The 288,358-nt window shown below is 47.4% G+C and overlaps 2 protein-coding genes and 1 long non-coding RNA gene across 5 annotated transcripts; 2 read left to right on the top strand and 1 right to left on the bottom strand.

The window, feature by feature from the left end:
• The first annotated feature begins 58,467 nt into the window (after window positions 1-58,467).
• On the top strand, window positions 58,468-65,377 carry PNRC1 (proline rich nuclear receptor coactivator 1). Its single transcript, XM_078648284.1, has 2 exons — window positions 58,468-58,937; window positions 64,197-65,377. The coding sequence occupies exons 1-2, from the start codon at window positions 58,644-58,646 to the stop codon at window positions 64,644-64,646; spliced, it is 744 nt and encodes a 247-aa protein (XP_078504410.1). The 5' UTR covers window positions 58,468-58,643; the 3' UTR covers window positions 64,647-65,377.
• Window positions 65,378-96,317: 30,940 nt separating this feature from the next.
• SRSF12 (serine and arginine rich splicing factor 12) lies at window positions 96,318-192,847 on the bottom strand. Its single transcript, XM_078648283.1, has 5 exons — window positions 192,577-192,847; window positions 165,622-165,726; window positions 143,746-143,849; window positions 143,234-143,366; window positions 96,318-97,527 (listed from the first exon to the last, which is right to left on the bottom strand). The coding sequence occupies exons 1-5, from the start codon at window positions 192,639-192,641 to the stop codon at window positions 97,239-97,241; spliced, it is 696 nt and encodes a 231-aa protein (XP_078504409.1). The 5' UTR covers window positions 192,642-192,847; the 3' UTR covers window positions 96,318-97,238.
• A 128-nt stretch (window positions 192,848-192,975) lies between these two features.
• LOC144761531 (uncharacterized) lies at window positions 192,976-269,482 on the top strand. Of its 3 annotated transcripts, XR_013595766.1 has the most exons (6): window positions 192,976-193,105; window positions 213,322-213,507; window positions 262,758-262,839; window positions 262,950-263,013; window positions 264,583-264,648; window positions 269,167-269,482. It is a non-coding gene; the product is annotated as an uncharacterized LOC144761531 (long non-coding RNA). The 3 variants fall into 3 exon arrangements; XR_013595765.1 differs by lacking the exon at window positions 264,583-264,648; XR_013595767.1 differs by lacking the exon at window positions 264,583-264,648 and having other exon boundaries at window positions 192,976-193,109.
• The last annotated feature ends 18,876 nt before the right edge of the window (window positions 269,483-288,358 follow it).

The raw sequence follows: 288,358 nt of genomic DNA, 5'->3' as shown, positions 1-288,358 counted from the left end.
TTACCCATACCTTGAAGAGTTCTGTTTGTCTATGAATCGGTGAATGTGCCGGTGGGGGCCGGGAATGGTCCAAGTCTGTGTCTAAAACACAGTTGTAATCTCCACCTAATATCCAGGCGGTGTGCGTATGTTGCGCTAGTGTTTTCGTGAGGCGGCTCCAGAAGACGCCTTGCTCTACATTAGGGGCATATATACTGCCTATCAATACCGAGTGTCCGTCCAATAATCCCTCTATCAGTGCGTATCGTCCTTCCTTGTCTACCAGCCTGGCCTGTTCTCTAAAAGGGGTACCTGGTCTGATCCAGATTAACACCCCTCTGGCGAACGCTGAGTACCCAGTGGCACGTATGGTACCTCTCCATTTACTCTGCAACCGTTCAACCTCTAATGTCGTCAGATGGGTCTCTTGTAAGAGGGCTGTGTGTGCCTACTGCCTCTTTAGATAGGCATATACTGAGTAACGTTTACTTGCCATGTGCAGTCCCCTCACGTTTAGCGTAACAAATGTGAGGTCTGTGTTAGGGACTCTCGTCATGTCCTTGGTTACTTACAAACACCTCTTGTCCATCCCGCTCCATCATATAGGCAGGGTCTCCCCCACCCTCACAGCCACCCTCCACATGTCCAATATCATTCCAGCCGTTTGCGCCGTGAAACTTCCAGGAAAGTGATGGGGAAGCGGGAACATTATAACAACTTTCGGGAAACATTCCCAACATAAGGGGCCTATTGCGCGATACAATAAGTCCAAACTGTACATCTCGTACTGTCTCTAATTTGTTTCGTGTGGGGGTTGTTTTGGCTTTGCCTCTGGTGGTCAGTGGTCTGGCTACCCACATTATAGTGTATCTGTAATTGTTCTCGCACCTGCTATTACCTTCATCTTCGGTTCACGATGCATGTCGGTGTCCATCTGCATGGAATATCCTACTTTTACCATGTCGCGTTCATGTTGCGTTTCACATCAGCGTGTCAGCGGTTTGTAGGGTCACTATCGGTGGTTAGATTGAGCCCTCTCTGGAGGTGTGAGTGTCGCTGTGTTCCTTCTCTTCTGACGTGAGAGACAGGAGAGCTATCTCCTGTGCACGGGCTTCCGCCGCCGCCTGCAAGGCCCTCCTTCGGTCCGCTATTATTTGTTCCAGGTCCGGGGAGTTCCTGGTGCCGGGGGTCGACGGACGATTCATCTGTGTACGGGTGACCCGTTTAGAGCGCAGTCGCCGCTTATTGGGGAGTCCATGGTGTGGCGTGGCTCTGCGTTCAGGCAGGTCATGACTGTGTCGCTCCAACCAATTTCTTGCCTCTGCAGGGTCTGTGAAGAAGTGCGTAGATTCTCCATGAATAATCTTAAGGCGGGCTGGGAAGAGGAGCGCATACTGCACGTTGTTTTGACGAAGAGTTTGTTTCACTGCAAGAAATGTGGCCCGTTGACGCTGCACTGCCTAGGAATAGTCCGGGAACAGCATTACATGTTTGTCCTCAACTCTGAGTGTTCTTGCTTGTCTGGCTGCTCGCAGCACCATGTCCCGGTCTAGATAATACAGCAGTTTGAGCAAAAACGGCCTGTGGGAGGAACCCGCGGGCGGCTTCCGGGCTGGGACCCTGTGCGCTCTCTCTACCGAAAAGAATGGTGATAGGTCCTGGGCCTGAGTGAAGGTTTAAATCCAATTTTCTATATATCGTATGGGGTCTGTCCCTTCCATGCCTTCCGGTAAGTTGAGGACTCGTATATTGCTCCAGCGAGAGCGGCCCTCCAAATCATCAGTTTTGCGCTCTAGGAATTGCACTTTGCTCTGTAGCTATTTGATGGCCTCTTGATGTGCCTGTACCTGCAGCCCCATTACTTGTAGCGTTTTTTCCCCTTGGTTTACTTTTTCTGCTACTTTCCTGTGATCGTCTCTCAATAGGTTGAGGTCCGTGGCCAGCTCGCCAAATTTACTCTCCATGGACACCCGTGAATGCTCTATTGCTGCTAGTACTTTGTCCAACTTGGCCGACATATCGTCCGCATGTGGTGGTTCTCCATTCTGTGTTTTCCCCGAAGGCCCTGGGGAGGGCTGCCGCCTCGTTGCCATCGCTGGTGTCGTGGGCATTGTTCGCTGTGGTCTCCCCATTGCCACCCAGGCCAGTTGAGGGATCCCGACGGCAAACCCCATATAGCCGGGACGTATGGGTCTCACGCGTAGGTGCGCAATCTGTCTTCTCCCCCCCTAGCAGTTTTCTTGGTCCCGTTTGATGCCAAGGACCCCTGCGACTGTCCAGTATCTAGCGGCTCCTACTGCCGCTTGTGTCCGGGTGCGGCCTAGATCTTCCGCACCTCCGGGATCTCGCGTCAAAGAAGAAGGGGGGAGGGGGGAACTCAAGGATCCGCCTGGGGTTCATTTGTACTTGCTGTCCTGGCACGACGTTGGATCCCATCTCCGGCACCCGCCACCTCACATGCAACGGGGGCAACTGTCGTACGTAGGCCCCCTTTGAGCAGGATTCCTGCGCTCGTCCTCTATTGTTGCCGGTAAGGTACCGTGGCGGGCGCCCTCTGCGCGGTCTGGCCTCTGGTCCGCCTCACTCCCTTTAGGACCGGTCAATGTGCGCCGCCATTTTGTGTGGGCCCCGCAGTTATGTGCCCAACCCCTCAGCAGTCCATCCCCGCAGCTCCCCAGGTCCCGGTGTCCTGATCCTTAGTGCTGACCAGTAGCCGGGAGTCAGGGGGGGGCCCGAGACCGCTCGCTGTTCACGGTTGACGTGCGTGAGGGTGGTAGGAGCTCACTCAAATCGCTCCCAGGAACAACCCACTGGCGGGGTTGTTGTGTCGACGACACCGCCGCTGTGCCGATGATGCGCCAGTCTGGGGGGGTCCCCTCCCCATGCCTCCGCCACCGACACCGCTGGGGCCCTTCTCACGGAGTCAACCGCACGGTTGTTTGTAATCGCCAGCGCGGGCCTCCGCTGTTCGCCGCCACTCACCCCGCCCCAACTCAGGCAGCTTCGGGACCCGTAGCATGTAGGGCACCAACAACCCCTCGGTTGATGGACGAAGGGAGGGTGGAAGGGAGGCGTTCTCCTTGGGTGGGGGGCGCCTCCTGCCTCGCCCCCCCACTCCGCCACCTCCTGGTCGCTGCAAGTGCTCCTCAAGGACGCACCCCCCCGTGCCTCGGGTCCCGGTGTTGTGGCTCTTGGCGCCTGCCTCCTCAATCGCCCAGGGCCCCTCTGGCAGGCAAGAATCCCCCACACCGCAACCCCGTTGAACCTTCGGGGGCCTCCGCGGTCCACCCGGTGTACTCACAGCGGCGTCGGGATGATGTGGGTGCAGCTCCGGTGCGGCCTCCTCAGCGTCGGGGGCCCCACGTGGCGGCACGGTGCCCGGGGTTGCCAGACTCCTCTCCCCCAGCCTCACCAGGGACGGCTGATGGGCGCTGCCATTTTAGGTGGGCTCGGGTGCCGGCGGGTCCGACCTGTAGCTCCGCTCCCGCGTTGACTAGGCGGGAATCCGGAACACCGCTGACATCCTCATAGGCTTCCTGCTGTGCCGCAGAGCAATCTAGTGTATTTGCGGCATTCTGTGCGTGGCAAGGTGGTGTTCCCATGGGCAGCTGATCGGAGCACTAGGAGAGTGCGTCCGCCATCTTGGCTGGCTTGGCCACGCGCCAAAACTCACTGCATGGTTAACAATTGTTTTCAGATTAACATGTTATTATGTATGTTTGTTATATTTATATAGTGCAAATGTAACCAAAAGGCAGCAGAGAGCTTTACAGGGTCAAAGGCAAAGACACAGTCAACCTATGTCAAGAGGTGTAGCTGGTTTGTGGGCTGTTATTACCCCATGATGCCGTGTTCTTTAAAGAAATGAGTAGGAAGTTGTTTCCTAATTTGGAGTTGTCTAGATGGATATGGGGATATCGTCCCATATCATCAGTGCATGGCAAGCGATAAGCTTTTTGCCTTGTATATTTTCTCTTTTGCACTTCTTTGTCTCCCTTCAGAAGATGGCTGCTTATATGTAAAGAGCCACTGGAGGGGTTGCGCTTGTAATTCAAATAAGCAGGGGTTCCATCATGATGGATATGTAGATGATGCAGCTGATTTTGAAGGTGGTGTGGACTGGCAAGGGCAACCTCTGGAGTTCTGTCAGGATGTGTATCATATTTCTTCAGGCCCTAAAGAGGGGTGGTGCAGCATGAGAATTCTCTGAGGGGGAAACAGTGTGGATAAAAATTTGGGTGCATTAGGCCCCTACCTAGGCCCCTACCTAGGGTGACCAGACACCCCGGATTTCCCTGTACAGTTCTTTTAAAATTTTAAATACATGTACCGGATTTTGGGACAAAGGTCAAGTTATCCTGAGCAGCAGAATAGAAACGTATGCTATAGTTTCCACTGGGACCCTCTAAAGTCAGAAATAATTGATCTGTTCCTTTCGTGCAGCGCAGGTCGGGTGCATGCTTCCAGCAGAGGGGAGACTGAGTGGGGAGGGGGGTCTCAGAGTGGTAGCCTTGTAAATGTGTGGGTGTGTGTGTGTATATATATATATATATATATATATATATATGTTAAAAAAAAGTTGCCTTTGCGCAGAGTGCACTGCCAACAAGCCTTAAATCTTGGTAGCAGAACAGTTGCAGTGAATAATATATATATATATAAGCTCAAAGTGACTCGAACCAACACTCCAGCGGTCCCACTGTCCTCAGGATTTCGCCAGAGCAAGAGACGAGAGACGACCCAGTTTGCAGGTGAGAAAATTATTTATTTACTCAATCCGCCATCAGCATAACGTTTCGGCCCGCCCAGAGGCCTTGTTCACACAACGTTACTAAGGGAACAGGCGATTTTTAAAGTGCAAGTGCTCTGAAAAACTGCTACGTGATTGGTTAACCCAAAAAGTCCGCCCACATAGACATAGAAAACTCAGACTGATACCATACATAGCATGAATATTGCACATTGAGGATTTATAAACCATAAAACAAGTGTTAATAACTGTATAAATACAGATTTCGAACTAGAGATGCTTACATAATGTTTAAAGCAAAATCTCAACAATATAACACTAAAAGAGGTGACTACTGCTCAATAAGAGACATTTTACGTACATCACATTATCTTCATATTTTTACATGGTAGGTCATCCTCACTCCATATAACCCAAGTGGGTCAATTCATAATAGACATGCTAAACTAAAAAATGAGTTATTTACAAACATGATATGTCGTAGTATAAACAACACGCAACATAGTGCTACAGTACTGTGCAAATAGTGAGCTCAATATAAAAGAATCAATTCCTTTATATAAAAAATCATTAAAACCATGTTAAAAACAAAACGGATCACTGTACTGTGCTGAAGGGGAACCGGACAGAACCTCCCAACTTCCCTTAAGATGAAGTTGTTAACACAGTTTGAAGGGAAGTAAATGATGGAGCCTGTCAGGACAAATTAATAAGAGGGGCACAGGACACACTAAGGAAACTATAAACAAGTGTAAAAATCCTCACTGGCATTGAGGCCAGAGGGACTTTTGCTGTCGAGTTCCACAATATACCTTGTCTCACGGTTTCCCCCCCTCCTCATGGAGGAATTGAATCAATGACAAAGTATTTCAACAGTTGACTCTGACTTTCATGGAGGTCTTTAAAATGGCGCGAAACCGGGTAGGCTGTATCACCCGTGTTGATGGCCCTTATGTGCTGGCGTATCCGTTTGTGAACCTGCAACTTAGTGCTCCCCACATATTTCAGGCCACATGGACACTCCAGCACATAAACCGCAAACTCGGATTTGCACGTCAACGTTTTGTGGATGACACGGGGTGTGTCTGAGAAAGGTGTAATGAATTGCGTCTTATTCACCCCGTATTTGCACGCCTTGCAGACAGCACATTTTCTGAAGCCTTTGCTGGTTTTGAGCCATGTGGTATTGGTTACAACCTCCTGACTAGATTTCACCAAGGCATCGCTTAACAAGCCTGCTTTTCTAAATGAAATCTCAGGTTTCGCTGACATACATTTATCTATCACTGGATCACTAGATATCAGGTTCCAGATTTTAGTAACAATTTTCCGGAGAGCTTGGTGTTGTCGGCTATACGTTGATACCAGTCTGACTGGTGGATTAGAGTCAACTGGTCCTGCTACTTTAGATTTTTTGTGTAGCAGAACTTTCTTCCTTGGAATGGAGTTAACCTTACGTATAGCAGCGTCTACCAAGTTCCTGGTGTAACCCCTGGCCAGAAACCGCGCCTTGCTCTCCTCCTGAGCTGTCCTGCATTGGTTCCCTGTGCTGCAGATGTGTCTGATTCGCAGCATTTCCCCATAAGGAATACTGTGAATCAGATGCGCTGGATGGTGACTCTTGGCGTGCAGCACGGTGTTGCCAGCTGTTGGCTTCCTGTACAACGTAGTTTCCAACTTATTGTCCTGAGCTATGACCTCTACGCCTAGAAAACAGATTCTTTCCTGACTGATAGTGGAAGTGAAATTGAGATTGAATGAATTCTGGTTCAACCGGTCAATGAAATCAGTAGCCTGTTTCTGGGTACCTCGCCATGTAGGACCTGCTCCTCCCAGTAGCCCATATGCAAACAGGCATAACTGGGAGAGAAGCAGGCCCCCATGGCTACACCCCTGACCTGATGGAAATGTTGATTGTTGAACAAAAAGAAGTTGTTGTGGAGGCAAAAAGAGATCATACAGATTAACATCTTGTTATGTTCATGTTAAATGAATCGGTCTATTACCCAGATAGAACTCCACAGCTCTAAACCCATCCATATGGTAAATACTCGTGTAAAGAGCCGAAACATACAACGTGATCAACAAACATTCATGGTCCCAATGTACATTTTCTAACTGTCTTAAAAAATCCCCAGAATCTTGTACATACAATGGCAATGTTTTCACAAAATCCTGGAGAAAAAAATCAATGTACATAGTCATATTTTCCAATAATCCATTTCGGCCCGATATAATGGGCCTGCCCGGTGGATTTGTAAGATTTTTATGGACCTTGGGGATCAAATAGAAGACAGGCATAACCGGGTGGTCTTTCTTAAGAAACTTAAATTCATCCAAACTGAGGAGGCCAGCACTCCTCCAACCTGACAGAAGTGTATAATATTCAGATTGAACTTCTCTGACAGTCGAGATGTCACATCTTTTGTAACAAAGAGTATCATTGAGTTGGAGGTAGGCCTCTTGCAAATACAGCGAACGAGGCCATAAAACAACATTACCGCCTTTGTCGGCCTGGCGTATAATGATGGTATTGTCAGCTTGTAGTTTGTTGACCAACCTATTGTAATCCTGGTTATCAGCCCCATATTGTCTCTTTTCTTTCAAAGTTGTCACGTGAAGTTTTTTGATCCCTGTTGTTGTTAGATCATGGAATATGTCTATGTTGTCATGCAACATCAAAGGGGTAAAAGTTGATTTTGGTTTAAAGTCTGTATGACCAGCCGTATCCAACAACAAACATTGCTCTGGAGTCCCCGACAATGGAGCCTCATTTCGTAATGATATCAAATCCTGCAATAAACCAGAATCTCTTGCAACCAATCCTGGTAACGCAGATGTTGCCACTGCCGCTGATGTTTTAGGCTGATATTTATTGCTCAAAAAATGTTTTTTCAACTTCAATGTGCGTGTATATTTAAACTAGCAGCCCGCCCCAGCGTTGCCTGGAGTGAAGAGAGAGGGGTCCCAGTCACAGTAGGAAATGTAGACACAACTATGTAAAATAATCAAAGAAACATAACTTGAATTCGCACTGTTTTACTTCACAATGGGAATACGCATTTGAATATGCAATTAGTATATATAATAACCAGTAATTTACATGGTGCCCCAAGAGCGGGAGGGGAGGGAAGTGATGGTGGTTGTGGGGAAATGGTGAAGGACAAAGTGAGATTTCAAAGTAGACAGTAAAATCAACAATTGTCAATCATTCAGTAATGTTACAAAAACTGTACATTGGGATGAGACAAAAAAGTTCATGGGTTATTCACACAGAGCCATCCTCCAAAGAGTTCAATTAATGAAAGTAGTAGGGAATGGAGTTGGCGATGGAAGGTAGACGTATGTCGACGTTTCGACCCTGTTCGAGAGTGCAGACATCAATATTTGTCTTGCCGGAGGGTCTTCTTCAGGACAGGAGGGGCACACACCCTATTTAGTATATAAATATATATTTTGTAAGTACGGGACAATAGCCCCTGTAGATGAATTGGTAAGCAAAAAGCAAAAAGCACATCACCCCAAACAAGAAGGGGTATAGATCAAGGCACTCATTCAAGTCCTATGGAATATATTGGGACTATGAATACAACGAATTACAAGCATATCAATTGAATTGAAAACTGGTTAGTAGTGAGCGTGAGGAGATAGGCCATAACGAACACGGTGGGCGGGTACGCACCACCTCTTAACATTGATACCGCGTGGGTAGCCGGTGTAACGTGGTCTGGGTGACCATACCGGTAGGTAATTAGTATTATAATGACCTAATGTATTCAGTGGAATAAACGTGATTGTTAAGAATTAAAAATAAAAATATATTTGACTGAAAATAAATGACGTAGAACACTAAATGGCCGGCACTACCTAAATGGATGGTAATACTGATCGAGGCAAGACATACCGTGTGAGTAACAATGGATGTCAGGGCGTTAGTGGTGGGGGTCCAAGAGAGCCGTAGACCAGTGTGGTACAATCTAGAAATATATACAAAAATAGAATGCAGAGTTGTTTACATTGGCCGAGGGGGAGGCGGGTCTGATGAGCAAAACCGGAGGAATAAAGACTCACCAGATTGCCGTAATGAAAAAGCGTCCGGCTGGGGAACAGTCCGTGACGATTTTGGATATATCCACAGTAATTGAATCTAAAAAATGAAATGAATAAAAGTAGCACATGTTGGGACAAACTCAGGCGGCTGATGAATAAAGACACGGGCACGTTAGTAGGCAGAGAGCCACTTACCCGAGAGAAGCCGTGCGAGTGCGTCCGGCTTGGAGCGAGTCCGTCGGGATCAGGCAGGGCCGTGCTCGGGCTGGGATCTAAGGGAGGTGAATCATGGATATTAAAATGAGTTGAAAGGACCGGTGAGGTAGTAAGTCGCGGGAGCACTCACAGATCGGCTTACCGTTCGCGGAGTGAATCCGTGTAAGAACGCCGCCGGCTGTCAACGAGGGAGAGCCTAGTTCCGGGTATCGTAATGTAACCCTGGAAACCAGGCCACGTGACAGATAGGGCGGAGAATGGGAGCGAATGGTTGCATAGCGACATGGACGCTATAGACATAGTAATAATACTGCCAAGGTGGTCGCAGAAGTAGAAGACTGGCATTAAATCCACGCAATTGCACGCGTGAGCATTTCAGATGTTGGACCCATCAAATAACAGTAAAGTCAAACGCAGAGTAAATTAGCGCAAGGGAAGACCCGAGAGGCGGTCAACATCCCGCATGTCATAATAGCTAGGAGTAAAGAGAGCCTCAAGTGGCATTCTGAAGGTGAGGTGGGTTGCCGGCAGGGGGACCACCAATCAGTATCTATTTTGGGTAACCAGTGAATTGGCGGAGGGCATTTGCAGAGTCACATGGATCTTTGAAAGAAATAGAATAGCATATACATTTGGAAGGCAACAGAATGCGGAATAAATAGCAACAATTATTCAGATGCAGAGGTCCATCATACACAACCAGTCTATTGCAGCATATTTACAAGAGTACAACAGAGTGAGATCACATACATAGTTGAAGGAGACCAGTGTACTTAGTTGCATATCGCATATAAAAGGAATGATATACAATTTGACCAAACGGGGCACAGACAAGGTAACCTGATGGCCGAGGGCAGCCCACCTTTGATCAAGGCCGTTACGGGCGTACCTCACACATGCGGGTATAAGCCCATGGCACTAGCAGTACGATATCTAGGAATGTTCGGGGCGTACCTCACACATGTGGGTAAAGGCCACTGAACAATAAAAAATATACTGCACTGGTCAGGGTAGTTAATTGTGAAAAAGACTATGATACTACTCAGGTCAAGGTAGCTAATTGTGAGAAGGAACTGTCCTGCTCGTTGAGCCCTGAATCAATGGAGTCAAAAGTGAACATCCACTTGAGTTCACGAATGTTGAGGATGCTGGAGATGTTACCTCCCCGTGGTCCCAGGGATGCTTTCTCAATGATTACCCACTTTAAACTCTCTGGTGAGTGGCTTGCGGAGGAAAAATGGGCAACCAATGGTGCGGTTAGTACTTGGCAGCGAATTCTGCTCATGTGCTGAAGTATCCTTGTTTTCGCTTTCTGCTGAGTCTGTCCTACGTAAATCAAGTTGCATGGACAGACAATGGCATAAATTACGTTGGCCGTATTGCAATTGGTTTGACTCTTTAGCTGGATTTTGTGGTGGCGATAAATGAACTGCTTAGTCTGTATTGTGCTGTCACAGGCTTTGCAACTGCCACAACGGGAGTGTCCCAGAATAGGAGGGAGGTTCCACATAGTTCTGATGGTGGGTGCCTCTGGTATCTTGAAGAGGGAACGGACAACATGGTCTTTAATACTCCTCGCTTTCTTGAAAGCGTGTAATGGGGGGTCTTTATGTTGGATGTCATCAGATATCAATTCCCAATGTTTGTTTATGATCCGCTTAATTTCATTGCTTCTGGTATTGAAGGTTGTGACACAGACTATTCTGTGTTCTGTTTCATCTTTGTTGTTTTTGGGAGTGAGCAACTCCTCACGTGGATAAAACTAGGCCCTCTTCCTTGCTCGTTTGACCAATTGTTTGGGATAACCACGGCTCAGGAGTCTCTGTTTGAGTTCTTCAGATTCAATGAAGTATTGGTCCTTCATCGAGCAATTGCGGCGTAGGCGTAAAAATTGCCCAAAGGGCAGATTGTCCCGCAATGCTCGGGGGTGATGACTCCCATAATGTAGCAAAGAGTTCCTTTCGGCTGGTTTGCGGTATAATTTGGTCAGCAGATGGCCAGCGCTTTCAAAAATGGTGAGGTCCAGAAAATTGATTTGATGTTTATCAGACTGGATTGTAAATTTTAAGAACTGGGATTGTACATTCAACCAATCAAAAAACAAACTCAATTCTTCAGAATTACCATGCCATACCAATAGGATGTCATCTATATATCTCATCCAGAGACCAAGATGGTCTCTGAATGGATTGATGTGATTTAATACCGTGTCCTGTTCGAAAGCCGCCATGTATAGGATGGCTACATCTGGGGCAAAGGGAGCTCCCATGGCAACTCCAGATGTTTGCATATAGAATTTGTCCTTAAACATGAAGAAATTCTTAGTCATTGCAATGCGGAGTAGATCCACAATAAATTCAGTTGGTACTTGAAATGGCGTCGGTCGTTGGTTCAAACAGCGAGTGATGACCGTTAATGCTTCCTGTTGAGGAATGCACGTGTATAATGACACGACGTCGCATGTGGCCAAAAGTTGGTTGTTGGTATCAAAAGGTAACTCTTCAACAATGTTTATAGTGTGCATCGTGTCACGCAAATAGGCAGGAGATGCCTCTGCAATGGGCTTTAGGAAGAAATCAATGTATTTGCCCAGGGGTTCTAACATAGAGCCACATCCAGAGACTATTGGTCGGCCGGGGGGGTCCAACCAACTTTTGGCCACATGCGACGTCGTGTCATTATACACGTGCATTCCTCAACAGGAAGCATTAACGGTCATCACTCGCTGTTTGAACCAACGACCGACGCCATTTCAAGTACCAACTGAATTTATTGTGGATCTACTCCGCATTGCAATGACTAAGAATTTCTTCATGTTTAAGGACAAATTCTATATGCAAACATCTGGAGTTGCCATGGGAGCTCCCTTTGCCCCAGATGTAGCCATCCTATACATGGCGGCTTTCGAACAGGACACGGTATTAAATCACATCAATCCATTCAGAGACCATCTTGGTCTCTGGATGAGATATATAGATGACATCCTATTGGTATGGCATGGTAATTCTGAAGAATTGAGTTTGTTTTTTGATTGGTTGAATGTACAATCCCAGTTCTTAAAATTTACAATCCAGTCTGATAAACATCAAATCAATTTTCTGGACCTCACCATTTTTGAAAGCGCTGGCCATCTGCTGACCAAATTATACCGCAAACCAGCCGAAAGGAACTCTTTGCTACATTATGGGAGTCATCACCCCCGAGCATTGCGGGACAATCTGCCCTTTGGGCAATTTTTACGCCTACGCCGCAATTGCTCGATGAAGGACCAATACTTCATTGAATCTGAAGAACTCAAACAGAGACTCCTGAGCCGTGGTTATCCCAAACAATTGGTCAAACGAGCAAGGAAGAGGGCCTGGTTTTATCCACGTGAGGAGTTGCTCACTCCCAAAAACAACAAAGATGAAACAGAACACAGAATAGTCTGTGTCACAACCTTCAATACCAGAAGCAATGAAATTAAGCGGATCATAAACAAACATTGGGAATTGATATCTGATGACATCCAACATAAAGACCCCCCATTACACGCTTTCAAGAAAGCGAGGAGTATTAAAGACCATGTTGTCCGTTCCCTCTTCAAGATACCAGAGGCACCCACCATCAGAACTATGTGGAACCTCCCTCCTATTCTGGGACACTCCCGTTGTGGCAGTTGCAAAGCCTGTGACAGCACAATACAGACTAAGCAGTTCATTTATCGCCACCACAAAATCCAGCTAAAGAGTCAAACCAATTGCAATACGGCCAACGTAATTTATGCCATTGTCTGTCCATGCAACTTGATTTACGTAGGACAGACTCAGCAGAAAGCGAAAACAAGGATACTTCAGCACATGAGCAGAATTCGCTGCCAAGTACTAACCGCACCATTGGTTGCCCATTTTTCCTCCGCAAGCCACTCACCAGAGAGTTTAAAGTGGGTAATCATTGAGAAAGCATCCCTGGGACCACGGGGAGGTAACATCTCCAGCATCCTCAACATTCGTGAACTCAAGTGGATGTTCACTTTTGACTCCATTGATTCAGGGCTCAACGAGCAGGACAGTTCCTTCTCACAATTAGCTACCTTGACCTGAGTAGTATCATAGTCTTTTTCACAATTAACTACCCTGACCAGTGCAGTATATTTTTTATTGTTCAGTGGCCTTTACCCACATGTGTGAGGTACGCCCCGAACATTCCTAGATATCGTACTGCTAGTGCCATGGGCTTATACCCGCATGTGTGAGGTACGCCCGTAACGGCCTTGATCAAAGGTGGGCTGCCCTCGGCCATCAGGTTACCTTGTCTGTGCCCCGTTTGGTCAAATTGTATATCATTCCTTTTATATGCGATATGCAACTAAGTACACTGGTCTCCTTCAACTATGTATGTGATCTCACTCTGTTGTACTCTTGTAAATATGCTGCAATAGACTGGTTGTGTATGATGGACCTCTGCATCTGAATAATTGTTGCTATTTATTCCGCATTCTGTTGCCTTCCAAATGTATATGCTATTCTATTTCTTTCAAAGATCCATGTGACTCTGCAAATGCCCTCCGCCAATTCACTGGTTACCCAAAATAGATACTGATTGGTGGTCCCCCTGCCGGCAACCCACCTCACCTTCAGAATGCCACTTGAGGCTCTCTTTACTCCTAGCTATTATGACATGCGGGATGTTGACCGCCTCTCGGGTCTTCCCTTGCGCTAATTTACTCTGCGTTTGACTTTACTGTTATTTGATGGGTCCAACATCTGAAATGCTCACGCGTGCAATTGCGTGGATTTAATGCCAGTCTTCTACTTCTGCGACCACCTTGGCAGTATTATTACTATGTCTATAGCGTCCATGTCGCTATGCAACCATTCGCTCCCATTCTCCGCCCTATCTGTCACGTGGCCTGGTTTCCAGGGTTACATTACGATACCCGGAACTAGGCTCTCCCTCGTTGACAGCCGGCGGCGTTCTTACACGGATTCACTCCGCGAACGGTAAGCCGATCTGTGAGTGCTCCCGCGACTTACTACCTCACCGGTCCTTTCAACTCATTTTAATATCCATGATTCACCTCCCTTAGATCCCAGCCCGAGCACGGCCCTGCCTGATCCCGACGGACTCGCTCCAAGCCGGACGCACTCGCACGGCTTCTCTCGGGTAAGTGGCTCTCTGCCTACTAACGTGCCCGTGTCTTTATTCATCAGCCGCCTGAGTTTGTCCCAACATGTGCTACTTTTATTCATTTCATTTTTTAGATTCAATTACTGTGGATATATCCAAAATCGTCACGGACTGTTCCCCAGCCGGACGCTTTTTCATTACGGCAATCTGGTGAGTCTTTATTCCTCCGGTTTTGCTCATCAGACCCGCCTCCCCCTCGGCCAATGTAAACAACTCTGCATTCTATTTTTGTATATATTTCTAGATTGTACCACACTGGTCTACGGCTCTCTTGGACCCCCACCACTAACGCCCTGACATCCATTGTTACTCACACGGTATGTCTTGCCTCGATCAGTATTACCATCCATTTAGGTAGTGCCGGCCATTTAGTGTTCTACGTCATTTATTTTCAGTCAAATATATTTTTATTTTTAATTCTTAACAATCACGTTTATTCCACTGAATACATTAGGTCATTATAATACTAATTACCTACCGGTATGGTCACCCAGACCACGTTACACCGGCTACCCACGCGGTATCAATGTTAAGAGGTGGTGCGTACCCGCCCACCGTGTTCGTTATGGCCTATCTCCTCACGCTCACTACTAACCAGTTTTCAATTCAATTGATATGCTTGTAATTCGTTGTATTCATAGTCCCAATATATTCCATAGGACTTGAATGAGTGCCTTGATCTATACCCCTTCTTGTTTGGGGTGATGTGCTTTTTGCTTTTTGCTTACCAATTCATCTACAGGGGCTATTGTCCCGTACTTACAAAATATATATTTATATACTAAATAGGGTGTGTGCCCCTCCTGTCCTGAAGAAGACCCTCCGGCAAGACAAATATTGATGTCTGCACTCTCGAACAGGGTCGAAACGTCGACATACGTCTACCTTCCATCGCCAACTCCATTCCCTACTACTTTCATTAATTGAACTCTTTGGAGGATGGCTCTGTGTGAATAACCCATGAACTTTTTTGTCTCATCCCAATGTACAGTTTTTGTAACATTACTGAATGATTGACAATTGTTGATTTTACTGTCTACTTTGAAATCTCACTTTGTCCTTCACCATTTCCCCACAACCACCATCACTTCCCTCCCCTCCCGCTCTTGGGGCACCATGTAAATTACTGGTTATTATATATACTAATTGCATATTCAAATGCGTATTCCCATTGTGAAGTAAAACAGTGCGAATTCAAGTTATGTTTCTTTGATTATTTTACATAGTTGTGTCTACATTTCCTACTGTGACTGGGACCCCTCTCTCTTCACTGCATAGCTAACCCAGGTCCCCGTAACGTTAACTGGGTCTACCCCCCTACTTATAATCCAGCGTTGCCTGGGGCAGAAAGGGGCTGGGGGCAGCATTTGATGCTAGCGTAACCCGGTCCCGCCCCGACCCCCTCCCGCCCCGACTCCCTCCCGCCCCGACTCCTCCTGCCCGTCCCTCTGTGCACAACCGCTCCCGCCCCCCTCCCGCCCCGACTCCCTCCCGCCCTGACTCCCTCCCGCCCTGACTCCAATACCTTACCTGAGCTGCCGATCCTCACTTTACCGCCGCTCCATGTCCGCCGCTCCTCTTCGCCATGACGCACCTGAGCCGCCGCTTCTCACCGCCGCTCCATGTCCGCCGCTCCTCTTGTCATCACGCACGTCGTGGCCAGCGCTACGTCGCGGCCAGCGCAGCGTCGCGGCCGGCGCTACTTTCAGGGCACTACTTTTTTTTAAAAGTTATATTTTTAAATGTACGTTTATTTTTTATTTTTTATAGCCTATGTCCATCTGCACACCCTGACAATTTCTACAATGTATCGGGTGTGTGGATTGGCGCTGTGGTTCCCGTGTTTACCTGGCTCAAAGGTGTGTGTTCTCTCTTTATAATAGTAGTATAGATATATCAATTCTTGTGCTCGCATAATTGAAGTTACTCGCTGGACTGTATGTTAGCCCCAGAGAAAAAATGTTTAAATCTCGATTGGTGAGGGAAATAGGAGTCAAATTGAGAACAGAAGGATTATCAGAGGTTGTGGTGCAGTTGTCACAGGTTGTATTTACTTGTGTTGATTACACTTTTTCTTGGGGTAAAACTTCTTTTTTGGTTTTTCTGAGACGGCCTGCTTTTCTTCGTTGTTGCCGCCTTTTGTTGTTTCTTTGTTTGCAGTTTGGTTGGGTTTGCGTGGTCGCAGGGGTCTTTTCTGTCTTGACGCAGGCAATCGACCTCCTGCGCTAGTGAGAATCGTCTAAACCCCAGCCGTGGATCGAATCTCGCTGTGTCTACATCAGATCCACTTTCAGGCACTGAACTCACATCAGAGGCAGACGATGTTAGACCAGAGGCTTGCGCATTGCTGGATCCTGCTGTAGATAGAACCATATTAGCAGGAACCTTAGCAGCTTTTATAGCATCACATTTTTTCTCGAAAGTGAAAATTCGCCCCTGCTGGTAATCAACTTTATCGCGCTGAAATTTAAATATATATATATATATGCACATACATATGTATGCATACATATATTTGTGTATGCATGTACGTCGGCACACATTTACAGGGCTTCACATAAACCGGAATAGGCATTTGGTGAGAATAAAGCCTTTAGTCCTACTTTTATTTCCAGCATGTCCCGGTTTTTGCTTTTAATAATCTGGTCACCCTACCTACACAGGGCCAAAGTGCCGCTACACTTTTGATAGCTAACCCCCTCAGAGAGGCCTCCTCTCCTGGGGCCTGCAGCCATGGTTCAGTGTTGCGAGGGCCAGTTGTGGATGGGCCTCCCCTCCGCTTTGCAGCTTTGGGTCATGGCTGTGACACCCATGATATTTGTTGGGCTAGTGCAGTAGCAATGGCGCAATGGGTCTTGATGCATAAAAATTAAACTGGCCTCCCGTCCACTTGCTGGCTAGAAAAAAGACACAACCATAATTTGAAAGCATTGGGTCCCTAACATCTCTGAGTCCTGGTACCATTGCTCCAGCTGCACCTCTGATAGCTATACCCCAAGAGGGCCCTGTGCCATGGGTTTTGCAACCATTTCATACCCTTTCCCCAGTACCTCGTTGCTATGGTCTAGTGCTATGAGGCACAGGACCCCTTCCCTGGATCTTGAAGCTGTGACCCAGTGGAGGGAGCCCCTCAGCCATTGTCTAGTGGTATGAGGCTCAAGCGAGGGTGGAGTGTAAATGGAGAATGAGCCAGGACAATGCAGACATGAACACGTTGAAATACGCCCTGAGTCGCTACCACCAAATGAACCAGACCACCAAACCACTTCCATGCCAGCACCAACAGAAGAGACTGAATTCTCGCCATTATGAAGGAGTTCACCTTACTAGCGGCTGCCTCCAACACGTTCACACCATCGTAGGACCTCTTGAACAATCCCTCTCCATTCTTCGGCAACAAAATGACCACCATTTACAACAACTTCAACCCACAACTGGGCCCGATAGACCTCGCCAAACGCCTCCTGATCTTATCCAAAGAACCAGTGCTAACCACATGGCCCAGCCTCACCCCAGAAGAAACCACCACCACCATGAAGGGCATCCACTTAGGGGCCCTACTACGCCTACAGTAGAGGACTGCAACCTGTCAGCGCCATGCTCACACACATTCTGAATGCCTCCACCCCTTTCACGGCTTCCCCATATGCTTGGAAATATGCATCTGTCCTCCTATTGTTGAAGAAACCCTCTGCAGACCCCTCAACAGTTGCCATCTATAGAATGATCTCCCTGCTACCATTTCTGGCTAAGGTCTTAGAGAAAATCATCAACAAACACCTCACTGAATACCTCAAAGACCACCAACTCCTCGACTCCACTCAGTCTGGTTTCAGAACCAACCTCAGCACGGAAACTGCCCTCATCTCTGCCATAGGTGACATATGCATGAGTCTGGACAGAGAAGACAATGGCGACACTAATCCTCCAGGACCTCGCCACAGCGTTTGACACAGTTTCCCACCCTACTCCCATCCAATGACTACTGACATTGAAATTGAAGGACATGCAAATGTCTTTCCTGACTGGAAGGACCCAGTCAGTCAGTCTGGCACTGTACAACTTGGATGCCCATGACCTTATCTGCGGAGTTCCACAAGATCCTCTCCGAGCCCAGCCCTTTTCTTCAAATACACAATCCCTCTAGTCTGCATCATCCGCTCTCTCACAACGTCAATGTCCTCTCCTTCTCCTTAAACCCAGATCAGTTGACTGGGGGTGAGTGTTTGTATTGTCAATGCTCCGTCCATCATCACCTTTGGTTTTTCTTTGTTCGCCCTAAGTTGGCAGGGTATGCTCAGACGGGAGTCCCTTGCTCACTTTGTCACTGGAGTCAAGCAAGCCCTGCTGAAGAAGGCTGTAATGCCAGAAACCGGTCCTGGGAAGCTTGATTCCGGTCCAGGGAAGACATGGCTTGGCAGTTCGGGCTGGACTGTTCCCATGAGGCACAGGGTCAGACTGATTTGCATATGGCCATGTCTGAACTGGGGTGGCGGAGTGAGCTAAAGAACGGTGATGGATTAAACCCAGATCAGTTGACTGGGGGTGAGTGTTTGTATTGTCAACGCTCCGTCCATCATCACCTTTGGTTTTTCTTTGTTCGCCCTAAGTTGGCAGGGTATCCTCAGACGTGAGTCCCTTGTTCACTTTGCCACTGGAGTCAAGTAAGCCCGGCTGAAGACGGCTGTAATGCCAGAAACCGGTCCTGGGAAGCTTGATTCCGGTCCAGGGAAGACATGGCTTGGCAGTTCGGGCTGAACTGTTCCCATGAGGCACAGGGTCAGACTGATTTGCATATGGCCATGTCTGAACTGGGGTGGCGGAGTGAGCTAAAGAACGGTGATGGATTAAACCCAGATCAGTTGACTGGGGGTGAGTGTTTGTATTGTCAACGCTCCGTCCATCATCACCTTTGGTTTTTCTTTGTTCGCCCTAAGTTGGCAGGGTATCCTCAGACGTGAGTCCCTTGTTCACTTTGCCACTGGAGTCAAGCAAGCCCGGCTGAAGACGGCTGTAATGCCAGAAACTGGTCCTGGGAAGCTTGATTCCGGTCCGGGGGAGACATGGCTTGGCAGTTCGGGCTGGACTGTTCCCATGAGGCACAGGGTCAGACTGATTTGCATATTGCCATGTCTGAACTGGGGTGGCGGAGTGAGCTAAAGAACGGTGATGGATTAAACCCAGATCAGTTGACTGGGGGTGAGTGTTTGTATTGTCAACGCTCCGTCCATCATCACCTTTGGTCTCTCCTTCACCGATGACACTCCACTCATTCTGTCCCTCAAGGACAAGATTCCCACTACCATGACCAAATTCAATGCCTGCATGACTGACATTGCACACTGGATAAAGAACAACTATCTGAAGGTGAACACCAACAAGGCCAAAATTGTGACCTTTTGAAGAGCAGTTCACTGTGGAACTCCACCTGGTGGCCAATAGATCTAGGACCGACACCCACCCCCACTACCCAGGCCAAGAACCTCGGGGTTATCATCGATAGCAAACTCAACATGACTGTCAAGTAAATTTTGCCACTGCCTCAAGCTTCTGTACCCTGGAGATGCGGAGGAAGATTATCAAATGGCTTCGAATCAGCACTCGGAAGACCATCACACATGCCCTTGTCCCAAACAAGCTTGACTGCGTGAACATACTTTATGCCAGGATCAACTAAAAATTCACCATAAGGCTGCAGACCATTCATAACACGGCAGCCAGAATCACTCAAAACCTCCCATGCCAGCCTCACATCACACCACATAAAGGATCTCCGTTGGCTCCTCATACACAAACAAGCACAATTAAAACTCCTCACCCACCACTAACACTTTCAAGGCATTACTTAACACTAACCCAGCATACCTCAACAACTCACAACAGCACACATCCCTCGCATATGGAAAACCAGATCTAGCAATCGAGCCTTCTCGTACATCACTCCTAAAGTGTGGAATGACCTGCCTCTACACATAAAAGCCTTCTCCTCACTTTTTTAATTCCACAAGAAGCTGAAGTCCTGGGTTTATGAGTAGTCCCTCTAGGCCCTATGTTTGGCTAAAATCCCATCTGCTCAGCACCAATATACCCTCCTGGGTGATAGTGCACTCAACAAATCTGCATATTGAATGGTCCCATACCCTGGGCCTGTGCAACTATGATCTAGTGATGTGAGGGCCAGGAAAGCGGCCCCATAGTCCTGGGCCTTGCAGCATTTGGTCTAGAGCTGCAAGGTGTAAGGGAGAGGAACCCAACTTACCTGGGTCTGGAAGCTATGATGTCATGTTGTGATGTCCACAATCAACTCGTCAAGCTTCAGGGAAGAGGAGGCTTTCTCCCCTGGGCCTCACAGCCATTGTTTAGTGCTGAAAGGCCCAGGGGAGGGCCCCCAGACCTGGGCCTTGCTGCCATGGCCTAGCACTACCAGACCAGAGGATTAGGGCCCCCTTCCCTGAGCTCCCCAGGCATACCCCAGCACTGCTAAAAATACACTAGATCAGTACTAAAGGCCTCATTATGATTGCGGATAATCCGCATACTCCGGGCCGGCGGAAGCCACCGCCGGCCCGGAGTATGCGGATTATCCGCCGCAGTGACATAGAAGACCCACCGCCAGATCAGGATGGCGGTGGGAGTGCGGTTGGACCAGCGGCGGACGGCAGGTCCGTCCGCCGCTGATCCGCGATGTGAGGAGGGCAATTTGGTGACGGTGTCTGCAAGACACCGTCAGCCAAATTAGGAATTGCACAAACACATGCTTTTCCGCGGCGGCTTTTCCGCCGTGGAAAAGCACGTGGACTTTGGCTTTTGGGGGCCCGTTGCGGGCCCCCAGGGTGTCGGGGGGTGGGGGGTGCACATGGGTGGTACCTATGGTACCCCCCAACATTTACATGCTCAAAGAGGCAGGCACCGCGCGGTGCCTGCCGCTTTGTGCATGTAAATGTAACACATGCAGTTTTAACATTGCGGCGGGTGCTGCTTCAAGCAGCACCCGCCGCAATGTTAAAACATACAGGATGTGACCGCCAGGGTGGCGGTCACATCCTAATTTGCACGGAGGGACCGCCGCTGCCCCTGCGGACGGTCCCTCCACCTCTGGGGTGGCGGACGGACGCAAGTCCGTCCGCCATCCTAATCGGCCCCTTAATATGGGTCAGTGGCAGCAGGTATGACCCACCGGCACACATTTTTGGGAACCTGCACTTATTTTTCATCAGCAAACACTGATTAAGAGCAAGAGAAAAACATACAAGCATTGGCATAGCCAATAGGGTCTTGCCTTTGGGACCTTATGTGTTTAGCCAGAACTTTTGGCTATGTTGTAGAGCATCGTGGCTGCTGTGCATTATGTTGAAAAGTTATATTAAAAAGTGTGAAGCATTTTTGTTACCTTTATACAAACGAAGACGACATTATATACAACTGAAAAGCCTGATTAAAAAGATTTTAACATTAAAAAAATCTTCTACTTTTTTTGTACTTGCACTGCTGGCAACTTTTTCCTGCACTGAGTGGTATTGTGTGGAGTGTATGTTGCATTCGGTAGAGTGTAATTATGTGGCGGGTAATTATGTGGCACTGAGTGTTATTATTTGGAGTTTATGTTGCATTGAGTGCAGTGTAATTATGCAACATATAATTATGTGGCACTGAGTGGTATTGTGTGGAGTATATGTTGCATTTAGTAGAGTGTAATTATGTGGTGTGTATTTATGTGGCACTCAGTTGTACTTGGAGTGTATGTTGCATTGAGAGCAGTGTAATAATGTAGCATATAAGCATGTGGCACTGTGTGGTGTTATGTGGCGTGTATTTATGTTGCATTGAGTAGAGTGTAAGTATGAGGCGTGTAATTATATGGCACTGAGTGGTATTATGTGGAGTGTATTTATGTTGCATTGAGTAGAGTGTAATTTGAATTTGAATTTGAATTTAAAAACATTTGTACAGCGCTCGCATACCCAGCGGTTTCATGGCGCTAGTGATGAACAGTGGAAGGCAGCAACTAAGCAATTAGGTCAGGTAGGCTGATGTGAAAAGGAAGGTTTTGAGATTCTTCCGGAACAGAAGGTAAGAAGGGGAGGTACGTAGGGTGACCGGAAGGGAATTCCAAAAAGTTGGAGCCAGGACAGCGAATCTCACTCCGCCCGCCTTCTGCTTTTTAAAGCGAGGGGTAGTGAGAAGGGCCAGATTGGCCAAGCGGAGTTCTCTGCCAGGGCGATACGGCTTGATGAGGGAACAGATGAACTCGGGAGCAGTGCCCGATCTGGCCTGATATGTGAGGCAGCCAAGTTTGAACAGGGCACGCTCTCTCACAGGGAGCCAGTGCAGTGCTTTGAGTAATGGGGTGACCCGATGAAATTTGGGTAGGCCATGGATCAGGCGGGCCGCCTGGTTCTGCACCAGTTGTAATCGATGGATCAAGTATGCAGGGGCCCCATTGTAGACTATGTTACCGTAGTCTATACGGGACAGTACCATGGCCAACATAATAATTTTTAAAGCTGAGGGAGAAAAAAAACGGGACACTTTCCTAATTACTCTAAGGGAAAAGAAACATGAGGAAACCACGGAACTGACTTGGGGGTGAACGGTGAGCTGGGGATTCAGAAAGATTCCCAGGGTTTTTACTTTGGGTACCGGAAGTGGAGGGGCACCAAGGGAAGGGGGCCAGAAAGAAGGGGACCATGGACTGCAACCACCTCCGGTCAGGACCAGCTCGGTCTTGTCCGGATTAAGTTTGAGGTGGTTGCAGCTCATCCAATCTTGAATGAACGTCATTACTGTTTGGACGTTCAGGGCAGATGAAGGTGAGTGAGACAGATTGAAGATTAACTGGAGGTCGTCCGCGTAATTGAACACGGTGACCTCCAGTTGCTGTAACATAAAAATGAGGGGAAAAATATAAAGGTTAAACAAAAGAGGGGAAAGTGATGAGCCCTGAGGGACCCCGCACTCTACCTTGCGAGAGGCCGCCGCAAAGCCAGTCAGTCGGACTGCTTGAGTTCTCCCAGCAAGGAAGGACTCTAGCCAGGAGAAGGCTAGGCCTTCTATGCCCGCCGCCCTGACACGGTTTAGGAGGATGGAGTGGTCCACCGTGTCAAAAGCGGCGGATAAATCTAAGAGAATCAAGGCTTGCGGAAGGTTGGTGTTGATACCTTCGCGCAGCTTGTCCATGACTGAAATGACCACTTTCTCTGTAGAGTGCAGGGGACGAAAGCCGGCTTGGCAGGGGGAGAGGCAATGGTTTGCCTCAACGTGAGTGCCCAAAGTGGAAGTGATGTGAGTTTCCAGAACTTTTGCAAGGTAAGGGAGGAGTGAAATAGGGCGATAGTTGGAGGGGGAGGAAGGGTCGGCGTCCAATTTTTTTAGGATTGGGATGACAGCTGCCGATTTGTGAGAACTGGGAACAGAACCCTGTACAAGTGAATCATTGAGGAGGGTCAAAGGGGGGGTGGGACAGACTGAGTAAATTTCTCTGAGGATACAAGCAGGGGCAAAGTCCAAGGGAGAGCCTGATTTGACCCGATGAAGCAGAGGAAGGAGGGTGTCAGTAGTTAATAGCGGGAAGTTAGTCAATTTAACAGTGGTAGGGGGAGGGGAAGGGTCAGCAAAAAAGGAGGAAGGCGGAGGAATGTTATGTTTAATTTTGACAACTTTGTCTATAAAGAACTCGTTAAGCGAGTCACAGAGGGATTGGGAGGGGGGGATGGTGACTGTGGCTCTAGTGGATGAGGCTAGTTCATGGACAGTGGAGAAAATTTCCTTCGACTGGGACTCGGCAATCATTACTCTGTTAGTATAATATTCGGCTTTTGCTTCCAGGATGCTTTTTTTATAGGTTTGCAGAACAGCCAGATAGATTGTTTTTTGGGCAGGGTCGTAAGTTCTTCTCCAGACTCGTTCAGCCCTCCTTGCAGCTAGTTTTTTTTCTTTAAGGTCGGAAGTAAACCAACGATTAGCTGCGTGGGCCCGTTTAACTGAAAGCCGCTTTAGGGGGGCAAATTCATCACCCACCACCGTGAGCCAGTTGTTAATGGTGGCCAACTGGGGGGTGGCTGCCAAGCCGGATAGATCAGGGCTGGTCTTAGCCAGGGCTGAACAGAAGGAAGGCATGTCTACCTTGCCCCATTTCCGAACCCAGGTGTTTTTGGGAAGGGGGAGTTTAACCGGGGGAGTTAGGGCAAGGGAAAACGTGATGGTGGAGTGATCTGACCATGGACATGGGGATATGATGGGGGGGGTGGATGGAACGTTCAGTGTCCAGATTTGGTCTAGCATATGGCCATGAAGGTGGGTAGGACTGTGGACGAGCGGTACAAAATTCAAACTGTGCATAAGGCCAGTAAATTCCTTGGATTGAGGGCTTTTGGCAGGGTCATTGGGCCAAAAATTAAGATCCCCTAGGACTAATACAGATGCATTATTAACTACCAGGGTGGCCAAAAGGGTCTGGATATTGGGGAGGAATGAGGGAGTGGGCTGGGGAGGGCGATAGATAAGGACGAAAGTGAGGGGGGCTTGGTGAGAAGTGGAACGAGCTACAAGATAGTCAACATCAGGAATAGAAGGAGAAGAAAGAACTTGAAAATTGAGGTCTGTACGAGCTATTAAAGCCACTCCTCCACCCCGTTTGCCTTCTGGGCGGTCCGCACGAATGGCGGAATATGTCGATGGTAAGGCGGCAAGCACATTGGGCAGGGAGTCGGTCTTGAACCAGGTCTCAGTTAAAAAAAGGAGATCTGGTTCGTTGGAGTCAATATAGTCAAATAGTTCGTATTGATGATTTGCTGCGGACCTAGTGTTTAAGAGAGTAGCCGAGGTGGTAGGCAGCGGGGCAGGGGGGGCTAGGAGTGAAGGGGGGGTAGGGGGGGGGGTGCGGGGGTTGGTGATGCTAGATGGGATACTAACCAGGGGGGGGAAAGGGGAGGGGAACTGTATAGGCCAAGATGTTGTAAATAGGTAGTAGTAGGGGGGTTAATGCTGCCGGGGACCCAATAAAGGCATAATTGCGACGGAGAATAGGAGATAAAACCAGCAGCGTCTCGTGCCCCCAGCCCCGGTCGGCCGCGGACGGGCGCAGACGGGCTTAACTCAGGCGCAACTCCGGCGCGCCTCCGTCGCGCCCGCTGCGCTCGTCCGCTGCGCTGCCTCATATTGCCTGTTTAAATAGGGGCGGAGCGGCGGGGGAGTGGCAGGGCCGAGATGGGAAGCTAAGCCCAAGCCAAGATGGCGCCCGCTGCCGCTGGGAGCCCGCGAAAAGCACGATCAGCCCCAGCCGGCAGCTCACCCCTGAAAGCCCAAAGGAGTCAGGACCTGCATAAATTTAAAAGTAAGATTAGTGACAGTTAAAATTCAATCTTCGCCAGAGTAGCGCCTCCGCTCGCAATCAGCGGGGCGAAATGTGACAGAAAGCAGCACTCGCCAAGTATGAACCAATCAGCCCACTGCCACCGGGCCACTGGTCAACACGAGGGGAGAGGAAGAACGCGCTGCTAAATAGGGGCGGAGCGGCGGGGGAGTGGCAGGGCCGAGATGGAAAGCTAAGCCCAAGCCAAGATGGCGCCCGCTGCCGCTGGGAGCCCGCGAAAAGCACGATCAGCCCCAGCCGGCAGCTCACCCCTGAAAGCCCAAAGGAGTCAGGACCTGCATAAATTTAAAAGTAAGATTAGTGACAGTTAAAATTCAATCTTCGCCAGAGTAGCGCCTCCGCTCGCAATCAGCGGGGCGAAATGTGACAGAAAGCAGCACTCGCCAAGTATGAACCAATCTGTAAGTGTGTGGTGTGTAATTATGTGGCACTGAGTGGTATTATTTGGAGTATATGTTTCATTGAGTGCAGTGTAATTATGTAGCAAATAATTATGTGGCACTGAGTGGTATTGTGTGGAGTGTATGTTGCATTCAGTTGGGAGTAATTATGTGGCACTGAGTGGTATTTGGAGTGTATGTTGCATTGAGTGCAATAGAATTATGTAGCATATATTTATGTGGCACTGTGTGGTATTATGTGGAGTGTATTTATGTTGCATTGAGTAGAGTGTAAGTATGAGGCGTGTAATTATATGGCGCTGAGTGGTATTATGTGGAGTGTATTTATGTTGCATTGAGTAGAGTGTAATTATGTGTCGTGTAATTATGTGGCACTGCGTGGTATTATGGGGAGTGTATGTTGTATTCAGTAGAGTGTATTTATATGGCATGTAATTATGTGGCACTGGGTGGTATTATTTGGGGTGTATGTTGCATTGAGTGCAGTGTAATTATGTAGCAAGTAATTATGTGGCACTGAGTAGTATTGTGTGGAGTGTATGTTGCATTCAGTAGAGTGTAATTTTGTGGCATGTAATTATGTGGCACTGAGTGGTATTTGGAGTGTATGTTGCATTGAGTACAATGTAATTATGTAGCATATAATTATGTGGTACTGTGTGGTATTATGTGGAGTGTATTTATGTTGCATTAAGTAGAGTGTAAATATGTGTTGTGTAATTATGTGGCACTGAGTGGATTATGGGGAGTGTATGTTGTATTCAGTAGAGTGTAATTATGTGGCGTGTAATTATGAGGCAATGAGTGGTATTATTTGGAGTGTATGTTGCATTAAATGCAGTGTAATTATGTAGCAAATAATTATGTGTCACTGAGTGGTATTGTGTGGAGTGTATGTTGCATTCAGTAGAGTGTAATTATGTGGCTTGTAATTATGTGGCACTGAGAGGTAGTAGGAGTGTATGTTGCATTGAGGGCAATGTAATTATGTAGCATATAATTATAAGGCACTGTGTGGTATTATGTGGAGTGTATTTAGTCCTATTACATTGCAGATGCTTGTTCCTTCTTCCATTACTGGTGCACACTCCTCAGACCTACGAACCTATGCATCAGTAGAGTCCCAATGTGGCTGCGAAGGAGCGGCCCTTGCGTCCTGCTCATGTCAGACTGTTGTCACCTTAAGGCGATGACGCGTTCTCCAGTGCTTACTTGTCTGTGTCTATGGGGTCTTACTCTGCACTTCTGAGATTGTAGTTCCTGCGACTCTGAGAATTTGGAGAGACAGCCAGAGAAAGAGAGCTACAGCCTGCTTTGCTGCTGAGTAACAATCACCCGAGTGAACCATCTTTCATTGACTGGATCTTAATTGCATTCATATAGCGCCTTGTAGCTCTGCGGGTTCTTCTGAACACTTACCACAGAGAACGAATGAGGGTAACGGGGTAGGGGGAGACGACTTGTGGGTGAGCGCAAACTCCACCCGGCGGGTTTCAAAGCGCTAGTTGAAAATAATAAAAGATTCTGGATGTGTTTGAAAGTGAGACAATGCCGAGAGAGTGATCATGGTCAGTGACTAGCTGCCGCCTCCCCCCCAATCCGGCACCCAATACCCAGGAACGTGGACACGAGACGTCTTTACTTTTTGGAAGGCGGGCGCTAGTCGCCCGGCCGTATTTATTAAAGTATGAAATTAAAAAAGGCTTTTAATTGCATAATCAACAATGAATACAAAAATCAGCAGGACATTTAGTTACACAATTCTTATCAACAAGTTTGAGAGCCTGACCTTAACAAAACTCTAATACATGTTGTTTCCTAACTTAGACTAAACATCCTAATCTTGATTTTTGTACATTTCTGGCCATATGGCAGGGTCACTACCGGTGTCAGGTCCTACAAGCTGCGCCTCCCCCATAGATGTGCGCATGCGCAGTGTTACCCCGGGAATTGCCCGGTCTACGCCCTAAACTCCATTTACCCACTAAAGGAGGGCCCTTACTCTGCGCCGGTGGCGTCATGAGTCCACGCGCGCGGGGTGGCTACCAGCCTAAGGAAAGCGTGAACTACTCCTACCCGCGCTCCTTTGCCTATTACCTTGCCCCTGGAGTTCTGGGAGTGGCCCGCAGGCCCCTCCCCCTGGGCGGGAACCTCCGTAGGATGATGCCCGCCCCCTCAGACCTCAAATATGTGCTCACCGATAATGACCTTACCGCCACAGGCCAGCATTGTTAACCGACGATCTGGCCTCCCCCCTCTAGCCCCTACCTAAGGAAACCCTCCTACTTTCAAAACCCTCTAGCCAGGCCCAGATATTGTCAGACCACAAGACATTACCCTCCTCTGTTAAATGAACTCCGTCCTTCAAGTAATACTTGTCGCCCCAGATGCACCCATGAGGTATTGACTGTAACAAGGGGGCTCGAAACAACCTATCCAACCGTGTGTTGATCCTCTTTACCGAGTGATTCAACGCCCTGACCGAATGTCCCCCCCGCCACTGTAGTCGAGGTATGAGTTGTGACCATACTAGTGTGCAACCGGGGCAGGTCCTAGCCATCCAACCCGCCGTTGAGATAATCTCCTCAATCAGAATGCGCCTACCCAGTGTTGCCAAATCATTCTCCCCAAGGTGAAGTATCACCACTGACGGTGGAGATTGCCGGCGTGCTAAAAGCCCCTGGAAGAATCCCCTAAACTCGTGCAGACACAACCCCCCTCTGCCAAAGAACGTGATGTCCAACCCTAGTTGTGCCGCCCTTTTCCCCCTGTCACCTGACATAAAGACACATTGTGCTCGTTTTACATATGAGTGACCCACAATCCAAACACTGGTCTTCATCGTTTCCTGGGTGCCGCTCCGTGCTGATGTATGTTGCCGGTGCCCGACGACAAATTCCTCCCCTGCGTAACAGGTCTGAGAAACTGTAAGAGAGCGGAAACAAACCAAGCGTGAGCGACATGTAATCATAGCATGTCAATCCGTACATAACGTTTGTAGCATTCTGAGGACCATCTCCCAATTGTCTTCACTCTCTCCACTGGGAGGCCCCCCGCCACCGCCTCAGTTGCTGCCCCAATCCTAAAGGAATGAGAGCCAAACTCTTTAGGGTCAAGACCTGCTTTCCTAACCCCCATCTCTAATACCTTCCTGAATTGATATCTGGTCAAGGGGCTCCCATCGGCGTGACAGAGCAATGCCCTGCCCGCTGAGCCCACCAGCAGTCCGTGCAATAATTCCACGTGCCTCACTGGGCAGCAAGGGTTGGCGGGGGCCCGTTGGAGAACTATGGTGTGGCCCCTAGACTCCTGGTCGGTCTTTGACTTTGGAATAGTTACCCACATGGTGTCCTCCCTTATCGTCACACTAGCCCTTTGCAAGCCGCCCAGTAGGTCTGACTTCGAGCCTGCCACAAGTTCGCTAATTCTCAGCGCCCCATAGAATGCCAAAGAGAATGCTGCCCTAAAAAGAAACACCTCCCACTCCGAGCTACAAACAGTGTCCAGCGTGGCCAGTAAAGCTGTCAGCCGGGCTAATCCTATGGGCTTTCTCTTATCCTTATGCTGGCCCTGTATACGGCGCCATCCCCTCAAAGCCTTACGTATCATAAAGGTATTAGTGGGATCCCGGAAGCCCCTAGCCTGAGCGAAGAATGACACCGCTGCCCTATGTCTGTTTGCCGCTGCCACCGAGCGCCCTTCCTTATGCATCCATTCTAAATAGGCTGCAAAGCCATCCTCCTGTGCCCAAAGTACTTCCCATTGTTGTCCCAAAAAAGAACGATAAGACAAAAACGCCCCTTCGTAAGCCGTCTTGGTCCTGGGGGCTGGGCTAGCGACCACGAGGTCCTGTAATCTGGGGCACCAATCTGCCAAAGTACTGCTGGGAAGTGCGCTGGCGAGGGGTCTGCTGTAGGAAGATGCTCCCTGAAAACCTGCATTTTGAAGCGAGAGAGGGAGTCAGCTGCATTGTTCAGAACACCTGGGACATGTTTGGCCTTAAAGTTGACATTCAATTTAAGGCACTGCAACACAATTTCTTTGATCAGACGAAGTATGAAAGGACACCGTGCCCCCTGCTGGTTGATACATTCCACCACCGTCATGTTGTCTGACCAAAACACCACTGATTGATTACATAGGTGTTCGGGCCAGACCATCAGTGCCACCCATATTGGGAAGAGTTCCAGGAAGCCAATGTTGCTGGTCAGGCCCCATGTCCTCCATACTCCCGGCCACTGTTGAGCGACCCATCTGTTTCCTAGAATGGCGCCGAAGCCCACACTCCCGGCAGCATCCGTCCACAGGCCCAATTCTGCTGATGTTGTCAGCGGGCCGGGCCAGACTACCCTGCCGTTAAAATCCTCCAGGAATGCCATCCATATAAGCATATCCTGGCGAATTTCAACCGACAGCCGAGTGCGGTGGTGCTTCTCCCTCAGCCCCTTCATTGCCTGCGCAATAGAGCGAGAGAATGGGCGAGCCATGGGGATGATCCTCAGTGCAAAGTTTAATTGCCCCACCACCTCCTGTAATTGCTGCAAAGTGACCTTCTCCTTCCGGAGGCATAACTCTAGCGCTGTCTTGAATTTGTCCACCTTGTCCCTAGGTAATCTAAAACATCCCTCCCTTGAGTCAATCTCTATGCCAAGGAATTCTAAGCAGGTGGTCGGGCCAACAGTCTTCCCGGGCGCAAGCGGGACTCCAAAAGCCCGCATGAGCACGCAAAATTCCTGCAATGCCAGTGCACACTCCTGAGATCCCTCTGTACCCAGGAAGAGGAAATCATCTAAATAATGCATGACCCGCTGATGGCCCGTCGCTTGTCTCATGGCCCATTCAAGAAAAGAGCTAAACATCTCGAAGTAAGCGCAAGATATCGAACAACCCATGGGCATGCATTTGTCCATGTAGAACATATCCCCAAATGTGAAGCCCAAGAGATGCTGATCGGCTGGGTGGACCGGGAGGAGGCGAAAGGCTGATTCTATGTCTGATTTCGCCATCAGCGCCCCAGGTCCTGTGGCCTGTAATAAGTTAACAGCCTGATCAAAAGAGGCGTATTTAACACTACAGATACCCTCGTCAATGGCATCATTCAGTGACGTCCCCCTAGGTGCTGACAGGTTATGTATCAATCTGAATTGCCCCCTCTCTTTCTTTGGGACAACTCCTAATGGGGAACACACAAAATTGGGTACTGGCACTTCAGAAAAAGGGCCAGCTATCCTGCCTAACGATAGCTCCTTGTCAATTTTGGCGGCCACCACAGCCGGGTTGTACTTGACTGACAGTTGGTTTCTACAGTGCGCGCTGCCTGAGTATCCCGCGGCCGGGATCCTAAAACCTTTAGAGAAACCTTCTTGGAGTAGGGTGGCCGATGTGTGGTCCGGATATCTATTCAACCATGGAATCATTGCCACCACATCCACTGGAGTGGGGGGGCCTAACTTGTTTGTCTTATAGTGGCTTCCCCCTACCCCTCTGACCTGTGCTTCCCTGCTTGGACCTACAGGCAGTTTCTGGATGAGAGGGGTGCCCACAGGAGGAACATGCATGTCTAAACTTACACGCGGCCCTTGTGCAGGTGCGCCTATTAAAATCCCAGCACACCCCTTTTTTCTCTGACCCGCCGGCCCTAAACTTCCCAGGTACCTCACTTGTTTGGGGGGGCCGAAAGGGTTGTTGAGGTCTGGAGAAAACCTTGACCGAACCGAACTGGGGGGGAGGTGCAGTATCCGAGAACTGTTTGTGCCAAGCCATGGAATCTACCGTGTCCCATGCCAATGTTCTATTGAATTCCAATGCCTTCCTGAAATTGACATCATACCCTTTCCATGCCTCCCCAGAATACTGTTCACTCCACCCCACAATCCTGCTCGAGTAGCATGCCAATGCTGCCTGCAAATCTGGAGGACGCTCAGCTTTAATAGCAGTGAATACAGCCCATGCTTTCATCCAATTGTTGAGAGTTTCTTCAACCCTAAATCTAGCACACTGTACCCTCCATTCGCTTGGGAGCATCCACTCTTTAAATGTTTTTACCTGCTCCATTTCCCTATTATCTAACAACAAAGAATAAATATAAACATATTTGTCAGCCCAAATCATTTCTTTCACAGCTAATGACACATGTTGGGCCAAATTCTCGCCCCTGGAAGGTAGAACACCGTCCCCCAAGAGCGGCAATGCCACTTCCTTACCAAGTGCGGGCACCGGGGGCGGCTGCCCTTTAACTCCGTCCAGCTGGGGAACACTTGGACCTGCAAGGGGAGAAGATATTGGCAATGCAACACTGTCGGCGACCGCAGCCGATCTGATTTTTTCAACAAACCTCGCCGCCTCTGCTGCATGGTCTGCAGAATTCGGGAAAGCTCCCCCTTTTTGGAGCCATGGCATCAAGGCCGTTATCTGGGATAACAATTCAGGGGGCATTGACTCTAAATTACCCCCCGGGGCAACAGGTACCACTGGGGTTATGCCCTGTGGTACTGGCGCAGCTGGCAGGGCGGGCGCCGGGTGTGGCACGCCTGTACCCGGGATTGTGGGCACCGGTGGGTGAGCAGGCCCAGCGTCTACTGGTTGACCTACAGACACCGGCACCACGGGGGCAAGGGGTGTAGGCATAGGTACATGCGGGGGTGGTGGGACGACCGCCGGCGGCACGGCAGGTACCGGCTCTACTGGCCCCGGGGTAGGGGCAGCATCCCTGGGTCTCTTGGACTTAGACTTCCCAGGTGGGGTGACAAAGTCCCCCCTTGGCACTGGTGCCACCCTCTTGCGGATAGGCCTACCCGATGGGCCCGGGGCATCACCATGCCTCTCATTCAACCGCGCTTCCAGCTCATCTACTTTCCCTAGCTGCTGCTTCATTTCCTTCATATCACGCATCATGGCCCGCATCATAGCCTCCATGTTGGACCCACTTTTTCCACCCCGCGGACCAGGCATGATACCACCCCAAGAAACCGCAGCCTACTCTCCTAAAATTGCAAAAGGCCAACCTCGTGTACCTGTTTGATGGAGGGTCACCAGGGAGCTTTCAGCACCATGCACCGGCGACCGCAACACTAGCGGCTTGTCCGCTTATCTAAGGGGTGAGTAAACCTATTGTAGACCCACCCGGCGGCCACCTGGAGCGATGAATGCCAGCCCCCCGTACCCCTCTTACCGATCAGTCCTACGTCCTTGCCGGCGATAGTGATCAGCGGTCCCGGTCCACACCACGGTGCGTGCTTAATGCCCTTAGGTCCTGTCCGCGAGTGAAATGCTGTCGCTCAGATTGCCTGGAATTGAGAAATGTATTATCACCATGTAATAAAGCAGGGGCAGATTTCGGAAAACCCAGTTATAATACAGAGGACAATTGCGACCCCCCGTCCACCTCACTGTTGCTGTGTGCCACAAAAAACCCCTTATATCAGCAACATACAAAACTACCCTCCTTCCAGGTCAGGACAATATTGGACCAGAAACTGCACTTATTCCCATGCACTGTAAGCCTTGTGCAATGACATGAACCACCAACCTCTTAATAATTAAAGCAATGATATTTGTAAGAACTGGCCCCTCGTTTATCTATATAAATGTACACAAGCACTTCGCTTTATCTTGTAGACATAATCATGATAAAAGAACAGTTGTCCAGTAGCATTCGTTTAAATTTCACATGCTAATTAAACTTTTCTACTTTTATGAAATTGCACGCTTTTAGATTAGACAAAATAATAAGCCACTGTATTCGGGTCTCCCCTCCAGGTCCTGCCCTGATCGACCCTGCTTAGCTTCAGGCGTGACGCTTGTGTTCCGCTGGAACAATTTCTCTGCTCTGTCTTATCGAGGCGGGAGAACCCTTCTTTGTCCAGCGTTAACTATGCGGTTTAAATTACGCCGCTAACGTAGGTCCTGCCCTCAAAAAACAGCCGCTCCACCTGCCCGCGGCTTTACTCACTTTGTACCGCGTTATATATGCGGTTTGTACTATTACCGGTATGGTAATCTAAACAACAGCCGCTCAATACCCTGCAGCCTTACCCCGGCCCTCGTGGAGTCCCGGAGCACACCTCCGACGTAAGCTGGCCCGCTGCTCGACCCTGCCCTCCCCCGCGCCAACAAATACCGCCTTTCCTTCGTCCCTCGGCGCGACTTCTCCGCCGACGACCCTGGAAAGATAAGGGGGGAAAATCCACAACTGCCGCCTCACGTCCCAGGCCGATGCCGATCCAGGCAATCCCACGACGGCTCGGCTGGCTCCACGAACCGCTTCGCTATACCTGCAAAATAAAGCGGGAAAAAATTACCACAAACAAAGAAGCCCCGAACGCGGGGCACACCGCTTCAGCGAGGGAGCGTCCAGGGACAAGGGGGTCTCCTGGGCGCTCCCCACCTCTTTATTCCCGAGGGGCCAGGCGGCCCCTCCTGTAGCCCGCCCCCCCTGACCCGGACCCACTACCTAGGATCCGGGTCAGGGAGGCCGCCGGCCAATCGGCGGTGGGCCGTGCCCCCCAGGGCACGCCCCCACCGCCGAGTGGCCACACACGAGAAAGGGGGGGCGACGGTCGCCGCGCCGCCATGCGTGCGGGGGGGCCGAGGGCCCCGCCTTTTCATTAGAGAGAGTGATTTAGAGAGAGAGAGAGAGAGAGAGAGAGAGAGAGAGAGAGAGAGAGAGAGCGAGAGAGGGAGATTTAGCGAGAGAGAGAGAGAGAGAGAAAGAGAGAGAGAGTGAGAGAGAGAGAGATTTAGAGAGAGAGAGAGAGACAGATTTAGAGAGAGAAACAGATTTAGAGAGAGAAATTTAGAAAGAGAGATTTAGAGTAAGAGAGATTTAGAGCGAGAGAGAGAGATTCAGAGGGAGAGAGAGATTAATTCAGAGAGAGAGACTTAGAGAGAGGTAGACAGATTTAGAGAGAGAGAGAGAGAGATTTAGAGGGAGAGATTTAGAGAGAGGGAGATTTAGAGAGAGAGAGAAATTTAGAGAAAGAGAGATTGAGAGAGAGGTTTAGAGAGAGAGAGAAATTTAGAGCGAGATTGTGAGAGAGAGATTTAGAGAGAGAGGGATTTAGAGAGTGAGAGAGAGAGCGATTTTGAGAGAGAGAGAGAGGATTGGCTTTTAATGAATCACCAATGAACGGAACAGTAGGTGCTTGCTCTGGACTGTGCATAGGGGCCGGGCTGAGGAGGGGGGGGCTTCACTGGTCAGGACGGTGCATTGAACATAGGTGGAACCCTTGGATTGCCCACAAGAGCGAACTGCTTAAAATTCTGCACGGAACACTAGGGGCAAACTGCTCAGGAGTGTGCACGAAACAGCAAACTGACGTATCAGGATTGTGCACCTAACATAGAGAGCTCACTGCTCAGGATTATGCACCTAACATAGCGGGCCGACTACTAAGGATTGTACACAGGTAGGGAGAATATTGCTTTGGATTGCGCACAATTAGATGGGTGAAAACTATTCAGAATTTCACACAATTTGTTAGGGAGAAAGAAGCCTGCTCAGGATTGTGCATACTTCGGTATAGAGAAGCTGCTCATGATTGTGCACAATTTGCGAAGGGAGAAGCTGCTCAGGATTGTGCACTGTGCATTCTGTATTCTTCCCAATACAGGGTCATGCACAATTTGCGACAGGAGAAGTTGCTCAGGATTGTGTACTGTGCATTCTGTATTCTTCACAATGCAGAGGGAGGTTCATCGATTGTGCACCAGTAGCACAGCAGAAAACATCAACAGCTTCCAAGCCCGGTCACAAGACACTCCAAAACAAGCATTTACAATGCAATGGTTTTGCCTTTGTTAAAGTTAGAGCTATTGGCATTGCTCTTGACATTATTTTTATTTATGTGTTTTTTTAAAACATAAATAAATGGCATTGTCATTTACAATGCAACTAGCTTTATCTCTCGCAAATGACACACACAAACACCCACAGAGAGCCCCCCACACACACACAGAGCCCCCCCCCCACACACACACACACACACAGAGCCCCCCACACACACACCCACACAGAGCCCCCCACACACACAGCCACACAAAGCCCCCCACACACACACCCACACGGAGCCCTCCACACACACCCACACAGAGCCCCCCACACACTGCGACCCCCCCCACACACTGCAAGCCCTACACACTGCGACCCCCATTTCAATAGATGTGTGATGCTTACCTGGTACTAAATTGGTCCATGCATGGCTGAAAGGTTGAAATGGTGTAGGAGGCAAGGGGACAAATGTGAGCATGGAGAGAAAGGAGTATAAGTTTGAGATTAGTGACTGGGTGAAAATAAAATCAGGAAGGACACAGGGTGGTCTTTCCAAATTAGATGGTCTATTTCAGGTAGAAAATGTCAGTAGGTTCTTTGTGTTCTTGAGGGGGGGATAGGTCCAACCGGCACCATAATCGGACGTTTATTGTTTATACCCATTCACAACAGGTAACTAGGCAGGATGGTCGTCTCAGAGCCCAATCAGCAGTGAAGCAACAAGGTCCCTAAACCTCCGTAGAAGCATGTGAAACACTGAGGGGCCCTCCTCACCACACACAGGGCTGAATCTGCACTCTGAATCTGCACTCTGAATCTGCACTCTGAATCTGCACTCTGAATCTGCACTCTGCACTCTGAATCTGCACTCTGCACTCTGAATCTGCACTCTGCACTCTGAATCTGCACTCTGAATCTTGAATCTGCACTCTGAATCTTGAATCTGCACTCTGAATCTGCACTCTGCACTCTGAATCTGCACTCTGCACTCTGAATCTGCACTCTGCACTCTGAATCTGCACTCTGAATCTTGAATCTGCACTCTGAATCTCCACTCTGCACTCTGAATCTCCACTCTGCACTCTGAATCTCCACTCTGCACTCTGAATCTGCACTCTGAATCTCCACTCTGCACTCTGAATCTGCACTCTGAATCTGCACTCTGAATCTCCACTCTGCACTCTGAATCTGCACTCTGAATCTGCACTCTGCACTCTGAATCTGCACTCTGCACTCTGAATCTGCACTCTGAATCTGCACTCTGAATCTCCACTCTGAATCTGCACTCTGCACTCTGAATCTCCACTCTGAATCTGCACTCTGCACTCTGAATCTGCACTCTGCACTCTGAATCTCCACTCTGCACTCTGAATCTCCACTCTGCACTCTAAATCTCCACTCTGAATCTCCACTCTGCACTCTGAATCTCCACTCTGAATCTCCACTCTGCACTCTGAATCTCCACTCTGAATCTCCACTCTGCACTCTGAATCTCCACTCTGAATCTCCACTCTGCACTCTGAATCTCCACTCTGCACTCTGAATCTCCACTCTGCACTCTGAATCTCCACTCTGCACTCTGAATCTCCACTCTGAATCTCCACTCTGCATCTCCACTCTGCACTCTGAATCTCCACTCTGCACTCTGAATCTCCACTCTGCACTCTGAATCTCCACTCTGAATCTGCACTCTGAATCTGCACTCTGAATCTGCACTCTGAATCTGCACTCTGAATCTGCACTCTGAATCTGCACTCTGAATCTGAATCTGCACTCTGAATCTGAATCTGCACTCTGAATCTCCACTCTGCACTCTGAATCTCCACTCTGCACTCTGAATCTGCACTCTGAATCTCCACTCTGCACTCTGCATCTGCACTCTGCATCTGCACTCTGCATCTGCACTCTGCATCTGCACTCTGCATCTGCACTCTGCACTCTGAATCTGCACTCTGAATCTGCACTCTGAATCTGCACTCTGAATCTGCACTCTGAATCTGCACTCTGCACTCTGAATCTGCACTCTAAATCTGCACTCTGCACCTCTGAATCTGCACTCTGCACTCTGAATCTGCACTCTGCACTCTGAATCTGCACTCTGAATCTGCACTCTGAATCTGCACTCTGAATCTGCACTCTGCACTCTGAATCTGCACTCTGCACTCTGAATCTGCACTCTGCACTCTGAATCTGCACTCTGCACTCTGAATCTGCACTCTGCACTCTGAATCTGCACTCTGCATCTGCACTCTGCATCTGCACTCTGCATCTGCACTCTGCATCTGCACTCTGCACTCTGAATCTGCACTCTGAATCTGCACTCTGAATCTGCACTCTGAATCTGCACTCTGAATCTGCACTCTGCACTCTGAATCTGCACTCTGCACTCTGAATCTGCACTCTAAATCTGCACTCTGCACCTCTGAATCTGCACTCTGCACTCTGAATCTGCACTCTGCACTCTGAATCTGCACTCTGAATCTGCACTCTGAATCTGCACTCTGAATCTGCACTCTGCACTCTGAATCTGCACTCTGAATCTGCACTCTGCACTCTGAATCTGCACTCTGCACTCTGAATCTGCACTCTGCATCTGCACTCTGCATCTGCACTCTGCATCTGCACTCTGAATCTGCACTCTGAATCTGCACTCTGAATCTGCACTCTGAATCTGCACTCTGCACTCTGAATCTGCACTCTGCACTCTGAATCTGCACTCTGCACTCTGAATCTGCACTCTGAATCTGCACTCTGAATCTGCACTCTGAATCTGCACTCTGAATCTGCACTCTGAATCTGCACTCTGCACTCTGAATCTGCACTCTGAATCTGCACTCTGAATCTGCACTCTGCACTCTGAATCTGCACTCTGAATCTGCACTCTGCACTCTGAATCTGCACTCTGAATCTGCACTCTGCACTCTGAATCTGCACTCTGCACTCTGAATCTGCACTCTGAATCTGCACTCTGAATCTGCACTCTGAATCTGCACTCTGAATCTGCACTCTGAATCTGCACTCTGCACTCTGAATCTGCACTCTGAATCTGCACTCTGAATCTGCACTCTGAATCTGCACTCTGAATCTGCACTCTGAATCTGCACTCTGAATCTGCACTCTGCACTCTGAATCTGCACTCTGCACTCTGAATCTGCACTCTGCACTCTGCACTCTGAATCTCCACTCTGAATCTCCACTCTGAATCTGCACTCTGAATCTGCACTCTGAATCTGCACTCTGAATCTGCACTCTGAATCTGCACTCTGAATCTGCACTCTGAATCTGCACTCTGCACTCTGAATCTGCACTCTGCACTCTGAATCTGCACTCTCAATCTGCACTCTCAATCTGCACTCTCAATCTGCACTCTCAATCTGCACTCTGCACTCTGAATCTGCACTCTCAATCTGCACTCTCAATCTGCACTCTCAATCTGCACTCTCAATCTGCACTCTCAATCTGCACTCTCAATCTGCACTCTGCACTCTCAATCTGCACTCTGCACTCTCAATCTGCACTCTGCACTCTCAATCTGCACTCTGCACTCTCAATCTGCACTCTCAGTCTGCACTATCAGTCTGCACTATCAGTCTGCACTATCAGTCTGCACTATCAGTCTGCACTATCAGTCTGCACTATCAGTCTGCACTCTGCACTCGCACTCTGAATCTGCACTCTGACTCTGAATCTGCACTCTGACTCTGAATCTGCACTCTGACTCTGAATCTGCACTCTGACTCTGAATCTGCACGCCTTAAAATCCACTCTCGGTTCCTTTGTTTGCCTGATGTTCGTTACGAAATTTTATTAAAAGGTGAGCAGGAAGTTTCAAAGTGCGACAGCATAAACATTTTTTTTAACTATCAGCTTACGATTCCTACCTTATTTGGAAGTTTATCTACTTGAAATATTCCCTTTGTTCTGTAGTAAGCAGACCTTTTTATTCCTCGTGTTAATACGCATGCAATGTTTGTCAATGCCCAGCGGGTCAGGCAGTGTTCAGTAGCACAATATTGCTGCCTCGTGGCCTTTCGCTGCCGCGGGAAGTGCACAATTAGGCGATGCTGTGATCCCGGGTGCACTTTTCTGGTCGGAAAGTGGAAAGTTAGTGGTTTCACAGTGGGGGTCGGTGCCCTATAATAGGTAACACATGGGAAGCTCTAAATAAATAACTTCATCTAATGAGGCTGTCATTAAATAAAAAAAAGTAGCATGCTCGCCGCTGGGACATTTATCACCGCACAAATTAGTCTGTTTTCGCCTCATTAAAATAAAGAGAAACCAGCGTGAATTCGGTATACTTTACTCCCATGAAATAAAACACATCCAGCAAAGGACCTAACTCTAAAATGGATATTCACATATATGTACATCATTTCAGTCCTTTTTCATGTCCACAACGCTAAAACGTATAAAATAAACAAGCTTATAGTAACAATGAAAATGCTGCATCGGAAGGCGGGTGCCGGCTCAATGCCGGGACAGATTCGGGGGCGTTCCCGGCTTTTGGCTGACGTCGCGTGACGTCAGCAAAAGCCAAAGAATCTCGGGAACGCCCCCGAATCTGGTCCGGCATTGACGGACAGGCCCCTCGTCCAATGGCTAGCCTCCATTTATGGAGCTAGCCAATCGGAGGAGGGGGCGTATCCCGACCCACACACACAACTCAAGAGGTTTTTTTGGCACATGCGCAAAGCGCATGGCCAGTCAAAACCTAAAAAAGCCTGGGAGTGCTGCGTGCGCGCTAAAAGGAATTTGCACCAGAGCCAGATCGAACACCATCTGTTTCCAATTAAGATAGTTGGTAACAGATGGTACTGCTGCTCGCCCCCGCTGACCCTAGGCCAAGGCAGAAAGAAGGCAGGCCATGCACCCGCTGTCTTTCTTAGAAAGACCCATGCAAAGGCCAATAGGTGTGATTTTTTTTAAAAAGCACACGCACGAGCGTGTGTTTAAAGTTAAGAAGCCCTTACTTAAAAGTCTCGCAGAGCAGCGCATGCGCGCTGGCTCAGGCGAGACCTAAAAAGCACTGACATTTTTTTAATTAACCCCTATTTACACCCTTTCCCGATTTTTGGGGGGCTATGAGAGGTTGAATGCAATGAGAGGTAGATCACACATACCATGTTTTCCAATGGTAAGTATAATATAATTATCTGTTTTATATAGCGCTCTGCACCATACTGTGTTGCTCAAAAAAAAAGTGTCAATAAATTGGTAATCAATATTCCGACCACAAAAGATGAAAGCTAAGCCTGTGAACTTGTAACCCCAGACAGATCACAGCAGATGTTAGTAGCCCTGGATAGGTCATTTTTGTATTCATTAAAGGCATGAACACTGATTTGAAACATACTGTGCTGTGGCAGGTTGAAGAGATCCATCTAGTTGAAAAGGCTCTAGACCCCAGGGGGCCCACTGAGTGAGAGAGCTAGAGGGTATACGGTTCAGCAGATCAAGGTATGATCTAGATGTGTGTCCCCCCATTTTATATGTGGTTTGAGTCTGACACCGAATCTTTTCCCATACAGTAGGCGAAAGGCTTCTCGTTGCCGATGCAAGTGGGCGTTGTCAAGGTGACCTCAGTGAATGTTCCTATTGTAGAATGCAGCCTTAATGAATCCAGATATCCAAAATGTCACTTTGGGGACTGGACAAAATGCAAAAAAATACCTATCTGATAAGAATATAACGCTTTTTTCAGGTAATGAAAAAACTATGTTGGTTACCAATATGGTGGAGCCAGACAAAAAATGTACAATTACCAAAAATTCGTAAATTACGACAATTAAACTGAATAAAAAATTTACACAAAAAAAAGATTCGATGAAAAAATGGCCAGGAGCTGAAGAGGGAAAGTGTACGCCAGATCACTCTCCAGTCATCAAATATTTAAACACAAAAGATCTGGCGTTGTCGGGCAACACCCATGTATTCTAAGTAAGACTGGTGTAGGGGGTTTCTACCTCAACCCAACCGCTGCTACTCAGTTATACAAACTGATCCCGTCCTTTGTGCCCATCTCTCTAATATTTTTATTTAAAAAGGGGGAAAGGGTGTAGGTTAGATCACTCGTATAACAACATACCCTCTACAATTAAGTGTATGTGTATCACAAAGAAAAATGTGTGGAAAAATGAGAAAGCAACTCATGTGCGCACCACCAGAGGAGCTACTGGCAGGTTCTCACCAACTTGCCCACGTTTTTATCATCATCGGTGACTTTCTCATATAGAAAAAAAAAATTGTGTCCAGTCAGAAAGGTGTCAAGAGGTGTACATTGTGATCAACATATCACTACAGGAAACAGAAAAAGCAAATGAAGACCCCATGAAAAACACGAGACAGAAGGTCTCGACTAACAGTAAAATTGGTCTCAACTCACATATATGGTTATACCCTTTTTAATCTGAAGGGTGAGCTTGCTCAACATTAAAAACACAGAATGTTGTAAACCACTTCCTTGAAGTGGTTTACAACATGCTGTGTTGAGAAAGTCACAGATGATGATACAAACGTGGGCAAGCTGCTAAGAACCTGCCAGTAGCTCCTCTGGTGGTGCGCACGTGAGGTGCTTTCTCATTTTTCCACACATTGTTCTTTAAACTTCACTTTTTTAAAAATTATTTTTATTGAGTTATAGCTTAATATACATTCACTACCAACAGCTGCAGTGTATTCGTGGCGAACATGAGACGTCATTATTACAATAGCAAGTACATCCACAGTGATCAGAGATTGTTTTATGACTAACACATAAACCTTGCAGTTATGTCACAGTGAGCGCAACTACACAATACTACAACAATTCACTCAGTTATTTAAGAGTGGTCATCATCGCATTCAGGTGTCGGAATAGCAAGAAATTGTTCAAGTGGACCCCAGATGTCCTTTGGCCTAGACGTTACAGGCAGTTCTTCAGCGTATGTTGCCAGATTTTCTCTACAATATACCATGTCTTTCATCCAACCCTCCAATTTTGGGTCAAGAGCACTGTCCCACGTGAATAAGATGCGGCGCTTTGCTAGTTGAAGGAAACTTTGACAAATCTACCCATGGTACCTTTCAGATGTGTGATGTGGTGTAGTAAGCATACAAGAGGTGTGCAGGGTAACAGCGCGCCCGTCATGGTGTGTAGACGGTCCAGCACTCCCTCCCAGTATTTGAATACCAGGCTACAGCTCCAAGCAAGGTGTATGGAGTCAGAATGTAGTTGCCTACAACGTTTACATTGATCCGATTCCCTGAGGCCCATTCTATGTAGCTTGGAAGGGGTATAATATATCTGGTGTCGGAATTTAAAATGAATAATGCGTAGATTCCCATTGGGAGTAAGGCGGCCTGTTAATTGGCATATTCACTCCCATTCTTCCTCGGGAATTTGTGGGTCTAAGATTTCATTCCACTTATTTAGGCTTTTGTCAGGCCCTCTGCTCGTGTCGTCATGAACTGCCCTGTATAATCTAGTAACACATTTTTTCTTTGTGGGCAGCACCAGGAGCAGCTGCAAAGATTGGAGTGACGGGGTTTCAGTAGGAAAGCCAGGGTAGTGATTTCGTATGGCCTGTTTAAGGCAGTAGCAGGTATACTGAAATAAGGATGTAGGGTTTTGTATGTATTCTAGGTCGCTATTTTCAAGGTATTGCCCATTTGAGCGAAGCCACCTTTTTTGAGAGATTTTAGAGATCCTGCCTCCTGAGTGACCGATAAGGTGGCATGGTGGGCCAGGGGAAGTGCGGGTGCATACAGAGGTAATTTGCGTGCTTGATTACCAATCGCCTGCCATGCAGCCACGGTCATGTCTAGTGTGTTGATTTCCATCTTCGGCGTGTGCCTATTCATATGTGTCAGTAGCTGCCAAGTGGGGTCGGATAGGCATCACCATCTTCCACCGCCACATGTGGCGTAAAGGAGTGTGGTCGGAATCAATAATATGCATATTGGGCTTGAGCACATAGATAATATGCATAAAAATCTGGTGCTGTAAAACCACCCTTATCATATGGTGGTGTCAGCGTATGCCAGCTAATTCTCGGTTGCCCTGTACTTCAGATTAATCTTAGGAGAAGAGTCCTTACTGTTTTAAAAAAGTGTTGAGTTTGTTTTATTGGTATATTGCTAAAAAGACATAGAAAGCGGGGAAGTACAACCATTTTTATCACAGCAATACGATCTGCCAGCGATTCGGGCAAGTGCATCTATCGATTCACTTGTTGCTCCAATACGTTGTGTGCTCCACCATAGTTCTCCCGGATTACTACTTCGAGATCACGATGTACCCAGACACCCAAGTATTCAACTGGGTCCGTTGTCCATTCTAAGGGGTATTCCAGGTAAGGCCGGGGTGTGATCGTGGCTAATGGTATGATGACTGACTTTTCCCAATTGATTGTGAGACCAGAGAACAGACCAAATTTTATGTATTCTCGAAGAACAGGGGACATGTGTTGTTGAGGATCTCTGATAAACAAGACCATGTCATCCGCATACATGGAAATGCCGACAGGTCGGTGCCTAAAATTGAGGGCAGATGCTCCGTGTCTTTGCCGAATCTAACATGCAAGCAGTTCAAGCAATAGGGCAAATAGGAGAGGGGATAAGGGACAGCCCTGTCTGGTGCCACGTTTTATCTGGAGTGGTGTGGAGGCGTGACCACCCACACGCACCCTGGCTGTCGTGTCCATGTATAAGATCTGGATCCACTGTAGTATGACACTAGGGAATCCCATCTTGTGTAGAACATGAAACATGTACCCCCACTCTATAGAGTCAAATGCTTTAGCCGCATCAAGCATGATAGCGGCCGCTGGCAAGTCAGGGTTAAGAATATGGAACATGGAAAAAATAGTACCAAATTGTGGGAAGTGGATGTTTCTGGTATAAATCCAGATTGATCCGGGAGCACGAGAATAGGCATCAAAGGTTGAATCTTTGTAGCTAGTATTTTTGCCAATATTTTAGCGTCTTGATTGATCAGCGATAAGGGGCGGTAAGATTCTACTGAGGTAGGGGGTTTGTCTTTTTTAAGAAGTGTGATTATCATGGCTTGCCTTAGCGAGGGGGGTAGGCTTCCGGATTCATGTGCCTCTGCGTACATTTCCAGGAGATGGGGCACCAGGAGGTCCACATATGTTTTATAGAACTCTGCTGTCAGACCATCTGGTCCGGGGGCCGTACCGTTAGGAAGGGAAAGGATAGCCTTTTTGACATCTGATTCATCTATAGGCATCTATAGGCAGGGGTAAGTATTTTCGATGTGCATCTGATAACCATGCCATGGTGTCTTCAGCTGCACAGCCTTGTGTGGTGTATAATGCCTAATAGTATTCCCTGACTGCTCTACAATAGCTTGTGGGGTGAAGTGTTCTGACCCACTGCTGTCAACAATCTTGTCAATCTGATTATGATTTTCACGAAACAGTAGTTTGGCGGTTAGGACCCTGCCCGGTCTTCCCCCTTCATCATACGCCCTGGCCACATGTCTCCTCCCTCTATAGCGCGCCTCCATTACAGCTAATTTGTCATAAATCTTCCAGCAGTTCTTGTATGCGGGCGAGTAACGCATTAGATGGCGCCGCCCAGTACTCTTTTTCCAGCCCTTCCAGTGCTGCCTCTGTTTTGGAGAGTTGCCCTCTTATGTCCTTCAGTATGCCTGATGTAGTGCCTATACAGACTCCTCTTATTGTCACCTTGAATGCTTCCCAGAGAGATGCCTGACTGTCCACCGTGACCGTGTTTTCAACAAAATAATGAACTATGGCAATCCTAATAGCTTCGTTAAAAATGGGATGAAGGAGTGCTTCAGCACGGAAGCGCCATGTGAAGGGGCGATGGAGATTAGTAGGGATACGCAACTGTAGAAGAACAGGATTATGATCCGACAAGGTGCGGGGCAATATGTGTGTGTGAGTAACCCAGTTGTTTGCGTCTTCATTAAGCAGCCAGTAGTCCAACCGAGACCAGCTGTTGTGGGCGGGTGTGATATGCTTGCCTTCCTGAATCTGTCCATTCTGCAGTCGCCAGACATCTATCAGGCCTAGCTCTGACATTGCATCAAGAATACATTGGGCAACTTTAAGTGTACGAGCCCCTGACGGATTAGATTTGTCTGCTAGTGGGTCTAGATGTGTGTTGAGGTCCCCTCCCCATAGTACTGCTGTGTCGGGCCAGGATCGCAGAATAGAAAGCATTTGTATAAAAGGTGTGGGATCATCAACCACCGGTCCGTACATATTAATGATTCTGAAATTAGTCATACCCAGTGCTTAATTTGAGCTGGTGGTTGCCAGTGGGGGCCACCAGCACTCATTTCTGGAGGGCAGCAGGGCCGGACTGGTAACAGCAACCACCCCTGGCAGATTGCTGCTTGACCGGCCCTAGAAACAGGGGTGCTAGCAAGAAGCACTGCTCCCGCTTTTGTTACAGGAGGGTGATTTTGCCGCACCGCTGCAAAACTGGCCCCCAGTGACAAAACCGGCCCTCAAAGGCACAAAACTGACTTCCCACCCCTCCGGTGCGAGCTACAGCCAGTCCGGCCCTGGAGGGCAAGACTTATTTTTCCACATCACACATTTACAGAGAGCAAGAGTGGGAAAGCACACAAGGTGGAAATACAAAGGAGGAGAAAGATGGAAAAAATTTAACAAAGGGAGAAAGCAGGAACCTGCAACATTGATCAAAAATGGCATGGAGTGTCTGGTGGTGGATTAAAAAGGCAAAAAATTGATTCAGGACACCACTGCCTTGGTATTCACACCAGCCGAGGGCTTCTGAGCCGAGCTTTGGGCACGGGCACTCATTCTTTTACAAATTAAGCATGGCCTATGCTTATCAATGACAGCCCACTTAGTGCTCTTCTGTCCCTTTCTCGGCCTCCTCCTTCACCACCATGCTTGCCATAACCCTTTCACTCATTCATCTCTGTCATCTGCTTCTCTCTTATTCATTTTCCTTTCATCTTATGACACTTCATTGTCTCCATTCATGTTTAGGTAGCAGCCCGTTGTTCTATTCCTCCCTCCTCTATCACTTTCCAGTTTTAATACCCCAAAAACAGCATATTAAAAAAAATCCACTAAACAGTATTTTAAGAAGTGATGTTCTGTCAGGTGTGTTTTGTAAAGCCCTTCAGGCAAGCATTCGGTCACTTGGTGCTTGGAAGGCAGTTTGAAGGACAAACCCTCTTAACAAAAGCAAAGGAAAAGATTAAACCTTTGTCTTTTTTTGCAGATTTATATAGCGCGTACTCGATCCGAAGGTATTTTGAGCGCCTTACCTGAGCACCAGTTACGTTACACAAAGACACATTCATTTTTGGGAGGCACATCAATCAATCAATCAATACATTTGTAGAGCGCGCTACTCACCCGTGAGGGTATCAAGGCGCTAAAGGGGGGGGGGCGCTACTGCTCGAATATCCAGATCTTGAGGTGTCTCCTGAAGGCGAGATGGTCCTGGGTCAGTCGTAGGTGTGCGGGGAGGGAGTTCCATGTCTTGGCTGCCAGGTAGGAGAACGATCTTCCTCCGGTGGTGGCTCTGCGAATCCGTGGGACGGTGGTGAGGGCGAGGCTGGTGGAGCGGAGCTGGCGGGTGGGGGTGTGGAACGAGAGGCGGTTGTTGAGGTATTCGGGGCCCATATTGTGGAGTGCTTTGTGTGCATGGGTGAGCAGCCTGAACGTGATCCTCTTGCTGACGGGGAGCCAGTGCAGGTTTCTCAGGTGGGCGGATATGTGGTTGCGGCGAGGGATGTCAAGGATGAGTCGTGCGGAGGCGTTCTGTATGCGCTGAAGCCGTTTCTGAAGTTTGGCTGTGGTTCCTGCGTAGAGGGCGTTCCTGTAGTCCAGTCGGCTTGTGACGAGGGCCTGGGTGACCGTCTTTCTGGTTTCGGTGGGGATCCACCAGAAGATCTTACGGAGCATGCGCAAGGTGTTGAAGCATAAGGACGAGACTGCGTTGAATTGCTTGGTCATCATGAGGGAGGAGTCCAGGATGAATCCCAAGTTGCAAGCGTGGTCCGTGGGTGTCGGTGCGGGGCCCAGCGTCGTGGGCCACCAGGAGTCGTCCCAGGCGGATGGGGATTGTCCGAGGATGAGGACCTCCGTCTTGTCCGAGTTGAGCTTCAGACGGCTGTGCTTCATCCATTCTGTGACATCTTTCATTCCGTCCTGGATGTTGGCTTTGGCGGTGAGAGGGTCTTTGGTAAGGGAGAGTATCAGTTGGGTGTCATCGGCGTCGGAGAGGATGTTGATGTGTCTGCATGCGATGGTGGCGAGGGGGCTCATGTAGATGTTGAAGAGGGTCGGGCTGAGTGAGGAGCCCTGGGGTACGCCGCAGATGATCTTGGTGGCGTCGGAGCGGAAGGGAGGGAGGCGGACTCTCTGGGTTCTGTCGGAGAGGAATGATGTGATCCAGTCCAGGGCCTTTCCTTGGATCCCAGAGTTGTAGAGGCGGGTGATTAGGGTGCGGTGGCAGACGGTATCAAAGGCTGCCGAGAGGTCCAGGAGGATGAGGGTGGCTGTCTCTCGGTTGTCCATCAAGGTCCTGATGTCATCGGTGGCTGCGATGAGCTCAAGTGAGATTAAGTGATTTGCCCAGAATCACTGGATGCAAAACTGACACAGAGGCTCAAACCTGGTTCCTCAGCTCCAAAGTCAGCTGCTCTGGACGTGAGGCCACATCCTCTTTCTGAAATGCAAAGAGAAGGAAGTGGAGCAGAGCTGTTATGACTATGCTACAGTGATTCACCAAGCAGAGTCTTAACATGAATGGTGAGTCAAGCTGTCTGAAGATAGCAAAAGTGCTATGTATCTCTAAACATTCACTATTCTGACTGCGTGATTCTGAATGGACTGAAAGCAGTGAGGGTGGTGTTTCACAATACCATGATAAAGCGAGTTGCAGTAGTCTTGTCTTGATCCTGTGAGGGCAGAGATAAGTGGAGTATCGACCAGTGGCATAGCCAATGTGTCTTTGGCCCCAGTGCAAGGGCCTCCTGGCCGCTGTTTAAACTGTGAAATACAGCAATAATCAGGGTTCAGAGGGCCCCTCTAACTTCTGGGCCCCTGTGCCACTGCACCTGCTGCACCAATGGAAGCTATGCCCCAGGTATCACTCTTCAAATGCGAGGTCAGGTAGGATTCCACACAGTTAGTTTTTCTCAAAACTCAAAAGTGAGAGTTTTGCAGCAACTGAGAACTGATAGATTTGTCTAATCAACCTTCAGTTTAGAGCCGGCCATATGCAAATCAGTCTTGACAGTGCTCCTCCTGGGAACAGTCAGGGATTTAAGTGGACCGGGTCTCACCAGTGCAGAGCACCCACAGTGTTTTAAAGGGGGCTCGAAATGGGTCTCTATCGTCCTCTATTTTGTGCCCTGGCACAGGCGGTCCGTATTTTTCCAGACTGCAGTGACAGCAGCATATCGATGTGCGCATGCTCACACTGCTCACTTCTCAGTAGTAGAGAAGTTATGGCAGGACATCATGCCAGGTGAGCGTTGAAGGGGAAGGGAAATCCTATAAAGAGAGTCATTTTCTCTCTGGATTTCCCTTCTCTTTTTGAAACTCAGGAGCAGTAACATTGTTGTGGTGTCACCAGGGCTTTCAGTGGAAACTTTTTCAATATTATATACAAATCATAGTTGCTACTTATTTAGCTTATGCAACTAACAACTATTGACAAATCCAACAGTCCTGACTTCTTGTAGGTATGATGTTACTTGTTGTATCATATATCTGGATGCAATTACAGAAACAGCAAAATACAAATCGGGCGGCACACTATGCTAAGCACAGATTTCTAGCTTATGTGTTTTTAAGCTACGCCCTTAACTACATTGGCCACGCCCCTTTGGATAGACCCCCCCAGTTTTTTCATACCACTTAAAACCCTGGGAGCAGTCCAGCCTGAACTGCCAAGCGAGGTTCTCCCTGGACCAGGAACAAGCATCCTGGGACCGGTTTCGGGGTATCACCCCGCAACAGCCAGGCTAGCTTGAATCCAGTGGCACAGTGAGCCCGGGCCCCACGTCTGGGCATACCCAGCGCACTTAGGGCGAGAAAACAAAAGACACACAATTTTTTTTTTCTTTTGCTCACCATGCTATCCCAGTTTAGATCCAGCCATATACAAATCAGTCTTGACTCTGCTCCTCATGGGAACAGTCCAGCCGGACTGCCAAGACAGGTCCTCCCTGGAGGCCCGTAATCTGGCATGCTTCATCAAAGGCTTCCTCACCCCACCCTGGTAAAATGGTACTACCGGTGTGGACTCAATCTCATAAATATGAGGGAGTTCTTGATAAATTATTACTCCTGGTTAATTACAAGGATCCAGCTAAAAAATACCTTAGGGTAAACTTATAGGATATCCCTCTATTCACAGAAACCCTAGGTATGGTAAAAAGTAAAATGGGGTTTGCTTGTAGTTTGAAGGATTATTCTGGCCCTATTCTGCATCTTTAAATTTCAAACATATTTTTTTTCAGGTTTTGATGGGTCCACTTTGGTAGTAGACCAGTGCAGCAGGTTAGTACACCGCCCTGTCTTTCAAAGCCCCTCATATGTATGTACACAAATATTGGGATTTGTACAGTGCAAACTTAGCTACAAAGCAAGAGTGCAAAAGAGTGGTGGGGCGGACACTTAAGAGAGGAGGCGGAGACGGATTGAGAGAAGTGGGTTCAAGGATAGTGGGATAGAATTGTAAGGAAATCATAGGAAAGGGTACAGGACGATAGGAGTGGGGAGGGGCAAGATAAGGGGTCACGAGCAATGGTAGAGTGGATATTGGCAGTGAAGAGTTCAAAAATGTGTATTGTAAATAATTGGGATTCCTTGTGTTTAGTTCCTATTTAATTAGTATGGTAGGCGTGCTAGCCCCTTGCCCCTGCGCATTTATATATGCTCCAACAGTACAGCGCCTCAAATATTAAAATAGGTGATAATCTGGAAAATGTATTGGAAAGTAGGATGTTGTACACCAATAGCGTGGACCTGGTGCAAGGGAGGAAATGGGTCCTCGGCTACTGTTTGAATTATACAATAATTAACATTGAGTGGGCGCCCTCAGACCTCGGGGCCCCGGTGCCACTTCACCTGTTGCACACATACAATTGTAAACTAACTAAACGACCTATTTGAGGAAGAAAGACTCGACCTTTCCCACTTTTATTTTGAAGTACGTTAGTTTTTCCTACAGTGGATGTCCGCTGATCACAGAAGGTGAGCATCACAGAGCTACATGCTGTAAATAACACACCCCATAGATGTCGGAATGACTGAAAAGACATTGAATACAAACTATTACTATTAACAGACAATACAGACAGCCCCCTGGCTATGGATTTCGGTTCCCCTTCGCATTGGAATTCGCTTCTGCTCGAGGAAAGCATGACAAACGTAAATGTAAGGACGTAATGCATTGTAGTATGATTAAACTAGGATCTGTGGCGAAATTAGATTGCAACGGGCCCTAAAACAAACAAAGGAAAATAGGCCGCTTTCCCCTAGTGAGTTATAAAAGCAAGGGCGCCATATTTGATCTTCAGTGGGCATTCCACAGCCTGAGGTCCCGGCGCCACTGCACCTGCTGCATCGTTTATTGTGCATATTATTGTGATGTACCTATAAATGGTGCAGGATATTGTCTCATTTTCTTATTCGCTGGTAGGATAGATAGCATCGTCTCTCTGAACGGCTGGCTACCCTGTCCTTCGTCGTGTTTGCAGCCGCCCTCTGTCTTGCTCGGTTCCTGCTGTCTCTCGCTCGGCATTGTAGCCCGGTGCCGAGTACACAGAAGTGTTTACTCCAGTGATTGTTCGTCTGTATTGGCGAACAGGTGGACAGATTAGCACCAGAATGAGGGTGTTACCCGCAGACACCGTTCAACACCGACACACCAACAACAGTCAGTCAGCGGGGCGCCGACAGATCAAATCACCACAGGGTGGCGGATGAATGACAGAGGGTGTTTCACAAAGGGTCGCGCTCTCACACCTTTTAGCTCGCCCTACAGAGCGCTCTTTGTGTGCTAGAGGGCCGTGGGAAGAATGTATTACACCCGACCTCCAGTCACACAAGATCGTGTTTCCATGCGTAGACAGGGTATAGGAACTCAAATAGCAGGCAGATGTGAATGCGCCGCTCATCAACACAGTGTTTGAAGACGCGGTTTCTGCACCCCTCGTTTCATTTGCTTCTTTTCAGGCATGTAAGGACTTGTTCTCTGAGCTTCTCTTTAACACAAAAAAGTGATCTGAATGTAAACAAAAACAAATGAAAAGCAATTGTTCTCAATAAAAACGCCTCTAAAGGCACAGAACGACCGCATTATTTGCTGAAAAGAATAAAATAAAATAAATCGAGCGCATTATTTGCTGAAAAGGGATAAAATAAAAGAAATGCAAGGACGTAAAATAAAATGGAAGGGACAGGCAACGCTGTACAGAATTTTTTTTAATCACCTTTTCGCTTGACTCTTATTTTTCTGTTGCATTTTATGTGTGAACATATATATACACATGACGTTGTGGGCAAAATATGGACACTCATGAGTTGCTCACCGAAACTTTTAAACGAGGCGTGTAATAAGCATTAAGAAATGTGCGTAGTCGGGGGCGTGGCTTGGATGGCAGCGCAGGCGGTTGCCTAAGTTCGTGAGCTCCGTGACCCCGGACAAACAACCAGCGATTAAAGCGGCGAAACGGAACCAGCGATTAAAGCGGCGAAACGGAAGAGCATAATGAGGAAGCAATGCTGAAAAAGATCAAATCGAAACTAGACACTTGGGGACCCAAATTCGTAAGCTGGTGGGGGAGAGTAGAGACGGTTAAGATGATGATCACCCCGATGCTCAACTACCCCCTGTCCATGCTACCGCTATTACTAACGACAGACTTCCACAAACAAATTGACAAAGCCATTAACCTGTTCCTATGGGGGGGAAAGAAACCTAGAATAAGTCTAGCAAAACTCAGGCTGAAAAAAGAACAAGGGGGGCTGAACCTCACAAACTACAAGGTCTTCCAGTCAGCATGTCTGGCCAAACAAGGGCTACACTGGGTAGCGCCAACACCAGATTATGTGCCAGTATGGCTCGAGCTAGAGAGGAGAATTCTAGGTGGAGCTGACCCAATAATGGCCCTCACGGCAAACAAACATCCAGAAGCAAAAAACTCAATAATACGGAACACGAAAATAGCCCTACTGAGATTAGATAAAGAACTAGAAGTAAGCATCAGGAACTCCAAATGGGAGTCATTATGGTACAACTCCAGGATCACATACAAAGGGAAAACGCTAGGCAGCAAAGAATGGCTAAGCAGAGGCATAACCACACCGGCGCAACTAGAGACAGGGAACAACCCACTCACCTACAAGATGATCCAACACACAACGGGCCTGCCAGACAAGGAATTCTATGAGTTCCTAAGAATCAAAGCAGCCATCACCAAGGCAAACCTCTCCAAACACAAACCAACAATCATACAGTACGCACAGAACCTCAACGCAACAGGCCACCAAACAGCGCAGATCTACAAAATAACCACACCACGCACCACCACCCTCAATGACAAAACAATAGCGTTCTGGGAGGGAACCATCCGCAGACCACTGAGTGAAGAAGAGAAGGCCAAATTATGGACATCGGCGTCCAAAAACAAGATCACACCACAGCTAGCACAAACAAAGTTCTGGGTACTACACAGACTACACTGGACACCGGCGAAACTAGAGAGAGTAGGGGCCACCGACAACAGCGAGTGCTGGAACTGCCACACAGCAAGGGGAGACCTGGCCCACATGCTATACGAATGTCCTAAAATCAAAGCGTTCTGGGGGAAAGTATACGACCTAATAGACTCGATCACTGGCTGCCAGATGCAAAGGGGGCTTGCAGGAATAGTCACCGGCTTCCTAGAGCCACAACTCGAATCCAAAGAAATGCGAGATTTGGTTGACATGCTCCTAACGGCAGCGGTCAAAAATATTCTGCAGTACTGGAAGTCCGCCAGCAAAGCCACCTTCAAGCGCTGGTTCAACTGGGTAACATTCCTCCGAGCAGCAGACAATATCACTGCCAAACACAAGGCAGCGAACCATACAGCCAAAGAGAACATGTGGGCAGCTCTAGACGAATACCTAAAACGATAGCGCCCCCCCCCCCCCCCCCCTCCTCTCTCTTTTCTCTCTCTTCTTTCTCTCTCTCGTGCTCTGGCCACCACCGGGCACTAATGTATACCATGTATATGCTAAACTTACCTTATTCATTTCAATAAAAATTTTTGAAATAAAAAAAAAAAGAAATGTGCGTAGTCCTCTATGGCAGACACACAGGTGAAAATAGCAGCAAAATGGCCACATTCGACTTAAAAAAAAAAGGGAAGCAGCTTTGAAAAAGGAAGTCTTAGGAAATAGGCGAGATCGTGTCACAGCTGCCCGACGGTGACGCAATGAGAGTGTGTATTCATGTCACAATAGGAGGACGATGATGCAACAAACACACCCGTATTGCTCGAAGTTCGTATTTCATAATTGCCAACTGGTTTAGAGCTGACAGGTTGCAAACTGTAAAACAACGAATACCTCTGGGGACAACTGACAGTTTCCCCTATGTTATGAGATTTAGTAACACCTGAAGGAAAATTAAATTAGTGTTCCCCTGGGCACGCGTGGAAGTAAAAATTCTCAATCTTACAACAATACCATCATCTTCATATCACACTCCCCTCTAGCTTAACATATACCCTTTTTTTGCTATGACCTTTCAGAACGTAAACGCCCCAGGATGGGAAAAAATGTTTCTGTCAGCATTAATCATCGATTTGACAAGTTGCTGATGGAAACACAAGCAAACACATGCATTGTCTCCGAAATTATAAATCCTAAGAGTGCTTTAAAATATTATAGCAGGAAGAAACAATGTGTGCGTGCTGCTTTATCGCATATTTATGTTTTTTTATTGTATTTTGCGGTGCAATTTGTTTCTGTGTTTGTACATTATTTATGTTATTTCTATAGAGTGGTGCTAATTCATTTTACTGCTATGTTGTACGTATGAATGCTGTCCAAGCTGCTAGTTTGTGACATTGGTCGTTGCCTTAAAGGTTCAAGGAGTTCCACAGCTGGCATTTGGTTACTGTTTTTGCCTGATGCCAAATATGACCTGCCTCCTAGGGTTGGATTTAGAGTTGACAGACCTATTTAGGGTATTGGTGTCTATGCAAGCTAAATATGGCAAATGGGACATGCACCGCTTTTGGTAGATGTCACACATCATCCAAACTCTACACCAGGCCCTTAACTACTTAATCAACTAGTGTGGTATATATATTATGTAAAGACAATAATTGTATATCACCAACACCAGAAGGTATACAGTTATTAAAGACATCAACAAAGACCTGTTTGGTCTATGTGTTACTAACTGATTTACTCTCTCATCACTAACATTAATATACTCAGTGGTATATGTAGCATGTAAAAAACGATATTCCTTCTTGGCATAAAAAATTAATGGTACTCAGTATGTCTTATTTAATTAACAGAGGGATTACATGCTAACGGTGCTCTGCATGTTATATATACTATGAATTAATCAAAGTATGCAGTAGCATACCCCTCCCCCCAAGTGCCTTGAGACCCTCCTGGGTGAGTAATGCGCTATACAAATGGCATGATTGATTGTATAGCCTGACTGACCCCTATGGAACCTGGCAGATAACAACTATGTGAAAAAGGGGGATCTTTTTGTAGTCGGAGGGCAGTCTGGAGCCCTTCAAGTAGAAGGTACGGTATTTGTATCATGTTAGGCCCTTGTAGGGAAGGTAATGGTGACACACAGACTAGTTAAATTCCCAAAGTGATAAATACATACCTAAATACACTGACTAACAATAATGCCTTTGTCAATATTGGGAAATGTAAGTCCTACTTTTTGGGAGTAGTCAAACAATGATTGATGTCATTAAAGGACTCTCCTGAGTTGTTAAGGACAAAGGGTTGTCGGAGTAATACCGACCCTTCTATGTAAACTATCTCCAGGTGTTAAGTTGAACACTAGAATTAATTGTAGCCCCCTTGAATTATGTATACAGGGACTGTAAGATGTTGGTTGGCAAATTATGCTAATGTAAACTCTACTCCAAAAGGAGGCTGTTTGGTGAAAGTTTTTACAATGAATTATGTTGAACTATAGAATAAAACATTACGAGAACTATAAAATCAATCCAGATGTTTTGGGAATTTGTGATAAATAAGCTGGATGAATTTTATCACGCTTGGGTCATATTAATGTTGAAAAAATAATAAAGTGTGAAGAAATATTTGTGGTGCCCAATAATAATGATGGCAGTGTTTAGGCTCACAATATTTACATGTGTGTTTATCCCTTAGATAACTTCAATTTTCACGTAGCTGCATGTTAAATAAAGCATCACCATCACAAACGTTTTCCTGACAAAATATGGGTACTGGTATGCTGATAAGCTGTGCCATGGCTGATGAAGTAGGTCTGAAATCCGACAACCAACATGTGAACGACATGAGGAACATTCTAGAAAAATGTATGCTGCTTTTCCTTGCCATCACTGAAAGGAAAGAAGATTGACGCACATATTGTTGAACCTTAATGGCTCATTGTATTGTGACTGAGATGGGCAGAGTTTTTCTTTGTGGATGAAAGCTGAGAAGCAACTGGTGAAGTTGTAAAATGGCAATGCTACTGAGAACATGGGCGCTTTATCTCTTGGACTGCCCCTAGAGAGTAACGATCCAGCAAACTTCATTTTCACAATTAATTGGCTAATCCAGATCTTCTGACACGGTTGCCTGCAATGAGCAGTACACTGTAATACACCACAATACTTGCTGGCATTGTCTCACAGAGAGTGTGCAACTTTGGATTTCGGAAGACATTTTCTCATCACAAAAAAATGTAACTTATAAAAGTTTAAATTGGACAGAATACTTTTAACCATAGGATCAAGGTCAGCCCTATATTCTGGTACAGTCAGACATTCGCTACAGAAGACAGCAGATAAGGGGCAGCAAAATCCTCTATTTCAAGAAAACCATTTAATTTCAGAACAGGTAAAGGGGATTAGCACAGGTTGTTATGGAGATGTAGGCATAGCTGTGATCCATCCTCACTCTTAACCAGCAGTCTAAGTGGGTGGGATTTGTGGGGGCCATGCTTTTTTAATTTAACAAAAACTGTTTCCCTACTGTTTGTTGAAAGACAACCAATCAGGATGGTTAATTCCCACTGTTGAAATGCCTCAGCTGAAATGAAAGGCAGTAGGTTTCTTGTGTTATGTGGCACTGAGGGAGGTATAGCCAGTTAAACAAGAAACAATCCTTCTTGCCAGTGTGCCTTCAGCCTCAAAGAAATTCAAATGTGTGCAATTGGTTATTCAGAATATCTAAAGAATGCTTGGAAGCTAGTATTGGCTTTAATTGATGGAGCCCTTTGAAACCTTGTGATGACATAGATCTATGCTACGTGAGAGGCACTGTAAGGGTGTCAGCTGCTGAGCTGTGGAGTGCGTGATTGTAATGGACACGTATACAAATGTTTGCACGAGGTACAGTCTGATGGTGTATTACAAAAAATCTATAATTTGAAAGCATTTTTTTTCTTAAACCTAATTTTTTTTACACGTTTTGTGACAGCCTACCGTATTCTGGGTATAATGTGAGTTTAAAACAACTTCATTTTCACAATGCTTTCTGTCACATTCTGGGCCCTCAAAACACTAAAAATACACAAGTCATTCTTCCCCACAATTGCCTAAGAGGTACGCCCTAAGGAATGAGTGATGTCAACAGAGATGCATTTATTTTTAACGAGCTGTAGTGTAAGTTCACATGCAGCTTGCAAAATGCATTCTTTTTAAGCCATGGCGATCAGACTTTGAAAACCAAAAACCGAGACATTGCTGAAACACAGAAGCAAGACCACACGTTTGCATCAATTGAGGGCCACAGAACACCAATGTAGAAAACAAACATAAGGGATAAATAAATGCAAACTTTTACACATCAGATCTTCTCTGTTAATTATTTTCCGTAGAGGGCTTCTAACTCATTCTGTACTTGAGCGCGTGACAAATTTCCTTTGTTCACTCGATTGTCTACTTGCTAAATGTACTGGCTAGAATGATGTTGAAAACCGGGACAGTCCCTACACATTCGGGTCACATGGATACCCTGTGCTGAGGATCCTAATTAAGGAAATGCAGTACATGCTAAACAGGTAGATTTCTGTTATTATTTGCGCTTGCTTGCCCAGAAATAAAGTTGGGACGGTGTCATGATGTGTGTACATTCTGGCAAGAGGTGGGGCTGATAGAAGTATAAGAAAAAAATGGAAAATTACTGTTATATCGCATTCCTTTCTACATACAGCGCAACTACCATAAATCAAAGAGAAGAGCTTTATTTCACGATTATTGCCGTGGGAAATTGTTTGTTCAACTCGTCGGTGACACACCACCAAGCAGCGCCCACTCGTTTGTTTACTTCTTTGCAGCTCTAGCACGCATCTGCGCTCTAGAACCACATGACCGGGCTTGGTAAGAGGCCAGAAAGGCAGACAAAATACACAATTCGCTCACTGATCCAGCGGCCACGTTAAAGTCAGGCAGGAAATGGCATGTCCTATCCTTGAACAAAGGAAATAAACGAATGACGTCTTGCCTGACCCAAAGAAGACAGAACGACGTGGCCCCGCCTTTTCACGTCTGATGCGCTTGCGCTAAGCTGGTAGGCGGAGCCTGTTGTGTTTGCCAACATTCCACACAAAAGAGGCAGTTCTCGGAGGGAAGGGCAGTAGTTTTGCCTCTTCGGGCTAGATAACAACATCCACCCGCGAGCAGCTACCTATCCCGACCCCTCCCTACTACCCTCCATAACACTGGAGCTGCCCCGGCCTCCGAACATGGCCACAGAGGAGCCCCGACTCCCGCTCCGGCGGCTCCGGGCTGATGGCGGCCCCGTTTCCAGTAAGAAGTCGACGTCGGCGCTTAGAAGCTGCAGGTACCACCGCACTGCCGCCGGCAGCGAAAGGAGGGTGCGAGGAGCCCCTGCCACACGGCATCGATCCCGGCCGTCGAGGCGGAGCAGCCAGGATCCTCAGAGCCGCGCCCCCGAGAGGCCGGCGGGTGGGCCCCCCACCAAGAGCGGGGCATCGGAGGAGCCCCGAGGCGTACACTACAAGCAGCGCCGCAAGGAGGTGAGGGCGCGAAATTGGCGGGGGCCTGAGGCCCAACTGAGGGCTGTGGTGCCTACACTGCGGCGACATTCTTGTTTGCTTGTGCTGGTGGTGTCTCTGGAAATCTACTTTTGATGGTTATTGGTGTTGAAAGTACTTAAGCCCAAACTTAACCTGGGAAAACCACTGTTGTGGAAACTAAAATGGCCCTGAGACTATACTAGTACTTGAACTAGATCGAGAGGAGGCCTTATAGCATCAGATCGGAAGTGGGAGCACTGGTAACTAACCTTGAAAGATGGGGAACATGGATCGTAGATACATGCTTTATTGGTTTCTAAACAAACTGGCTGGAGGGGGTGTGGTGTAAAGTACCCTGGGGCCGCGGGTATTGTTGTGGGTGATAACATTAGTATTCTAGGTTAAAGATGGGTAGGGGTATCGGTAGTAGTTGCTGAGCTAAACGTGGGAGTAGATACTGCCGTCTAACCTGGGATGGGTTACTGGTATCTAAACTCGCGCGCTGTTAACTAACTAAACTTGGTGTGGTTGGGTACAGATATCCACGCTGCTGGGTTGTGTGATCATTTGCGACAGTGCTTTGATAGTTTTTGTACAGATCGCTTCCACCGAGCACATGGCCAGTTGGCCTGTTTGTGGTGTCGTTGCTGTTTGCGCGTAGTGGCTTTGGCCACAGACCATCGTCTTTCAGACTTTTATGTAGGAGGCTCAGTAGGTATGTTGAGAAGTCCTGATGGAGGTTGCTTTCAGGAGTGCGATGGAGCTGTTCTATCGAGGTTACCTAGTGAATGTGCGTGTGTGATGGTTCCAATATTCCTTTTTCTCAGCACTACTGTATTTGACAGTTGTAGTCTGCACGGCATCATGTTCTTTTGATTTTACGTCTGCTTCCAGTGGTGGTGGGGGGAGGGGGTTCTTCCCCATGCCGTCTGGGTAGGGGCGACGGAGAATAAATGGCAGATGGGGTAAGAGTATGAATAATGCTTTTGGGGTAGCTGGAGAAGGTGAAAGGTGTCAATGAGTAATTCGGTGGCAAAACCGTCATCTTGATACCTAGTGCAATAAACGTCCATTGTTAATTAGAAAGTGTGTAGCAAGGGCAATACACTTTGTCTAATGAGGGCCCCAATGTACAGTGGCAACGTGGGCGAAAATCGAGGGACTGGAATACAGTACCCAATGATCGGCAATGGTTAAGATTAATTCGAACATCCCCCCCCCCCCCCCCCCCCCATCACCTTGTTGTCGGAACAGACCAGCATTTAATTGCACTCAACCTGGAATACGCCTTACAGCCTAAACTTATTTCCTCATTATTACAGTCACTTTATTCCTATCCTGAAACATGCCCTTTAAGCATCAAGGCAAACACAAACCTGCTCCTTTCGAAAGTCATTTAAGTTTCCATGCCCTGTCGCCCCCCAAGTCTCTCACTTAAAAACACTCAGTCCTCAACCCCCACTGATGTTAAAGCTTAATTCTCTGAAATCCATGAGTTTCTTCCTGAATGTCTACTACCTCCAGTTGTGTCCAGGGATAGCGAGCCGACTCAAAGGTTACCAGATCCCTTGCCGGCCACGCCCACATACTCCGGCAGAGTGGATTTCAGCTCTCGTCTAACACCCGGGCTTTAAAACATTCCTCTCCAAACTGGGGTAACGTAATATGGATTTAGCGTTTTAAATAACGTACAGAAGAAGGTGACTACACTAAACTAACACGTATGTTTATGGGTTCCTTAATTAAAATGGAGTACTGCTTGTATGGCAGTGGTGAGAGGAGATGCGATGCTACATGTGGATAGTGTCACTGTTTTGTTAAACCACCAGTTGTAAAGCAAGGACGCACAGGACACGAACTAGAAGTATAAAATGAGTCCTGTAAGTGCACGAGAAGGTAACTCGGAAGCAAAGGGCAGTGTGGCTCACGATTCTTAATTTTTCCTCTTGTGCATTTGAATCTGTTAGCCTAGTGTAGACAGATCTGCCGACCTTAGAACAGGGGAACCCGGTTCTTGCCGCTGCGTCGGCTCAACATCCTGTGATTTGGGGCAAGTCACTTAATCTCTCTATGCCTACCAAAATGAATGTGTCAAGTGTAACGTAACTGTTGGTCATGTGCAGGGCTCCAATACCTTGGGGGCGAGTTCGCGCAATCTAAAACTGTAAAAAAAAAAACAAAAACTTTTTCAGCTGTGAGGTATCCGCGATTGAGATGAGCTGCTCCTGGAAGTCCCCTCTGCACTGGTGGAACTTCCATCCCTCCCCAGAGAGAGCGCGGGTGTATAATAACTGCTCTTCCCAGATTGGCTGCTCTTACAACCAATGACAGAGCAGATTAACCCAGCAACGAGCAGTGTTTGCCTCCTACTTGAAAGCCCCACCTCCCCACCTCCCCGCTGACGTAAACTGTCAATCAGACGCACTGCACGAAGTGGCCAAGCTTTGGAGATTCCCAAAGCTCATATTTATTTCTTTATTGCGTTCATTGTTCTTTGTTTTGATAGCCATAACCCTTTAGCCAAAGGCGAGTCAGTTGGCAGGATTGAACCAAGCCTTTTAGCAGGGTTCGTTGCTATTGGGAAGGCGGGTAGGTGTGTCCCCATATTAAGCTGTATGCTATTTCAGGCGAGGGAGTGCTGCATTTGGATGTTTGTAGTTTCCTCAAATAGAAACTGTTGGAATGTGCATTATTTAGCATTGACCAGTGCTGTACTGAGAGCATCAGTGCTGGCCAAAAACAAGGAATACTTTCCTTGACTCTCTGAAGCAATTTGTATTTCGTGAAACCAAACTGGTGTCAGTCTATTTAATAGTTCATGTGTTTCTTGTTTACAAATCGGCATCCATGTCAAAAACTAAATTCAACTTCTCCGGCTTGTTTCCTACTAAAACTACATTTAATGCTACTTGCCACCTCAGTTCTTATGCCAGTATTTGTGTTCCAAATATCAGCGTTTACATACCAAATAAGATATAAGGAATCCGTGAATGGCAAACATACCTTCAACTGTAAAATTGGTTTATTGCTTATGTTCGTTCTGTCAAACAATTGACTATGGAAACGCATTCGGCCTCATTTAGAGCATTTCTAAAGAAGATTGTATTCTAATAACTTACTTTTGATAACTTTATTTCGGTAATTGACCATAAAAGTGCAGATAAAATATGTACAAGCACAATGATAAAATACATAGATATAAACAGTTTAAAAAAAGAATTATTAAACAGTGAGCTATCAAAAGAAGGTTCTAATAACATTAACTGCCCATGTGTATTAGAATTCTGCACGAGTCGCAGTTAATTTGAAAGCTTTACATCTTCAAATATCCGCATTGTTACCCTACATGCCCTTGTCTTGCAGTCGCACGAACCACTGATTGTGTGGCTCTCGTGATCCGCACAAGATGTAGAAAACTTGTACGGTGCATGCACCTGCTTCCTCTGTAGTTCTGCATATGGGGTGGGAATACTCTGTCTAGAAATATGTTTTTCTCAAAAGCAAAGAGGTTTTGCATTAAGCTGTGTAACTTTCAGTAGACTAGAATGCACAACATCATGGTTAGTCTGAATGAGCTAGAAATCCCTTTCCTCTGTGGGCACTGGATTGGGTGCCCTTTAAGGTTTCACCTGCACACTTGTCATAGCGGTCTGTTTTCGAAAACCCATTCGTGGACCGTACCAAAACCTTGCAATGAACCTGGTGCCTATCTATTGGTTACTATTCGTCGGTTTTGTTGTCAGTCATTTGCTTGCTTTTTATTTTGTGGCTGGCCTTCCTTTACTTGTTGTCCCTTCCCAGGAGCATAGCCCCTTTACAATCCTATTGATTGGGTGACTTGTATCTTTCCACTACATTTAAGGACGATTTTCTTTAAATACTTCACAATAGTGCATGTTTTTTTCCCTTGCTCTTAAGTGCTGCTTTCTCCTCCTGGTTACGACCCCCCTGCACCTATGTCCTACCACTTCACATATCCCTCTTTACGGGGTCATTTGCATTCCAAAAAATGGTTTGCGCAAAATAAAAGTTTTTTTTTTTATTTGAGGGTCCAAGTTGAGTCTGCTGTCTGGGATCGGTAAATATATTTAAAAAGAAAATAATGCAGCAGCCAATGTTATCGCTTTTTTCCCCCTTCCGTTAAACAGGATTATCTGCCCCAAAGACCACCCAACCTTCTCAGCGTTAAGTTTAAGCCAGTTCTCCTTCATCCAGGTACTGACTTCACTCATGCATGATTTAAACTTGTCCACCACCAGTGCCGAGTCGTCAGATACTATAATTTGGGTGTCGTCCTTATAGGACAACTATCTCAGGATCGCATCAATTTTGCCAATAGAGCAACATAAAGGTTAAACAGGGTGGGACCGAGGCATGACCCCAGGACACTTGAGGCAGTCTCTTTGAAAAGAATTTCAGTTCTACACAGATACAGGATAACATTCCATGAAAGTGTTGGCTCATTTTTAAATGCTAGTATGTATAAGAAGCTAGCACACACTGCAAGATTATCGACAATTAGGTTACGTTATACAGCCCCCCGCCCAGCTGGACTTGTGGATTTTTTTAGATGTGATGTATGTCTTTGTGTGTTCTTCCTCCAGTTTTGCGAGCTGGCTCTTTAGACTGGTTTTAAAGCCATTAACCGAGGGCAGGCACAAATACCAGCAGGCAGTGTATTTCAGTGATAATGCCCTAAAAGATATGGAAACCAGAGTTTAAGATCCGCACACAGGAATGTTGGTATGACCAGTAAGGTTTGCTGTGGGAGGGTAGATTTCTGGAGGGAGTGTATGATGTCATGACGGTGCGGTAGTTTTGGGAAGTTCCATAAACCACTTTAGCACAATGTTCAACAGCATAGAGAGGTGATTTTAATTTTTTAAAACCCCACCGCAAAATTCTTGTAGCTCTCTCAATTCCTACCACTCCTGTGCTCCTTTGCATAGCTTTGGCAAAGACAATAGGCTTGCATTAGCAGTGAAAAGGCATAACTATTGAGCTTTGTGAACGCTTATTAGATCTTGTCGACTGCTTTTGAAAAAGGAAAACTGTATTTTTTTTTGGGTGGGAATTGTAAAGGGAAATTTATCAATAAGATTTTTACTGTACGTTGTCATAAGGCAGGAAGCATTTCAAACCATTCTTTTTAATAGTGGTCCACACCTATGATTAAAGAGAACGTGGATTTGCATTTTTCTTGGCAACAAGACTGTAAAAATGAATCTGGATTAATTGTAACTTTTTCCCCCTCCACAGGTGTTAAAAAACAAGATTGGCAAACTGGAGAAGATTACAGTAACACACGCCCAGTCTAACCAGAGCAGTCACAAATGTGAACAACTGAACATAAACCGACCGAAAGGCAAAAGTAATCTCCCCTCGGTCAAGACAGCATTTTCGAAAAGAAACGAAAATGACTCAATACAGGACTCAACTTTTTACGATATTCTTAAAAAACGGGAGAAGAAACCTCTGCACTGCGCTGACAATTTGAGTGAAATCCAATTAAAGAAAGTTAACATTTTTTCTGAATTGAGTGAAAAGGGAATAAGTTATGCTGGTGCTAAATTCAGCGACCCACCATCACCCAGTGTCCTCCCGAAGCCACCCAGACATTGGGTGGGAACAACTCTTGTACATCATTCCGACCAGTGCAAGGAACTTATGGCTTCTCATTTAAAAACTCTCTTGAAAGTCCAGTCATGAGCTCCGTCCTGCACGTACTTACTGTCAACTATTTTTGTGACTCCATTAATTTCACCCTAGAAGCACTCTGAGCTCTTCTTTGTTGCAAGGGAGAATAATGAAAGACTGCCACCATGCATTTCTGACATAAAAACCTTGTAATATATTTTTTTATGGTTGTATAAATGCTGTACACACTGTAATTTGTATATATACCTGTTCATACTCTTATGTAAATTTTAGTTTTATTATGAAGTATGTATTTTGGACTGTCAAAAGGCAGACATTTTGTATATAACTGTGAAACTTCAATGTGAACAACTACATGAAGTGACTTTTCTTTGCACAAGGCACCAAGTTACTTTTAAAGATTTCAATGTTGGTTAAGGTCTGCACAGCTGCTCCAAATGCACTACCGAGGATAGCTGTGCAGCCTGCAATTGGATCGATGGATTTAGCTACATGGCACTGAATTTGAGAAGGAATGTGAGTTTTTGTTGCTACCTATGTGGATCATAAGAAGTTAAGGAGCAATTATCAACTTCTTACACCTACTGTAACATCAGCCTGGATGGTGTTGATTCTTCTATTTTTTTTGGATAAGAAATGACATTTCATGAGTTTTCCCTACTTGCAACATTTCACCAATGGATGTCGAAGAGAATGAAGTAGTACAGAAGGACTTCCCAAGTAATACAATTGGCTACCACTAAACTAAAAAAATAATAAAAGAAACAATCAGGCCTCCCCAACATGCGCATCTTCTTCTTTTTTTCTTTTTTAAAAATATTTATTTATTTGGGTCATGGAGATGAGTTGGACAACGAATGTCATGCTAATCACGTTTTGATAGACTACAATGTTTGCTGTTGTGGCCTTTTGGTGTTTAAAAGTTTGCGCACATTAGATGGAGGGCATCTTTCAAGGAATTAAGGAAGGAATGAATGCTGTGAAGGTTGGTGGCTGCAGAATGGGTGATGCATCATTCGTTTTGTGTGCGACTAGATGCATCTGCAAATTGTAAAGGGGGTAGGGGAATTGGTGAGAAGATGGCTCCTATTAGGTCTCTGGTAGAGGGGATAATGGATGAGGTGGTCAAGTGTGACTTTACTGCCTTCTTCGAGTATTTGCTGCAGGGTCTTAAATTGGTTTGTTATGGAATAGTAAGTTAGCGAATATTGTCCTGCAGATCAAGAGTTCAGAAGTTTTGAAGCAGGGTGGATCTTCTTGGGAGGCCTTCCAGAGGATGTCAAAAGTGACTGATCATCCTCCACCTGTATTAGTATTTGCAGAAAGTTGGCTGGTACAGTTGGATACTGGTGGCGGAACACTAAGTCCATGGATAGCCCTTTGGCAGTTGAAGAGTGATATGAAGTGCACTGTTAAATGTGATTTCAGGAGCCTGTCAGCAATGTTTCGTACATGTTTGATGCAGAATAGGGGTTAGGCAGGAGCTCGAATATGGCCCTTTGCAACAGAACGGGTATAACGTGATCAGTTTGTAGTACTAACAGTTTTAGGAGATGGCTGAACCCTGAAGATCTTTTTGCAGCTGCAGTTTTGAGAAGTGTGGTTCCGCCATAATGCTTTATCGGGATTTTCTGCTGCTTTTGAGACTCACTCCTCTCTACTGGAGAGGTCTGTGATCGGGGTGGAGAAACATGCCATTGACTGGCACACCAGTTTAGGAAATGACTGCTGTTATGCTTGGCACGTTTCAGTCTATTTTTAAACCTGTCATTTGTGATGTGCCCAATGCTTTGCTTAACCACCTTGCTGAGCCCACATAACTACACTGATTCGATCCTTTGGCGCAGCCTTCAGTTGCAATACATGGGCTGTATGTGTGCTGCTGCTTCCTGAATGGAGGTCAGCTCCCTAACCATCAGTTTATCAAACAGTGTTGTTCTTGTTGTGGGGAGTGAATCTTTTAGGGATTCACATGTTTTGTATTATTCTGCCATCAGCTGGTTGGGTCTGGCAGTGTCTCTCCCAACCCCAGCTGTTGCTGGCCATTTGGGGCTTGTGCTTCCTAATGATGTCACACGCATGCCTGCGAAGCCCGTTTGCGTGGTTGTCATTGTTGTATTCTTTTTTTCTGCTGTTGGGTTTAGAAGGAGGGCACAGAACACTGAGAAGATGGAGGAGGAGTTCAAACTGTGAGAAAGAAAGGACCCTTTACAGAGAACGACAGCGTTCGCTGAAGAACACTGAAAAAAACAGTTGTAACACAAGTTTTGCACTGGGGCTCTCACCACTTAGGTCAGGGAACGTACAGCCACAGTTGCTGGTGTTTTTCGACTTGAAAAACACCCTTTTTAGATTGTGGCCAAGCTGCCACCACAAGGTTGCCCACAAGCACAATGTGAAACTTTTGTCTACCCAAGGTCCATAAGTTTGAGGTGTGCAAGGCTTGTGAGGAATTGGTCCTGAGGACCCTTGAGGTAAGGGAGAAGCAGTGGTGAGCGTACTATTCCATGAGGCAAGCACAGATCAAAGAGTACTCCCGTAAGAGGATAGACGTTTTAAGCAACAGAGGGATACTCCTGGTGGCACAGAGAGAAGCCTCCTAACAATGCCGGCCTTGAAATAAAAGACAGGTTTGTGAGGCACTTGGCTACTTCATGAAAGTGTCCCAGCACTGAGATTCCGCTCCAGTGGAGAAGTTGCAAGTGGAGATGATGAGAAATTAACAGCCAGCGGTTAAGAGCCAGGTTTTAGCTGCTTGCTCATGTAGGCATCAGAAGGGTCCTGTCGGATAGTTTGAGGCGGGGAGTTCCAGATCTTAGGCGCTAGATAGCTAAATGAGCTCTCACTGATTCTGACTTTTTGGAATTTAGGAACAGAAGCTAGTCTGGCATCAGATGATCTTCAGTGCCTAGCTGGAACATACAGTTTGAGCAGTCAGTGAATAAATTGGGGGCCACGTTAGATAATGCCTTATAACAGTAACCAAGAGCTTTAAAGGCAATTCTCTGCCTAATCTGGCGCCACTGCAGTTTTCTCGGGCTGGTTCAGATCGAAACACGTTTAGGAAGTTTCAATAGCATATGTGCTGCAAAGTTTTGGGCGCTTTGAAGTCTACTGAGTTGCGTTAGAGGTAGAGTGCATTACAGGGACAATGCTTGGAAGACACTTTTCTGATGAGACACTGGTAGAAACCCTAAGCTCTTGCAGATTTTCAATATTCTAAAACACCGTCAGGCTCATGTTGATTTGGTTTAGAAAGACCGCTTTATCATCGATCCAGATACCAATTGTAACTTTGTTTTGGTGATGGTAAGGGACCAAGCCTATTGGGCTACCATGGGGTGGACCAAATGTCCGGCTGATTGCTCAAGATCATTACCTCGTTGTTGTTGCGGAAAATCTAACCATTCAGCTTTAAGTAGTCATTATATATCCAGCTGGCTACTTCCAATCAACGAAACACTGAAGTACACAGAACATTGAGACTCATACCTGCAATCTCTCAGGGTCACTCAAGACAGAGCCAAAAATACTCCAGTTTGAAGTCCGCACAGATACCCTCGAAACTAAAACAACTGGCAGCTGAAAGGAAACGAGGGACAATCGAGCTCCACGGGTCGAAGTACAGAGACCGCACTCGGGACAAAGGGAATAGGGAGAGTAGGTTAAGGGGTTGAGGGGCAAACAACTCAATACGAAAATGAAACCAATTCGATTTGCGAAGCAAAACAAAAGCACACTTTACAAGGAAGACATGTTGACTCTGAGCCAAAATGGCGTCTTTACTACAAGGAGTTCGACTCCCTTTAAAAGGCTCCGGATTCCTGCTAAGACACAATAAGACAAAGGGTAGGAAGAACACACAGGCCTAGAACTGCCCACTACTCCAGAACCTCAAGAAGAACCGCAATAACATGTCTAAGAGGGAAAGAAACAGTCCAAACCAATGCTAGAGTCGGAAAAAATTGTGGAAGAGGGATGGCAAGATTTAGATGCAGACTTGCTAGAAGGCATAGATCTTCTCTCAAGACCATCATCATAATATGACATTTCACTTTACCATGCAGTAATTAAAAGGGCAGCGGACAGCTACAGGGGTGGATTTAGAAGAGGAGCAGACAGTCGTGCTCCCTGCTGGAGGCCTTAATCCCTGCACAAAAATAAATCTCCTCTTGCTTATGCTACCTAGGATGGCTAGACCAAGGGGAATAATCTTTTTAAAGAACCGGCCTCCTCAAAACCAGTCTTACCCAGGGTGGAGAAAAACAAGAATAACCCCACACAACATTCAACATCAAGTCCAGTGCCATGGCCAAGTCATTGAAATCTCTGTGGCTAGGAAAACAGCCAATGCCTTGCCCATATGTCCATAGACCCTGTAGGAAAGTACAATCCATCTGACGTAGATACACCCACTTTTCACCAGACTCAACTGGGCCAGGTTAGTCTTATCTTCTTTTGTTTGGGAGGGGGTTATGTAGGAAAGTAGGATCGTTTTGGCATAGATACCCCACATTTATTGCCAGTTGTTAGTGTGTTTTGACTCCGGTTCACTGGGATCCTGCTAATCAGGACCCTAGTGACTGTGCTCTCTTCTCTAAATTTTCCTGGTAAGTACTTTGTACACCCTACAATTGGCATACTGGGGTAGTATTGTAAATCACTGAGGTACCCAGGGAGTTGGTACACCAGGGGTCTCCCATGGGCTGCAGCACATATTATACCACCCATAGGAACCCATGCAAACTATGGCTCCGGAACTGCCATTGCATGCACCCTTCACTACAGATACAAGGTTCCCCTTCTATCCCGGTCACTGCACTTAAAAATTATGTCACCCTAAGGAAGGCCTTTCAGTCTAAGGGCAGGGTGCATGGTTATACGTTTGTGGGTACCTCTTCATGAGCAGAGATACCCCAACAAATTCCAGATTCAATTTTCTGGCATTTGTAAGTGTGGGACAGCCATTATTGGGTATGTAGTGGACACTGGCAAGTCGAGATGTCCAGCTACATAGTGGCTATCTCCAAGCTAGTCCTGTTTGGTATCAAACATGTTGGAATCATGCAAAAACACAGATTTTAATGCGAGTTGCATGATATCATGTACTGGGAGGCGCCTTAGAGGACCTCCCCACCCAATACCTACCTGTGTAGCCTTAGAGGGTCTGACTGCCAGCCTACACTTCTGCTGACCCTAGACAGTGTTCTGCCCCCTGCTGACGAGCTTCATTCAGGCAGGGGAAGCTGACAAAAGGATTCCCTGCGAAGTAGAGGTGCGATCACCTCTATTTTAGAATTAGGCAGGGTGGGGATGCATCAGAACGCCACCAGACTGCATTGAAGAGTATATTTGATGCCCTCCTTTGGCCCAATTCTGGAGCCCATGGCTCCCGCACGAAACCACACAAAGGACAGGGGAGTGACCACCCCCCTGCCCAGTTCCTTCTAGGGAGGTGTCCCAGAGCTCCTCCAGGTGGCCACTTGATTCTGCCATGTTGAATCTTTGCCTTCAGGAAGGACTGGCTAGGACACCTGAGTGGCATCCCTGACCCACTCTGATAGGCGTGTCACCTGAGAAGAGGTCCGTCCCCTTTTTAGGGTTACTTAAGAGCTCCTCCGAGGGAGGGTACTTAGATTTGTCCCGACAACAACTTCTGGAACAGACTCCCTGTCATCTGATGATTATTCAAAGACTGCTATTCTTCAAGCCAGGACCCACAACATGACTGCTCCTGGTAGGAATAATTCTGCTGCCTCTTTGTTCCTGTGCTTCTCCAAAGATCAGCAACTCTGCATCCTCCGAGTCACCAAGGACTCAGCCTGCATCCCAGCCTGAAGGAATCTCCCTTGAAGTGGAGTTGTCACTTCCCTGCATCCGCAGGCCCCTTGACAACTGGTTTGCTGATCCTGTTGTCCCACAGACATTGCATGGCCCTGCAGTACAGCTGGTGGTTTCTTGGTTCTCCAGAGGCCTGACCAGTCTTCTCTGCAAGTTGGAAGACTTTTAATTCCTTTTAAGCCAAAGTAGACTGCCTCCCTGTGCATCGCGTCTGTTTGTCATTACCAAGGCTTGTTGGCTCTCCTCACCTAAGATGTTCAAGCTTGAAGTAGCTCCTGCCTCCAGCACTGCACATATCCAAGTCTTCACCTACTGTGCCTGTTGACAGAGGGTCCAAGAGGGGGCTCACCTGTGTGCTGAGGGTTCGTATTGTGCTCCATTACCTCCAGGTGGTTTGGACTCTGTCCCCTCTGCGCACAGCTTCAGAAGAATGAGAATCTGGATTTCTTTGTCCTGGTTTTACTGGCTAGGGCTACAAGATGCCGTAGCTGCTGAACTTCCAAAACCCTCCCAAAGACACGTCCTGTCTACTAATCAAGGCAGTAGTGCTGACAAAGTCTGTTTAAGGTTGTGTGAAGAAAAAATATCTTGCCCCAGAGAACTGTAGTGTTTGTTTTTGGGTGGAATGTTTGGAGCATACTGGACAAATCCAAGGGCCAAAAACCATGGTGTTGCCAACTCTAAGAGACTTCGTGCCAGAAGCAGGGGAGGTCTGGAGGCTCAATAGCCTAAAAAAAATAATCACTGCAGACGATGGAGACATGGAAATCAGGATACTGGGCATCACCCCTGCTTTCATCTGTACCTCCTTGAAGGCACTGATGTTATGGCTAACATTCAAGAAGGCAGACTCCATTAACGTGGGTTAGTACCAACACCTGGAATATCTATCTATACTTCTATTATAAAGTAAGAACTTTGAACCTTTGAGGCCGGTAAACTCGGGAACCACAGCGCCAATCCACACATACCGATACATCATTGTAATTGTCAGGGTGTGCAGATGGACATAGGCTATATAAACTATAAAAATATGCGTTATTTAAAAAATTTACATTAAAAAAAAAGGTAGTCCCTTCGAAGTAGCGCCGGCTGCGACCTGCGTGCTGACGTTAGGAGCGCGGGAAGGAGCGGCGTCCAGGAGCGCGAGGAGGAGCGGCGGACATGGCGCGGGGGAGGAGCGGCCAACAGGCGGGAAGAGCGGTGGACAGACGGGAGGAGCGGCGTAGCGGTGAACTGAGGAGCGCGGGGGAGGAGCGGCGGCTGAGGTAAGGCTCCGGGGGACCCACTGACAATGTCGGGGCAGGCGGGAGCCTGGGCTGCTGGACAATGTCGGGGCGGGCGGGGGTCACGTCATGGATAGAGCCAAGCAGCAGCAATGTCACATCGCTCCAAAAGAAGAGTACACTGTGCTCAATACCAAGAGCCCCAAATAACAAAGGGCACTAATGATCGCGGCGGGGGCCCGGGCTGCTGGACAATGTCGGGGCGGGGGTCGGGGAAGCCTGATTGCTCCCGGACAAGGTCGGGACGGGCTGCTAGTAACAGCATAAATGTGCAGACCTGAAACAATACTTGGCAAGTATTCTTTTAAAACTTTTTTTTTATTGTGTTGTACTTCAAAGCAAATACAAACAGCAAGTTGTACCGTAAGGGTATAGCATACTGGGTGAGGATCCATACCTTTCAGGGTAGAGAGTCACAAGGAATATGTATTGAAAACAGTAAGGTATCCTGTGAGTTCTAGCGGTGCAGTATGAATAGGTATACCTGGCACTCTAAAACTTGGGTGTGAAGGTGATTGGTTGTGGGGCAATGGCAGTCGAATCCGTGTGGAGAAGGAGCACCAGGGTATATTTAGTTGAGTGGCTGGCACGGAGGTAACAGTGGAATAAAGGGGATGAAGTACCTGGTCCATGGGTGTTCTTTGTCAGAGGGGTGAGGGGGCTTGGTGGTGTAGTAAAGGAGACGAGGGAGAAGGGTCTGGATATGCGCGAATATAAAGTGTAATTTCCCACAGTGAGGGCACTCGTGTTGTGATAGGGAGGTGTGGGCCAGTGTAGCTCACTAGGGCAGGTTGTTGTTACCCACACGCTGTAAGAAATTGATAAAAAATGTAGAGCGCTTGTGAAAGTGGAGACCTCCTCAGCCCTTTTCCAGTTTTGCATCACTCCATGCCATGCTGCCACTGCAGATGCCATTGTGGCCCTCCACTAGGGCGTGAGCGTCCTCTTGGCCAGTAGGAGCACCATGGCTGCAAAGAAGATCACTACTTTATGTTGTTTCCTACATTTAAAGATAACCAAAGTGCATGCTACCCATGTGTTGATTTCGGGAAGTTCTGTGACCTCTCATAATGTGGCTTTTACAGATTACCAGTAACCTTGAAGGATCAGGCAGAGCCATAGCATGTGACTTGGTCTGCATCTGGCAAGTGCCAACTTTGGCAGCTGAGATGTGCTGTGGGGAAGTAGTGATTCAGTAGTGCAGGGATCAGGTAGGCTCGGTGAAGCATAGAGAATTGTATATTCTTAAAGCAAACATTTCTAGAAAGAAGCTGGGGGAATTCTAGGGCCTGTTCCCATTCTGTATGGTTGAAGTCAACCTTTCACTTGCTCCTCAGTGCAGCTAGGTGAGTCCCAGTGAGTTCCCGAATAGCTTTGTATATCCAAGTGAGCAGCTGGCGTCCCTCCTCCATGGTAAGTATAGTCCGTGTGATTGTATGAGTGTTGGATTCTGTGTCAAGTGAATACTAAAGGGTCTGACAGGTAGACCGTAGCTGTCTATAGGTGAGAAATTACCCTGATGGGATGCCGCAGTCTTAGGTAAGTTATTTGAAGGTAAGTAGCTGCCCACCTGAAAAGAGATCCCCTACAGTAACAAGCAATTGCTCCTTCCAATTTTGTATCTCCCGGGTCAAGTAGAAGCCAGGAAAGTGGGGGATGCTGTAGCGTAAACAGGGGTGGGACCTGTGAGTCGACGGATTCGAGGAATCCCTGGATCGTGGCCAGTGACAGAGGGCAAGGTTGTTCAAGTTTCTTACAGGTTGCACCCAGCTCTTCTGCGTGCAATCCACTGTAACTGTGCCGCCAGGATATAGGCTTCAATGGGGGGGGGGCTACTCAGGCCGCTCTGATCTACTGGTAGATGCAATGTTTTCAGGCTGTTTCGGTGGTCTTTGTTTCCCCAGATAAGTTTGCATAGCAGTGTCTGATGTGCCACAAAAAATGTGGCAGGACTCTGGGGAGGTTCCTAAAATAATGGAGTTACCATTTTAGACACTGCTATCTGGCTGGTAGGAGCCAAGGGCAAATTCTTCCAGAAGAGCACTTGCAATTTATTGGCTACTAAAGCGGATCACACTATCTAAGCGGGGTATCGCAATGGCATATCTCTTGCAGTGCCATGCCGGGTTGGAGTGAATAGATGGATGATTTTCCCCAGTTTATTCTGAGTCCTCCTGCTGCTGGAAAGTCATTCCGTGTAGCGGGGAAAGGTCAGCCTCTGTCCTGTAAATACGAGTAAATCACAGATCTAGTGGGACACCGCATGTGTCCTGTGAGCTAAGGGGAGGCCCTAGTTAAGACCCTACTCTCGCAGTCTGATGTTAAGGCGCTCCATGGCCATTGTGCAAAGTAAGGGGGACAGTGTGCATCCTTGCCTTGTCCCTGGACCCACAGAGGATGAAATAAGACGGCCTAAGTTGGCGTATAGCAGCTTTGTATAGGAGAGCAAGCATTTGCCTACTCCAATTCAGAGGAGGACCTGGAAGAGATAGTCCCACCATTCTAACACATTCTCAAGATCTAGTATGAGGCTGGCTGCTTGCAGGAAATGCAATTGCGACTAATTTTGTAAATGTAATAGGCACCTGATTTTTTGTGAGGCACTGCGCCCTGATAGAGAATCCATTCTGATCTGGATGGATACGTTTAGGAAGAACCTGGGCAAACCTACTGGGAAGGATTTTCCTTTAGATCTGATAATTCACTCAGATGATAGAACTGGTCTGTATGATGCTAGAGAAGTGACGTCCCTATTGGACTTGAGAATGGAGACCAAGAGTGATTCCCAGAGGGGTTGAGGAAGTTCTGTACACAGTGCTTCATAGAACATTTCTGCCAGGTGAGGCGCCAGGCTAGCAGAAAAGGTGTTATGGTATTCTATTGGCAACCAGTAAAGGCCTAGGTTTATATTTCTCGTGAGCATCCGGATTACCTGCTGTACGTCTGTGATCGTGGCATCCAAAGAGATTCTGGTGGTGTCAGGGATACGTGGGAGAATGAGGCCTGACAGAAAAGTGGTGGCCTCATCTGCATACATGCTGTGGGGCTCCTGGTACACAGATAAGTAATATCCGAGGAATACCTGAATAATATCGCCTTGTGTACGGAGAACGGTATGTGAGGGTGTGACAATTTCCAGGATATGAATCATGGGAGTGTCTTATTGTATCAGCCAAGAGAGAAGACAGCCGGATTGTTAACCCTCTCTGTGCACTTTGGCAGCATGTATTGCAAAGTTGTAGTGCCATAAGTGCTCCAAGAGGTCCACACATTGTGCCTTTCCTTCCGTAAGCTTGGGGCCTTTTGCAAGGTCATGGTCTGCCGCTTTCTCCAACTGTGCAGGAGCCGCTCCATCTCTGTGATCTCCCAATCTAGAGTCCTGTGGACTCCCACTAGCTCCTGCAGGCAAGTGCCTCTCGTGACCACCTTAAAGGCATCCCATTCGGGTGTTCTAGTGGATGCAGTATTGTGGTTTTCAGCAAAATATCGCTGAATGTGTTTCTGTGAGTCGTGGAAGGCTCAGAATTCTAGACAGTCCTGAGGGAGTTGTCAGGTAGGTAGGGGAGAGGTGTGGCGCCGCGGCCAGGGCGACTGACGCTGAAATCTGGGGATCACGGTTCAATCCCCAGCGCCGGCGGCAGGTTAGCCCAGCACCATGTGACTCTGGGCAATAGCTTGCTTAATCTTCTCGACGGCCCCCAGCGCCTAGAGACCCTAACGGGTGATTGTGCGCTTTACAAATGTGGATTATTATTATTATTATTATGGGGGTAGTCTATTGCAAGTTCATAACATGTGCATTGTGGTCCGACACAATACAGCTGAGCTAATCGGCATGGCATACTAACGAAAGCAAGGGAGGAGAGCAAAGGATGCAGCCCAGGCATACATGTAGGTTGTGGGGTACAGAATGAAAGGAGTACTATTTAGTGTGAGGGTGCAATGCCCTCCACACTTCTGTCAGCGCCCAGTGATGGGCCCAACTCAGGAAACGTTTTGATCGCAGGGGGGAGGGTGGAATCTGTCTATGTAAGGTTCAGGTACACAGTTGGGCATTGTGGGACTGGGAGGCAGTGCACTAGCTTGGCGGCCATCTTGAGTGAGGCAGGCTTGCTAGTCGGCGGACTAGGCTTGCTGCCTCACGGGCGGCCACTATAAATTCAGTATCCATTCGGGGTTCTGGTTAGACCTGCTACTACATCGCTACTCCTGAGGCGGTTGCCGGGAGGAGTGAGGCGCACAAACTGAAGTTTTAATATTGATTGAATTTTTAAATAGTGACATCGCACTGCTATTCTTGCTTTCCTTGTTTTTAAATTGCACTGTTTTCTTTGCCCTCGTGCCGCACCGCTCTGTTCTATCATTTCTCTCCTGAGGCGGAAAGCCGGGAGATCTCTCTCTGTGCTGTTTTTGATAACGGATGGTTATAACTTTCCTTGGGGCATTCTACCACGTACCTGATTGCTGCGCCGCTCTTTCCTGCCACCCTGCTGCCGCATTTTTCCTCGCTGTCCCCTCTCAGCCGATTAGGAGCTGAGGGGCATTGTGGGACTGGGAGGCAGTGCACTAGCTTGGCGGCCATCTTGAGTGAGGCAGGCTTGCTAGTCGGCGAACTAGGCTTGCTGCCTCACAGGCGGCCACTATAAATTCAGTATCCATTTGGGGTTTTGGTTAGACCTGCTACTACATCGCTACTTCTGAGGCGGATGCTGGGAGGAGCGAGGAGCACGAACTGAAGTTTTAATATTGATTGAATTGCATTTTTAAATAGTGACATCGCACTGCTATTTTTGCTTTCCTTGTTTTTAAATTGCACTGTTTTCTTTGCCCTCGTTCCGCACCGCTCTCTGTCCTATCATTTCTCTCCTGAGGCGGAAAGCCGGGAGATCTCTCTCTGTGCTGTTTTTGATAACGGATGGTTATAACTTTCCTTGGGGCATTCTACCACGTACCTGATTGCCGCGCCGCTGTTTCCTGCCACCCTGCTGCCGCATTTTTCCTCGCTGTCCCCTCTCAGCCGATTAGGAGCTGAGGGGCATTGTGGGACTGGGAGGCAGTGCACTAGCTTGGCGACCATCTTGAGTGAGGCAGGCTTGCTAGTCGGCGGACTAGGCTTGCTGCCTCACGGGCGGCCACTATAAATCCAGACAGGGATGTCTCCGCGCAGCGGACGCGAACAGCGGTCGCGCCCAGCCCGCGCCTAAGGAAAGCCCGTCTGCGCCAGTCAGCGTCCCGGAGGCGGCCGATGGCGGACGGGCTGGTGGTTCCCTGTCACATTCACCGGTGAATTCACTTAGGTACTCCTCAGCACACCTATAAGGTTTAAGGGAAAACATCAATGGCGGTTGTGTAGGCAGACACCATTGCTTTGAGAGCAATTTTCACTGTCCGAGCTGTGGGTGGACATTAAATAAGGGCGTAGTTAAGAGAGCCACCATGGTTAGGGAAATTCAGCGTGCTCTGAGGCTAGGCAGGAAATTTACTGAAAGTAATTTTACATGTGCTCTGTTGAATACTTGGTCCTTGAGCAAGCATGCTTTGGATCTTTTCAATCTGTTATCAGCTCTCAAACCTACCTGCCTCTTTCTGACGGAAACTTGGCTTGGTGAGTGCTCTGGCCCAGACATTGCCAACGCTCTCCCCCCTAATTATTTTATAATTAGGAAAGACCGAGGAATTGGCAAAGGCGGAGGGATAGCCCTGGTGATAGACAATCGCTATGAGTGCTCCATTGTCCCGACGGATGCTATCCATGGGTCAGAGGCTCTTGGCTTCTGCCTAACTCTTGCACCCTCCCAATCCTCTGCTGGATGGCTTGTCTATAGACCCCCTGGTCCTATCAGGACCTTTCATGAGGAGCTGCATGCTGTGATATCCTCCCTGAGTGTGAAGTTCAAACATTGCCTATTGTTAGGAGACTTCAATATCCATATGGATCAGGCAGATGCAGTTGATACCATGAAGCTACTTGAGACCACTAAGCCTTTGGGCCTACTGCCTTACCTCTTGTCCCCTACCCACAACAAAGGCCATACCCTGGTTCAAATATTCTCAACTGTCCCGATTGTAGCAGCCGTACCTAAACCGGTGCTGTGGTCCGACCATATGCTGGTGACCTTTGACGTTTTGGGTAAATCCAGGTCTACTTTCAGGGGCCCTGGCCGTCAATCCCAGCCACCGCGTGCTCTCCATCGGGTGTCAGTAGATATGGTGGCGCAGCACCTAATGGCACACCCGTGCGGGCTCTCGGGCAAGTTAGAGGATGATCTAGAGCTTTTTCAGGCATGGCTTACGCACTGCCTGGAGGAGATAACACCTCTCCAAGTGAGGCATAAGAACCTGTCTCGTGCCTCGGCACCGTGGTTCACGCCGACACTCAATGTCAGCCGTAGGCATTGTAAGAAGGCCGAAAGAGCCTGGCGATTGAATTATGAAGAGCCATTAAAGGCAGCCTATAGGCAGTGTATTAAGAACTATCACAAATAAATCTACCTGGCAAAAAAAACCTACTTTGCCAGGAGGATTGATGAGGCTTCTAATACCAGTAAAGAAATCTTTATGATTGTGAAGGAATTCACATCACCTGCCTCAACTACTACTAAGTCCTCTTTCTCTGATCCTTGGGTCTCGGAATTGGCGGATTTCTTTGCCAATAAGATCCGCAGCATTCAGACGACCTTTTCGCCAGCTGTTTTGGGGCGTGTTGCCATTGTTGGTCCCCGTTGCTCTCCTTTTGCTGCGGAGAGACCCACACTGTCTGAGTTTCCGCCTCTTGGCCCCGAAACCTCGTTGGAACTTCTTTCTAAAATGAAATCAGGTTCCCCGTTGGACCCTTGCCCTGCTAAATTCTTAGCCATAATTGCACATGACATCAACCCCATCATCAATCCTATTCTAAATTGCTCACTTGAGTTGGGGGTGGTACCGCTGGATTGGAAACAGGCGATGGTTCTTCCTCTCCTGAAAAAGCAGACGCTTGATCCAAGCCTTCAGGCCAATTATCGGCCTATCTCTTTGCTTCCGGTCCTGGCCAAGATCGTGGAAAAACACGTGCAGGCAGCTCTGTTGGACTTTGATGAGATGCAGGGTATCCTCCATCATACCCAGTCTGGATTTAGAGCAAACATAGGCACAGAAACGGCTCTGCTGGAGGTATCAGAGGCCATCAAAGAGGTCCTGGATGAGGGGGGTAAAGCACTGCTGGTAATGCTAGATCACTCGGCGGCGTTAGACACCGTCCCCCACAACCGTCTCCTTGCAAGACTCTCGGAGATTGTGGTAGAGGGGACGGTGTGCAGATGGTTCGAGTCCTTCCTTTCGGACCGCCAACAGACAGTCTAGGCCTCTCCGTACTCAGCCGCTGTGCCGCCTCTGGAGGTGGGAGTTCCCCAGGGTTCTATCCTGAGCCCCACTCTCTTTAACATCTATATGTCCCCTCTGGCGGCACTGGCTGAGTCTCGCGGTGCCCGGATTGTCTCCTATGCCGATGATACACAGCTCCTCTTCACCTGTGGAAAGAACACGGACTTTAATGGAGAGCAGATCAAGAGTTGCCTTAATGCCGTCTTTGCATGGTTCCAACTAAATCAATTAAAGTGCAACTCTGATAAATCTGAGGTCCTCCTCTTTGGCTGCCCTCCTGACCCTGGCTGGAAGTCCTGGTGGCCGGCAGCCATGTTTCCACCTGCCACAGATACTGCAGTTGCCAAGAATCTCGGAGTGAAGATGGACAATGGCCTTACCTCTAAACCGCAGATTTTGAGTCTGGTGGGTCAGTGCTTTGGCCTCTTAAAAATGATGAGAAAATTCCTCCCACTTTTATCTATTGCTCATAGGAGGACGATTGTGCAAGCCTTGATTGGATCCTGGCTAGATTATGCGAATGTGCTATTTCTCGGCCTCCCTGATTACCTTCTGTCTCGCTTGCAGGTGGTGCAGAACTCTGCGGCACGGGCAATTTTCGGCCTCAACCGGAGATCCCACGCCGCGGGGCTTCTTACACCCCTTCACTGGTTGCCCATACAAAAACGCATTGTTTTTAAGACTCTTACAATCACGTTCAAGGCCTAGCATGGCAAGGGCGCCCGCTATTTAAGGCATAGGATCAGCTTTCACCATCCGGCCAGAGCCTTGCGTTCGGCTTCATTGTTGCTGGCCACGATCCCGGCTATCAGGCGTACTCGCATTGGAGGTCGCTCCTTTAGATACCTTGCGCCCAAGGCTTGGAATGCTTTGCCACGGTCACTGAGAAAGATAGACAACCTGTTGTCTTTTAGGAAAGAGCTCAAAACCTGGCTGTTTTGGCAATAAAGTCCATCTGGTTTCTTGTTCTGTGTCTGGTTGGGTCTGAAGGTGCCCGGACACTCTGAGTTGGTGAGCGCTCTATAAGACCCCGGTTAACATAACAGTTGTAGACTCCACCCAGCACCAATAACATTCGAGTCTTATGGGCCAGAGCACTAGACAGTGCTGTCCAGAAGGCTCCCTGATCAGTGTTCGGGTCACTTATACTGCCTAAGAAAATTAGTGATCCGTCTAGGCGGCCCACCAGTAGCATGTATCTCACCTCCTTGTCTATTAAGGTGTTTAGTACCTGAAAGGGGACTTTCGGTCTAATCCAGACCATGGCCCCTCACGCACATATCCTGCCCCTCCTCTGTTTGCGCAGCCGCTCTCATTCCCTTGGATTTGTGTGTGTTTCCTGGAGGAATATTGTGTGGTTGGTGCCTCTTGGTATATGAGTAGATGGAGTACCTCTTCCTCGCTATGTGCATTCCTTGTATATTTAGGGTGAAGAATCTGAGGTTATTAGAGGGAGCTGTAGTCAGTATGAGGGTGAGTGCAGCTGCACCGTGGAGACCTTCCTAGAACTACCTCCACTTGTTGATGCCAGGTCACCAAAGCCACGTGAAGTGAGGAGCTCCAGCGTGCCCAGGTGGGGTGTATGTGGGGGATGGTATCAACAAATAAAAAAGAAGACATCATTTACAGCGAACTACAGTATGCGAAAACAATTAACAACTGGAAATCTTATATGGATGACAAGTGTCCTCGATGTGATCAAGGGCCAGCGGACACAATACACATGTTTTATGGGTGTGAGAAATTAGGACCTTTAAAAGAGGGATTAGAGGAATTTCAGCAGCACTAGGGAGTATAATCTGCATAACCCCTACATTGATGCTGTTAGGATACGAAGAAAAGGCACAATACAATGCACTGAAGAATAAGTTTGTCTTTGTCACAGGAGCTGTGGCTCGGCTACATATTGCTACACAATGGAAGGATGATGATCCACCTACGTTTTATGCCTGGTTGGGTCGTCTGTTGGCCATATATAATCTTGAAAGGTCATTGTATGATTTGTAAAGGCTGGCACGTTAGCAGGAGAGGCAGGAAAATCTGGGCTCCAATGAACAAATGGCTCACAAGACAAAATGCAGGGAGGGATTGGCTGGCTTAGGCTGGAGAACTCTTTGAACTGGCCAGTACTCTTCTTGTTCTCCTCGTCTCTTATAATTTTTATTTCTCGTTCTATCGTTTTTTTCTTTTATATTATGTGTATTGATTTACAGTAGATTCTTTTGGTATTGTATATATATGAAATTCTGGAAACAGATATCAAAGACTTTATTTATCTGTATTTATGAACAATTTTTCTTATTTTATATACTCTCTCCAAATAAAAAAATAAAAGGAAATCTAGTTGTGTGGGGTGGTGGCTTAACCATTACTAGCTATGCCAAGAGGGATGTGCGCCCTGTTTAACCATGTCTGAGATGCACCTGGCCCATCGATTGCTGTGTATATTGGTCCCTGCTGGGTGTGAGAGTAGTGGACTGACTGGTTACACATGCTGAGAATTGGGCAGAGATGGAGACCAGGAACCTTGCCAACCCAGTCCTGATGTGAGGGATCAAGTCTAAATTACGGTGTCTGCTGTTTAAGAAGTCACTAGCAGCAAGGTATGAGAACCCCTGCAAGAATCATTTGATGGGCCAGAGACATAGGCGTCTGCAGGCAGGGGCTCTTGGCTCCCCTGGACCTCCAGTGCAGGCCGTAGTGAAGTGGTGCTGGCGCCAATCTTTTTTTGTAATGCTGGCACTCCAGAAGCCCAGTGACTCATTGGGCTGCTGCTGGAGTGCGAGCAATGTTAAATAATGGCACCCGGCTGAACCACGGGCCGTAACTAGAGAGTCTAGTATGGGCGCCATTTTGCAGAGGTGGTGCCAGATGCAATTTAGCATAACGCTCAGCTCTAAACATCTGACTGCTCCAGGCCGCTGGTCTCAACAGCCACCCTGAGGCTCAGGCGTCATCGCAGGCAGGCGAGGCAGCACTGTCATTGGGTAGCTGAGCGCTACAAATAGTAGCCGCTTGCCGCATCGCCTAACATATGAAAATCGAGAGCTGGACCAATCGTTGTCCAACTCTGAACTGCCCCCTGCCCTAGCCCCAGGCAAGTGCACAGTGCGCAGGCTCCTCTCCAATCAGAGAGACAGCGAGAGTGAGGTCAGACTGAGAAGCAGCCTCTTTATTCTGCACAGCGCTGCAGAGAGGGCCTGGCTTTTGAAATCAATGACTTCGTATTCAGATTAGAACTTGAAGTTCTATGGCTTTTGACAGCCTCTGAACCATTCCACGCATACTACTGCTAGTGGCAGCCAGTTATATGTTTTAGTTTGCAGCCTGGTATTTTTAATAGCTAAAACGTGGGGGGAAGGAGAGGAAGGTAAAAATCAGGGCAGAAGCAGTCAGAAAAGGGGGTGGGGGAGTAAAGAAAAAGCAGTAAAAACAAGGCAAAAGCAGGAAAACTAGAACAATGGGGGTGACTAAGGGAAAAAGCAGTAAAAAAACATGGCAAATGCAGGAGAAATCACTCAGAAAAACAGGGGGAGTGGAGGGGGAAGGAAAAAGCAGTAAAAATAAGGCAAAATCATGAGAAAGTACTCAGAAAAATGGGGGAGAGAAAGCAATAAAAAATGGGGCAAAAGCAGGAGTAAGCAGTCAGAAAAACAGGGGTAGGAACTTCACTACAAAGTAACTGGTGCTTATGTAAAACACTTCAAAACCTTTGGGCAGTGTTGGTGTTTTTAAAACTGCACAAAAAAAGTAACTTGTGCTATTTAATGGTATAGGAGATCATATGCGGCCTGCTTCCTGCCCCCCCGCCCCCCCGCCCCCCCCCCCCGCCATGGCTCCTCCTGCAACTCAGTATTTCTTGTGCCCCACCTGGCACTCATCATGTTGGAGGATATTGATGATTTAAACATTTTGCTTCCCTCTGGAAAATTTCCTGCGGACTCCCATGGTCAGAGACCTCATCAGAAGTAAAGATGTATGGGTCCCTTACATCATGGTGGCCTAGGATGAATGTAGGGTAGAGAATGAAACAATCAACTCACTAAGCACCTTGAAGTGTATAAGAGGAGGAGATGCATGCAACACGATCCGAGATGGCCGCCTAATTGGGAGCTCTGCGCCACACTGGACATCGCGGTTTTAAATTCAGCGGCTTCAGCGCTCCTTTCACCATTATGTGAAGACACCCTCTCTTCTGAACACCTTCTCTACTGGAGTATATCTTCCCCGCCCATCATGTTCCTGGATAAATAGCAGTTTTCTTTCAGGTGACTTTTAAACTGTTTTGCGGCTGCCATTTTGTATTCCATTCTACATCTCTTCAAATCTTTACTTCGGTAAAGATTACCATAAACGACAGATTCAGAGAATGAATTACGTATATGTCAATATACATCAAAAAGATGCACTTCAATTATAAAAGTTGTACAATTTTAAAAGGTAACATTAAATGGAAAAACTCACGAGGATAAAAAATAGACATGAAATTAAACTACGGGAGGTATATAGATCTAATTATCCTCATAGGAGCAAACCATCTCGATGCTAAAATATAGGCAAACTTGCGGATACATTTACTACATGAGCCAAGTTCTAGTGGAGATTTTTTAAGTGCTCTAGGTTGCATTAGTTGTTATAAGACCGCATTTCCAGCATGGATTCTTGGCAATGATGGATATATCGAGGAGATTGATAAGTCATCTGTCTATACAATACATAACATTAAAAATATTTTAAACGTTTCTTGCAAAAGAAAAAACCTTAAAAGAATGCTAAACAATATTGCTTGCTCTTCCAAATTTACGGTCAAATATGGTAGCAATATTTTAATACGGATTCAGACCGAATGCTGAGCATAGGCTTAGACGGGAAGGATTCAACACCCTTCTTCTGATTGCCCATGCAATTCCCAGGTATTTTGCAATAGCACACACACAAATAAAGGTCTTGGATCAGATTTTAGTATACGCAGAGCCACTCTGTGCTCTTGAGTGCCAAGTTCACTAAAAACAGGAGAGCCATCTACTTTAGTTCAGTGTATGCTTTGCATGCAAAAAGGAAGTGAGCAATAGATTCCTGTGGAGCGGGACAGCAGGGTTGGCCCTTTGGTAATGCTTTGTTAGACAGCCATGAATTTGTAAATTAATTAAAAGGCAGGATGCCAAATCTGAACTGAATATCTCATTTTCTATCGGCCGGCAATTTAATAATATTGAGGTAACTTTCAAGGGTGCAGTTGCACTTAATATCGTTAAATTCCTCGGACAGTCTCCCTCGATTGCCAGCTAAAACAGCAGAGTGCTCAACCCCTTCCCAATAGAGGATTTTAATCTGACTTTTAGTGAGGGTTGGTGGAGAACCGATATCATGTCCCACAAGACCTATGTGTGACAGGAGGCTTTTGACGTGTTTTGCCCAACCTATTTTGTGCACGGAATCCAGGGCGCAAATCTCTTGGAAAGCAGCAGCATACACCGATAATTCCGAGGTGGATACCAGAACAATAGGCGGCGAAGCTTCACTAAGTCACTTATGGTTTTGATGCCCATATCAAGCATTAATGGGCGAGTAGGAGTACTCTTTAGGAGACCAGTGGGCATATTAGCAAGAACCTCGTTAAAATTATCGCCGTTGTAGCGGCAGGAAACTGCCGCTAAAACGGCGATAATGGGCTTGCTAATATGAGTTATAGAATTCTAATAGAAACCCAGGTTAGATGTCCGGGCAGTTCAGGCTGGACTGTTCCCATGAGGCACAGGGTCAGACTGATTTGCATATGGCCATGTCTGAACTGGGGTGGCAGAGGGGGATAAAGAATGGTGATGGATTAAACCCAGATCAGTTGACTTGGGGTGAGTGCTTGTATGTCAACGCTCCGTCCATCATTTCCTTTGGTTTTGCCTTGTTCGCCATAAGTTGGCAGGGTATGCTCAGACGTGAGTCCCTTGCTCACTTTGCCACTGGATTCAAGCAAGCCCGGCTGAAGACGGCTGCAATGCCAGAAACCGGTCCTGGGAAGCTTGTTTCCGGTCCAGGGAAGGCATGGCTTGGCATTTCAGCCTGGACTGTTCCCATGAGGCACAGGGTCAGACTAATTTGCATATGGCCATGTCTGAACTGGGGTGGCAGAGTGGGCTAAAGAATGGTGATGGATTCAAGCCAGATCAGTTGACTGGGGGTGAGTGCTTGTATTGTCAACGCTCCGTCCATCATTTCCTTTGGTTTTGCAGGTTAGATGTCCGGCACATCTAACCTGGGCTTCTATAACACATATTAGCAAGCCCATTAACGCCATTTTAGCGGCAGTTTCCTGCCGCTAAAACGGCAATAATTTTAACGAGGTTCTTGCTAAAAAGCCCCCAAATTTTTAAGGAACCTGTTCTCCAGGGATACCAGATTGTTGGTTTTTACCATCCCCCAAAGCTCAGCACCGTAGAGGGCACTACTCACGGCCTTACAACTATACAATTTTATTGCCGTAGCAACAACCTTAGTGTGGGAGAGGTGGTGTTCTTTACGCAGGACCCCGGTTACCTAGTAAAAAATTGAGGAAGGCCTTGTTAAGATGGTGGTTCCAGGCCATATCCTCAGAAAGTTTTATTCCCAGGTAGTCAGTCGAAGGAGCCTACTCTCTCCAGTGGGACGTCATTAAGAAACAGATTACCCTTAAAAGATTTATGAGGATTTAGGAGCATGAGCTTGGTTTTTGCTGTATTCATTTCAAGCCCCCTCCCATCGCAGAAGAGCTTGAAGTGGTCTAATAGGTTATGATAGCCCTTTGGGGTCTTTGAAATGAGAAGCGTGTCGTCTGCGAATAGGAGGGTAGGTATTTTTTGCTTTGCTAGGGTTGGGGCCTCGGCTGGGATGGCAAATAAGGCCTCTGCTACATGACTGAAATACAATGAGAAAAGAGTTGGGGCCAAAACACATCCTTGGCGGACTCCCCGCTGCACCATGATGGGATTGGGGACCTGTCCCTGGCTAACCCACCTGACCCTAGCAAAATTCTCATGGTGTAGCCTAATTAAGAGGGAAAGAATACCTACGGGCATGCCCATCTCCTTAAGCGCACACTATAAATTCTCCCTTGGAACAAGGTCAACTGCAGTTTTTAAGTCAATAAATGCAATATCCCAGACTCCCTTTTCCCAACAAGACCACCTTCCAGTAGAGCATATAGAGTCAAGAAACGTGATCGGCTGTGCTGGTTTTTTGTCTGAAGCCCGCTTGGAGGGAGGATAGAATGTCATTTTCCTCCATCTAGTCGGTGATTTTCACTAGAAGTGAGTGACAGACGACTTTCTGAACAAAGTTGATCAGGCTGATTGGCCGGTAGCTTGCAGGCATTGACCGATCGCCCTTCTTAAAAATAGGAAAAACTTGCGCTCCTTTCCAAGATCCAGGGATGCTCCCTCCACCCACCATGTCATTAGCAAGGGTTAATATGTATGTGGCCCAGTTTTCCCTATCTGACTTAAAAAGGTCTCCTGGGATGCCGTCAGGGCCTGGAGCCTTGGCGGAAACGATTGCATCCAGTGAGGCCAAAATGTCCTCTCTAGTGAAGATTAGGTAGTATGAAGGTTGCACTGGATTGGGAACTAATGCTTCCGTAGCTTGTGCTAAGGGAGATGAGTAGAGAGAACCAAAGTGTTCCTGCCACTGATGAGGGGGGATATTATTAGCTAGGGGCGGGGACTTTTCGTGAATGCCCTTACCCGCAATTGACCAAAACATCTGTTCTCAAAATCTTATTACATTGCATTCTGGAATGCTTTTTTTGCACTTTTTTTGTTCACCTTTTCTTTGACTGAGCAATATTTTGTATGAGGTCTAATTATTTAACGAAATTCTTTGAATTTGTGAAGTAATATGTACATTTTTGTGCATTACTAGACAACCCTTTTCTTGGTCTCTGGCTGTGTTTCATGTGCAGGAGCAAATATCTACTGCACACCACCAAAAGACATAAGTCCAACGAACCAGTGTCTTGCTCTGCTCACTCTGCATCCTTCAATAATACCTCATAGCCTTCTGAGGAATTGGCACAAACAGCATTTTTCTCGCCCTAGAGCTTTACTGACCATGGCGTCTAACGCAGTTACCTTAGTCTACTGTTAAAGAGAATTAAGCAAGATCCTCCTCCTCCCAAATCTGTTTCTCCTGTCTCTTTGGATATTGTTTTGGAGTAAATGTGTGCCCTAAAACCATTCATTGAGGAAACAAACTCTTGTCTACAGACAATGGATAACAAATGGTTGTCCATGCAATCCCACCTTTTTGTGGTGGAACAACATATTAGCGATGTACAAGATTCTTCTTCCAGAATTTCATTTTTGGAGAAAGAGGTTCTACAACTAAGAAGATCAACTGAAGATCTTGAAAATAGAAATGGTCACAATAATCTTCGCTTGTATAGTCTTCCCGAAGGCCTTGAGGATGATGACCCTGTTACGTACTTTACTTACAGCGCCCTCTAGAACCCTCTCTGCAGAGCCAGTTCTCCTCAGATTTTCGTAGCACAAGTGGGAAAAAGTATCCCAAACTTAGAGAACTGACTCTCCGGGGAGGAGGGTGTGTGCATGTGAATCTATGAAAGATACCAATACTGGATAACTGAAGTTACAGGTAAGTAACTTGTTTTCTTATCCAGTATTGGGGTATCTTTCATAGATTCACATGCCTGAATCAGAATGGCAAGCAGTAAACCAGGCAAAGTCGGTTTCGGATGGTGGGAGACTTATTGTAGTGCACCCCCATGAATGTACAGTTAACAACCAACAATCGCCTAGCGATTGATCTATTAACAAATCATATTCAACATAGAAATTGTGCAATTTCCTACAGGAAAGGAACTTTAGCACCATAGAAACACACCATATGTTATATGTCTGCATATTATAAACAACAAACTGAATCGTATGTAACTTTTTATGAAATAAACCAACGTTAGTACCTGAATGTACTCCTTATGGAAACAGGTGACGTAAAACAGCTTTGCCCACTGCCGCATCATCCTGATTTGCTTATTGTAGGCAGTAGTGTCTTGTAAACGTGTAGACATTCTTCCATGTCGCAGCACAGCAAATGTTCTCAAGCGTCACTCCTGCAAACAAAGCTGCAGACGCTGCCACAGCTCTTGTGGAATGAGATCAAACAGACCTTGTCAACGGTCGGTTAGCCTTGATGGGACAGAACTGAATGGCGGAGGCTATCCATCTGGAAATTGTAGCTTTAGTGACCGCTTTACCCAATGTAGTCTGGCCATAAGCTACAAACAGTGGATCTGATTTTCTTAAAGTCTTGGTTCTCTGGAGGTAGAACTTTAAGCATCTTTTGATGTGTAAAGAATGCAATGTTCTTTCCGCTGGGGTTGAAGGATTGGGAAAGAGAACTTTCAGTTTGACTGGTTCATTTAGGTGAAATTGAGAAAGCACCTTTGGTATGAATGTTGGATTCGTCCGCAAGGTGACAGTCCTGGGAAAAATGCAAAAAGGGTTCTTTTATAGTGAATGCTTGAATTTCTCCCACTCTTCTGGCGGAAGCTAGTGCTAATAACAAAGCAACCTTCCAGGTCAAGAATTTTAGGTCAGCTTTATGGATGAGTTCGAACGGGTGCTTCATCAGCTGTGAGAGGACTGTGTTGAGCTCCCATTCCGGTGGTGAAGGCTTTATTGGAGGATAAGCCCAGAAAAGACCCCTCATGAATTGTTTAATTAGCGATGAAGAGCAGAGCGATTGAGTGTCAGCCATTTTCCTGCATCTGGATAAGGCCGCTAAGTGGACCTTTATTGAAGAAAAAGACAGACCAGATCGCGCCAAATGCAATAAACAGGGCAGTATTTTCTCTGCTGGCGCTTCTATAAGATGTAAAGCGTTTGAGATGCACCAAGCGCAGAAGTGCTTCCATTTGAGACGATACGTTTTTAATGTACTCTGGGCTCTTGCTTTCTTTAGAATGTCTCGGCAGTCCTGAGGAATTTGTAGATGTTCAAATTCTAGGAAGTCAGGAGCCATGCATGCAATTTCAGCGATTGAGGGTCTGGGTGAAGTATTTGACCCTCTTTGCGTGACAATAAAGTTGGGGTTACCAACAGCCTGATCGGTGGCTCCTGTGAGTAGCATGAACTCCTGAAACCAATACTGGTGAGGCCACCTGGGAGCAATTAGGAGAAGGCAGCAACTCTCCAACTTCATCTTGCGTACCACTCGTGGAATCAAAGGGATTGGAGGAAAGGCGTAAGCATAAATCCCTGACCATCACATGGACAGGGCATTCCCCCCTGATCCCTGTTGAGGGTACCTGCTGGCGTAATACCGGCATTTCTTGTTCTGTCGGGTTGCAAATAAATCCAACGTCGGCTTGCCCCATCTCTGAAACACCTTGCTCAATTGGTTGTTCTGCAGTTTCCACTCGTGGTAATCTGACAAGGACCTGCTCAGTTTGTCTGCTAAGGTGTTATAGAGACCTCTGACGTATTCTGCCGTGAGAGTTATGTTGTGAATTGTTAACCATTGGCATAGCTCTTGGGCTTCCCTGGACAATGTTGCTGATCTCGTTCCCCCTTGCTTGTTTATATAAAACATGCTGGTAGTGTTGTCCGTTCTGACCAGGACTGAGGATCCTGTGATCCTGGGAAGCACCGCTTGAAGAGAAAGAAAGATGGCTATCAACTCTAGACTGTTGATGTGGCATTTTTTGTGCTGTTGAGACCATTTTCCTTGCACCTGTAAGTCCTGGAGATGACCTCCCCAGCCCTCCATGGACGCATCTGTCGTCAGAATGAAATCCGGAGGAGTTTGCAAGAATGTGAGCCCCTGTTCCAGATTGCTCAGCTGTGTCCACCATTGAAGAGCATGCACCATCCTGTTGGTGACTGTGATGGTGTCCTCGAAAGAGCCTGTCACTTGTTGCCATTGACGATGTAGCTCTTCCTGTAAAGGCCGCATCTTTAGACGTGCTAATGGAATGAGGTTGATTGCCGAAGAGCACATCCCCAGAAGTGATGCAACTAGGCGAACTGAAAGTGACCTTTTTCTTGACAGTTTTATTGCAAAAGCCTGTAGTCTGAGTTGCCTCTCTCTAGACAAGAATGCCTTGCATTCTACTGTGTCCAGACAGCATCTAGAAACAGTAGGTTCTGCTTCGGAACCAATTGAGATTTGCTCTTGTTGATTGTAAGGCCTAGCGATGCAAAGAGATTGCGGCATATTGTAATGTCGGACTTTACTTTGGCCTTTGATGGACCTTTGACTAGCCAGTCGTCCAAATACAGGAAGACCTGTACGTTTGCTGATCGAAGAGTTGCTGCTACAGGAGCCAGGCACTTTGTAAAAATCCTTGGGGCCGACTTGAGGCCAAATGGGAGGACTTTGAACTGATAATGGGCGCCAGCCACAGTGAAACGGAGGTATTTTCCATGATTTGGGTGGATTGGGATGTGGAAGTATGCATCTTCCATGTCCAAGGAAGCCATGTTCTCCCTCGTTGAGGCAGTTGAGAATGTCCGAGAGAGTGACCAGTCGGAATCCCTGCTTCTTGAGATATCTGTTCAGATTGCGTAGGTCTAGGATCGGTCGCCATGCCCCTGATTTCTTTATGAGGAAAAAACGGGAATAGACACCTGTCCTGCTCTGATGGATTGGAACCTTCTCTACAGCGTTCTTGAGAAGCATTGCTTGAACTTCCTTGATCAATAAGTGAAGACGAGGGGGACCCCTGGGCGGAGTTGTTGGAGGTTTGGTGATGAACTCCAGGGTGTGACCATGTTGGACTAGGTCCAACACCCACTGACCCGTTATCGGATGCCATTGTTGTTGGAAGGCAGATACCTTCGCACCCACGGGCAAATAGGGGATTGAAGGTGGCGCCCAATTGACCTTACTGTTTCTTGTGATTGTCTCACCCCTGATTGTTCGTGCGCCTTCTTCCTTGGCGAGAGAAACCAGCCGATCCAGACTGGCGATACGAGGACTGATAGTTCTGGCGGTATTGCTGCTGGTATTGCCTGCCTTGCTGATAATAATTTCCTCTGCGCCTCTGAACGATCCTCTTTTGTACTGCAATGACCCCAGTGATTTTGCAGTATCCGTATCTGTTGTAATTGCTTGGAGAGCTTCATCGACATGTTTCCCAAAGACTCTCAGTCATATGCCATGTCCAGTACTTCCAATTGGACCTCTGGACGAAAGGTAGTGGCCTTCAACCACCCTTGACGTCTCAAGACAGCCGCTCCTGCCAACTGTCTGAAATTTGTGTTTGCAATATCTAATGCGCAGTTGATGAATTCCGCAGCTGCGCGCTCTCTTTCCATTGATATTTTTCACGCTTCCTGCCTCTTGTCCTCTGGAATCAGCTCCATGAAACCAGCCATTTCTGACCACATTTGGCGATCATAGCGCCCTATAATCGCCAAAGAATTTGCCGCTCTGATGGAGGCCGCAGTCATGGTGGAAAACTTTACACCACCTGATAAACGTCGCCCCTCTATCAGGTGGTGTAGAAATAGGGGTAGCCGGATTCTTAGACCTTTGTTGTGCAGCCTGAGAGATTACCGAATCCAGACGTGGATGACCAATAAGGCACGCCGGACTGTTGAGTGGGGCACGGTATTTCTTCTTAATTCTTGGCAACACAGCAGGCACAGAAGCGGGGTTTTTCATTACCTTGAGGCCCTCTTTCCAAATGTAATCTATGATAGGAATGGCTCTAGACACCTTCCTGGTTTCTTCTTTAAAATCATGAAGAAAGCACTGAGTTTGATCCACAGACACCAGGAGTTTAAATCTGTTTGCTGCTCTCTGCATCAGATTGTGGAACCCACCTACATCTTCAGGTGGTGAATCTGAAGGCTGAGGAGTCGGAGGGGATGGCATGGGGATAACAATCATCCCATGGGTCTGATGAAAGTGCGTTAGGCAACTCTCCTTCCTCTTCTGATGACATGATCGGGGTTTGCGGAGCCAACTCAGGTTGCGTAGGTTCCACGACTGGAGAAAGCAGTGGAATTTGAGATGGAGGAACAGGAGTACTAGGCTGAGGCATTTGAGGCGGAAAGCGTTGTTTATAATCTGCCAGCATAGCCTGTAAGTCCTGTATCAGGATAGGCGGTAAATGAGTGACTTCTGAGACCTTAGGCAGTCTCTGATGTTCCAAAGAATGAGGCACTATAATGTCCTCCTGTTAGTAATGTTCAGCGTAAGTGTCGTCTTCATCATCATCTTGACACTTGATGATGAGATCAGATGGGTGACGCGCCACACCAAAAGCTCCTTCATTATCATCCTCAAAATCATCTTCCTCATCGGAGTAGGATTCTAGAAGATGAGAGGGCGTAAGTGGCGACATAAGAACCTTGTTGCCTCTTGTAAGATACGAGTTGAAAGGTCTTCGTTGTAACTGGCGTACAAAAAGCCTGATTCCCAGCAATAGGCTTCACCAAAGCTGACTCCATCAGTTTTGATGGCACCGGTGACAAAGGTGCAGCTGCCAGCTGAAAAGATGCCGTCGACGGGTTTATCGTCGACGACGAAGGAATTGTCGTCGATGCAATTGCCGTCGACGGGACCGTCGTCGATGCAATTGCCGTCGACGGGACCGTCGTCGATGGGCTAGACGTCGACGGGACTGGCGTCGATGGGCTAGACGTCGACGGGACAACCGTCTATGGGCTAGACGTCCACGGGACAGTCGTCGATGGACTCTACGTCGATGGAGCTACCATCGACGGGACAATCGTCGACGGAGCAGCTGCCGACTGGCTCTTCGTCGATGGGCTCGTAGTCAACGGGGCAGCCATCGACGGATTAGTCGTCGGTGGCGTTGATGACTTCGTCGACGGGCTCTTTTTAGACGACGAAGGCTTCGTTGACGAGGTCTTCGTCGACAAGCCGTCGACGAGAGTTCTTTTAGCAACAATACAAATCTTAGTAGACACAATAGGCGAAGTGATTGATGCAGTGGAAATCATAGCCGTAGAAGAGGAGGTTGAAGTAAAAATAGTAGTAACTGGTGAGGAGACAGCAGAGCTCTTACTCACGGACTTCTTTGAGGAATCGTTGGTGGCTGAGGCTCCAGAGACAGAATGTTGAGATCTCTGAAGAGCCTGAAGGGGAGTGGGAGGTTTTCGCATGTTTACTCCTCTCCCTTGTCTTATCCTCTTGAGACCTCGCCCTCTTGCTAGAGGTAGAGGCTCCATCATCATCCATAGAAGAGGATTTTAGCCACAAAAGGACTCTGGCCACCCTATCCCTTAAGGTCTTAGAAGGGAAGGTGCGGCAGATCCTACAATTTTTTGCCTCATGTTTGGGATAAAAGAAATATATACAGTCTTTATGCTGGTCATCAACATGGAACCTCTTCTTCTCGCAGGTCCTGCAAGGTCTAAACAAGCCCTTCTCGTCAGACATCCTGAAGCTCTGAGGAAAAAACTGAGTCAAGACTCGGGGAGACTCCCTTCCACACGACGTGCGGTGAAAATCTGAGGAGAACTTGCTCTGCAAGGAGGGTTCTAGAGGGTGCTGTAAGCTGATTGCTTGGAGCAAAGACTTTGGTCTTTTTAACATTTGAATATGCACTCCTGATATGCAATCATTTTCACTTATTGTATATATTTATATCAATGTATACCTCGATGACTTGACTATTGGCTTATTATCCTTTCCAATTCCTGTCGCTCACCTGTCTGCCGTAACCCTTGGACTCTTTCATTCTTCGGCTGAAACCAATGTGTATCTAATTGCTTATCATTTCTTATGTTCCACTCACTGTTGAAATGTATATAATTATGATATCCATGTAATTTTTTGTTTCTCATTTTCAATATGCCAATTGTGTCAACTGTGCCTCACGAACTATGTTAACTATATTATTGTACATAATATATATATATATATATTAACTTATTTTTGTTTTTTACCACACTCTATATCATTCTCACTCCGATTATTTTCCTCTCTACCCTAACCACTCTGAATCTCACCTACTCAACTAATCTCCTTAACCTACTGCTCGCCTTTTCTTGCCCCTTCTCCTCCCACCTTCGCTTTCCCCTTCCCCCCCTCTCCGCTACCATCTACTTTCTTTCCCTTCCCTACTCTTTCTTCCCCTCTTCTTTCGCTTCTCTGGTCTCTTTTCTTTCCTTCACTTTCTTCTTCTTTCTCTTTTGTTCCCTTGGCCTTTCCGTTTTCTCATTACTTTTTTAATGACTTTTCTCCATTTTTCTTGCCCTATTACACCATTATAATACACGTTCTTTAAACTCTCACTTAATAATACAGCCCTGAAGAAGTCCCAGGCCTGCTGGCCGCTTAGGGGTGAAACACGTGTTGGCTGTTCACTTGATGTGCCAATAAATACGCTCTGCACTAATTCATATGATTTTATTGGAATTATTCCAAAGAAGGAACATTTAAATCTTCAAGCCCCAGCACAAGCTTTCTATTCCCTATCTAAACAAGGGGGTGAGGGGTGTCCCCCTTGCTGAGGGCTGAAGTGCAAACAGATTGGAAGCTCATTAAACTGGCCAATAAGGGTTTGTGATCTGGTTACCCCTTCAACCTGTGCAACCATAAAAAGCTTAGCTTCCCGTTCTTGGATGGCCTTTGGATGCATGCCAAGACAGGATTCGCATGATCAGGAGCCATGATGTGAGCCAAGACACCAAAGGCCGACCAAGTGTTAATGATAAACCTCTAGCCCTCACTGTCCCTACAGGGCTTAACACCCGAATGTTTAGGAAGGGACATATGGCACAGAATAATTTCTTATGAGGATAACTCGCAACTCTGTAGACGGAGGGTCGGATCCACATCTGAAGCCTATTCTGGGTCCGTCTGGCATCTGGAGACGGATACAGATTTTTAAAAAACTAGCTTTTGTCATCGTTTTACCACTCTAGACAAGACATCCAAAGTGCTCTGGCTAGCACTGTCAGAAACACTTTAGAGTATGATCAATGCAATGATCTGCCTCCTGCTCATGTTAGCAGGGAAAAAAGACAGAGCGCAACAGTCAGGCTTTTTTCAGCTTGGTCAATTTTTGGTCTAAATAGACATTTCCTTCATTTTATTTTTAAAGGGTTTACATGGATGTGAAAACTGATTCAGCACAAGACACGTAAGCGGTTCACCTGGGAAGATCCAAGGTGCTTCATACTGCTTGTTATGCTCCATCACATATAAGATGGCAGGAAATGATTTAAAAGTGAAAAGGCTGACTATCTAATTTGAGAATAACTGATCAGGGTGTTTGTTAAATGCTGCCTCTAGTTTTGCAGTCCTTTTTTAATAAAGAAATTACAAACATCCATTTTTAGAATAATGCTGCTCTTTATTATGACAAATTCCAAAAATGCTAGCCGACCAGCTTTTCACTATCCATCGCCAGATCCAAAATTAAAGTGTCATCATTCAGACTTCTTTTCTTTGCATCGAGTAGGAGGGCACACAAGCTTAGTCAAACACTTTGGCATCTTTACCCATTCTTCTCCTCTCTTACAAGCAGAATGCTTACAGGCCCTTCAGTCATAAAAGTTACTACAGGCAATATTCTATTGACTACCCACACTATTTACAGCATAATTAAATACTGCAAATTCAGCCTTGAAAAAACTATATAGATTGAGTGAAAGCGTTAGAGAGGCTAAGGAATTCTGATAATAAAAAAGCAATACTATTTCAAACTGCATATTTGTCAAAATCCGGATTAAAAAAATATATTTGAGAACAGCATGATCGATTTCTTTCTATGCAATGAAATTACTTGTTGCGCACCCTTAATTGATTCCCTATAATTGAGTCTTCATGTTACAAAAAACGTCATATGTAAAGAAACCAAATTGTTAATTTCTTCTTTTGATAGACTTATGCAGAGATAGAACAGTTTTGTTCTGTTTTCTCCCCAAAGAGCTATTATTTGTCAAACGTATACCAGGACCCCACACAAGCAGCACAAGCAGCACAATGCAGGGGTTACGACGGTCAATGAACAACCCATGTTAGAAATCAGAACTACTAAGGGTTTTCATAAATGATCAGATATTGCCCCACCATAAATAGTTGAAGCCAATGACAAATTATTTCGTTAAAGCTTGCCCATCCCATTTGTCTTTTCACTTCTGCATACATCTGTATCACAGCATGAAAATGAACTAATTCACCCACAATGAATCAGGCACCCTACCACTGGAAAGGACAATAGGATAATAGAAAAACTGGAAGTAAAGAGAAAAATGGGTCATATTAAAATGCACGTTTTATTTTTATTATGTACACACAAATACTACTGTTGTGTCAACCCTTCCACCTCAATTTCCTATGAAAAGTATTCCCTGCTTAAGAGCTAGAGAATAAAGTATGCTCAACTTGTGGAGGGAAATAAAAAATAAAAAACATGCAGGAATTTAAAAAAAAAGAATATTTGCATGCACTGACAAATGTTTTCCTCAGACACATTACTCATCACTAAAAAATAAAACCCCTCCGAGGAAAATCAGTTTCAAATCTACAGCTACTAAGGAGAAAAATATATAATGCCATGTTTTATTCTTCCACTTTTACATTTATTGTCAGGCAATATCTCGAAATTAATAGCTGCAGTGCTTCGATAGCAAATTCTAAGAGACATGACCGTTTTTCAAAACAAAAACAGGGTAGCAAAGGGTTACTATGATGTTTAAGATTGCAACCACAATGGAGAACAGCTAATGCTTTACATACCTAGTACAGAGGTGAAAAACTTCAAAGTTGGTGATTTATCTAAATGCAAAATAAGCAATATGTAACCAAATAATTATTTGCCTCCTAAATTGGAAAAGTAGTGCACTTTGCTTTAAGCTGCAAATATATCATAAGACAATGACCTAGACAGCATGCCTCGCTGGATACTCCACTAACATCTCGGAAAGTGGAGCACAATTTCTATTGCTTTCTTTTTAACAAAAGTTTTACTGAATGTTACAGTGTACCTGATAGAGAGAACAGTGGATTTCATTTCAGTTGTCCTCATATACTCCAGGCAAAAACATATGCAGAAAACCTTGAAGGATTTGTTTTTGACACATTTGTCCCAAAACTATATTCAAAGCACACACCATTAAAACTTTAATGGCATCAGTCTATCAATCTTGAGACACTGCCTGACGATAAGGCTTGTGCCTTAGCTCCGTGATCTTGATCGGGAACTGGAGTGTCTCGCGTTTTTCTTGTTATGAGACTTGTGATCTGAATTGAAATTCTCGTGTGGAGATTTAGAGTGAGATCTTGCGGCATCTGAATGCCTTCGATGTGATCGTGACTTTGTCCCAGAGGAGGATTTTCGCGGTTGTGACCGAGATCTTGACCTGGACTTGGAATGACCTTTAGACCACGAGCTTCTTTTAGGCGTTCTTGATCGGCCCCTTGAGCGGGATCTGGACTGGCTGCAAGAATACCTTCTGCGCCTTGACCTGTGAATGATTTCAGATAGTTATAGAATTTAAAAGAATGCAAAAAGGATTTTAAGTACATCAATATATATGCTAAATCAAAATGCTGATTTAGCCCCTTCGCTGCGGGGGTTAATCCCCTGCTGTGCTGGAGGGGCGCGTACAGCGCCCACAATGGCGCTCATGACGAGCTCAGCTCGTCACAGGTGCATTACCTGCCGTGGAACGCTCAGCACAGCAGGGGAATTATCCCCGCATGCAAGCGTTCCACGGCTCACGACTAGCTGAGCTCGTCATGAGCTCCGTGGCTCATGACGAGCTAAGCTCGTCATGAGCATGGAAGAGGTTAAGACGCAAGTATCTTTGAATCAGAAAGCTTAATATAGGTTTAAGACTGGTTTTTACTTTTCACCACCACAAAGTATCACAAATTTAGGAAAGCTATTTTAAACGTAACCATAGTTTTCAAACAGTAATAGCTACGGAAAATGCTACTTACCCAGTATGCTTCGGTTATTGGCATACAGAGCTGTAGAGGCATAGATCGCCATCTGGTGTTGGGTCCAGATGTTTGCACTTTGTTTTTGTTCCAAGAAGTCATTTAGTCACGAGGTAGGTAACTCCTCCTTTCGGTCTTAGTGCACACGGGCATCACCTCCATCCTTAGATTGTTTTGCCATAAAGGGTGATGAAGTTAGTAAAGTAGTAAATGTAGATGTAGATGTCCATGTAAATTGTATCCAAGTAAGATATCACTGCCAACAGGTAAAGGTACTTGGGAGGCAGGTGGGCGCATAAGACTACTGCTCTATATGCCAAGAACAGATGCATACTTGGTAAGTAGCGTTTTCCGTTCGAGGCATATGAGCTGTAGAGCATATGCTTTAGCACAGACTATAAAGCTGTTATTTCTGAAGCGGTGGCTAACCTGTAGCTGTTGCAGTTATTTGAAAAAGTGTTCGTAAAACTGCATGGCCCACACTAGCTTGTTTTGCTAACACATCCACACAATAATGTTTTGTGAAAGTGTGTGGTGTAGACCATGTTGCAGCTTTGCAGATGTCATCTATGGGTATGTTTCTTAAGAATGCTATAGAAGCCCCTAGTTTGCGAGTAGTGTGCTCGGGGGGGGGGGGGGGGGGGGAGAGAGAAGAGAAGACTGTTAATGTGCGTTTAGCTTTAATGTAGCATATTTGAATGCACTTTACTATCCACCTTGCAATGCCTGCTTTTGATATGGGATTGCCTTTATGTGGTGGAGCAAAAGCCACAAAAAATGTTTGGCTTTCTTAAAAGGTTTTGTTCTATGTAGTATAGTAATGCACTCTTGTGTGAAGTGCTCATTCTGTCACTGAATCTGGTTGAGGGAAGAACACAGCCAACTCAAAAGACTGGTCGATACGAAAGGCAGAGATGTCCTAGGTAAAAAATTTGAAGTTAGTCCTAAGAACCACAGTTTTGGTGTATTTGCAAAAATGGTCCTCTATGGTTAGTGCCTGAAGCTCAGACACTTCTTAGAGAAGTGAGGTCTATAAGGAAAGCTACCTTCCAGGTGAGAAATTGGATTTCACATTTGTGCAATGGCTCAAAGGATGGACCCATGAGTCTTGTAAGGACTATGTTAAGATTCCACACTGGAGAAGGTGGAAGTCTGGGGGGAATGATTCTTTCAAGTCCTTCCATAAAAGGTTTAATAGTGGGCTCTCTAAAAAAGAGACAAGTGCTAATTATTTTGCAGATATGCAGCTATTGCAGCGAGACGTGAAGCGTATAGATGTGTACGCTAAATCAGAATGTTGTAGATGTAATAGCTAAATGACGTCTTGAATTGAAGCATCTTGTGGATCAGTCCGATTGTTACAGTAAACATCAAACCTCTTCCACTTTGCTGAGTAGCATGCTCTTGAGGTAGGGCGTCTAGCCTCTTTGATAACATTCAGTCTGGTGGAAGATTAAGGCAGCCAAATTCTAGGATTTCAGGTGCCAGATCGCAAGGTTGAGCTGATTGGGATCTGGATGTCTGCTCTTTCCATGGATCTTAGTAAGAAACCTGGGGGATAGGTGTAGTTTTTGGTCAGGAACTACTGATCGCTCCAACAGGATCGTGAACCAGGGTTGTCGGGCCCATATGGGAGCAACTAGGATAAGCGTCAGGGAGTGCTGTTTGAGTTTCTGAACCACTAACGGAATGAGTGGGAGAGAAGGAAAAGCGTAAGCAAATATCCCTGACCAATTCATCAATAGTGTATTGCCTTTGGACAATGGGTGTGAATGCCTGGACACGAAATTTGGGCATTCTGGGAAGTGCCACATTTGGTGAATGGGAGGAGAATTTGAGGGTGAAGTTGCCATTCGTGGATCTGCTGTCGTTGACAACTGTATAACAAGCTACAATGGCTCTGTCGGGGAGCAACAATTACTTTGCTTAACTTAGAATAGCTTGTTATATATTCACCCAGGCTCTGAGGGACACTGGGTTACCCCATTGTGTTAAACCTTACCGTTGTTGACGACTGAGCAGATCTGCAATTTGGTTATTTTTTAGGTATGGCCCATCTCCAGATGGTCTGTGCAAGCTGTGAGCGCTGGAGTGCCATATAGTTACTGCTTATCTATATACCATGTTAAGTTAGCATGAGCTTATTAAATGTTTAAACGCCATTTTTCCTTTTTGCTGCTTTTGCACACAACACATAATTGTTGATTTAGCTTTCAGCCTAGAACAGCGTTGTGATTTACATGAGAATAATATGTTATTGCTCTGATATCAGCTTTGCTTGGTAAACTATGTCTGTACAGTGAGTGCTGAAGCTTCAAGGATAACTTGACACAGAATTGTTGTGAGGTCTGATCTCCGCACCTTCATAGACATAACATAAGTGCAGCTTCTGCCAAATTCTGGCTTTAGGCGCGTTTTATATTGCTTTGCTTAGAGCACACATACACACTTGATGCGGTTCGCATGCAGAGAACTGGTGGAAGCTGATGTGATCTCTCCACACTAGGATCTTGAGGTATGGGGCTGCCCTGCTAAAACCCAAAGAGACCTTCTTAGATATTAATATAATATGCTAGATAAGGAGGGTGAGAATTAGGTGTTGTTAACCCTTAATCATTACAGTATTTTAGCATGCTGTCACCTTTTGCTTTTTATGGACTAGTAACTATGCTGATAACTTTGCTTCTGATAATATGTTTCTTTGTATTATCTAAGATACCGCGTTTGAGAAAACGGCATTAGTAAATAAATATTTCAAATGTGCACGTGTCCTCATTTACTCTACGTTCTGGTTTGAAATGATTGTATAACGAAAGAGTGCTCATGTGTTCCACATGACCCGAGGTATTGTAAGTTCATGTTCTGGTTTGTCTAAGCATTGGGAGTTTGATATGACCAATGACACACTGTAGCTAGCTCGGTAAGTGGGTTTTGGGTACTGAGGTGAGTTTTGGGTCACCCTAATTCACTGAGGTTCCAAATCTCTATGCACAGTTCTGTAGGAGAACGGAATCTCTGCTACAGGAGAGAGTGCGTCCCCCCTTGCTTTTGTATGTAGTACATCGCCGTCATGTCTGTGCGAACCAGGAGAGCTTTGCCTACTAGATGAAGTTGAAAGGCTTGCAATGCTAGAAAAATTACTCGCAGTTCCAGATGGTTTATGTGGAGTTGTTTTTGTTGTGAAGTCCACATGCCCGGAATGGCATGTTTTTCGAGATGAGCTCCCAAACCAGTGAGGGATGAGTCTCCCGTTAACACGATCTGTGGAACCGGATCGAGAAATGGTTGCATGTTCCACCACTGCAGAGAGCGAGGAGTACGGCCATCTATCAACACCAGATCTGATAATGGACCTTGAGCCTGGTTCCACTGACGTGCAAAGCATTCCTGTGGGGGGGGGGCGCATTTGAAGTCTTGCACAGTAAACTATTAGAATGCAAGAAGCCATCATTCCGATCGATTGCATGACCACTCTGGCTGGTAATGAGTGTTGAGGCTGAAACTGATATTAGAGCTTGCATGTTGAGAATCCTGACTTGGGGTACGCTAGAGCTTTGCGAGTGTCTAATATGGCTCCAAGATACACTTGTGTGTTGGATGGTTGGAGGTGTGGACTTGGTGACGTTTACAGTGAACCCCAAATCGTGAAGCAGTTGGACTGTGAGTGTGATGGAGGCAGCTTTGTTGTGATCTGGCATTTATCAGCCAGTTATCTAGGTAGGAAAGACATGAATGTGCTGTCTTCTTAGAGGAGCGGCAACTACTGCCAGGCACTTGGCGACAACCCTTGGGGCTGTATTTACTCCGAATGGATGAACTCTGAACTAGTAATGTGGTCTACCATAAACCTGATATATTTTCTGTGAGCAGGGTGAATGAGAATATGGAAATAGGTGCCCCTTTAAGTCTAGAGTGGACAGAAAGTCGCCTTGCTGAAGTAGTGGGAGCACCTGTTGGTGTGAAAATTGCCCAACTGTATGTACAGATTTAGCTGTCTGAGGTCTAGTGTAGGCCTGAGAGAGCCATCCTTTTTAGGAAATAAGAAATACATAGAATATACCCCAGTCTCTTGATAAATTAATGGGACAGGCTCCATAGAATGTTTTTGTAACGGAGAGAACACCTTTTGCCTGAGCAGGGTGAGATGTTCCGGCGACATTGCATGTGCTCTTGGAAGATTCTTTGGGGGAGTGCTTGTAAGCTCCAGGCAGTAACCATATTGGATAATTTGTAGCAGCCACTTGTCTGAGGTGATTGAATTCCAGACAGGTAGGAATTGGGAGAGACGTCCCCAGACAGGAGTGGAATGATCAGGGGTAGTGGAGAAAAGTCACTGTTTATTTACGGGGGAAGTGCGTGTGGAATTACCGCTACCTCTTCCCCAACCATTGCTTCCTCTAAAACCTCCTCTAGAATAACCTCTGGACGAGGGGGATTGGTTGTTGCCCTTGTAAGGGAAGGAGTAGTTTCTGTCCTGTAACTCCAGTTCTGTAGTAGGGGTATCTCTGTTATAGTCATAATCTAGTGAATAGTCCCGCCCATGTGCGCGGACCCCGGAGCAATCAAAAATAATCTCTTAAGCTGTCAAAACATGCAGACCTGCATAGACACTTAAGAGAGAATTTAAAGACAGATAATGCAGCCTATATCCACAGGCTACACTGTCCAATACTTCTACTGGAAATTCCACCAAAAACCACAACAGCACAGCCTGTCCAGGGTTTTCCACAGAGAAAAACCTTGCTTTTAACAGCAAAACCCTCTGGAATGATAGAGAGGAAGGAGTGGACAGACAAGCCCCATAGGCTGCCATTATGTGGCTCAAAACAGGATACTGTGCCTTTAAGAGAACTTTCCAGAAGCCTCACAGTATCCCAGAATGCAGTGCAGGTCCCTTTCACCTTCAGTTCTTTTTGAAGGCGCAACACGCCAGACCTGTAGCATTCCTTACATGAATATCTCTCTCCACCGGGGAGGAGGGCGGGCGCTTATGACTATAACAGAGATACCCCTACTACAGAACTGGAGTTACAGGACAGAAACTACTCCTTCTGTAGTAGGGGATCTCTGTGTATAGTCATAATCTAGTGAATAGAATGGCAAGCCCATCCCCACACCAAAGCGGCGGTGGAGAAACGAGAAATAACACCACTATTGTGCGAACAAATTTCGCAGCGAAGCCTGCCCACCCTGAGCATCTGCCCTGGTATCAGTGTCCAGACAGTAATGCTTAGCCAAGGTATGGACCGTCTTCCAAGTGGCGGCCTTGCAGATTTCTGCAATCGGAACATTAAGCAGCAAAGCAGTCGTGGCAGCTTTGCCCCTGGTGGAATGAGCCTTAGGTTTACCTCCTAAGGTCGTATTAGTCTGTTGGTAACACAATAGTGTACAGGACACAATCCACCTCGAGATGGACTGTTTTGAGGTAGCAAGACCGGTCCAGACTGATCCATAATTGACAAACAATAGATCTGAACCACGAATATCTCTGGTTTTAGCCAGATAAAATTCCAACACCCTCCTAACATCCAGGGAATGTAGGGACCTTCCCGCTGGAGATGCCGGATTCTGAACGAACGTAGGCAAAGCTATTGTCCGGTTGACATGAAAACCAGAAATAACCTTAGGAAGACATTAAGGGTGAGTATGCGTAACAACCTCAGCAGTATGAAATACAGTATAAGGTCCTTGGCAACAACGCCTGAATATCACTCCCCCTGCGGGCCGATGTGATGGCCACGAGGAACGCCGCCTTCCAGGACAGATGCTGCAACGAAGCCCTATGAATAGGTTCAAAAGGCTCCTACATCAATCTGGACAGCACCACAGTCAATTCCCATGAAGGCGAAGGAAGCCAGACAGGAGGGAATGCTTTCTTCCAGCCTTCCAAAAAAATCTTTTGATCACAGGGATCTGGAAGAAGGAAGACTGAAGGGCATTTCCTGTAGGCAGTCAGCGCAGCAATATGAATCGTAATGGATTAGACATAAGGCCCGACTGCGCCAGGCGTAGAAGATACAGAAGGAAGACATCTTCCTTACACGTCGACAGGTCACGGTCCTTGGACTTGCACCAGATGCAAAAACTTCTTCCACTAGTAAGCAGAAGAAGTCCTAGTGGAAGGATGCTTAGCCTCCTTCAGTATATCCATACAAACTTCTGGAAGATTCAAATGGCCATATCACACTATCTCAAGAGCCATGCAGCCAAACTCAAAGACGAGAGGTTGCGGTGCAACGTCTGCCCCCTGACCTTTGCGAGAAGGTCCGGCCTGCAAGGCCTCCGTAGGAGAGGACGGAGAGACCGGTGAAGCAGGTCCGTGAACCACCACTGTCTGGGCAATTCCGGGGCAATCAGGATCATCCGCGCCCTGGACTGGGACAGCTTGATGAACACCGCCGGAATCCAGGGAAAGGGTGGAAAGGCGCACAGAAAGCTGTTCGACCAGTTAATCCAGAACGCATTCCGCAGCTTCCCCACAGGCAGTACCTGGGGGCGAAGTCTCGGCATTCGCCGAAGACTTCTCCTAGTACCTCGTCGCTTATGACCCATTCGTGGCTTTCCTGAATCAGTCTGCTCAGCACGTCTGCCTGAACATTCTGCACACCTGGCAGATGGGTAGCCGTTAGAGTCAGTCGCCAGATCGCCCGCGCCTCCTGCGACAGAGTGCGCGATCTCGAACCCCCCTGCTTGTTGAGGTAATACATTGTGGTCAAATTGTCCGTTGTACAAGCAGAGAGTTGGTCTGGAGGGACAGAAGAAACGCCTTCAATGCCAAGGGAACAGCTCTGAGTTCCCAGAAAATGATGTGATACGTGGACTCCCTCTGGGACCACGTTCCTTGTATCTGCAAGTCTCCGGAAAGCACCCCCCCAGCCGTGGAGAGACGCACCCGTCACGACAGTCTGTGCGGAAATGTCCTTGTGAAAGGGAACCCCTCTTAGGAGATTCTCAGCTGAACACCACCACTTCAGAGACTGAAGAGCACGCAGAGACAGTCGTATCTTGTCGTCCAAGGATCCTTTCCACTAATCCCACTGATCCTCCAAGCACTCCTGCAAAGGTCTCATGAGCAGCCGTGCGTGTGGCGTGAGGAATATACAAGAGGCCACCGACCCCAGAAGAGAAGACACCGTCTCCACTGCTGCAGATGGGGCGGTCACAAGAGCCTGAGCTTCCCAAGGGGAGATAATCGACTCTCCTCCGAAGGAGACACGCTTGCTGACAGCGTATTGACGGAGGCTCCCAAGTACTGTATGCACTGGACCGGAATGGGGACTGGACATGTTGATGTGCAACCCCAGCTCGCTCCAGAGAACGCACGTCCTCTTGAAGTGCGCCTGAGCTTCCGAGAAGGAGGAGGCCCTGACCAACCAATCGTCCAGGCACGGTTAGAGAAGCCACCTCGTTTTTTCACAGGCGTGCAGCTACCACTGCCATGCACTTCGAGAATAGTCTGGGCGCAGACCTCAGCCCGACTGGCAGTACTGTGTACTGATAATGATGGGCGCCGACTTGGAATCGCATGAACTTCCTGTGTGCAATGAGCACATGGGAGTATGCATCCCGCAGATCCATGGCACCAAGCCAATCTCCCTGTTGCAGCTGAGTATAAACCTGATGCAACGACAGCATGCGAAACTCCTCTACTGCGAATCCACTTGTTTGCTTGTCGCAAATCCAGAATGGGCCTGAACTCGTACCTGTCCTTCTCGTGAACCAGAAGAAACGGGAGTACAGACCTCTCCCCCTTTGAGACAGAGGTACGCCCTCTATCGCCCTTGTCCTAAACAGGATAACTGCCTCTGCTTAGAGCTCGCACCGCTGGAACCGCGAGCCGACCGGAGGAAGTGCTGGAAGAGGGCCGATGAACCGAAGACTGACTTAGACCCAGCCGGCCTTTGTTCGCCGAGGAGCCCCAAGCTCCCCCGCGTATGCGCACAACATACTTGTAAAGCATTAAATGGCGGCCCGGGACCACCGGCAAAACCTGGGAGGAAAACGCCGCTAGAAAGGGCAGAAGGCCTCAGGCCGTTCTCCACGCCCCAAACCTACAGCCGTCCAAAAGTCTCCGATTCAGACTTCATGCGGGCCACTCACTACTCTGATGGCAACCCAAGGGCTGCCCAAAGAACGGGAGAGTAGAAGCACACTGCTGAGCCGCAGGCTGCAGAGACGTCAGGCGAAGAAAAGTATGGCAACGTAGGACAAACCCACAATACCTGGGGGTCGGCAGGAGAGAAAAACTTCGCTCCGACACCGATGCCTAGAACCGAAACTATCAGGCCATTAGACCACCTCTTGTAAGGCTTCCCTCCTGTCTCTCGGCAGAGGAACCACAAATCGGTTAACAAACCCCCCCCCCACAGAGGGATCTCACAACAACGGTCCAACAACAGCGGGCCACAGCGCGAGGTCTACATGCCGCCACCCCTGCGACCAAGTCAGGAGCACGGTCGGAGCCAGAACCTCCTGCCAGGCGGTAGTGGACGAAAGGTAAGTCCCGCCAACCAGTAAAGAGTCGGAGAGGGACTCCCCGTACTCATGGCAGACGCATCCCTGGCATCAAGGCACGGAGGTTCGCAGACTGAGGAGCAAAAGGCCCCTGGGGTGGTGGACGGAAGAGGGAACCGAGAGGATTCCGAAACATCCCCGGTGGTCTCACCAGTAGTGGTTGAGCAGGAGGCGACCTAGCAGACGTGCAGGCATGCAAGCACTCAAAACTAAGCAAAAGGACAAACGTCCACCGCGTACACGTGGTGAGTAACCACAAACTCCCCATCAGAAGGGTTCCTCGACGCTGATCAACTGCTCTGCGTCGTGAGTGGAAGGTGCCGGGAACACAAAGTCCCCTCTACGACGGGAGGCTCACCAAGGAGCGAGGCCTGGAACCAGACCCAGGCGTCAAGAGCCGGCAGTACTCTGCGGCTGTAACCCATGACGCCGACCGCACTACGACGTCACCATCACTAAGATAGTGACTGTCTCTACGACAACCAACACTCAGACGTCAAAACGTCACTAGGTGTCAAACACGGAGACGCCGAGCCATCCCTAACGGTGACGGCCGGACCCAACGGAAGAGGGCAGAGCCCAAGAGACCAATGCCCCAAAAGGAGCATCACTGCTCCATGACGTCGAGCCTCACCGCTCCATGACGTCGAGCCTCACCGCTCCATGACGTCGAGCCTCACTGTCCCATGACGTCGAGCATCCCTGCTCCATGACGTCGAGCATCACCGCTCCATGACGTCGAGCATCCCTGCTCCATGACGTCGACGTCGAGACACCCCATGACGTCGACGTCGAGGCACCCCATGACGTCGAAGCACCCCATGACGTCGAAGCACCCCATGACGTCGAAGCACCCCATGACGTCGAAGCACCCCATGACGTCGAAGCACTCCATGACGTCGAAGCACTCCATGACGTCGAAGCACTCCATGACGTCGAAGCACTCCATGACGTCGAAGCACTCCATGACGTCGAAGCACTCCATGACGTCGAAGCACTCCATGACGTCGAAGCACTCCATGACGTCGAAGCACTCCATGACGTCGAAGCACTCCATGACGTCGAAGCACTCCATGACGTCGAAGCACTCCATGACGTCGAAGCACTCCATGACGTCGAAGCACTCCATGACGTCGAAGCACTCCATGACGTCGAAGCACTCCATGACGTCGAAGCACTCCATGACGTCGAAGCACTCCATGACGTCGAAGCACTCCATGACGTCGAAGCACTCCATGACGTCGAAGCACTCCATGACGTCGAAGCACTCCATGACGTCGAAGCACTCCATGACGTCGAAGCACTCCATGACGTCGAAGCACTCCATGACGTCGACGTCGAAGCACTACATGACGTCGACGTCGAGGCACTACATGACGTCCAGGCACTCCACGACGGCCCCAACGCCGACTGGAACCGCGTCATAGCTCAGACGTGCCCTTACTGGGGATAACCCCAGAGATTACAGCATGGGACTCGGTAGAGGACCTACCCTCACCTCACCCAGAGGCTGAAGATGCCTTCAAACTCCTCTGTTTGAAACCTGGAAGCCGAAGCCCCCTAGAAAAGAAGGTACAGAGAGGACAGGTGTCCAAAGACACAGGCAAGCACAGAGTACAAACCCTGTGAGCTTCAGCTTCGGCATTCAGCTCAGCTGCAGACAAAGCACATGTCAGACTACAAAGAGTCTAAAGACAAGAAGACTGCAGAAATTCTGCCAAAAAACCACAGCAGAATGCAGATAAAGGCCAAAGACGTCGAGTGAAGCTACAAAAATATCACAAAAATAGCATAGAAAAAGCTCAGAAAAGAAGAGCTAATGCTCCAGGGTCCTGCTAGCAGGAGCCGGAAAAAAGAACTGAAGGTGAAAGGGACCTGCACTGCATTCTGGGATACTGTGAGGCTTCTGGAAAGTTCTCTTAAAGGCACAGTATCCTGTTTTGAGCCACATAATGGCAGCCTATGGGGCTTGTCTGTCCACTCCTTCCTCTCTATCATTCCAGAAGGTTTTGCTGTTAAAAGCAAGGTTTTTCTCTGTGGAAAACCCTGGACAGGCTGTGCTGTTGTGGTTTTTGGTGGAATTTCCAGTAGAAGTATTGGACAGTGTAGCCTGTGGATATAGGCTGCATTATCTGTCTTTAAATTCTCTCTTAAGTGTCTATGCAGGTCTGCATGTTTTGACAGCTTAGATTATTTTTGATTGCTCCGGGGTCCGCGCACATGGGCGGGACTATTCACTAGATTATGACTATACACAGAGATCCCCTACTACAGAAAGAGGCACTCTCAGTGGACACATTTTTTTGAACCACCCCTGTAAAATGAGTGGCGAAAAGAACCCCTACTGGCAATTAACTGTAAAGCGCCCCCACCCCATGGACTTTGCGACCTCATTGTCTTTTTTCATCTTTTCCAGCACGGTATCAACAGCTGGACCGAAAGAACAAGTTACTTACCTTCGGTAACGATATATCTGTAAGAAACAGTAGTTAGTATTAGATTCCTTACCTTAGAATATCCCCAGGCGTCAGTCTGGATCCGGAAACTTTTGCGTAGCAGTACCCCTGCGCGTCGGTAGGCGTCGTCTGCAGGCGTCCCCTGCGGCTCCGCGTCGTCGTGATGACGTCGCTGGAGTATATAGACGCCGCCTCCGCGCGCTGACGTCAGTTCTTTGCACACAGCTTTTCCGCGCCAGAACACGCAGAGCCATGTGAGAACTAACACTGGTGTCATTTGAAACTAGGGCCCTGAAAGGGATGACCTTAACCCTAGGTATCAGTTCGCAGAACGGGGAGGACGGGTGGGGCGGTAAGGAATCTAATACTAACTACTGTTTCTTACAGATATATCGTTACCGAAGGTAAGTAACTTGTTCATCTGAAAGAAACAGGTTAGTATTAGATTCCTTACCTTAGAATAGATACCCCAGCAATACCAACCCCGGTGGGGTCTGCGAACCAATACAAACCTACACCAGAAAGTCCTGGAGGACCGAACGGCCAAAGAAGCCATCCCTCCGGACTTGACTGTCCAGGCAGTAGTGCCTCGCAAAGGTGTGCAGCGAGGCCCACGTAGCCGCCTGGCAAATGTCCTGCAAAGGGACTCCCCGGCCCAGGGCAGTAGTAGCCGCCATGGCCCGAGTGGAATGGGCCCTCAGCCCAACAGGAGGCTCCTTCCGAGCCAAAGAGTAGCATGCTTTGATGCACAGGACGACCCACTGAGAGATGGTTTGTTTCTGTACCGCCCTTCCCTTCTTCTCACCCACGTAGCCAACAAACAGTTGGTCATCCACCCGGAACTGGCGTGTGCGATCCATGTAAAATGAAAGCGCACGTTTTGGGTCCAGACGATGGAGCCGCTCTTCATCCTTTGAAGGATGCAGAGGCGGGAAGAAGGAGGGTAAGGTGATGGACTGCCCGATGTGAAAAGCAGAAACTACTTTGGGCAGGAAAGAAGGCCTAGTCCTAAGAACCACCTTGTCAGGATGGACGGACAAGAAAGGAGGTTTAACAGAAAGAGCCTGGAGCTCACTCACTCTCCTGGCAGAGGTGATGGCAACCAGGAAGGCCGTCTTTAAAGTGAGAAGACGGAGAGGACAGGAATGAAGCGGCTCAAAGGGAGCGCACATCAAGAATGTCAGAACCAGGTTCAAGTCCCACTGAGGCATCACGAACGGAACAGGAGGATACATGTGCGTGATGCCTTTCAAGAATCTCAGTACAATAGGGGACTTGAATAAAGATGGCTGATCAGGTAGCCTTAAGAAGGCGGAAAGGGCAGAAAGGTAGCCCTTGATAGTGCCCAGAGCAGAGCCCTGCTGGGCAAGAGAAAGAAGGAAGAGGAGAACCTCGGAAAGAGGGGCAGAAAGGGGATCCACAGCCTTTGCTGTGCACCATGCCACAAATCTGTTCCACCGGCAGGCGTATACCGACTTTGTGGAGGGACGCCTGGCTGCCAGAATCACATCACAGACTTCAGGAGGCAAGTCGAATGGCCTCAACTGTCGCCGCTCAATCTCCACGCATGGAGGTGGAGGCTGGACAGGTTCGGGTGGAGGACCGTCCCCTGCTGCTGCGACAGAAGGTCCTCCTGAAGGGGCAGGCGGATCGAGGGACCGACTGACATGCTGAGTAGCTCGGGATACCAGTATCTTCGAGCCCAGTCCGGAGCCACAAGGATAACTTGGGCCCGGTCGCGCCTGATCTTCTTCAGCACTCTGAGCAGAAGTGGTATAGGCGGAAAGGCGTACAACAGACCGCAGCTCCACTCGCGCCGAAAGGCGTCGCCGAGCGAGTGCCGTCTTGGAAACTCCAACGCGCAGAACTGATGACATTGCGCGTTCTCTTCTGTGGCGAATAGATCTAACCAAGGCTCTCCCCATTGCTGAAAGAGGCCGTTCGCCACGTCCGAGTTCAGACGCCATTCGTGATCCACCGAGCACCGACGGCTGAGTTCGTCCGCCCTGGCGTTCAGAGAACCTGCCAGGTGTTGAACCGTCAGAGTCACGCCCTGACGTTCCAGCCATTGCCAGAGGCGCAGAGCCTCCTGGCAAAGGGTCCACGACCCCACACCGCCCTGTTTGTTGCAGTACCACATGGCGGTGGTGTTGTCCGTGAACACCTGCACTACACTCCCGTTGACAAAGGGGAGGAATGCCTTCAGTGCTAGGCGAATCGCCCGCAGCTCCAACATGTTGATATGGAGCCGGGACTCCGCCGGAGACCAGATGCCTCTGATCTCTGCCTCTCCCAAGTGGCCTCCCCAGCCCTGGAGGGACGCGTCCGTCACAACTACGTGCTCCGGTTGGGGAAGTGAGAGGGATCTGCCTCCGACCCAATCGCGGTCCGTAAGCCACCACTGCAACTGTCTCGCAGTGCCCTCCGAGATCAGGACATGGTCGGACAGGTTGCCCTGATGCTGGGCCCACTGAAACTTCAGGTCCCACTGCAGAGCCCGCATCCGCCACCTGGCGTGATGCACCAGAAGGATGCAGGAGGCCATCAGCCCCAGAAGCCGCAGCGTCAACCTGACCGAAACCCGGGACAACGGCTGAAAGATGGGAATCAGAGCCTGAATATCCCGGACCCGCCGTTCCGGAGGATAAATCCGAAACTGCGCCGAGTCGAGAACCGCTCCGATGAAAAGGAGCTTTTGAGAGGGACACAGGTGTGATTTCGGCACATTGATGGAAAACCCCAGCTTGTGCAGGAGGTCTGCCGTCATCTGAAGGTGGTGGACGACTGTTTGGGGCGAGCCCGCCTTCAACAACCAGTCGTCGAGGTAGGGGAAGACTGAAACCCCTAACCGGCGCAGATGAGCTGCGACCACCGCCATCACTTTCGTGAACACCCGTGGGGCGCTGGTAAGGCCGAATGGGAGCACGATAAACTGAAAGTGCTCGTGGCCTACCGTGAACCGCAGGTAACGCCGGTGGGCCGGCAGGACGGGGATGTGAAAATACGCATCCTGCAAGTCCAACGCTACCATCCAGTCTTGTGGGTCTAGAGCAGCCAAGACCTGAGCCAAAGTCAACATCTTGAACTTCTCCTTCCGGAGGAAGCCGTTGACGTTCCGTAGGTCCAAGATAGGACGAAGGCCCCCTTTGTCCTTCTTGGGCACCAGAAAGTAGTGGGAGTAGCAACCACACCCTACTTCTGGCCCAGGAACGCGCTCGATGGCCCCCTTGGCCAAGAGGGCCGTAACTTCCTCCTGCAGAAGTGTCAAGTGGTCCCCCGACACACGGTGGTTCTGCGGTGGCATGGCTGGAGGAGTGGACTCGAAAGGGAGGGAGTAGCCCCTTCGGACGAGCTGCAGCACCCACCTGTCCGATGTAATCGTGCGCCAGCGGGAGTGGTGATGGTGAACCCTGCCACCCACTGGCGTCACATGGGCCCGAAAGCTCGGACTAGGAAGATTTGTAGGCTGCTGCGGGGGGAGGTGTGGACTGACCTCGCCGCTGCCCTCTACCGCCACCACGGCGCAATCCACGGCCGCCACCGCGCTGGGGACCGTTCTGCGGCGCGTGGCTGGCAGCACGCGTGGGACCGCCCCTTCCCTGGCCACGAAAGGGGCGAAACGAACCCGGTTGCTGGCGCTGGGTCGAAAGACCCAAGGACTTGGCCGTGACCCTGGAGTCCTTGAAGCGCTCAAGCGCGTTGTCCGCCTTGTCACCGAACAGGCGACTGCCATCGAAAGGCATGTCCATGAGGGCATTCTGGACATCCGGCAAGAAGTTGGCGGATCTCAGCCAAGCATGGCGACGAATCGCCACCGTCGTGGACATAGCCCGTCCCAGCGAGTCGGTCGTGTCAAGACCACACCTTATCGAATACCTCGCCGCGTCCCGGCCTTCAACCAAGGCCTGGTTGAGCTTGTCCCGCACCTCCTGCGGGCATTGCGGCAGACACTCCGCGACCGTGTCCCACAGAGAGTGGGTGTAGCGGCCCAAGAGGCATGCGGTATTGCAAGACCGCAGTCCAGCACTCAAAGACGAAAAGACCTTCTTGCCAAATTGGTCATATCGCTTCGATTCCCGATCGGGCGGAGCCGACGGGAATGCGGACTGGGAAGTGGAGGCCTGGATCACCAGACTCTCCGGGGAGGGATGGGTGGAAAGGAAGGCAGGGTCGTCCGAACACGGACGGTGACGCCTGGCAACGTTCCGGTCAACCGGTGCACCGGAAGCGGGCCTGGACCAGGTGCCCAAAAGGACATCCGTCAGGGCCTCATTAAACGGCAGCAGAGGCTCCTGTGGGCATGACTGCGGTTTAAATACTTTGGTGAGGATGTTAGGTTTCACCTTAGCGACGGGGAGCTCAAGGCTCAAGGCCTTGGCAGCCCTCATCAGGACCACCGAATAGGCAGCCCCCGCCTCCTACGCCACAGGGGAAGGCGAGACAAACCCAGGGTTGGGCGACTCGTCCAGACCACTGGCATCACCTAAGTCACCTACCCAGTCCACGTCATACTGGCAGGCTCGTGACAAAGGGTCCTCAGACCCCTCCCAACCCTCTCCATAATCGTCCTCATCGCCATAGTTCGAGTCGACGATATAAACCGGCTCCTCGGAGCCAATGGGCCCCAACGGCGCCGGACTCGGCGTCGGACGACGCCGGTCCGACTCCGCGTCAGGAGTCAGAGAGGGAACGGGGGTGGCGCCGCGCGGCGCCGGCCGGAACCGACGGCGGAGTCACGGCGCCGCGCGGAGGCGGCACCACGGGTTGCCCCAATGGAATCGGCGCCGGAGAGGCCGGTGGACCAGCCGGCGACGACCCTGAAGGGCCCAGCGGCGCCGGAGCCGCCGGCGGCGCCGGGGCCGGAGCACTCGGCGGCGTCGGGGCAGGTGCACCCGAACCGCTCGGGCTCCCAGACGGGACCGACGGGCCCGCAGGCGCCGTAAGGCCCCGCCGGAGGAGACATCGCCCTCATAGCCATGAGGAACTCCTCAATCTCCTCGCGCGACGCGCCTTCCCCAGGGACCGACGGGTATGGGGCAGACGGCGTCGGCGACCCACGCGGGGGTGGGGCCACCCGAACCCCCAGCCGCATCACGCGGGCTTCGGGGGGAGTCGGGGGTACGATGACGACGCCCCGACCTCTTGTGTCGCTTACCTGATGAACCGGAGGAATGGTGGCGACTCCCGGAGCGCTCATGGCGGCTCCGCGATCGCTCCCTCGACCGCTCCCTCGACCTCCGACCGGACCGGGACCGCTCTCGACGCGGGGCCGACACTCGGAGCTCGAGCAGCTTGCGGGACCGCTCCCGTCTAGCTTTACCTGTCAAGACCCGGCAGTCGACGCAGGACTCCACGTCGTGGTCCGCAGACACCGGAGGCAGAGTCGATGGTGGTCGGTGACCGACATCATTCGGTCGCACCCGTCGCAACTCTTAAACCCGGGCATCCTACCGGCACCTTGAAGAAAGAGTTAAGTTAACAAAAACTTGGTCAAAAGACCGGAGTAGTGCTCTTCGGATCTGCGCTAACTGGCGCGGAAAAAAGAAGAACTGACGTCAGCGCGCGGAGGCGGCGTCTATATACTCCAGCGACGTCATCACGGCGCACGACGCCGACGACGCGGAGCCGCAGGGGACGCCTGCAGACGACGCCTACCGACGCGCAGGGGTACTGCTACGCAAAAGTTTCCGGATCCAGACTGACGCCTGGGGATATTCTAAGGTAAGGAATCTAATACTAACCTGTTTCTTTCAGATGATTGCGTTGGAGACTACAAGAGTGTCTAAGGGCAGCTGACCTTTAATATAAATAGGATCTATAGGAGCGGATTCATATTTTTTTTATACCCTCTAGGTGTGATTATTCTGGCCCTTACATGATCTTTAAAGACCTGGTCTGTGTTTTAAAAATGCCTTTTAGCATTGGCAAGGTACGAGTAGTTGTCTGTGAGGAAGAAAGTGTGTGTCAAAGGAAATCCTCTTCTAAAGGCTCCTGCTGAAGCTGTACTCCATGATTATGAGCAGCCCTATCAAGGAGCTCAAGATAGCCAATGTGGTCATCAGGTGGGGAGGGTCTGGAAGGATACAAACCAGGGTAATTATCTGTATTTGGATCTGTGTGGTAATTCTTCCAAGCATCAGTGTCCTGTTCCTCATCCCCACCCCCTTCATCCTGTGGGTCAGGTGTAATTGGTGCTGGTGGTAAATTTAATGGTGTAAAAATCAAGTTAGGATTAGGAGGAGAAGGATGCTGAATATAAGGAGGAGAAGGGTTAGTACTTACATTCTTCTTAAGAGGCATATGATAGTCCTCTGGTAGGTCAATTTACATTTTTTTTAAAGGGTTGCCTGAATATGTCCTGTTTTAGGGTTGATCACCTTTTCTGTTTTGGGTTGGCTCATTGGACAGAGACTCTTTGGTGAATGTGTCTTTACGTGGTGATTTCGGCACCGAAGGTTTTGGTGTGTTTCGGCTCGGAGTCTTTGGCCTTGGAGGATTTCGGTTCCGAGACTTTAGCCTTGGAGGATTTTGGCTCCGAGCCTTTCGGTGTCGAAGGTGGACTCTCCAGTCCCGAAGGTATGTTGACCGATGGATGCTTGGTCTTGGTTCGGCATCATATTGGTGCTGGCTTGAGCCCGAGGAATCGGAAACTTTGTTGGTGCCAACCTGAACACGAGGGTGAAGGAGGGACTGGAGCCTTTGTCTCATGTGGAATGGGCACAGGGCAATCTGTACTCACAGGACGCTGACTCGCAGTGATGTCTTCTTCCATGTTGAAGTCAGCCGGACACGGAGATCTGCTCTTCTTCCTCTGGCCCTCGAGCTGTTTCGTAATCTTCGTCGAAGATGTCTGGAACAGCATCTCGTGGCGTCGAGCCAGACTATCCCGAATTGTCTTTTTCGATCGGAATGATTGACACGCGTTGCAGTCCTTCTCGTTGTGTTCCGGCGACAAGCAGAGGCTGCACACTTTGTACAAGTCGGTGCATGGAAATTTAGCACGGCACCCAGGACATAGCTTAAATGGAGTCCATTGACTGATAGCGTGGTTGGCACTGGTAGGCCTGATGGCCTGCCTGGAGTATTCAGATGGAAAGTTTACCGAAGTGAGAAACCGCGGTCTATAACAGTACCATAGAGCGTAGTGGATTGTGCGTCAAAGGGGTCCGAAAACGACACTGAACCGGAGCGCAGTAATAATACACATCCGAACCCAATGGCAGAAAAAAACAAATCGAAGGATGGAGTTGATACCCATGCGCACTATCACCGAAAGGAGGATTCACCTACCTCGTGACTACAAGACTTCTTCAAACAAAAACAAAGTGCAAACATCCGGACCCAACACCAGATGGCGATCTATGCTAAAGCATATGATCTACAGCTCATATGCCTTGAACATGTATTTTTAGCATTTCTCCAATTATTTTATTGAGGTCAGTGTACAAGATGAGCACTGTTCACACAGAGAAAGGTCGGATGCAGTCCTACACGGAAGCAACAAACAGGTGACAATCAAAAAGAATTTCAAAGGATTGTTCCCACTGATTGAGATTACATGAATTATCTTTCCATTCCCTCCTCCTATCTGTCTATCCTGGCAATTTGAAACAGTACAGATCCAAATTTAGAGAGAGATGGAAGGAAGTGGGCTAAAATAGGCAAAAGAAGAGAACAGAGTAGATATATATTTTTTTAATTTCTTAAAGGAGGTAAGCGACACTCGCAGGTGGTAGTAGTAGCCTTCCGTACTACCCCAGTGACTACCCTGGACAGTAAGTCAGCTGTTGAGGTAGGCTCAATGTACTGGAGTCCAAATACCATAATTGCCAATTTCCACGGCCCACCCCTTCTCGAAGTTCCAGCGTACGCCCTCTCCAGTCCATATTGACCAGCTGTTTCCAGCCCATGCCTATATAGCTTATTACCTCATGTTGTCATTATTTGGGCCTCCAATAGGATCGCCCCTCTCCCCTTGAAGCCACCGTGGGGATATGGAGGTCACTCCTATCACATGCTGGGAGAAGCACATCCCAGTAATATTTTCTATTGATTTGGATTCCCCACCACTAAGGAGCACCCCAGGGCACTATTAGACCTTTCAGAATACCAATATCAACACCCCACCCAAACACAATTAGACATGGCATTCACTTTTGGATCTGCACATTTGAAAAAATAAGTTATGGCAAGCAGGGAGTCTGGATAGTTCGCTTTTAAATATAAGTATGTGCATGTGTCAAATTTCTTTCTCTGTTTAGTACAGGATCAATTCTTTGACAAGTTCCGAATGCAGTACCAAAAGGTAGTCAAAAATGAAGAACTTTATGTTCACTAATTTAAATACATATATTTTTTTTTAAACAAAAAGTCAGAGGTACTTTTCCAATCCTGGAGTCATCACAACAGTCACAATTTAAGAGTAATACCTGCAGAATGTCGGACTATAATTCAATGAGACTACCTTATATATCTCAGGACTCGTGATAAAGCTGCCATCACAGCTATACTGCTAGTAGTTCAAGCCCTGAAACTACTGGGGAAAACACAATATGCTCTTGGTTAACCAAATTTGACAAAATCCAACTAGAAATTCCATAGAAAGTTTCTCCCGAGATTCTTGGTCCTTAAGGTACAAGTGTGCCTCATAATGCTGGTGTCCTGCAATTCCATCAATATGCCAGAGGGCTGAGGGTTATGTAAAAGGCCTCCCTAAAACAGAAGACTAGAGGATAAGAACCACCAACTCAAAATGCAGCACCATGGGGTACAATTTACCACTGGCTAGATTTACAAAGTGATCAATCTAATCTCCCTACTTTACTAGCCCATCAATCCATTTACTCTGTAGATGCTGGATCAGCCTGTGCTAGACAAGGGTGGCTGTGGCTTGCAAGCCCTGGGTCCGAGTTAAAGTGGTGTGGAGCTGGAGGGTGCAGATTTGTTGGGGACCTCATGAGCAGAGGTGATCAGTCTACGACTGCATGTGGGACTATTGAGACAAGCTTGGTAGTGACTACAACACAAAAAAGGAGAGAAAAAGGGCAATAGTGGGCTTATGCCTCCTCTTGCTCATAGAATCACAACACCAAGAATTGATACAACACCCTGAGCTTGCTCCAAACCTCATTGGTAATGAGCAAAAAAACCTTATGTCTTTGTAGCTACCTACTAAAATTTTTAACTCGCTGGGCGAGGGCAATTCCAAGAATTGGACAAGGTGGGTTCACTCATGTAATGCGACATGCTTTATCATTTGCCACCTCCTCCCCGTTAAGATATTACCACCAGGGTGAAGTCTACCTCAAGGGAGGGAAGGGGGCTGGCTGACCTGAGGGACTTCTTAGAAATAGATTTTTCTGGATTAAATATTTGGATCCATTTTCAAGGTAGAAAAAAGTCTTAGGATAAGCCACAAAGTATCCTTTATTCAGGTGGTGTCCTAGGCTTGTTTAAAAACACCAACGGGTATACTCAGGAGGCAAATATGGGTATAATGACCGGAGTCTCTAAATTGGTAAAATTCTCATGCCAACATATTTCTGCCTATAGTCAGCCAAATGGTCTTCGGCATTTGTAAGGGCCAAGTCTGTGTCTCTACACCAAAATGAAGTAATTGCAGAGTCCCATAGAAGGTATGTAGAGAGGACCCACCTATCCAATGAAGTATTCAGGTTATTCAACCTAGATATAACAAGCATTGGCTTAGCCAATAGGTCTCGTCTTTGGGGCCTTTGTAAGTTTTTGGCCACAGCGATTGGCTTTTGCAATGTTTTTAAGCTATGTTGGAGAGCTCAGCGTGCCACTCTGCAACGCAAGTTATGGTAACTTTAGTAACGGTTAGTAAACAGCACCTTCCTAGGTATGTCCACGTAGGTTACCAGTAAAGCAGTTTTTTTTGTATTTAGGGTACCTCTAAATTGCAAAAAAATAAATAAATCAAGATGTGTGTGGGCAGCTTGTATAGCACGCCCCCCACATGTGTTTGAAATGCATTAACACCTTGCTTCTAAAAGACGACCAACTGAAGCCACCAACAAGTCTGGAGTGGGGTGAAGCTTCCAATAGTTTGTAAATGATTTGAATGTGATTCTGGAGTGGCACAGTAAAGAGAAAAGCCGCTTCCTTCTAAAGATCGTAATCATAGAAGGGGATGTAAATGTGGCTTTGATCAACTTGCACATATGGGGGCTGTTCAAACTACAGGCTGGCAATGGTCTTAAACAGAAACAAATGTTGTACGAAAATTACCATTCCATTTGCATTGTAACAGTTACCATTGTGGAGGTGGGGAGTAGGGCCTTTCTATTGAACGCACGTCTTTGGAAGTGTTAATGTGAGCAGAGCGTGTCCTGGAACTATCCCACGGCCTTATCTGTTATACCCACTGTGCAGCTGAGGAACCAAATATTGATGTGAAAACTTCCTGAGGAGGAGCACGTTAAACATTAAAAATTTAAAGCAGGTCTAGAAATTAAAGTAGTGCGCAAACGTTTTGGAATGCCTAAACTTCTTGATAAACGCATTGTTTTTCATGTTTAAAAAATATTGCATTACCTCTTGTACATAAATAAAAAGACATGGAGAGGAAAAATCTTACGGAAAAGAAAACCGAAATAGGCGTTATAGAAAGTAGAGTATAGAAACAAAAAGCTAAGACATAGTAAGACAGAAATGTGTTGATACGGAAGCATAGACAGGGATACAGAGAAATAGAGCGAGAACAGGTTAGAGAAAAACACACGTTTTATTTTAGCGATTGTGCCTGTATTTTTAAACCGCACAACTGTGACAGCACAGTGCGTGAGAGAAGCCAGTAGATGGTACGGCTGAGGGCAGAGTAAGTAACTTCAGCGCTCAAGCAGGGAGTGCCCTGGAGCCATCCCACGGCCTTATCATTTATTATTCCAACTGTGCATCAGCAGGACACAGATTGGGGGCTTGTTACCTTTGGGTCTCTGACAAAGTTTTGAGGATTATAATGAAGTGCCTGCAACAGAAATGGAACACACACAGGTAAACGGGAGCCCCTTCAATGGCTCCTATTCACCTTGGTTTGATCTGTTCCTGTTAAGGGTAGCAATCCCAGCCACACAAGTTGTGCAACGTTTTTAAATCAGCGTAAGTGGGGGAATGAGAGGTGGTAGGAATTTAGCAGATTCCTGTGGATTGTGGAAGTTGCGATTACAAAAGTGTAAGGAAAATGGGTGATTTCATGCAAAGTTTAAGGTTTGCAGGCAAGAAAAGCTCATGGGATCCACACAAGACCACCACCCCAGAATCCCCAGGTTGCCTAGTTTTGAAAAAGGTCTGTGGTTCGTAGGATTGCATGGGTGGCACAACAGATGACCCCTATCCACACAAGGTGGGCACCTTCCTTATCTGGGGACAAGTGGGAACTCAAAGTTTGACGCCTGCATGGACTTCTGGGTAAATGTACCCAGTGAGAGCCACTCACCCATATACTCCCCTGGCAGTTAAGTCTATTAATAACAATTACAGGTTTGTTACGCTTTCCTGGGTGCCGGCTGAGTGAAGGCTCAAAATCCACAAGTCCCCACTTTGCAAACAAGCATTTGCAATGCAATAGGTCTCGCATTAAGAAAGTTTGAGCTATTGGTATTGTAAATGTCAAATTTTTTTATTTATGTGTTGCTTTTAAAAATTGCGAAATTAATAGCTTTGTCATTTACATTGGCACTACTTATAACTTTTGCAAATGTGACACTTATAGCATTTGTAATGTATTTTCGTGACTTACATGTATTGATATAAAAAATAACATTGGCTTTTATTTTTTTTAAATAATTAATACTTAAATAACATTTATTGTAATTTATAATGGCAATAGCTTAAACTTTTGTAAATAACTTATGATTATGTTCAGTGTATTTTATTGTGACGAAAATCCAAGAACAGAAGTGAAATATTAACATCTTTTTGTGACATTTGTAATAAAGCTTGAAACATTGAGAGAACATATTTGAACCAGTTGTTGAATGGTTGCAGATTGATGCTGTGGTAGAGAGTAATGTTGTGGTGGTGACGAGTGATGCTGTGGTGGTGAATTTGTGCCCCGCTGGAGGGGCATATTATAATTGTAGTGTGAGTTCTGCAGATTTATGCTGTATTAGTAATGCCTAATGTAGTGGTGGTGATCAAAGATGGTGTAGTGGTGGTGAAGGATTAGTTACTTACCTGTAATCCTAGTGCTCTTCCAGGGGTATCCTCATCAAAGTCATAAGCATTAGAATATTCCCGTCCATGCGCGGCACCCCGGAAACAATATATTATATGTGCCCCACATATATATATATATATATATATATATATATATATATATATATATATAAAAATAAGCAATTGCAGCCAATAACACAATAGAGCTGGAATATGCTGTGAAGAATTTCCACCATACAGTGTATTTTGCATTAGAAACATGAGAAACAACACCAATGCTTGTTTAGAAACTGTTTTAATGCTTAGAAAACAGTAGAAAATTCTCATAACACACTGTAAGCATATACAGCTCCCAGGCTGCATTGCAAATTCCCAGTCTAAAAAGACTGAATAGCTAACCTGTAGCTGAATGTACTAAAACTGACGCTGTGCCTTTAAGGCACCTCTGCCCCTAGCTTCCCATCATGCCTCAGGGGTTACAGTTAGGTCAGTTCTTTTCGGAGACTGAAAACCAAACCATGGTAATAACAGGTTAAAAACCATCTCCTATGTAATAAACAAAGTCCTTTGCCCGGGGAGGCGGGAGGGTTGCTTATGACTTTGATGAGGATACCCCTGGAAGAGAACTAGGATTACAGGTAAGTAACTAATCCTTCTCTTCCAGGGGATCCTCATCAATAGTCATAAGCATTAGAATAGAGTAGTGAGCCTCACCTCATCCCTGCGGGCAAAGGAAACAACAGATAACATTCATATCCGTAGGCCCAAAAATAGGCCTTATTCTACCCAAATAGGTTTCTCAAGGAGGCTTGCCCTACTTGAGAATCCGCTCTGGAATCAGACTCTAGGCAATAATGCCTTGTAAAGGTATGGACTGATTTCCATGTCGCAGCCTTGCATATTTCTGACATAGGAATGTCATGCAAAAAAGCTATTGTGGCTGCTTTCCCTCTAGTGGAATGAGCTTTGGGTGATTGCAACAAAGGTTTGCCAGCCAGCTGGTATGCTAGTTTGATACAAGAGACAATCCATCTGGAGATGGATCTTTTGGCTGCTGCAAACCCGGTCCTCATAGCACCATAATTGACAAAGAGTTGGTCTGTCTTTCTGGTGTCCTTCGTTTTTTCTAGGTAAAACTTTAGCACCCGTTTAAGATCTAACGAGTGCAACGACCTCTCAGCTGGGGTCGATGGGTTAGGAAAGAACGAAGGAAGGGTAATCGTTTGATTTATATGAAAATCCGATACCACCTTTGGAAGAAAAGATGGGTGAGCCCTCATTACTACTCTGTTGTGGTGAAACACAGTGTAAGGTTCCTTGGTGCAGAGTGCTTGTATCTCGCTAACCCTGCGCGCAGAGGTTATTGCCACCAAGAAGGCCGCCTTCCAAGTGAGATGCTGCAAGGAGGCCTTGTGTATAGGCTCAAACGGTGTAGACATCAGTCTGGAGAGAACCAGGTTCAACTCCCAGGGAGGAGAAGGATTTCTCACAGGGGGATAGACCTTCTTTAATCCCTGAAGGAAATCTTTCACCACTGGGACTTGAAAAAACGATGTTTGTGAAGGTGATTTTCTGTACGCTACTATGGCGGATAGATGAACCCTAATAGAAGGGTATTTCAACCCTGATGTCGCTAAGTATAGGAGGTATGGAAGAACTACCTCTTGTCCTTTGGTGGGATCAAAGCCATGGTCCTTACACCAAATGAAAAATCTTTTCCACTTGAACGCATAAGACGCCCTTGTGGAAGGTCTCTTTGCCTCTCTTAAAATATTCATACATTCCGGAGGCAGATTTAAGTGTCCATATTGCAAGACCTCAGGAGCCATGCAGTCAGGTTCAGCGACGGGAGGTTGGGATGCAGGATCCTCCCGTTCATCTTGCTCAGCAGGTCTGGCCTGCACGGAAGAAGTCTGTGTGGACACAGCGACAGATGTAACAGGTCTGGATACCACCATTGTCGCGGCCAATCCGGAGCAATTAGGATCATGTCCATGCTCGATCTGATGAGCTTGGCCACCACCTTCGGAATCAGTGCCAGAGGGGGAAAAGCATAAGCGAACATTCCTGTCCACTCCAGCAGGAGAGCGTTCCCTTGCGTCCCTGGCCGGTGGAACCTGGACGCGAAGGCGTGGCATTTGGCGTTTTCGTCGTCCGCAAATAAGTCTATGTCTGGACGACCCCAGCAACGGTAGAGTTCTTCGACTACTTCGTCGTTTAGCACCCAGTCTGGCTGATCTTCGAAGTGCCTGCTGAGTGCGTCCGCTTTTGTGTTTAGCTCGCCTGGAAGGTGCACTGCCACCACCGACAGTGCCCGAGCCAGAAGCCAGTGCCAGATTGTCTGGGCCTCCAGAGACAGAGGGCGAGATAGAGTTCCTCCCTGCTTGTTCAGATAGAACATAGTTGTAGTGTTGTCCGTCTGAACCAGGATTTTGTCCGTTGTTATTGCTGGAAAGAACGCTTTGAGCGCCAGATGAACTGCTCGAAGCTCCAGCATGTTGATGTGGTATGTCTGAAGGTTGGTCGACCAGCGACCCTGAATCTGACCCATGTGAGCACCCCAGCCTTCTAGAGATGCGTCCGTTACCACAGACAGCGAAGGAAGAGGTTGCTGAAAAGGGACTCCCTGCAGGACATTCCGAGGGCGAGTCCACCACTGTATTGAGGTCAGTGCTGCTTGAGAAAGGATGATTCGATCCTCCCAATCTCCAGTCGCTTGGTCCCACTGATCCTCCACAGACTCTTGTAGAGGCCGCATCCTCAACCTGGCGTTCGGTATTAGGAAGATGCAGGACGCCATGGAGCCCAATAGAGACGCTACTTCTCGCACCTTTGGATGAGGAAACTGAAGTAACTTTCTGCATTTTTGCCCCATGGAAGACACTCTCCTGCGAAGGAAACGCTCTTCCTAACTTTGTGTCTAGAACTGCTCTCAGATAGTGGATAGTTTGCCTGGGCTGCAGGACCGATTTTTCTGTGTTCACGTGGAGGCCGAGCCTGTGTAGTTGTTGGAGACACAGGTGACAGTCTTTGGTGGCTTGACGAGGGGACGGACTCTTCAGGAGCCAGTCGTCTAGATATGGGTACACAAAGAGACCTTTTTTGTGTAGACACGCCGCTACCACTGCCATGCACTTGGCGAAGACCCTTGGTGCGGATTTGAGTCCGAAAGGAAGCACTTTGAACTGGTAATGCTTGGTCCCTACCAGGAACCTCAAGTACTTTCGATGACCTGGTGTAATAGGAATGTGGAAGTACGCGTCTTGTAAATCCACGAACACATCCAATCTCCGATTTGTAGATGAGGACATATTTGGTGGAGTGCCAACATGCGAAACTTCTCCTTGACCACCACTTTGTTGAGGAGTCGAAGATCCAAAATCGGTCTGAATTTGCCTTCTTGATCTTTTTTGGGGACAAGGAAATATCTTGAGTACACTCCTTTCCCCCTTTGGGAAAAAGGTACCTCTTCGATTGCGTTTTTCCTTAAGAGGACGCTCACTTCCCTTTTTAGGAGCTCTAGTTGGTACGAGCGGGACTTTTTTTTGGAGGAGTCGGTTGTGGTTTCCTCCGGAAACGTAGCGCATATCCATTGCGCAGTATATTCAGCACCCACCGATCTTTTGTGATGCTGACCCACTCTGCCAGGTGTTGTGCAGCACTTCCTCCCACTGGAGTGGGTAACGGCGCCAGAGGAAGCCACTGCTCAGGCCTTGCCTCCTCTAGGCGTGGTAGAGGACTGATGATGTCCGCCTCTGCTCGACCTTCCTCCTCTGTATTGCGGCTTTCCTTGTGGTTTGTTTTGCGACCATTGAGGGGTTTGAACCCTCTGTTGGCCTCCCCGGTTCTTGTTGGTCTTGAAGCGTCGTTTGAACGGCACTTTTTGTTTTTCCAGACCCACTGCCTTTACTGTGTCTAACTCAGTCTTCATACGGGTCATTTCCTGATCGGCATGTTCCCCGAAGAGTGAAGATCCGGAAAAAGGTAGATTGAGGATGCGCTGCTGGGCATCTGGTTTGAATCCAGTTAAACGCAGCCAAGAGGATCTCCTCGCACATATCCCATGTGAGTAGGCATGTCCTGCTAGAAGGGCGTTATCTGCTGATGAACTAATCATTTGGTTTGCTACCAAACAGCCCTCCGTCACTGTCTCCTCAAAGTCCTTCTGGTCCTCCTTGGGCAATTTCCCTTTGAATCGTTCCATGGAGTCCCATAGGGCTCTATTGTACCTTCCCAGAAGGGCTGATGCACTAGAGACTTTCAGGGATGAAGCTGCTGTGCTGCATACCTTGCGTCCCCAAGAATCTTGCGTCTTGCTGTCTGTCAGGAGGAACTGACGAAGAAGGAGCGACTGTGTGATTCTTCTTAGCTGAGGCTACTATAACTGAGTCCGCCGCAGGCTCTCCTTTAACAAAGATAGGATCTGAGTCGGCCGGCCTATATTTCTTCTGGATACGTGCCGGTACTGCCCTGATCGTTGCTGGCGTGAGGAAAACCTCTTTGATTGGGTCCATTATCCCTGGAACCAATGGGAGCAAAGGCCGTGTATATGATTTGTGATGAAGAGTCTCAAAAATCACAGTAGCGGACACCTCTGGAGTAGCCATCTCTATATTAAGTTTGTGAGCACCCCTTTGCAAGACGTCCAGATACGTGTTGACGTCGTCAAGCGGGGAAGCTCTTGAGCGAGGGCTGTCTGCCAGCGTTGGAGAGTAATCCCCTTTAGAAGATCTAGATGAAGATGAAGAGGAGGATGATGGAGTTCTTCTCCTGTGGTGAGAATGCTCCTTCCTCACTGGAGATCTCCTAGGTCGTTCCTCCCTTCGAGGAGAACGTGATTTCCTCTGATGCACTGGAGATCTCGATCTCTCAGTCCGTACCTCCTTTCTCGGTGTTCGAGATCTGGGTTGTTCCCTCCTTGGTGATCGGGAGACCCTGGGGGTATGCGACCTGTCCGCTCTTCTCTCTCGTGAGCGTGATCGGTGAATGGTAGGACTCTGTCCATCTGCCTCTTCTGCCAGCTGCTGAAGAGGGGACCTGTGGACTGGACTCAAGTACCTTTGTAGTCTCTCTGTTGCGCCAGAATCCTTCCATTTACTCAACGGACCATACCATCTTGGTGAGAGTCTTGCCTGTGTGACGTACCGCCGCTGGGTACTCTTTTGCACAGGACTCCTACTCCTAGAAGAGGACCTCGATGAACCAGAGGCACTTAAGGAGGAATGGTGAGAAGCAGATTGTGTCACTAGGACTGTAGAAGGCACTGAAGGAGATCTCCTTCTCACCGGTGTTGGAGGATGTCTCAAAAGCCTTTCCCTCGACATCGAACGTCTCTGCGGCGTCGACGGAGTGATAACCTTCGACGTTGAATGTTTCGGCGTTGACCTGTGGTCCCTCGACGTCGATCGGCGATGATGAGCCGACGACGGAGTCTTCTCCCTTGACGTCGAACGGCGTCGTTGTGCCTTCGACGGAGGTCTCGACGTCGAACGGCGTTGTCCTGCCGTCGACGGAGGTCTCGACATCGAACGGCGTTGTCCTGCCGTCGGAGGTCTCGACGTCGAACGGCGTTGCCCTGCCGTCGACGGAGGTCTCTACGTCGAACGGCCTTGGTCTGTCGGCGACGGAGATGTCAATCGACGTTGTCCTGTCGTCGACGATGCTCTCGACGTTGACCTGACATGCGACGTCGAGCGCCGACGTGCCGTCGATGACTATCCCTTCCTCGACGGCGAGCGTCCGAGGGGGCTCTTACTCCTCGACGCCGAGCGCCTCCGTGGAGACGTCGGCGGAGGTGTCACACTCTTAGAAGCCTGTCGACGTTGAGACGACGGCGGGTGTGATCTGTGCCTCGACGCCGATCGTCGCCTGGTTGACGACGGCGGAGGTGATTCAAATCTTGACGTCGATCTTCTCGTCGACGGCGATCTCGTGGCTTCTCTCGACACCGATCGTCGCCTAGTTGACGACGGCGGAGTTTTCTTCGTCGTAGGTGAACTTCGATGACGACTCCCTCATCGACGCCGGTCCCGACGTCGACGGAGCTTTTGCTCTCGCAATGTCTATCAGATGCCGTTTTTTCAGCGCCGAGCCCGGTGCTGAGGTTGATGGACGCTCTGACTTGCCTTTGGAGGGAGTTCTGGGTCTCTTTGAACTCTTCCTCTCTGTAGATCTTCCTCTCATGGATCTCTGGGCCAGACCAAAGAGCCTGTTCCTCTCTCTGTCTCTAAGAGTCCTGTCAGACAGATTTTTACAATGTGAACAGTCTTTAGGATCATGATCCTCTGGCAAACATAAAATACAGACCTCATGAGAGTCTGTTTTTGCCTTCTTGTGGCCACAAGAAGGGCAATCATCAAATAATGAGGGCATCCTGACAGGAAAACCTCACAAAAAAATCGACTGCTAAGCAGCTATTTACTTGACCCTGTTAAAAGTCAAAGTAAATCAAAAAAATGTTCTATAGAAGATTTTCTGACTGAAAAAGGCAGAAAAATGTGGAGCTGTGTATCCAGGGTCCTTCCTGAAGGAGCCGGAAAGAACAACTGACCTAACTGTAACCCCTGAGGCATGATGGGAAGCTAGGGGCAGAGGTGCCTTAAAGGCACAGCGTCAGTTTTAGTACATTCAGCTATAGGTTAGCTTTTCAGTCTTTTTAGACTGGGAATTTGCAATGCAGCCTGGGAGCTGTATATGCTTACAGTGTGTTATGAGAATTTTCTACTGTTTTCTAAGCATTAAAACAGTTTCTAAACAAGCATTGGTGTTGTTTCTCATGTTTCTAATGCAAAATACACTGTATGGTGGAAATTCTTCACGGCATATTCCAGCTCTATTGTGTTATTGGCTGCAATTGCATATATATATATATATATATATATATATATATATATATATATATATATATATATATATATATATATGTGGGGCACATATAATATATTGTTTCCGGGGTCCCGCGCATGGGCGGGAATATTCTAATGCTTATGACTATTGATGAGGATCCCCTGGAAGAGAATGATGCTGTGTTGATGCTGTTTAATGATTTGGTGTGCTGAGTGATGCTCTAGTGGTGTTGACTAATACCGAAATGGTATAAATGATGCTGTGTTAGTGCTCATTGACAATTGTGTGTACCTTGAGGAGAGATGGGGGGGGGGGGGGAGGGGGGCGGAGAAGGGAGAGCGGTGGTGAGAGGGGAGAGCGGTGGTGAGAGGGGAGAGCGGTTGTGAGAAGTTGGCCTGATGTGCAGTGCTCACTATTCTAGTGATCACTATATATCAGTCCAAACAACCCTTATTGATGATTGGTTGTAAGTCAACCTTATAGACCAGCTATCCTAGTAGCATGGATACGAGCAGTCTAAGGCTAAGACTCTAGAGGGCGTGTTAAGCCAGCTGTTTTACCATCACATTACCCCTTGAACACCCAGTGAAAGGACACCACACAAGTGTTATGAAAATAAACAGTGTATTTATTAGAATCACAACAACCCTGTACTCTTTATGAGGACAGGGTGCTAGGCACACAACAAAACTCTTACGAAAATACTTAAGTTAGCACGTTATACACAAATGCCCGAGGGGCACGAAAAACCATATACTTTAAAAGTGGAATGCGAATTACTAGCAGGTAAGTAACAGTTCTAATAGGCTTTGGAATCGCTAGGACTTGACTAGGGAATCGTTAGATTACTACTAGGAGACCTAGGGGACTCGGGTGCAGAGTGTGCACTCTCACGCGGGATGCCGGACAAAGTCTATGGAGGCTAGTAAAGGCAAAGTTAGTGTTCACGGGCGAACCCGACCTGGTAGGAAGAAAACGACAGTGGATCCTGACCCTAGGATAGTGAGGCTATGCTGGGACACCGAAGTTACCTAGCCCAGGGGCTGCAGCTGCATAGGTCTGAAAAGACGTCGGGGATCTCGTTGCCGGACCAGGAGCCTGGAAGGAAGAAGTTGCTGGCAGGCGACCAGTGAAGAAAAGTTCGATGGATCCAAGCCTGGATCAAGGAAGAAGGAAACCTGAAAGCAGAGGGGACCAAGTTCTTGAATCACTAGCCAGTGATTAAGTGGGCACCAGGATGGCACCGGGCGAAGTCACCGCAGTCAGGTGAGTGGGCGCTGCTGGGCTCTGCAGTCTCTCGGACCAGGAGGCGTTGTCGGCGACCAGGATGGAGGTGCGAGCTGTCCCACGAAGGTTCTTGCTGTCGACGTCGCTGGACCCAGGATTGGGCAACAAGTCTTGGCAAATGCAAGGCCCACGCGGTGGACCTAAAATGGCGTCTTGAGTGGACCAGGAGGGTCCAGGGTACTTCTCCGATGGAGGGAAGCAAGGGCCAGTCTGGAGCAACCAGACCAGCAGCAGAAATGTCGTCGGGCGTCGTCAGGAAGGCCACAAGCCAGCGGGCTAGTAGCCAAACAACGCGGTGAGCAGCAAAAAGCAGAAGGGCCCCACGCAGATCGTGGAGATGCTGGGGGGCTGCTCTTCGGTGCTGGAGCTGCTCAGGGTGGGGGCTTCTCGGACCCCAAAGCACTCACCAGGAATTCACTCGGCGGGCTTGCTGGAAAGAAGTCGTGCAGTCTTGAAGATGGCCGGTCCCTCGAGGTCTCGTCACACCCACGAATCTCAGCGTGACTGATGATGCAGGTAGAGGTCAGAGGTGCCAGGGAAGCCGGTTCTCGTCGAGCTGGGCAGTCGGATTCCGGAGGAAGGACTTGCAGCAGACCGCAGTGTTCTTAGATGGTGCCTGCGGATGCAGGGTGACTACTCCTTAGTCACAAGGGAGAAATCTTAGGAAGAAGTCTTGAGTTCCTTTCGCAGAAAGTAGTTTCAGGATTCAAAGATGATCTGATTTGGAAGGGGGCCAGTCTCTACCTTTATCCTGTAAAAGGGGGCTGGCACGCGACTAAGTCCTGCCCTAGGGGTGGGACTAGGAGGGGGGTGGTTACACCCACTTCCTTGGCGGGCTTTTCCCCAGCACAGGGTCTGGAGTGACCCTGGAACTGGTTCCAGCCAGCCTATGCACAGTGAGCACCGGGGTGCCACGTGCAGTCACCTTCCTCTAAAGCCCTGCCTACCTACAATACACAAAACCCTGTCTGGGACGGTGCTGGCACCGCCCCTGGCAGGAAACCCTTTGTCCTTATCTCCTGCTCTGGGAGGACTCCCAGCAGCAGGAGGGCAGACTTGTGTCTCGGTGGCAGCATCCATTTTGTGGATGCTAAGGCTCTGTCTGACTTTAACCGGGGTTAGGGGTTACATACATGTCGTGTCCCTCTAGAAGGGTGGAATGCTAACCCCGTCGCCAGAATTGGCGAGGGGTTAGTATTCCAATTCGTATGACACCTTACTCGACATGTTTTGATAAAGCGATACCAGAGTTGGCACATAACCGCGAGGATTATAATGCACTTAAGAGTATATGGTATGCGATATCATGGAAACGGCTAAGGGATAGATCCCGAAAGCCGCAGACAGGCTCAGCTCATGCCAGAGCACCATCTCACACGATTCCAAGCACTCTGCCTTCAGGATTGTTAAGGCCTGCCATAGGAGTGACTGATAGGAGATCTGTGTGTCCATTTTAGGGTTAGATATAGGTATACTATATCTAAAGCAAAGGGTGAGTACACCTCCTTGCCCCAGCTGTCGTGCAGCCAGTTGTGTCAGTTTTAGTTAGTCAATCCAGGGGTGGCACAATACATGCTTCAGCCCCTGGGAGACTTCTGGGTGCACCTCAGCCCTGGGTACAGGGACTTGGAGAGGGCCCAGGGCCAATTCAGTACCCGAGTACAATTTGGATAGAGAGAACAGCTAGGCTGTGGGTCTGATTAGCAAGCCCACAGCCAGGGAAAGTCGTAAACCAGTGCAGCAAAAAGCAAAAATCTGGGTGATCATAGGATTGCAGACCCTACTCTCCTACATGACCCCCCCCCCCCAAACTTTGGGACAATAAACTAACCTTGACCAGGTGAGTCTTCTTGCTCTAAGTGGAAATACCTGGAGAGCCCATCAGCATTGCTGTGATCAGTCCCAGGTCTATGCTCCACTGTAAAATCCATCCCCTGTAGGGAAATGGACCACCTAAGCAGTTTGGGGTTTTCACCCTTCATCTGATTTAGCCACAAGAGGGGCTTATGGTCTGTCTGAATGGTGAAGTGAGTGCCAAACAAGTAGGCCCTCAGCTTCTTCAGGGCCCAGACCACAGCAACGGCCTCCCTCTCAATAGCTGACCAATTTTTCTCTCTGGGTGTCAACCTTCTACTAATGAAAGCAATAGGCTGATCATTACCATCAAAATTCAGTTGAGACAGAACAGCTCCCACACCCAACTCAGAAGCATCTGTTTGGACAATGAATGGCTTGGAGTAATCTGGACTCTTGAGGATAGGTGCTGTGCACATGGCCTGCTTTAGGTCATTGAATGCTTTCTGACAGCTTGCTGTCCACTGAACTTTCTTTGGCATCTTCTTGCTTGTCAGGTCATTAAGGGGGGTCACTATGGACCCATAATTTCTGACAAACTTCCTATAGTACCCAGTCAGGCCCAAGAAAGCTCGAACCTGAGTCTGGGTGATTGGAGGAGTCCAGTCCTTGATGGCCTGTATCTTACTCTCCAGTGGCTGAACCTGGCCTCCACCTACAAGGTGGCCCAGGTATACAACCTGTGACTGCCCTATCTGGCACTTTGTGGCCTTGATAGTGAGGCCTGCCTTTTGCAGGGCCTCTAACACTTTCCTCAGGTGGACCAGGTGATCCTCCCAGGTGGAGCTAAAGACAGCAATATCGTCAAGATAAGCTGCACAGAAGTCATCCAGCCCAGTGAGGACTTGATTCACCAACCTTTGGAAGGTGGCAGGTGCATTTTTCAGTCCAAAGGGCATTACCACAAATTGATAATGCCCTCCAGGGGTAGAAAATGCTGTTTTAGGTTTGGCTTCCTCAGCTAACCTGATTTGCCAATACCCAGCTGTCAAATCAAATGTGCTTAAGAAGTTGGCAGAAGCCAATCTATCTATAAGCTCATCTGCTCTAGGTATTGGGTGGGCATCAGTCTTAGTGACTGCATTGAGGCCTCTGTAGTCTACGCAAAACCTCATCTCTCTCTTACCACCCTGGGTGTGAGGCTTTGGCACTAGAACTACTGGGCTAGCCCAAGGGCTATCTGAGGGCTCAATGACTCCCAGTTCCAACATTTTCTGCACTTCAGTTTTGATGCAGTCTCTAACATGATCAGGCTGTCTGTAGATTTTACTCTTGACAGGCAGACTGTCTCCAGTGTCAACATCATGGGTACACCAATCAGTTTGGCTGGGTGTCAGAGAGAACATATGTCGAAAGGATTGCAGAACTTGCCTGCAATCCTGTTGCTGATGTTCAGTGAGGCTGCCACAAAAGACAACACCATCAACTGACCCATCATCAGGATTCTGAGTGAGCAGGTCTGGGAGAGGGTCACTCTCTTCCTCCTGTCCCTCATCTGTGGCCATGAGCAAGCTCATGTCCTTCCTGTCAACATATGCCTTGAGCCTGTTAACATGGAGCACTCTGAGAGGGCTCCTGGGAGTTCCAAGGTCCACCAAGTAGGTAACCTCTCCCTTTTGCTCAATGATGGTGTGGGGCCCAGACCATTTGTCTTTCAGAGCTGCTGGGGCCACTGGCTCCAGCACCCACACCTTCTGTCCTGGCTGGTACACAGTCAGTACAGCCTTTTGGTCATGCCAAGCTTTTTGAAGTTCCTGGCTGGCCTCAAGGTTTTTGGATGCCTTTTCCATATACTCAGCCATCCTGGAGCGGAGACCAAGTACATAGTCCACTATGTTGGTTGCAGGCTTTTTGAGAGGTATCTCCCATCCTTCCTTCACCAAACACAGGGGTCCTCTTACAGGATGCCCATACAGAAGCTCAAAAGGGCTGTAGCCAACCCCCTTCTGTGGGACCTCTCTGTAAGCAAACAAGAGGCAGGGGATCAGGACATCCCATCTTCTCCTAAGAGGTTCAGGTAGTCCATGAATCATCCCTTTCAGGGTCCTGTTGAATCTCTCAACAAGCCCATTGCATTGTGGATGATAGGGTGTGGTGAACTTGTAGTTCACACCACACTCTTTCCACATGGCAGTCAGATATCCTGACATGAAGTTTGTACCTCTGTCAGAAACGACCTCCTTAGGGAAACCCACTCTGGAGAACACTCCAACTAGGGCTCTTGCCACTACAGGGGCTGTAGTGGTCCTAAGGGGAATAGCCTCAGGATACCTGGTGGCATGGTCCACCACCACCAGTATAAACTTGTGTCCTGATGCTGTCTGGGGTTCCATTGGACCAACAATGTCAATCCCCACTCTTTCAAAGGGAACCCCCACCACAGGTAGTGGTATGAGGGGGGCCTTTGTTGTGCCACCTGACTTACCACTGGCTTGGCAAGTGACACATGAGCGACAAAACTCCTTGGTATTCTCATTCATATGGGGCCAGTGAAAGTGTGAGACAAGCCTGTCCCAAGTCTTTGTCTGACCTAAATGACCTGCAAGGGGAATCTCATGGGCCAAGGTGAGAAGGAAACCTCTCAGAGACAAGGGGATGACCAGCCTCCTGGTTGCACCAGGCTTGGGGTCTCTTGACTCAGAGTACAGGAGTCCATCTTCCCAGTATACCCTGTGGGCACCTGTGGCATTCCCTGCAGCCTCAGCAGCAGCCTGCTGTCTGAGGGGTTCAAGGGAAGGGCAGCTTAACTGTTCCTTCCCCAGGTCTGCTCTGGAGGGTCCCCCTGAGCCCAGAAACTCAACTTGATCAAGTTCAAGCTCTTTAGGCTCAGTTTCCCTCAGCTCTTCTAGATCAGCCTCCTCAGAGACTTGATCCTCAACCTGGGGCAAGGGGGAAGGCAAAGCCTTACCCTTACTGCTCTTCTTCTTGGGAGGTGTCTGGTCCATAATTTCAGGATCCAGCACCTGTTCAGTGGGGCATTTTCTGGCCTGTGACCTAGTCACAGCAAGCACATGTGCTGGCAAGCCTAACATTTCCATGTGAGTCCTCTGCTCCACTTCTGACCACTGTGATGACTCCAAATCATTGCCCAACAAACAATCAACTGGGAGGTCTGAACTGACTACAACTTTCTTTTGTCCCTTCACTCCACCCCAGGAGAAAGCCACAATTGCCACACTATGACTAGTAGTGACATTGCTGGCATTGGTCACCAGGAAATCAGTACCTGGCATGATCTGCCCAGGGTCCACAAAGTTAGGTGTCACCATGGTGACACTGGCACAAGTGTCCCTATAGGCCTGAGCCATTTTGCCATTAATCAAAGGTGTCTGCCTGTATTTGCCCAAAGTATTGGGACTTATCTCAGGGGACATATCCATATCCCCTGTACAGACAAGGACAGCCTGAGTGAGTGTGCCAACTAGGTTGTCAGACCCCTCAGTACCCAAGGTTAACCCAACTAATGCCTTGGGAGGTACACTACCACTACTGACTGTACTAGGGGGTGCAGTTGCTTTAGGAGCTGTAGTGGCAGGAGTTTGTCCTCCTCTTTTGGTGCACTCACTAAACCAGTGAGATTTACTTTTGCAGTACTGGCACCACCTTTTTGACTGGCCTTCTTGAGTCTTCTTCTTCTGGGAAGCCTGACCCCCACCCTCTTTGGTTTGTTGGGGACCTGGTGAAGACTTCTGGTCATTTTGCTCATTCTCAACATTACCCTTCTGGTCTGCTTTCTTCTGACCACCCTGGTTCTGGTTCTGGTTCTGCTTGATCCTTGTCCTGACCCATTTGTCTGCCTTCTTTCCCAATTCTTGGGGAGAGGTCAGATCTGAATCAACAAGGTGCTGGTGCAGCAACTGGTTCTGACAATTGTTCAAAATTTGTTCTCTCATCATTAGATTATACAATCCTGTGTAATCTGTAACCTTGCTACCCAGCAACCAGCCCTCCAAAGCCTTAGTGGCACAATCCACAAAATCAGACCAGTCCTGAGACTGAGTTTTCTGGGTGTCTCTGAACAGCAACCTGTACTGCTCAGTGGTTAAACCAAACCCATCAACCAGTGTATTCTTCAGGACCTGGTAATTGTTAGCATCCTCCACTCTTGTAGTGAGGAGCTTATCTCTACCTTTACCATCAAAGGAGAGCCACAGTATAGCTGCCCACTGACTCTGGGGAATGCCCTGCACAGTGCAGGCCCTCTCCAGAGCAGCCATCCATTTCTGGATATCATCCCCTTGCTTAAAGGGGGGCACTATTTTTGTCAGGTGTTTAGTATCTAAACCCTTCTCTCTATCTCTTGGGAGATTGCTGCCACCAGTGGGAGCTAGCCCACTCATCTGCTGCTCTCTTGCCAGGGCAAGCTTCTCTTTGGCCAGGGCAATTTCTTCCCTTTCAATCCTCAGTTCAGCTTGTCTCATCCTAGCTTCATGCTCCCTTCTCTGAGGGGAAGTAAATCTCCTCTGTGGAGGATTCCTTCTCCCCTGAGAAGAGGCATTAGAGTGCAGAGATCTATTGGAGTCCCTAGAAAGAGATCTATCTCTCCTAACTCCAAGGTTAGGCCCACTTCGGGTTAGTACTGGGGGTCCCCCAGATCCTAGCCCAAGTAAGTCTAAGTTGGTCCTAGTTAGCCTTCTGACTACCTCAAGACCTTTGTCTACCTCATCCCCAGAGAGTACCTCCTGATCCTCCTCCTCAACTGCTGAATCAGTGTTGGGGAGATCTGGATCCCCAGAGGTTCCCTCTAAGGCTGGCATGTTCTCATGTAACTGAGAAAGCTTTCTGGCATCATATGTCTCTAAGAGACCTATCAGAAAGGGAGTGGTGGGGTTAGACCCCTGCTTCAGTTTTCTGGAGACACAGATTTGTCTCATCTCCTGGAAACTGAGAGCTGCATATCTTGAAGTGACCTGTGGAGGGTCAACACTGACCAGGGGAGTCTCAGTAGATTCTCCCTGGGTAGACATGCTTTTCTAGTGAGGTGTAAGTGGTGCACTTACCTACACTATATGTTTGCCTACTGATCCCTTGCTAGAGTTGTAGTTTAGGGTGTGCTAGGCCCTAGGAGCTACAACAGCTGGTTCAGTAGAACTCAGAGTATTCTAAGCTAAGTTATATGTACCTTTAGTACTTATGTGATCTTTCACAAGATATTCTTAGGGCATGTGTGGTAAAACAACAGCAAGCTCAAATCCCAACCGCTGCCCACCAATGTGAGAAGTTGGCCTGATGTGCAGTGCTCACTATTCTAGTGATCACTATATATCAGTCCAAACAACCCTTAATGATGATTGGTTGTAAGTCAACCTTATAGACCAGCTATCCTAGTAGCATGGATACGAGCAGTCTAAGGCTAAGACTCTAGAGGGCGTGTTAAGCCAGCTGTTTTACCATCACATTACCCCTTGAACACCCAGTGAAAGGACACCACACAAGTGTTATGAAAATAAACAGTGTATTTATTAGAATCACAACAACCCTGTACTCTTTATGAGGACAGGGTGCTAGGCACACAACAAAACTCTTACGAAAATACTTAAGTTAGCACGTTATACACAAATGCCCGAGGGGCACGAAAAACCATATACTTTAAAAGTGGAATGCGAATTACTAGCAGGTAAGTAACAGTTCTAATAGGCTTTGGAATCACTAGGACTTGACTAGGGAATCGTTAGATTACTACTAGGAGACCTAGAGGACTCGGGTGCAGAGTGTGCACTCTCACGCGGGATGCGGGACAAAGTCTATGGAGGCTAGTAAAGGCAAAGTTAGTGTTCACGGGCGAACCCGACCTGGTAGGAAGAAAACGACAGTGGATCCTGACCCTAGGATAGTGAGGCTATGCTGGGACACCGAAGTTACCTAGCCCAGGGGCTGCAGCTGCATAGGTCTGAAAAGACGTCGGGGATCTCGTTGCCGGACCAGGAGCCTGGAAGGAAGAAGTTGCTGGCAGGCGACCAGTGAAGAAAAGTTCGATGGATCCAAGCCTGGATCAAGGAAGAAGGAAACCTGAAAGCAGAGGGGACCAAGTTCTTGAATCACTAGCCAGTGATTAAGTGGGCACCAGGATGGCACCGGGCGAAGTCACCGCAGTCAGGTGAGTGGGCGCTGCTGGGCTCTGCAGTCTCTCGGACCAGGAGGCGTTGTCGGCGACCAGGATGGAGGTGCGAGCTGTCCCACGAAGGTTCTTGCTGTCGACGTCGCTGGACCCAGGATTGGGCAACAAGTCTTGGCAAATGCAAGGCCCACGCGGTGGACCTAAAATGGCGTCTTGGGTGGACCTAAAATGGCGTCTTGAGTGGACCAGGAGGGTCCAGGGTACTTCTCCGATGGAGGGAAGCAAGGGCCAGTCTGGAGCAACCAGACCAGCAGCAGAAATGTCGTCGGGCGTCGTCAGGAAGGCCACAAGCCAGCGGGCTAGTAGCCAAACAACGCGGTGAGCAGCAAAAAGCAGAAGGGCCCCACGCAGATCGTGGAGATGCTGGGGGGCTGCTCTTCGGTGCTGGAGCTGCTCAGGGTGGGGGCTTCTCGGACCCCAAAGCACTCACCAGGAATTCACTCGGCGGGCTTGCTGGAAAGAAGTCGTGCAGTCTTGAAGATGGCCGGTCCCTCGAGGTCTCGTCACACCCACGAATCTCAGCGTGACTGATGATGCAGGTAGAGGTCAGAGGTGCCAGGGAAGCCGGTTCTCGTCGAGCTGGGCAGTCGGATTCCGGAGGAAGGACTTGCAGCAGACCGCAGTGTTCTTAGATGGTGCCTGCGGATGCAGGGTGACTACTCCTTAGTCACAAGGGAGAAATCTTAGGAAGAAGTCTTGAGTTCCTTTCGCAGAAAGTAGTTTCAGGATTCAAAGATGATCTGATTTGGAAGGGGGCCAGTCTCTACCTTTATCCTGTAAAAGGGGGCTGGCACGCGACTAAGTCCTGCCCTAGGGGTGGGACTAGGAGGGGGGTGGTTACACCCACTTCCTTGGCGGGCTTTTCCCCAGCACAGGGTCTGGAGTGACCCTGGAACTGGTTCCAGCCAGCCTATGCACAGTGAGCACCGGGGTGCCACGTGCAGTCACCTTCCTCTAAAGCCCTGCCTACCTACAATACACAAAACCCTGTCTGGGACGGTGCTGGCACCGCCCCTGGCAGGAAACCCTTTGTCCTTATCTCCTGCTCTGGGAGGACTCCCAGCAGCAGGAGGGCAGACTTGTGTCTCGGTGGCAGCATCCATTTTGTGGATGCTAAGGCTCTGTCTGACTTTAACCGGGGTTAGGGGTTACATACATGTCGTGTCCCTCTAGAAGGGTGGAATGCTAACCCCGTCGCCAGAATTGGCGAGGGGTTAGTATTCCAATTCGTATGACACCTTACTCGACATGTTTTGATAAAGCGATACCAGAGTTGGCACATAACCGCGAGGATTATAATGCACTTAAGAGTATATGGTATGCGATATCATGGAAACGGCTAAGGGATAGATCCCGAAAGCCGCAGACAGGCTCAGCTCATGCCAGAGCACCATCTCACACGATTCCAAGCACTCTGCCTTCAGGATTGTTAAGGCCTGCCATAGGAGTGACTGATAGGAGATCTGTGTGTCCATTTTAGGGTTAGATATAGGTATACTATATCTAAAGCAAAGGGTGAGTACACCTCCTTGCCCCAGCTGTCGTGCAGCCAGTTGTGTCAGTTTTAGTTAGTCAATCCAGGGGTGGCACAATACATGCTTCAGCCCCTGGGAGACTTCTGGGTGCACCTCAGCCCTGGGTACAGGGACTTGGAGGGCCCAGGGCCAATTCAGTACCTGAGTACAATTTGGATAGAGAGAACAGCTAGGCTGTGGGTCTGATTAGCAGGCCCACAGCCAGGGAAAGTCGTAAACCAGTGCAGCAAAAAGCAAAAATCTGGGTGATCATAGGATTGCAGACCCTACTCTCCTACAGCGGTGGTGAGAGGGGAGAGCGGTGGTGAGAGGGGAGGAGAGAGTCAGGCCTGGAGAGAGTGAGGAGATGGGAGAGAGGGGAGAGAGGCGAGAGAGGGGTGAGTGAGGAGAGAGAGGGATTGGAGAGGGAGTGTAGTGGTGAGAGGGGAGAGGGGTGGGTGAGGAGAGAGTGGGATTTGAGAGAGGGAGGGGAGAGTGGTGGGAGGGGAGAGGCGAGGGGAGAAAGGGGAGAGAATGAGATGGGAGTGAGAAGAGGGGGAGGGGAGGTTGAGGAGAGAGGGAAGATGGGAGGGGGGAGAAGTTATTTTTCACTTTTCAAAAAGCCTTTTAAAAAAAAAAAAACTCTCAACTTTTTTTATTTGCACCTTTCTAACCAGTCCTTGGTTCGAGGGCAGCTAAGGTATGCACTTCCTGGAGACAAGCATATGATTTATGATGAATTTGTGCTGGACTTGATAGCCATGTTATTGCGTCTTTTATCAGTTGCTGGAAACTTTCCTGTTATGGAGCCCCCATGTTTGTCCAGCATGAAAGTGAGTTTTACCATCTTCCCAGCCCCTTGCCAAAGCCTTCCCGGTGTAAGCTCCACATAGGCAGCGTTGAATTTTCTTTGTGCCTACATATTTAATGCCCGTGCAACAAAAAACTTGCTAAGTATTTCTTATACCTACATGTTTGATGCCTGGGGGAAATACACCCCCACTGGGCTGAATATTGTTAATGAGATCCCTAAATCTCTTATTAGCCAAAAAACCATCACAGGCATATTATCTAGTCAATGTTAAAAATTGTGAAGGCTAGCGCGCATCTTTGGACAAAGCCTTTAGTGATGTTTGAAAACGAAACAAGAAGAACTGTACAGCATGTATCTCGAACTCGCACATATCAAAATGGCAGCATTACCGTTGCTTCTTTCTGCTTCCGCCGCCTCTTCCGGTCCCTGCAGCAGCCGTGCAGCACAAATAAGTAATAATTACAGCCACAGCGGCCTGGAAAAGCTGCCTCCTTCAGCCAGGGTCACAAAGCTCTCTGGCCACTTTCCGCGGAAAGCTGAATATGGCGCTCATAGCTGTGGAGCAAGTCCCGGCGTTAACCTTGCTAAAGAAAGACGAAAGCGGGCGCCGTGCAAATAAAATATATAGCGTGGTGCCATTGCCTAATAAAGTTATGCGCATGGCAGCCCTTGAAGGGCCATGCTGATAAAGAAAAAAATCTTAAGCAAGGAAATAAAAACCGGGTTCGAGCCAGCACTGATACCATTGGTGTGCGGGTACAAAAGTAAAAAATTTAAAAGTTAAAACAAGCAGTGCATAAATCATGAAAGGAGCAGGTAATTACTGAAAACTACAAAACAAGCTCTTGGCATTGCTGTGGGGAGGAGAAATGCGAGACACGGCCTGGTGGCCGTGAAGTGTCAAGCAGTGGGCGGGGAGCGGATCCCTTTGAAGTGAAGCTCTCGGAGGCAGGCGGCTGGGGGAGCAAATGGTAAAAAGCGCGTGCATGTGCACATGCACTCGATGAAATCCGCAATGGTTTCAAAGCTTATTTGGCCTCCTATACTCTCGTCCTAATAGGACGAGACCTAAAAAGGGATATGTGCATGTCGCGTTTTGGGCAGTTTCCTGCCACGGGCACTAGGCCCATCCACACAATAAATTAACATTTTGATCAGGAAACTTGGGGGGGAAATGCTGGGTGGAAGGATGCTTGTGGCTCCCTGTAGATTCCTAAACTTTTTACCACGGAAATGTGTGGAAAATATGTGTTTTTGGTCAAAGTTTGAGGTTTGCAAGGGATTCTGGGTAAAAAAAAAAAATACTAGAACCACGCAAATCACCCGACCCTGGATTCCACCTAGGTGCAAAAATATGCAAGTTTGCTAGGTTTCCCTAGGTGCCAGCTGAGCTAGGGCCAAAGTCCTGCTAGCCATCTTGCAAAATAAAAGGTCAGTTTTCTGTGGAAGCATGCGGTGTCCATGTTGCGTTTTTGGTCTTTTCCTCCCACAGGCAACCAGCCTACCCACACAAAAGCGATACCATTTTTAGCTGAGGACATATGGGAGCATAGAAAAGAAGAATATTTGTCATTAACAATTGGATTTCACTTATCGGAGCCTTACAAATGCAAGCTAGTGTGTAAGGAAGAAGACATTACAAAATACACTATCATATGCTAGTACGGGTACCCACAAATTCAGGGAAATAACCACTGCATCTGAACTCATTTTAGAAATGCATAGTTTTCCTTGATAACCACTTTTCATTCTGCATATGAATTGGTCTATACTCTGTACACAATGGGAAAAAAATTGCACGATGCAACTCAGTTGTTGGCTCTGGGTACCTTGGGTGCTTGGATAACCCACAAACCCTATGTATCCATACAACCAGAAGGGTCTAAGGGACAAAATGGTATATTGCTATGGAAAATCGACCTTTGTGACAAGAAGTTACAGATGAAAATGACTGCACGGTAGTGTAGAGGGATACTGGTGTTTATGCCTTGGACAACAGTGTCTGCAGCACCCGGAAGAAAAAAATACAGCAGCATTGTAGAGGTGGTTTTGATGAACGAGAGGTGGTTAACCAATGAACAATTGTACTGCGGGCGACATAGGTATTGAGGGGGTAAAGAGGAAGGCTTCATGCCGAACTGTTTGAAGGCTGGGTTAATGGACTGGTAGCAACACTGACGGCGTAACACAATGGGCGAAGCCTCGTGAGATGACATATCTAGTCGCTTTCGTGATGTTCCAGTTAGAGACAGACATGTGGAGGGAACCTCAGGAAGCAACGTTTTCAACGCTGCAAAGGCTGGATGGCTGTTGGTGGGGGGCTGGGGGGGAAGGAGGGAGGCTTCGCAGAAATAGCATAGTTTGAAGTTTCAGCCTTTGATACCAATCATACCATACCCTCTTGGTAACTTATCTTTGCCTGGCTTTCAGGTTACCTGTGTGCAGGGCCAAGTCCTAAAGAAGCATGTTGGTGCAATGCAAATAAAGCGGCCACACGCCTTTCTTTTCTGAACATGTGAAATAAGGTCAATGGGAAGGATTTGAAATGGCATGTTGCAGAGGTGTTAAACTAGTAATAGAAAGGAGATAAGTGGTCTTGGTGCTTGCCAGACACAGGAAGAATCACAACAGAAGCAGAGTGCAGACGCGCGCGCGACCTCACCAATTGCAAACAGATGGTCCCTGCACACCGCTGCACGCTCCTGCAAGGTGGATGCCACCACAAGCACGAGTGTTTGAAAAGAGCTGACCAATTTCTAAAGGTCATCTCCTAGAGCAGTGCATGTGTGCTGCCTAGGCAAGACCTAAAAAGGAGGAAATGATTAAGCTTACGGTAATATGTAATTTTCACTGTGACAGCTGTGGCACAAGCCTTGCTCTGTGTGTTTGACAATGACCAGCAATCAAAGCAACTAAAAGTTTTCATCTTAGGAATTTTAGATTTAGCCAACAGCTTTATTTTGGTACCAACAGCATTATGTTGTGATGAAATTAGACCTACCTACCAGTCTCTTCTGATTTGAGGAAATAAAACAAGCACACACCACTTGATCACAAAGATTTCTTCGGTCGGAAAAACTTTGCACTAGATCAGTTCGAAAATATATTGTATTTTGGCAGTTTTACAAACCAAAGGAAAGTCACGCCATTAACTTAGCTGCCACCGTCTCGGTTATTACATCAACAAAATGAGCATGGATTTGTGGGCTTCATTTTTCAATGGAGGTCACTGGTAGCTACTTCAACTTCACTTAATTGATAGCTGCTTATGGTATGAAGTTACAGTGAAGAAAACGTACAGACCAATCCAAGTGAAGGGACATCAAAGAGTAACCCAAACTTACTTCAGAGGTAGCACTCAGTGCGCAAAGGTACATAAGGCAGCAAAGACAAAAAGGTGAGCAACAAACAGCACATTTCACCCAGATTTGAAAAGGAAAGAAACCAAACACAAACAATCCCCGCCCACTCACCCGGAAACCAGTCATGTGTCATGCAGAAACTACTGACAAAGCTACACTGCACAAACAGGTCTGTGGTAGGATTTATAACCAGATGACCAAACAGTTACAATATACCAGAAGCATGCCCTGTGGAACCATGGACTATACTTGTCTTTTCAGAATATGCAATTCAAGGACTCACTCTCTTGGGCTACGTGATCTTCTATGGCTTCGGTCCCATGAGTAACTCCGGCTGCGTGTCCTCCGACTATGACTTCTGGACCGCCTGTGGGAATCTGGGGAACTACTCTCCTTTGATTTCATTTGACCTGGTGCTAGAATAAAAATAATGGTTACAATATGATACTACAGTAAAACTGTACATTCATGGGAATCTGAGAATGCCATCAACAAAGGCAATTAAAGTTGTATTTTACAAGGCAACTTAATTGGAATACTGTATTTCAAACTACTGTTGTGGATCAGAGGAAGTAGCTTATTAGGATTGTTAAGAGAAATTTTCAATTGTTTGAAAATATTGAACTACAATGTGAGTAATGGTCTGAAAACTTAAATTGTTTGCAGGATTCCACCAATATTACACACCTTCATGGTAATAAAAGTATATGCTTGCAGAAGCATCATGCTGCCAGTGGAAATCCAACTAGGGCATTACCATTTCCAGCAACACACTTCTTACTGATGTCCACTTACTTTTTCGGTCACCTTGTGCAAACTGTATTTCAATCTGACGGCCACACACCCACTTTCTATTGAGGTTATAAAGGGCATCTTCGGCATCGCGAACATCCTCAAATATGGCTAGCTGTTAAGGAGACTTTGAAACTTGCAGTACAAAAGCATATATTTTTTAATGCAAATAAAACCCAACTAAGAAAAATAGTCATATTGGCAACACGAAAACAAAGAAAAAAGCAACGACAAACATTTTCAGCCACATGCTATCCATTCCTCATTTAAACAACTGACAAAGCCAATAAGTCTCAAATGTGAAGGACGTTCGCAGATTGGCTTATCTTGTGCTTGTTGCCTATGCTGAACAGAATCAGCATAAAACAAGCACTGGCAAATTCAACATGTCTGAGTTTACGGTGCTAATTTATGCAAGCATGTTAAATAAAGGAAAGGTGAGAGAATCTGCTTGTATGCAGGTGTCAAAACCATAATAAAGAGAGCCACTGTAGAAACATGACAATATTGGAATCAAATTGCATAGTACAGTTTTAAGTAGAAAATTGTACCAAAAAACAAGACTCAATTCAACATTGGAAAGAATGAATACAAAAAGTATGTGACATTACAAATGTACATGACAAACATGAGAAAACAGCAATTTACCATTTTAATATCGCTTGTGAAAAGCACACCTTATATCTAATGTTGGCATATTGCACATTGGTGAATGAAGTTGGAGGTTTTCTTACGTAGTAGTGCGTTCAATTTGACCACTTCCAAGCAAAAGAACTTTGTGCAAAGTATTTTTGTTTTGTACAGTTTAAATATTGGGTATCTTAAATCCTCTGGATGATCTTCAGGAACATGATCTAGAAAAATTAACCATAGATTTCCACAGCTCCCGATTGCATTGGCCTAGCAGCGCGATACACTAGGAACTTCGAATATTGTGGGTGAAGCTGTTCAGACTCTTCACAACAGTCCATTCAGTTACTTTCCCTTTCAAGTGGAGGGGATACAGGAGATACCGGAGCGTTTCCTGACAGCAGACAAAATCAATGATTCAGATGGTGTTTCCCTCAAGAAGAGAGGACCTGATTCTGAAGGGCTGTATTTTTGCACTTGAATACTGGCAATGAGTGCAAACAGTAACGGAAGACTCAATACTCAGTTTGAGTTGCCAGTTAGTTACCTAATAAAAAGATCTATCATCCACCAAGGACACTGTCGGAGATGGTGAGTTTCAGGACCTACTAGAGTCCACACATAGTTAACTTGGAAGAGAATAAGACGCTTCACGGTGGATAGAAATTGAGGTCAGCAAGACCTATTGGGGCTTCTGTCTCCGAAGTGACTAGGGTGGCAAACCTTACTTTTCCTTTACTGGCTTGTCTTGTAACATACTCAGACAGTGGTGTCCATTCCCTTTTTGTAGTGGAACAGAGGGAGATGGCACAGGATTGTTACCTGTATTGGGCAGAGACGAAGGTGCAGAATGATCTGCTGGAACTCTGGGTATTTATTTATTCAAAGTTTTGTATAGCGCGAACAAGATCCTTACAGATATCAGGGCGCTTCACAAAGACAGGGTAGGGGAAGTAGGAATGAACAGAGAAAATGGGAGCAATAATAGTCATTAACATGGTAGGATAATAATAACATACATAAAACATGTCAGTATACAATCAGGTAAACAAGTAATATCAGATGGCACAATCAGATGGGTAGCAGTGTAATCCTTCACCAATGGAACTGAGAAGAATGGAGGGGCTGCTGAAGGTTGTGGCTTTGGAGAGTACAGTACAGAAGATGCACTTACAGGATTCTCACCATCTAACTGGACATCAGCGTCAGGATGTGAGGATCCCTTGCAGCACTCATGGCCCCTTACACAGACAGATCTTACAGAAGAGTACCACCAGACACAGACCCGGAATCTGTAGAAATTCCTAGTGTCACCAATCTCTGCATCACATGTCTAGACGTCGATTTGGAACTGGATGAGTGGCTGGACTGTGCCAAAAGAGAAAATCAGACCTGGTCACACTATGCGCTGAAGGGAAGGTAGTAAACACCCTAGTCGCTCTACAGCTGGTAGACCATGAATGAATGAATGAAAGAAAGAAATTGGATCTTATAAATAGGACTCCCTGTTTTCACGGATTTTTACAGATAAATACAGACAGAAAACAATGTGTATTCTGTCTGCATTTATTTTAAAAGGTGGATAAATACAGAAAATGTGTTTTTTTTCCAATGACTGTGCTGTCCTTCATGAATTTAGCCCAACAGCTAAGCAGATGGACAGCATGGGAAATTAAAACATGGGATGACATTTCTTTAAATAACTGCATTTGTCAATATAAATTTGTGGTATAATGCTACTATTTGCCAGTGGATGTACTGTTATGTAATATTTGGCAACTTAAATAGCTAAAACACGACAGACATCAAAGTATGAGTGCGTGTCTATCATTTACATAAATATGGAAATTTACAGTTTTACAACTACATTTATATGCAAAAAACAAAATAAATATGGATAAATACAGATAAAATGGGCAAAAATTAAAAATGGATAAATACAGACGGAAATGTTAAAAAAAAAAATAACGTAAAACCGGGAGCCCTACTTATAACGCGCGAACTTAGCCCAAGGGCATCAAGGCGCTAGAGCAGACTGAGTGAGGGAGGCAGAAAGAGTTAAGCTACAGACCGAGTAAAGAACAAAGTCTTCAGGGCCCTCCGAAACAACAAATGAGAAGAAAGGCTGGAAAGATCATGAGGAAGGGAGTTCCAAAGTTTGGCAGCGACCAGGGAAAAGGAACGATCTCCCCATCTAGCCTTACTAAACCTTGGCACTATAAGCAGGTTCTTATCCACCAACCTGAGATTCCTAGAGGGATTATAGCGATGTAAGAGTGCTTTGATACCCTCTGGGCCACTGCCAAAAAGAGCCTTATGAAATAGGCAGAAAGTTTTAAAAAGAATCCTGTGATCAATGGGCAGCCAGTGTAATGCCCTAAGAGAGGGGGAGAGGGAATGACATTTGGGTAGGTTCATCACCAACCTAGCCCCCGTATTCTGCACCAGTTGCAGCCGCTGGATCGGACCTCTATTGCCCAAATAGAGGGCATTACCGTAATCCAGTCTGGATGTCACAAGTGCGGCCACAGCCTGTTTACGGGAATCCAATGAAAGAGTGAGACTTCCTTTAAAATCCTAATGATACCGAAGCAGGTAGAAACTGTCCTGCTCACCTGCCTACTCATGGTGAGAGCTATCCACCAAAATACCGAGATTTTTTCCAAGAGAGACAGGGCAGGGACAGACGCCCAACGAATCAGGCCACCAATCACTGGACCAGATATCCAAACGATTGCCAAAAATCAACCTCAGTCTTCTCCCCGTTTAATTTAAGGAAGTTTGAGCTCATCCAGGATGCAACTGCTTCCATGCAGAGCCTAAAGTTGAAGATGTTTCTCTGATATTATGGGTGATAGAAACCATAATTTGCGTATCATCTGCATAGGATAAAACATCCAATCCGAGCGATCTAACCACTTTGGCGAGTGGGGCCACATAAATGTTAAAAAGCGGACTCAGGGAAGAACCCTGAGGGACACCACACGCCGTAGTCTCAGGAGCAGAAAAGAAAGGCCCAAGGCTCACCATCTGGGTCCGATCAGTCAGAAAGGAAGCAAGAAGCCCCAGCGCTGAGCCCCCCAATCCCTATCTCCCTGAGACGCTCCACTAGCCTCACAGGGAACAGGGTATCAAAGGCTGCTGTGAGGTCGAGGAGGATAAATAAATTAGTGTGGCCTGCATCCACCTGCAACCAGATGTTATTTAACACCACCGTAAGGGCCGTTTACGAACTATGCAGGGTTCTAAAGCCATGTTGCGAGTAATCCAGCAACTGATGGCGACTAAGATCAGCCGTCTTCCAGGATAAAGGAAACTGTCCGTCAGATAGCCAGATTCAGAACCGCAGTAAAATGTGGTATAATGACATCTCGACACCGTTTTAAAATCTTAAGAGGGTAGGAGTCTAAAGGAGAGCCCGACTTAACACCTTCTAGTAATCTGTCCGTGTCTTCAAGCGATAATAATGGGAAAGTTAGGAGCGCGGGCAAAGTCTGAGGATGCCCGTTCCTCTATAACTGTAAGCGAAGACAAAGACGTGGACTGTCCTATGTTGGCAGCTTCAAGAGTCAAATAAATATCTCTGATTTTGCCAATAAAGAAATCTGAGATTTTGACACAAAGACTGAGACGTCCATGGTATAAGATGTTGTCGGGACAGTAATAGAGTTAATAACCTTAAACAGTTCACGCGGGGATTTAGATAAATCAATCATCTTTTAATAATAAAACCTTTTTTCATCCATAATAGCTTCCATGTAATTTTTCAAAGAGATCTTATGGAGTTCCCTGTCTGCCAGATCTAACTTTGAAAGCCGCAACCTTTCATGTCTACGGCAGCTTAGTCTGAGTTTTTTAAGTTTCTTCGAAAACCAGGGAGCGGAGGGTTTTAGTCTAGCAGAGGAATGCTTTTTAACTGGAGCCAAATTATCCAAAGCATCTGACAATTTTTGCGACAGTTCCATAGCAGACTGATAGACAATTACCCCCCCTCCTACGCACCATGATGTCAAACAACCTGGTAAGGGCTTCCTTCGTTATCCGGCTAAGGTGTCTCCTTTCCTCCCAATGATTATGCTCAGGGATAGTTTTGCTGGATGAACCATTGCGTAGATAAAAAGGTACCGCAAAACGATCCAACCATGTCTAAGGAACAGGGTCTCCTATACTAACTCGAGGGTCATTAGAAAAAATCCCATCCAGGGTGTGACCCGCCAAGTGTGTGGGACTCCTGACCAGTGTGGGACTCCTGACCAGCCGTTAAAGATTTCAATGAGAGATTGGATATCCCTGCAAAGAGAATTATCTAAGTGAAAATTGAAATCACCAAGAAAAGTTAAATTCAATCTATCTAAAAGAGGTTCCACAAGGCTGCTAAATTTCTGGCCAAAGATCGTCCTGGACCCCGGGGGCCTATAGCAGAGAACCCCAGAGAAACTTTCCGTGGGGAGGGAATTAATAGAAAAATACAGAACTTCAAAGGGGTCCGAGGGAGCAGAAAGCTGCTGTGTGCGGCAGACCAGACCGTTCTTATAAAGGACAGCAAGGCTTCCGCCCCGTCGGCCACTCCTGTCACACCTAGCAAGCTGATAGCCAGTCGGAATAGCCTCAACAAGATCTGGCCCTGAAGAGTCCGAGGCCCAGGTTTCTGTAAGAAAAACCCAATCTGGGTTCCTAAGGGACACAAAGTCTTCGAATGCAAATCTGTTCTTAATCAGGGATCTAGTGTTAATGAGATAGCCCAACATGGTGCAGTCGTAGATTTGAGAATGCATGGACGACGGCATAACTAATTTATTGACCAACACGCTGCACTGAGAGCAGACTAAAAACATTTTCTATCAGCTATCAGCTCAGGGTCAATAGAATGGAGGCTGGGTGGGCTTACCGGGCTTAAGTCCAGAAGTTCATTTTATTTTATTTATTTTATTTTCAAAGTTTTATATAGCGCGAACAAGATCTTCACAGATATCAGAGCGCTTTACATAGAGGGGTCCATGAGGGAACATAGTCAAACAATAAATCAATAGATCACACAGTACAAATAGGTGGCTGCAAGCCATCACGTGAGTAACAAAACAACTCATACAAATAAGTAAATGAATCAAGCATGCAAAACAGATCGGTGCAAGGTGTTGACAGAGTTCGAGATGATAGATCAAGTGTATTTAGCCATGAGGATAGCTTTTACTTCTTTTTTAAAAAGTGTAGTGGAAGAGATAAGCCTGGTTTCGGGAGGGAGTGAGTTCCAAATCCTAGGCGCCAATCCTGAGAAGGAGCGCTTGTAAGTTTTTTCCTTCCGGAATCTTCGAGGTTTCAGCAGAAGATTGTTTGTGCCTCTCGTGTTTCTAGTTCCCCCAGAGATTGTCAGTTTCTGAGCGAGGTAGCCGGGTGAGTTTAGGTGTACCGCCTTGTGTGTCATGCAGGCGATTTTCAGCTGTATTCTGGCTTCAAAAGGCAGCCAGTTCAGGGATTTCAGGTCAGGGGTAATGTGGGAGTGCTTTTTTGACCCAGTGATGAGTCTCGCTGCAGCATTCAGAGAAGCTCTTAGTGGTGCGGTAGTAGTTAGGGGGAGTCCACAGAGGGCGGTGCTGCCGTATTCAATACGTGGGATGACTAGCGATTGTACTGCTGTTTGGAAGTCTTTGGCTGGGAGGTAGGGTTTAAGTTTCCTCAGAGTATTGATCTGGAAGTTCGCTCCCTTTGTTGCCTTGCTGATATGTTGCTGCATGTTGAGGTTGGTGTCAAGTGTTATGCCTAAAGATTTTGCTGAATCCACTATGGTCGGTTGGACATTGAGTGCTGTTAGGTGCTTAAGCCATGTTTGTGTGGTAGATATTTCGTGGGAGGTGAGATCAGAAGGAACTCAGTCTTCATAGCGTTTAGTTTGAGGTGGTTATCAGCCAGCCAAGATTGGGTGCTCCTGATCGTTGAGTTCAGACGTAAGATGTCTTTGGGGGATTGTAACTTGAGATATAGCTGAGTGTCATCGGCGTACATGTGAAAGTTTACGTTGGATGCTTGTAGCAAGGAGGTGAGAGGTTCCATGACTAGGTTGAACAAAGTTGGGGATAGGGAGGATCCTTGGGGGACGCCTAGCGTCACAGGTATTGGCGAGGACATCAGGTTGTTGCTCTTGAATTTCTGCGACCTGTTGTGAAGAAAGGAAGTGAACCACTTGAGAACAGTTCCAGATAAACCCATTCTTGTATTTAGTAGTTCTAGTAGATTCTCATGTTTAACGGTGTCGAATGCTGAAGAGAGATCTAGAAGGATGAGGAGGCAGGTGTCGTTTTGGTCTAGCATTTGAAGTGCGTCGTCGATTATGTGAGTCATGGCAGTCTGTGCTGTGTCCTGCTCGGAAGCCTGACTGGTGGGCGTTGAGGAGATCGAATTGCTCAATGTGTTTAGTCAATTGTAGTTGTGCGCATTTTTCCAATAGTTTGGCGAGAGTAGGAATATTGGTGATGGGACGATAATTGTTAAGATCAGAGGGGTCGGCTGTAGGTTTCTTTAGTAGAGGTGTGACCTGTCCAATTTTGAGAGAGTCAGGTATGCTTCCTTGTTGGAGTGAGCTGTTGATAATTTTAGTCCAGAGAGGGAGAAGCAAAGGGGTAAAGTCTTTTACTGCGGAGGCAGGGAGGGGGTCCGTGAGGTGATTGGATGGTTTCAGGGTGCTGAGCAGTTTGCCAATTTCTTCTTCAGAGTATGTGCCGAAGGTTGACCATGTAGCATTGTTTTTTGGTTCAGTGGGTGCTAGGCGTTGGGGTTTGGAGTAGAGGCTTGCGTCAATGAGGAGATCGCTTTTTATTTTGTCAGTTTTTTGGATGAAGAAAGCAGCGATGTCTTCACAGGAGGGTGCCTCACACCTAGTGTTGAGCGGTTGGGGTTGTTCCTTGGATTGTGTTTTGATTAGCTCAAACAGTTTTCTCGGGCGGTTTTTTGCTTGGTCGAGTTGGAGGCTGAAGAAGTCTGATTTTGAGCGTTTTATTTTCCTGAAGTAGGCGTTTCTCTTTTTCTTCAGCTCTTTTAGGTGCATTGCAGAGGGGGCTGATCTCCAGGTACGCTCTGCCATTCGCATGTCTCGTCTATCCTCATTGAGACTCCCGTCGTACCATGGTTTGGAGATTTTAGTAGAGACTCTTTTCAGCTCCATAGGTGCAGCCTCATTAATTATAGATGTCATAGCGTTGAGATAGTGGTCAGTCAGAGTTTGGACGTCTGTAGCGCTTGTCGGTGGCAGTAGGAGGTTGCAACTGTTAGGGGGCAAAGAGCCTGGGTTGAGCTTTTTAGAGTCTCTTTTCCAGACTTTGGGCTTGGAGAGTTGAGCCGGGTTAACTTTGACTTTTTCATTGATAAAAAATGTGACAATATGATGATCTGACCAGTCACAGGGTTGGATGGACTCGAGTTGGATAGAGTCCTCTTTGGAGATGATCAGGTCGAGGGTAGAACCTTTCTCGTGGGTTGGGCCGTTGCATATTTGGGTGAGGTTAAGGGCATCAAGGAAATTTTTAAGACTATTTACCACTGCGTCGTTGCGATTGTTCCAGTGGAGGTTGAAGTCACCAAGGTATATTTGGGTGGGTTGCCGTCCGGAATTGGTTGAGATCAACTCCATTATTTCTTGGGAAAAAGTGAAGTTGTCCCTGGGTGGGTGGTAAATGCTGTGAAGCGCGCATATCGGTTTGCCCTCACTCATAATGTCAAGGCAGATGTATTCCCAGGTTGTTGGGGATGGTAGGGAGGTGGAGTTGACTTTCTGAACAGAGAGGTTGTTCCTGTAGATGCATGCGATTCCACCACCTATTTTGCCTGTTCTGTCGAGCCTGATAATGTGGTAGTCGGGAGGAACCAATATGTCCATTATAGGTGTCGAAGATTCAGTTAGCCAGGTTTCTGTCAAGATGATTAGGTCAAGGTTCCGCGATAAGAGGAGGTCAGCAATGGCGGCGGAGTGTTTCTTGGCTGATCTGCAGTTGAGAAGAGTGCATTTGAGATGGGGTGTGTTGAGGGCGGTAGATGGTTCTAGAGAGAGAGGGACTTTTCTCAGGTTATTGGGGATGGAGAATCTGCTGTTTAGTGTGGGCGGCCTAAGGGGATTTGAGTGTATCGTGGGAATGTTGAGGTGTGGGGTGGTTGTGTTATTTTGGGGGGCTGGGTCATAGGAGCGGAGAAGGGTGAGTGTGTCGAGGTCAGAAGAAGAGTTGTGCGTGCGACGAGGGCGGTTGTAGCGATTACGACCTGGGATTGAGGTCAGATTGGGGGATAGCTGAGTGAGAGAGTTAGTCGGAAGGGTGGGGGACAAGTTGGGCGGGGCGGTGTAGTTGCGTGGGGCGTTGCAAGGGTGATGCGGGGGCCGAGGGCAGTTGCTGCGCCTATGAGCAGGGATTGACGCCCGGTGTGGGGCGTGTTGAGTGAGGGAGTCAGCCGGCGGAGTATGGGACAAGTTGGGAGGGAATGTTGGGGTGGGTGAGGGGTGTATAGGGTGTGTAGAGAGTAGTTCTTTGATGGTGTGTATGTCTTCTTTTATCTGTGTGAGGGTGGCCATGATGTAGTCCATCGTGGGGGGGGGGGCAGTCAGCGGTTATTGGCTGACAAGGGAATTCGTGTGCAGCTGGGGGAGAGGGCTGGTGTTCGAGCAGGTCTGCGTTGTGTTGGTGTGCGGGATGGAGTTAGGGAGGGGAAAGCTTTTGGGTGGGAGGGGTGTGGATGAGGTAGGGAGGACGTTGGTGGTGAGAGTGAGGGCGTTGGTGGTAGGCGGGGGGGTCAAGGTGTAGTCTGGGAGACTGATAGCCGTGGTGGGGGTGCAGGGAGGATAGTGGGGGCTGAGAGTGGGAGGGGAAGCGTCATTGGAGATGTAATCGATACAAGTAGCATTTTCATCTGAGAGCAAGGTTTCTGTCATGAGAAGAAGATATTCGCCATGAAGGAAGAAGGATTGCAATGTGGTACCTAGTATGTATTTGTATGTATGTATTTTAATGCTTATTAAGCGCAGCTGTCACCCAGCGGGTATCCTGGCGCTGAGATCAGTTCCACCATCTGGTCAACGTTTATTCTGCCCTAGGGAAGAGATAAGTTTTAAGGTCCCTTTTAAATGAAATCAGATTTTGTCTGCTCCTCAGTGTTAAAGGTAGAGTGTTCCACATTGAGGCGGCCGTAAAACTAAAAGCGCGGCCGCCCATTCTCACTCTATTTATTCTTGGGATTTTCACTAAGAAAGCTGAGGCGGATCTCAGAGGTCTGGCAGCCTGATACCACGAAAAGAGATTTTGCAGTGGTATTGGTCCTTGACCATGCAGAGCTCAAAAAATCAGGCATGAGGCCTTATAGGAGATCCTCTGCTGGACCGGTAACCAATGTAAGATTGCCAGAGCTCCGGCAGAAGAGGCCGAGCGAGGCAAGGACAGGGCTAGTTTAGCCGCCATATTTTGAATCCTTTGTAATTTAAGGATCAAGTTCTTTGGGGCTCCTAGAAGTAGTGCGTTACAGTAGTCTAACCTACTGAGAATGGTACTACGCACTACTTCTACTCTAGCTTCCCGAGGGAGAAGCGGCAGTATCTTCCGTAGAGCACGGAGCAGACCCATACATGTCCCAACGGTCCTGTTCACCGAGGCGTCCAGTTGTAGGTTCGATTCAAACATGACTCCCAGATTGCGGGCCGAGTCTGCCGCCTCCACCGAGCCTGGAATGGAAGTAGGCCAAAAGTCTTCCGGCAATGGGCGAGGGAGTCGGTCTGAAGAGCAGTGCAGTATCTCCGTCTTTGTGCCATTGAATTGGAGTGAATTGGCTTGCAACCACTCTGCTGTGGCCGACATACACTGATGGAAAGTGTCCCTCGACACTGCCTCTGAACCCTCAAAAGAAAAAATCAATTGGGTGTCATCGGCATAATTGATGACTTGAATGCCGAAAGACCTTATTAGTTGTATCAGGGGCTGGAGGTACAAATTAAAAAGAATCGGACTTATCGCCGACCCCTGGGGGACACCCTGGTTCACCTGGCGTATGTCACAGCAGAAAGGTGGTAGTGTTACTGCCTGTTGTCTCTTATCCAAATATGATGAAAACCAGGCTAGTGCCGAGCCCGTTATTCCCGCATTGCAGAGACGGCCCAGAAGGATCTCATGGTTCACCGTGTCGAACGCGGCCGACATGTCAAGCAGCACTAAAAATGCTGACTTGCCCCTGTCGACACGCGTTCGCAGATCATTCAACACGGTAACCAGAGCAGTCTCAGTACCATGGCCCGGTCTGAAGCCAAATTGAGCTACGTCCAGACTGGAGTTGGTTTCCAGGAAGTTAGCCAAGGCTCTCGTAACCCATTTTTCTAAGATCTTTATCGCGAATGGCAACAGCGAAATAGGCCTGCAATTGGCTGGACAGAGGGGGTCCAAAGTAGCCTTTTTTAGCAAAGGTGTAACAATTGCTAACTTCCAGCAGTCTGGTACAGATGCAGTAGCTAACGATTGGCAGCAGATTGAATGGAGCAGGGGAAACAGCTCGTCGTGAAAGGCCTTCCAGATCTTGTGCGGCATGGGATCAAGAGGAGAGCCAGATGATACACAGTTAGCCAGAGCACAGAACTCCTCCAATGTTCAATATAGTCCAATGTTCAATATAGTCCATTGCATGGCTTTCAAATGGTAGCCGATGGGAGTGTTCTTATAGGACAGGGGAGATTCTGTGAAAAAGAACTAAGTGGTATAGATCTTGTTTATGACCGGCAACATGTCTGGCTGAAATGAGACAGCAGTAAGGGGGCTGGGTGGCAATCAGCATATGTTCTACTGCCAGACACATTTGCTATATGAGGACTAGAGGATACAATTGGGCAGCATGTTCGGCAGCCATACTGCTTGAGCCGGGATCGCAACTATCTGTTCTGGTGTGTAGTTCTTTCAGAAGAAGCAGAGACTTTCTGAAGGACTAAGTGTGTAAAGGGTTGCTCTAAACAAGACAATGAAAGAATTGTAGCATTTTCAGGATCCGATGGGTACTCAACTTTTTAAAAACAATTTCATGAATTAAATGGGCTATACACAGCAAGCTTTTGAGGAGAATTTACAGAAAATCCACAAATAACAAAATGGACTGAACAAAAGTGAAACTATAGCGAAAGACATTGATACTTTCATGTGCACTACTGTACTGTAGGCCTTTGTTAACCAGTGGTCATGGGACTAGTGTCCATCACACTTCTATAGGAGTACTTTAGAAGGAGCTGTTCGCAATGATAAAACTGCTAACAGCAGCTGCCAACCTGATAACTTAAAGCAGGTGTAACATGTGTCAGCTGTGAGGCGGCTGGGGTCGAAAGGTCACTGTGGGTCCACTCAACTATTTGCTGGATTTTCAATCCCAAATGCCCATACCATTGAGTTTGTAATTAATGTATTCATGTGTCCTATAGGCGACCCAATGTACATACTGTAAATACTCAATTCATGTTTTCTTTGTTATCTGGTATTCTGTACTGAACTTGCACTGCAACGCCACTTGGAGCACCTACTTCTGATCATGTTGGATGATCAATCTACTAACTCACCTATTTTGGATTTAATTTAAATTGCTCATTATTTATGTAAGTTTTTCCTTTTTTGTTAGGATTGACACATTTTAAAAGCATAGTTATGAACATTTACTAATAAATACTTTATTACCATTGTTCTTGGAAGACAGGGTGTCCCTTTTTTTTGCTACAGTATATAAATGAAGACCTACTGGCTTCGTGCATGGGGTGATTATGTGAATATACAAGATAAGCAAAACAACTTTAATAATTTAAGAATCATTATTAAAACCAACACATTATAATACCACATTTAAAGATATTATTCAATAAAAACAAGCATTGCAGTGCTAATCACTAGTGCTTAAATAATTTGTATTAAGAACATCAAGTGTGTCAGAGTCTCTTTTGTACTCTTCAGGCCACATAATGCAGCTGTAAGTCCAACCAGAAGGGGTCCTGATATGAAGAGCAAAAGTTCTAGCTCTGTAAATGCTTGCAACCATTGCAAACTTTTCCTGTGGTCATGTTCTCTAGACTCCAGGAAACAAGAGGGTTAATTTTTGTAAAGTATTTCTGCGGGGCTGCTGCACTCCCTAACATTTGAAAAATATGCCAGTGATGCCATGCCCACTTATGGGGCATCACCATACAGAAAAGTATAGGTAAATTAGCCCAGGAAGAGCATTATGGGGCGCTCCTTGACAGGAGCAGTTGGCTATTTATTAGCAGCTCTGGCTGATTTATTAGTCCCACCAGGGACAACATGAAATGCCGTCTCGTTGGAGGCCGCAGGGGAGTCCCAGGGACCCTGCTGCCTCCCTGCAAGCAGCCCCATTCCGTTAGGGCCTCATGAAATCCATCCACAAATTAAAAAACGAATTGGGTGTTACAGTCCCACCCATTTTTTCCCCCAGTGGGTGGAATGGGGGGGGGGGGGGGGGGGAGGGGGGAGGTTGCAATTGGGGGTTTCAGGGCAGGGGACCAGAGCCCTAAAATGGCTGCTGCAACATCTTTGTTGAATTTGAGGCAGCCAATTAGAGCTAAACCTTTGATCTGCCGGGTTTGTGGATCTTCCGCCATGGAAGGGCAGAAGGGTATGGGGATATATTATACACTTGGGCGAATAAAATAACAACGAGCACTAAAATTGGGTTCGTGTCCTGCTTTGACTGCTTTGCGTGATTTGAAACGTGGCGGCAGTGCAGGATTTGGAAAATTATATATATATATATATATATATATATATATATATATATATATATATATATATATATATATATATATATATATATATTCAACACGGTGGTTCAGTTTTCCCCGTGATGGCGCTGCTTAGCGGTGCACACACACACACATGCAAAAACACCTTCCATTGAAGATAAGGAGACACAGTGGGGCTTGTGAATTTAATTTATTAAGCAGGCATGACACGTTTCGGAGTTTATCCTTTCTCAAATGCCATTTAGTTTAAAAAATGCTTCTGTTGCTGACAGCTCCCAAGTAAGTCTTTGGTATGGCCCCATTTGCTGAGGTAGTCTCGAGCACACCTGGGTCACGTTGCGCGGAATCACAGGAGCAACCTCTTTCTGGACTGCAATGACCAGCATGCAGTTTGTTCATCGTGCTGGTAAGTGATTCCACTTAGTCGATATTTTCTTTATGTTCCCAATTCGAAAATAGACTTGCAGTGTGGCCAGGTTGAAGCTGTGGCACCATGCTGGGCTTAATGATCTCCACATCCCTCACTCCCAGCCTCGCAGTTCCATCGGTGACAGGACTGGAGGCGTCGATACAGTAAGGACGTCTCTCTATCAAGGTATGGACTGCCATTCAGCAGCATTTCATCTGTTTCCTTTGTAGTGAGAGGCGGTCCAGGGAAATGCCATTGATCCCCAGGACTCTTTCGGGAGGGCTATCCTCGCGCGTCACTGGCAACACGCAATATATATGTTTTCTGAGTAAACATCCTGCTTTCTCCAAAACTTGGTGTAATTCCGTTCAGCCGTTTTTAGGTCGAGGACTGTTGCACTGTGAAGCAGTGAGCGGAGTCCGAAGATTTTATGTTTTTAGTTAGGGGGCTTGAACCCACCCCTCTTCTCCATTGGCTGGCCTAGTAAATGCTGGCCAGCCATTGGAGGAGAGGGGCGTCACTCAGTTTAAGCCCCGCCTTTTTCGGGGGCGTGTTTTTTGCCTTCTTTCTACCTGTGACCTTATCCGTCACTCAGGAAAATAAACACGCCCCCGAATCGGAAAACTTTCGAAGGTTTGCGGCAGCCATTTCTGCCTGACCGTGTCTGGCCCTTGTTTACAGATTACTCGTGTGTGCCTCGTAAACCACAGCCCAGCTGATGCAGACTCTCCGCTGAAACACAGACATCACTGCAGACACTCACGTACGCGTGTGCAAATGCAAAGGCGCCTGCCGTGTTTGGGGATGCTTTGCACCACCATCGGTATCACTCGCTGTACAGTTCGTGAATTTTCTGTCAGCCTCTCGCGCAGCTCTTGGCAGATATTGCAGCGATTTGCTTATTTCCAGACCGTCTATATTTATTTGCCGAACCAGTCTCCCCACTTACCTCCACAAAATAAAAGCAGAGTAGCAGCGTGACACTGTCCTTGATTATCCTTGCTTTCTGCCTCTCCTTCGCACACATGGCTCCTGCTTCTCACGGCTGACTGAGTCGGAGAGATCCTTTGGCGAGCTGTGCTCTGTGTGCGGATGTATCTATCATTCCCGAGAACCACCTACGGCGTGTGCTGCATCCAGCTTTTTTCCTCCCCTCGCAGCAAATGAAGGACCCGGCGCTGTCAGAGGAGGAAATGCAAAAATGGCAATGGATTGCAAGCGAAACACATGCAGAACGGGTGTCCTCTCCTCTCAACTGTTTCTTGTTGTGATTGTGTCCCCCCCACCCAGCTGTTCCTCGTTGTGCTCGTGTCCCTCCCCACCCACTGTTCCTCGTTGTGCTAGTGTCCCCCCACCCCGCTGTTCCTTGTTGTGCTAGTGTCCCCCACCCCGCTGTTCCTCGTTGTCCTAGTGTCCCCCCTACTCCCTGACCCTCGTTGTGCTCGTGCCCCCCACCCTCTGACCCTTGTTGCGCTCGCTTTTCTGCCCTCGCCCCCCTGACCCTCGTTGTGCTCGTGCCCCCTCCACCCCCTGACCCATGTTGCGCTCGATTTACTGCCGCCCCCTGTTGCTCGCTGTGCTCGTGCCCGCCCCCCCCAACCCCTACAGGCTACACAGGAAGGTAGCGTGGGGACACAAGATCACAATTCGACTGTTGACCAACATTAACTTTAAATCCCAGCCTACCTTTTTTGTTTTTGGAAAAAAAATACTTTTAAGGACACAGGTGTACTTAACACTACACAAATCAATGACAAATACAGAGTGATGCCCCTGATCTCAACTCACTGTGGGGGCTAAAACCTGTCCCTCCTCTTCATGTTTCTGTCACCCTGTCTAAGATTGTCCCCAGCCAGCTTTGGTAGAGCACGAATAAGGCTCAGGTGCAAATTACGTTTCCCACAAATAAAATGTGCAGACAGTTCGTTGTCCACTCTAGTTATTACCCGTCGCTTGATTGGACAGAAAAACAGTCTTTAGTACTCGCACTCACCTCAGTGTTTTCGGAGAGGCTTCTGACCGCAGATGGTGGTCGGTGGTATTCATGTGCTGCCTCAGCAATGGACACCATGGACGTCATGCAAAGCTCGTGTCATCACTGAGCGTAGCTGCCTTGGACTGTCAGGATGGTACTCAGTGGCTTCTGCTGCTACGAGGCTGGCTTCCTCAGGAGTCTCAGCCCGCTTCTGAGCCAACGAAGACACAAGCTAACGCAGCTGCAGCCTGACCCAGGCGGATGCACATAGCGAGGCAGTTGGAGCCCCAGCCTGGGCCGACACAAACAGCAGGTAGCGCTGCCCCTCCCAGAGACACAGAATGGGTAAAACTGTTTGGTATATCTGGCACAAAGACCTTTCTGCTGTGATGTACTGTCTGGAATAAACAGTCACCTTGCTGTGTACCAGACGAAATGAGAATAAAACAGTGTTAATAGTATATTTCCATGCCTGGTAGTTTTGTCCCTACCCTAGGGCACTAATGGCAGGAGACAGGGTGTCCCAACATAAACACCTCTTGCAAAATTATATGCAAAAGTTGAATTGGATTTGTATTTGAAAAAAGTGTGCCATTCATTCAGTGTTGCTGAAAAGCAATGTAAAAAGCTGTGTGGATATGAATTGTAAGGGCCCTGTCTGGCAATCAGACCTCTAGTGAAATTATCTGAGGATGTTTTGTAAAGAGGACATAATCCTTAATTTGGGATTTTACAATTGTGACATGCTGATAATGTATGAATTTCTGACTACCCATGGACGTGGCCAATGATTGATTACCTAAGCATAACATGTTAACATAGTATTTATTTTATAGAGGTGTCCTTAACACCTCTTACCAGAAATTATTTGAAACCCTTTCACCCGATTTTGCCTTTATATACAATTATAAATACATAATGATGTGAGCACGCCTTGTTATGTATCCACATTCAATAATTTTATGTTTTAAGAATTGTGGTGCGAGAAATAGGATTTACATGTTATTTTCATTAAATAAAATGCACTATGGGTGATGTGTTTGACATGAGTGTTCCCTTGAGGGAAAGTATACTTTCCCCGTCCTTTATTAAGTCACTGCATACAGAATACAGTACTACTTTTTTTTAACCACATCGTATTTATTTATCAACTGGAAAGGTCTACAGTAACGCAAGCGTATCAAACAAATTCCTTTACCCATATTTAAAGTTGGGTATGCCCTCTTAACTTACGACTCCAGTAACTAATTAAACAGTTGCTAATGACCAATGTTAGTTAAAATAGTTAAAGCAATACTGTTTTACTCTTAAACAAGTAGCACTATCCAACTCCAACCACTAGATGGTGGAATATGCACATCATGTGAATCTTATTTAGGAAATCGTGTATTCATGCTTCCAAATAGACCGAACAGTGCCTTTAACCACTGTACCCCTCTTCCAACTCCAAATCCCACTACCCACAGTCAGTCCCGCATATACTTTCCACCTGCTCAGAACAGGTGGAGTAAACGTGGTGTGGCCCCTCTCCCCTCCAAAACTGAAAGACTGCATGGTAAATAAACCACCTAGTAAATGTAGTTGCAAGCAGTTATTGTCAATTTAGCAGGAACCTGTAACGGCCGGTCTTTGCACTCGAAACAGCCGTTAAATTTAATTCTGCCTCCCCTTTTTTCTCCTCCCTTTGATATCTACTTTGCAAAGTATGGCTAACTAGGAATGAGGGCTTAAGTCTAGACAACAAACCTGGGCGAAGAAGCAATTTATAGCAAAATAGTTTTAAAGTCTGACCTTTGACGGTAAGGTAACACACAAAGGAAGTCCTGCATGTGGAGAGATCCTCCACTACATTTCTTCCATCAGGTCAGCTAAATGAATAGTCTCAGTTTTGCAGACCTTAGAATTCAAGGTGGGTAATATGAAACAAACAGCGTAGCAAGCGAACCCAGCGAGCTGCCATGTAAAGCGCTAGCACAGAATCTTCCTTAGAAGGGGAAAGATGATTTGGAAATAGCATTTACTTTGTGGCATGGGGACAACAGATCAAGTACTACACCCAGGTTGTGAACTTGCACAGCATAAGGTGAACAAGGGCCAAGTAACTCTGGTCAAAACATAAAACAGGATCAAAAAGACTGGATTTCAGATAACTATATTCAATACAAGCACTTTTTCCTGCACCCAGTGTTCAACTCGTCACAATGAGGCACATTCTGAAAATCCTCGAAACATCACCTAGCCAAGCCTGTCAGTGTCGAGCATGAACATTGGCATTTGTGATAATTAAAAGAGCAATTGTGACCAGTCAATTCTTGAAATACCTGGCGTTGGAAGTTCAAGACAGTAAGGAACAAAAGTATAATTTCATGTGTAAGATTTTGCAGGAAGCAGGATTGACAGGTCAATGCCCTCCTAGATATGCAGGAATCACGATTTAAAAAAACGCTAGCCATATAATAAACATTAATAAAGAGACCTACGATTAAGGCCACTTTAATATTCAAGAGCCAAGACACTAAAACAAAGTTATTTCTTCATACACGATACCAAAAGGAGTTTTCTTCACGAGCCATGCGTGTTTTTTATGTTAATTTACCAGGAACCAGGGTATTATCTTGACTTTCATATATTGATTTGACTGGCTCACTACCATTCAAGAAGTGAATTTAGAACATTAGCAATCTTTTTGCAAAAACATTCAATTTGAAGAAACCATTTGAGAAGATGCAATTGATAAACGGAACTTTCATCTGTCCTACACCAGGAGCATGGAACAACATTCTTACAGTATCAGCGTGGATATTCATTTCCTCCATACAAATGAAAGGCCATAGGAAATTTCTTCAGAATTACCAACTGCATAGCTGAATTAGTTGGTATTGTATTGTAATTGCATTTATATAGCGCTTACTACCCCTGACGAGGCGTCGAAGCGCTTTTTTGGCGGGTAGCACGCTACTCCGGGACCCACAGAGGATTAGTGTTGAATTAGTATAGTGAAACATGCAAGTACATTTTAAGTGGTGGATAGGTTAATCAGTTATTTGGATTTGGAATGATAGCAGAAGGATAGAGTAGGACAAAGGTTTGTATTTATTTATCGCTCGCTTGTTGACGCATGCTATTCAGGGAGCCTATAGAGGATTAGTGGTGAATTAATATGGTGAAATATGAGGTATTTTCAGTGGTGGATATTAGTCTGTTACTTGGAGTGAGAAGGATAGCGGATGGATAAAAGGGGAAGAAAGATTTGCATTCATATAGCACTTGTTACCCCTGATGGGCGTTGAAGCGCTTTTCTGGCGAGTAGCACGCCACTCCGGAACCCATAAAGGATTAGTGTTGAAAATTAGTATAGTATAAATATGAAGTAATTTGAGTAGTAGATATGTTATTCAGTTATTTGGGCAGTATATTAGTATAGTTGAATATGGAATTTGAGAAGTGAAACATGTTAGTCTGTTAATTTTTATTGAAAAAAGGATAGTGGAGGGATAAAGAGTAAAAGATTTTTTTTTTTTATATATATTTATATACTGCGTTTATTTGTTCAGATTAAAACATGGCTACTGTGTTATCGACGATAACCAGGATTTATCTGCTTCAGTGCCAGGAAGAGAAAAAAGACGTTTCTTTTAAAGGACATCAGGACTGGGACCTACAAAAAACAGCATGTTTTTAGGTCCCAATAGGAAGTCCCTACTTGCGGGATCTTTGTTGTCACTATTTATGTTGGCCTCTATTGCAGAAGGTCAAAAGTCTCTGAAGCTGCCACGCCAGCATCGGAAGTCTCAGTGAGCCATATACATCACAGTGCATAAACTGTCTTGGAAGGAGAATAGGCTGTTTGAGAAGTGTTGGTGAATACGTACGCCCTGAAATCTTTGGCAGGGGACTTACTGATCTTTATAAAGAAACATAAGTGCTCATGTACGTCGCAGAACTTATGTTTTTAGATATTTTCCCAAAGATTACTTTCTTACCTGCCAGTCATCGCGTTAAGAGCAACAAGTAAACGCCCTGGAGCTAAAAATGGGAATCATCAGGGAGGACCTTTCCAGATAGCTTAAGAATAGTGTTTAGCCGGAATCGAAGGAATCTGAATTAGCCCATGGCGTGCTCCGTCGGCCCGCTAGTGCTGTAGTCGGCCGTTGGCCGACGGAACCCAGCTCACCTAATAGAACGCCCGCACCGCGGCGGAAAAAACGCTGCGGTTAAGGCGTTAACAAGTGAACTATATGATGTCCTGCGACAAAGGTCAATGCTTTCTTTATGGGAACGTGAAATAAGAAATCTTGAGTCTGCAGGTGCCAACTACCCAGACAAAGACAAGTACCAAACTACACTTTTCCTGGGAATAAACAACTGTCTGGATGCTGATGTGTTCACATCACAAGATATGCTTTCAGGAAGAATGGGAATGGGCAAAGGAATTAATGCTATTGCAACCTGTGGAAACTTTGCCCGTGTCTGTTGTACAGCGGAGGTCTGACAGCCCATTCTGGGAGCTCACTTTCAGACCGTGGAACGAGTTATGCAGTGGGGGTTTAAGTCGATGCGTGCTTCACCTCTGATGTCTTTATGGAAGCATCGATTCAAAGATCCCAGTGGCAAGGTTCCTTCCTTAAGCAAAATTGTTTGAAAAGCATCGATGGTACAAGACAGAGGTGGGGTATGGAAAACTAGCTTAGAGACCCATATAAATGAAAGAAAAGGTTTTCCTTCACACGGGCTACTTTTATTTACTGACAAAACCTAGAACCACGAACAGCACACACCTAAATGAAATTGTGCTATTCAATAAAATGGCCGTGAAGTACCATCCAGCTGACATTAGATACTGCATGTACACCGAGGGCTGTGGCATACAACAAGCAAAAATAAAAGACACGTGTCTGCTCTGGATTCTCTACGGGAATCGAGGTGATGTCATATCCCTTCAAAGAAGAAAAAGAGGGCCGGAGGAAGAAGATTATACCTATTTGGGAACGGGCAATTGGACAAATATGGCCTGGTCATTCGAAAGAAAGAGGGCAGGGTAGAATATGCGTTTTCCGATTGCATCATTGCTATTGGAGTCACATTCGGTCTCTTGGCGGGAGGGCAAGCCACAGAGAAAGGACGTATCAGTAAAAGTTTAAATCCGAATACAAGCCCACTGAATGTACCCACAAAAAGCCTTATTCAGACAGTTGAGGAAAAACTTAAGGTAACAGCATACATCAGAAGTATAGTTTTCATGTGCGCACAAGGATTCTATAAGCACCATAGATGCTACTGCACTATGTGAGAACCGTTTGTTCCAACATGTCATGCTGTTCTTTCTAGGGCCTTGAAATTGACTGTGTTCTGATAATTTAAAAGCAAACTCATTACTTTGAGAAAGTGAAGTCTTGGGAAAGGGGTATTGATTTCCGAATTCAAACTATATTCCAAAAGCATGCAGGTTACATACAAATAACTTTTCTGGGAAGAACAAGGCATGTAGGTCCAAGGTGAAAGGAGAAACGTTCTTAACTGGCATTGCTGAAATGATATTTCAATATAACCGACATCATTCACCATTATTAAGGATTATTGCATTTCTGAACAAACACAAAACACACCCCCCACCTAAAGAATATCTATTACATAACATTTAAACTCAATAAAATAAGACTGAATAGGATACAAAAAGCAGACTTGCAAGTTACCTCAATTTGGCTTGATCTTGGAAGCTTGACCTTTACTCTTTAGGGCTTGCAAGATGGACTGGACAAGAGCCGTAGACCAACCAAATCAGACTTGGCTTTGACTTTGTAACTGAGTAAGTTTCGGAAAGCCGAAGCCTCAACCTGGTGATGGCTTTGTCTTTGGCTTCCCCTCTTCCAGCTTTGTGTTTTTATCTCTTGCCACCCTCCCTCTTTGTTCCTTGAAGCTTGGAACTTTAAAGGTGTCTTTTGGCTTGCCTGCTTGCTTGCTTTATGCTTGGATTCTATCTAACAGGTTCATTCAAACTTTGGGGCTCTTGCCAGCTACTGTGGGCTGCTTTACATTTTCTGAGACAAAGAAATAAATACATTCAATTAGAACAAACGAAGTTTCAACATGTTTGCAAACATAACAAACAGAAATAAAGGATATTGGATATATGCAAATCCTCTGGGGCGGCGAGTGTAGAAGTCAAGTGGAACGTATACGTCAACTATTGGGCCATATCGACCAAACTCACGGCGCAAATCCTCAGGCCTGAATCATTCCAGAAATAAGGTAAAGAAGTATAAACAGCGCTATTCCATGTCAATCTGCTCTAATATCTCTAAATATTACAAAACAAAAGTAAAACATGGCTTGATTTCATCTAGCCGGTTCTTGATTAATACGTTTTGCAAATTGCCTCAGTTGCTTGTACAAATCTTCTCTTTTTGTGCTTAATCTAAAGTTCTGCTCACTACATATACATTTCAAAAGATATGGTTATTTACGTTTTACCAGTTACAATATACTTTCATATCCAAATTTAACAGCATGCATTGAAATTCTCCATAAGTTACTTGTTTTTAAACTATTGCTGCACTCACTGAAAAATGGAAAGTAACCCTTGAAGCTTCAGCAATATGCATAATGACAAAAAAAAAACACAATCAATTGGAATTTTGCAACATGGAACAGTAAAAAAACTCACTTCATGAAAGGAACATGGCAAGTTACAGAATGAAAAAGCACACTACTTACCTGATAAACAAAGTTACTCCTATAATATGTAATCACCTGGTTCAACAACATTATAGATGTTACCAGGAAAAACATATCATCCCACTCATCTGGTAGGAAATTACATGTCAGATGGGAAGGTGTATGTCGTTTTGTGGAGAATTGTTCAAGATCACTAATGGGCTGAATAAGAGTCTGGCGATCTTGCGACAGCCAGACCCTCGGTGGCACAGGAGTGGCAGTCCACCGTTTTGCAGATTACGACTTATAAAGTCATATCAGAGGTGGAATGCCCGCTGCGCCAGGGAACAGTTTTTCCCTGGTGGTGGCACATGTGCACCACAACGCACCATGCTGTACAGGGGCAGGCACAGTCCCGCTCAGATATTTAAAGTTCTTACACCACCAGACTTTATGGCGGAGCCCTGCCACGAAAAAGCTGGCGGTGCATGAACAAAGTACCCCACGCCATGGAAATACATTAGGGGAGGGGGGGTGGGTGACCACAACGCAGTGTCACATGTTGTTCTGGAACTTTTTGGCTGTTCCCATAACTGTGCCTGTTTTCAAGGCACCGCCATGTGAACAGCCAAAGGACCGCCGACCTTATTAAGAGTTGCTCACTTTCAACTCGTAATACAGCCAGCGGTCGAGCGCTGCTTTGGCCCAGTGGAGTCTGCACTAATGCACCATAGTCGTAACCAGGCCCCAAGATATAAATCAGCGACATTAGATTTTTTTTTAAAATAGTTGTGATAACCTAGCTGTTAGGAGGGAACTTTAAAGATAGTCATGGAGAAGGGAAGCTCATATTCACAAGGACAGCCGTATTCATTTATTACAATAGTCCCTGCAATTGGAGAGGAGTTACGGACTTTTGAAAATGAGTTTTCATGTTGGAGCAAGGTGGTGGAAGGGAGGGCAAGAGGGGTACTTTTGACTGTCAACCTGCGAGCTACAGTGATGCGAGAACAGAGGGAGCTTAAGACTAGCAGGCTGAGGAAAGAAAGTGCCCGGCTTTCTTGCAGGGAGTGATGAGCTGACTATTTAGATTCTTCAGTATTCATGGCTTCATGCATCAGAACCTGAACTTTTAATTTTAAGATGACGTTTCTGGAAGCAGTGGAGTTGGCATTTGTGATTTGTCAGGCAGAGTTTTGGAATGCCATACAGGATACTAAGGGTTGAAATAGTGTTGATGAAGTGTGCCAGGGCCCTAGGAAATCCACAATCAAGAATTCTATTTAGATGGAAGGATACCTGAAAAATTTCATACAAGGCCTGGTGGAACTTATGTCACCATCATAGGCTCTTTGCCACCACAGTTACGTTATTACTTAACTAGGACTTGTTATGGTTACCTTTAACTAACTTTCTTTCTATGTATGCTCCTTGATTTTTCCCTTTTCAACATCTTATTCTTTTATTATTAGAATTTCACTTCTATTTGTTCCTAGTATACTCATTATTGCATTGGTTTTTCAAATTGCCCTTCTCTTCTTCCCTCTTTTTGCGCTCTTCCTTCCCATAAAACAAAATACCTTTAAAAGATTTTTTTCCTTGGTATAGTTTCTATATCCCTTTTGGGATTGATTTGCATATATGTTTATTTTAATATTATTTAATTTTATTTCAATTACTATAGGATTGCGGTAGTTATGTTTTATTATGCCTATCTTGTTTAATAAAGCTTTTGAAACTCAAAAAAAGAATTCTATTTGGAAACACTTGAACAATGCCTTTTTAGTTCTTTCATATCTAGACTGATTTTGGCGTGAATATGAATCTGGGAAGGCTGAAGTCAACTGAAGTGCAATAAGAAAACATGCAGAGCCAGCTCGACTCTTAAAGGTGCCCCCTCAAGGCTGCATAAGCACAATCTGTGCATTGAGCGGAGTCACTCTTGTAGCTTACGCAAGAGGCAGGGTCTGAGGGTAGAACGGAACCTAGGCAGATTTGGAAATAACTATTTTGAAGAATATATCAAGACGGATTGAGGCTGTGGGGGTTCTTTCGAGGCAGTCGAGAAAATTAATAATGATTGTGTCTGCCAGACAGCTCCTGTTCTCTTGCTGGACAAGGAAAAATGCACTAGGAAAAGTATATAAATTATTTCGTCAGCTAAATGCAAATATAGATAACCTAATGTCTTTGACTCCCTGTGACTTGCCATGTGCAACTAGTTTACTAGGAAGCAGAGATGGGTAGGGTAGCAAAACAGACATCTTAGAAACTGAAAAGACACAAAGGCTAACTATTCATTTACTGTGTTGATGGTGTAGACAACTTTCACTCTTGTACAGAAATAGCTGAATATAAGCCTTCACTCAAGCTTATGCGGTAAAGGATGAGATGCAGGCTCTGCTGAAAATGCTTATTGCGCATTATTCATGGGTACGTCACAAAACATCTGCCTTCACTGGTACAAAATACACTTCCAAGGTTTGTAGCACATTTGATGATGGGCAAAAGTATATGGCAGCACTTAAAACTTTTTTTAAAGGCACGCCCCAAAAAAGAAATCTCAATAACGATTTTTTTTTTTAAAACAAAAAATTCTATACATGACTGATATAATATGAGGGGTCATAAGCAGTGCATTGGGGGGAGCCAGTTCTAGTTAGCTCACTAACTAAAATGGATTAATTTCTCTGGTTGTGTACGCATCAAACCCAGCCGAACTATAATGTCCTGTTTTTTCTGTGTTTTTTTTTTTTTAACTAGTAGTCGCTTTTGCAGAGTGGAGGAGAAAGGGGGCTTGGCCTCCGACCAGCTCTCAGGAATCCCGCTGGGTAGGATTTACAGGATATACCTGGAGGGGTTCTAAGTAAGATATTGATAAAATTGTATTGTGACAATATAAAAATACTGTGCAAAAAATCTACCTTTTATAAACACTACTCAAAAGACACTGATTTATCTTTGTATAAGCAGACCTTTTCTAGGTAGTTCCTTGAATAGGTCGGTGGGACGGTCCTGCCAGATTTCTTTATTCTTTGTTGCGGTTTTTAGAATGTGTAAACTGTTTGTGGTACAAATGCGGTATGTATGAAGTGTGGGATCAGATATATTAATATATTCTCGTGTCTTGCCGTTTTCATTAACTGCTTTATTTATGTTGTGATTATACAGTATTTAGTTCAGACAGTTTTGATACTCATAATAAAAATAAGAATGTGTTCGCCCTTTGTTGAATTATCGTGATCTATAAATGGATTTCATTACAAGAATGGAGGCTACATTATGCGTTATTCCTATAATGCAGTCCAAGCAGCTGCTTACATCACAACATTAAAAGGTTCCAGAACAGAACAATAGCAACACATGAAAGGCAGGAGCCATCAACAATCTGCCTCTTTTAAATGTGGCTCCAAGCAGATAAATTCATTTTCCTTCATTACCATTATTCATTTTGATCTCGATTTTGCAGTTCCCTCGTGTATGGCTTAACCCCAACCCGCCCTTCCTACTGCCTCTATACCGATCTCCAATTTACAGAGATCTCCCTACACCCCCCTTCCCTAGTCCCATCCTTGCGTGACTGACCAGATTAACCTGTTTTTTCTTTCAACATTTCTAATGTTTGAATATATTTAAATCTTTTTAGATGTTTAAATCGAACCTTAATATTTAGTTTTTTGTGTAAACGATTATTCTTCAATTTCATACTCGTTCTACTTCCTCATGCCATAATGAGCTTACCTAATGTCTTCGTTTAACTCCCGGTTTTCACCTCTTTCCACCGATGCAGGCCACGCACTCCAACGCTGCTCTGCAGCGCTACCTTTCATTATTTCATCTTAGCAATAGCAGCTGATCGCAAGTGTGTCAGTTACTCAGCGCTAACGCAATCAGCTGCTGTTCTTCGTATCACCGCAAATAGTTATTGTTTTACAACCTTATTCATAAAAAAATAGGGGGTTTTAGCAGGAAATCCTCATTTAACTGGCCGTTTCAACATTCTATAACAAAACTAATTATAAATTAGAGGAATTATTTGACATTCCTTCATCTATAAACCTTGTCACCATTATTAAGGGAATTCCTCCCTAATTAACGGCAATTAAAGGGCTTTACCACTATTTACAAGTTACCATTTCCTATTTACCACGTCTCACTGACTCAGACGAGGCTTCTGCCCCAACTCCTAACAGACAATGAATCCCTGCAAAAAATCTTTTATAAGGAATTGAGGTCCTGTATGTTTGAGACCTCAAGTCAGATCATGTCCTCTAAAAGGTCACTCCCTGAGGAGGATGAAATCTCAGAAATTCCAAACCCTACTCTGACAAGATCACTGAATTAAGGGGTAAAAGACTTAAGAAAAGTAAAAACATTGATAAGAGCAATATAGGGGGTCCAAGCACCTCATCAATTGGGCGAGGTCTAAGCACCTCAACTTCTAATGGGAGGTCCTCGTACCTCGAACTCCCACGGTGTACCTAGCGGCACAACTTATCTGGGTGTCCCTAGCAGCACGAAACATCTGGGTGTCCCTATCAGCACAAAACATCATAATGCTCTTTACAATAAGGGAGATAACAATCCAATGATATAGAATCCTCAGACACACCTGATGAGCATGTCCTTGATCAAGAATTTTACAATATGGGAGATAACAATCTAATGACATAGAATCCTCAGACACACCTGGTGAGCATGTCCTTGATCAAGAATTTTACAATCCATAAGAGGAACTCCCATCATCCTCCAAGAACATTATCCATTACCCTTTAGGGGAAGAAATGTTTTCCCCATTCAATCTTAAACACCAAATAAGTTCTGAGTGGTTCCCTCAGGACCACGTTGTAAAATAAAAAATAAAAACTCAAGAAACGTCTTAGAAAGGGACACTCGTAATATCCTTAGAGCTGAATGCTCTATACCTTCTATTGAGGATAAAGGCTGCTATACCCCCAAATTAGACCCTGAACTCATTAAATTCCTATTAAAACTTGGACGTGATCCAAGAAAAGGGACGGAAAAATCCCTGAACGGGTGCCAAGACCATCTTTTCTACGTACTGGGACCATTGGCCAGAATCCTACATTCTGCAGAAGACAGCCACATCAATGGCACCCCTCTCAACATCAATCTCAGAGGATGGAGCCAGAGAGCATTATTCTACTGGGTAATGCCAACACTAGCATTATTGCAGAATGAGGAAGTCGTTTTGACTAAAATAAATCCAAAACTAACTGAAAGGCGGATAAAGAACCCACGCAAAACCCAAAAGGTTTACTCTTTGGAGAAGACCGCATTAAATCCTTGGGGAAATAAGTCTCCACTTTCACCGCCCTAGACAAGGCACAGCAAAATATGCGCAGAGTTTTAAATACTAACCTTTTTTGGTGGGAAGAGTGGGCCACTTTTCCAGCCGCTTTTTCAATCAAAGGCCTTTTCCAAGATCCCGTGGTTTCGGAAGAGGGTATCAGCAGTACAACATGCCTCAATTCTACCCCCAGAGAATTAGAGGCCAACGCATCAGAGGATTTAGATCCGTTGGAACCTTCATCTCAAAAAACCCTGCAAGTGAGTACTCTCTCCCCTTCTCCACCCCAAAAAGTGGGTGGCAGACTCAAATGCTTCCTTCACAATTGGAGACAGATCACTCAAGATGCCTCTCTCTCCAGAGCAACAAAAAAATAATAGGAGGAGGAGATCTCCTTTATGCTTCAGAAAGGAGCCATAATAGAGGTCCCATTAGAAACTAAGATTTATAAGCACACTCTTGTAAAAAAGAAAGACAAAGGTTAGACACTTGTCATAAACTTAAGAGAACTAAACAAATATTTGGTTTACAGACACTTCAAGATGGAGGGCATCCATCTCTTCAGGGATTTACTTCTAGAGGGAGACTGGCAAGTCAAACAGGACCTAGAGGAGGCTTACTTAACCATACATATGGCGGAATCCCAACAACCCTTTCTTTAATTTGTCTGGAAAAATCACCTTTACCAATTTCAGGCTCTCCTCTTCAAACTCTCCTTTGCCCCTTGGTGCTTCACCAAGGTAATGAGAGCGGTTTCCTCATCGATAAGAATAAGGGGCATTTAATTAATCATTTACTTAGACAACATTCTTATAATGTCTCAAGATCCTTCACAACTAGCCAAAGACCTGAATACTGATCGATCTCCTAGAAAGTTTAGAATTCACCATAAACAAAGAAAACTCAATTCTGACCCCTTCCAGATCGCTAGGTTTCACAATGGACACATTAAAATGTCTCATTTTACTACCTTACAAAAAGATTACTAACATCAGGAAGGAAATAAGACACGTCCTGAAACAGCAAGACTTTTCTCTGAGAGAGCTAGCCAGACTTCTGGGTTTCCTCTCCTCCTCCATCCAAGCAATCTTTCCCGGTCCCCTCAACTATCGGGCCCTCCAAAGGGAAAAGGCGAGATCTGGCCTCTGGTACGGAGATCGGATCTGTCTAGATCAAGAAGCAGACTAGAGGAGGAGCTACGCGGGCATCCAAGATGGTCGCGTGAGCAGAGGGCTCCCGAGACCCGCGCCGCCCTTCTGCAAATATCCTTAACATATCCTTATTCTGAATATGGGCTTTTGAAGACGAACTCTTGCTGACCTCAACATCCTTTTCAAATTTGAACGTCGGGAGCTGGTTTTACATCGACTTCACCTTTTTCGGCCTGCCCCGGACGGGGCCGGGGGACTCTGCTGCTTCACGGGCCGGGGAGTAGTTGAACAACAACGGCCGGAGGGATCCCCCCCAGTTGGCCTCATCCTCACTTTCGGTTTCGCTTTCTACTTCGAGCTCTGAGTGGCCGACACTCTCCCAGACTCATTCCGGATTCGGCGTGGCTTTGCCTTGCTGTCGAGCTCTGCCCCTCCTGAGAGTTTTGGCCTCCTGCTCTATTGACAATCACCATTTTTGGCCTATTTCTTGTCTTTCTTGGCCCCACCAAGATCGGCCATTTTTACCAGGTCTAGAGGGCCCCTTCGGGGCACAGCTTCCAATATGGCCACCAAACCAGAAATCGAGAAGCGCAAGACAGACGCCGGTCCATGGGGGACATACCCAGACCAACGTCATGGACCGATACACCCAACCGATGGGAACCCCTGGTGGCACCGGCAGTATTCTTGACGACCCCAGGGCAGACTAGACCACGCCTACGGATGTCTCTCTTCGTGAAGTCATGAGTGCCATCACGGGTATGCAGGCCTCTATGGGACAGCAATACGAGGCTCTTGCATCTAAAATCGACACTGTGGCCGTGGATGTCACGCTGATTAGAGCGGACATGGCCAAAACTAATGAGGGTGAAGGCGTTGGATTTGAAGACCTCCAGCCTGATCACTGATGTTACGGACGCACAGACTGAGATCGGCAACCTGAGATCATCACACGAGTTGATGGCCCGTCGGCTTGAGGAGCATGACAACAGGGCCAGGCGCAATAACGTGCACCTTGTTGGTGTGCCGGAAAATCCTGAGAACTCTGCTGTCGACCTCCTCGTAAAGGACCTGGTCCTGAACCATCTAGCTCCCGCCGGACTCAGCAAATTCTGTGCGATCGAGCGTGCATACCGTTTCCCGGGTGGGAAGGTAAAGCCGGGTGCCCCCGAGACCAATTGTTGCTAGGCTTTTTCATTTGAGATAGAGACGCTATTCTCCTAGCCTCTCGGGAGCATGGCCCCTTGAAGTTCGATAACACCACCGTGAACTTTTACCCGGACTTTACTCCCCAGGTCCAGAGAAAGAGACTGGGGTTTCAGGGGGTGAAGAAGCGACTGCGAGACCTGGGCCTCAAGTACGCTATGTTGTTTCCGGCCCGGCTGCGGATCGAATATGAGGAACAAACCTTCTTCTTTGACCGTCCGGACAGTGACTGGCTTGATTCCTTGCCGTAAAGGGATGATCGATCTGGACACCCCGGTGGCGCCGAGAGGGGCACGCCGGATCAAGAGTGACATTGTGGTTCCCGACGTCTGCTCTTTCTAATCGTTTGTCAGCTTAGTTTTGCTATTTGTTCTTTTTATTATTGTTTATTTGATTAGTCCAAGGGTGGCGGGGGTGTAAGGGACTCTTCCTCCTCCGGGGTTCTTCGTGTAGACTAGTTTCATGATTGGGCGACAGGCACACTGCAAGTTGGGGTGGTTTCCAGTTCGAATGCAGGGGTGCAGGGTGGGGGGGTGTTGTAACTGGTTCTCGTTGAGGGGTGGGGGTGGGGAGTGTTTGTTTCTTTGTTTCCTTCACATGGCATCATATTGTTTGCTTAGCTCCTTCTCCTACAGGGCTTCATGAGGGCGGGGCTCTGGTCCTTTCTCGGGATGGGGGGTAGTGAGTTGAGACGGCTGTCCTGGAATGTCAATGGTTTGGGAGACAGAATAAAACGAGGGGTTGTGCTGCAGTTCCTTCGACGCCACTCCCCGGATATTGTTCTACTGCAAGAAACGCATTTAATTGGCAATGCTTGCCAGGCGTTGAATAGACGTGGATATCGACTAGTCGCACATGCCGGATTCACCTCTGGCTCCAGAGGGGTGGGCATTCTGATCAGGTCCTCCCTCCCCCTCGAAATTGACGAGATAATGCTTGATGACAGGGGTCGCTATGCTGCGCTCTATGCTGCGCTCTCTGGGAGATGGGAGGGTAAGACGCTTTCCGTAGCCACCGTCTATGTCCCTCCGGGCCTACAGGCCACCACCTTTGCTGACCTCGGGCGGCTTCTACTGGGGCTACCTGAAGGTTTTCTGATTCTTGGCGGGGATTTTAACTCTGTGGTTTCCAGCACTTCTGATCGTTACCCCCCTCGGGACTTACCTAGATCACAAATGTGGCTCAGTGAGCTGACCGAAACCTTTGGGCTAACGGATGGTTGGAGACTCATGCATCCCACACAGTTACAATATACGTTCCACTCCGGGGCCCATGGTAGCCTTTCCAGACTAGATTATTTCCTCATGCCCGCAGCGCAATCGTCCTCCGTCAGGGAGATCCGTCACCTTCCTAGGGGCATTTCTGATCATTCCCCCCTGTGGTTCAGTGTTGAGGCTGGAGTGGGTAGCGAGGGTAGAGTTGCTCCCATAAATCCATGGTACTTTCGAAATCCTAAGACCCGCTCCGAGCTGGTAAAGGCTATTGACTTACTTTAATGAAAATGTGGGGTCTGTTTCTTCTTCTATCTCATTGTGGGAGGCTTTCAAGACTGTGGTTCATGGGCATTCATGGTCATGGATTGCTGCTGCCAAAAAGACTAAATATGAAGAACTTGTACGCCTCGAATCTGAAATAGCTGTACTTGAGAGCGATCTCGATGGTGATGTTACCCGTGCTACACTGCATTCCCTTAGCTTGAAACAGGCCGATTATAGAGCCCTTGTGACTGACGCTGCGAAAGTCATGAATAGAGAGCAGCAAGGTAGAATATATGATGTGGGTGACAAAGCGGGTAAGCTGATTGCATGGTTGGACAAGAAAGAGCGAATGAATCGGGTCGTGCCTGTGATTGAGAGGTCGACTGGTGAACGTGTTTCTGACCCGGTGGGTATTGTTGGGTGTTTTGTGGATCATTTTCGGATGGTGTATGCCTCGGTCAGTGAAAGGGATGAACATGACTCTCGGCTGTTGTTGCGCGATATTGCCTTGCCCTGCCTCTCTGATGAGGATAGGGCCTTAATGGATGCGCCTATCACGGTAGACGAGGTCGCAGCTTCCATCCGTGCCCTCCGGTCAGGTAAGGCCACTGGCCCCAACGGTTTGCACATTGAGCATTACAAGCTGCGGCCTGACAAAACGGAGCATCACTTGAGGGACATGTTCCTTGAGGCTCTTGATTCTGGTGTCCTCCCCGTTGATCAGCGTCTGGCTACCATTGTTGTAATTCACAAGGAGGGTAAACCACGTGATTGTTGTGCCTCGTATAGGCCCATTTCATTACTCAATGCCGAACCCAAAATACTTGCTAAATTGTTAGCCACTCGATTGATTAAGGTGATTGGTGACTTGATACATCCGGATCAATCTTGTTTTATTCCGCACCGGAACACCGTCCTTAATCTTCGGAGGCTCCATGGAGTTCTCGCGAGAGCTGGGACTCTGACTGAGCCGGCCATTTTAGCTTCCCTTGATGCTACTATGGCTTTTGATACCATAGAATGGCCGTATCTTTGGGCTGCTCTCACTAAGTTTGGGTTCTGTCCGACATTCCTTGCCTGGGTGAAGCTTCTATATGAAAGGCCGCTGGCCCAGGTGGTTGTCTCCAGCACTTTCACGCTCTGGCGAGGTACTCGACAGGGCTGCCCATTGTCCCCATTGCTTTTTGCCCTTGCTTTGGAACCGCTAGCTGAGTGGCTTCGCTGGGAGCCCTCGCTGAAGGGCATTCGGTGGACTCCCCACTTTGAGGACCGAATCTCGCTTTATGCGGATGATATCCTTTTTTACCTCACGTCCCCTCGGAGGTCCCTTAATGTGCTTTTTGATGTTCTGACCTCCTTCGGGAAGAACTCGGGTCTTGTCATCAATTGGACTAAGTCATGTGTCTATGTTTTGGCCGGAGGGCTCCCTTCGTTGCCCCGTAGATTCCCGATTCAGTTGGCTACATCCGGCTTTAAGTATTTGGGTATTTATGTTTCCTTGGATCCTGCCATTCGATACGACCGTAACCTTCGAGCCCCTCTTCAGCGGCTCCAGCTTGACGTTGTACAATGGCGTCGGCTGCCTCGGTCACCCTTGGGACGTGCGGCTCTCTTCAAGATGATGTCGCTACCCAGATTTTTATACGCACTCCAGAACTCCTTCGATCCCATTCCTCCTGGCTACTTTCGTGAAGTGGAGGGCCTTCAGAGACGGCTGATTTGGGATGGGCGTGCCCGCATTGCCCTCTCCAAACTCACTCTTCCATGGTACAATGGCGGCATTGCCCTCCCAGACATCAGACGTTATTAGTGGCCTCCCAGCTGAGTGCGGTCAATCATGCAACTTATGCCCCCGGTCTGACGCCAGCCTTTGCAATGGATAAGTATCTTTTGCCAGGTGGGAATTTCAACAGGGCACTATACTCTAAGGGACCCTATAAGACTCTGGCTGGACCCACTAAAATTGCTGTGCGAGTGTGGAGTGATGCAAATGCTGCTCTGGGTTGGTGTGATAGATTGTCCCGTGCAACTCCGTTGTATGATTCAGATAGTTTGGGCAATTTGTGGAGGACGAAAGGTTTTGATAACTGTTCCCTGTTCGTTTGAAACGGACCTCCTTCAGCGTGGACTGTGTTCTCGGATTGCCGCCTGGTGCCCTTGTTGCAGTGTTAAATCCCACTCCTCGCGGAACCCACTGCGCGGGTCCCGCTTCGTGGGAGAGGTCTGCTGGCCACATTGGGGCTTTGAATTGGTGACTGCTGCTGTTACAGAGGCGAGATTGGGAAGCGCTGCAGGGCTGCGAGCGACTGCAGGGACTCCAACTACTAGGAGTCCCTGCCTGGCCAATAGCTAACACCTGGCCCGCTCTCCCTGCAGCCCCGCCCCCAGAGAGTCACTCCTGTTATAATCATCACGATACCGCTGCGCGGGAGCGCCCGGGGCGAAGACCGGGCAAAGAGCGGGCCCTCTGAGGCCCTCCGAGACCGACTGAGGCCGGGCAGGGCTATATCTCTTCTATTCACATTCAGGTGCTCCATCCGGACTTCCCTATGGCTGAGACTTCGGTGCAGTCTGCTGCTGACAAGGTAGGGAGCATCATTAACGGTCCCCTTGATAATTACTTTACCAAACAGGGAACGGTTATAGATAGGGAAAAAAGTCTAGCAGAACGCAGGGCAGAGCGCAGGCGTTCTGTCGAAAGTGCGAAGAACAAACTTCCTGCCGACCCCTCACTGGAGACTTCCATCCTCACTATCAGCTGTACCCCAACTATTGAAGATCCCTCAATTCTGGAAAGCTTTCCACTCTTGTTGAGAGACTGTACGCCAACACCTCTGGGACAGGTACCTGAGCAACTAAACCCTACCAGCCCCCACAGTCTGGTACTCCCAGATGCTGCGTTATCCATCAGGACTTCAGCTCAGGTCAAATGTGCCCAAACTAAACCAAGGAAACATGTGGAGGCAACCATCCATCGACCTCCACCTGCCAAGAGAAGACGGAAAGGGGGAGAACTGTCAAAATCAAAGATCAACCATGCGGACTTTGTAAAAACTTCCAAGTTAATCATCAGGTCCGACCCGGCTCCAATGGCAACTAATGTCGATTCTTCTAAATCGGTTCCTCCACAATCTCGGGCACAAGTACAACAACCAACTAGCGCAAATGGCCCAATTGACACTCCTCCTGATCCCTCTCTAGTTCTTGACCTACAGTCTGCCTCTTTAGACGGTTTGGAATATCTTATTAGGTCATTTATTTTACCAATTATAGAGAGGCTGAGGAGGGTGGAAAAAAAGCTTGAGGTGCTTGAAGCCCGGTCCATAGGGGGGTTGCCAGGAGGTGTACACATAGTATCACTTGGGGTGACTTCTGGTGAGCCGAGTAACTCTAAAGGTGCCTCCCAAACTACTCAAATTAGGAATCCTCCACAAAAAAAGGTAACCACTACTAACCAGGCGTCTACTCCAGTTCCGAAGGTATCCAGTCCAATACAGGCTGGTCCTTCAAAAGCCCCCGATGGGAATCTGCACCAGAATAAAAGGGCCCCCTTTAGGTCTACAAGATTGCCCCAGAGGGTTCAACAAACAGAACTGCCCCCGGAAGCTGCCCCATATGTGGTAGTCCTGACGGGAATACCCACCCTACCCAACAAGAGGGAGGGGTTCTTCCAGCTTAAAAACAAAATTATGCATTGGTTAGCTCAGCATCGACCACTCACGCATAACATCAACGGGGAGATCGTGCATGTAAGACTCATGGATGGGTAGCAGGGTCAAAGATATCGATGGCGATCTTGTTGTTATAAACTTTAGGGATCCCCGAGCAGTAAATTACATTCTAAACTGGTCCCAGGGTGGGGGTAGTAATTCCATCACTCCTCGCCCCCTGACCTACTTTTATCCGAGAGTCCCGCCGCTGTCTCATACATATACTGGTGGACAGCTGCCTATTCACACTATATTTCAACAGCCCTATAACCCTGCTTACCTGCCCCAAATTCCACATCCTCACCTTGCAGCTGACCCCTTTGGGTGGAATACAATACCGGTTCGCCCTAGGAATGATCCTAATGGCAGAATGGATCATCTGAGACCATTCACACCCCTGGAGATCACTAACAGGTTTGATGTTTTCTCGGGATTGGACACCTGTGACTGAAGTTTACAGCATGATCAGTATACAGGCGCCCAAATAAAACCACTGTCTGCTGATGTCCCAGGTGGGAGAATTAATCTTAACCAATCATCCCATGATTTGACTCCCACTACTGTGTCTCCCTCTTTGGACCATGCCCTGGTCCCAAACGGGTGCACCCCTAGTTTATCTATCCTCTCCTGGAACGTAGCGGGACTACAAAACAAATTAGATACCCCTGATTGGGTGGCTTTTATTGACACCCAGGAGGTCTGCATGTTCCAGGAAACATGGGCTCGGGAGGATAAATGGCGTTTGGGATATGCAAGCTTTACTATTCCAGCTAAATGGGAAGGGAGAGGACGACCATCTGGGGGGCTCTGCATTTGGGTGGCATCGCACTTGGGCTGCAAGGCCAGAGCTCTTAACACTAACTCAGCGGATGTCCAGTGCGTATTACTGGAATGGCCTAATCACACAAAACTTGCACTGATTAATGTCTATTCTAGACCGGTAGGACCCACAAAACTATCTCCTACCTTTGAGGAACTTTCTGCATTCCTCCCACATCTCCCAAAGGGTGCTAGGATTGTGATAGGGGGTGACTTCAACTGTCAGTTTGAGCCGCTTACTCTTACAATGGAGGGAGCCCTTGGGGAAGAGGATGATCAGTGGGGAATTCCACAACTGGTGGGTCCCCCAGCCAAATCATGGTCGCCCCTAGCGACACAAATTTTGGCATTTACCCATAGTAATTCCTTGAGGGCCTGTAATGGTAGATGTGGCAAGGACATTCCCCCCAAACCCACATTCAATAGGGTTGGTCACGAGTCACATCTGGATTACGTCTTGGTCCAGACCTTTGACTGGAGCAGGGTCTTGACCTTTGACGTGGTATCTAGAGATGAGAGTGACCATAATGCTTTGATTCTCTCTCTGGCTCTCCCGTCTGAACTCAAGACGGAACAGTCAGAGCAAATGACATCAACGGAGAACTTAATCCTAACAAATGATAGGCGAAGAGTCCGATGGACTAAACTCCTAGACAATCCCGCCCATATCTCGGAGCTCTACGAGAGGATACTCCCCACACTAGAATCTATGGAGACCATCACAAATTATTCATACTCCAAAGACATTTTTAGGAAGCTGGGTAAACTCCACAAAGATCTGGTGGGAACCCTTGCGGATCTGCTAAACCCAGTAGTGGGGAAAGGGCCACACAGGGCACTAAGACACTCATGGTATAATCCAGCTTGTAGGGAGGCAAAGAGTAAATTGATTGAGGTATTGAAGAATTCGAGGGATCCTGGGATAATCAGGTTAAGGAGGGCTGACTTAAAGCAAGCCATCCACAATGCGAAGGCGGCTTGGGACCATACAAATTGGGAAAATATGTTGTCTACTCTCAAGATAAAAGACACCCGGAAATTCTGGCAAACGGTGAAAACAGACTCATCAGAGCCGACTCAGGCAGTTGAGGCGAATATTGCCGCCACGGTGTGGGAGGACCACTTTCGTTGCCTCTATGAAGAGGCTGTGTTGGGCCCGCCGAAGCAGTACGTGGGTGTACCATTGGAACATTCCCTGCTGGATACCCCAAATGTTTGCCCCTCAACAGTGGTAGAAGCTGACCCTTTGCAGTTCTCTTTAGGCGAGGTTATTGCTGTAATAGCAAAACAGCCACCAGGGAAAGCCCCGGGACTAGACAAAATTCCGGGTGATCTATTCAAACACCAACCCACGATTTGGGCCCCTTATTTGTTAATCATTTTTAATGCAATTCTTGCAGGAATGGCGGTCCCTAGTACTTGGCTGGGAGCAGAGATTGTCCCAATCTTCAAGAAGGGCTCTCCTCTGCTCCCAGCCAACTACAGGCCAATCAGCTTGATTGATGTCTCGCAGAAGCTTTTCGCAAGACTCATTCTTGACCGCCTTCAGGACTGGATGACTGATCACTCAGTGTTGAGCACATTCCAGGTGGGATTTAGGAGCAAGGTCTCAACCACGGACCAGCTCTTTAGGTTGGCCCTTATTTTCTGGAAGACTGTGAGGCTGGAGGGGTGTACCTTATACACCGTCTTTGTCTACCTCAGGGCGGCATTCGATCTTGTCCCGCGGTGCAAACTGTGGGCGGTATTGGCTAAACTAGGGGTCCCCCAACCTCTTCTAGATATTATTATCCGTTTACATACTGCAAACTTTGCACAGGTAAGGTGTGGGAGAATGGGCCGCCTCTCAAACAGTTTCCCCGTTGGCAGAGGGGTAAGGCAGGGCTGTGTTTTGGCGCCGACTCTGTTCTGCCTCTTTGTCAACGGGGTAATCAATTTTTTAAATACCATTGACAACACAAATACACCGCGGTTGGGTGGCATTAGGGTGCCCGCGATTATGTTCGCGGACGACACCCTACTGCTCTCAAAATCTCCTATGGGGATTCAGCGTGTTTTGGCAGGGTTTGAGGCATTTTGTCATGAACATGGACTTGAAATAAATGCCTCAAAAACTAAGTATATGATTTTTAATCCGCCAAAAAAGACACGTCCTAATCCGCTCATAGGCGCTAACCAATTAGAAAGAGTCTACACTTTTGAGTATTTGGGTGTGACTATCAATGACAAATTCGATTGGGGTGATCACCAGGCCAAGTCACATCTTAGATTGGCTCAACTATCAGGGGGGTATTATTAGGCTGGTAAATTCCAACTTAACTATCAGGCCGATAGCACCTCCCCTGGAGATTTATAGACTCCAGGCTAGAGGAGCTATTCTCCATGGTAGTGAACTCTGGGGGTATGCTTGTAAAAAAGATCTAGTCACTCTAGAAAATAAATTTCTTAGGCAGTTATTAAAACTACCGCCTAGTACTCCACTCCTGCCGCTTAGGTTGGATCTGGGTTTAAAACCCTTGGACCAAGTGGTGGGTGTGAAACCCTTAACCTTCTGGAGAAGACTATGGACAACCCCCGAGCTAGCAAACTACAGGCAGGAATTGCAGGGAATTCTTGCATTACCAGACGTAGTAAATATCCCATGGTTTAAATATATTAAATCTGAATTTGACCGGTTGGGCCTTCTGCCGATGTGGAATGATCCTTTAGTCGCCTGCCAGGGCATGCCCCGTAAACATCTTGTGGATACGTTTTATGCATGCAATTTGGCATCCCGCATCCAGGGTACACGCCCAGACTCACTGGTAGATAAATTTCTTGTGGTCACGGATTCTTATAAGCTTGAGCCAGTCTTGGATGATATTTTCCCAAATCTAGCCCGGAAGTTGTTCCTTCAATGGCGATATAGTACTCTGCCGTTAAGAGCATTCACGAGCAAATGGAAACCATCGAACCCGGAGAGTTGCCCGGGCTGCAATTGCAGGCTGGAAGCCCCCCTATGTAAGAATCTAGGGTTCCGCAGATGCTCTGATGCTTTTCGAATCCTCAAAACTGATTTGACCAAGGTAACTGTGTTTGCAATGGCGAAGTTTCTAGAGGCAGCTTGGCATAAGAGATTATCCCTTATTGCCAGGACACCATAATTCCTTGCCGTCCCGGTGCCATTTATCATGATAATTACTACACTGTATCTAGGAGCCACTTTTATCATATTGTTAACATGTTCTTGCTTATTTTTGGATAAACTGTTTGTACATATTGGCATTTTATTATCAGCTTGATTTTACTGTCTTCTTGGATATGTAATGAATTATATGTTTTATGGGTTTGGTGGGATGGGTAGTATGACGGTTCTTCTGTATTATTTTATTGTATCTTTTATGGCAGAAATGCCGAAATAAAGATTTTTTGAAACGAATGAAACGATAAATGGGACATGATAGGTATAAGCAAGGTTGACGATCTTTGGTCTAAAGGGAATGTTAAGACTTTTGAGGCGCTTACGATTGAATATGAGCTTGACGACAAGGAATTCTTTCGGTATGTTCAGGTACGGCACGCCTTGTTGTCTGTCTTCCCAAGGGGACGGAGGTCCCTGAATCCTCGCCTGTCGAGGACCGTATCCTTGACGGCTACGTACCTGATAGCACAATTTCACTGATCTATAAAAAGCTCATCAACAACAGAGTCGACTTGCTTGTGCGCCTCAGGGCCTTATGGACTGCGGATGGGTTGGAGTTGGATGATGAGGACTGGCAAATGGCCGTGTCCTCTCCCAAGGAGGTGGCCATCCCTGCCCGCTTTCGGTTTGTCCAGCTCAAGATCCTTCATTGCGTGTATGTTACTGGTCCGCGTCTGGTACGAATGGGGTACTCTGTGGATGGTCTGTGTAAACGTGGGTGCGGTATGATTGGTACCTTCCTCCATATACTGTGGGAATGCCCGGAGGTGGCTGCGTTTTGGTCCCGAGTACATACCACCATGGAAAGGGTCACGGGGGTTACACTTCTGCCTGAGGCCAGACGCTGTCTCCTTAATGTATGGGAACCGAATGATTATAACACGGCTCAGAAATGTTGGGCAACCCTCGGTAACACGATCGCGAAAAGGGACATTGCGCAGTTATGGGGTTCCCACAGACTGCCCACAATATCGGCTTGGAAGGAAAACATGGACTGGTGCATGTTCAGAGAAAAGACGGTGTACTTGTCACGGGGCAGACCGAATAGAATTTGGTCTCAATGGAATGCTTATCGTGGGAACGTATGTACTCCCCCTCAAGACTTTACTCTTAACATCCCCTGTCTCCCTAGATGGCATTCCAGGTCCTTCCACCTTCACTAAACATATCGCGCAGTTTCCTCGCTGCCCCCCTCAACCCGGAATTGATGTTTGAAATATTGTATGCATATGCTATGGAATTAATCCCCGTCTACTCATGTTTCCCGGAAATGAATATCTGCCTTGTGAAGTGCATAATGTTTGATTTTCAATAAAATAAAATAAAAAAAAAAAAAGCAGAATAGAAATTAGCCTGGTGGCCTGAGAACCTAGACGCATGGAACAAAAAAGTAATCTTTGGTTCAAAACCAGAGTGTGTTTTAGAATAGGATGCGAGCCTTCATGGCTGGGGAGCTTGTCTTCTCAATCAGAAGACTGGTGGTATCTGGTCACAAGAGGAATCCTCTCACCACATAAATTACTTCGAACTAACAGCTGGGCTTTACGCCCTCATAAGCTTTACACACTCTCTCCAGGGGAGGTCCGTCATTCTAAAGATGGACAACATGTCTGTGGTAGCCTATATAAATCATCTGGGAGGCACCAAACCTGCGGACCCCTCGAATCTAGAAAATAAACTTTTGGATGTTCTGTCTGGAACAGAAGATCGCTCTCAAAGCGGTATACCTTCCGGGGAAAGCGAACATCTCTGCAGACTGGAACTCAAGATTCCGGTTAGATAACAGCGATTGGAAACTGAATATTTACGTGTTCAGTATCTTAAACAAGACCTGGGGCCCTCTAGAGATAGACTTATTTGCAAGCAGACTAACCTTTCAACTGGAGAACAACTTCAGCTGGATGCCCGACCCGGGTACTCTAGCAGTCAACGCCTTACTACAATCTTAGAATGGAGCTAAGGTGAACGCATTCCCTCCCTTCGCCATGATTCAGAGAGTTCTTCAGATGGTGAGACAGGATCAGTGCTTCCTTGTCCTAATAACTCCCTTTTGGCCATCCCAAGCATGGTTCCCAAACTACTCTAGAACTAGCTTGCAACCCCCCACCCCCCTTCTTAATTCCTACACTAAAGAATCTTCTTGCAGACGTAGACTGAGTTCAGCCCCTATTTCAGAATGTGATTTTATTTTTTATTTTTTTTTTTAAAACCTTTATTGAACAATGAAAGCTCACAAATACGGGCCTACAACCCCACGGGCTGGCCACAACAGAATGGTCAAAAAAACGCAGCACACGAGAAGAAGATCTGCACAGGATATGACATCAGGAGCACCGGTGAAGCAATAAAAGCCATCGAGCGTTCAGCAAGAACAGGATAATAAAGGTTAATTTTCTAATACGGGGAGGGGAACAAAGGAATAACGGGCCGTATATGAGACCACAAGGGAGTGACCGCGGCAAGCCGCCATTTTATAATCACAGCGTAAAAAATGAAGCCATATAATCAAAGCAAGCAAAGGACAAAAACAGAATCAGACCATCAAGTAGCGACAGTGGCATCAGTCAACCGCGCCCACTCACCACCGCCCCCACCCGAACAGAGAAGACGTGGTCAAAAAGCCCCATCACAAAAACATACAATATGCACCCCAACGGAAGAAAGGGACCTCCATAAAGGGGGAAGAGGGAGAAAGGAACGACAAAAGGGACTCCCGCCAGATCATGCACCCCCAGGGGAAAAACAGGACAAGAAACCGGCGTGCAATGTAACAGAAACACGATACCAAAATAAGCAGCGAACCACAATCAGCCACACACCGGAAGAAAAACAGAAAACCCCCGGGGGAGATACGAGGTGACAGAGTCCCGAAAAAGTGAATACACAAGAGCCATAGAACAAAAAGGGGAAAATAAGGGGGGGGAAAAAAGACCCCCGACACAGACAGATCCCCCCCACCCTCCCCTAAGCCCACCCTGCACCAGGCTACGGCCTACCCCCCCCCGCAGCGTGCCTGTCACCCTAATTAGAACCCGAAATATAGTGGAGCAAGAAAAGTCGGAATTAAAAGACCAAAAAGGGGGAAGGAAGGGAAAGAAGGAAGGGATTAAAGACATACATACACACACACGGGGGAGGGCCGGAGACAGGAGTAAACGCACCCATCCACCCGTCTGGGTTAAAGGTCCAAGTCCTCGGGAAGCCATAGAGTATCAGGCCAAAGTCCAGGAGAACGAACCAGTTACACAGAACCATATCAGGACACAAAGATCATCCAAACCATGCATGAACTACCGCACAAAAAAGTCAGTGTTTATCAGCCCTGTCCGTTTTTATCCAGAGCAGAAAAGGTCCGATCCGATGAGGACCCCGCCACAAAGAACAGAAGGCAGACAGCAGGAAAGTCCAACGGCAGTCCAAAAAAATCACAAGAAGAAAAGCACGGAAGATCAAGGAAAGTCTCAGAATGTAGCAAACGATGCAGGCACAGTTCCGAGGATATATCCAAAGAAACCGACCCATCCGGGCCGGCACAGGAGACATCACCGGGCAGTGGTGATTGAGAGGGACCAGGAGAATCATGAAGGTCCGGCAAAACAAAATCCAGCTCCCGGGCCAGGGGCAGAGGAGGCAGCACAGAAGGAGAAGGTGCCATCAGGTTGCGCACCTCCGGGGCTGCAGCCGGGGCCGAGTCCGCCAGGAGAATTCCAGCCACACCCCGCGACATCAATACTTCCTCCAGCCGTGGGGGCCCGGGAGGCCCGCAGTGAGGAACCATCTCCAAAGCCATGAGAGGCGTGGCCACCGAGAGCCGCCAGGAGAGTAGGAAGTTTAAGATCCCCTTAAGTGCAGGAAAACCTTTACAGTATCCAACAGCCGGGCCTTGCGGCGGGCCCCCAGCGCTCGTCCAGGCACGGCCCAACCAAATGGGGTCGGCCGCCATCTTGATAGCCCGAACAGGCCGCGCGGCCAACAACCTCCGCCGGGGCGGCAGTCAAGCACATGAAGTCCCGCCGACAGGCAGCAGAACACCCCGGCCAGGAAGGGGGGCCACCAGAAGAAGGGGATTCGCCGGCCCCCCAATGTCGCCGGTCCCGTTCTCCGAGTCCGGCGGCAAAAACAAAATGGCCGGACCGGGGAACAAAGGGGGAGCAAGCCGGACACACGAGGAACCCCTACAATGAAAGGCAGCGCCACCATCCAAGGCCGCCGCCACACAGGAGTCCTCCAGCCAGGAACCTCCGGCTCACACGAACAGCGATCCTCTGATCACCACCAGCGCGCCCCGAAGGGCAAGCCCGCAGGCTCCATCCGGCCCAGGAGCCGGGAAGAAGAACCAGGCCAGTCCGATCTCGAGTCCCCGGAATGATCGGGGGGCACTGCACCGGATCCACGGCAGTCTGGACAACCGGAACAAGTGGTAAGTGCCTGCAGTGCGTCGTAATAGCACCACACAGCAAGGAGGGCTTCCCGGGGCAGGATAAATGCAGGATAAATGTGAAAAACACAGGCGGGCGAACGGAGCCGAGCTAAAGCGCGGCCATCCCGGTCGCGAGCTAGGCTCCTCCCCCCAGAATGTGATTTTAACCCTTCTTGCCTGGAGAGTATCAGGAGATCTAATAAAATCTCAGGATTTTCGGTGACGGCTGCAACTCTCCTCAGAGTCTTGGGCACCAGACACTCACTACAGCTATAACAACATATGGAGAATCTGGGTACGTTGGTGCCTGGAAAGGAACCTGGATTCCTTGGAAGCACCCATTGTTGAAATAGTTAACTTCCTTGGTGAACAATTGGATAAAGGCCTCAGCTATAGAACTATCAATTGCTATAGATCGGCTATTTCTGCTGGTCATGTCCTTGTCAATGGTAAAAAAAACTGTAGGTAAAAATGTCATTGTTTGTAGAGGCATGAAAATCATTCGTTTAAGAAGACCTCCTAAACCTAAATATGAAAGTCTTTGGGATGTCAAACTAATCCTTGGCCTTTTCAATAACTGGTCTGTTAATACTCTCAATAGAAAAAACCTTTACATTATGCTGGCTACTCTACTATGCCTAATCTCATGCAGAAGGGTCTCTGATGTCAAAGCCCTGGAGATAACTAATAGATTTTATAACATGTTTGGAGTTAAATTTGAGATTTATAGAAGAACAAAGACTATGTCTGATTCAATATTTTACCCACGTTTTGATTTATGTCCAAAACTTTGCGTTGTGGACTGCATGAGAGAGTATGATCGCAGAATGCTTGCTCTTCACCCTCTGGATGTTAACCAATTATTTATATCCTTTATTAAACCCCACAAAGGCATAACCTCAACCTCTATTGCTAGATGGGTTATGAGTTTAGCAGGTACGAACTTTAAAGAAATTCCAAGCTTACTCCCTTAGAGGTGCTATGGCCAGTAAATCTCTCTGGTCTGGAGGTAAGTTGGACGACATTCTCAAAGCTGCTGACTGGTCAAATGCTAACACCGTTGCACATAATTTTTGCAAGCATATTGAACATATGCCTGATGTTATTTTACAAAGCTACCAACATGCATAATGTAGCCTCCGTTCTTGTAATGAAATTGCAATTCTCATATTACCATGACTAGAGAATCTGGATTTCATTAAAGACACAGAGGCTAACATTATTCCTCCCATCCCACCCCTTGGTGGTCTTACAATGATTTAATGCTGTTGGTTAGTTTATTACTGTACTTTTTATTAAGAGTGCGTGTTTCATCTTCTGTTCTTTTAGCTTGGGAAGCTTTACATTATTTTTTTTAATTCAAGAGATATTTACTTTTCTCTTTTCACGTAACACTCCTTAACTGTGTGTCATCTGGCCTTTGGTTTTACCTTCATTCTTCCTTCTGCTTCTCCTTCATCCTGCTTATCAGAAGATAGTTTTGATGTTTCAAGTTTCATGAACATTTAAAGGAGGAAGAGTGTTGATGGCTCATGCCTTTCATGTGTTGCTACTGTTCTATTGTGGAACCTTTTAATATTGTTATGTAAGCGGCTGCTTGGACTGCATTAAAGGAATAATGCATAATGTCAGCCTCCGTGCCTTTAATGAAATCCAGATTCACTAGTCATGTTAATATGAGAGTTGCAATTGTTTGCGCAATTTAAAGACAAGTTTGTGTTCCTCCTATCGATGTAGCCCCCAGGCAGGATAGTATTCATTATGTGTCCCTGCTCGCTTCAGAACGGACAGTGAAATAGACACTTGCTCTGCTTTCAGCAAGCAAGTGCATGAGTCTGTGCGGCCCCCCCACATTCTTTAAGGGTGTCCAAGAGGCCTCCTCCATTAATTCCAGAAACAAGCCCGGGGAGGTGGTGGTCGCTGGGGCGTGATGTACGAGTACCCCGCCCACCCCCGCAGAAATTATTTTTTTTTTTAAACACAGGGAGGTGGTGGCCCTGGGGTTTAAGTTACCTCTAGCGGGAGGGCCCCATGCACCCCCATCCTTTATTTTTTATCATGCCCCCAGAAATTGGCGTTAGAAAAAAAGATGTGCAGGAGCCGGTGCAATGCTTTTTTTGCTGCCGTTTCAACTGCTTGTTTATGTCAAATTGATTTGCTTCAAGCCGAGTCCCAAGATGGCTGTCAACACTTCCTGTTTGAAGTGCTGGCTGCCAATCAAATTTTAGTAGGATTTGTGAGTCCGCTGCAGGACTCTGTAGTGTCCTTGCACCTTGTTCATATTGTATACATGCTTTCTCCACCACTAGCCCAGTCTGTGGAATGCTGCAGTTGTGATGCGCATGAGAATGTTGGGAATCTGTAGGCTAACGCCTTCAGTTGTGATTGGGCTAAGCATCATGTTGGATGCTCCTGGTGGGGCTGTTCCACTGGATTTATAGATCTTCAAATAAACATCTTCATCTACCGTATGTGGACTGGAATATTACAGATTCACTTACCCAGATATCTATATTCTTTTAAGCTAGACATCTCAAAAAACTACTGAACTGATTTACACCAAAATTATAAAAAGCATGCTTTCTGGACCAACATAATATTAATAATTATATATATATATATATATATATATATATATATATATATATATATATATATATATATATACACACACACACACATATATATACACATACATACATATATATTAAATATACATATATTAAATATACACACACACACGTACGCTGGCAAATTGCAGGAAACTCAAAACAACAGTCTGAAATATAGAATCTAGATAGCGGTCAACCTTCAGTATCCAGTAACTCATCTGACCTCCAAGGAATGCTAAATGTAACACTGAAGTTTGCAAATAATTCAAGCAGCTTTACGCTCCATCAATATGAAGTGCGTAAGGCAGCATCTATCTGTGCTTCCTTCAAAACGGTTAGGGTCTCCAACCTTTAGTGTAATAAGAGCACCTTATGTTAAATATCATTGCGAATTACTAGTATTCGTTTTGTAATAGTGACCACATCACACAAGATTATACTTGTGACCATGTCCAAGATTACCAGCAGTGATCTCCTCAATGCATCAGGAGGGTTGCCAGCAGCAATGTAAATGAAAAGGCTTTGTCAGTTTGGAGTGTCTATAGGTTAGTAATACATGCCAGCCACAGCTGCAGTGCCCCTGGCACAAAAGTAATCTTAATACGGAGTTTTCGCTCTTGATTCATCACGCTTTAACAAAGCAAAAAAGTTCCAATTTAGTTGGTTGGGATGAACGCCGGCGAGCTACTGATAGGTAGCTGGAGAGCTACCAGTAGCCATTTAGCTACTCGGAGAACCCTGAGCAACTAAGGAGTGTAAAGTGTGTTTTTAATTATGGTGATACCAGCATTTTAGCACCAAGAAATATCACTTATGAAGCATCAAAACAAAATACCAGAGAATATTCATAAACACTTAAAGGCGGGTATAATGCTGTGATCTTACCCAAAGGCATCTCAACACAGCCATCCACGTGGTCATGCTCACACTAAACGATGGAAGTATCAAAAAGCCTATGTAATAAATGTAATGCTGCCATTTTACAAGAACACAGGTAAACACTTACAAAACAGTGGCATAAGCTTTGTAAACACTTACATGCCACAAGAAAAAGATTTACACTTTGGTACTCAATAACATACCCTGCGGTATGAGGGGATGGCAGCAAAATGCTGCTAAAGGCCAACAACAGAGTCCACAGAGCAAGACTAGTCTGCAGGATAAAGTCAGCGTCCCTGTGGCACCAAGGGCGTGTACTGCACGGACAGATCACTGGATACAGAGGAAGGGTTTGGCAAGCAGGCTCAGGAAAACTGTAAACAGTGTGTGGGCAAGAGGCACCCCCTGCAGACGGATCTACTAGGCTTGTGCCCAACAGGCTCTAAGAGCAGGATGAGTGGACGCCATTTTAAAATACATTGACAATCAAAGTTAAACGCCTTCGGTTCATTTATGTAGTACTAATAACTTTGACGATTTTAAAACATAATAACAGTTATTAAAACAAGACTCGATTTCTCAAAGCATCTGCAGATCTATATTTGCAAGTGTACCACATTGCAGGAACACAAATTTAGGAATTCAAAAAAGGGCTCCTGGAAAAGATTAATGAATTATTAATTGTGTACGCAAAGGGATTCAGCATGTTCTTCAATACCTACCACACAAGCGTAGATGTAAAAATGCCTTTCCAGAACTCTAGACTTTTTGTGCTCTCCGCTGAAAAACATTGCTTTTCATTTTATTAAAGAAAAGAGCAACTCCTCTACTACACCTCCGCCAATTCTTGGAGTGTTGCATACGCGTTCCCATCCTTGAAAATTATTAACTCCTGCTCTTCATAATCGCAAAACCTTTCAGAGAATCCTTCCCTAATCACACTTCCCAAAACCCTGTGCATAAATTAATATACCTAAGGAGGAGGGTAAGGGGAGACAGGGAGATGGATGTCTAATGGCTCTCCGACATACGACCACGAGGGAAATTATAATTTTTTCCTCGCGGTCGTATGTTGAAATTCCGGCCTCGCCGCTCTACCTGCAAGAACTGCGGCTGGTCAGCAAGCTCACTGGATAAGTTAATACCTATAGGTCCCAAAGGGTGGCTAGAGTTACAACTCTCCCCTCCCTCCCTGCGGGGAGTACATTTCAAATATACAGCATATGACAAGGAATAATGAAGAGCACCAATAAGTAACCAGGGAAACACCAGCCATTACATAAAATGTGGGTAGTGCCTCGAAGGCCGCTATACAAAGTATTTCCAGTGAATCAACAAATAGCCATACGGCCGATTCAAAATCCACTAGTAAAATGCATCTCATGGACCCATTTGGCGAAACCCGTATCATGACACGATCGGCAGATAACCGTATGTTCAAAAATCGCATTAGCAACAAACGATTTATTAGTACATTGAGCATCTTTGACAAACCATTGTGCCGCCAAAGACGCTATAACAACATATGCTCCGCCTTCCCACAGAGGGGCGGAGTCGCAGAGACTCGCCATTTTGCAGCGCGCCTAGGACCGACAGTCTACCTCAGCCAGGCCTACCATCCCTCCCGCCCCACCCCCAACCCTTAACTCTTCCTCACCTGGTCCCGTCCTCTACGTTGCGCACGAAGAGCGAGGTGTTGGGGGGGCGGGTATAGCGGGACATATCTTCGGCTCCCGATGGGCGGTGGCTGCAGAGATCCTATACGCAACCTAAAGCTTGCAGCCGCGGGGCTCGAGCTTCAGTAGCGCCGACCGGATTCAAACCGCCGGGAACCTCGCCTCCAAACAGCAGCAGATGAGCGCAGAGCGTGAACGCGGCAGTTCGGACATTGACGCTGCGTGACGCGCTGACGTAGCCGCAGCTACCGCCCAATCGTCGGGCTAACGGGAGCTAAAAACAGACGATAGACTTGTGCTAATAGAGACTGCAAGGAGTGTGTTGGAGAGACTCACTTTACTTCACGTGACCTACAACCGTTACACCCCCCCCCCCCAGACGACTTTTTTTTAAATTTTTTTAAATTTATTTATTATATTATTTAATGCGATTTTATATCACGCGAAGTTTACCGGAAGGTGTCAGAGCGCTTAACAAAAGGACCAGTTACATTAGATAAGGACTTCGGAGTACGTGAGTTACATAAAAAATACAAATAGAAAAACTAAATTCAAATAAGAATGGTAGTAAGTACCAAAGTTTACTACAGATACTATTGGTTAGAGTTACATATATACAAGTTGCAGATTCAGCTTACATGAATGAAGGGATGAAGCTTACACATGTGAAATGTTAGTTCTCCAAACAAACCCATTTGATACTCTGTTGCACTCAGTAGTTTCCCTAGCCTAATCGTCTGGAGCACTGTAATGAGGCTATTGTGACCAAAAGATTCACGGGAGGCTGCAGTGGAGTTTGCTAAACTTCTTCATTAATATACAGCAGGAGAGCGCCGGGCGTCCGGTGCTCTCCGATACCTTCGCTCTCTCCGCACTCAAAATGGCCGCCGCGGCGCGCTGCGTCATCACGCAGCGCGTGGCAACTAGAGCGCGACTCTACATATCTCCCTCCTTTTGCATTTATATGGAAAACATAATGTCTCTTAACTAAGGATATTATCTCCCCTCTCCTAGTTCAAAGTCTCGGAATCGGGCAGGCTTCACCACAGCTCTGCCTGCTCGTGTACGCCTTACCGGAGTGGTGGATGTATTCTTGGGGCTGTTCTCTGCCGGGTTCGCCACCTTGTCCCCACTTGCACAAGGTCTTTCTCTCCTCGGAGTCTCACCCACCTCTTCCGGTTGTTCTCCTGTCATAGGGTTGTCTCCGTTTTCAAACTCCAAGCTACTTGCTCCTGCCCCAGGATTCACTTCTCTTCCGTGTGGTGACTCCTCACATTCAGGTGGGGCTTGGTCTTGTGAGGTCCTCCCGGTTTCTTCATTGGTCCATTGTAGAATCTTATTACATTTGGACATGCGGTCTTGGGACAAGACATTTCCGTCGCTGAGCAAAGCTGCTCTGTCGTATACCTCCTTTACTTGCAGGGGTTGGCTGTATTTACTGTCCCCTTTCTTCCGTAGCATGGCCAGTTTGACTCTGACTCATTCCTCTCTCTCAAGGGCCGCTTCCTTCACACTCCTTCTCCGGTTGTAATGTTCGGTGTATATGTAAATGTAGGTGTACTTATATAGCGCAAACCTGTCACCCAAAGGGCATCCTGGCGCTTGCTTAGGGAACCCGTCCTGGTATTCCCCTGTGAGAAACCCCGGCAGGGTGTCCACAAGGTGAAAGCCAGGCATCCCGCCGCGAGGGGCCGTAGTGGAGATTAAGCAAGCTATTGCCCAGAGTTGCAGAGTGTGACCCCGTGATTCGAGTAGGCACCGGAGCGAGAATTGTCGAGTCCGTGGAATTTTTGAGCCCGAGACCCGCCGACGCGGGGAATCGAACCCTGGTCCACGGTCGATCTCAGCTTCCGGGTCTGCCGCCTCTAACCACTGAGCCACGCTTCTCCACTCTCACATATCCTCTGGGCTTTCTCCAAGTTATGCTGCACCACCGCCGGGGACCATTTACTAGTGACTGTCTTTTTCTTCCATGCTAGGTTATCCTTGGTGAAGGGGTCCCGCCCTCTCAGGAACTGCAAGGGGCTATACCCAGTGCTTGTGGGTGTAATGCGGTAGGCCCACAACATTCTCTGGACGTCCTTTTCCCAGTCCTTGCCCATTGTGATGGCCGCTTGTACGGATCCCATTATGACCCTATTAAACCGCTCCACTAGACCATTCCCAGCTGGGTGGTATATGGAGATGTGTTTGGCCTTGATCCCATTCCTCTCCATGTATTTGTACCACTTTTCCGAGGTGAATTGTGGCCCATTGTCGCTCAAGATGAATCTGGGAATGCCTTCCCTGAGGAATGTGGCCGTAAGGAACTGGAGAACTGTTTCTGTGTCCATCTCTTCCTGTATGTGCACCTCTGGCCACTTCGAATACCTATCAATGAGGACACACATGTATTTTGGCGTGCCATGAGTGTCTAAAATAGGCCCAAAAATGTCTATTGACACTTCCTCCCAGGGGTTCATTGGGCTGGCAAACTTTCCTAAAGCTGGTCTTAGGGGTGTTAGAGTCTTGTCCGCTCTTTGGCACTGGTCACACTCCCTGTCATGTCTCTCCACTTGGATGTCCATTCCAAGCCACCAGTACATTTGTACATTTGTTTCGTTCTCATCTTCGTCTTCACAATTCCCAGGTGCCCCTCGTGTAGTACTGCTAGTAGGTGAGGTATCAACTTCGTCGGGGGGACTACTTTGTCTCCTCTGTACAAGAATATCCCTTTGTCTCCTATGGAAAGCTCTTGCCCGTCCTCCTGGATTCAACTGTATATCCAGGTCACCTTGATCCATCCACCCAAGGACCGTCGGGCCCTTCTCCGCCACATACAACTTGCACTCAGCGCTCCGGCCTTTGAATTCAAAGTTTAAGACTCTGTATCCAACCATCGGAATGGGTTCTCCTGTGTACGTGACTGGTCTTATGTCCGGAGGTTCCAGTCGTGGTCCTAAACTGGGTCTGAAATTCTCACTCCATACTGTCCTTTGGACGATGGTGTACGGGGAGCCCGAGTCCGCTACCTTTTTAATCGGTACTCCTCCTATCACCATGTCACATTGTGGTTCCTGGGAGCGTCTGCAATCAATACCCAGTACCTGACCTTTCACACACAGTACGTTGTCTTCTTCTTCCTGTTCTCTATCCTCTTCCTCCTCCGGAACCTGCGCCACATACTTCACTGCGGGCCTTCTCATCTTGCGGCGGCATACTTTCTCATAATGTCCTACTGTGCCGCAGAACATGCATTTCACTCGGAACGCTGGACAGCGTTTGTCGTGGGCCGCTTGGGATTGGCTTCTGCACCGGTAGCACGATTTCGTACTTTCTCTGCTCTGCCTTCTCTGCTGTGTTGGCTTTCCTGTCCATCTGTTTGGCACTTTCCCCTCAGCGGCCGTGGCTTTGTTCCTTTCTGTTGGTTCCGCATCATCAACTCTATTAACCATGGGCCTCGGAGGCCGAGAGCCCGGATTCGTATTGGTCATCTGACCTCTGACCCTATTGAGGTTGGTAGGGGCACGAGGCAGGGGTGTCCGCTCTCCCCGATACTTTACGCTCTGGTGGCTGAACCACTTGCCTGCGCTCTTCGCGAGTACCATGGACATCGGGGTATTCGCTTCCCTACGTACAAGCTCATTGTTTCTACTTACGCGGACGATACGCTTCTTTACTTGCGAGATCCCGGGACTCATCTCTCCCCGGTATTGCGGGAGGTAGTCCGGTTTGGCGCTCTTTCTGGCATCCGGGTGAATTGGGCAAAGTCGATTATGTTCCCGCTTACAGCGGCGACGGTGCGGTTTGAACCGGAGTTCCCACTACAGTGGACTACCGAGGCGATAAGATACCTAGGCATCTGGCTCCATACTGATTCGGAGATCGTTCTCCGGGAAAATTATGGCTGCGCGGTTTCGAAGCTGGAGGATGATGTGGAGAAATGGATTTCTCTTCCACTGTCTCTCCTGGGACGCATCGCCTTAATGAAGATGGTGGTACTCCCGCGTTTTCTTTTTCTATTCAATACTATCCCTATGGTTCTGTCTGTTCAATTCTTCCGTAGGCTCCAAACGCTGCTGGTGAGACTTGCTTGGGCGGGTAAACAAATCTGGGTCGCGTGGCATATTCTGCTGCGACCATATGCGGCGGGCGGGCTCAACGCCCCGGACCTAGAACTATACTATCGTGCAGCGCAGGCTGCTCATGCTTACTCGTGGATCCACGGCCCGCAGGACGCCCCTTACGTCCGTATAGAACGAATTGTTGCGGACCCGACCTCTCTGCCGGCCCTTCTAACACAGGCAAGGGATCGCCGCACTGGTCTGGTCAAATCCTTCCTGTCGGTCAACCACGCCTGGCACTTCATGGCGGACGCCCAGGCATGTTCGCTTCTATATTCCCCGAACGCGAATCTTGAGTGTTGCTACTGGTTGAGTCCCTGTCAGGAAACAGGAGTGATTAGGGCCTTGAAACGGCTTGGTATTCATACTATGGGCGACTTGTTCTCGGAGGGCACGGAGCGGACGTGGACCGAGGTACATAGCACGGTGGAGAACCCCCCCTTGATGGCACGCTTCCAGTATCATAGGGTGCGGAGTGCTCTACGTGAACTTCTGGGGCCAGATATGACGGAGCCAGTGACAGTCACTGCCTTTGATTATGTGATCATGGCCAAATCTCCCCTACGCTTGATCTCCAATCTGTATCGGATAGCCCAGACAGAGCTGTATGCGAATTACACCAAGCTGCGTTTGGCCTGGCAGCACGACCTGGGCATCGAAATGACCGAGGACCTCTGGGGCTATTGCTGCGCCAGCGTCCGCAAAATCTCTCTTAATGGCCGCCATAGGCTCACACATTTTAAATTCCTGAACAGGACATACTATACGCCGGAGAGGCTTCATAGATATGGGCTTCGCGAATCCCCGGAGTGTGAAAGGTGCAGGATCCCTCTGGCAGATTTCCTCCATGTTGCATGGTTATGCCCCATGATCTTTTCCTTTTGGCAATCGGTTTTTGCCGAGATTAACAAAACGGTTAACTTAACATTAACCCCGGAACCTTTGCTGGCTCTTCTGGGCTACTCCAAACCCTTGATCTCCTCCCAGCGCCGTATCTTGGATATGGCGCTTCTGATGGCTAAGCGTTGTATTGCCAGGAACTGGATGAGAGGCCCCACGCCTACGGTGCAAGTGTGGAAAAGAGACCTGGTTTATTGCTGCACCCAGACTGATCTGTATAGTGACCTGATGCCTCCTAAGAATAGGCCTAAGAACTTCTGGGCGGCAGTACTGGGGGGGGCGGTTCATGTTGATGTGCCTGCTGAGACTGCTGTGACTACTGATGATGAGCGAGATGGCTCAGTGGAGGTGGCTCCCGCGGCTGACCCTGATGCACGTCTGGAAGCTGAATCACACGTGTAGGAAGTTCTTCGGTGCGAAAGGGTTGAGTGGATGGGAGGATAACCCGCTCGCGCTGATCACTTTCCCTTTCGTTCGCTCTGCCGCACTTGCTGCGTTGAACAGCACCTAGGAAGAGGTTTTTGATCTGAGAGTCTACATGCTGAATGTTCTGTTGTTAGATTGTCTGCATGCCTGTGATGCTCCTTTTGTTTTTATCTTCTTGGTTAAATGGGGAAACAGAAAAACAAAGTTAAACTGGAAATGCTATATGCCATCTTTATCTATCATGTACGGCGGACACTTGGGATGCTCCTTCCTATTTCGCCGCCGGACCCCCGGGTTGTCGGCTGATGGGCTGTGTCTCATGTAAATGTAACTGTTTTTGTACTTGTATAGCGCACAGCTACCCGCAACGCGTTTCCCGGCGCTTGTATGAATACTGCAAGGGAACCCTTCCTGGCTTTCCCTGTGAAGTGTCCACTCCTGGGCACCCTCATGGTGCAGACCAGGCATCCCTCGCGTTGTGGGGGCCGTTGTAGAGACTAAGCAAGCTATTGCCCAGAGTTGCAGCGCGGGACCCATGATCAGAATAGGCACTGAGGTGAGAATATCCAGTCAGGGGAATTATTGAGCCCGAGACCCGCCGAGGCGGGAATCGAACCTTGGTCCCTGGCCAGAGCTCTGCATCGAGGTCTGCCTGCTCTAACCATTGAGCCACACTTCTCCACTCATGGAAAGATGCATCTCATGATATACGCTGCCGGCCCCAGGGTTGTAGGCACGCAGCTGTGGTACATGTGTAATATTCAATAAAGCCTGTTGAACTTTAAAAAAAAAAAAAAAAAACATGGGCCTCGGGTGGGTTCTCTTTTTGCTGCATCCACGCACCTTTTTCACCGTTCTGCCTTTTTCACCATGGCTATCACTTCCTTAAGCGTGGCGTCTCCATTCACCCATAGTTTTTCCTGGACCATCTTATTTGTGGTGTGCATGACTATCTGGTCCTTTATTAACTCATCTTGCAAGACTCCAAATTTGCACGTGATTTCCAGTTTCCTCAGCGTGGCTTCATAGTCGTCTATTGATTCGCCCATCTCCCGTTTTCTCAGCTGGAAATTGTATCTATCTATGGACGTGGACACTGCCGGCCGATAGTGGTTATTCAGGTCTTCTATTGCATGCCTGAATACATCGTCATCTGCAGCTTGTCTGGGGGTGGGCACAAGATTCTGGAAGACCCTGATCCCTTCTGGGCCTAAGTTGTGCAGCAGTATTCTCCTCTTCCTCGTACTGGGAAAGGCCTCCCCGTTTTCGTCTTACAGAGCTTCTATGTAATTCATGAAGTACTCTCTTGAGTCCTCCCACTTTATTAGAGGCTCTCCTGGTTTGGGCAAGAACGGAATCGGTGTCGTGAGTGAGGACGCCTGCGTGCTTATTTCAGCTCGTCTTTCTGGTTCTGTCTCCTGTCCTCTCGGGCTGCCGGGCACACTTGCACTCTCTCCGTGCGTCTGGTTCGGTTGGGGCTCCGCTGCGCCCCCTTCTTCCTGTCTCACTGACTCCGCCAGGGCCTCAATTGTGTCTGGGCGCTAGCTCATGCAGTGGCCCCCCGGTATGGTGACTTCCTCGCTGTCTCCTCCTGTCCTTATACTGGTGGGGGTCTCTATGGGATCAGTCCCTGGCTCCCCGCTTTTGTCACTCTCTGCCCCTTGTACCTGGTACTCTTCTGTGCTCCTCAGTTGCCTGTACGTCTTGGTTCTGTCTCCCTGCCACGCTCTCCTGCTGATCCTGCCATTCTTCTCCTTGTTGCTCCACGTGGTAGCTCCCTAGGTTCAGTGGGTCCCTCTACATTTTTTCTCCTGGGCTCCAATTCATGTGTATTTCCTTTGTTTTGTTTTTTTTTCGTCCCACCTTCGTCGCCACTGTAATGAGGCTATTGTGACCAAAAGATTCATGGGAGGCTGCAGTGGAGTTTGCTAAACTTCTTTATTAATATACAGCAGGAGAGCGCCGGGCGTCCGGTGCTCTCCGATACCTTTGCTCTCTCCGCACTCAAAATGGCCGCCGCGGTGCGCTGCGTCATCACGCAGCGCGCGGCAACTAGAGCGCGACTCTACAAGCACTGCTGCGTTTCTCCAGATGAGACACCAACGTGATGAGCTGCGCCCATTTCACGGCTGGTCTCTCAAATTATTGAACCATTGTCTGCAATAGGCCTAGCTCCTCCACTCCAGGCGATCTATTCTCGTCAGTGCCCAATGACCCACATTAATGTTGCCTTCCAATTCCTTATTGTTGCCGTCCTGCCAAGTATCACAAATCAGGCGTTAGACTAACACATTTCAGTGAGGTGGTCCGCATCACCGCACTGAAATGCGAAGTCACGCATATAAGCGCCTATGACTTTCAAGCACTGTGGCCCGAGTGGTGTCACTATTAGAATAACACTAGTGTTAGTGGCACGGACAACAGGCAGCCTGCGCTGCTTGGCAGACTTCTTGGGGGCTGGGCTCTGAACTGACTGACTGCTTGCAACACTGTTGTGATTGGTTTGAGAATCAGCACACCGCAACGCACCAATCTTTCACCTTTGCTTTTGCAACTCATCAGGATCAAGGCTGCCTCCCGTGGCGTGAGCGGGCAGCAGCTGAAGAATTCTGTAAAGGGCCGCAATGCTGTTGATGAGTTCCGCTTCCAGCACAATAATAAATACCCCTGGCTGTCAAGCGACGGGCCCAGCCGGGCCCAACACCGCCCGGACAGCGGTGCAATCTCTCAGAACGCACAGGGACTGAGGGTGATTGCCGGGATCCTTCACTGAGAAGCTGAGCTGGCTGAGAGAGCCTGATGCAGGCGGCCGGTCACCACAGAGAGAGGGGGGCCAGGCAGACAGTGTCACATGAATGCAGCAGCTCTCGAGCACCAATTTCATTTCAAGTAAGCGTGTGCCTAGCCCTGGTGTTAGAGAGGGGCGTAAAATAAGAGTACTTGCTGGTCATAAAGTTTCAATTGATCTGTGCTCCCGGCTTGCCTTCTGACCTATTCCAAGTTCCACGCACCCATGAGTCACACACACTTGCAGCCACAAACAAACTTGCACATTATGACATAGCGACCAGTCTGTGACACACACACATGCACACACAAAACATGCACGGCACAACACCTTTCTCAGGATGGCTGATTTAATGGGATTTCTCTAAGCTGGACTAAACGCTCACTTGACACTGCTTTAGTAATGCCACTAAACATGATATTCATCTTCCACATAATTGCCCATTGGCTCAAGGCTGCCGGCCGTGCAGGCTGTAACCAAGTGTGTCCCTCACAGGGCCTGAAGCTGCCTTGCCTAAAATATCCGGGATGCGTGCTGCAGTCTGCTGCCATTACTTTTCACTTCACCTTGGGCCAGCAAACTACTCCGACTATCTTTTACTTTGGCGATGATAGGCAATTAAATTCAGCGCTCACAGCAGGCTGGTGGGTGTCTCTTGAAGGTGGTGCCCATGTTTGTGAGGCGTCTGATCGCTGGACGTATGTGTGTGGTACATGAGTGCTAACTAAACTGATTTGAAGTGCATCAAAAATATACAAATTATTGGAGAATGCAGGACGCTTATTCCGTACATTAACTAATTCTCCTGGGCAGCCTCAAATTGAACTGGCCAATCCTTGAAGAACTAGGAAACAACTGTATTAAGTGTTGAGAGATACTCGTTTATAAAATTATAAACACTACAGCTCCCTAGCTGCATGTTATGCTAGAGACTTCGCTGCGCCTCAGCCTGCAGCATAATGCATTTCTGGTACTTTGCAGCAGTTTTAAGATTTTCTTGTTGCACAAATTTAATATAATATGTTTTCCTCGTCTTCATTGCTTGATTTTGCTCACGCGAAAGTGTCACTCTTAGTTGTTGAAACGTCACTCATAATTTCACTGAAGTTATGAAAATGTCACACATAGCAATCTGAAACCTTGGCAGCTATGATGTTGCAAGATCACAGCTGCTGCAACTAGAGACAACACCATGCATGTACTTTGGTGGTCTTCTCACTAACCCTGCCCGTTTACACACAGGCTTATTATTTACTGTCAGACGCAAGTGTCAAAACCAAAGCAACACACTTTCTCCCTTGGGGTAACAATCTCACTCCCCCATCCCGTGGGCGTCCCCCATGGTGTTGTCTGGCACATCACGATACTACATCCTTTACTAAAGTTTGGAAACGGTAACTAGACATTGGGAACAAGTTAACAAATTACATTAGACACAGGATGCCCAGTTGGGCTGCTAAGACAGTTAGCTGAGCACAGATTCTGAGTCCATGGCAGTTCAATCATTTAGAAACTCTGCTTAACATTGGGTTGGCTCTGGATTGAGCCTCAGATGGGACCGTCCACGAGCATTCCTGGCGGAGCTTGCAGAAGTTGACCTTTCTGTGCCAGAGGGGCTGGCCACGTTCTGGCTTGCCCCACTTGGCACGATAACAGGACACGGTGGAGGGGTGTTCAGCCGAGGTGAGGGTGGACTTGGCATACTGGCAGGGCTCTTAGGGGATCGATCAAACTCCTTCATCAGTTATGCTGCCCCCAGACCCCTTGTTTTGGGGGTCACATGTCGCTGACTCCTGACCAGGAGTCGGAGAGGGGATTTCTTGCAAAGAGATATATTGCAGGTAATGCTCTCAGACCCTCTTTCGGCATTCACTGTAGTGCCTTTGATCTCAGTGACAGTCCAGGGGTCAATCTCAAAAGGCAAACAAAATTTGCCTGAGGATGACGATCGCTCAGTTCACCGGCCTTGTCTGGGAGTATGCACATGCTTGCAAGTTCTCTCAGGCAGTTCAAGAATTTGTCGAGTGACTCATCTGGCTTCTGCCGCTCTTGGCGAAGCAGAAATTGTTCATAGTCAGGGTTTGCATACTGCTGAAAGTGTGCTCTGGTAGCCTTTTTCAGGGTGGTGTAGTAACGTGGGGGCCCAGTTTCCACAACTGTTTTTGCCATTCTGTGGATTTCAGTGCCACCCACTTGAAGAAGCATGGCCTGTTTTCTGTCTGTAGCCATCTCTATCGCCTCAAAATAGTTCTCCAGGTGGTTTCACCCACACCTTTCATAAGGCGGCTTACGACGGGAGAGGCCCTTAATGGTGAAGGGCTCCAAGGCTGGGATGGAAGACCTCTTGTAGCAGGCTAGACACATGGTAGAGGAAGGAATCACCCTCCGTGGCACAGGGATGGCCAGCCACAGCAGGCGAGGTACCCTGGCACAGTCTGTAGGCACCTGCATGTGGGGATGATACCTCCAGACAGCAATGGCTAGAGGTTAGGCTCAGTAGTAGCACAGCAGAGGTCAGGTGGACAGGCACTGCCGGAGCCAGGTGTCACAGGCGGAGGCTGATGGCCAGGGCAGAGCAGGGAAGAGGGCCCATGCAGCTGGCAGTATAGAGGGTAGTGGCAGAGGGTCCTTGGTCTCCGGGAAACATCCTTTACAACGCAACCATTACATTGCACTACACTTACAACGCAGTCATTACATCGCAACATCCTTTACAGCGCTTGTCACTACAACGCAGGCATTACACCGCATGACACTACATCGCATGTCACTACAACGCAGGCATTACAATGCATACCATTGCAACGCATGCCATTACAACGCATAGTACCCCTACACTATCCAAAACTTACCCTTCTGTTGCACCCCCTGGAGTTAGAATAGTAATTTCCCCCCCTATACTATCCAATACTTAACTTAAATGCAATGTAATGGTATGCGTTGTAAAGGTATAATGCGATGTAATTGAATGCGTTGTAAAAGTAGTTTCTAAAAATGCGATGTAGTGTCATGCGATGTAATGGAGTGCATTGTAAAGGATGTTGCGATGTAAAAACTGCGTTGTAAAGGCATGCGTTGTAAATGTATGCATTGTAACGTCATACATTCTTGATCTCCACTCGGAAAGGAACAGCTCCACATGCAGTTGCTACAATGGGCCTCAGGCAGGCAAGAGCATGGGTGGGAGGGGCGTCCCTTGAAGTGCTCACCACAGCGGGTGAGGGCCCATTGACGCAGTCCATGCCATACCAGAAGGTACCCACTTCAAGGCAACACAGGCGGTCTTGGGGCCGAAGACAGCAGCCGGGGTCAGCAGCGCGTTCTCTCCATGGCGAACTGGCAGGGAAAGCATTCACCCTGGGCCTGCGGCCCTCACAAGGTACTGCGAGCAGGTGGGCGGCATGGCTGAGGGCCTAGCAGCAGCCATGAGATTCAGGCCACAGCAGGTGGCGACGGACATCTTGCATGCCCAGAGGCAGCAGCAAGCTCCTTGTCACCAGTCTAATTTTGCAGGATTGCTTCGCCTGCAAATAAATAGAGACGGCACCATGCATGTACTTTGTTTGTCTTCTTACTAACCACACCAGTTTCCACACAGGCTTTTTATTTATGGTCGGATGCAAGTGGCAGACCAGACCAACATACTTAGGCCCTTGGGGTAATAATCTCACTCCCCCTTCCTGTGGGTGTTCCCCATGGTGTTACCTGACGAATCACAATACAACAATCTATTGAGAGTAAAGGAAGAAGGTGCTGTGTAACCGTGCATATAGGCTTAGCTTGCCTCGCTACTATGTAATCCGTCTGATGTAGAACTTGTACCTCTTTGATTCCCACCACGTGATTTTAAAGAACTGTATCTTCTTGCGGGTCTACCATAGCTCATGTTGATGCTACCCCAACGCAGAAGGAATGGGTCCCATATACTTATGAGCCTGTAGCCCAAGCTTGTTCAAGCCAACCTCTTGACTACCCAGATCTGATACCTGCAATGCGTTCCCAAGTTTTTGTACACTTGCAGGGATCGCACACACTCAATCCTTTCTAAACTGACATGATCTAAGAAGGTAATGGTCTAAGAATGTACCTTGGCATGCCAATGTCTCCTGCGCTCAATATATTGTGTCTGGAAGGGGACACCAGCTCACCCAGGATGAATGCTCTAAAAAAAACAGTGTGAATGACCCTGCAAAACATGGAGATTTCCAATTCAGACAAGAACTGTTAGGTGTGGGTGTGGAAACAGGCGGAGGCAACAGTAAGCAACAAGGAAGAAATCCGTAATTACAGTAAAAAGGAGAATAAGCAATAGTTGAATGCTTCCCATTTTTAAAAGCAAACTCAGCCACCCATAAAAATGTATCCCAATCAGCAGTGTAAAGAATCAATTGAAACCTTATATATTGTTCTAAACATTGGTTCACTCTTTCTGTCTGACCGTCTGAGAATGATGGTCAGATGAAAGACACATCAATCTGTAACAAGGACCCCAACCCCTTCCAGAATTTAGATACAAACTGGGTACCTCAGTCAGATACAAAAATAGATGGAAGACCATGTAATCTTACAATGTGTTGTAGAAATATAGTTGCCAACTCTTTAGAGGTAGGCAATGTTTTCAAAGAAATGGAGTGTGACATTTTGGTCAACATATCCATAACTGCGAGAACAACAGTGAACACCTGAATAGTTTTTGGTAACTCTACATAAAATCGATGGAGATGGAATGCCATGGCATGATGCTGTTGGCATGGGCGTCAATAATCCTGCTGGGGCCTGATGAGAACTTTTGCTTTGAGCACTAACATGACATTGTTCAATGTACTGGTGGGTATCCTGAACCATAGTGGTCCACCAAAAGCCTCTTCTGAGGAGTTCAATTGTTTTCTTGTAACCTGGGTGTCCTGATAACATATGAGCGTGGCACCATTCAAGAGCTTGCTATTGTAGATGTTTTGTGGGAAGCACCACCCCTCCCCCCCTTGGATGTACAGAAGATCCTGTGCCCTTACACCACGGTGTTTATGTTTTAATTCCACAACTTCTCTCCAATCTTGTGCCTGTAGCACCTTCCTCAATAAGCCTCTTCTGAACATGCGCCCCAAAATGCATTCTTATGCTACGATAAGGGGATGATCTATGGAATTTACAGCTTCTTCATAGAAATATCGGCATAAGGTAGCTGCTTTACCATAATTTTTACCTGCCTGAAAATGTATAACAAAATCAAAGTCGCTGTAATAGTGTGTCCAGTGCAGTTGCCGCATAGAAAGAGCTCTAGCTGCTTTCAAGAACCGTAGGCTCCTATTGTCAGTTACAATGTTCACTTTATGGGGCAGTGGGAGACGGAGGGTCGCCATGAAGGTGATGATCCGTCCACGGTCGGAGGGTGGTTGGACGGTCCCTGACTTCGAAAACTATTATTTGGCTGCACAGTTACAATGGTTAACACAAAGAGTAGCACTGAGGCTGCGTGTTGTGGAAGAGGAGAGAGGGGGAGCCCCGGGACTGCAGCAACTGTCTCAGATAGTGCTGGACCTTCCTATACAGATAGGTGCTCTCTCAGAGGAACTTAAGACAGCACGGCAATGCTGGAGGCGGAGTCTTAAGAGTGCGGGTTTAAAAGTGCCGTATGCCCCTGATATACCACTTTCTATGTGCAAAGCACTTCCTCACTGGGGTTCTTGGCGGGAACTGAGTGATTGGGATGAGAAGGGGCTGACCACCATCAGGGATTTGTATGAGGATGGGACCATGCTGCCTGACCATGCTGCCTTTTTGTGCTTTGCAAGAGCGGTTTGATTTGAGGGGAAGGGGCTTTTTGCTCCATGCAGCTATTACCGCGGCCATACGGGCGCATTGGAAAGAGGGCAAGCGGAACCTAGGGTTTCGTTAGGATGTCAATATATAGTAACTGCAGCGGGGTAGTTTAAAGCGATTACGTGCCTGCACAAGCGTATGACTCTTGAGAAGTTGCCCCCTCTGGATGCGCTCAAGCAAAAATGGGAGGTGGATGTCGGAAAAGAGATCCCAGACAGGGCCTGGGCTTTGATGGTAGAGCAAGCGCAGAAAAGCACTAGGAACGCCCGCTTTCAATTGCTTCATTCCTACATATTGCACCGCACCTACCTCAAGCCGGCGAAAATCAAAACATATTTTAACGTAGATTTGGACGAATGCCCAAGATGTCAGAGAGAGGGGGCGGACTTTCCCCACATGCTTCGGGGATGTCCGCTACTGTCAGGTTATTGGACTGCAGTGCTCGCACTATTGAAGGAGATGACCGATAGAGAGTTGGAACTGTTGGTGGGGACTTGCATATTATATTGGTTCTTGGTGGATTTATTGAAAAACCCAGCTGATATGAGCGATGATGATGATGATGCAGAACTGGGAGCCCCTAATATAGGATAGGCCTTTTACAGTGTGTAGTTGTGCTCCTTTGACCATATTCCGCATGGTTACGATATGTAAGACCAGAGTGGCAACCCGCACAAATCTACAGTATTTGAGAACTGAAGCCCATTGACTGCGCTTTTTGTTTTTACTGATCTTGGTAAATACAGGAAAGAATTGGATGTGACATGTTGGGAGGGACGGAAAGTTAGGTTAGGTTAAGACACATTAGGGCTAATGATGAAGCATTGAACGGGATATCATGAGTATTAGTCGCTACACACATGATCCCATGTATGACGCCTTTTACGATCAGGATAGAAAGGGACCATGGATAAATGCCAATGAACCTTAAGTAATTGATATAGGTATTGTATTGGAGGGAGGGGGGTTAAGATCAAGATATATACAATGTAACTGAAGAAAAGGTCCTGTGCACACGTTTCTATGTAATGGGCTTTGTTGTAAAAACCAAATATCAACACGTGAACTTGTGCAAAATGACGGTTGAGGCCTTGGAAGTTTCAGCAAAAGGATTTATAATTCAATCCAGATCAGTACAAAATATATTCTATATACTCATTTTATCTTCAAGCGCTGCGAGGCCTCAGGGCAGTTATGCGCTATACAAATGCAATTTTTCATTTCATTTCATTTCACTCTCATCCACACAAGTGCAGGGGTTGTTTTACTTGGGTTTGTTCTCCCCTGACCTCTTTGCACTGTATACTCAGTATTGACGAATACATCTTAAACACACACAAGCAAGAGCGCCACCACTTCCTGTGCATAAATCTAAACCCTTCGCTGACATATTATATACAATGTAACTGACTGGATATATACCCTAATAAAGTTTGTTTAAAAAAAATTGAAATAAAATGGTCACTGTATGCAAATTGCCTAACAAATATTGGTGCCACTCTTTAAATACAGAATAGTTTTGTTTCTCAGGGTTCAATGTATGGGAATAGAAAGCCACAGGATGTAAATGTCCAGTTTCTTTGTCTCTTTTGACAGAGCTCCCTCAATGGCAACTTGAGATGCAGCTGCTTCGACTATAAATGGTTGGGATGAATCTGGATGTTTTAAAACAGGGGCAGTAACGAAAGCATTTTACAGTTTAGTTAAGGCTTCTTCAGAAGACCAACAAAAAGAAACTCATTTTTTAACAGTTTAGTAATGGGGGTTGCCAGAGCCACAACATTATCAATAAAACACCTATAGAAGTTAGCAGAGCCCAGAATGCTTTGGTCTCCTTTTACCGAAGTAGGGGAAGGCCAACGTATGATGCCCGTAATGTTTTGTGGCTCCATCATTACTCCCACAGATGATAGCGCAACCCAAAAGAGTCCCCTTTGATGTGTGAAACTCACACTTATCCAGCTTCACATATAAGTGATTCTCTCCCAAGCGTTCCAACACGGCCCTCACATGTTCTACATGTTTAGTGGTAGTAGAGGAGTATTTTAGGATGTTGTCTATATATGCTATAGCACTTATATCCAACATCTCTCTCAAGGCTTTAATAATAAAAAACAGAAAGGCGGCTGGGGCATTACAAAGGCCGAATGGCATCACAGGGTATTCATCGAGTCTGAATTTTGTGCAAAATGCCACTTCCATTCCTCACCCTCTTTCATACTCACCAAATGATATTCACCACTTAAATCCAATTTGGTAAAGATTTTGGCCTCTTTAACCTGATTATGTAATGACTGGATAACTGGGAGAGGGTGCTGTTTTTTATGGTTATGTCATTTAAATCGTGATAGTCAATACAACATTTAAGACCCCCCTCTCGTTTAGGGCTAAAGAAGAGAGGAGAAGAAGCAGGTGAACGGGAAGGACGGATAAACCCTATTCTAAGAATCTCATCCAAATATTCCCTCAAATAGATATTCTCTTTTCAGGCAGAGCATAAATCCAACAACACAGAATTTGTGCTTCATTGACCAGAACTATAAGACAGTCATAAGGACGGTGTGGCGGCAGTCTAGAGACTTTTTCCCTATCAAATACCTCCACTATATCTTGATAACAGGCAGGTAAAGTAGGTTCATTGGAATCTGTAAGTACATCTATTTCTTTTTGTGTTACAGGTTCTTGATTGCAATGGAGCTTGCAATTTTCGTAAAAGAAAGACAAAGAACGGGCCCTCCAATCAATGGTCGGATTATGTGGCGTTAACCAAGGAATTCCCAAAAGAATAATATCAAATTGAACTGGATCTCTATGTTGTTCTAGTGTAAGGAGTCCCAGTTCAGCTGTAGCATGAGTGAAAGGCCCGGATTTTATGTTACTCCTGTCAATAGTTTTTACTTCATCCATTACGTACTTGGGGACCACAGGAAATTCCATGCGTTAAACCCGTTGCATGTCAATAAAATGTCCTGTTGCACCAGATTCAATCATAATCTGAACGTCAATCCACTGATCTCCCCACTGTAGTTATGCTGTTATCCGGAAATGATGAAGAGATAATAAGGCATTTTCTAAGCCAGGAGTTGGGAGACTATTAGTCCCGATCTTCCAGAAGAACTTGTCTCCATAGTCTTCGGGCTCTTCAGTTTCCTGAGTCACTACATCTTTTTGGTTTTCTGAATAGGTTATTTACTGAATCTTTAAATATGAGCGTAGACCAAAAATTCTAAGTTCATGGGATTTATTTCACATCAGTTATGACTTGTTTCAAACATATATACATCAACAGTCAATAATGTCATAAGCTAGATAATACATTTTTCAGGATACCATGCTTATGAGAATGTGCCACAGTTAAACATTACAAGTGAAAGACCAACATATTGTGCATGTGAAAAAAAATATCAAAAATCATATATGCCAATCAAATCAAAAGTGTCCTACAAATCTCTTACACATAACCAGTCCTTATTCAACACATAAAAGAACATAGGCGGACTATATAACAGTTCCAATTGTCCTGTCAGTGTATGGGGCAAAGAGCTATGCAATTAACACAATGGTTGACTGTCCGTTGGGAAAGGATTCACTTCTAAACAATTCCCATTCAGCAACCCGAGGCTCATTCGCCTTGGCCCAGATGTCAATGCGTTTCAAACCCTGATTTATTTGCGGGTTTTCTTCAGGACTTGGACTGGGGATCAGTGATTAGAAAACAACAAAAATGTGAGACGTGGCGTCAATACAGATGGAGACATCCTATGTTATTGGTTACATTATTACAGTTATTGCCCATTCAAAGGTACCTGTTGAAGTAGGTGCCCAGGCGTTTACCTATTGTGTGTTGTAGCACCGGTATAACAATTCTCTATTCTTTTGGGAACTGTTGGGACAGAAATTAATAATAGAGACTCAGCCGTGTAGAGGTATAATACCTGTGAGAGTAGCTCAGGTTACTAGATGAACCATTAAAAACACTCGCACCTTCTCCACTTGTCAATGATTCTACATATTCATTGCCAATCCATGATTGCACATGCAGGAGTCTAAGTTCATATTTAAAGATTCGGTAAATAACCTGTTCGGTCAATGTTTTGTTATATAATATTTGAGTGGTTCAGGCTGAATAGTGACAGGACCCAAGCCTTCTTTGTTTTCCCTTTTTGGTTTTCTGGGCAGTCATGTAGGAAGTGTCCTTGTTTTCCACAATAAAAGCACAACTTTTTATCCCTGCATCGCTGTCTCTCTTCGTCACTCAGAAGACCCCGAACACTACCTATCTGCATTGGCTCAGGTTCTTCTGTACCTTTGTCAACTTCTGCTTCCTTGTCTTTATACATGACAAATGTGGGTTCAAAACGCCATTTCTCTTGCCTCCGCTCATGTAACCAATTATCTTTTTTTAACTACGAGGTCAATAAGAGCATTACAGGACTCTGGGGGATCTACTACTTGTAACAGTACATCTTTAAGTTCATATATAAGTCCTTTCTAAAAAAGAGCACTTCGTTTGGCCTCAGGCCACTCTACCTCAGCCACCAATCTATTGAAACTGGAGATGTAAGGGATCAAATCTTTGGACCCTTGTTTTAGATGTAAGAGTTCAGTGTCCACAGATTATATAAATTAATGTATGTCAAACAACTTACATAATTTGTCTTTGAACTCTGTATAGTTGTATAATAAGGGGTCATTTTGCTCCACTAATGTTGTAGACCAAGAGGCCGCCGTTCCTCCTAGGTATGACAAGGCGATGGGTACTTTAGCATGTTCAGTGGGGAAGCAAGATGCTTTTACACATGAAATGCAATTGGCATTGATTTATAAAAGTAGCAAACTTGGCAGGGTCTCCCAAAAATCGCTCAGGAGGAGCTAGAGGTACTGTGGAAGGAGTAGTTATGTGAAAGACCGGATGACCCACATTAGAAGAGGAGGGAACTGATGAAAACAGACTACCAGTAGCCCCAGCATTTGAATCAGCAGAGGCTGCAGGAAGAGAACCTTGTTGCAAGGTGTCTACTCTGAGGGTAAGAGCTTGGAGTTCTTTCTGCAAATTCCCTATCATGTGAGATATGTCAGCTTAGGTGATCTGATGTTCCTCCATCTCGCCGAGGCGGAAAGTAAACTTGGGCTTCGCGTTCTGTAATTCTCACCTGTTGTTTCCTCAGTAGCGAGATGCAAGATCTGAAGCTTGGTTCCAACTCCCCACACCCACCAATGTCAGCCCAACAGTGTTAAAGCAAACACTGTAGAATTGGGGGAAGAGGGGAAACAAAACAAGGAGTTTCTCTCAATCAATCACACACTGCGCCCAACGGTCTTAGGGACTGCCTGGAGGAGGTCACCAAATGCATGACTGTCATGCCTCAAACTTAACGGCGAAAAAACTGAGCTTATGCTCTTAGGTAATTCCCCTCGCTCACGATCAAGTCACTGTGGCCCACCTATCTTGGCCCTGCCCCCATACCAAAGGACAGAATCAAGAGCCTGGGTATTTGGCTGGATAAATCTCTCAACTTTAATTCCCAAGCAGCCAAATTGTCAGCTACCTGCTTCGACCTACTTAGGCTTTTGCGGAAGATTCTTCCCCTATTGCCTTTCCAAGCCAGGCAGATTATGGTTCAGGGGCTTGTTCTATCCTGGTTGGATTTTGGGAATACCTTGTATTTAGGGGCCCCCCAAACCACTCTGAACAAGCTTCAGATCGTACAAAATTGTGCAGCACGAACACTACTTCAAATTCCCCGCCGACTCTCTGTGAAATCTGGTTTAAAGAGCCTTCATTGGCTCCATTTAAGACCCTTTGCATTACTCATCAAGCATATTGGAAAACTGGTGCTGTCATCAATCACTCACTGATCACTCCCTACAAACCGACCAGACAGCTTAGATCGTCATCCTCTCTCCTGGTGACAGTGCCCAGGATTAAGAGAGCCAGATGTGGAGGTCGGTCGTTTTCATATAATGCCTCAATACTCTGGAATTCTCTTCTTTATCATCTACCATCAGAGTCCAATTTACTCTCCTTTCGTAAACAATTAAAATCCCTGCTCTTTAATAAAATTGATTAATCTCTTAAACTGCTCTCTTGCCCGTGCAGTCTGCAGCACTAGGACGCCTTAGGGTAGCTATAGCGCTCTATAAATGGTCTTTTCATTTCATTCATTCATTTCATTTCAGGAAAGGAACAAGATAAGACATGTTATCAACCTGCTTCAGGTATGGATATTCTTGTTGGATGGTCGTTATGTGATTCCTGTAGAAATCCCTCTTCTGCTTTGGTATATCAGTATCAGTAAACAGGATCAGCAGTATATATCTTAGAGAGGTTTAGCGTGGAATCCAAATAGGCCCCAACGTATTCATATCCAGTAACATCAGGAGAAAACCCAAAAACATATCCTCCCAGAAACGATAAGGAAAAATATACACAAAAACATTCAGGGCTAAGTACTAAGAAAACAATTCTGCCCCTTCAATCTCAGGAGACAAATTTGTATAAATATATATATATATATTGTACTTATAGCCATTCAAGCAATGTCAGCCAGGGAGCAGAATCTCCAAATACCGAGGAGACTATTTCAGATAAGTACCGTGTTTAATTCATGTAACATAATGTACATTTGAACACTTAGTAGAGCGTGGATTCTTTGTGACTAATCAATTTCTTTTGTTTTGTTTTTCAGGCAGCATCATGAAGGCCCCCCGAGGCATTGGGCAAATTAGGAGGAGTGTGTAGCCACCGGTGCTTCGGGTAAACCGTCCTAATAAGAGACTGAAGGCTCCCAAGGCGTTGGGCGAAAGCAGCAGTGAAGAACAGGATTCCAGCTTGAGAACTCCAACAAAGCAGGAGACACCTGGAAGGAAGCCAGGTAAGCGAAGAGAGCCAGGACGGGAGACATGCACACATCGACTAGAACACAAAGTGCTCTTCCGTTCTACTCAGCCCCTTTTGTTTCTGGCCTGCTCCACCCCTCTTGCACACACGATCTGGAGCGCAGCAAGCCCAACTCATAGCTTCGCTGACCTCAAATTGTAGATATTCATGGGATCTTCAAAGCCTTCTATATTTGCAGTGTGTGTGATTAGCTGATAAAGAGACAAGCTGACTGAATATGGTATTTTGTTTCTTTTTTCTTAATTTTTGTTATTAGATCAGTGACATATCCTTTGCACAGAAACACAACAGGGGGCAAGTGACCCTTTGTTATGTTATGTTATGTTAACATTTTATTGAGCGCAAACAGCTGCCCCAGCAACAAGGCGTCCCGGCGCTGAACCATAACAGATACCTGAAGGAAGGGAAGGGAGGGGGAGGAACTGCAGGAAGCTTATGTTAGGGAAAACAGAAATGTTTTAATTGCCTTACGAAAGGCCATCAAGTTTGTCATGGAGCGAATGTGGGGTGGCAACGAATTCCAAAGCTTCGCCCCCAAAACTTTGAAGGAACGGCCACCCATTCTGCTAAGCCTTGTACGAGGGACAACCACAAGGTGTTGTCCTAAGGAACGTAGGGCGCGCTGGGGGGTGTAAGGTATCAGTAGTGGGCGTAGGAGTCCAGGACAGTCAGAATTAAGAATTTTAAAGGCAGTGGTGAGAGCCTTGAATCGAACTCGGGCTTCAATACGCAGCCAATGTAGCTTCTGGATGGTGTTTCTGGCAGAGCATCTGCGTGGAAGGCCTACCACAGCCCTAGCTGCTGAGTTTTGTACCCGTTGCAGCCGAGCCATTTCTGCTTTGTTGATGCCCAAGAATAGGACATTAGCATAATCCAGACGAGCCAGAATGATAGATTGAACAATCAGTTGGCGCGTATTGGGGTCAAAAAAACCAAGTATCGGATGAAAGCTCCTCAGCAGGCCCACACAAGTAGCTGCCACTTTCTTTGTGTGGGTCTGGAAATTGAGGGAGGAGTCCAGCCAGACACCTAGATTTTTCACCACTTTTTGGGGGGAAGGAATGGGGCCGAGTAGGGACGGCCACCAGTGTTCACTCCAGTAGCAGGGATTTTTTCCCAGAAGCAACACCTCTGTTTTTCCAGCGTTCAGCTGTAGGCAGTTGTGAGTCATTCACTGCGCGACTGCTGCTAAGCCGTTCTTAAATTTTTCGGCTGAGATTGAGGGGCCTTCAGTTAGAGAGATGACCAGCTGCGTGTCGTCTGCGTACGACACCAGCGCGAGGTCCCACTCTTTTGCCACTTCAGCGAGAGGCTGGACATAGAGATTAAAAAGGGATGGGCTAAGCGCCGACCCCTGAGGAACCCCTTGCTCTATGGAGTGAGACTGAGAGATAAATGGGGGGGCTGAAACCCGGAAGGATCTATCCTTCAGAAAGGACCGAAACCACTCAAGGGCCAGATCGCTGATCCCTATAGCCTCGAGACGTTTTAGCAAAAGAGTGTGGGAGACCGTATCGAAGGCCGCGCTGAGGTCAAGTAAAATCAGCGCAGCACTTTGACCGGCGTCCAGAATGTTCCGGAGGTGTTCAATAGTGGTCAGCAGAGCGGACTCAGTACTGAATCCTGGCCTGAAGCCATTCTGTGAGGGGTCCAGGATGTGGTTTTGAGCCATATAGTTGGACAATATTTTGTTGACATGGGCTTCTGCCAGTTTTGATGCCCATGGAAGCAGCGAAATTGGTCTAACATTTTCTGGCTTTGTGGGGTCTAGCGTGGGTTTTTTAATGATCGGGGAGACCCATGCCTGCTTCCAGCATGTGGGAACCACCGCCGAGGAGAAAGAGAGGTTGAGTAGGGTGGCCAGAGGGGGGAGGAAGAAATCCAGGGATTCTAAGAATTTGGCTGGTCTCATCGGATCTGTAGGCGAGCCGGACTTAACCTGTGTGCATAGCTTGGCTAGATCGTCATGGGTTATACAAGGTATAAGTGGCAAACTGGGAATGGTGGAAGGTGGAGAAGCGTGGCTCAGTGGTTAGAGGCGGCAGACCCGGAAGCTGAGATCGACCGTGGACCAGGGTTCGACTCCCCGCCTCGGCGGGTCTCGGGCCCAAAATTCCACGGACTCGACAATTCTCGCTCTGGTGCCTACTCAACTCATGGGGTAACACTCTGCGACTCTGGGCAATAGCTTGCTTAATCTCCACTACGGCCCCTCGCGGCGGGATGCCTGGCTTTCACCTTGTGGACACCCTGCCGGGGTTTCTCACAGGGGAATACCAGGACGGGTTCCCTAAGCAAGCGCCGGGACGCTTACGGGCAGCTGTGCGCTTTACAAGTCCAACACATTTACATTTACATTTATATTTACATTTACATGGTGGGCGAGAGTTTACAAGGGTTGAGGAGTTCCGGGGAGTCCTGTGGAAAGGCGTTGAAGATTTTCCTCACTTTTTCTACAAAGAAAGTATCGAGGTCGTCACATTGTTGTGAGGAGGTAATGCATGGGGCTGAGTTAGAGCTATTTAGGAGTTTTTGTACTAGCTTAAAAATAGTTTTAGAGGGGTTTGCACTTAAGCTGATTTCCTTAGCATAAAAGGATGCACGGGTGTTGCGTACCGCCTTGTGGTACAACCTCAATTTTGACAGATAGAGGGCTTTTTCCGTATCCTTATAATCTTTCCTCCAACATCGTTCAGCTCTTTTGCAGTCTTTCCGCATGGTTTTTAGATTCTCATTGTACCATGGGTTAGAAGGGGTACTACGGGTTTTGGACCACTTCGCTGGGATTAGGGTGTCAAGTCCTGTGGTGATCCACTCATGGGAAGCAGCATAGGCTGTATTAATGTCTCTGTTCTCAGAGTTAAAGTGGAGGTCGCCTAGATTATTGGTAAGATCACTAGATGAGAGTTTGTGCCAAGGTCTCTTGTAGCAGGAACTGGAAGAGTTTTTTGTGAGCGGATCTCTGACCATCAAAGAGAATCTAATGAGGAAATGGTCGGTCCAGCCTATGGGTTTGGGGAGGTCAGCCGTGGCCTCTAAGAGATTGGAAAAGACAGGGTCTAATAGGTGCCCGGCAGAGTGAGTGGGGGTGTGGATAAGTGGGTTTAGCTGAATGGCAGTGAGGTCCGCCCGTAGGTTCTTGATGGTAGGATCAGACATAGAGTCAAAGTGGAGATTTAGATCTCCCAAGATGGTGAAGTTGGGAGAAGACACCACTAGAGTGTGAGCTACATCTAGAAGTTCTTCAATGAACCTAGGGGTAGGACCGGGTGGACGGTAGATATAGAGGCCAGAGAGGGTAAACTGCGAACTGGTGGTGATCTTAAACCGTGCGCTTTCGCAGCCCCAGATATCTTCCTTCGTGAAGGAGCAGTTGTATGTCGTATGGTAGATGACAGCTATCCCACCACCCCTTGAGTCTCTATTTATGGTTTTCATAGAGAAACCCGTGGGCAGCGAGAGGTTCTGGATGCTAGTTTGTTCGTCATGGAGCCAGCTTTCGCATAGAAACAGAATGTCGGGGCTTTCATCTGTTATAAGGGTGAACACTTCAGCGTGGTGTTTCACCAGGGATCTGACATTAAGTTGGAGGACTGTGAGGGAGGAGTGCTTAGGCGCAGTAGTTCTATGCCTAGCTACACCAGGTGTAGGTGTCGTAAAGCTACAGGACTTGCAATACAGACCTGTTTGGCCGAGGCAGCCTCCAAGCTTGTCGCATCTTACGTCAGGGTTGAGTGCGAGAAGAAGCTCCCTATCGTACTGTATTCTATGATGAGCAATTTGTGCAGGGGGACTGGCGAGAGGCAATGATCTGGCGATGACGGGCGCAGACGGGCTTGCCTTAGGCGCGCAAACGGCGCGCCCGCTGCGCCCGTCCGCTGCGCGTACGGTGAATACACATGCTTTTGTAGGAGAGAGAGGGGCAGGGGGCGTGGCTTCGGAGTGGGCGTGGCCTCGCTGCACGCCGTGAATGGCGGCAGCCACTGTGTGTGTTTGGTTCCTTCCTGAGACAGCGCTATGTCCGCTGTGCACAAGGATCACAAGGCAGGTCCAGAGGGTGCCAAGGAATCGACGCAGGTGTAGTTAAAAACGAGTAAACACAGGAATAACAGTGACACAAAGTTTTTAAAATATTGCAAAGCTCTCTCTCGGCTTTTCGCCTCAGGAGGGTAAATGGTTCTGTATATAGCGCTAGCGATCAGCGCTTTTATACCAGAGATGCGGGGGGCGTGGCCTCGGAGTGGGCGTGGCCTCGCTGCACGCCGTGAATGGCGGCAGCCACTGTGTGTGTTTGGTTCCTTCCTGAGACAGCGCTATATCCGCTGTGCACAAGGATCACAAGGCAGGTCCAGAGGGTGCCAAGGAATCGACGCAGGTGTAGTTAAAAACGAGTAAACACAGGAATAACAGTGACACAAAGTTTTTAAAATATTGCAAAGCTCTCTCCCGGCTTTTCGCCTCAGGAGGGTAAATGGTTCTGTATATAGCGCTAGCGATCAGCGCTTTTATACCAGAGATGCGCGGGGCGTGGCCTCGGAGTGGGCGTGGCCTCGCTGCACGCCGTGAATGGCGGCAGCCACTGTGTGTGTTTGGTTCCTTCTTGAGACAGCGCTATGTCCGCTGTGCACAAGGATCACAAGGCAGGTCCAGAGGGTGCCAAGGAATCGACGCAGGTGTAGTTAAAAACGAGTAAACACAGGAATAACAGTGACACAAAGTTTTTAAAATATTGCAAAGCTCTCTCCGGGCTTTTCGCCTCAGGAGGGTAAATGGTTCTGTATATAGCGCTAGCGATCAGCGCTTTTATACCAGAGATGCGGGGGGCGTGGCCTCGGAGTGGGCGTGGCCTCGCTGCACGCCGTGAATGGCGGCAGCCACTGTGTGTGTTTGGTTCCTTCCTGAGACAGCGCTATGTCCGCTGTGCACAAGGATCACAAGGCAGGTCCAGAGGGTGCCAAGGAATCGACGCAGGTGTAGTTAAAAATGAGTAAACACAGGAATAACAGTGACACAAAGTTTTTAAAATATTGCAAAGCTCTCTCCCGGCTTTTCGCCTCAGGAGGGTAAATGGTTCTGTATATAGCGCTAGCGATCAGCGCTTTTATACCAGAGATGCGGGGGGCGTGGCCTCGGAGTGGGCGTGGCCTCGCTGCACGCCGTGAATGGCGGCAGCCACTGTGTGTGTTTGGTTCCTTCCTGAGACAGCGCTATGTCCGCTGTGCACAAGGATCACAAGGCAGGTCCAGAGGGTGCCAAGGAATCGACGCAGGTGTAGTTAAAAACGAGTAAACACAGGAATAACAGTGACACAAAGTTTTTAAAATATTGCAAAGCTCTCTCCCGGCTTTTCGCCTCAGGAGGGTAAATGGTTCTGTATATAGCGCTAGCGATCAGCGCTTTTATACCAGAGATGCGGGGGGCGTGGCCTCGGAGTGGGCGTGGCCTCGCTGCACGCTGTGAATGGCGGCAGCCACTGTGTGTGTTTGGTTCCTTCCTGAGACAGCGCTATGCCCGCTGTACACAAGGATCACAAGGCAGGTCCAGAGGGTGCCAAGGAATCGACGCAGGTGTAGTTAAAAACGAGTAAACACAGGAATAACAGTGACACAAAGTTTTAAAAATATTGCAAAGCTCTCTCCCGGCTTTTCGCCTCAGGAGGGTAAATGGTTCTGTATATAGCGCTAGCGATCAGCGCTTTTATACCAGAGATGCGGGGGGCGTGGCCTCGGAGTGGGCGTGGCCTCGCTGCACGCCGTGAATGGTGGCAGCCACTGTGTGTGTTTGGTTCCTTCCTGAGACAGCGCTATGTCCGCTGTGCACAAGGATCACAAGGCAGGTCCAGAGGGTGCCAAGGAATCGACGCAGGTGTAGTTAAAAACGAGTAAACACAGGAATAACAGTGACACAAAGTTTTTAGGTCTCGCCTGTCGATGCGCATGCGCATCGAGCTTGCGAGACTATTGCGGCTTAACCACTCTTTAACTAACTTGCAAGGAATCGTGGCGATTCCTTGCAGTGCCCGTGACTTTTAAGCTCAATGCGCATGTGCTTTGAGCTTAAAAGCGCGTGCACATCAGTTCCCTCAGCCGCAATCGCCGTCTGTTCCCTCAGCCGCATTCCTCCGACACCTTTTGAAGTGAAGCTTAGCTTCACTTCAAAGGCCCCGGCTTCTTCACACCCACATGCCGCTCTCCCCGCTCCGCCCCCTCCCCTGCCCGCCGTGTCGCAGATCACAGAATCTTGTTGATCTACTTTCAAGCGCACGGCCGCTAGGCCGTGCCTCCCCTACTCTCCTCCCCCCTCCTCCTCCTACTCTCCTCCCCTGCCTGCCGTGTCGCAGCTGTCTAAAGCTAAAGCTAAAACTGCTCACACAATACTTGCATTGTATTGCATCGGTGGATTTGCTGGAAACTCGCTTTATTGGTGACTTTTCTAGTGGAATGCTCAGACCATCCAGCAGAATTATTTATTGTACATCCTTTACCACTACTATTTATTCAATAAAACGGGAGATTTTGTATTCATACTAATTTTGGTGTCTGGGTTTTGGGTAAGCTCTCGTAATGATGGCCGTCAAACGGGTTTCCTTTGATTTCTGTCAAGTGCTGTCGAATATCTGTGCCAGATGAAGGAAAGTCCTCCTGCTCGCCCAGCTCTGGGTTCATTGCAGACTTTCTCTTCTTGTTCTCATGATGATCACATCTTCTAAATCTGTAATGCTCTTAATGCCATCCGTATGTCGAGCTAAGCCCCGCAAATCTGTGAAAAATGAGAACCACGTAGATATGAACGGCCCTTGTATGCAGCGCGCACTTGTGTGCTATTGTAGCTGATAAAGATTTGTCAGCGCCCTCCCTAATTCCCAACCCCCCCACCCCTCCCCCACCCCTCCCCGACAGAACAAATGTAGTCTCATCCAGCTCATCCCATTATCACTGGCATCTTAAATCATTTTTACAATAAGAAAGCTTTACTTTTAAATTAAAAGCATATCAGCTGCATCTGTGCCACTGCCTCCGAATCCCACCAGCGTGGGTACAATCAGCCGGTCTTATCTTTGATTTATTTCTTTGGACATATGGGCCGCGCGAAGCTGTTTGGAAAGGAAATGTCCGCCCCACTCCCTTTAAGAAATATCCAGCCACAATCTGTCCATCTTGTATAGATCCTGCTCCAGGTCTCTTTATTGATTAGTCATAGTATTTTAATGATCCTGTTTGCACTTAGTGAGCATGTTTTAATAGTGTTTAAGTTATTCGATAGGAACAGGTTGCATAAGAACGATTTTATTTCTACATGTTCCTTTTTTGTTAATGATTCGTTAAGCCTTGTTCTAAATGGTACTAATATTTTTGCACATCACATTATAGCACCAAAAGTAGCAGGCCTAGCCTTCCCTCACCACACAAGTTCGGCAAAGCTAAACTGAATCAAGTTTGTGTAGCTTACCACGCGATTATCATCCTTTTACGATGTTTATTTCAATACAAGAGGACAAAAACAGTTGTTTTGTGCCCCTCTTTATTAACGATTATAATGCAAGATGGCAAGTGTTTCCATTCTTATGCATGCAAAATCCTTCGTTTTTGCAGCAGATTACACTACACTTTATTTTTCGACTCAGCCCCACCCACTGTGACTAATGGAAGAATAAGTTTCATTTTTTTCACTGTGACTTTCTGGTTGAAACAAAGAACCAAACTTAATAGTCACCATCTTGAAGTTGAGAATGGTGCTGCCGTTTGTAACTGTGGTCTTCGTTTTGAACGGACTGACGTATGTGTAACTTAGGTTTGCAGTACTGACAGAGTCCTATTGGTCATGGATAATTTTCTTCTGCATCACATTTAAAAAAGAAAAGGCACGTGCAGCTTTATCATATTTTTTGTTAGACTTAAACCAACCAGTTTTAATGTTACAGTGAGCTGGCAAAATAGCGTATCCAATAGAATGTACAGTAGTCAAAAATATCCTATGAGCATTCACACCACCGGTGCTGAGGTGCCATTATTATTCACCCTCACTCATCCCCCAATCACCATCACCCTCACTCACCCTCACTCACCCTCACTCACCCTCACCCTCACTCACTCCCTCACTCACCCTCACTCACCCTCACTCACCCTCAGCCTCACTCACCCTCAACCCCTCACCCTCACCCTCACTCACCCTCACCCTCCCTCAACCCCTCACCCTCACTCACCCTCATCCCCTCAGCCTCACCCCTCACTCACCCTCACTCACCCTCGCCCTCACTCACCCTCACTCACCCTCACCCTCACTCACCCTCCACCCTCCTCACACTCACTCACCCTACTCACCCCCACCCTCACTCAACACTCACTCACCCTCACTCACCCTCACCCCTCACTCACCCTCACTCACCCTCACTCACCCCTCACCCTCACTCACCCTCACTCACCCTCACTCACCCTCACTCACCCTCAGCCTCACTCACCCTCAACCCCTCACCCTCACTCACCCTCACCCTCCTCACCCTCACCCTCCCTCAACCCCTCACCCTCACTCACCCTCATCCCCCTCAGCCTCACCCTCACTCACCCTCACTCACCCTCGCCCTCACTCACCCTCACTCACCCTCACCCTCACTCACCCTCACCCTCACCCTCACTCACACTCACTCACCCTCACTCACCCCCACCCTCACTCACACTCACTCACCCTCACTCACCCTCACTCACCCTCACCCTCACTCACCCTCACCCACACTCACCCTCACCCTCACTCACCCTCAACACCTCACCCTCACTCACCCTCAACCCCTCACCCTCACCCTCACCCTCACTCAGCCTCAACCCCTTACCCTCAATCACCCTCACCCTCACTCAGCCTCAACCCCTCACCCTCACTCACCCTCAACCCCTCATCCTCACTCACCCTCAACCCCTCACCCTCACTCACCCTCAACCCCTCACCCTCACTCACCCTCAACCCCTCATCCTCACTCACCCTCACTCAGCCTCACCCTCACTCACCCTCACTCACCCTCACTCACCCTCACCCACACTCACCCTCACCCTCACTCACCCTCAACGCCTCACCCTCACTCACTCTCAACCCCTCACCCTCACTCACCCTCAACACCTCACCCTCACCTTCACTCACCCTCAACCGTTCACCCTCAACCCCTCACTCACCCTCACTCTCACTCACGCTCACTTACCCTCAACCCCTCAGCCTCACCCTCACTCACCCTCACTTACCCTCAACCCCTCAGCCTCACCCTCACTCACCCTCACCCTCACCCTCACTCACCCTCAACCCCTCACCCTCACTCACCCTCACCCTCACTCACCCTCAACCCCTCACACTCACTCACCCTCACCCTCACTCACCCTCAACTCCTCACCCTCACTCACCCTCAACACCTCAGCCTCACCCTCACTCACCCTCAACGCCTCACCCTCAACCCCTCACCCTCACTCACCCTCACCCTCACTCACCCTCAACCCCTCACCCTCAACACCTCACCCTCAACCCCTCACCCTCACTCACCCTCAACCCCTTACCCTCAATCACCCTCACCCTCACTCAGCCTCAACCCCTCACCCTCACTCACCCTCAACCCCTCACCCTCACTCACCCTCAACCCCTCACCCTCACTCACCCTCAATCACCCTCACCCTCACTCACCCTCACTCACCCTCACTCACCCTCACCCTCACTCACCCTCACTCACCCTCACTCACCCTCACTCACCCTCACTCACCCTCAGCCTCACTCACCCTCAACCCCTCACCCTCACTCACCCTCACCCTCACTCACCCTCACCCTCCCTCAACCCCTCACCCTCACTCACCCTCATCCCCTCAGCCTCACCCTCACTCACCCTCACTCACCCTCGCCCTCACTCACCCTCACTCACCCTCACCCTCACTCACCCTCACTCACACTCACTCACCCTCACTCACCCTCACCCTCACTCACCCTCAACCCCTCACCCTCACTCACCCTCACCCTCACTCACCCTCAACCCCTCACACTCACTCACCCTCACCCTCACTCACCCTCAACTCCTCACCCTCACTCACCCTCAACACCTCAGCCTCACCCTCACTCACCCTCAACGCCTCACCCTCAACCCCTCACCCTCACTCACCCTCACTCACCCTCACCCTCACTCACCCTCAACCCCTCACCCTCAACACCTCACCCTCAACCCCTCACCCTCACTCACCCTCACAACACATATTGTGTTACAATAGGTGTCACATTTGCGGAAGATAAAACTATCTAGAGATGTAGCATAACGACCAGAGCTGCCATATAAGTCACGTAAATACTAAACATGTTGCATTCCAAATGCTATAGGTGTCACATTTGCAAACGTTATAACTATTGGCATTGTAAATGACAAAGCCATCAATATAGCAATTTTAACATCGCAAAAATAAATAAATTATGTCATTTACAAGACCAATAACTACAACTTTTCTAATGCGATACTTATTGCATTCCAACCCCACTCATCCACGCAACGCCACTCACACACGCAACGCCACTCACACACGCAACGCCACTCACACACGCAACGCCACTCACACACGCAACGCCACTCACACACGCAACGCCACTCACACACGCAACGCCACTCACACACGCAACGCCACTCACACACGCCACTCATCCACGCAACGCCACTCATCCACGCAACGCCACTCATCCACGCAACGCCACTCTTCCATTTGCAAAAAGAAAAATGTCTAACTATTCTATTGCGAGACCTATTGCATTTCCAATGCTTGTTCAAATATTGCAAAGCTCTCTCCCGGCTTTTCGCCTCAGGAGGGTAAATGGTTCTGTTCTTTATGATAAATCGCATTGGTCTCCTGAGTGTGAGCATTGCAGATGTGTAGGATTTCAAAGGGCTAGGAGAGCCCTCTCGCTGAAAACTGTGAGCAGTTCATGCAGAGAATTTCTGAAGCAAATGTGGGTAAAATGTTGGTTTGGGGCGCCTGTCTTGGGGTCACAGGTGTCACAGTTGGCCATACAGAAGCATACAACAACCTTATATTCTCAAATTCTTCAGATCGTAAAGATTTTATTGCTGCATGGTAGACCTCTCATTCGCCCTGATATCTACACAGAAACATATCTGCCAGACTTGTCCAACATCCGTGCTCTCATTGGTCTCCTGAGTGCAAGGTGCATGAAATGTATAGTTGCACACACAGGTCCTAGTCTCACTTTTCTAGCCCATGTCTCTTATCTTTTAGGCAAAAATTACTTCGGTCCGCTTTAAGAGCCCTCCAAATCAGGCCCATTCGCCCACAATCATAGCACTTTTGGATGGGCAATCAATTCAATTGTCTTGCAAGGCAGCTAGGTTTCTGACTTATGTATCCAAGCAGCTGTAACAGTCATTACCTTTCTGACCTCAGGGCGTCCATTGATGTACCAGCATTTTACTGAGCTACAATTAAATTAACCTACTGCTCACAGCGGTCTCAAATGGACAACAATTCAACTGTCTTGTAAGGCAATAAGGTATACATATGCAAACAGATTTCACATCAAAAACGTCCTAGACCCGAAGGTGCCAGAAGACTGTCCAGCGACCTGGGAGAGGTATGTTTGGGTCATTTATTGTTTATGCACCAGTACTTTTTTGAATAACAATCACATTATCCTACTTTCTCATGTGTTTTAACAGCATTTTATGTCTCAGCCCAACCTGGGGCCCTCTTAACATCTGCCTCTTATAAAGAATTGGCAAGAATGTAGCAAGTGTGTCCAATTTGATGCACTTTAATCCATCAGCAAAATCCTACAAAAAAGAACACGTTATGCTGTTGAAGTGGCTGCTTATTTTCCTCAACTTTGCTCTAAGGATAATTAGTGGGAACCATGACTGAAAAGGCGTTTTGTCTCAATGAGTCACTAGGGGTTTTAACTGTTTTATTCAACATTGCACTTATGTCGTTGTATATTGCAATGATTGTAATTAATCAGGCACTACTAGTCTCATTTGACCAGTGTAAAAGCTTGAGCAGTGCTTCCATGGTCACTCTTTATGGCTTAGGGATCAGGACACTAGGGTAACTCCTCAAAGAAGCTGGAACCTTATTGCTGTGTGCTTCTTGAAGATGGTGGTCTTAGCTCCAGGATCATTCATCAATATTGCATCCACACCACCAGAAACCCTCCTAATCAAAGCTGAAGACATACCTCCAGGATCACTTCTCACTGAAGTGGATTTAAACCTCTAGGATTATACTTAATTCAGGCTAGGGTTACACCAGTGCCACTCCTTACTGAGGTGCAGATCACACCACAAATGACACTTTCATAGAGGGTTGAACCATGCCGCTTTGATCATCCTTCATTGATGTTGGAGTTCATGCCCACAGGGTCACTTTTTATCAAGACTAGGGCACATCAGCAGGCCACTCCTCATTGAGGCTGCATTCATGCCTTCAGACTCACTTCTCCTCAGAGAGAAACCTTATGAGAGAACTGAGATGTGTGTCTGTAGTACAGCAATAAGGGAAAGCAAAGAAAATATACAAACAACTTCTAGCTCCTTGCCGGGACACACCCACACAGCTCCATCCTCTTTCAGTGCTTCCAAAGGCACACACAGGACTGCCTCTGCCCCAAGAACTGCTCCAGGGCAGAATATGTCTGGAAACACTGGAAACCCAGCAATACTGAACAAATGTAGACTCTCTGTATCTGAGACCAAGAGGGCTAGGAAAAACTTAATGATATCTGTGTGTGGGGACTGGACCGTCCCCACTCTCTCATTGGCTAGCTCCATAAATGGAGGCTAGCCATTGGGAGAAGGCTCTGTCCGTCAATCTCGGACCAGATTCGGGGGCGTTCCCGAGAATTTTTGGCTTTTGGCTACGTCAGCCGAAATCCTGTTCTCGGGAACGCCCCCGAATCTGGTCCGGCATTGAGCCGGCACCCACCTTCATTAAGCACAGCCTGCGAAACTCAGGCACTGACAGTGGAGGCTGGGAAACCGGGTTCGAGTCTCGGCAGGATGCTTAATCTCCCCGTGCCTAACAACATGAATGTGTCCGTCTCTAACTCAACATGTGCTCATGTAAAGCGCTCTAACCCCTTCGGGTCTCGTTAGCGCTATATACAACTTTTTTTTTAAAGCTTTAATGTGTGCTGCTTAGCAGTGGCATCGGGAGCGGGGGGGGGGGCCTCCGGCGGACGGGTGGCAGCATACTCTTCACGCCCCTATTAACTCCACCATGTGGGAGAAGCTCCGTAGCTCATCTGGGCAGTGCTCGGCCTCTCTAGTTCTGCAGACCAGGGTTCTAGTCTCGGGCCTACTAGATAGTAATTTAACCAAGGTGTTTATTCAAAAGTGCCTCTTTGTGTTCACGAGTGGCACTGCTAGGTTGAAGCATTACATATTAATTAAAAGCCCCACTCTCTTCTTCGGGCCACAGGGATAACGTGAGAACTTGTGGGGCAGAGTGCCTATGATAGATAAGGCTCTTTGGTCCGGTTATAGTCAAAGTCTGCTAGACAGAAATTTTACTGATGGGTTTATTTAATATTACTGATGGGTTTATTTAATATACAGCCCAGCCAGGGATCTTCTTTTAATTATTTAGAACTAATACAGCCTAAGCTGAGGATCGAACTCTGCTCTCCACCTCCAAGGTCGGCAGCTTTATGTGTTACGCCACCTCTCCTCGCTTCACTTTGTTTCCATTGCGTGACCTTTAAGTGCCCCTGGGGCACAAGCAGGGGCCTACTAGAGTGCTTCTCTATCGGAATGCACTGTGCGGTCCCCCGGGTTATACACAATGCGTCATGTTTTCTGTTCCGATTGGTCATGCCTTTCCACAGTTTGTGGGTGGCTGTAGTGTTGCTGGCAGTGGGGTGTACCACTGCAGCACACGCCCCCTCGCACTGTTGTCCAGTTTGCCCCTCCAGCGTGAGGGGCTTTGGTTTAGTCCTGCGTGAGCGTAGGTACGCAAGTGAAGTAATAAAAGCCCGGGGCTCCGGGGCGTGAGTTAAGTTACGTGCTAACCACTTCCAAAGCACATGCGTGTCCTGCCTGCTTCATTTCTAGGCCCTGTGACCAGGACACTACAGTGGCCACAAAGCCTAGCAACTGTCAAGACAATATCAGTACATCCCATCTAATTGAGTTAACTTCAAATTATCAATTTCTCAGTTCTCGAAATAAGGTATTCAAGCCAAGCCGGCTGTTGCGTGAAGAAAGTTAGGCAGATGCTCTTAAATATACTATACACAGAAGATTCGTTTTAAGGTTCCTCTCAATATGCAAAAAAAAGAACTAAGGATCGATCATGTATCTATAGAGCTATCCTGTATATTTGTTTCTGCATTTCAATAGTAGGACTGAGTGTATAAGAGAATCGGGTTGCCTTTCACCTGATTCACTTGTGCCAAAGTAAATAGTGGCCAAATGTGTTGGCAGAGTAGACAGTAAGGCTGGAGTTTGGGACACCCAGTTACCACTTGTTGGCTGACCTTTCATGCAGGGTGAGTACAATAGAAAGTCCTGAACAATGAATGTAATAATTATGTGGAGCGCTGTCTCGTGCACTGTGAGGCTATCGGCACGGCTTAAGCAGCAGCAAGTTGAACCCACTATTTCAAAAGAAGGAGTTTGTGCAGGTTTTTTTTTTTTTAAAACGGGTGGTGGACACTGTCCGTCATTTTTAAGGACCAAGGCTTGTATTTCATCCTCGGACTTCATCTAGAGTAGGAGAGACCGGAAGGAGAGGAAGAAAGGAGGAAGAGAAAAAATAGGAAAATTGTGATAAATGAGAAAGCATGGATGGAAAAGAAACTGCGAAGTGAGATGAAGAGACAGGCAGTGTGGCTTGCTGGAAGAAAGGTGTTGTCGTGTTCCCAGACCCCGGAGAATACGCAGGACACAAGGGTATTGTACAGGTATGCCTTTATTGTTTCTTTCTGCACAGCATATGCATGTCACGACCTCATGCTTCGAGGTCCAGCATCAGAGTGTCCTCTCCCCACCCCTTGACCGGATGTGGTGTCCGGTGTCCCCTCGCCCCTGCGCTGCCCCAGGGTCCTAGTGCCCTTGTCCTGGACAGGACATCTCCCCCCCTGTTGCAAAACAAAAACATTTTGAGAAAGGAAAGAGAGAGAGAGAGAGAGAGAGAGAGAGAGAGAGAGAGAGAGAGAGAGAGAGAGAGAGATGTTGTTCGATGGCCCAGAGGCCTCTTCTTTTACACCTCTTCAATTAGTCTCTTTCGTTCCATGTGCTTCCTTCTTGATCGCTGTTTTCTGATATCCGCTTGAGCTTCTTCCTTTTGTGTGCCTTTCTATAGTTCTTGCTTTGACCTTTCCGCTTCTCTTGCGTCTGCCTTGCTGACATGCGAAAGGTGCCCTGTGACGTGACACTGGCCAAACTGCCGCCTTTGCCATCCGTTCTTTTGCTTTTGTCATCTTCAATTTGCCTCCGGGGATCTCGTTGCTCCATTTCCTCGCTTGTCCTTCTTTGACCATCACAATGCCTCCTTTCTTTCTTTTCCGTTTCTTCGCATGTCTTCCTTTTTTCTCCTGAGCCTTTGTTGTTGCGTTCGCTGTTTGAGCTCTTACAGCAGTGTCTTCTTGTTCCACGCTTTTTTCTTTCTTGTGTGTGATAGTCTCACTCTTCTTCATTCTCTCATTTCCACCACCTGTCTTCGGTAATTTTGTTCTTTGTTGATGTTGTGTCACCTTTGCTACCAGTTCTATTTCGTTGCCATCTGAATTTGGCTTTCTGCGCTGTCCCTGGTCAGCATGTGCTGCGTCGTACTCGGCCGTCATAGCAAGTCTTGTCTCTTTCAATTCTTTGTGGTGCTCTTCGGTCCACGTGACACGTTTTCCTTTGTTTGTTAGCCCCTTCGGTGGGGTGCTTGTGATGGCATCATCTTCTTCCAGTCTTTCAGTTGCCATAAGACCCATCATTTGCGTTGTGACGTTGCTCAACAGGCACGGCGCTTTTTTTTCTGTTAACTTTCCTCGCTCCGGTGGGGTGCTTGTGATGGCATCATCTTCTTCCAGTCTTTCAGTTGCCATAAGACCCATCATCTGCGTTGTGACGTTGCTCAACAGGCACGGCACTGTTTCTTCTATGAACTTTCCTCGCTCCATTTCTTTTGCGTCTGCTGTCGCTCTAGCCTCCGCTCTTGCTAGGGCCAGGATGTTTTCTAGTGATGTTCTCCGTGCTCTTCCTGGCACTCTTTTTTTTTTTTTTTTTTTTTTTTTCTGTTATGTCTTCTATTGTCTTTTTCTTTTGTTGTTTCCCGTGCTCTTTCTGGCACTCTTCTGTTTTCTGTGCTCTGCACTTTGTCGTCTTTATTTTCTCTTATGTGTCTTTATTTCCTTTCTTTCCTTTTACTTGTTGTCTTTTTCTCTTATTCACTGTTTTTTTGTCTTCGCTTGTGCTTTATTAGCGCTCAATTCCTTTAGTTCGATTCTCTTGTTCGTCCTTGTCACCCTTTGTTTTGTCTTTGTTTTCTTCTTTGTCTGTGCTTTGTTCTCTTGTATCTTCTTTATTTGCACCTGTTCGTTGTGCTGTCACCTTCTTTTCTGTTCTTTGTTCTATTGCTCCTTGTTCAACCCTTATTTCCTTATTCTGCCTCTTTTTGCCTTTGCATATGCTTGTTTGTGCCTTTCCTTAATTTCCTTTCTTTCCTTTCTTTTGTCCTTTATTTTGCCTCGTTTTGCCTTTGCATGTCCTTGTTTGTGCCTTTATCTTAATTTCCTTTCTTTTCTTTCCTTTGTCCTTTTACTTGTTGTCTTTTTCTCTTATTCACTGTTTTTGTCTTCGCTTGTGCTTTCTTAGCGCTCAATTCCTTTAGTGCAATTCTCTTATTCGTCCTTGTCACCCTTTGTTCTTTCTTTATTTTCTTCTTTGTCTGTGCTTTGTTCTCTTGTATCTTCTTTATTTGCACCTGTTCGTTGTGCTGTTACCTTCTTTTCTGTTCTTTGTTCTATTGCTCCTTGTTCAACCCTTATTTCCTAATTCTGCCTCTTTTTGCCTTTGCATATGCTTGTTTGTGCCTTTCCTTAATTTCCTTTCTTTTCTTTCCTTTGTCCTTTTATTGGCCCCTCTTCTTCTTTAGTTGCACCTGTATTTATGTATTTATGCCCTCTTCCCTGGTACTATGTTCTGTATGCTGCCTTTTTGTCACTTATGTGCTTTACTTTGCTTCTCTCCTTTTTGCTTTTATTTATTTATTTATATATATATTTTTTTTCTTGTATGGCCCTCGTGTTAATTGTCTTTTACTTTAACCACCCTTTGTGGTCTTCTTTTCCTCTTTTTCGGTGCCTTTATCCCTTATTTTTGTATTTTTGGCTCTTTTTCGCGCTTCGCCTGTCTTCAAAATGGCCGCCGCACTCGGTCTTGGCTCCTATTGGTTTATGTGCCTGTCTTCAAGATGGCCGCCGTGCTCTCGCGGGACTTCACGTCCAATTGCGGCGCTGCCTGACTCCAAAATGGCCGCCGCGCTCTTTGCAGTTTCTATTGGCTCCCGCGCCTGACCCCAAAATGGCCGCCGAGACTCTCGTGGGTCACGAGAGCTCGCGCTGCTTTTCTATTTCACTTGGATTTCGCGCTCTTTGCTAGGCGCTTACCGGAGGGGTCGTTTTTTGGTTCCTTTCCTCGTGCAGCGGTCGGGGTGGGCTCCCGCGTCGCTGCTGCTCAATCAATGTTGCTGCACTCCTCCTTCTGGTCACGACGCGATCCAGGGTGGGCTCCTGGTTAAAATCGCGATTTCTCCACGTCGGATGATTCCGATCCCGCCTCGTCGCCAGATGTCGTGTTCCCAGACCCCGGAGAATACGCAGGACACAAGGGTATTGTACAGGTATGCCTTTATTGTTTCTTTCTGCACAGCATATGCATGTCACGACCTCATGCTTCGAGGTCCAGCATCAGAGTGTCCTCTCCCCACCCCTTGACCGGATGTGGTGTCCGGTGTCCCCTCGCCCCTGCGCTGCCCCAGGGTCCTAGTGCCCTTGTCCTGGACAGGACAGGTGTGAGGTGGAATCCAGTTTAGACAGCCTTGGTATTTTTCTAACATGGCATTTGTAAGTGCCAGTGGCGGGCTCTTAAAAATCTTTAGGCCCCTGCACTTATTTATAAATTCAACCCTAAATGGAGTACATTACTGTGTGCCACTTTTACTGTGTGTACATGTGTTGTGTTTGCATAGCGCTAACATTCCCAAAAGACAGCAGAGCAGTGTACAGGCTCAAAGGAAGAGAGCAGCAGTGAAAGGTGGGTGTGAATGCCCTCATTCTGTTTCGAACAGTAGTCACACAACTACCAAGAGGCCCTGTGTGTTGTGGCCCCACACGCTTTCTGTTGGCTAGGTGAGTGTCTTTGACAGGTGTACCTATTGTGTTTTTTTTGTTGTTTTTTTTGGTCGAAGCCTACATCTTTTGGACCTTCGGAAAGCGTCCATGAGAATGCATTTCACCCATTGCTTGCCAGTGGCTTTGTACCTCACATTTTTTAGCTTTTATTTGGACTGTTCAGCTTGAGTTTGTCCCTTCCATTGCCCAGTCAAGTCAAGTATTACACCGTCTCCTCCCTCGGGACTCGCTCCTCTCTCCGAACTTTGCCTCGCAATGCAGGAACATCGCTGCCAGCAGCAGCAGTGCCGACCGGTGGGGCCGTATCCCAGGCTGAGCTTTGCGGGGAACCCGAGGAGTGGCAAGGGGTCAGCGGTGCCAACGGCAGGTCCTGGCTCTGCAGTCATGCAGCTCCCAGGATGCAGGACTTCTGCTCATACTCTCATCCCGTCACTCACTCTTCCCTTTCACCACTCTCCTTCTCTCACCGCCTCTCTCTCTTCTGCTCATACTCTCATCCCGTCACTCACTCTTCCCTTTCACCACTCTCCTTCTCTCACCGCCTCTCTCTCTTCTGCTCATACTCTCATCCCGTCACTCACTCTTCCCTTTCACCACTCTCCTTCTCTCACCGACTCTCTCTTCTGTTCATACTCTCATCCCGTCACTCACTCTTCCCTTTCACCACACTCTCTTTCTCTCACCGCCTCTCTCTCCTCTGCTCATACTCTCATCCCGTCACTCACTCTACCCTTTCACCACACTCTCCTTCTCTCACCGACTCTCTCTCCTCTGCTCATACTCTCATCCCGTCACTCACTCTTCCCTTTCACCACACTCTCCTTCTCTCACTGCCTCTCTCTCTTCTGCTCTTACTCTCATCCCGTCACTCACTCTTCCCTTTCACCACACTCTCCTTCTCTCACCGCCTCTCTCTCTTCTGCTCTTACTCTCATCCCGTCACTCACTCTTCCCTTTCACCACTCTCCTTCTCTCACTGCTTCTCTCTCTTCTGCTCATACTCTCATCCCGTCACTCACTCTTCCCTTTCACCACACTCTCCTTCTCTCACTGCCTCTCTCTTCTGCTCATACTCTCATCCCGTCACTCACTCTTCCCTTTCACCACACTCTCCTTCTCTCACCGCCTCTCTCTCTTCTGCTCTTACTCTCATCCCGTCACTCACTCTTCCCTTTCACCACTCTCCTTCTCTCACTGCTTCTCTCTCTTCTGCTCATACTCTCATCCCGTCACTCACTCTTCCCTTTCACCACACTCTCCTTCTCTCACCGCCTCTCTCTCTTCTGCACTTACTCTCATCCCGTCACTCACTCTTCCCTTTCACCACTCTCCTTCTCTCACTGCTTCTCTCTCTTCTGCTCATACTCTCATCCCGTCACTCACTCTTCCCTTTCACCACACTCTCCTTCTCTCACCGCCTCTCTCTCTTCTGCTCTTACTCTCATCCCGTCACTCACTCTTCCCTTTCACCACTCTCCTTCTCTCACTGCTTCTCTCTCTTCTGCTCATACTCTCATCCCGTCACTCACTCTTCCCTTTCACCACACTCTCCTTCTCTCACTGCCTCTCTCTTCTGCTCATACTCTCATCCCGTCACTCACTCTTCCCTTTCACCACACTCTCCTTCGCTCACCGCCTCTCTCTCTTCTGCTCAGACTCTCATCCCGTCACTCACTCTTCCCTTTCACCACACTCTCCTTCTCTCACCGCCTCTCTCTCTTCTGCTCATACTCTCATCCCGTCACTCACTCTTCCCTTTCACCACACTCTCCTTCTCTCACCCCCTCTCTCTCTTCTGCTCATACTCTCATCCCGTCACTCACTCTTCCCTTTCACCACATTCTCCTTCTCTCACCGCCTCTCTCTCTTCTGCTCTTACTCTCATCCCGTCACTCACTCTTCCCTTTCACCACACTCTCCTTCTCTCACTGCTTCTCTCTCTTCTGCTCTTACTCTCATCCCGTCACTCACTCTTCCCTTTCACCACACTCTCCTTCTCTCACTGCTTCTCTCTCTTCTGCTCTTACTCTCATCCCGTCACTCACTCTTCCCTTTCACCACACTCTCCTCTCACTGCCTCTCTCTCTTCTGCTCTTACTCTCATCCCGTCACTCACTCTTCCCTTTCACCACACTCTCCTTCTCTCACTGCTTCTCTCTCTTCTGCTCTTACTCTCATCCCGTCACTCACTCTTCCCTTTCACCACACTCTCCTTCTCTCACTGCTTCTCTCTCTTCTGCTCTTACTCTCATCCCGTCACTCACTCTTCCCTTTCACCACACTCTCCTTCTCTCACTGCTTCTCTCTCTTCTGCTCTTACTCTCATCCCGTCACTCACTCTTCCCTTTCACCACTCTCCTTCTCTCACTGCTTCTCTCTCTTCTGCTCATACTCTCATCCCGTCACTCACTCTTCCCTTTCACCACACTCTCCTTCTCTCACCGCCTCTCTCTCTTCTGCACTTACTCTCATCCCGTCACTCACTCTTCCCTTTCACCACTCTCCTTCTCTCACTGCTTCTCTCTCTTCTGCTCATACTCTCATCCCGTCACTCACTCTTCCCTTTCACCACACTCTCCTTCTCTCACCGCCTCTCTCTCTTCTGCTCTTACTCTCATCCCGTCACTCACTCTTCCCTTTCACCACTCTCCTTCTCTCACTGCTTCTCTCTCTTCTGCTCATACTCTCATCCCGTCACTCACTCTTCCCTTTCACCACACTCTCCTTCTCTCACTGCCTCTCTCTTCTGCTCATACTCTCATCCCGTCACTCACTCTTCCCTTTCACCACACTCTCCTTCGCTCACCGCCTCTCTCTCTTCTGCTCAGACTCTCATCCCGTCACTCACTCTTCCCTTTCACCACACTCTCCTTCTCTCACCGCCTCTCTCTCTTCTGCTCATACTCTCATCCCGTCACTCACTCTTCCCTTTCACCACACTCTCCTTCTCTCACCCCCTCTCTCTCTTCTGCTCATACTCTCATCCCGTCACTCACTCTTCCCTTTCACCACATTCTCCTTCTCTCACCGCCTCTCTCTCTTCTGCTCTTACTCTCATCCCGTCACTCACTCTTCCCTTTCACCACACTCTCCTTCTCTCACTGCTTCTCTCTCTTCTGCTCTTACTCTCATCCCGTCACTCACTCTTCCCTTTCACCACACTCTCCTTCTCTCACTGCTTCTCTCTCTTCTGCTCTTACTCTCATCCCGTCACTCACTCTTCCCTTTCACCACACTCTCCTCTCACTGCCTCTCTCTCTTCTGCTCTTACTCTCATCCCGTCACTCACTCTTCCCTTTCACCACACTCTCCTTCTCTCACTGCTTCTCTCTCTTCTGCTCTTACTCTCATCCCGTCACTCACTCTTCCCTTTCACCACACTCTCCTTCTCTCACTGCTTCTCTCTCTTCTGCTCTTACTCTCATCCCGTCACTCACTCTTCCCTTTCACCACACTCTCCTTCTCTCACTGCTTCTCTCTCTTCTGCTCTTACTCTCATCCCGTCACTCACTCTTCCCTTTCACCACACTCTCCTCTCACTGCCTCTCTCTCTTCTGCTCTTACTCTCATCCCGTCACTCACTCTTCCCTTTCACCACACTCTCCTTCTCTCACTGCTTCTCTCTCTTCTGCTCATACTCTCATCCCGTCACTCACTCTTCCCTTTCACCACACTCTCCTCTCACTGCCTCTCTCTCTTCTGCTCTTACTCTCATCCCATCACTCACTCTTCCCTTTCACCACACTCTCCTTCTCTCACCGCCTCTCTCTCTACTGCTCATACTCTCATCCCGTCACTCACTCTTCCCTTTCACCACACTCTCCTTCTCTCACTGCCTCTCTCTTCTGCTCATACTCTCATCGCGTCACTCACTCTTCCCTTTCACCACACTCTCCTTCACTCACCGACTCTCTCTCCTCTGCTCATACTCTCATCCTGTCACTCACTCTTCCCTTTCACCACACTCTCCTTCTCTCACTGCCTCTCTCTCTTCTGCTCTTACTCTCATCCCGTCACTCACTCTTCCCTTTCACCACACTCTCCTTCTCTCACTGCGTCTCTCTTCTGCTCTTACTCTCATCCCGTCACTCACTCTTCCCTTTCACCACACTCTCCTTCTCTCACTGCTTCTCTCTCTTCTGCTCATACTCTCATCCCGTCACTCACTCTTCCCTTTCACCACACTCTCCTCTCACTGCCTCTCTCTCTTCTGCTCTTACTCGCATCCCGTCACTCACTCTTCCCTTTCACCACACTCTCCTTCTCTCACCGCCTCTCTCTCTTCTGCTCATACTCTCATCCCGTCACTCACTCTTCCCTTTCACCACACTCTCCTTCTCTCACTGCCTCTCTCTTCTGCTCATACTCTCATCCCGTCACTCACTCTTCCCTTTCACCACACTCTCCTCTCACTGCCTCTCTCTCTTCTGCTCTTACTCTCATCCCGTCACTCACTCTTCCCTTTCACCACACTCTCCTTCTCTCACCGCCTCTCTCTCTTCTGCTCATACTCTCATCCCGTCACTCACTCTTCCCTTTCACCACACTCTCCTTCTCTCACTGCCTCTCTCTTCTGCTCATACTCTCATCCCGTCACTCACTCTTCCCTTTCACCACACTCTCCTTCTCTCACCGACTCTCTCTCCTCTGCTCATACTCTCATCCCGTCACTCACTCTTCCCTTTCACCACACTCTCCTTCTCTCACTGCCTCTCTCTCTTCTGCTCTTACTCTCATACCGTCACTCACTCTTCCCTTTCACCACACTCTCCTTCTCTCACTGCCTCTCTCTTCTGCTCATACTCTCATCCCGTCACTCACTCTTCCCTTTCACCACACTCTCCTTCTCTCACCGACTCTCTCTCCTCTGCTCATACTCTCATCCCGTCACTCACTCTTCCCTTTCACCACACTCTCCTTCTCTCACTGCTTCTCTCTCCTCTGCTCATACTCTCATCCCGTCACTCACTCTTCCCTTTCACCACACTCTCCTTCTCTCACTGCTTCTCTCTCTTCTGCTCATTCTCTCATCCCGTCACTCACTCTCCCTTCAACACACTGCTAACTCTCTCCAATGCACCACTCTCTCTCACCCTAATTTGTTTTTCCTTCTTGGCTCTATCTCTATTCATTATCCCTCCCCGACTCCTCCTGATTCTATAGAGCACTTTTCAAAAAATGTTGTAACCATCGTCCATTTGCGTGAGATTACGCTATTTGCATTGTAAATGACAATGGCATTAATTTATCTGTTTTCAAAACCAACACATAAATAAAAAATTTGTCATTGACAATGCCAATCGCTCCAGCTTTGTCAAAGGCAAAACCATTGCATTGTAAATGCTTGTTCTAAGAATCTTTTTTGCTCAAAAAAGAGTATCCCTTAAAAAATTGTTCTTGTAGGCTTTTACATTTCAGGGATTTGTCCAAAGTTGGGGACATTTACAGAAAACGTAATGAGACATTGAACAACTTGCAGCACCCACTGGTCAGCGGCAACTGCAAGTCAGCCGGGCAGATGTAAATGTCTTCTGCCCCATCTGCAACAGATGACCCTCAGAGCAACAAGTGCTTAGCAGCAGGTGAAGAGTAAGAGGAGGTTTGACCTTCCTGGTGGCCATTGCCTCTGACACCACCAGGTCTCCTAGACCCACAAAAAGGCTAAGCAGGCCACTGAATAGGATAGGATGACTGCCTCTAATGCTAAGTGTTATGATTTGCCAGTCTTCTTTGACAGGGTCTGAACATAATCCATTGTTCTAGTGTAGTATTGTTACTAAAGACCCGGGAGGGTTCTGATGGGAGGATTTTATCTGGGCACAGACTCCGTTTGATGGATTTATTCACATCTGACCTTACTGTGTTCCAACAAAAATGTTGAATAACAAAGTTGCAGGCCTTCTTTTTTCCTTGGTTGTCCTGTAAAAGGGGCACCTGTATAGTCATTTCTCCTGTAATTCAGATGGCATAAAAATTATTTATTTTCTTTTTCTGAAAGTAGAGGCCATCTACTATGGTGTAATACGTGTCATTTCCTCTCTCCCAATGTTGTGGATCCCAGGCTGAAAGTTATGCTTTACAAAGCCAGGATATAAGGTTCACTCATTGAAATTTTCTCAGGTTCAATATATCGTAATAAGGCATCTGCCTGTCCATGCTGTTGTATCAGAATCAAAAGAAGGATAAGATCATCCTAGCATGCAGAGTGTTGGTACATATCATGGATTTGAAGAACCCTAAATGGTTATGCTCTGTCCATACAATTACTGGATGTAAAGCCCGTTCAAAATTGTGTCTCCAGTGAGCAAAAGTGTTTTTAATTGCTACCAATTCCTCATCATAGTTTGTCTAATTTTAGTCTGCAATTGTTAAAGTTGTGGTCACAGCAGCTACCGGATGCACTGCATCAGTCATCAGATATTTTTGCAATAGAATGGCTCCCAGAGCAAAGGAAGTGGTATCCATTTCTACGATAAAGAGTAGATTAGTGTGTCTTAGAATGGAAGCTGTAGTGAAGATGGTTTTCAGCTTGTCCAAAGTTTTTTGCTGTGTTTCCCCCAGTAAAAAACAACCCTTTTATGGCACGTTTTACAATGGGGGGGACCCCAGTAGAGACGTTTTCAATGGCATTTAGCTTAAAATTAGCAAAACCCAAGATCCTTTGTTATCTCCTTCACACTGAGAGGTCTGGGACACTGCCACTTTCTTAGGATCCATACTGATAACTTCTGTCAGAGGGCGCAACCCAAAAAAGTTAGTGGTTGGACTTTGAATATGCATTTCTCTAATTTAGCATATTTGAGGAACCCAATAAGTGTCTCAATATGTCTCGTACATGTCCTTGATGTAGTTGCAGCTCCGGAGAAAAAATGAAAAAGTTCTGTCAGTAGATGATTACTAAAGTGTCCAAAAAATCACCTAAGGTGACATTTACTAGATGTTGGAAAGAAGTGGACACATTTCATAATCTAAAAGGCATAACAAAATACTCAAAGTGCTCTTATTGTGTATTAAAAGTGGTCTTCCATTTGTCTCTACTTTAAACCTGACAGGGTTATAAGATCCCCTTAAATCTAATTTAGTGAAAATCTTGCCAAAGATGACTTGCTCCAGCAAAACTGAAACCAATGCAAAGGGTAATGATTCTTTACTTCGATGCTATTCAATTCTAAATAGGCCACACATGGGCTCTGCTCTCCATTAGGATTCAGGGACAAAAATTATGGGAGCCCCATGCCGGTGATATAGAGAACCTAATGGAGCCTTTTGTTATTTAATCTTCGATGTAGCTCTTTAAATGTTTATCTTTAATGGTCAGAGGATATAAACAACCATATTGAATCGTAGAGTTTGAAATTAACTCAATGACTCAGTGGTATCCCGTTGCAGAATTAAGGAATGAGCAATATTCTCACTGAGCACATCTTGATAATTTGCATAATCTTCAGAAATGTTTTTTTTTTTCTCTTTAATCGTGTTCAGAATAGAACATTCTGATAAAGGATGTAGAAGTGAACTCCTTTTAGTTGGGAAACGGCGCTCTTTACAATAATCTGAGATCAGAAGATTTACACTTTATTACTGTATTGTATTCTCGTAACCAAGAGATACCTAAAATAATATGAAAATTGGGGGTTCTAATGAATCGATTCCAATCTTCTCACAGTGTCCTTGGTCAGTAGCCATTACTAGTTCCAAAGTGTCTTCACATACTGTTTCTGAAGTCAGCTGTGTGCCATTTGTGCCTTTAATTGTTCAAGAGTTTCCATTCTTCTTGTGGTAACGTTATGTAGACTTAGAACTTGAAAATCCATAAAGCATCCTGTCGCTCCCAAATGCAATAATGCCCAACACTCCTTTAGACTGCAAGGAGCTGCCAACGTCACCTATCAGCAAAAATGTGCTCTTCTTTGAGCAGACACTTTAAAGTTCCTTCTTCTCTGATCATTATCTTCTATAGACAATGGTTCATGTAAGTTCCCAATCTACATTGGTTCTTCGGAGGAAACAGTTGATTCTGGGTCTGCCGAAGCAAGTGCAACACCTTGAAGCCAGTTCTGCGTTTTTCACCATGATGTTCGTTCTGCTTCTGCCCAACCTGAATCCCTACAGTGAGGAATGCATTTGAGGTAGTTGGTCTCTTAGCAACCAAGCCAAGAGCATCCATAAGTTCCTCTCTTAAACCATGGTAAAAGACAGAGGCCAAACCCTCATCCCTAGAGGCTTTCTCTGATTGTAAGTGTTTAAACTGGCTGATGTAAGTAATAATATTCCTTGATCCTTCTCAGAGGTTTAATAAGCCCGAGTGCGCTGCCTGTGTAATCAGTCTCTGACCAAATACTGTTTTAAATTGCTCGAGGAAAGTCAGATATTGCTAATGCCAAGTGCTATTAATAAGAATTAGACATGTAGCTCCAACTAAAGTGTCTTTGGACAAATAAGATACCATAAACACTGTTAGTAAATGGCTTTAGTTGTGTAAGGAAATGTAGATTATATTGAGCCAAAAATGTACTAGAACAAATGGGGACCTCCAGTGAATTCGTCAGACACTAGCAAATTATAATTCCCAAAGTGGGATGATACACTACTGCAAGTGAATTGGGAATGGGATTACTGGATTCTCTTGCATTGGGCATATCTCTTTCAAAAGCATGAGTAAATAGGCATACTCATGGGAGGAATAGCACCAGTGCATAAGATACACCAAACAGACCGTCATAAGAGACAAAGTCCAGACCAACGCGACCAACGCCATGGAGCTGTTCAACTTCATACAGCAGTTCACCAAACCCCCCAGCGAAGCCACGGACGTCACACCTTCCCAGGAACTTTGCGAAAAGCTCAGCTCCTACTTCCATCTGAAGATCAAGGTCTTCTACGACAACTTCAGCGAACAGACGCCGGACACCACCCCCTCCCCACTGCCGTGGATAAGCCAACCATCATGACCTAGAATTCCTCCACTGTCGAACACATCACCGCGACCATGAAGAAATCCCAATCAGGAGCCCCAACAAAACCCTGCCCACCGCACATATTCCAAAGGGCCGCTGTCACCATGGCACCCAAACTAGGACGGACCACCAACGCCTCCTTCAGATCCCGCATCTTTCCCGACAACTGGAAGTGGGCTGAGGTCAAACCCCTCCTCAAGAAACCAACGGCCGACCCAACTGACCTGAAAACTACCGGCCCATCTCTCTCCTCCCCTTCGCCAAAGTCACAGAGAGACTTGTTAACGCCCAGCTGACTGCTTTGATTGAAAAGAACTCCATCCTAGACGCCTCTCAGTCTGGATTCCGCATCAACCACAGCACCGGGACCGGCCTCCTTGCCGCCACTGACGACACCCGAATGCTACTCGACCTGGGACACACCGCATCCTTCTAGACCTCTCCGCAGCCGTCAACACTGTGTCACATCGCACGCTCACAGTCAGACTTCACGACGCGGGATACAAGGAGCCGCCCTCGACTGGATCCAATCCTTTCTCTCCGGCAGAACCCAGAGGATCAGACTCCCTCCCTTTCTTTCCGAACCCACCGATATCAACTGCGGAGTACCCCAAGGATCATCGCTCAGCACCACGCTCTTCAACATCTACATGGCCTCCCTCACCCCCATCAACAGACAGCATAAGCTCAGCATTGTATCACACGCCTATGACGCCCAGCTCATTCTTTCTCTCACGAGGAATCCCGGAGACACCAGACTCTGCTTCCAGGAAGGAATGAAGAACGTGGCAGCCTGGATAAAAGACAGCTGTTTGAAGCTCAACTCAGAGAAAACCGAGGTCCTCATCCCCGGACCCTGCACCTCCATCTGGGACGACACCTGGTGACCCGCCACCGTTGGGAATCTACCCACCCCTACAGACTACGCGCAAAACCTCAGCATCATCCTTGACTCCTCCTTCTCCATGAACCGCCAGATCAACGCTGTCGCGTCGGCCAGCTTTAACTGCCTGCGCATCCTCCCCAAGACTTTCAAATGGATTCCCCCGACTGCAGAAGGACCATCACCCACGCGCTCATAACCAGCAGACTGGACTACGGCAATGCCCTATATGCCGGAATCAACAGAACTCTTCTACACAAACTCCAAACCATCCAGAACGCCTCAGCCAGACTCGTCCTCGGGACACCGCGTCACAAACACATGACCCAGCACCTACGAAACCTCCACTGGCTCCCCGTCGAGAAGATGGCCACCTTCAAACTCCTCACCCACGCCTACAAATCCCTCAACAACATCGGACCCAAATACCTCAACGAGAGAGTCTCCTTCCACGTACCCAAGAGGAAACTCAGCTCTGCCGACCTCGCCCTGGCAGAGGTCCCCCGCATCCTCAGAAACTGAACAGGTGGGAAAGCCCTCTCCTATATCGCAGCCAAGATCTGGAACGAGCTCCCTGTGGACATCAGATGCTCCCCGACCCTGCACACATTCAGGAAGGACCTCAAGACCTGGCTCTTCGACTGATCCGAAGCTGCCCCACCCAGCGCCTTGAGACCCTCACGGGTGAGTAGCGCGCTTTATAAAACCCTGATTGATTTATTGATTGATTGATGATGGTCTATTTTTAAATCCTTCTGAATATTAGAGGTTTCCTGTGCCTTGAGTTGCATCAGACTGTATTCAGAACTCATGTTGAAGGGTATGGCGAGGGTATAGCGATCTGGCAAACTGCAAAGATTTGTTGGTCTTGTTCTTCAGACCCCCCAGAACATAGCATTTGGGTGAGCAAGCATGAACAGCAGAACAAAAATCTTTGGGGGTAAGGAGAATAGAAGTGAGAGCGAGAGAAAAGGGAGCCAGAATGGCACGGTCTTGCCAACCAGACATCTCCTTTGCTTCAGGGTAGTCACAGTAGTGTTTTCAAAGGTGAATGCGTAACATATACTGAAGGTAAATGAAACAAGGATTTACTATGCTGCATAAACATTTAAATGCACTAAGAAAGAGAGGTATTGGGGATGTGCTTACAGGATTTGTAGTGGCTGGCCACAAGAAAAACAAGCCACAAGCAAAGGAAACCAAAAACCACAATCAATATATTTCCACCTTAGCGAGTGTCCACTCCGGGCACGCAGTCCAGCCTTCGGGGTGCCATGTCTCCTCTGAACTGGGGTGCCACAGACAGGTAACAACCCACACCTGTGAATGAAAGAAGGCATCTGTGGTCAAAATACCACTTTTGGGCAGGTGGCACAGCCTCAAGATGATGAAGTCAGCTGGTGCGTTGAAGATGGGCAGGTGGCGTAGCCTCAAGATGATGACGTCAGCTGGTGCGTTGAAGATGGGCAGGTGGCGCAGCCTCGAGATGATGACATCAGCTGGTGAGCTGAAGATGGGCACTCAATGTCACCATTGAGTGACCAGGGAGGTCTGTATGGCGTCTAGATTGGCACGGGTCAAGAATGCTTGTTGCTATCAAATAACTAGATTTGTTGGACCACAGGTTGTTCCAGAACCCAGTAAAGCGGCTGATATGCCTTGAACCTGTGAAAAATGATGCGGGAGGGCTCAAATCACTGTTTTTTAAAGAGATAGGATGATGGCGTTTTAAAGGCCACTGGTACCACTGCAGATAATAAAACAATGTATAAGGTTTGCTAGTGGTTGCACTTTCTTTTGAGTGAGACGCAGGCATGGCCTCATTTAAGGCTTGGGAGGGGGACAGAGGTAATGGAGTTGAAAAATCTGTTAGGCCAGTGGTGGTGGGTTCAAGACTGAATTGGAATGAAGAGGTAGGTAGAAAGAACTGGCAGGTGGGAAGATGTGATTTTTGTCTGGACATGAATGTCATTTTAGACATTTTGTACTTAGGCGAGAAATACATAGTTGTTTCTAGTAAATGTTTTTGATCAGCATGATTTGCATTTCAAGCGGCACGTGCCTGAGGAAGTTGTAGATGACGTGAAATAGTTCCATGGGTTTGTTAGTGATTTCTGGATTCTGTATATAAGATGGTTCTGCAGTAGTCTGATCAAACCGTCCTTGAGCAGGCTCGAACAATTTTGACAACTGAATCCCACCAGGTGGCCTTAAGGAAGCAGCAGTGGCTTTGGGGTTATAAAGTCTGGGGTGGAACTGGTGAGGTCGGTCCTCCAGGTTGCTAGATCAGAGCTGGCAGTGAGGGTTAAGAGGTGAGTGAGCTGGCAGTAGGTCGTACTGTTGGAGAGAGAAGAGGGCATCTGATGTTGCCAATGCGAGCGGCTTTAAATTGTTCAGGGCAGTTGGGAGCAGGGGAGGTGGGGGGAGGGCAGGAAGGAGTCTTGAGCATGGGCAGCAGTGAAGGCAGAGAATGTTAAAGACTAGTAATCAGAATAAGCTAGAGGATCTGTGTCCAGAATCAAGGTGGTGATGCCAAAGAGGAGCACTGTATCAATGATGTGACAGGAGGGCATCAGAGGAAAGGGGGATATCAGGCGTGGTAATTAGGTCAGTGAGAGTATGACAGGAGACTCGGTTGGCTAGTCCATGCAGTTGTTGGTCTCAGGGGTGGAGTGGCGAGGCAATGGGAAGGAAGTCTTTACGAATAAGGGCTACACAACCTCCTGTTCTTGGGGCAAAAGTACTACGTGGGGCAAGGTGTATTTGACGTCTAATGCATTAGAGCTCTGTAATAAAGCTGCAGTCCTGGTTCCTGCAGGTGAACGTGTCATTTTGGGAGAGTGTCGGTGGTAACATAGGGGGCGTTAATACATGCTCCTCTGAACACTTTGCCTTGCAGCCCCATACAGTGTAATATGAAAAAAATGCATATCTATGGCAGATTATACTTTTTGCGCAGTGATATCTTGCTTGCTAAAGCAATCTACATTTTATGATCAATGTTTTTATATATGAAGATTTAGCAATCTCGGATTAGTGCCTTCTGATGTCGCTCTTATTTCAAATGGTCCAAGTAAAGTCTATTTACTGTGCTTTGTGATTGGCCAAGCTCGAGGTTATTGTACAATAACAATCTGTAGTTCTAACTTCTGAAATACGGTCATATATACTGTAGCTGGAGTACAATCATTATTAAAATAAAACACTGGCAAAAAAGTCAACCTTTTTAAGTAGTGAGCTTAAATGCAAGCTTGGCCAAACACAACTGGAGGCAACAATATATAATTATCACTCATACTCACTAAAGATGGAAAACCGATGTGTCTGCTCTTTAGACCAGCCCAATTTCAAAATATTTGATTGGGGAACTCAACTACTAACAGTGTGGTTGTGGTTATGCTAGTTAAGCATGCACTTCTCTACACAAAAGCAGGGTAATACTATGAGCAACAGTCTAGTCTCAGGCGCTCTTTGTCTCTTTGCAGTGCCTCTGTTTGTCCAGATAGAACAGCGCAACAAAGCTGCTGCTGTAAACATGAATAACCTTGGTGAATTGGCGGGCACTTCAGTAACAGATCTCTATAAACACCAGTGTGTTGATATGTACATTTCCTCCTGATGATCATCTCAAAATGGGCTCCACACAACCATCTGTAGTAATCGTGGGTTATGGAAACTCAATCAGGGTGCGCCAAGGAAACAAATCCTTGTGATGTAAGCATATTCCAGAACAAAGCAAAACAGGTTTGGAGAATTTCAGACTTCTACAGATTGAGAACCTGCCTCCTATCTGGGTTATTATTAGCTCTTGCTATATATCTACTCTTCTCTATTTGGCAACTACTGTCATATTAACCTGGTCAATCCAAGCACCAGTTCAACTGGTCATCTTGCCTTCATCCTACAAAGGAACCAAAACAATCTTAACATATATAAAGCTCCAGACACAAACGGACTGCAAGGTGACAGGTACTCTCACGTTGAGATTATTGGTCTCTACTTCCTCAAAACTGAAGGATCCAGACTGAAGAGGCAGAAAAAACAATTTTAGGATTTAAAGGCTTATGGAAATGGTCCTTCTGGGCTTAAGTTTTAACCAGAACAAAGTCTATGTATGTACTAGAGCTCAATTTGTTTTGCAGCTGAGCATGAAAGCACCCCTTACAAGGAACACTAATAAGAGAACTTCTTTTACTGTAAATACCGTTGTGAGAATGCCACAAAGTCAAGGCAAATGATGCAGCTAGCAAGGAAAGTGTGCTTAGTTGTGACACTCTCTCTGAAAACATTTGTTGAGCACTGTGGAGGAGCTGCCCTACGGAGTTATGACTGTTGCTCACCCATTTCTGACACCTACTTCCCCATCAGTTTCGAAAACCACACAGAAGTACACAAGTCCACTTCCCAGAATGCTCAACGCCTCCTTTGAAGACACTGAAATCAGTACCGAGCTGAAGGCTCCTTTATCAAGCGTGGTCAGGGCTCTCAAGGAACTTTGTAATACTGAACAGAAGAATAGGCTGGACAAGGAGAAAGGGCAGTATGATGCACGCAGGACCAACAAAAAGTTCAGATCTGGCAAAATATTTATTGTAGGAAATAAGTAGTCCATTTACAGAAACTAAAAGATGTGAAGGGACTACTGGGACTTATGGAAGACCATATGAACAAAGACTATACTTACAGATGATACTGAAATGAGAAGATATACACAGGTGGGAGTAAGCATGACTCAATAGTAGTCATCCTAGTGAGAATGTAATGCGTTGGGTGGTGGCCAGGCTGGTAAGATAGGATCAACTTGAAGGGTACGATATAGTCAACAAGTTAGATCAGGCGGAAGGTGGACGATTAGTAGGGTAGCAACAGGGAGAGCTATCTGCACAAGTCAGTCTTTGCATACTTCTCAAGTGGGAGTCACAAGGATAGAAGGGAACCATTGGTGACATTAGCAATACTGCTGTTAACCATGTCAGATTCCTTTCTATCTTGTAATAGCAAGGTGTTCAGTAAAGATAGGAGTAAAGGTGCAATTCCTCTTTGATTTCCCTCCGTTTGTGGTAAAGTCTCCCATTGGATTACAGTAAGTGCATATTCAATAGAAAATGCAAAATGCGCTTAATTTGTACATTTCTGCAATCAAGGTTGGCCTAAATCAAACCTACAGCAGCTATACAGGGTATGGAAGTATATGTAATAATTGATCTACTGTTGAGATCTGATGTTCAAGATGCAGTTGAAACACACAACACTGAGACTGAGAGCATTAGCCATAGAAAAGTACATTGACTAACACATTCAAGCTTTACAGTTTGTACCCAGGAAATGAGCAGCATGTGTAATAGTAATAGGAGTTAGTGACTACAAGTGAGAACACATGAAAAAAATAGGAGCTAATGTACCAGAAAGTTACATCAGACACTATAACTATACAGACTTCTGACATCAGTTCACATCCACACCACACATTACACCAAACTAGGTCAATACAATTCCAATGATCTATTTGTCCCTCAGAAAGACCTACATGACACCTGGAAATCTATCTCCAGACAAAAGTAATGTACGCTACTTAAGAGAGCCTAAACAGGCCCACCCATTCCTGCAGCTCCAGAGAAAAGTTAAAACACTAGACATCAGGGACTCTTTTTGAGGGGGGAGCTGCCCCCCTCACAATGAGATAGTGTCCCCCCCACCTCCCCTCCTAAGGCCCAAAGGTTTTTCTGCTCCCCCCGGGGCAGATTGGAGGTTCTTACCTAAAAATTGCCCAGAAAGTCCACTAGACACCAGGGATTGTTTTTTAAGGCCATAAATGGGTGGAGGCGGTACAACCAGGCATTGGGCCTAGGCCCCAACCACCCATGTAAATCCCAGCAGTCTTTCTGTACCCTGTCTGGGCATATTGGAGGCGTTGGGGGAGGAGGGGAGCAGAAAGCCCACAAGACAACCAGGGATTACATTTGGAAGGGGGAGTGGTCACCCTAGGCAATGCTCCCCGCTACGTAAAGGCCCAAAGTCTTTCTGCCCCACCAGGAGCATATTGGAGATTGTTAGCCCAATAGGCACAAGGGAGTCTTTTTTATTGCTACAAAGTGTGGGGGTGGCCTGCCCACCCATAGGTCCTAACCTCCACCTCCAATATGATCCCAACAGTCTTTCTGCCCCCTGGGGACTAAAGCATTACCCATCTTTTTGGCAAGAAGAGCAATACTGATTTTGGCTTTTTTTTGTACATACGGGTTGGACTAAGTCCCAATATCGTACTATTTCTATGCTGATTGGCTGCACTTTTCAGGCTCAGGTCAGCTGCCACACGGGGAAACCTACCAAATAACATTTCAGCATTTCTAAAAACTAGACTTCCGAGGGAGTCCAGGGGTATGTATGCCTCATATGTATTACATATAGCTTTTTTACCCACAATGCCCTGCATACCCCAAAATGTGCCTAAAATTGTAAATTTTCCTTCTATTTCAGTATCATAAACTTCCGGAATCAGCAGGAATCCACAAAATTCCTACCAGCCAGTGTTCCCCCACTTGTCCCGATAAAAATGTTACCCCACTTGTGTGACCTGGCCTAGTGCCCTCGACAGGCACAGATCAAACCAGGGTCAAAAAGAGTCACTCCCATTGATTTTGATTTGATGCTTGCCTATCGCTTGCGCTAGGCCCAGCCATGCAAGTGAGGTCTAGTTTAAAAAAAATTACAGATTTGCAAGGCTTCCCCAGGTTACGGCTGAGCAAGGGCCCAAAATCGACAGCTATCCACTTTGCAAAAAACAGGTCAGTTTTGAGTATAAAAACGTGATGTATCCATGTTGCGTTTTGGGCCGTTTCCCGTCGCGGGCACTAGGCCTACCCACACAAGTGAGGTACCATTTTTAGCAGAAGACTTGGGGGAATTGCTGGGTGGAAGGAAGTTTGTGGCTCTCTGCAGATTCCAGAACTTTCCATCACAGAGATGTAGTGAAACATGTTTGTTAATCAAAGTTTGAGGTTTGCAAGGAATTCTGGGTCAAACAACTGGGTGGAAGCCATGCAAGTCACTCTATACTGGACTCCCATAGGTGTATAGTTCAAAAAAATGTATAAGTTTGCTAGGATTCTCTAGGTGCCAACTGAGCTAGGGCCCAAAATCCACAGCTACCCACATTGCAAAAAACAGGTCAGGTTTGAGTGGAAAAATGTGATGTAGCCATGTTGCGTTTTGGGCTGTTTCCTCTTGCGAGCACTAAGCCTACCCACACAAGTGAGATACCATTTTTATCACAAGACATGTGGAAGCATAGAATAGTAGAATATTATTACCAATTGGATTTCCCTGCTTTTGTGCATTCCAAATGTAAGCCAGAGTGGAAGAAAGAAGACATTTTGAAAAATACCCTCTAAATCATATGCTCGTAAGGGGACCTACAAATTCAGGGATGTAGAAACAACCACTGCTCCTAAGCTTCCAATTTTTTTGCTCATTCCAGAAATACATAGGCTTACCTATTTTTCCCTCTACACATTTCACCATCTGAACTGGTATATACTCAGTACACAATAAACAAGAATTGGCATAGCCAATAGGTCTCGCCTTTGGGACCTTATAAGTGTTTAGCCATGCAACAGTTGATGTTGTTGCACCAAGGATATTGTGCTGGATAACTAAACACTTATAAGGTCCCAAAGGCGAGACCTATTGGCTATGCCAATGCTTGTTACATTTTTGCGCTGGCCACTTTGTTCGCTCTTGTAGCGCGGTTACACTTTTTATTTCTTGTTAGTTTCCAGACCAGACGTTGAAGACTACGTTCATTTCAAGGTAAACTTTTTTCTAACCCGGGGAGCTCTCTGTGTACTCTTTAGGTTTACCGCTGGGTACACACTTTGTACTTCACACTTTTCGGGCTCACCACGGGCGCTTCTATATTGGCTGTTTCTGTGTTTACATTTCAGGCAGTTAATGGCGTACTTTGGCATTCAGGTACCTGCATCCTTTTGTAGATTCCATTATTAGCTTGTTTTTGATTGCATGGGCACTCTACCACTCTAACATACCATAATGCTTCATGCGTGTTCATCTTTTACAGTGAATGTGTTGCATATAACTCCAGGAAGTTTTGGACTCTTTTAGTCCGCCTGCAGCAGGTGATTTCTTTTAGATTTTTTTCGGTTCTTTGGGACGTTCAGTGTCTTCTCATCATGAGTATTGCTAGCGTGTTCTGATCACAGAGGAATTTTCTCACTGGTGACGGTTCTTTTTTCTTTTTCATTCACTCATCTAGAAATCAGTTACATGGTTGCATCGCACTTGTGCTGTCTCATGATTTTTGGTAGTGATACCACCATTGTATGTTTTGATAAATCAAAATATTTGTATATCACATGTATTTGAATATATATTTATCTTTTTGCATTGCAGTGGCCCCTGAGGAAGGGACACAGGGTCCCGAAATGCATTGTCCCATCCTGAATTGTCTATGACTGAATAGCATTGGAAAGACAGGATGTCACTTTGTATTAGAATTAAATGATTAATGTATAGATACATAATATAAACAAGTGTTGTTTCATTTTATGTGTGTATACCATACAATAAGAACAAATGTTGAAAGACATGAATTTTTGTTTGAAGCCTCATTCCTGAATTATTGTGGACATACATTGTTGATTCGTATTGTCAACTAAGCAAAGTTTGATTCAATTTGCAGAATTGACATTGGTAGTGCACGCAGTATTTCAAGTGAGTTTTCTCTTGATTTTTTTGCATGTATCCATACGTGGGAAAGGCAGCCCACAGACACTGCTCAGCACACAGAAACTTGTTCATAGATTAGGTCATTATTTGAATCACTTTTTTCGATTATTTATTTCAAACACATAACCTTTGGTGTGCACCACATCATTCGCATTTTCAAGAACCTTTTGAAGGCCTTGTATTGCCTCTGAATGGATCAAAATATAGCCTCAAGCTGCCAGAAATACTGGTGTTCAGGCAAAGGCACTGCCGGAGAATCCTCGCACGCTAATGTCTGTGTCTTTATTGATCTCATAACAAGACACTGTCTCATATCTATCTAAGCTTTTCTCTGGACCCAAGACTAACATTGAAGTCAGATCCTGAGCAAGCTCCTCCAGAGCCAAGGCTGAGGTGAACCTGTTTGGGCTTTGGTAATGGGGTGAAAGAAAGCCTGGCCTAGCATAATCAAGGAGCTGGGTCGAGGCCCAGTTAGGTAAGTGGGCGCTGGTGTGAGTCCCAATGGCAGAAGTCCAACTGGGGTCCCTAGCGGATCCATTTGGTCTGAACGTGCTCCATATGAACACAGATTCGTCTAGAATACCTACAAAATTGCTGGAAAAAGTTTTGGGATAAAGTCTAGCATTTGTGAAAGTGATGAATCTGTGGTTAGAGGTGTTCATCAGAAATGTATATTTGAATCCAAAGAGGCATTCTCAGATTGGAGGTAAACATGCCAAAATAAGAGCCAGGAAAATTTGAAATTGTACAATATTCCACAGACCCTCACTCAGTCCTGGATATCTCTAGCATCAAAGGCAACTCTAAGAAGTTCTCCCACTTCTTCGAATGTAGAATACAAAAGATAGAAAACCTCTCTATACCACGATTAACCTTCAAAAGACCCTAACCCTTAACTCCAATGAGAAATTATCATCCTTCAAGAAAAAGACTCTAACTGACCCGATGGACACAAACTCTTGAACTTAAGCCATCCTCTCATTTTTCAGATCGTATTCCTACATAAATGGTAAAACAATGTGTCTTTCTTCTAACCAATAAAATGAATGCTTCTTTCCCTCAAGGACTAGTTTAGAATGTCCGAAAATTGGTCAGGTCACTCCGTTGTGCAAAAAACATGCAGATCGAACGGACCTCTACAGTTAACCCCCATTATCAAGCCGCTCCTCTTTGAAAGTAGTTGAAAGCTGTGTTGCTAATCAACTTAAAATACACACTGAAGAAAAAGAGCTCCTTGACGTTCTTCAGACAGGATTCTGGCTATGGTGCATTACAGTGACTCCGATATTACACATCCATGACAATGAAGAGTCTTGCTTTCTCAGCATTTGTCATGGATTACCACACCTCTGTTGTGAAAGTCATGGAAGTACAGAAGGGGATCAGTGGCATAGTTCTGAGATACTACCTGGCAAATCGCTCTGAACTGGGAGATCCACACTTGAGGTGTATATCACTTCTTTCATTTTGAAGCTAGTGTACAAAGCATGGCTTTGACCTCCCTTCTTGCCCATTTGTATGTACTGAGTGCTCACTGAATTTATTGTCCAATTGTTTTGTTGCTGTATGTATACCTCCCTCTTCTATGTAAAGCGCTGATATCCTGGTAGTGTTGTTCACGCTTTAAAAAAACTGCAAATAAGGGGCGTGGCTTGGACGGCAGTGGTAATGGCCGCCTAACCTCATCCCTGCCTGCGTAGGAGAGCGACTTCTTTGCCTTAGGAGAGAGCCATCGAGCCACCAAACTACCGGACACTGGATTCCAGCTCCTGACATCATGGAGCACACTCGGTGACAAGATCAGAACCGAAACTAGCTAAAAAGTGCCCCGTTCAGCGCCCGTGTCCCTGCGCCGGCCAGCGCATGGTCAAATGTGAAGGGATCCCGTGATCTACTCCCCTTGAACTGCCCTACGCTGCGGACTACACCTACCTGCCAATGAAGCCTCTGAGGTGAGCCGATCGATGTACAATCCAACGCAAGTGCCCGGCCGCACACAAAAAAAGAATTAGAAGTTTTACCGGCTCCCATGCTCCCGCGCCGCAATGCCTGTTCTCAAAATGGCGGCCCGCCTTCATGCCTGTGCGCGATAACGACGTCCTGGAGACTATTAGCAGCGCAGATGTGCATCCCCGGCCTCACCGCTCTAGTGCCATACTGAAATGCGCCTACAATCCTGCATCCCTGGGGCAGAAGCAGTCCCTATGCACCCCATCGAACAACAGTGACCGGACCATCCAGGGAACTTGCCTGACCCCAAAATGGCAGCGGAAACAACACATTTCTAGCGCGATAAAACGCAGAACACAACGTGGGGATTCAATCAGGCACACCTGCACCCGGCCAGCCTACCACCAATGTTGCCAACACTGCCAATGAGGCGCCTATGATGCACGTGGGACACCAGAGCCAACAGTAGTGCCAAAGCTACCTTACAGTTCCTGGCAGCTGACCTACGACACTATTCTGACTGCTCACACTCTGCTGCCCCGACCCAAAGCCACTAAGTCCTAAATCAAGTGCTCCATTATCATCGCTGTGCCCATTGTAGATGCCGAGTGCCCCTCGCTGAGTGCCCATATCTGACTCTCTGACTCCTGACACCGGATCACCGGCTAAATAGGGCTACGCCACCCCAGGGAAATCAGTGGAGACCCCTGCGATACCAGGAAGCACCGTCTTATTCCAAGGGGAGCGCCACATCCACCACAATCACATCCAGTGCCGCCAAAGTAGAGAGCCAGAGAGCCATTCAGGTGTGAACCCTGCACCTACCCCGGCCATACATAAATAAGAAACGCAATCCTTGGGACTGAATCTCCCAATACCCAATCCACGTCACTTCCGGTACTTTCACCCAGAGCAGTGATTAATTCCATCTCCCGCTTCAGCCTAGCCGCTAACCGCTTTCTCCGGACCTGGTCCTACCGTCAAACTGGAAGACCTCCGCCCCATCGCTAGCCCGCACCGAAAAACCAACAAAATGGCGGAAAGAGACGACAAAAAGAACATCAAGAAGGTGTGGCCTGATCCATCTCTATCGGAATCACCCATCAAGGTTAGAGCGGACCTCAACAGCACTCTGGAAATGATCCTCAAAAAACTGGCAGAGGTACATGACCTTGCCAAATCTACAAAGAGCAATACAGATACCATGCAGCTTGAACTTACTGCGATTAGGGCGGACATGAACTCTGTACACAAAAGGATAGACGAGGCAGAACAAAGAATAAGTGACGTGGAGGACAAAGCCAACCTCTCAGCCAAAACTATTCTACAGCTTCAAAGATCGACCGACTCCCTCAAACGCCAGAATGCAGATTTGGAAGATAGGAACAGGAGGGGAAACGTTCGCATTTTTGGTGTTCCTGAGAATGCGGAGAAAGATGCTGAATCCTGCGTAGCTTTCTTGGAAGCATGGATCCCGGCGGTAACTGGTATTTCAATCACAATCTTGAGCTTGACCGGGCTCACAGAATACCAACCTTCATCCCTCATGGAAACAAGGGCCCTCTGATCTGTAAGCCACTACGCTTCCAACACACAGAAGCCATCCTGCAATTCGCCAGACACAACCACTCCGTCACCTGGGAAGGCCACAAAACCACCTTCACTCAGGACTACTCAAAAGACACAGTGGAGGTCCGAAAAGGCTTCCGGGCCCAAAGAGAAAAACTGAAATCAAAAGGTATACAGTTCTCCTTTGCAGGTCCGGCGAGATTCAAAATCATCTCCCACGGCAAGCCTCGCTTCTTTTCTGACCCTAAAGAATTAGCACAATTCCTGGAAGATTCCCCGCAACAAGCAATGGACTCCTCTAACGGCGCGTCAAACAAACGAAAGACTGATGTCCATGAATCTGCACATACCAGCACGGGGCATGGTTGAACTGATAATCCACTTGCCTGAAGAACTACGCCACTTGTGTGGGTCACCTACATTCGCCTGTTTGACTACTTATTCCATGTAAAATCACGTTTCTGTTGTATAAGATTGTTTTAATATCCAAGTTGTACAGCTCCGCCAGGTAGGAACAATTCTTGCCTTCTTTTGTGCCTCACTGCACGACATATGTTTGTTACTTCTCCGTTCGGGTCTGAACTGGTAAGAATATTATAGTAGAGACACTCAATGTCACAATGACAATGACACTGTTGTTACCCCCGCTCTGGAGAAGAAAGTACTCACGCTAATGGCTCTTGCATTGTTAATGCGCTCTGGTATACTCCCTATAATCGCATAGTCGATAGTCTCCGCTCTGGAGAAGAAAGTACTCAAGCTAATGGCTCTTGCATTGTTAATGCACTCTGGTATACTTCCTATAATCGCATAGTCCAAGAAAAAGGTAGCCCAGTACTCCTGACCAGTTAGTGCTTGTACAGCTATAACACCAACTGCTTTACTATGCTTTGTTAGAGTACACTGACTAGAATTGTTGATATCTCCTGTTATGCAAAAAAATTCATCCTTCGTTGAGCTTGGACGGTACTGCCGTCGCTGCTCCTAAGTTCTAGCTCTGGGGGAGATGGGGCTGGGGAGGGCAGGATGGGAGGAGGGGGGGAGAGGGGAGGGGTTAAATTCTTGGATTGTTTCAGTATGTCTTTTGTGCTCTTATTTTCTTTTCTGGTGTCCTTTTGTTCACAATAGTACAGATCTCTACACAGCTGCATTGTCTCTCGTTGGTTGCTCGCCTCATGCCCTCAAAGCCATTTTCTGACTCTCACGAACCTTATCGCCGCACCAGACATCTCCACAAATCCAAACTCGCTGTAATGCTCACCGGAGTAAGCTTACCAACTCATAAGCGACACACTATTGCCCCATGACCCATACCAAGTCCATATCGGAGGGCCTTAACATTGTCTCCCTAAACGTCAAAGGGCTCAACCATCCGGTTAAACGGAGGAAAATCCTAGAATACCTAGCCAAATCCAAGGGCGACATCTTCCTACTCCAGGAGACCAAACTGTCAAAGGATGACGCAGAAGTTTTCAAACAACACTGGATTTCGCATACTCTATGCTCACCGGCAGTGCACAAAAAGAGGGGGGTCCTCACCCTCATTGCAAAGAAGTCCAACATTTCCATAGTATCACACACTCAAGATACCGATGGTAGAATAATCATGGCACACCTTCTAAAGAACGACGACCACATCCATGTACTGAATATTTATGGGCCAAATGGCGATGACCCGGACTTTTGGGACTCACTCTCGCCTATACTTGAAAACATCCCACAGGATGAGCTACTAATCGTTGGAGGGGACTTTAACTTACCATTAGACCCAGTTATTGATCGCCAATCAAATTGTGCCTACCACCCCACTCGTTCACATGATAGTCTGAAACGCCTATGCTCCAAATTCGACCTACAAGATTCATGGCGATTGCAGCACCCAGACGGCCGTGACTACACGTTTTACTCGATTCCCCACAATTCCTATTCCAGAATCGATTATATCCTCATCAACAGCCCTTTCACACACCTTATTGAAGAAACCAACATTGCTCCCAAACTGGTCTCCGACCACTCCAGCATACAAACCAGACTAGTAGGCTCCAGGTCCATTCTTCCACCAAAGAGGTGCCGCTTTAATGATGATATTTTCTCCGACCTAGAAAACAAAAAAAGATAGAGACTGCCATACACGACTACATCACCTTAAACAATACTCCGTGTTCGGACATAGCGACTGTCTGGGAGGCACAGAAGGCCACCATAAGAGGAGTGCTTATTGGCATCCGGGCGCACACTAACAAAAAATTAAACCTAGAGCTCGTTAATCTAGAGAAAGACATTAAGGGCCATATGTATCATACTACCGTTTAGCGAATTCCAAATAGCGAATTTTAAGGAATCGCTATTTGGAATTCGCAAAACGGTATGTATGTACAAAATCGCTATTAAATAGCGATTCTTTACCATTCCTAATTTGCAATTAGCAAATACCCATTCATTTCCATGGGCCAGGAGGCCCATAGGAATGAAGGTGCAATTTGCGATTAGCAATTAGCTAATCGCAAATTAGGAATTTCTTCAAGGGTGCAGGGGTGTCTCAAGAACACCCTGCTGCACCCCTGAAAAAGAAATTTGGGGGCATATGGCGCACATACATGCCCTAAGGGCATGTATGGGCGTCATATGGCACCTTTTGTTTTTAGGAAAAAAGCTTTTTGAAAAGAATTCGCAAATTACCACCAACTAGAAGTTGGTGGTAATTTGCGAATCCTTAAAGGCATTTTTTGAATATTTTTTGTTTGATACATTGCATTTAAGGAATCGCAAAATTTGCGATTCCGTAAGTGCAATCGCAAAATAAGGAATTGCAAATTTTGCTATTCCTTATTTTACATCAAACATGTTTGATACATACCATTTGTCAAATTAGCATTCGCAAAGGCCGAAATTCGCAGAATTTCGGCCTTTGCGAATGCTAATTAGCTTGATACATATGGCCCTAAGACTCTAGAGGTTTCCCATGCAGCTGACCTCCTCAACACGTCGATTCTAAACGACCTCACTAAAAAGAAATACGAATACAACACGATTCTTAGCAGAAGAGCGGGGGTTTGGGTTAATAAATTTAAGGCCCTGAAGATGTGCGAGGGCAACAAAGCTGGGAAACTACTGGCATCCTATGTAAAACATAAAAAACGGCAATTTAACATTGCCTCTATCAAAGATCAAAACAATACCGTCCAAACTAAACAAAACCACATCCTTCACACCTTCAGGTCCTTCTATGAAGACCTCTTTAAGAATAAATTAGACTTTGACACGCAGGCGTGCTCTGACTACCTGAGCTCATTATGTCTCCCAAAACTCAATGATGCTGATAAGTCTAAACTGAACTCTCCGCTCACCCTACAGGAAGTCTCGACTTCCATTAAAACCCTCAAAAGCAATAAAGCACCAGGCCCTGACGGCTTCTAAGCCGGACTCGATAAAGAACTCAATACCCCTATCAGCCAAACCCTACTAAAATTGTTCCAATCCTTCGCCTCAAAAAAAATGAGTTACTAAATCTCTGAGTGAGGGCACTATCATTATCATACATAAAGAAGGGAAGGATCCTCTTCTAACCAAAAACTACCGACCGATATCCTTAATAAATCTGGATTGTAAGATCTACGCCAAAATTCTCGCAAGCAGGCTGAACTCACTCCTCCCTAAATTAATTAGTACATCACAAGTTGGCTTCCACAAACATTGCATGTCTAATGATAACACAAGACTTCTCTGCCATGTTATAGAAAAGGCCAAGACGTTTGCTGCTCCCTGTAGGAAGGTGGATATCTGACTATGGTTACCCCCAACTTTTTGCCTAGTGTTCTGCTGGTTTTTGACTTAGTTGGCCTGGGACCCTGCTATTCAGGACCCCAGGCTTCCTGCTCTCTCTTTTAAAATGGACTCCATGTACCCTAGGTACATATCTATTTGGATTCTGAGTCACCTTATCAGCCCCTGTACAGTGTACCGTAGGTACCCAGGGCATAGGTGTACCCAGGGGCTGCAGCATGTATTATGCCACCCCTGGCTGGCCATCCAAAACTGACACAACTGGCTGCTAAGACAGCTGGGGCAAGGTGGTGTAATCACCCTTTGCTGTAGATATAGTATACCTATATCTAACCCTAAAATGGACACATATCCTCCTATCAGTCACTCCTATGGCAGGCCTTAGCAATCCTGAAGGCAGAGTGCTTGGAATTATGTGAGATGGTGCTCTGGCATGAGCTGAGCCCGTCTGCAGCTTGCGGAACCAAGTCCTAATAGCTGTTCCATGATAACGCTATATCACATACTCTTAAGTGCATTATAATCCTTGCGGTTAAATGCTAACTCTGGTATAACATTATCAAAACATGTCGAGTAAGGTGTCATACGAATTGGAATACTACCCCCTCGCCAATTCTGGCGACGGGGGTAGCATTCCACCCTTCTAGAGGGACACGACATGTATGTAACTGTGAACCCCGGTTAAAAGTTAACTCGAGCCTTGGCATCACAAAATGGATGCTGTCACCACAGACACAAGTCTGACCTCCTGCTGCTGGGAGTCCTTCCAGCGAGGGAGGCTTGGACAAAGGGTTTCCTGCCTTGGTAGGTGCTAGCACCACCCCAGACAGGATTTTGTGTATTGGGTAGGATAGGCCTGAAAGGAATGAGACATGCCTGGGGCACACAAGGTGCCCTGTGCATACACCGGTTCAAACCAGTTGCTGGGGCATCCCTGCCCCAGCTCTGGCGCGAATTCCGGACAAAGGATAGGGGGTGTAACCACCCCCCTTCTTGGTCCCACCCAGGGGAGGGACCTAGTCAGCAGTACAGCCTCCTTTAGCAGGATAAAGGTAGGAGCTGGTCCCATTCCAGATTAGATTAATCCTGAACTACTCTACAAGAAGAAACTCTGGACTTCGACGTTGTGCTCCACAGAAGACTGAAGAAATCTCCCTTGTGGGCAAGGAGTGTCCACCCTGCACAGGCAGGCACCATCAAACGTCCAGCGGCTTCACTTTGTCGTCTTCCCTCGAGGATCCAGACTTCAGAGCCCGACGAGACCCGGATTCCCAGACCTCTCCGACCTCAACTCACATCTGCAGCAAAGCTGAGACCCGTGGATGCGACGAGACACGTGGGACCGGCCATCTTGAAAGAAACTGCACTTCGCTTCCAGCACGACTCCCGAGGTAAACTCGACCAAGTGCTTTGGGGACTGAGAAGCCCCAGCCCGAGCAGCCCCTGCACCGAAGATCAGCCCTCCAGCATCCACGAGATCTGCATGGGGCCCTTCTGCTTGTTTGCTGCTCGACGCGTTGTCTGGTCACTTGCCGGCTGGCTAGTGGCCTCCTAGATGACGAACCTTGAAATCTTTGCTGCTGGTCTGGTTGCTCCAGACTGGCCCTTGCTCCCTTCCAAAAGAGGGGCACCCCGGACTCTCCTAGTCCGCACCAGACGCTTTCTTCACTCACCGCGCGGGTTGCCTTTGCCAAGGCCTGTTGATGCCGATTCCGGATCCAACACCCCCGACAGCGAGAGCCTGCGTGGGACAGCTCGTGCCTCCATCCTGGTCGTCGAAGACACCTCCTGGTCCACGTGGCTGCAGAGTCAAGCGTCCACTCTTCACCTGATCGCGACGACGACATCTGGTTCCTTCCTGGTTCCACACCGGTCACTGGCTAGTGACTTTGAACATTGTCCCCTCTGCTTTCAGGTCTCCTTCTTCACCGATCCACCCTTGGATCGCACCGGACATCTTCCTCCTGGTCGCCTGCAGCATCTTTTCTTACAGGCTCCATAGACTTTAATGCGAGAACCCGACGCACTTTGACACCTGTGCACCCGCAGCCCGCGGGTGAGGTAACAGGAGCATTTTGGTGCTCAAGGGTAGTTTAACTGTCCTAGTGTCCAGTTCCACAGTCGTTTTAGTCCTACCTAGTCAGGATTGTCCGTACTCACCTTTAACTTGAACTGTACTGTCCATAGACGTTGTTACGCATCTCGCGTGTGAGTTCACACTCTGCACACGCGTTCCGTGGGCCTCCTATTACTTACCTAGAGTTAGTGTAGCGTGGTCCCATCGATCCTACAGCCTCTGGACAGCTCCATTCTTCCTATCGACTCTCACATTCCACTTACTTAGTATATGGTTTGTCGTGCCCCTAGGGCACCATTGTAATTTTGTGCAACTTGTCGTATTTTTCCTAAGAGATTGTCATGTGCTTAGCCCTCTGACCTCATAAAGAGTTCAGAGGTGTTGTTATTTATAAATATACTGTTTATTTTCATAACAACCTGTGTGGTGTCCTTTCATCTGGTATTCAAGGGGATATATTGTGGTAAAACAGCTGGCTTCACATGCCAAACGAGTTTAGCCTAAGACTGCTTTGTCCATGCTACCATTAGGATAGCTGGTCTATAAGGTTGACTTACAACCAATCACCATAAGGGTTGTTTGGACTGATACAAGGTGATCACTAGAACTAGTGACCATCATATATCAGGCCAACTTCTCACACTCCCTCTGTGGCTATTACGCTAGATGCGGAGAAAGCATTCGATAGAGTCTCTTGGCTCTTTCTTAAACATTGCATAAATGGCTCACTGTCGGAACCATTTAACCTGGAACAGGGAACCAGACAGGGCTGCCCCCTCTCCCCGTCACTCTTCCTCCTGGCGATGGAACCCCTACTCGCCGACATCAAAAAGAATGAAAAAATTAAAGGTGTGAGTTTTGGCGATACATGCGTTAAACTAGCCGCCTATGCGGATGACGTCCTAATAGTATCTGAGTCCCCGGAGACCTCCATCGCTGCCTTGATGTCCACCATTGAAACGTATTCCACCCATTCCGGGTATAAACTCAATCGGGAAAAATCAGAGGTCAAACCGTTGGACATCCTGGCCACCAAAGACATGCTGGGGAACTCTGGTCTCTGCTGGCAATCAGGGTTTGTAAAGTACCTGGGGATAGAGTTTGGAGACTCCCTCATGGAAACTCTGCTGCAAAACAAGAAGGCGACCTTAACCAAAATAAAAAACCAACTGGAAGGATGGTCCCCTCGCTTCATCACTTGGTGGGGCAGAGATGAGACCATCAAGATGATGATTTTCGCCCCTGGTGAATTATCTCATCACCATGCTTCCTCTAACCCTTACCCACGATTTCCACCACAAACTCGATCAGGCACTTACCAACTTCCTGTGGAAAGGGAAAAAGGCGAGGATCAGCATTAAAAAATTACGCTTAGACAAGTCATTAGGAGGGGTCACCCTACCAGACTTTAGGCGCTATGAGACCGACTTCCTAGCAAAACAAGGAGCACACTGGCTAGCCCCCACAGAAAACTACACCCCTGTCTGGCTGGAAGTCGAACGAGCAATCCTAGACGGCATCGCCCCGGCTGCAGACCTTTCTACCAACTTAAACATACTAACCCACTCAAAACCAATTTTCCGTAACACGAAAACTGCACTTCTTAAAATTGATAATTTTTAGAACATAGCATCCACCGCTCAGGCTGGGAATCCTTATGGAATAATCGTTCTATACTGTACAAAGGCAAACCATTATTTAATTCGCAGTGGATAAAAAAAGGCATCCTCTTCCCGCACCAACTATTCGAGGGGTCAAACCCTATTCCGTTCAGAGACATACAAGCTACTTATAGCCTTGCGCCAATAGAATTTTACTCCTTCTTAAACATAAAAGCTGCACTCTCTAAAGCGAAACTTTTGACACCCCCCTCCCTTCCAATTTACCTAGCTAAGTTAAATAGATTAGGCCACCAGGTTTCCTATGTCTACAAACTCATTCGCCCCCAACAATCAAATCTGACCACACCGCTCACACAGTTCTGGTCCGCACTTTCATCCAGGCCGATCTCAGAAAAGGATTGGACCAATACCTGGGAATCTTGCATGAGACACAAAATCAGCCCTACTTTATCCCAGACCAAATATTGGCTCCTCCACAAAGCCTTTTGGACTCCGGCGCGTCTCTATGCTCATAACATCAGCCCAGACGCCTTTTGCTGGAACTGCAAGCGGGCGGAAGGCGACTTGGCACACATTATCCTACAATGCGACTGTGTAACCCCCTTCTGGGATAATATATTTGACTTTATTAGTAAGGTTCTCCCCATTTCTCCGTCCAGAGAGCTACCGTACCTGGCCTTCAGATTCACCCAAGATCCCTCTCTCAACGCCGATGACAGAGCATTACTAGATCTCCTGCTCACTGCAGCTGTTAAGGTAGTCCTTAGTAATTGGAAGGACACTAGCAAAGCTAACTTTGCCTGCTGGCTCAACTGGGTAATTAGCCTACGAGGAGCGGATAACATAGCCCTCCAACAATCACCTTGGCGCCCCCCTACGAGAAGGATGTGGTCTACCCTTGACAGTTACTTTACCACCCATAAACCGCCTTAGGTTTCTCCACCCCCCTACACATTGGACCCGTACCCAGGTGGGTTGAGTTACCCTATTAGCTTTTTTCACCCTGAGCTCCAACCTCATAACTTTACCGCTTCTCAATCTGTACTATTTCAAGCTCTACTGATGAAGACTGTTATATATGCGACCCCAATCCAACCAACCACGTACGCCGATGTATGTCATATGTATTTCTTTATTGCTCCATACCTTACGTTACTTTTTTATCCTTTTGCATTACTGTACTGTTTCCATTGTAGTGATGTATGTATTTATAGATGGTATGGCAAAGGTTACTTTGGACATGATAATAGCCCGTTTTACAACGTAAATTGCTTTACTTGACAGGCATAATAAGAAAATGAAAAGGAGATTTTCGATTTATAAATGAGAGAGCCCTTCATCCGCTGACTTCTCAAATAAAGTGAAGGTGATCTTTTTAAATTACTCTAATAACCTTGAACCGCTATTTTAGGAAATACACGCTAGTGATAGGTTGCATCCTAATTTTGTTTTTACGTTTCTGGCCCCCATTAACAGGTCCAGATATAATTTACTTTGAAATCTAAAGCTGCAATATAAGTGGGAAATAAGCGGCAATCAGGTAAACTTTATGAAATAGTTCTCTCTATGCAAACGTAGTCATAAGGGTAAACTTTATATATATATAAATAAAAATATCGAGACCTGGTTAGTATGTCAGGTTTTGGAGACTGCCTTTTGCACAAATTTTAATAATGGAGTGCTCCCTTCTTTTTGATCTCCTTCCTAATCTTTATATTAGATAAGGCTTTGTCCACAATAGTTGTTCAAATAACGATTATTTACAACAAGGGGTGGTGATGGACAGAGTCTCTGAATTAAGCAGAGTACTCTCACCCAGTCAAGAGATCAGGGCTAGATCCAACACCGTTTTTTAGCTCATTGCACCATCCCAGTTTCAGAACCTGGCTGTATGCAAATTAGTCTGTCCCTGGCCCAGTGCATCATGGGAACAGGGCAGACCAGACTACAAAAGCCAATTCTTACACTGGGAAGGAAACAAGCTTCCGGGGACCGGTTTCTGCCATTTCAGGCGTCTTCGGCCCGGCTTGCTTGAATCCTGATGGTGCAATGAGCAAGGGACTCGCATCTGAGTATACCCTTCCACGCTTAGGGTGGACAAAATTATTTACAACAAGGGGTGGTGATGGACAGAGTCTCTGAATTAAGCAGAGTACTCTCACCCAGTCAAGAGATCAGGGCTAGATCCAACACCGTTTTTTAGCTCATTGCACCATCCCAGTTTCAGAACCTGGCTGTATGCAAATTAGTCTGTCCCTGGCCCAGTGCATCATGGGAACAGGGCAGACCAGACTACAAAAGCCAATTCTTAGACTGGGAAGGAAACAAGCTTCCGAGGACCGGTTTCTGCCATTTCAGGCGTCTTCGGCCCGGCTTGCTTGAATCCTGATGGTGCAATGAGCAAGGGACTCACATCTGAGTATACCCTTCCACGCTTAGGGTGGACAAAATTATTTACAACAAGGGGTGGTGATGGACAGAGTCTCTGAATTAAGCAGAGTACTCTCACCCAGTCAAGAGATCAGGGCTAGATCCAACACCGTTTTTTAGCTCATTGCACCATCCCAGTTTCAGAACCTGGCTGTATGCAAATTAGTCTGTCCCTGGCCCAGTGCATCATGGGAACAGGGCAGACCAGACTACAAAAGCCAATTCTTACACTGGGAAGGAAACAAGCTTCCGGGGACCGGTTTCTGCCATTTCAGGCGTCTTCGGCCCGGCTTGCTTGAATCCTGATGGTGCAATGAGCAAGGGACTCACATCTGAGTATACCCTTCCACGCTTAGGGTGGACAAAATTATTTACAACAAGGGGTGGTGATGGACAGAGTCTCTGAATTAAGCAGAGTACTCTCACCCAGTCAAGAGATCAGGGCTAGATCCAACACCGTTTTTTAGCTCATTGCACCATCCCAGTTTCAGAACCTGGCTGTATGCAAATTAGTCTGTCCCTGGCCCAGTGCATCATGGGAACAGGGCAGACCAGACTACAAAAGCCAATTCTTACACTGGGAAGGAAACAAGCTTCCGGGGACGATAGCACCTAGTAATTGGTATTATTTCAGTCTGGACATAATTATAATACTAAAATATCTGTATCCCTCTAATAGGTTGCTTTCGTTTTAAAAAGAACATACCCACTTTGACATTACTTCACAGAGATTTTTTCTCGTTTGGTAAGTCTAGCACTGGCCCAATAAAGGAGGTCATTTATACCACCTTGTTTTAGGCTTCTTAGATTCAACACAGAAAAACTTTTTCCCTTTTTCTGCACGGTGTATTCTTTGGTGTAGGATCCTTCCCTATTCTTCTTCGTTTCATATCAGTAATAGTACTATATTCTCTTTATCTACACTTTTTAACAAACTGGAGATGTAAAAAAATGTTTTAAGCATTTGTACTAGTTTGTGACATGTTTTTCCCTGTGTTAACATGTGAGATTACAATGTGAACTTCGTGTTAATTTGACTAGCACTCAATATGATATGTAGTTATATATAGGGATATGATATATAGGGATCTTGGGTGAATCCGAAGATCACTCCCCTTCATACACCCCCCATACCCCCACCCTCTTTACCCCCCCACCACACACCTCATACGAGCCTCGCAGAACCCATCACCGCCCTGAACATATCTCCCACGCCCCGCGGCAGGACCATCTCTCACCCTATCTCCCCCCCCACTCTCACTCCCCACTACCCCACTCTCCCAGCTAGACTCACGGAACACACCACCTCCCTTACCCTAACCCCTCATCCTCTCTCCCCCCCCATTCTCAGCCCCCACTATCTTACTTGCATCCCCACCATCTCCAGCCTACACTCATCCCTCAACTCACCTGCGCCGCCTCCCACCAGCGCCATCACCTATTCTACCAACCACCCCCCTACCTCATCCACACCCCTTACCCACAATCTCTCTCACCCATCGAATGCCACCCCACCTACTACTGCCGAAGAGCCCGGCACCGTCGCTAGCACATCCCTCCCCCTCCGCTCCAGTTCCCACTACAGTGCCCCACTCAACCACTCGCCCACGGCTCGCATTCCCAATACCATCCCTAATCCAACCCTGGACTTGATTATATCCACCCTCCTACAAGTCAAAGAAGAGCTCCACACCATCAAAGAACTTCTTTTCACACACCCCAGACACCCCCTACCTACCACTTCCGCGTCCAACAAGTCCCCCACCCTCCCCACAGACCCTTTCATTCATTACTCACCGCTTTGGCCCTCTATCCCCGCTCGCAATATAACCTGCCGCCCCGTCGCCCCCTCAACCCCCTCTCTGACCGCGACCTATACACTCTCCTCCGCTCATATGGCCCAGGTCCCACAAAACACACAACCACCACACACCTTCCCATACCCACGATTCTCACAAATCCCCCTAGGCCCCCCACACTGAGCAACAGAAGCTCCGTCCCCAATAATCTCAGAAAAATCCCCCTCTCTCTAGAACACTCGGCCACCCTTCTCACCCCCAGACTCAAATGTCTCCTTCTCAACTGCAGATCGGCCCCGAGACACTCCTCCGGCATCGCGGATCTCATCTTAACAATGGACCTTGACCTAGCCATTCTGACTGAAACGTGGCTAACTGAAGCCTCTACACCTATAATGGACATACTAGTCCCCCCCAACTATCACATCATTAGACTCGACAGAACTGGCAAGACGGGCGGGGGTATCGCATGCATTTTTAGGAGCAATCTCGCTGTTACTAAAGCCACCTCCCCCTCCCTTACCTCCTGTGAACTCATTTGCCTCGATATTACCAGCGAGGGCAAACCTGTCTGCTCCCTGCATGTTATCTACCACCCACCCGGGGACAACCTCACCTTCTCCCAACAACTCATGGACACGATAACATCCAACGCCGGGCGACAGATCACTCAAATCTACTTGGGTGACTTCAACCTCCACTGGAACGACCAGAAAGACGCTGTGGTGAATAGTCTCAAAACTTTCCTCAACGCGCTTGACCTCACCCGAATCTGCAACAGTCCTACACGCGACAAAGGCTCTATCCTCGACCTGATCATCGTCAAAGAGGACTCTACACATCTGGAGGCAATCCAACCCTGTGACTGGTCAGACCACCACATTATCACATTTTTCATCAACGAAAAGGTCAAACTTAACCCGGCTCAACCCACCAAAACCAAGATCTGGAAAAGGGACATGAAGAATCTTAACCCCAACTCCTTGCCTTCCCACACCCGCAGTCTCCTCCTTCCCCCTACGGGCGTCTCTGATGTTCATTCTCTGACCGACCACTACCTCGACTCTATGACCTCAATAATCAATGAAGCCGCCCCCCTGCAACTGAAGAGAGTCTCCACCAAGAACTCAAACCCATGGTATGATGGTAGACTCAATGAAGACAGGCGCGCTATGCGAATGGCAGAGCGCACCTGGAGATCTGACCCCTCAGCACTGCACCTTAAAATGCTTAAGAATAAGAGAAATGCCTACTTTAGGAAAATCAAGCGTTCGAAATCAGACTTCTTTAGCCAACAGCTGGACCAAGCAAAAAACTGACAAAGAAAACTGTTCGAGCTAGTCAAAACCCAAACAAAGATGCAACCTCTACAATCAAACAGCACAACAAGTGATATTCCAAGCTGTGAAGACTTTTCTGCCTTCTTCAAGCTAAAGACCCACAATATAAGAAGTGATCTCCTCAATGATGTAAGCCGATACTCCAGCCCCATCAGCATAACTAACACTCAACCTAAAAACAACGCGGCATGGACGTCCTTCGACACCTACTCTGAAGAATCAATTCACAAACTGCTCGGCACCTTGAAGCCCTCTAATCACCTCACAGACCCCCTACCTGCTAATGCTGTAAAAGACTTCACCCCCCTGCTCCTGCCACTCGGGACTAAAATCATTAACGGTTCCCTTCAACAAGGACTCATCCCAGACTCCCTCAAGGTAGGGCAAGTCATGCCTATACTTAAGAAACCTACAGCTGACCCGGCCAACCTAAACAATTACCGCCCTATCACCAATATCCCCACCTTGGCCAAACTGCTAGAAAAATGCGTACAACTCCAACTGACAAAACACATCGATCAGTTTGACCTCCTCAACACTCATCAATCAGGATTCCGAGCAAAACACAGCACGGAAACGGCTATGACACACATAATTGATGACGCCCTCCAAATCCTTGATCGCAATGATTCCTGCCTCCTCATCCTTCTTGATCTCTCCTCAGCATTTGATACGGTCAAACATGAGAATCTACTGGAGTTGTTAAATACAAGAATGGGTTTATCCGGGACTGTCCTCAAATGGTTCACCTCCTTCCTACATAACTGGTCTCAGAAGTTCAAGATCAACAACGTGTTGTCCTCATCTGTGCCCGTAACACTAGGCGTCCCACAAGGATCTTCCCTATCCCCCACATTGTTCAACCTCGTCATGGAACCACTCACCACCTTGCTTCAAGCATCGAATGTACACTTCCATATGTACGCAGTTGACACTCAACTTTACCTCAAGTTACAATCCCGGGAAGACATCAAACTTCTGAACTCCACACTAAGAAACACCCAATCATGGCTGGCCGATAATCACCTCAAACTAAATGCTCTGAAAACTGAGTTCCTTCTGATCTCACTCCTGCAAAAAACGCCATCACCCAAACCTGGCTCAATCATCTAACTGCACTCAATGTCCAGCCCACCATCGTGGACCCCGCGAAATCCCTAGGCATCACACTTGACTCCAATCTCAACATGCAGCAGCACATTAGCAAAGCAACTAAAGGAGCTAATTTCCAAATCAACACTTTGAGGAAACTCAAACCCTTCCTCCCACCAAAGGACTTCCAAACTGCTGTACAAGCCCTAGTCATCCCCCGCATAGACTACGGAATTGTGGCTCTCAGCGGGCTCCCCCTATCAACAAAGGCACCCCTAAGAGCCTCCCTGAACGCTGCCGCGAGACTCATCACTGGTTCAAGAAAACACTTGCATATATCCCCTGACTTAAAAACCCTGAACTGGCTGCCTATTGAAGCCAGAGTACAGCTGAAAATTGCCTGTATGACACACTCGGCCATACACCACAAGTCACCCAACTACCTCACTCAAAAGCTGACTATATCAGGAGGCTCGAGATCCAATAGAAGCACAAAAAACCTCCTCCTGAAACCTAGAAGATTCCGGAAGAAAAAAACATACAAACGCTCCTTCTCAGGAATGGCACCCAGGATCTGGAATGCACTCCCGCCTGAAACCAGGCTTATCTCCTCCACTGCATTCTTTAAGAAAGAGGTAAAAGCCATCCTTATGGCTAAGTTCACCTGAACTCTATTGTTACTGGATCAAAGACATTGCACGGCTCTGTATTTTTGGTTGCCTGTTGTTTATTGTTGTTATACTCTTACTTGATTGCTTTCTTACATTGCAACTCACTTACTACCGACTATTATATTGTTTTTAAGAGTGTGTATAATCACCCCCTTGTTTGCCCCTACCCTCTGTTACTGTAAAGCGCTCTGATATCTGCAAAGATCTTGTTCGCGCTATATAAAACTTTGAATAAATAAATAAAATAAATAAATAGTAGTAACATCTAATGTGTTAATATGTGAGATTACAATGTGTACTTCATGTAAATTTGATATATAGTAGTAACATCTAATCAAGTGTATATGTCCCTTGTTTTTAGCCTTGACGAAGTACTTAGGTTCATTAGCCGGACGAAACACGTGTTGGCAATGAATTGCAAGTTAAGGAAATGATTTGAAGAGTTTTACGCAGCGACTGCATATGAACTGTGAAGAAATAAAGAAGAAAATATTTTGAAAATCACTTAATTGGAATATTAACATTATTTTGATTGGACTCTATTGATTTGTTACCTAGGATTGCTCAGGTTGAGAACTGTTGAGAAATGTATTTATTTTGACACTGAAACAACCAATAAAAAATATTTTGAATTAAAAAAAAACTGCAAATAAATAATTGACGTTGCACTCTTGGAACAGAGCGTATTCAGTTTTGTTTACAAAAAATGCCCATTATTCCTCACTCCTTATTTCTTACTCTTTCATTGCTCACTCGATGTCCCTCATTTTTTGGTTTGAATATTTTTTATTGATATTTCAACATATAGGAACAATACAGAGCTATAACAGAGGAGGGGTAAAGTTGAGGTTATTTGTGCGGTGTACAGTGATGAATAGGTACAGTGATAGCATTACACATTGCGATCTTCTCGTTCCTCGACCGACTTTGCTGAAAAGAAGAAAAACAGTACATGGTACAAACAACTGTTCCTCACTGGAATGTGTCGTCTATGCTTGCAGAGCCACTAGCCATCAGCCCGAATAGAGATAGCCTTGGTTGATTTAGTCAATGGAGCTTGTCATGCAATTGTGGCTCATAGCGCGCAGTGTCTGTGAATCCAGTCGGACAGCATAGGGGCAAGGCGTCAATATGGGCTGCTATAGGCATGGCACTGTCCACTCCGTGTATGAAACTGTCGTGAAGTATTCGTGGGAGAAGAGAGTGTGAAGATTCCAGTAGATATGGTTCTATAGCACTGGAACGTGGGTCATGGTAATGGGACGCAGCTCGCAGTGCAGCTATACAGCTCTCAATTAGTCACAATGGGTCCTCATCACTGTCAGTCCCGCCGTGTGAGCTCCGTAGAGAGAGTATGGATTTGAAAAGAGAAAAAAAGGGGGGGGAGGGGGGGATGGCGGCGGCGGTCAGTAGGTTCGGTAGCGTGGTGAGGCTGTCACGGTGGGAGCGTTGCGATGATGAAGGGTTCTAGGGGGGTCGTCAGGTGTGCTTGTCGCTGTTTATCTGGTTCCGGGAGAGTGCTGGGACTTTTGCGGTTGGTGTGGGACGCAGGTCAGTCGTAGATCATGGCGTTTCGCCTGTTAAAGTGTGGTGTCATCTGCAAGCACATCAGTCTCCCCGTCCAGTGGTGCATGTGTTTCCTGGCCAGGGGCATCGGGTGCACGGTCGATTTCGGCCGTTCCCTCTGTTGCATCACCATCCCTCCTGGGGGAAGTGTCAGGTGAGTGGTCTCCCAGTAGCTGGCATTCTCTATGGAAGGCGCCGAGCATGTCGTCCCATAGAGTTGCAATTGGGAATTGCCGCAAACCTGCTGTTTCCTCGTTGCGGAGGATGATGCTCTCTGCTGTGGCCCAGTTATCTAGGGAGGTACGCCAGTGTTGCGCTGTGGGTGGGGTTGTACGTTTCCAGTGTTTAGTGAGCAGCCGTTTAGCTGTGAGGAGGCCAATGCCCCAGAATCGGGAGTGGACTTTATTATGATTGGTCCTCTTGTAGAGGCCCAGTAGGCATGCCTCCCATGTGTGCGGTATCGGCATTGCCGTGCAGCGCTCGAGAATCAACAGTGCCGTCTGCCAATACGTTTGTATCTGAGGGCAGAGCCATAGCATGTGTAGCAGGTCCGCACTATTGAGCGCACATCTCGGACATCCAGCCGTGGCGTCTGGGAAATACTGGTTGATTTTGTCCGGCGAGAGGTATGCTCTGTGCAGTATATAAAATTGAATCAGTTTAAAGCGTGCATTACGGGGGACATTTTTGGGGCCTGCTAACACCATCGTCCATTCTTTGTCCGTCCACTGCCTTCCTCTGTCGGCTGCCCATTTATCGCGCAGTGGTTGTAGAGTGTGCTGTGTGTGTGGCAACAATGCTTGTGTCAGCCAATGTATCACGTGTGATCCGTTCCCCATGACGTGTAGGTGTTGTATCAGTTGATGTGTGGGGAGTTCCTCAGTGATGTTTCCCCATTGTCGCGTGTATGCCGCCACTATAGAGGCGTGTTGTAGGAATTGTCCCGCCGGGACGCCCGTGTCGTTGACTAGTGTCTCGAAGGGGATCAGGGTTCCATCGGCATATAAGTCTGCCATGGTGTCTACTCCCGAGCGTGTCCAGCGCTCCAGTGCGGCCTCCGTGACCACGGATGCCGCCCTAGGGGTGCCCAGGAGCGGAAGCGCCGGGGCATACGGTTTGACATCTCTAGTGAGCCGTAAGCTTCTCGTGAAGCATTTCACAGCCACAGCGACATGGAGTTGCGGTGGGGTCTTCGTGTGCACCAGCGGGTGGAATATCGAGTGTATTTGTAGGAGGGACAGCGTGTCCGTGGTTGTAGCTGTGTCCTCCAGGCTCCTGCCTGTGAGCCAGGCTGCCACCCATTGCAGCTGTGCCGCTAGGTAGTAAAGCTCTAGGTGTGGCACAGCGAGGCCGCCGGTCTCCACTGGTATGTACAGTTTGGTCAGTGCCACCCTTGGCCTGCCGGCGTTCCAGATCAGCTCCCTGATCATTGTCTCCAGTTCTTTGAAGGTGCGGGCCGGGACGTACACTGGGATGTTTGCGAAATAATACAGGAGTCTGGGCAATATGATCATTTTCGTCAGCGTCACTCTACTCGGTACATTGAGTGGGAGAGTCTTCCAAAAGGCTATTTGCGACCTGATGGACGTGATGGCATGTGTCAGATTGCCATCTAGAATGTCCGGGGGCGTCCTGTATATGTAAATTCCCAGATACTTGAATGTGGTATCGTGCCACGGTAGCCGTTCGCCATTGATGCTGATTTCGGGGTCTGGGACGTTGGGGGCGAATGAATATGCCCCCGATTTGGCCCAGTTCACCTTGAGGCCCGACATGGTCTCGAAGGTTCGGAAGATGTCCGATAGTTCCGGTGGCAAGTTGGCTAGGTCTCAGAAATACAGGAGCAGGTCGTCAGCATATAGCGAAACTACATGTACCCCATCAGCCAGCGGTATGCCCCAGTTCGCACCCCTGCCACGCAACATCTCAGCGAGAGGTTCTATAGCCAGTGAGAAAATCAGCGGGGACAGCGGGCAGCCTTGTCTGGTGCCTCGTCCGATCTTAATGGCGTCGGACAACAGCCTGCCCGTGCGGACTCGCACTTCTGGGCTCCTGTACAGTAGACCGACCAGTTCAACGTAGTCTTCTCCCAAGTCGAACTTGCGTAACACTGCCAATAGATAGGGCCACTCGACCGAGTCGAACGCTTTTTCAAGATCTAGGATTAAGCACCCCGATCTCGGCCATCCTTGCACCGCGTATTCTTGTATCCGGAACAGTCTTCTAATATTGTGGGAGGTGTTTCTAGCAGGCACGAAGCCGTTCTGGTCGCTATGCACCAGGGAGGGCACCAGCGGTGCCAGTCGTCTAGCCAGGGCCGACGCTAGGATCTTATAGTCCGTGTTGAGTAGCGCTAGGGGTCTATACGATCCAAGGAGTGCTGCATCACGGCCTGGCTTGAGAAGAGACACTAGTGTCGCCTCATTCATCGACTGGGGTAAGGCCATGTCGTCCAGTGCCGCCGAGTACACCCTGAGGAGCTCCGGTATCAGTATATCAGAGCATGCTTTATAATATTCGGCCGGTATCCCATCTGGTCCGGGAGCTTTGCCATTCGAAAGTGCAAAGATGGCATCGCGTAGCTCATCCGCCCACAATGGCGACCCAAGATCATCTTGTTGGTCTGCCGTGAAGGTGGGCAGCGTAACCTCGTTGAGGTAAGCGGCTATGTCCGGGTGTGGGGTCTGTAGTTGTGACCTGTATAGCGCCCGGTAGTGTGTTATGAAAGCGTCGTGGATCATTGCCTGGGTGTACACTGTGGGGCCAGCAAGTAGCCGTATCGTCGTCACCGGTGACGTTCGCTCCTCACGCTGTATCAGCCAGGCCAACAGCTTGCCGGGCTTATCGCCAGTGTGGTGCGTACGAGCTGAATGTGCCGCGTAATTAACATGTTTCAGTTTATCTATTAGTCTGTCGTGTTCCGCTCGCGCTTCTAACAGTTTAGCGTCTGTGTCGTCAGTCGCTTCCTGTTCTGCTTGTATTAGGTCTGTCTCAAGGCGCCTCAGGTCTGTCTCTAGCTGACGTCGTGAGCAAGCTTGCGTGCCTAGGCATTGCCCCCTGAGGACCACCTTGAATGCGTCCCATTCAATCTGTGGAGTTGATGCCTTGCCGGTGTTGTCTTCAAAGTACTGTGTTGTTTGCGCGCTTATGGAGTGTCTAAAGTGGCCATGTAGCAGGTCGGGTTGTAGCCGCCAAGTGGGTATTGGGGGCTGGGGGTGTTCCCACACCAGATTTAGAATGTGGGGGTTGTGGTCAGAGTGTGTGCGACCCATATAGCAGGTGTCCGTGACATGTGGTAGGACCTCACTGGTGACCATGTATCTATCTAGACGTACATGTAGAGCATGCACCCCAGAATAGTACGAGTAGGCCCTGGTGTGTGGGTTGCGACTGCGCCACGCATCCTTCAAGTCCCATTGTGTGGACCACGCCTGAAGAGTACTCGCTGCAGCCTGTGCCTGCGAGTTGGGTGGTGGGGGGTGGGATCGGTCCAGTGCCAAGTCTAATGTGCCATTGTAGTCCCCACCCAGTACCCACGGGATACCGTGCCAAGGAGCCAGCGTGGTAGACAACTTCGCGAGGAAAGCCGCCAGGCCCGCGTTGGGCGCGTACACCGAGGCCAGCACCAGTGGGGTCCCGTCTAATCTGCCCTGGATCACAACATACCTCCCCCCGGGGTCCACATATGTATCCAGCGTTGTCCATGGAGTGCCCGGCCTGACCCACACCAGTGTCCCCTTAGCATAAGATGAGTACCGTGTGGCATATAGTTGCCCCCGCCATCTGCGGCGTAGAGTACAGGTTTCTGAGTCGCTGAGGTGCGTTTCTTGTAGTAGAGCAATTTGTACGTGGTGGCGTTTGAGGTATGAGTAAATCTGGTAGCGTCGCGATGGTGTATGCATACCCCTGACATTCCACGTACATATCTTAATGTCTGACATTGCGGATTCTTAACAGTCCCCTTCCTCCCGCTCTCCCACCACCTCTACCTGGGTCCCAAGGGTTCATCAAGCAGTAGCTCCCAACATTACACACCGATAGCACTTCTATGACCGCATACCATAGTAACAGTGGGGAAAAACATGACTAATGAAACAGTAAGCCATTGAACATTATGAACGTGTAGAATACCAAAAGGTCGGGTGCAAAACATGCTCCCGTCCATACTCTCGAGGAGAGCAACAAAGACCAATTCGGGGGGGGGTCAGGCGTGCAAAGTGCACTGTAACTGTGATTTCAAGTCAACAAAGTTATTGCATGGAGGCCCCCCCTCTTCCCGGGAGGTATGTGCCGTTCAAGACCGGCCTTGCATACAGTGGTCCCCATACACACACGCATCAAGTCATTGTACTTTACGTATCCCAATGGGGTGGCTGCCTGGGGTATCTTCTTCAGGAATGCGTGTCGACCAACTGTAGGCGTCTGGGACGTTTTCGAGGCCCGTGGCCACTGGGGAGGCTTCAGGTGTGCGCCCACTTCACGAAACGTGTGTGGCGCCAGGGTCGTCCTCTGCTGCCGGGAGTGTCCCCCGTTTACACGGGGTCAGGTCTCTGTCTGACCTTGCCTCTACGTCCGGCGAGGTGCTCCATTGTTCGTGCCCTCGCGAAAGCAGGTCTCATGGTGTGATCAGCTTATGTAGTCCGCTGTCTGGGGCGTGACCTCCGGTCTCTCTTCCGACGCTTGTGAGTCCGGTATGCCATAGATGGCTTCATCGTCGCTGGTAGGGTCCCGTTGGCTGCCACCTGCCGTCCCGCTCTGTGCAGGGGAATGACTGAGCTCCATCACCAGACGGAGGGCATCTTGTTTCTCCTATTGCTTGGCCTCCTCTGTGGGGGGCGTCCTCGCCGCTCCTCGCGTACCGGACTGTGATTTTCGGCGAGGCCTGCGTCTCCGGGCGCTTCCGGGCTGTCGCCTAGGCATGGGACCCGTGGCAGTCCTGGGGTCCGTGTCAGCGCCGCTGTCCAGCCACGCCTCCACTTCAGTTGGGTCAGTGAAGAAGTGTGTTCGCTCTCCCGCTATCACTCTCAATTTAGCGGGAAACAGCAGAGAGTACTGCAGGCCCTGCTGTCTCAGGCGTTTTTTCACTGCCAGGAAGTCATGTCGCTGCCTCTGTACTTGCAGCGTGTAGTCCGGGAAGAACATCACTGATGCATTCTCGATCCGGATCTCCTGGAGTTTGCGCGTTTCGCGCAGGATGGAGTCTCTGTCCCTATAGTTCAGTATGCGGAGCAGCATGGGCCTCGGGTTGGAGCCCGATGAGAGTGGTTTGGTGGGGACACGGTGAGCGCGTTCCACCACGAAATGTGGCGAGAGCGACCCCTCCGGCAGCAGACTCCTCAACCAATGTTCCATGTGTACCTCAGGGGTCTTTCCTTCCCACTTCTCCAGGACTCCGACTAGCCGCACGTTGTTCCTTCGTGCCCTGCCTTCCGCATCTTCAGCTCTATCTTCCAGAAACTCCACTCTGTTCAATAGGTCCTGGATGTGTTTATTCGATTGGCTGGTCTGGGGCCGGAGTTCCTTCACATCACTTTCCAGGGACGCGGTACGATCCGCCAATTTTTTATGATCCGCTCTCAGGTGCGTCAAGTCTATGACCACGCTATCTATGTTGGTGGCTAGGGAAGTGCAGGTGAGCTGGATGGATTCCTCTAGCCTCTCCATGGCTGCCAGCATGGTGTCCAGTTTCGCCGCTGTTTGATCTGGGTCGGTGCTCTTCCCAGGTTTATCCATCTTGCCCTTTGAGTTTGCGCCGCCGGTTCCGGTTCTGGGTCCGTTAGACATCTGTGCCGGGGCTCAGACACGGTCTCAGTGGCGAGGCCTGCCGTCCACGGGTGGGTCAGAGCGCGGGTCTGCAGCCCAGCGGATGATCCGGCGTGACCCGTGGTGTTTGTGTCCAGCAGGCGGGCAGCCGCTCGACCCCTCAGTGTGGCGTCCACGAGCTTCAGTGTCCGGTGTTTATCGGGGTTCCTCCGTCACGTGCGTGGGCAGTACAGTGTCCGAGTTCTCCCCCTAGGGGAGTTGTAGGAGTGCCAACTGTCCTCTCAGTACTCCGCCCGCTCCTTGGTGTGTAGCAGGCGATGGTGGGGCGCCACAAGCTGCTCGTCTGTGCTCCAGTCGCGTCCAAGCACACCCCTGTCGTGGGTGTCTATGCTCCCTTGCCCCGCTCCGGCGGTAGGTGTGCGCTCTGTCTCCCGGGGCGGTCACCACCTCTCTCACCCAAGTCACTTCCCCGATTCCGGACACCTCTGTGGGCTGTGTGGCCTGCTCGTGCTGTCGTGTGGTGGGTTGTCCGCCTGTCGTCGGGCGTGGCTGGTCGTTTTTGTGCCCCGGGCCTCAGCTCCCCAGTCAGCCCTCGTGACCGCTCCTCGTCTTTGGCAGTGCAGACGCTGGGGTCGGTAGTTTGTGCGAGCCTGTGCCTCGTGGCGGTCAGGGGGAGGCCCTACGACCCGTGTCCGTGTCCGTTGGTGTTCTTCTCCTTTTTTGTAGTTTTTTATTTCTGTTTTGATTTTTGTTATTGTTCCCCTTTGCGGGCTCCGCTGGTAGGCCGCGTTTCCGGGCCTGTCCAGCCTGGTGAAGCCTCGGGTTTTCCTACGCGCATGCCGGGTGTGGAGGCGGCGTGCGCGGCCGCAGCCCTGCAGAGCCCTCGGTGCGGGTCCGGTGTGTCACCAACTCTCGGGCCTCGGTCACTGTCCCTGTTCCCGGACACCTCCGTCCCCCAGGCTACCGCCTCTCACCTCCGGTGGTTGTGTGGTCCGCTCGTGCTGACTTGCGGCGGGTTGCTCGCCTGTCGTCGGGCGTATCGGGTCCTTTTTGCGCCCCGGGCCTCCGTGTCCCAGTGCCCCAGTCGGCGCCTCGTGGCCGCTCCTCGTCTGTGGCAGTGCTGACGTTGGGGTCGACAGGGTGTGTGAGCCTGTACCTCGCGGTGGCCAGTGAGAGGCTTTGTGGTCCGTATCTGTGCGCTCTGGTGTATTTTACGGATTCTTCTGGCAGGCCGCGTTTCCGGGCCTGTCGGGCCTGGTGAAGCCCCGGGCTTGCCTGTGCGCACGCCGGGTGTGGAGTCGGCGTGCGCGGCCACAGCTCTGCAGAAACCTCGGTGCGGGTCTGGTATGCCGATTGTACTCAAAGTCGGTGGGGTACTCGGGTGTGGGTTCACACTGCAGCGCCGGTGGTTTTCGGCCAGCAGCGGGCGTCGGTGCCCAGGATAATTGCGCCGGGAAGGGGAGCTCGGCACGGAGCTCTACCCGAAGGCGTCCATGCCGGTCGCGCGCCTAGCCACACCCCCTTCCACTCGATGTCCCTCATGTCAAACTCCTAATCTCTGAATACTTATGCTCTCATTAAAAGTCTGATGGAGCAATATCTACAGATGGAGATACCACTTTTCCAGGCCATTAGTGGCCTAGGGTTCACCCATCTGAAATTATCAGGTGCAAAAACACAGGCCCAGTTTTACTGATGTGGCTCCTCTGTAGAGAGCCAATAGGTGTATGTGCTTGTCCCTAACCAGGCCTAACCAACAACTAAAGGGAGCAGGCGATTCTCCCATAGTTTTGAAAGACATTCCATGCTTCCAGATGCCCTCTAAAATAATGTTCTGGGATCAAGGAAAAGGATTTTAGTTATTTCAGAGGATCTCAGATAAAGTCCAGGATGGTGGCTCATAGTTTCAGTATAGAAATCCTCACAATGCTGACACACAAAAAATTATGTCAATTTATCTACACTCAGAGAAGGGCCTAAGGGAAGAAACCTCTGAATCAGTGCTTCATTTGTAAAAAAAATAGAATAAGTGCTGGGACTCTAGTCAGCAGGCCACTTCCGCTTGCACTGCCCATTGCCTCTGTCAGTTACAGTAACAGCATAACTAATGTCACACTCCTACAAGTGTGACAATTCTGACATTTTACAGACCCTCAAAGTTAAACGAATAGTTTGCAGCAGGTATTGTAATTCTTAATGTATATTAAATTAATAAACAATAGTTGTAGTGCTCATCTCTGAATTAAAAAAACAGCGCCACCATGTGGCAGACTGACAAAGGTACCGGTGCTGACAATTAAGAGCTTGTACAGAGCACCGGAAACGCCAGCTCAAATTAAGCACTGCTCTGAATGCCACTTGCCTGATTTATAACTGGTTTCGCAGTATTTCACTGCTGTCCACAGATACCCAAAAAACATCAATGTGCAAAAAGACCAGTCCGATTTCAATTGCAATTTTAAAAGTCTTTAGTGATGAATCTTAGTAACAAAAACCTGCCCGTATCAGTGTCTATTAGCTCTTTCAACATTAATGGAAATAAGCAAACCCTATGGGTTCGCTTCCACAAAACTACAAGCCCAGCCACAGCATCTTGGCTTTTCAATTTTTTTAAAAGACCGAGCTCAAAACAGAATGTGTGGCTGACAGACCTTTCTCTTATGAACTCACAGCCATAAAGCTGCCCATCAACAAAAAAATGTAGTCTTGGCAGGCCCATCATGAACACAATTACCCTAGAAAAATCTCTTATTTCTCATTTCAATTGATCAGTGGTTGTTGGAATAATATATTACCCTTCCTGACATGGGGCTGTATTTAATCGCAGCATTTTCTCCATTTGCATTGAGGAGCAGGGGTGGGGGTGGCGGGAGGAGTTACCGTTGCCGCCCGAGATGGCAGGTGATAACGTCGAGGCGCCGCCCCAAAACCTCGTGCCGCCCAGGGTGGACTGCCCCCCCCCCCAGCTATGCCACTGCCCTAGTCACAGGCTAAAAATGCACTGTGTAAGAAGCTGAATTTCTGTTTTTTTCTGCTCTTTTTCTAAAATCCAAACCATATTATTTTCCTACTTTGTCAGACCACTTTGTATTTCTCCCCAGAGTATCATATTATCAGAATTCAGTTAGAACTGGCTAGTCCGCTCTTCTCAGCTAAGGCTGCAATGTCTCATGTACGTGTTAGAGAAATATGCTGTTTTACAAATGAAGGGGACTATAAATGTATACTTATAGTTCACCATTTTTTAGTGTGAAGTTACTCGCAGGTGCATACTTGTATGTCTCAGCCCCGGTAGAGCCTCCTATACCAGGATTTACAAGTCTAAAGTTACTATTTGTAACTTTTCACACATAATACTTTAGGTCTGTGTCTCCAGCGCAGATATTGAGATCTGGTGAAGTATAAGGGAAAATTAATAAAGTCGAATAATTATTTTAAAAAGCATTAAAATATTTGAATGTAAATTAAAAATGTAATTAACAATTATTGTTAATCTAGAATTAAAAACAAAATGTTACAGCACATTAACTCATTAAATTATGTATAAAAAATAACTATATAAATAAAATATATTGATTTACTTTAAACGTAGACAAAATATTTTTTTAAATCTGACCCTCACTAGAATTTTTATATATTTTTCTTTTTCTTTTTTAAAATTTTAAAACTTTATTTGGGTAAAGGTGCGTTACAGGTTATGCATTTGATTACATAGTTTTTGGTCAAGGCACATTCAATAGGCATTCAAGTATTAACAGGAGGTCAGATATGTAAACGACATAATCACATTCTGGGCATAGAAATGACATTGAGATTAGCACACCCATTGATCTCTACGTCTCATTCACATTGGGGTTAAGTCTGTCAGTCTTCCTGTCGGCTTGCTCATTCGTGGTTGCAGGGACTAAGGGGTAGTCAGGGGATTGGTTAGCCCCATCTGTCTATTGGAGATAAGACATTAGAGGGGCCCAAATGTCATGCGGTCTGCTCACTAGAGGCATTAAATTCCAGTACTCACACAAGTGCGACTGACAGTGTCCTGCGTCTGCTATCCAGGTTTTTAGGTTTCGCCTGGCCGTAGCACGCAGTGCTCTGCCCAGGCGAAAACTTTTGTTAACCGTATGGATGTTCATCCCGCCTCTGTTTCCCATTGGCTAGCTCCATAAATGGACGCTAGCCATTGGCAAACAGAGGCGTCCGTCATCCTGCGAGGCGACTCGTGGGCGTTTCTGAGAATTTTTCTCATCCGGCCCCTTTTGTCACGTCAGTGCAGCGGTGGGCGGGTTTATTTTTTTTGCTCGTCGAGGTTTGTTTTGGCCATTCCGCGGCCGACCGGCGCCGGAGGAGGTCCAGGTGAGTGCTTGTTTTTCCCCCCTCCCGCTGTCCGTTCCCCCCCGCTGTCCGTGTGCCCGTGCTGTTTTTCCTTGCCTTCCCGCCCCCCCTCCCGCTGTCCGTTCCCGGCCCCCCCCTCCCCGCTGTCCGTGCACCCGTGCTTCTTGTGGTAATTCCCACGCTGTGCACAGGAGAGCCTCAATCATGCCTGGCAGATGGCATTGCCTCGGGCAGGGTCGGAGTCGGGTTGCAAGTTGTCTCTCCCCTACCCTCTAGACGCTGCATAAAAGTAAGTGCTCAGCCTGCCCTAGCCCCTGATGTATCTATCATTCCAACATTGGCCGAGCGAGGTCCTACGTAATAAAAATGTGCTTGCATACGCCTCGCACACACAACACACACAAAAACAACGGGACACACAAGCACGCAAATTAGCCACACACCGACAACTCATGCTTCTTGTGGTAATTCCCACGCTGTGCACAGGAGAGCCTCAATCATGCCTGGCAGCTGGCATTGCCGCGGGCAGGGTCAGAGTCGGGTTGCAAGTTGTCTCTCCCCTACCGTCTAGACGCTGCATAAAAGTAAGTGCTCAGCCTGCCCTAGCCCCTGATGTATCTATCATTCCAACATTGGCCGAGCGAGGTCCTACGTAATAAAAATGTGCTTGCATACGCCTCGCACACACAACACACACAAAAACAACGGGACACACAAGCACGCAAATTAGCCACACACCGACAACGCATGCACGCCTGCTCTTATTGATATTACTGTATTTAGCGCACTCAGCATGAGAGTGGGAAAAAACAATTCCTGAAATTAGCCCCTCCCTCCGCAACCACGTGACTCCTGCATCAAAAATATCTTAATGTTCGAACTAGAGTCAGTCTTGTTGTTTATCCGGCCCGGGGTGCAAGGGCTCGCCTGTCCAACTAAATTATGAGTGTGTGAGCTGGGCGATGGGATCAGACTCACGGAGACAGGTACTGTGGGTAATGCCGGTTTTATTTTAAGTATACGCCTCCTTTGTATGTCTTCGATAGTAGGGAAGGGGTAGTTCTGCAGCACCGACAACGCATGCACGCCTGCTCTTATTGATATTACTGTATTTAGCGCACTCAGCATGAGAGTGGGAAAAAACAATTCCTGAAATTAGCCCCTCCCTCCGCAACCACGTGACTCCTGCATCAAAAATATCTTAATGTTCGAACTAGAGTCAGTCTTGTTGTTTATCCGGCCCGGGTTGCAAGGGCTCGCCTGTCCAACTAAATTATGAGTGTGTGAGCTGGGCGATGGGATCAGACTCACGGAGACAGGTACTGTGGGTAATGCCGGTTTTATTTTAAGTATACGGCTCCTTTGTATCTGTCTTCGATAGTAGGGAAGGGGTAGTTCTGCAGCAGCCTCTATGGCGGAATGCCGCTCTCTGCGTCTTTCTGGTCCGGTTCCCCTTCTTTCCCTCGGGCTTCTGGGACATGTAGTCCGGTCCTCGTCTCTGGCGCCTTCCAGCTCGGAAAATAGAGAGAAAGGGCAGATTCAGTCCTCGTGCATGTATATACAGTGCATAGGGAGGGTCGTGAGGACCACACGTGCATAAACAGTTCACCCACTACCCAGGTGTCGGTGTAGTGCAGCTAGGGTAGGGGATTTAGTGCTATGGATGCCGTGTGTGTTTCTCAGGGCGGCTTGTTCCACCTATGACCAACCCAGCCCGAAAAGCGAGATCATACCTGTGCAAGCCACACTTCCCTTGAAGTGTGGCTGGGCGAAGCGCCTTCCCGTTGGCCTCCTGGCTTGTTGCTGTAGTCGTCGTCTCTCGCCCCTGCCTCGCCTCCCGTCGCCTCTTCTTCCGAAATCCGGGCTCCTCCGATGTCTCCGCTCTTGGTGCCAGGTTCACCTCCGGTTCTTCTCCCGTCCTCTGCTCCCGTGATTCTCGCCAATCCGCCTCTCTTCTGCTCGTCCTTCCAACCGCCTACTCCTCCGGGTGATACACACACCTGTGTCGGGTCACGGCAGGGTTTTACCACGGGCTCGTGGGCGGGACTCGGATCAAGTTCCGCCCAGTTAAATAAACAGTGCTCACCGGTCGAGTCAGTCTCGGGTCGAGGGTGGTGCACGGCTCCCGTCCAATGTTCCGGGTGCTGCGTGAGAAAGGGCGAGAGCAACAGGGTTCGGGTCACATTAGGGGGGTACATGTCTCTGAGTCCCGGGTCCCCCTCGTCACAGAGTGGTAGCAGCTTTCTGTGCTGGCCTGCACCTGGGCCTACTTGTGTCCACAGTCCGCTCACAAAAGTCGGAGCTGGAGTGCCTCGCAGCCTCTGCGTAGCGAACATGGCTCTTATGCTCCTGTGCTCCCTCCGCCCGAGACGACTAAATGACTGTTTCTGAAGCTGCTGGCCGGCCTTTCAATTAAGTAAATTCGCACCCTAAGGAGCCGCGAGGCCCCATGAACATATTGCTCACAGATTTCCTTATTGATAAAAGTTAAATTCACCTGGCCTCTGTACTACATTGTGAGCAGCAAAAGAGCCCTGCTGCAGCTCTGGGAAAAGCTGCCATCCTGGGACGGCAATAATGAAGAGGTCAGTAAAAAAAATTAATGTTCTAAAAAGAAGCACTGTACATTTGTTTAGAGGTATATTTTTCGCCTTTTGACCAAATATTTACCTCTAATGACATTATTTGAATTGAGTTATATTCTTGGTCCTAATGAGCCGCATCGGTTTAAATTGGTGAGTACTTCTTTAGCCAACAAGAATGTTAACACATTTTGTGTCTCTAAAGGAAAAGGAATATTGGTGAAAGCTATTGTCAAAAGCGTTGTCATTTTGCAATGCAGTCTATAGGTTATGAGAAAGGCTGGTTACAAGTACTTATGAAACAATTACATTTGGAAGAAAAAAACGATTGTGAGCTACCTTTAATTCGTTACAAAGTGTTGCACATAAGGCAGTGACATTTTGCTCATAAATACCATTAAAACCTAGAAATTCACACATGAGCAAACTGAAAACCTGGCAGCTAGGCCCATGCCAGCCAGAACCCAGAACACCCACCCCCATAACTAAAACAACTTACTGAAACTACAGAATTTAGTTAACTGGCTGACGAAATACAGTTTCTCCGGGCAGGGAGAGACACAGCAGAGTAAACATAGGGCTCTATCTGGCGCAGTTAAATAACATCTTGTTGCTTCCTCTGGTGGCAATTGCTCCGACGAACTTGCATCACCAGTCAACTTGGTGTACTCAATATCCATATCACACAATCCGCATGGTGCGGCTGAGATCATCATCTGAGCAGTGGCAGTGCCTGTATGCCCTCTGTTGCTGAGCACTGCAGTCACGCAGTCTGTATCATGTTAATCCATGTTTTTGAGCTGTTGTAAAACCTTCTTAAAGTTTCTCGTTGCTCAAATGGGTGTCATTTCTGATATTTATATTTGTTTCCTGCGTCTTGCTTGATTTTGCTTGTGACAAAGTGTCACTCATAGTCGTTGAATGTCACTCATAATTACACTGAAACTATGAAAATGTCACACATAGCAATCTGAAACCTTGGCAGCTATGTATCATATATCGCGTCATCCTGCGCGCAGTGAGGGCTGTGGTAGCCTGTGTAATGCGTCAGTTGTTCAGCCTGCAGGTTATTTGGTTGTACGTAAATATCGGTATTTCTGATTCGATATGTTATATATACAATGGGCTTCGGCCCCTGGCCTTATGTACCCTACAAAATCAATAAAATTTGTTTTGGAAAAAAAAGTAATTACTGGCTAAAGCAACATTTGCAAACAGAAAAGGTAGAAATGTAGGCATTAAAACGAGAATTCCTTAAATACCTAATCTATCTTTGCGGCATTAGTAGGAAATCCCTCTAAACCGTAGCGTAGTAGTATTTCTTTTATGACTACACTTGGACGGTCTTACGTCGCGTTTTCAGTATTTCTTTCCCGCTTGCGCACAACACGTCACGCATAAACTTTGGCCCAAGCTCATGGTCCAATCACAGAGCGTCAGCGGGAGCTGCAAGCAGAAGATGGCGGAGGTGGATTTTGGAGACAGCGAGCTGTTTGAGCAGTTGGAAGATGAACCTCCGAAGCCGGTACACATCCGCTTCAACGAGCTGGATGACAGCTCGGAGGAGTTGGAAGGGCTGCGAGAGCGGGTGCGGCAGTGCGAAGCTACAATTGAGGACTTGAAGTCTGAGAATATCCTTCTCGGAGGAATGAGGATGCTTAACTCCTGTCAATAACCTTTTTAGGTTTCGCCTGGCCGTAGCACGCAGTGCTCCGCCCAGGCGAAAACTTTTGTTAACAGTATGGATGTTCGTCCCGCCTCTGTTTCCCATTGGCTAGATCCATAAATGGACGCTAGCCATTGGCAAACAGAGGCGTCCGTCATCCTGCGAGGCGACTCGTGGGCGTTTCTGAGAATTTTTCTCATCCGGCCCCTTTTGTCACGTCAGTGCGGCGGTGGGCGGGGTTTATTTTTTTTGCTCGTCGAGGTTTGTTTTGGCCATTCCGCGGCCGACCGCCGCCGGAGGAAGTCCAGGTGAGTGCTTGTTTTTCCCCCCTCCCGCTGTCCGTTCCCGGGCCCCCCCCGCTGTCCGTGTGCCCGTGCTGTTTTTCCTTGCCTTCCCGCCCCCCTCCCGCTGTCCGTTCCCGGCCCCCCTCCCCCGCTGTCCGTGCGCCCGTGCTTCTAGTGGTAATTCCCACGCTGTTCCAGTAAATACCGGGCACGGACACAAGAGTCTAGAGATCGTTATACTCTATGGCATTAGAGTCCTCCACAGAGTACAGCGCACCCTCGTCTTGGGGTAGTTCCGGCTGTTAGAAAGCCAGAGTACCCTCACTCTATGATAGTTCCATTTTCCGAGCCATCACTTCCGGTCGGTTTGTGGCGCTGTTTCCGGGCCTGTGTCTATTGAGCTGACGGTGAGTGTGGATAGGGAGGGGGAGCCGATGAAAAGAGAAAAGGTATAATAATATGTTTCGCTCACATTTTGATCCGAGAAAAGTGAGCGTAAGGACGGAGATACAAGTGAAGATTTAGCATGCACACAGAAGACCGGGGATTTTTTAAAACAGATTTTCCCCCATTGAAAAAGTGGGGTCGAGAAAATAACTAGTCGGGTTCAGGTAGTGGTGTTTTGGAGGAAGCGAATATTTTAAGGGACTTTTCACACCGTAAGGCTTTTTTTGTCGCGCGATGGGTTTTAGCGAGATTCGTAAAACGCTCCTTCCTCAGATTGAAGATAGTAGTATGGCATTGCTGAAAAAGAAGTCCCCTCCGCAGTAAAGGGTTTACCTTTTTTCAGGGATCATATGTATTGTACAGTTGTGAAACCCCCTCCTCCAGGATTAAGTGATGGGTTTTGACGTTGGAATGAACTCCTCGATTTGAAGAGTGAGTGAGTCTGGGTGAGATAGAGCATGCTGAATAAAGAAAGTGTGGGGCGTGGCATCTGCAGGTAAATTGTGCAAGCGGGTAGATGAGCAAATAGATGGAAGTCAGCCTCGATGCTTTAGCATATGTCATATCTCACCCTTGTTTCAGAGGTGTCATCCGTGGCAAATCTCCACACTACAAAGAAACTGCGTGTCTTCCCAAAATTTCCGAGGTATCACCTACCCTGAAAACCTACCTCACCCTCCAAAAATCTATTTATCCCAGTGGGTTAATTCTGTAAAATCACTCGATGGTGCTGCATACAAGGTATCTAGTTATTATCAGAAGCCCCAGCCTGGCCAAGCAGTCCTGGGGAGGCGGCAAGCACAAGAGTAAGTTTTGGAAACTTATTTAAATCTGCAGAACCGCGGTGTTTAATCCCCTCTCCCTTTGTGATACACCGTGTTTACATTCGCAGAGGCTGTTTATGTACCTCGCTTTTTCGAGTAGGTATGTAGTGCCTACCCCGCGCGCCAGTCTGAGTTGATGCCATTTGCATTCTGGTACCTGTAGTTAAAAAAAAAAATACCGGTAATAAAGCGGAGAAAATCCTGACGAGACGGAGATTTATAACATAGAAAACAAATTGGCTAACTGCTCACACCTGCCTTCTGACTGCTTAAGAATTACATCACTGCTTTTGTTCTATCATTATTATTTCAATGTCTTGGCGTTTTTGCCTTTCTTTACGGGTCGAAGAGCGTTTTAGAACTCTTGACATTAGAGTAATTCAACTATTTTCCACATTTTAACTGTGCTTTGTGATACGCACACTATCAAACGCTAAAGTTTCTAATTTTGCCCCCCCACATACACCTCAAATCCAAATGTAATTTTTTTTTGTTAGGTCTTGCATTTGCGAAAGATTAAGCTATTGACATTGTAAATGACAATGCCATTTATTTATCTGTTTTCAAAACCAACACGTACATAAACAATTTGTCATTTGCAATGCCAATAGCTCTAACTTTATCAAAGGCGAAACCGTTGCATTGTAAATGCTTGTTTAAGAAAGTGCCGGCTTACGGCCCCAGTGAATCGCCACCCTGCGCCTAGCCAGCACCAGCAGCATCGCGACCAGTCTTCGATTGGCGTCAGAAATGTCCTTGTCATATCCCAGGAGGCATATGAGGGGATCGGTTGCAAGGGTATCAGAGGTGATGTTGCCTATAACGCGGCATATATCTTGCCAAAAGGTCGCTATCCTCGGACATTTCCAGGCAAGGTGCACAAATGATGCATTGGGGGCAGAGCATCTAACGCAGTTTGCGTCCTCTGCTAGGCCCATTCTGTAAAGTGCTGCAGGTGTATGATACAGTCTATGTAGATATTTGAAATGTATCAGGCAAAGTCGATAGTTTGGGGAAGGTTTTTGGGATTGATTGCTGCAATACAGCCACTGTTCTGGTGTGGGCTTGTCTGCTAAGTCTGCTGTCCATGCATTGCGTGCCTGTTTGGTGTCAACCGGAGAGGCTGCAAGAGTCAGCGCATATAGCCTGGTTACCAGTTTGTGCGGGGAGGCCGCTGTATGAATGCACTCGAGTGCAACGTTTGAAGGTGGAGGGGTGGGGAATGTGTCGTTCATGTTTTTTGCAGGCTGTTCTTATCTGAGAATATATTTGCTTATCTAATGAAGTTGCATTTTCTGGGAGGGGGAGAAATTTTCCATTGGGATATAGGTCAGCATTGGTGCAGATACCTAACGCTGCGCCGTGTTGTGCCATATTACTAGTCTGCAGCGGGGGGAAAGAGAGATTATTAGCCAACTGCATCGCCAGGGCATATAAGGTCTTTGCTCCAGTGTGTCTGCTAATCCTCTCCCAGGCCCAGCGTACGCATTCTACAGTATCTATTTCACCCCTCAGGGCTGTGTATGGTTAGAACAGCGCCGTTTGAAGTGGTCACGGTGAAGCGAGATCCGTTTTGACTGTGACGTGCAGCTGAAAGGCATGGGATGTAACCAGAAATAAAGAAAACTGGCTTGAGCAGAGTATGCATGAAGTTAAAAGTTTTGGGGGCCAATCCCGCCACGCGATAAAGGTAGTGTTAATGTTTCGTAGGCAATGCACGGTTGGCGACCCGCCCATAAAAGCATAATCATATAGGAGTGCAGTTTCTTGAAGAAGTGAGATGTGAGCGGCAGCAGGATATTTAAAAACAAGTAGAGGAACTTGGGCAGGATCCCCATTTTGGCAATTGCGATTTGTCCCGCTAGGGAAAGTGGAAGATTTTTCCAAGTGAGGATTTTGGATTCTAACCAGTCAATAGTCTTGCCACTCCACAGCTCTTCTGTTTCCCTGGTTAACCAGAAGCCGAGATATTTGGTCAGGCCAGCAGCCCACTTTATTGGGTATTCCGTAAGAAAAGGTCGGTCGCGTCCTTTAAAGGAAGTAGGATAGATTTTTCCCAGTTAATTTGTATGCCAGAGTAGCCTCCAAA

This window comes from Lissotriton helveticus, chromosome 6 (genome assembly GCF_964261635.1).
Source record: "Lissotriton helveticus chromosome 6, aLisHel1.1, whole genome shotgun sequence".
Classification (NCBI taxonomy): Eukaryota; Metazoa; Chordata; class Amphibia; order Caudata; family Salamandridae; genus Lissotriton; species Lissotriton helveticus.
The sequence above is the reverse complement of the archived record's forward strand: the minus strand, read 5'-3'. Positions and strand labels throughout refer to the sequence as shown.

Bases quoted from the DNA above. Each gene is read 5' to 3' on its own strand.
- PNRC1 (XM_078648284.1), top strand. From the start codon at position 58,644: ATGGCCACAGAGGAGCCCCGACTCCCGCTCCGGCGGCTCCGGGCTGAT. The intron at 58,938-64,196 runs GTGAGGGCGCGA...CCCCCTCCACAG, and splicing joins ACAAGCAGCGCCGCAAGGAG to GTGTTAAAAAACAAGATTGG.
- SRSF12 (XM_078648283.1), bottom strand. From the start codon at position 192,641: ATGTCCCGCTATACCCGCCCCCCCAACACCTCGCTCTTCGTGCGCAAC. The intron at 165,727-192,576 runs GTGAGGAAGAGT...GGAATGATTCAG, and splicing joins AACGTAGAGGACGGGACCAG to GCCTGAGGATTTGCGCCGTG. The intron at 143,850-165,621 runs ATATCCTTTATT...ACAGCTAGCCAT, and splicing joins AGAGGATTTGCATATATCCA to ATTTGAGGATGTTCGCGATG.